The 277,306-nt window shown below is 42.0% G+C and overlaps 2 long non-coding RNA genes across 2 annotated transcripts; both read right to left on the reverse strand.

The window, feature by feature from the left end:
• Window positions 1-78,654: 78,654 nt before the first annotated feature.
• On the reverse strand, window positions 78,655-243,496 carry LOC129057776 (uncharacterized). The gene is made up of 3 exons (XR_008522546.1): window positions 243,019-243,496; window positions 144,294-144,461; window positions 78,655-78,971 (listed from the first exon to the last, which is right to left on the reverse strand). It is a non-coding gene; the product is annotated as an uncharacterized LOC129057776 (long non-coding RNA).
• Window positions 182,386-183,508, reverse strand: LOC112132122 (uncharacterized). Its single transcript, XR_002913937.2, has 3 exons — window positions 183,408-183,508; window positions 183,119-183,148; window positions 182,386-182,862 (listed from the first exon to the last, which is right to left on the reverse strand). It is a non-coding gene; the product is annotated as an uncharacterized LOC112132122 (long non-coding RNA).
• Window positions 243,497-277,306: the final 33,810 nt, after the last annotated feature.

Consider the following 277,306-nt stretch of genomic DNA (forward strand, 5'->3'; position numbering starts at 1 on the left):
TCCTTAAATGTTCTGTTTCTTTTATTTCTCTCCAGTAGAAGAAAATTATAAAACCAACCATTTCTATCAAGAATATGTAAAAAGTGACTTAGAAAAGGAAAAAGACAGCATTTTGCAGGTGTAAAGCACTCCACAGAAAATTATTGACAGCTAGGATTATTATGATTGTCAGCCTATGAACTGCTATATTATTGTATCTAGCACTATTATAGCTTTTGTGTGCTACATATCTTTGCAAACTAGCAGCATTAATAAATTAGAGAAGAAAGGCAATTATTAATGAGAAAAATGACCCTACAGCATTCATACTTCTAAATGCAGTGGGTAAATATATTGCTTTTATTTTCTATGATATATGACATTAGTTAAAACACCTTGTTTTCTACTTATATCCCAAAATCTACTGACGAAAGATGGAAGAATTGAGCTCCACATGAAAAAACGCAGACTCTAAGGGAAAGGAGGCAAGCTGTCAGGAAGGCAGAAATAAGAGAAAAATACAGGAAAGAAATTGACATTTATTAAGTACCTACTAGGTAGTTCTGTCCTGAACACTTAACATTTAATCACCACAACAACAAGAAAATTCTATAAGTTTCTCTCTTTTCCATAACCTCTTCAAAGGTGTTCTGACCTTAGTTCCATCAACAACCTCTCAGTGCTATTCTGCTTGATACCAGGAGACTGCATGATATCTGGCCATGAAATTCAATACACCAAAAGCAATGTTTCCCGCTGTGGCCTGGGAGCAGCATAGCCAATAAAAGGAAGGATTCTTTGGGAGACTACAAACCACACATGAGGGCACCATCCTACTTCTCTCTGTGGTTCATGGAACCCTACAGAGTGCTGTAGTACTCCGCACCCTGCTCTGTGTGCACGTTCAAGTCCCTAACACACGTATTAGGGAGTCAGTGGAAATCAGCGCAGGCCTCTTCTTATCAGAAATATAAACAAGTCTGATGACCTCTGCAACAAATCAGATCCAAGAGTACCTAAGAGAGCAACACACATGACTCTAGAGCACGATCCAGTGTCATGTTTGGGGTCACAAACCATTTTGAGACTCTCATGGGAGATATGGATCTGCTAACCAGAAAAAAGGGAAAATTTATGCCCATACTGAAAATGTTACAAGCAATATTTGGGGATTCATAAGTCACTTGCAGCACTCCATGGCAGACATGGCTTGCTGCCTGACCACATCCACCCTGCTCTTCTCTATTACATAAAGAGCTGCAGTTGGACTTGGAGTTCAGTCGGCCCAGCTAAATGACGCCATCTTCACGTCTCTCTTACAACTGTAGCAAGACAATGGGATGTAAGCAGAAGCAATCGAGTGGGGCTTCTCCGAAACTTACAGAAAAGCTAGAGATGCTCGCATCTACCTTTTATTTCTTTTCTTTGTTGTCTGGGAAGTTCCCAGATATAATGACACTAGTGTGAGCCTAATAAATTCTTAAGAAAGAGCATTGGAGGCAGAAGAAAGTGTCTAGGGTCATCTGTACTTTACAAGTTTGAAGAACAAGGAGACCAGTGGGCTAGAGTCAGGTAAGTGAGAAAAGAGGTGGGCAATGTGATCAAGGTGGGAATAGGAGGCATTATCCCTCAGGGCCTTATGAGCCCAGGAGAAGGTCTCTGAGTTTTATTTAGAATGCCATGTAAAGCCATTGCATCATTCCAAACAAAGAAGTGATAGGATCTGATGTTCTGAAGTATCATTCTGTGTCTTATGCAGTTAATAGACCATAACATGGCAAGAGACAGCTCCATTTTTAGAAAGTCACTGCAATATACAGGGAACATTAATGTATATAAAATTCCAAACATTAACATGAGTCCCCACCAACACATGCACATATACATATTCAAAAGCAAATCATGTTTTAAGTTAGAAAGAATCCTTAGAAATATGGTCTAAGCCCCAGCTCTGCCTTGCTCCCTCATCTCCAGGTAAGGAAACCTAGATCCAGAAAGAGGTTGTATGGATGAGGTCTAGAACTGGAACTAGGGTCATAAACTGATGATCTGAGTGAAATGAGATCAATGTGTTTCTTAAGTACAATTTATTTGCTGAAATGGGACTTCTAAATGTTACTGGAGTACCTTGAAGCAAGAAATGTACTCTGATTTACTACAGGGCCCACAAATCCCTAAGGCCTCATACTCAGGTGACTAGATAGGTAGGTAAGCAGGTAAATAGGTAGATAAATGATAGATGGATAGACAGATGATGGATGGATGGATAGGTAGATAAATATAACTTGTCCCTGGTCTCTGTTTTCAAATACCTCAGTTGCATGACCTCAAAACCTTTTTGTTTTTAATAGAAACAATTATTTTCTTTCAGCCTATCATCACCTTAGCCAAAGTCCAGCCCAATCTCCTGCACATGCAGCATCTGAACATGAAGGTTCCCCAGCCTCTGCTTGGCCATCTTCTTAAGCAAGAAGCTCACTCATAGACCAGTGGTTGATTTTCAGACAGCTCTGGATGATTGAAACTACCCATAATATTGAGCCCATTTTTTCTCCCTGTAACTTTCATTCCACTTACTCCTACATTCCAAAGTTGTACATCTGAATCCCACTCCCACACGACATCCCTTCAAATATTTAACAAAAGTTAACACACCCTTTCTTCGTCTTCTCAGTTACACAGTCAATATTTTCAGTTTTTATAAACATTCTCCAGATACTTTATTTTGAGGCTATTCTACATACACCTTACTCTCTTTTGTAAGGGGTCTTGAGTTTTCAAGTGACATTGAGAACTGGCCATATGTTTCTCAGAATGTAATGTGCATAGAGTGGAAAACAGGTTTACCAAGATATTCTACAATAGGGAAAAAAGACCATTTACCCCTCACTTCCCAATCCTGAGGTATGGTGATAAGAGAGAGTAAACAGCACCTGGGAGGCCCACAGGACATCCTAAGAGGAGAGCTGGTTCTCACTTAGGGCAAGAAGGTAAAAGATTATTTGGAAAAGAGGTTGAGGATGACAAGGAGTTTGCTGACTAAGAAGCATTTCCAGAAGGCAGAGTTGATGGCTTCGGAGTAAGGGACATTGAGAGTTGAGTCAGGCCTAGAGGCTGTCATCACTCTCACTACTGTTACTCCTGGACAATGTACCACTTTTTAAATTAACTTTACCAACCCTTGCATTTACCTGTAAAATAGCCCTTTATTAAAGTCTTCTCAAATCAGTCTATTGCAATGTGTCATCTATTTTCCTCTGAGTGCGTAAAGGGTGTACAACTCTAAGTATTTGTTGATTAAATGAAGAGCTCACCTTTACTGTACAATTATCACATTACATTCTAAGAAACATATGGCCAATTCTCAGTGTCACTTCTGTGTTTAATAACGGAAAGAACAGATATTGGAGAATATGAAATTTTCAATTTAAATTCCACTTTAAATACCAGAAACTTTCTCCTGATTCAACCAAACAAGCTGTATAACGAGACCTCTCACACTAATTTAATCTCCTCACATGTATCAATAGTTGGATTAACACAAATAAATCAATAAATACAAGCTCTTTTGACTTTAGCAAGACTTTTGACTAAGTTGTTGACAGAAGAAAACTCAAAACACTGCAAATGTGGTCACGACACAGTTTTGTACCAACTAGAACATTCGCAGCTACATCAGCATTACCTTGTATTCTGTAATATTTTCTTCTTTAGTGAATGAGGGCGCCCACAGCTCAGAAGGGGATAAAAATAGAAATACAAAAGAAATTATTACAGAAAGAATATAACTGCCTTTTTAGAGTTACCAAAAAAGTGTCGTGATGGCTCAAAAGAGGCAAGGGAAAAATGGCTAGTTATGTCATCAAAGCTTTGACAAAAAAGTAGAATCTCAGATGGTGCCAGTTGTAAAGATTAAGTAAAATTACACATATTACAGCTTAAAACAGTGATTTCCACAAATAATTGTTTTTTAAAAATATATATATTTTAAAATATATATATATTTTTAAAAAACAATAATATATATTATTGTTTTATATATTATATATATATTTTTAAAATATATATATATAGCTATTAAGAAGATGCTGGTGATGACAATGATTTGAAGGACAGAGTATCCTATAATTAGAGTATCATGGCAGAATACGAGTAGGGGCAAGTTAAAGGTCTTGATTGGTATTTGAATACCATTGTTTTAGAATTAGCCATCAAAGGGAGGCAGGCGTGGTTGTGAGTGCAGTTGTGGTATCATGGTGGCTGTGCTTCCAAACAAAAGCTGTCAGTGAGCCAAGCAGTATACTCTGGAACGAGGAGACCCGGAAGCAAGCCCCCAAGAAACAGCAGCAGCAGCCTGGACTACAGTGGTGGTAACAGAGGGGTAGGGGAAGATACCTGCAGAAAATACTGCCGTTGCAGGACTTACAGACTCTGTGCTCTGCATGTGGAAAGGAAAGAAGAGAAGGGCCCAAGATGACTCTGTGGTTTCAAGCCTGGGGGATTGAGAGAAATAAGGCACCATTCACAGAAATAAAATGTGAGGAGACAGTTTTGTGCCTGCATCATTAGCATTATTTGCATCTCACCTTCATCCAGAAGGCCTCTGCACACACACAAACACACACACCCCTGCATGCAGAAACACCCCAAATGCAATGCAATGCAATGAAATAATCCCTTGTCAGACCCAGTGATAGCCAGAAATAATCAATGAATCTACTTCCCTCTCTTTAAAAATAAATATGGTAATTGTCCATCTTTTAGCACTCATTTTTTAAATCAGTAACTCCCCCTTGCTTGGAGGGAAGCACTTGCTTGCAAGCATTCTGGAAAGCAACATAAACCAATATATTTTCAGCAGCCTACCAAATAACTTTCTATATACCCATCCAGAGGTTAGGTAGCTTCAAAGGTAATAAAAACCCAAAGTGGCTCCCAAACCCTACTCGATCTTTAAACCTCCTATAAACAAAAGGCTCCCAAAGTTACTAATTAGGAGCGAGTACTGGGAACACTATTAAGAGCTGAGATGCCCAGAAGAAGAGAAGGAACAATAAGGTTTAATGGAAGGAAAACTGAACTGGGACTTTTATTTCAAGCTCTCTAATTAACTTGCTAGGTGACCTTGGGCAAATATCTTAATCTCTCCTCACTTGTGTTCTTCCCGCTGTAAAAAGGAGTGACAATGGTATTTACCAACGATGTACCTCCTGTGGGTATTGCAAAGATTAACAAGATACAATTTATAAAGCACCATGAGCCCTACTCTGAAATGGGCTATAGAAATCCAACTTTACCCATGTTAAATCTATGCACACTCAAAATGCATTTCCTATTATATAGTTTACATAATGTTACCTATATCTGACTACGTGAACTGTCCATGCACATGCATGAGTAGTTTGTCCATTAATTCCCTTCTTGCCTCATTGTGATTTCCCTGCCCTGCTTAATTAGCTAAACCCTCATGAATGCTGCTCAGGCCCTTTTCTTTATTAACCATGTTAAAATAAATGGTTTCTCCACCAGTTTTTTAAAGACTTTAAATAAATTTTTAAAAACCATAAAGAATGGAATCAAAAGCTGCTTGAAGTAGAATGCTTTTCTTCCATTGCTCAATATTTCATATATCTAAGACATATATTTGACTTCATGTAATTGGCAAATGCTCGCTTCAATTCTTTTGGATTAGACAGAATCCCTAGCTTCCAGCTTCCCACAGCTGTTTTTTGTCTTTTTACTTTTAATACACTATGCTACAGACAAAGATTTGTATAGCAGAAAGGAGCCGCTTTTTCCTCAATTTTTCTCAACAACAAAAAATGTCACCTAATAGCAAGAATAGTAACTTACAAAAGACAGTGTGCAATTGAGATCCTCCACAGCTAAACTGTTCTTAATGAAAAGCAAATTCCAGTGAAAGATAAAGAGAGAAAAAAGCAGGCAGGCAGGCAAAAAAGAAGGAAGGAAGGAAAGTTTATCTGATTCACACACACATTCAGGCCTATGGTTTATCCCAGGTGTAAATGCCAGTTCAGATGTTAAACCTCAGCAGTTGGCACAAACTTCCCTTTGCCTATAGGGTACCTAGATGAGACCTCAAAATTGTTGCTATCAATTAAACTAGAATCCACTGGCCAGATCTTACTGAGCCAAGCTCATGTGGGCTTGAGAACTGTCCAGCTGCCACTGACTGTTCTCATTGAAGTGATTAGAACCACCTGCAAGTCTGTCATCATTGTCCTTTGTCCAGGCCACTGTGTGGAGTGGGCCATACATAAACACTCCCTGCTGAACCAGGAAATTGGGTCCACAGGATAGATTGTGACAAGGAGTTGAAAGAAGACTGATCAGGCCAATTTAAATGACCCCCCTTTCATCAGAAAATTAGATTACCATAGAAAATGAATGTCTTGAAGATGACTGTTTAATGAGTTCACTTCATTTGCAAAATGCCATTCATTTTATGTGCAGGCCTGTGGTCCCAAACCAATACACCTCTCCCTGTGGCTCAACATGAATACCTATCACTGGCTGAGAGGAAAAAGGCAAAGAAGGAAAAGAAAGAGAGAAAAAAAAGGTGTACCTTAGAATGCTCAGCTTTGTACATTTTCTAAGCACTTCAAGATGACTTGTTCATACGCCTCTCAATATATCTGTGTAAATTAGGATTAAAACTAAAGGAAAATGCACTTGCAGCTTCAATTTGGAGATCAAAGTTCAAATCAAGATTGGAGAAGAAAGTAAATTAAGGTTTCTTTTATCAAAAATCCCTGGTGATTATTTTTTCACAGCTGAAAGAAGCTAGGATTAGTATGTGCTGATGGATGTAAGAAATTCCTGTAGCTCATCAGCACATGAGTTCAACCCTTCCCTCAGCATGTACATTCTAGGATTCACGACATTCACAGGGCTCGAGGCAGCTAAACATAGAAGTGTCCCCTTTGTCAAGAAAAAAATGTTATATAGTTAATGACAGAATTAGAAGATGCCAGATAAAATGGACTGTAAAATTATTATATCATGTTTTTCTTTTCTATATAGTAATTTTTCACTGAACTTTTTCCTAACTATACTATTCTAACTAAAACACCCATACCAATATACTTTTTTAAAGATGGAGTGAAAGGATCAGAAAATCTTCTCCCCCAAAAAACAAATATTGAATGGAAAAAATATCCAAACACCTATTTTAAAGTCTCCAAAATGGAGAAATATTTATATATGAACAACCACTGAATTTTAGATAACAGCACTGGGAGTCCATAGTCTTCTTACCTGGGGCTGCTTTCATCTCCCCTGCCAGCTCAGTGAATGTGGCAATGCTTCCAGGACAGCACAGGAAGGACACAGCAGAAAAAGACATCTAGCATACTTTAAAACTCCCTTAACAATGAATATGCTCAGATCCATCAGCAGAGTAGAAACTTCACTGGCATAGAGTTTGGGCATAAACTTTAAACAACTGCCAGCTAAAAAAACAAGTAATGCAGATTCCGGAGAAATCTTAAGGAAGCTAGACTCAAAAATGATCATTTAAACAAACACCAGCAAAGACATCATCAGCTCCACATTATAGAGGAAACAAATACTGGAGATTAAGTCCAGGTGAGTTACAATTAAAAACAAAAATAGCAATAGCAGTAGTAACCCTCAAGAAAAAAATTCACTAATATCTTGTCTAAAATGTCTAAAATGTCAAGATCTTCATAAAAATATTATGAGACTGGCAAAAATCAGGAAGTCTGACCCACATTTAGGGAAATAAAGTAGTCACTAGAAATTGACTGTGAGTTGGCCCAGATACAGAATTTAGCAAACAAATATTAACTGCAAAGCAACTAACATGATGCTTAAAAATTCCAGAAACTATGTATATTCAAATAATTAAATTAAAATATGATTAAAATGACTCTACAAATAGGTATTCTCGATAAAGATATAGAAACTATTAAAAAAAAAGTATAAATCCTGGAGTTATAAAATACAATAACTGAAATGAAAACTTTACTGGATGAGCTTAATCACTGAATGTGGAATGGTAAAGGAAAGAATCAGTGAATGAAAAGAAAGATTAACAGAAATAATTCAGTGTAAACAAGAGAGCAAAAAAATTAAAGAAAATGAATAAAAATGGATTAAAGAAAGACAGCTGTGAACAGCAACAAGCATATCAGCATATATGTGATAGGAGTTCCAGACACAGAGAAGAGTGAGAAAGGGGAAGAAAAATAATGGAAGAGTGGCCAGTAGCTTCCCAAATTTGATTTTTTTTAAAAAACCCACTAATAAACAGATCCAAGAGGTTCATAACTCACCACATATTATCACATATATAGAAGTATTGATACAATTAATGTCTAGTTATCCAACTGAAACAATGGAGGCCAGAATGCAATGGAATGAAATTTTCAAAGCACTAAAAAAAAATCAGACAAGAATTCTATATCCAGTGAAACTGTCCTTTAAAGACAAAAGTGAAATAAAGACATTCCCAGACAAAGATTGGGAGAACATGTTGATAGCAGATACGTCTTATGACAAAGACTAAAGGAAGGCCATTAAACTGAAAGGAGATGGCATCAGATGGTAACTTGGATCCATAGGAAGAAATGAAGAGAACTGCAAATGTTTAATAGGAACCTTCATATCAAAGACTTTATAAAGTCTTTCTCTTCTTAACTTTTTTAAAAAGATATGATCAACTAAAGTAATAATTATAACTGTGTATTAGGAGGTTTATAAAAAATATGTATATCACAGTCATAACAAAAAGGAAGGGGCAGGGAATGGGGATATATCAGAGCAAAAGTTTAAGGTGATATTAATCTGAAGTAAATTGTTCTACTACATGATGAATATTGTAATACATAGAGAAATAATTAGAAAAGTACCTAAAAATATAGCAAAAAATTAAAATGATATACTAAAAATATGTTGTTTAACACAAAGTAAGACAATGAAGATCAGAGGCAAAAAATAAGATATAAAACATACAGAATACAAACAACATATGGCAGATGTAACTATAACTATATCATAGTTACATTAAATGTTAATGGATTAAATATCCTAACCAAGAGGCAGAGATTGGCATATTGGTTTAAAAGGCAAGATTCAACTATACGCTGTCTACAAGAGACAAATTTATGATTCAAATACAAAAACATATTGAAAATAAATGAATGGAAAAAGATATTCCATGTAAAACTTAACCATAAGACATGCATTGATTTAGACAAAATATAATTTAAAACAAGAAATATCTCTAGAAAAAGGAAGGGGATATCTTAATAAAAAGACTCAGTACTTCAAAATATTTTAAGATTACAAATATATGTCCCTAACAACAAAACCCCTAAATACATTAAACCAAAATAGACAATTGAATAAAAAACTAAGTGATTCAACATTTGTAGTTGGAGTCCATACCTACTTCTAAATAATTGATGAAACAGATATACAGAAAATCACCAAAGATATAGATAACTTACACTAGCAACCAACATGACCAAACTGACCATGATAGAACACTCTACCCATACAGAATACATACATATTTTTCAAGAACATAAAGATTATTCTCCAGGACAGGCCATATGATAATCTAATAAGAAGTTGCAAATTGAAAAGGATTTAAAAATTTAATCTGACTTATCAGATTATAGCAAAGTTAAATTAGAAGTCTATAATAGAAAGAAATTAGGGGCATCTCAAATACTTGAAAATTTTAAAAATGTATTTTTAAAAGGCTTTTAAAAATATTTTAAACTGAATTTAAAAAGTATCAAAATTTATTATTCAAAAGCAATAAAGAGAAATTCATGCCTTTAAATGCTTATTTAGAAAATGAGGTCTCAAACCAGTAATCTAAGCTTTGACCTTGAGAAACTGGCAAAATAAGAGAAAATTAAACCCAAATCAAAAACACAAGAAATAAAAATATATCAGAGTGAAAAACACAATAGTAAAGAGAAAACAGCAAGTATAATTAATGGAAAGGAAAGTTAGTTATCAGAAAAAATCAAAACATTGATAAAACTTTAGCTAAACTAACCAAGAAGAAAAAAACAAAAAGACTGGATTCACACATTACTAAAGTCAATATAAAAGTGTGAACATTTTTAATAATGCTATAAAATTTAAAAGATTATAAGGGAATCTCATGAAAATTATACATTTTTATAGCATCATCTAAAAATTACGTTACCTAGGTAAAACACAAATTTCCAGAAAGCCACAAATATCAAAATAGACTATAAAATAAAGTAAAAGTTTTACATTGACCTATAACATGAAAAGAAATTAAACTAGTAATTAAAAAATCTTTCCAAATGAACACACAGGCCTAGATAGCTTCATGGGTAAATTCTGTAAGATGTCAAAGATGCACTAATACTAATTTTACTATAAACTTTTTGTGAAAATAAAGAAGAATGCCAAAGTCATTCTCTGAGATTATTATGTCCCCAAAAGCAAAATCAGATAAAAATATTACAAGAATATAAAACTGCCAAGAAAGTTATTCATAAACATAGTTGAAAAAATATTTAATAGAATATTAATAATGAAAACAATATTTCCAAAAGAATTACACACCATAACCAAGTGGTATTAGTCTCAGGAATTCAAGGTTAAGTTGGCATGGAAAAACAGTGTAATCACAATGTTAATATTTAGGTTGGTGCAAAAGTAATTGCAGTTTTTGCCATTAATGGCAAAAGTAATTACTTTTGTAATGCCGTTAGCTTTGTAATGCCAGTAATGGCATTAATTTTAATGGCAAAAACCGCAATTACTTTTGCACCAACCTAATAGAACAAGGGAAAAAAATTCATAATGATTTCAATAGATGCAGAAAGGCATTTTGATAAAATCCAATACCTATTCATAATAAAACCCCATTGGCTAAGTGGGAATAAAAAGGGAACTTTATTAAACCTTATAAAAAAAATCTGCAAAGAACCTACAGCTAACATATTACTTAATGATGAAAGACAGAATGCTTTAAGATCAGAAAGAAGATAAAAATCTCTGCTCTCACCACTGCCGTTCAACATTGTACTGGAGGTTCTAGACAGTGCAACAAGGCAACAAAATTTAAAGATCTGCAGATTGAAAAGGAAAAAGTAAAAGCTGTCCTTAGGTGCTGATGACATAATCTTATATGTAGAAAATTATAAGAAATCCTCAAAAAACCTACTAGAAAGAATAAACAATTTTACCAATATTGTAGAACACAAGATCAATATACAAATCCAATTTCTATACATCAACAATGAACATTCAGAGATAAAATTAAGGAAATCATTCCATTCATAAAAGCATAAAAATTAAATACTTCAGAATAAATTTAACAAATGAAGTACAAACCCTATACGATAAAAAACTATAAAATGTTGCTGAGGAAAATTAAAGACATTATAAACCAATGGAGACACATTCCATGTACACGAATTAGAAGATTCAAAATTGTTAAAATGACAATTCTGTCCTAAGTGAACTATATGTCCAGTAAAAAAAGAAAAAGAACAAAAGAAAACAAAGAAGAATCTTTTACATAAATTCGCGAGCTGGTCTTAAAATGGATAGGAAAATACAAGGAACCTAGATTTGCCAGAACAATTTTGAAAAATAAATTAGGAAGACTTACATTAATGTATTTAATAAATCACTATAAAGATATACTATATTCTATATTGGCATAAGAATAGACAAATAGATCAATGAAACTGAATGGTAAGTCCAATAACAAAACCCTTACACTTATGGTTAATAGATTTTCAACAAAAGTGCCAAAGCAATTCGATGAAAAAAGCATAGTCTTTTCAATAAGCAGTAATGGTGCTGGGATAATTGGATATCCAAATGTAAATATATAAAGATTTCTTAGCTATGACATCAAAAGTACAAGCCATAAAAATAATTGATAAATTGGATTTTACCAATATTTAAAACTTGGCTCTTCATAAGATGCAAATTTAAAAATTAAAAGGCATGCCACAGACTGAGACAATATTCTTATGTTGTATCTGATAAGGATTTGTATCTAGAGTATATCAAGAATGCTTATAACTTAATAAGAAAACCATGCAGTTTAGAAATGGGAAAAATATTTAAATAAACACTATACCCAAAAGGATTTTTTAAATGGCCAATAAGCACATAAAAAGATGATCAACATTATTTTTCAGTCAATAGGAAAATTAAAACCATAATAACCACTACATTCCTACTAAAATGGCTATAGTCAAAAAGATGGAATACAAAATGGTCCAGCGAATTTAGAAGACAGTTTACCAATTTCTTTGAAAAGTCAACATAAATGTATCATAAGACACAACAATTTCACTCCTAGGTATTTACCCAAGCAAAAGGAAACTGTCCACACAAATACATGTATACCGATGCTCATAGCAGCTGGACCATATAGCCAAATACTGGAATCAAACCAAATATCCATCAACTTATAAGTGATGAATAAATGTAGCGTGACAAGTATTCAGCAATTAAAAGCAATGAACAGCTACAATACAGATGAGCCTCAAAAATATAATGCTATGTGAAGGATACCAGACAGACATTAAATACTACATATTGTATGATTTCATTTACATGAATTTTTTTTGAAAAGCAAGTCTACAGACACAGAGAGAAGATGAAAGATTGCCTGGGGTGGGGCTTGGGATTGATCATGAGAGGGATTTACTAAAAATTACTGAATTGTACACATAGTGGGTAAAATTGTGGTATGTAAATTATACCTAAATAAAACTGTTAAAAATGAGTAAAAAATCATGTGGCACATATACACCATGGAATACTATGCAGCCATAAAAAATGATGAGTTCATGTCCTTTGTAGGGACATGGATGAAGCTGGAAACCATCATTCGCAGCAAACTATCGCAAGGTCAAAAATCAAACACCGCATGTTCTCACTCATAGGTGGGAATTGAACAATGAGAACACATGGACACGGGAAGGGGAACATCACACACTGAGGCCTGTTGTGGGGTGGGGGGAGGGGGGAGGGATAGCATTAGGAGATATACCAAATGTTAAATGACGAGTTAATGGGTGCAGCACATCAACATGGCACATGTATATATATGTAACAAACCCGCACATTGTGCACATGTACCCTAAAACTTAAAGTATAATAATAAAAAAAAAACATCATTACCAGAGAAATCATTCATGTGTGAATCTCACAGTGGCACCAGTCTATAATACACTTATTCAAAAAGCATTGAACAAGGAACTAGAAGGCTTTCCACCCCCTGGAATGTATCCTCAAGAAAGTAATTTGATATTTTAGAGCCTCATTTTCTCCACTTGTAAATCAAGTGCAACACCAACCACTGTGCCCTACTGGACTTTTTCATTCACTAAAGTCAGCCCTTCATTCATTCAGCAACTACCCATTGGCTGTCAATCACCCTGCAAGGAGTTAGAGGTGCAACCCTGGGAACATAGGGCATAATAGCTTCCTATAAAAGAAGCTTCCTTGGAAGAACACACAAGATATGTGAATAACCACAGGCAGCTGTAGAGTCTCATAGAAATGGAAGTGAATATTATTATGAAAATGGCTCGCGTTGGAAATGGAGCACTTTTATGACAATATGAAAATGATGTTTGCCCTCAAACCCAGAAATACCCAAACCATGCCTGAAAAGGACAATGTAAGAGCCCTCTACCTATGACCCCAAGGAAAGGAAATATCCCTGAGAGACAGTGCAAACTAGAGCATCATTACTGGGTGGGATTTTTGACAGAAAGTCCAGCGTAGACTTAGGTGAGCTGGAGCCCATGGAGTGATTGGGAGCCTGAGGGTGTCTTTAGTCTTGGGCCCAAGGTTGCATCTTACTGTAACTTTTGCTGGTATCCTAGTAGAAAGAGACCAAAAGTGGAAGAATGCCAGAAAACTTAGCAACTAAGCCACATATGGAAAATAACTGAATGCACCCTCAACTACATGACTTTTTAATGCATGCAGTCTACACCAAGTGCGGGGGTGGCTGGCACCTGCCTTCACACTGATGTGCTCTCTTCTCTGAGGAGAGGCCACATGGGTCAGAGTGGTTCCTCCATCCAAAGCTGAGAATGTGTGGTCCAGTTCTAGGTCCTAGGGTGAGCTCTGTCAGGAAAGTACACCTCGAAGAAGTTATTCACCCGCTCTGTGCTTTATGTTGGCATCTTCATCAAACTTCAAAATGTAAATAATTACACGTGGACTACTTCATTATCTCACAGAATGCATATGTGTATGGAACCCAATGTAAAGAAAGTCTTAAGTAGGTGAAAAACATTCTCTTCTTCTATAGATGAATGCATGCATGGATCCTCAATGTATTTATTCAACAAATATTTAGTGGGTATCTGCAGTTTTCTAAGCACTAAGCACAGTTATATTCACTCTCATGGAAGAAACAAAAAATGGTGGGAAACACAGTCATTCATCAAATAATCACAGTAGTGGAGACATAATTACAAAACAAGTTGAATATTCCAAAAGAAAGGGAACCCAGGTCTCCAGGAGTGCATAGGAGAGGAAGCAGGCTGAGGCCGGGAAGTAAGGGAAGGTGTCCCAGAGAAGGGCACCCTTGAGCTGAGCTCTGATGGATGAGTAGGGTGACTGAATTGCGGTCCCTGAAGATGGAACAACCAGGGGTGCAGTGAGGGGAATGGAGGGCAGCCAGGCACAGGGAACAGAATGAGTGAATGCGTCCATCCAAGCTGGAGAGAGTAGGACTCTGCCAAGGAACTGGATAGGGGAATATGCACAACAGAGGAGAGAATGGGTAGAGAGTGGTAGGAATGGAAGATGGACAAGGAGGCAGAGACCTGGTTCGCCCTGGCTCAGGGCTTGGAAAGGGTTTTTGATCATCTGGCAGCAACAGGGTGCAATGAGAGTACATGTCAAATGCACTCACTGCCTTTATACTTGCATTCAATGAGTACAAATCATCATTATTTATTCATATTGCTCAGAATCATATATAAGGAAAAGATGTAACAAAACATTCAGTGCAAATAACTCACTGCACAGATGAGGTAATTAAGCAATGAACCACATTATCTCAGCTGCTGGCGGAATCCAGGCTTTCTCGGTTCTGGTCAAATGCTCTGACTTGTAGGCACCTTTTCTCTTACAATTTCATATGACATTATGGGGATTAAACCTTATTTATATGACAAACCTCATTTTTAATTCAATTATTCATCTATTTAATGAATATTTATTGAGCATATACGTGCCAGTCTCTGTGCTTAATAAATTATTAAATTTTAATTATGGTGTGCACGGACAAGTGCCATGGATATGAAAGAGCCTAATACTCCTACTTACTCTCTCATTTATGACTGGAGTTGATACTAGACCGTCAAAAAATTACTGATTATGGCCCAGTTCTTCCAATTATTGCAGGGCCATGGAATTATCTCTAAAGAAGGAATATATTTTATAAAATCCAGGCCTAAAGAATACTTAAACATCTTTTGAAAAGTAATTTCCCTTACCTCATTATAAAAATACTTGTTCATTATTAAAAATATTAATATAAAAATACAAAGAATAAAAAAACCCTCAATTCCACCATTGAAAAGGTAAGCATTAACTATATATTAGTATATTATTCCAGTTTTTGTCTCCTATGGGTCAGTTTCTTCAGATGATACCTTGAGGTTTCTCTGGCTTTTTAAATTTAATATTTTTACAATAGCATTTCCTAATATCATTAAAAATTCACGGTAAACATCAATTGATTTCCCAAATATAAATCAAATAAAATGATCAAATTTCTCTAGTTTTTTTTACCTTTTTTGCCATTATAAATTGTACAGCAAAAAATGCTTTGTTGATAAAACGTTTTGCCAAATGTGACAGCCACTCGCATTTATTTTGTGTTCACTACATGCTTTGCACACATAATCTTAATTCATCTCCACAGTGATCCTTTTAGTTAAAAGCTGTTATTATCTATATTCTATAAATAAGGAAACTAAAGCTAGGGGAGATGGCCAGGAGGATTATCTAACTTTTATTGAGAACCTGTTATATGCACGGCTGTGTGCTACAAGCTTTGTGTGCTCTCATCTGTTCCATCAGGTCACCTTTACTGTCATTCCCGTTTTACGGATGCAGTGACTAAGGCAAGAGCTCAGTAGGAAACTTTCCCAGGTTACACATGCCACATATGTTTGTACTGTGATTTGAATGGCAGGCTGGCTTTGCAGCCTGACTCTTTAGCAGTCCTAGGCGTGCACAGCTAGTAAATTGGAGGAATTTACAATTATCCCCTCAGGATGTATTCCCAGAAGTCAAATTACTGCTCTTGAAACATTCCTCTAAGCTGCTTTACAAGCGTTTACCAAGTTACACTCCTATAAGGAAAGTGAGAAAGTGCCTATTGATGCAGGGCCTGTCCGTTTGTTTTTAATCTTGCAATCATGAAAGAGGTATATTCTTAAAAGTTTAAAGCTGGGCAAAATAAGCCTTCTGGCAACATATAGCTCTTGATTCCTATGTTTTACATTTAACTATGGCATATTCTGTTTCTGTAACAGTCACTGTCACTGAGCCTCCGCTCCTCCCCATGACAAGGTTTCTGGTGACCTCACAGATGCGGCCCTCAGATATACAGGCACCTGTGTCAGGGCTCCCACTTGGCAAGGGAGGAAAATAAAAGGAGAATCAAGTGAAGGGAAAGGAGAAAGGAGGCAGAAGAGAACACAAGAAGTTCCCTTTAACAGGAGGAAAAGTAAGTAAACCTCAAGGCTGAATGTCTGAAATAGACACTAGGCATTTCTAATTGGAAATCATGAATTAGTGTGCTGTGGGAGTGCCTGCTGCTGAGCTGCTGAGCATAGCCTCATGCCTGCCGGGGCAGCCACATGTGTCACCTTCCCAGCTCCCAGGGAAGGGAGCTGGGAGAGGTGAGCTAAGTTACAGGCTAATCAGAAGGCACAGCTCCGTAGCTCCCTACAGACGCCCTGAGTCAGTGTGGAATTTATTTGCCTTTGGGAAAAGGTGACATGGAATATTTAAGTAAAGAAAAAGTGAGAAAAGAGGTTCACAAATAAGCTCACTTCACATTTTAAGGACATCAAATAGAACTCACCAAACAACACCTGAATGATTTCAGTGTGAGTGAATCAGAAGCAGATAGATCAAATTTCTCCTAAACTGCATATGCAGTTTAAAAAATCAAAGTGAAAACTGCTTTGGCCATAGTCATTTATTTTTATTGTGAATTTAAAAATCAATGTGTTCTTCATGGCAGCCTCTGGGTAAAGATACAACAACAAAAATATAATTAATGACCAATCAGCAGCAGAACCCCACTAGACTCAAACTTCATCTCCCTCATTGTTGCGATTTATTTTTCAAAATATCAACTTCCCATAAAGATGGAACAGCCTTAAACTCCAGCTCACTGGTTTAGAAATAGCACTAACCTGACAGGCATGTGGTGAAACCAGAGCTAATATTTACAGAACACTTTGACCACCTAATATGCTATACTGGCAGCAAATATAATTGTGAACTTTCTCTCTCAGATCATTTAAACCAGTGTTTGCATAATACCAAGATCTAAAAATGCAATGAATCATTTTAAAAAATAAAATAAAAGTGAAAGTCTTTAAGAGATTAAACTGATAATAATTCTGTCAACTGGGCATATGGCATTGTTTCTAGGCACTGTGTAGAAGTTTGCTGGAAATAACACTGACATAGTAACTGTATAAAGGTATCATACACTTCAGTTGCATCTTCCCATAGCTGAGGATGGTCAATGGTTGGAACACTTGTGAGGTGTGCGAGATTCCCCAAGTGCTCCAGCGCAGTGGATCTCACACTTGAGCAGGCACCAGCATCCACTGGAGGGCTGTTCAAACTCAGAGACCCATGTCCAGGGTTCTGGTTGAGTAGGTCTGGGGTAGAACTTGAGAATGTAAGTTTCTAGCCAATTTTAAGGTCATGCAGATGCTGTTGTCCTACATACTATACTTTGTTGTTATTGTTGTTGTTGTTTTTGAGACAGAGTCTCACTCTGTTGCCCAGGCCAGCATGCAGTGATGTGATCTTGGCTCACTGCAGCCTCCACCTCCCAGGTTCAAGTGATTCTCCTGCCTCAGCCTCCTGAGTAGCTGGGATTACAGCCACTCACCACTACGTCCCACTAATTTTTGTATTTTTAGTAGAGACAGAGTTTCACCATGCTGGCCAGGCTGGGTTTTTTTTTTTTTTTTTGAGATGGAGTCTCGCTCTGTCACCCAGGCTGGAGTGCAGTGGCGCGTTCTCGGCTCACTGCAAGCTCCGCCTCCCAGGTTCACGCCATTCTCCTGCCTCAGCCTCCCAAGTAGCTGGGACTACAGGTGCCTGCCACCACGCCCGGTCCTAACCTCAGGTGATCCACTTGCCTCAGCCTCCCAGAGTGCTGGGATTACAGGCACAAGCCACCACACCCAGCCCCTAGGTACTATACTTTGAAATTCACTCTTCTACGAAATGCACATTCTTAAAGATGTTGTCTAAGTCCATTAGGGCTACCATAACAAAATACCTTAGACCAGGTGACTTATAAACAACAGAGATTTTTTTCTTCCTGTTCTGGAGGCTGAGAAGTTCAGGATCAAGCCACCAGCAAAGTAAATGTCTGGTGAGGATCCAGTTTCTGGTTAACAGATGACACCCTCTCACTACGTCTTCTCATGGTAGGAGGACAAACAGGCTCCCCTGGGCCTCTTATGTAAGGGCACTAATCCCAGTCAGGAAGGCCCCAACCTAAAGGTTCTACTTCTTAATACTAATGCATTGGAAATTAGGTTTCAACATATGAGTCTAGGGAGACACAGACATTCATATCATAGCAGATACGAATAGATCCTATTTCCACTTCTCTTTATGATCAATCAATAAAATGTTGCTTCCTCTAACAGAAGCCATTTAGAGAAGCCCTAAGGCCAGAGAAAGGAAGCACACATGGCCAAAGGTGGGCATTAGGTATGGGGGCACATGACTTGGCCAACAGGTCCCTTCATCCGTCAGCTGATAGCACTCTCTACTTTGGGGCTTTTAACTTTAGAGTCAGAATTAATGCTTTTATTCCTTGTCTTAATTTTATATCGCTTATTCCTTGTTTCTCACACAAGCCCCACAAAGTTGAGATTATTAACCCATCTGACAGATATGGTGCCTGAGTTTTAAGCTGCTTAAGCAATTTAACTATGTTTACCCAGCTAGTATCAGACACTAAGTGTCAGAGCTGGGATTTAGACTTGCAACTGCATCAGTCTGACCCCAGTGAATCTGTCCATACCCTTGTACTTTATAGTACTATACATATAGTATTATATATACTATATATTATGTACATATAAATATAGTAGTACTATATATATGCAAAACTGTATATATGTATAGGTATACATATATTATTTAGATTTATATGTTTATTTGATGCCCCTACTACTGTAGGGAGCCTGAAGGTCATACCTCTATTCTGTATTGCTAGCTCCTTGCTCAATGCTAGGTACATAACAGGTGCTTCTTCATTCAGTATTTCTGAATTCCTTCTACGTGCCAGATACTGCCTTAATAAAACCAGAGAAGGAAAGAAACTCAGGTCACTACTTGGGGAAAGACTGACAATAGCCATAATAGCAAAGTCACACATCATGTTACCAGATGAAAAGTGCTGTGTGCAAAAATTAGAGCAGGGTCAGAGGGGCCTGAATGGACAAATTAATGGATGAATTATTATTAATTCCTAGAAAATTCACCTTCCAAATAGGAATATCCCTTTTATATTTCTACGGACATATGAAAGACACTCAGATTAGGTTACAAATTGAGTTTCCCTTCTCCCTATGAAAACACAGCTTGAGACTTTTTCTCAAGTCACTTTCAGTAATTACTTTCATATTTTCAATTCTGCTCTATCTCTATCTTATTTTTGTTATATGCCAAGTGTTATTTTTTAAATTTTTTATACTTATACTAACTTCCTCTTTCATATGTCCAAGATTTCAGCAAACATTTCATTTTCCCCTACCTTGCCTTCCAACTCCTTTTATCCAAAACAATCTCACTGTTTCTTCTAGAATGCCTAAGTTCTCAATACAGGTTTACTAAATCAATCACTGTTTCCATTGTACCTCTGGGAATGCGGCATGTTATTGCTAATGGTACATGTGACAATTTCTCTCATATGAACAGTGGCTTTTTAGGAAACAGTGATGATCTAAAGGACAAAGAAGTTGATTCTACAGAAAACCATGAGAACCTACAAATTCCACGGTTTAACCAGGTCAGCTTCACCTGTTATGATTAGAGTTAACAGAGAAACAGATATCAACAGGTAAGCAGTCTCTTCTCTTCTCTTCTCTTCTGTTTGACATTCTCCTCTGTGGTTTTCCAACATGTAAACTAGCTCCTTTCATTTATTCAAATTTTAATACACATTCTCTTTACATCTTTCCATCAGGTTTCCAGAAAATAAGTCTGATGATGCAATCACAAAAGATGATACCTCACTTTAAATCTGATGACTTCAAATTAGGCCTGAGATGACTACCCTCAAATAGGTTGATTTTGGCATCAGTAACACTACAGGTAAAAGCGTGCATTAAAACTGAAGGCACAGCCTGCACATTTGCTTCTGTAGTCCAGTGTTTAGCTTGTCTGGTGAAGAACGGTTTTAAAAATATCCCAGAGAAGATGACACCACTTATACTCTTTGACAAATGACTTTGGAGGTGAACAGACATTGAAAAGAATATAGGAGATGTATCACATTGTTTAAAAATAAAGTCAAAAACATCCTTTAGAAGCTTCAGAAACAAAAGCAGTAGTGTATTTTAAAAAAAAAAGTCCTCATTCTCATTCAGCAAATATGACCGAGCGCGCACTCTGCGCAATGAGATCTGTGAAGCATTCAGTCATCCGAGTTACCAGCGTGCGACGCCCAAGCAACATCTTCCACCTGTCCCCTGCTGCAGCATCCTCAGCCTCGGCCCTCTCCTCTGCCTGTGCGGTCCCTGTCACCAGCATCGTCTGCTCCATCGTCGCTCTCCTAGTTCACACCCTTCACTTCTAACCAGCACTCTGGCTGTAGCCTGTTCTAAATTCTGCCCACCTCTGACACGCTGGGTCATGCAAAAACATTCAGGAGTAGGTCATTTCTAGTCCAACTAATGTCCGACTAATTCATCGTCGTATGCAGGAACCTCCTCCGCTTTTGTGGGGTAAACAGTCCCCGTGCCTTTACTCAAACTCCTTTACAGTGTATTCTCAGCGTTTTCTTCTTTTGAATTTTTAGGAAGTGAACATAATTATGCCACCAGAATGGACAGCTAGATGTACACCTGGAGTTTTTATGTTAAATTTTGAATTGTTGCTCTCAAAATGGGCGGCCTTGATGTCACTGCTCCAGTGAGAACCGAAGCAGGGGCGGCAGCAGCAAAGTGTCTGTTCCCTGAAAAGCAGACCTCAGAACAGGAGGAACGCAGCCGGGGCGTGCAGGTGGGGATGTGGGTAAGGAAGCCATTGACGCCGCCGCAGCGCTCTGCAAAGGAAGAGCTTAACAGGCCAGTCGGGAGGGGTGTGTGCCAGGGGGTAGATGCTGCCGGGAGGGAGAGCAGGAAACTCAGGGTAGGCTGAGTGCCCTAACTAACAGGAATAAGTTCAGAGTTCAGAGAAACTTTCTTACCGAGTTTGGGCCCAGGCATGACATTCCATTCTCCTCTATCACCATCTCAAAACAAGAGATCACCTCTCCCTCTCCCTCCACGGGGATTTCAGATGTATCTGAGAGAGAGGCTACACTCAGATAAATGAAGTACAATAAAATAAAGCCTCCCACTGTAGCTCTGAGAATGTGGCATGTTGTTATTAATGGTATATGTGACCATTTCTCATATGAACAGCAACATTTTAGGAAACAGTGATAATCTAAAGGACAAAGAAGTTGATTCTACAGAAAACCACGAGAATCTACAAATTCCATCGTTTAAGCAGGTCAGCTTCACCTGTTATGATTAGAGTTAACAGAGACACGGATATCAACAGGTGAGCAAGCTCAAAGCCCAACAGGGAAGTCACTGTTGTGACTCATTATGGTTGGCCACGTCAAATCAGTGTGTCACTTCCCACCCTTGAGGGTGTTTTTCCTAATCAGGAAGCTCCTTTCCGGAGGTGGGGGAGCTCTTGAATATAAAATCTTTCTCCTTTCCACATGTCATGTATTTTTCTAATACACTGGGTGCAGCTCAGATGACATGTGTGGGATCCTGGGCTGTGAAAACTGGTTTTCAGAGGCCCATGAACTCCAAAGGCTCTGAGTTAAGGGTAAAATCCAACTACAGAGGAGTGACGTTTTCTTGACAAGAAAGGAGTTGGATGGGCCAGTCTCTGCCTCTTGTCAGCCACAGATCACATGGGGCTGAGTGGGAAGAACCGGCTTCCCAAGCCCAAACCCAAAATGCCAATTAAGGAAGCACCTCTGCACAAGAGACTCTTTTTACCAACGGAAGCAAATCCAGACTAGCAACTTAGACCTCAGTGGGGAGCAGCAGGGAAGATGATCTGAAAGACCAAGGCACAGAGAAACCCTTATTTATTTTATTTATTTATTTTTGTTTTAGAAAAACACCCAGGAGAGAGGTGAATACTCTTTGACAACAGCTGCCAAGAATTACAAGACTCAGAAGAAATTAGGAGGCAGCAGCTATAAATGTACAGCATAAGAGGAAATGCATCCCACAATTTTAAGGGGAAATGGGGCCTACTACACTCAAAGACCAACAGTAAAATTCATTTAAAGGCATGGGGCATCCCATTGGAGGACTGAGGGGAGCTGGGAGCTTCACAGGCTTATCTTTCACGTCAATCAGAGAAAAATATATACTTGATAAAATATTTTCCTCAAGTTAGTTAAAAAGTGACTGTCATTAGTATCAACTTTGGGGGCACCAAAAATTGCTTTATGACTCATGCATTAATTTAATAAATTATCAGTAAGAGTATACTATGTAATGTGCCAGTTGCTAGACATTGAACAGCCAATAAGAAATGGCTTTCATTCTTGTACTGTAAGAGCTCACAGCCTCATAAAGATCAAAGTATTTAAATTATTCCATCATGTATCTCTTGAGTTTCCCAACTAATCAGTTAAAACAGTGAGACCAAGTTTCTTGGTCAGTGATAATGAGCCTTTTTGGAGAGAGACATTATATAGTAGTAATTCCATGGATTTGAATTCCCTCTGTGCCGTGCAGTGGTTGAATGACCTTTAACAGAGTTTCTCGACCTCAGTACTGTTGACATTTGGGGCTAGATAGGGAGACACGGGACTTCCCTGTCAAAGGGGCCGTCCTGTGCACTATAGGGTTCAGCAGCATCCCTGGTCTCCACCTCCCAGTTGCCTGGAGTACCTCCCACTTTTGACAACAAAAAATGTCCCCCGTTAACTGCACTAGTGCACAAAATTTTTTTAAAAATCAAGAAACTAACGTTGCTTCCTTTTACTTTCCATGGCCCTCTGTAAAAAGAGGAGTTGAACTGAATTATTACAGTATTCCACGATTTTGAACCCTTTAATGTAGTGTGTTGTAGGAGAAAAATCATGGCTTTAGATTCCATTCCAATTCCATCAATTTCTGGTTGTTAGCTTTGGGTGAATTCCTTCATCTTATTGAGGCCTGGACTCCCGTGCAAACGTAGGAATAGCAGGGGGACTTAAAGGGTGTGTGCTAGAGTGCCCAGCATACAGGAGGTGCTCCACAATTCAGGGCTAAGCTATTGCAGCAACTCTCAAAAGCTAGTCTTTCTGATCTAATCTGATGATTGCATATTCCTATTGTTGAATGTATCCATGAGAAAGATAAAACAGCTGCTCTAACAGTCTGAAAATGTCAAAATGAACAACAAAATTAAAGTTTTCTCTTGCTATATGAAGTCTGGTATAGATGTTCCTCACAGGCTCTGCTCCAAAAAGTGTGAGGAATCCAGGCTCCCTCCATTGCCAATATGGCCATTCATGGTCTCTAAGCCACCACATGTGGGCCAGATGCACAGATATCCCACTGTGGCCTGAAGGGGACACATTCTGTGCTCTCATGTCCCAGCATCCAGGAGAGCCACATGATGCCACCTGCACACAGGAAACTTGTGGGGGGCAAATAGTCCTCTCTGCGAATTAGGCACTAAAAATAAAAATAAAATTATAATTCTGGCTTTGTCACAAACAGTTGATAGTATAAGGATAAGGGGAAACATAAGGAGAAAAAACATAAGATATAAATATTAAGTGATGTATAAGCTTCCACTTAGGTTGTCAAATAAGATTGAATTATAAGCCCCTTAAGAGATAATTGAAAATGCACTACCAGCAACTCTAGAGCAGGCAGGCGAGTGCTCTGAGGGTTTTCCAAGAAAGCCGAAGATAACATCTAAGGAAGCTTCCTCTGCCCTCCAGTAAAGCTTCTCAAGACAGCTAACCTCATCTTCAATCACTCTAGAAATTCACAATGGGGTAATCTTTAATAAGAAACTGATCTGAATACAAAATTAGAAATAATAAAAATACATAAGTGATAAATTGCTTTAGGGATATGTATAAATGATTAGATCTATTATATGCCATTTTTAGAAATGAAGGTTATAAAATGCCACTGATAAAATAATTTTGGTGACTGTATCAGTTTTCTATCACTGCCATAACCAAATGCCACAAAATTAGTAGCTTCAAACAATACAAATGTATTATCTTACAGTTTGGGAGATCAGAAGTCTGAGGTGGGTTTCCTACACTAAAAGTAAAGTATCAGCACAGCTGCATTCTTTCCAGAGGCTCCAGGAGGGAATCCACTTCTGTGCCTTTTCCAGCTTCCAGAGGCTGCCCTCACTGCCTCGCTCATGGTCTCTTCCTCCATTGCCAAAGCCAGAAGGAGTACCTTTTCTTTCTGACTCAGCCTCTCTCTGCTTCTGCTGTCACCTAGCCTTCTCCTCACACTGACCTTCTGCGTCCTCTTAGAGGGACCCTCGGACTACGTTGGTCCCCTACAGAAAGTGCAGCAGCATCCCTTATCTTAACATCCTAAACTGAGTCCCATCTGGAAAGGCTCTTTTACCATGTAAGATAACATATTCATAGGTTCTAGGACTTAGATGTGGGCATCTTTGCAGGCCCACTACACAGCCTGCATCAGTGAGTGATGTACAGAATATTATTATCGCTGCAGCTCATCTGTATATTAAACATAGACACATTGCACAATTTCCTCAAGTTTAATTAAACAGTAAATGATGGCAATGTTTATGATGATGCTGACCTTTGTACCTTTAGAATAGTGGAATATGAAGAACTTAATCTTCACAATCTTTCAGAAGGGCCCAGCTGCAAGTAGTCAAGATGAGTGGGTTGGTGGCAGAGACAATCATCAAACCTAGACAAAATATTTAAAAGGCAGGCAGGCAATAACTGGAGGATTTTTTCAAGACATCCAAAGATGGCATGTAAAAGATACTAACCCACGCCTGAAACATGGGAAAGCAATGGAAAGGTTTATGAATTTGCAGCCTTTTGCTAAAGGGCATTCTGCCATCCACATGTGACTCTGGACAGAGCATCAAGAAAGTTAGGGTAAAATCCTGAAAGAGAGGGAGCCACCGAAGAGGAAGCACTAAAACACGCACATAAATTCTGCCCAACTCATTGGTGGACTGCTAAATACACAGGTGCAGTGGGAGATGCCCCATGGAGCCCAACAAAATGAAGCAGCAAGAAAGTGAAGAACGGAGGGTTAATTTCAGCTGCTGCCAACTGCAGAAGAGCCAGAGGGTGGAGTCTGAGTTCAGAGGAGCTCACTGCCTCCTAAAACAAGCTCAGCACACTTCAAGGGGACAAAAACCCAGAGTCTCCACAATGTGTCACATGTGTTCAAATTACAACCCCAAATCACTAGGCATAGGAAGAAACAAGAAAATAGGACCAAAAATCAAGCAAAATAAGTCAATAGAAATTAAACCCAGAAGGATGCAGATGTTGAGCAAAATCTCTAGAGCAGGTGTTATAAATATGTTTAAGGAGTTATAGGAAAATATTTGAGAATGAATGAACGAGGAAACCAAATGGAAACTCTAAAATGAAAAGCACAATATCTGATAGGAGATTTTTAGTCAGGTGGCTTAACAACAGACTGAGTGACAGAAAAAATAAGTGAACTTGAAGATTGAACAACAGTAATAACACATTCTGAAGAACAGAGAGAATCAGGGCTATATTAACAATGACAAAAAATAAGCATAGTCTTAGTAAACTGTGGGAAAATGTCAAGCACCCTAACATATGTGCTGTTGCCACCCGAGAAAGAGAAGAAAGATACAATGGGTAAGAAAATAAAATATTCAAAGAAACAATGGCTAAAAAAACTCCCAATATAGTGATAAGCATAATCCGATAAGTCAAAAAACTCATTGAAACCTAAGCAAGTAAGAAGAAAAACACAACTGTCCCCATCATAATTATTGCTGAACTATAAATTTGCTAAAGCCAAAGTTAAAAAGAAAATCTTGTGTTTACCTACAGAGAAACAACACTTTTCACTTAGAGAAAAGAATGAGAGGAGTATCAGATGACTTCTCATCATAAATGATGTAGGGCAGAAGACAATGGAACACAGTTTTAAGGACTAAAATGAATCTATAGCTAATGGAAAATATCCCGGAAAATGAGGTTGAAAACAACACATCAGATTTTTTAAAAATGAGATTATTCACCAATAAACCTGAACTTAGAAATTGCTAAAAGGAAGTTCTTCGGGCCTAAAATAAATGACATCAGGAAGATGGTAACATGGATCTACATAAAGGAATAAAGAGCACCAGAATTGGAAAATATTTCAGCAAATATAAAAGATTGCAAATAGGCTTTCTTTTTTCCATAATTTATTTAGAAGACATATTACTGCTTAAAGCAATACTTATAACAGTGTATATGGGGTTAATAATGTTTGTACAGATTATATGTAGATACACAATACCAACACAAAAGCTGCATTGGAGATGCCTGACCAGTGCAATTCAAGAAAAGGAAGTAGCATATGGAAAGAGAGAAGTCCAACAGTCTTTATTTACTGCTATTGTAATTGTCTATATAGAAAAACTTTAACATTTTTTTTCTACTCAGTATGGTATTTAAAAGGAATTAATGTTCAAAATTTCAGAAACCACTCCATATCACTAAAGATATTCTACATTTTTCTGGCCCTAGTCCATGGAGATGAAGCTTTATTGTCAGGCCATGTCTTTCCCAGATGACTTTATAAAATCTGCTCACAAGGAGAAGAGGTTGCAGCAATTAGCCATTTGCTCTGCTTAATCTAAAGCAAAGCTCCTCTCAACTACCGGAAGACAGGGTTGCTGTTACCATAATCTGCTAGTAACTATTTGACATGACAGCTTGCAACATGTAGGTTAATGGGCTCAGTAAAGAAAGAAAATGTAATGAACCTTTCTTACAGTTCTGGCTGATTAAAGAGATGTCAGAAGACATGAAGGAGTAAAAGTTCCCCTCTCTCAGCAAAGCTGTTTGTGTACATCATTCATTCAGATAGGCTCTAGGCCATCTGATGACCCAGGCCATCACTGAGGAGTGCTCACAACAAAAGTCATCCTTCAAGAGAGACATAGATAGTGGCCTCAGATTTCCAGCTCACGTACTTATGCCATCACTAAAAAAATCCATAAGGACCATGGATTGGAATTCTGGTAAAACCAGAAGCCACTGTCAGGTCACATTCAGGCGATGGCTGTGTGACCTTAACAATGACCACTAAGGTTTGGCCTGATCTATTCAGTCTGAAGAACTATAGTCTTCATTAGAAAATACATTGAGTCGCTAAGCTGGCTTATTTTTCTTTATTTACTGCTATTGTAATTGTCCATGTAGAAAAACTTAAAGTATCTTCAAATATGAGGTCATACACAAAATGAAATTGTATTTCTTATTCCAGCAAAATAAAGAAAATAAAATTGTTTAATATTAATGTACAGTAGACTCAAAATAATAAACTATTTAGATATAAATTTAACAAAAATGGACAAGTTTTTTTATTTAAAGTAGCTTAATATCAAATCTAAGTAGACAGTAATAAAGATGTATAGTGTAATACATGAAACAAACACTTTAAAAAGTACAAAAAGAAAATAAAATATGTTTAAACAGAATGAAAAACATATTTGATTCATCCAAAAGCTTGTGAGGAAAAAACAATTTGGAAAACAAAAATTAGATGAGACCCTCCATAGAAAAATGTAAGTAGCAATATGATAGACCTTAATGAAATCATATCAGTGATCGCATTAGATGAAAACTGATAACACACCAAATAGAATAAAGGAGGATGAAATGGATACAGCTAAGTGTGCAATTCATTCAGGGCTCAACATTAACCCGTTCTGTAAAAATGCATCAACACAGAGTTGCATGCGTTGAGATTGTTTTATGTAGCATCAACTCTGTTTAAAGGATTTCATTAAATAATGTAACATTCAGAAGTTTTTAGTCTTTATTGTGGGTTCAGTCTATTATTTAATAGACAGCACAATATTAGAAAAGAGTAGAAGTTCTCCCACTTCTATTCGCAATTTTAAATCCAAAGTGTGAGCGGAACAAGAGCAAAAAGAAGCCTCCAGAAAGCACCGAACTGATGTAACCGCAGTAGAGAAGAGCCAGCTGCACCGCTCCCTCACAGAGTCACTGGCCTCTCATTAAAGTCGAAAGTTTATTATCCATCTTTGGAAATGAACACTAGAGCCAGAAAATGGCATAAGTGCCATTATACAACATGTGGATAACAGAAATGTTTAAAATGATAAATGTGGAGAAGACGACAAACTTTTGGGTCCTGATAATATGCATCAGAATGTTAGAGAAGGGAAAAAGTTAACCACTGGCTCCCTCAATGACATTTTGAAAAGTTCAGTAGATTCATGAGGGATTAAAGGGAGGAAAACATGACTCCATTATTTTTAAAAGGGCAAAACTATAAAGCAAAGGTCTCTAGGCCAGCAAGTGTAACAACAGCCACCAAATGAACTCGGCAAAGTCTGTGAAAGACACAGTTAGAAGAACCCCAGGCAAAACAAAGTTGAAGATGACTGGGCAGGAGATGCCATGCTGAGATAACCTGGAGGAACTTTTGAAGTCATTATCACTGCAAAGAATAATAACACTGCATTTTCAAAGTAGCATTTGACAATGTTCAACTTCACGGATTCCAAGGTGAGCAAAGGAAAGCATCAGGTACAGGATCAGACAGCTGATTTGTAAAGTCTAAAGGGTAACTGCATAGCAGCACGCTTCAACTCCCCATAACTTGAATTCTGGGACACTTAGGACATTTTTAAGCTTCCCGTGAAGCCAGAAACACAAGTTGAGAACCAGAAACATTTCCTGGTAACCTAATATTACTTGTTCAAAATAAGCAACACTTAATGAGGAGAGAAGGCAACTATCACAACCAAGCGCTACTTGTGAATTCAAAATAAAACTCTACTTAACCATAGAAGGTAATTGAAACACTGTTAATCCATGGAAGGCTGCCAGGAGTCTCTTAAGCTGGTAGGCAAAGAGACTGGGATAAAGACCAATACCCCACCACCACCACAACCATACACAGCATTTCATTATCCACATGAGAGCCCTGCAATTTCTACCACACCCCACACTGATAAACTCTCCTTTTCTCCAATTCAGCAATACAGCAAGATTTAAGGGCACAGGCTAGTAGACTATACATCATTTGAGACCTTTTTCACATCAGTCTAATTTTTAATTGCATCTAAGGAAAAAATAATGTCTGCATGCTAAACAATGTTACTACCCTTAGGAACTTCTGGACACCCCTCCTTAAGTTGCAGAACTTATTGCCATAGCTCAGTTCTCCACTTTGCATTATAATGATTGCAGCATTCACTGAGCATTTACTATGTATCAGGACACAGTCATTCACTTACCAGTTTATGCAGTCCTGCAGAGATGGTGTTATTACTGCCTTATACAATGAGAAAACTAAGCCACTCAGCAATTAAAACCTTCACACAAAATATTACCATATTTTGTTCTAATTTATTCAGCAGTAATCCCCAACTGCGGTCTGTATTGAACACTGTGTTCAATTTTGAATCTACCACAACAAAAAACCTAAATAAGGTAGTTGAGCTCCCAAAACTTGTAATCTAGAAAAGCTTATAAAAGGCAAACAAACACTAGCTATATGGCCAAGGACAACTTTTAAGATATTGACAAATATTATAATTGTGTATATTCATGGAGTACATAGTGATATTTCGATACATATAATATATGGTGATCAGATGAGGATAATTAGCATATCTATCATCATCATTGAGCATGTTGGGAATGGTCAATATCCTCCTTCTAGCTTTTGAAACTGTATATTATTAACTGTAGTCATCCTGCAGTGCTATAGAACACTAAGACTTGTCCTCCTATCTGGCTGTAATTGTGTATCCTTCAATAAATCTCTCCCTTTTCCACCTTTCCAACTTCCCTTCCCAGTCTACGGTTTCCTCTGTTCTTCTTTTTACTTTTATGAGATCACCTTTTTTTTTTTTTTTTTTTAACCTCTGGGACAACTTTTTAACTTTTCTGAGCCTCCTTTCTTCATCTTTAAAAATAACATAATGACAATAACATTATCTGTGCCTTCTTTATTCATTTCTAAAAAGAAGATAATAACTACCTCATCAACTTGAAAAGAAGATTAAATAAGCTAATGTATAAACACTAAAATATCACCTGTTTTTTAGTGCTCAATAAATATTAGATGGTAGTAATAATAGTAATAGCAGCAAGATTACAGTAGCAGCAAAAGCATCAATAGTAGTAGAAGCTGTAGCATCAGCTATAATAGTAGTAGTAGCAGTAATAATAAAAGTACTACTAGTAGTAGAAGCTGCTAGCAGCAGCAGTAACAGTAGTACTAGTAATAGTAGTAATAGCTGTAGTAGTAGAAGTACAAGCTTCAGCAGCAGTAGTAACTGTAGTAATAGTAACAGAAGCTGCAGCATAAGGATAAGCATCAAATGCAATGAAAATCCATAAGGAAAACACCTCAAGCCCAGAGTTAGGAAGGTTAGAGAAGACGTCTCAGACCAAGTGAAATGTAAGGTGATGGCTGAAAGGTGAGTAGGATTTGCCAGGAGATGAAGGGGCATCGATGGGAGGGGAGGGGAAGTGCACACCACATAGAGAAGCTGGCAAATGTCCAGAGTGGCCCCCAAGTGAAGGGTGCAAAGGAGAGTCAGAGGCCAGGCCAGAAAGGTCTTGGTGTCCAAGTCAGAGGTGGTCCTCTTTCAAGGGTAGCTGCTGTCATAATGAGAATTACCAAAGTGAAGCAGAAAGGGTTCTTATTATTTTAAAGCTCCTAGAGGACACCAAATAACACACTTTGCGTTGCATTATTTCATTTAAGCAGCTTGCCTAGTTTTACCTACTCTGTCATATAATCCCCTAACTGCGAAAGTGAAAACCAGGGTAGCAGGCAGTCCCTAAGATGTCCCCCATGATCTACACCTCCTGATACCTGCAACTTTGTAAAATCCCCCTGGGGTTACTACTTCTCACCAACAAAATGTGACAAACTTGAGGGAACCTCTGTTCCTTAATTTGGTTACAAAAGATTGTGACTTCCATCTTGCTGGCTGATGTGCTGTCTTTTGAGCTTTGATGAGGCAGCTTCCCACTTTGAAGAATCCTGCATGACAATGAACTGAGGGTGCCTTCTGGTCAACAGCCAGGGACAAACTAAGGCCCGTGGTCCAACAGCTCTAGGGGAACCAAGGCCTTGGAACTGAGCATGGAAGCAGCTCTTTCCCTAATCGAGCATTCAGATGAAACCACAGCCCTGCCTAACACCTCACTGCAGCATCGTGGAAGAGCATGAAGCAGAGGCCTTGTTATGCCACTTCCAGACTTTTGAGACACAGATCATGAGATTGTCAATGCGTGCTGTTTTAGGCCACTGTGTTTTGGAGTAATTTATTACACAGCAATAGAGAACCAACATAAGTGACCTACCTAAGTCACATACCTTAAAATCTTATCTGAACTGAGATTAAATGAAGATAATGAAAGGATTAAAAATGACTGAATCTACCAATCTAATCTAAGACATACCCTCAGCAAATTTAAACATAATTACATGCAACAAATGACAAAAGGTGTCCAGTAGGCTTTTGATATTGACTTTCAATTCCATCCCAAACAAAGAATTTTTAAAAATTATTTGCATATAAGAGTCTTTGTTCTGGTCCTCTCTGAATTCCTCCTTTCCATGTTGCTCAGATTCTGCGTGGCTACCACCACCACGACAGGGTTTTCTTAAACCTGTTTCCTGTGTCTGAACCTATTTCTATTTTGGAAAGAAAAAAGTCTCATTTTACGTACTAACTCTTTGCTAATAGAATTCCTAAGAAGGATTTGCTTTTCTCTCATAATGCTTGCAAAATGCCTGCCACTATTCATTGGTCCTCTGGGACTGCTCCGCCCTGTGTTTGCTACTATGGTCCTACTCACTAATGGAAACACTCAGACCTCCATGCCATCAGTCTTCATCCTTTCACGTTTTGAGCTGCCTGGCAAATTCTAGCAAAGGCTGATGAATGGGTTGGACTTTTTCCTGCTCACTCCTCACAAGACTGACAGAGTTCTGAAGTTTTAAAGATGTCCCTTTCTCTATCTATATCCTAACTATTCCCCAGCACTCCCTCATCCATTTCTCTTCCACACACACACACACACACATATCCACACAGACACACACGCACACAGGAGAAAGACATGGATGTTCCTGTGAACTGCCATTAACTATTCTCAGTGGGTATAATAGTTCAAGACTGGTACTGCTTAACCCAATACTACGTTGGCTAACTATTATTATGCTAGAACCTTGCAAACAGGTTGCTAAGACCAGAGGTTTTACTGAAAACATTGGAAAACAACCAAAAATTACATGCGTGCAGGTTAAATTGGGTGATGTAGCTCATAAGATCATTTTATTTGGGGGAAAAGAATCAGATATTATTGCCCTTGGTATTTCTTAACTTTCTTTACATTAATTTTACAAATAAAAGCATAATTGTTATTAAATAAAACATGGTTCAAGTTTAAGTCAGCAAAACAAAAGCAATATCAAGGGCTTTATTGTTGTCACTAAAAGTCTATCCCTGGTCCATCTTATTGCCAGGAATGTACAATAGTTTGATAGTCACTTTGTGCTTCTGAATAATATCAAAACTATGGATGTCCAGACTTAAATTTCAAATACTTATTAGATTTCCAGTCAATACAGATTGATACATTTCTAATTTGAAGCAAATAAAAAGAGCCAAGTGAATTTTCTGCAGTTTTCAAACTTACAATGAACACCTGCAAGCTGTTTTTGCTCTGAAGGATCAAGAAATGTTATCCAGTAAGCTTCATAATGTAGTGAATGACACTTTACTGGAATATTTTGTAAAATTGGTAATAAAAATAGCAAGCATCCTGCTAGCACTTACTATGTGTTATGTAGTGCTCTAAGGGCTTTAGATATTTTAATTTGCTTAATCTTAGCAATAACACTATAAGAGTAAGGGCTATCCTTAACATCTCCACTTTGCAGGTGAAGAAATGGAAGCAGGGAGAGGTTAAGTAACCTGCCCAAGGTTAATAATCGGTAGGGCTTGGCTTTGAACTCAGGCAAGCTGGTTTAAAAATTGATGTGTTTAACAATGCTACTATAGTTTTTCTCAAGAGCTTACTAAGTCTTTTAACTATATTATTCATTTTAGAGAAAGAGAAATGGAGGGAGGGAGGGAGGAAGAATGAGAGGAAGGGAGGGAGGGAATTCCTAGGAATTATAATTTAAGAGATGCCAATTCCATCTGCTGGCTCAATTGCTAGATTCTGTGAGGACATTCTTGTAGAAGGACCAAAGGCAGTAAATAAACCTACACCTAAGGATAAAGTCAGTAAAATTTCAGGAGGCAGGAGGATAATATATTACTTGAGATAAACTGGGACCTAAAGGGAAAAAGAAAAGGAATCAAAATTTACAAAAGGAACCACATTGGCTTCAGTTATAGCCAATGGCCCAGGGTTCTATTGACATGACACTCATGGCTGAAAATGAGTGTCCCAAATCCCCAGTCACATGGAGGTAGTTCAAGATCTCCACATGCCCCAGATACCATCAACCAAGTTTCCAAATAGGCTAACCTAAAAACCAAGGGCCATCCTCTAAGGATGCTTCTTTTTGAGATGATGCAACTGCAACAAGCTGTAAGAATAAACTAAAAAAGATTTTGGCACAGTGAAATACCTGGTAGCCAAAGGCCATGCTAAAGTGGTATTCTTACACCATGTTCTGGAATAAATCAATATTATAACTCTACACCACAATCAGCAAAACAGTTACTATGTTCTCAAAGTAGAAGGCTTAATACAATAGCCATTTAGTGGGAACTTTACCAAAGTCAACATAGGAAAAACAAAACAAAACAAAAGCAAGCAAGAAAATAACAGTCTATGGCTCTGACAGAAAGACAAAAAAAGCTGTGTCAGTAAAGGAAAAATAAAGTAAACTAAAATCACTCAGTAAATAATATGGTTTATGTACACCAGTAAAATGTTTACAAGAATCGATATCTGCTTGGCTTTGGCTCAAGTCAGAAGAAGGAACTTAAAGAAACGTGTAATTATAACCAGAAGATTTCATCAGAAAAAGGTATTTTAATTGACTTGGCCAAAAGAAACAACTTTTATTTTAAAATTAACAATTATTTCTCATGAGATGTAAAATAATTACTCTTCAGCCATTCGTAAAGAGCCTTTTTCTTGGTATCTCTTGGTATGTTTTCACTTACTTTATCTTACTTTTTACTTAACCACTTCACAGAAAAAAAGGAAGATGAGATTCAGCTTTATCATCAATAAAATGTAAATAATTTTCTGTTTTATAAAACCATTGTAGAAAGGAAACAGAACAATGTTAATGAAAACCTTGGGCATTTATTTATGTGATACTCAGCAGCTATTCATGCCCTCGGCTGTTCATCCATTCATTCCTAGATTACAAATGAAGCAACTAAAGACGAAAGAGATTGAATAACTTATTGAAGTTCTCATATGTATTTTTAAATTCATCTTTCTCTTTATATGCATGGTGACTCTTTGACCTGAAATTCCTATTTCACATTTGAGTAAAAAAAAATGTATACTCTCTAACATGATCTGCAGCAAATATTATGTGAATTACATGTTTACAAAACACAAACTATCTTCCAGAATAGAATAGTTACACAAAAGTTTGTTTCATTAGATGTATTTTGGAAGTTTTAAAATGCACCTTTAATCAAAAAGTTGTTAGACAATAATTTAAACCAATCTCTTTGGTTATTTAAGGAAAATTAGAATGGGTGATATTGTTTAATTCTGTAAAACAGCATTCAATTTCTATTGCAGTGTATAACAAAGGCTCTATAGGCTTTTGTGTTTTGTAGCTAGTAGTATTCTACAAAGTTCTATCTTGCACAGATGGCATGATATAAAACTGCTAGCTCATTATTTATTTCAAAATATTTCAGTAGAAATAACAGAAAACACATCTCCATTTTAAGAACGTCCTAGGGCAGAAAGAGAAAAACCACATCTTAATTTCAAATACAACTTTTGATAGGGGACATTTTAGAAATAATCATAAACACATCACATATTCAGACAAGAAGATTTCAAAGTGTTTACAATAAATGGCCCTCCTTAGGAATTCTGCTGGCAAAGACATAGTACATAAAATTAGGCTTTTTTCTTTCCAAATAGAAATAGGTTCAGACACAGGAAACAGGTTTAAGAAAACCCTGTCGTGGTGGTGGTAGCCACGCAGAATCTGAGCAACATGGAAAGGAGGAATTCAGAGAGGACCAGAACAAAGACTCTTATATGCAAATAATTTTTAAAAATTCTTTGTTTGGGATGGAATTGAAAGTCAATACCAAAAGCCTACTGGACATTTTTTGTCATTTGTTGCATGTAATTATGTTTAAATTTGCTGAGGGTATTTCTTAGATTAGATTGGTAGATTCAGTCATTTTTAATCCTTTCATTATCTTCATTTAATCTCAGTTTAGATAAGATTTTAAAGTATGTGCCTTAGGTAGGTCACTTGTGTTAGTTCTCTATTGCTGTTTAATAAATTACTCCAAAACACAGTGGCCTAAAACAGCACGCATTGACAATCTCATGGTTTCTGTGTCTCAGAGTCTGGAAGTGGCATAACAAGGCCTCTGCTTCATGCTTTTCCACAATGCTGCAGTGAGGTGTTGAGCAGGGCTGTGGTTTCATCTGAATGCTCGATTAGCGAAAGAGCTGCTTCCTTGCTCAGTTCCAAGGCTTTGGTTCCTGTAGGGCTGTTGGACCAAGGACCTCAGTTTGTCCCTGGCTGTTGACCAGAATCCACCCTCAGTTTGTCATGAAGCCACACTGGAATGAAACTAGAAATTATCAGCAGAAAGAACTGAAAACTTCACAAATATATAAAAGTTAAACAACCCAGTTTTGAACAAACAGATGGGTTAGAGAATAAATTAAAAGAAAAATTAGAAAATATCTTGAGACAAATGAAAATGAAAATAAAACATACCAAAATTTATGGGACACAGCAAAAACAGTACTAAGAGGGAAGTTTGTGGCAACAAATGCCTACATTTAAAAGAAGAATGATCTTAAATAAACACCTAACTATACATCGCAAGGAACTAGAAAAGAACCAAACTAAGGCAGTTACTATTCATTATGTATAAGGAATTCCTACCAATCAATAGTAAGACATCTAATAACCTGGTTAAAAGGAGGCTAGGAACTTGCATAGACATTTCTCCAAGGAAGACAAACCATTGCCCAAAAGCCATATGAAGGTATGGTCAATGTCGCTAATAATCAGAGAAATGCAATGAAAACCACAATGTGATATCACCTTATACTTGTTAGGATAACTATTGTCAACAAAACGAAAGACAAGTGTTCATGAAGACTGGAGACACTGGAACTCTTTCATACTGTTGGTGGCAACACAAAATGGTGCAGCAGCAATGAAAAACTGTATGGAGGTTCCTTAAAATTTTAAAAATAAGACTGCCACGTGATGCCACAAACCCATTTCTGGGTATTTATCCAAAAGAATTGAAATCAAGATCTCAGAGATATTAGCATTCCCATGTTGATTGCAGCATTATTTACAACTGCCAAGATGTGAAAATAATGTAAAATGTTCATTGCCAGATGAATGGATACAGGCAATGTGATATATATTCAATAGAATAGTATTCATCTTTTTAAAAAATCCTACAATATGTGACAACATAGATGTTCCTTGAGGACATTATGCTAAGTGAAATAAAACAGTCATAGAAAGAAACATAGTGTATTATTCCACTTACATGAAGTATCTAAAACAGTCTAACTCATAGAAAACAAACTAAAGGAAGATGGCCGAATAGGAACAGATCTGGTCTGCAGCTCCCAGTGAGATCAACACAGAAGAACCTGATGGAGCTGAAAAACACAGCAAGAGAACTTTGTGAAGCATACATAAGTATCAATAGCCAAATCAATAGAGAGGAAGAAAGGATATCAGAGATTAAATATCAACTTAATGAAATAAAACATGAAGACAAGAGTAGAGAAAAAAGAATGAAAAGGAATGAACAAAGCCTACAAGAAATATGGGACTATGTGAAAAGACCAAACCTACGTTTGATTGGTGTACCTGAAAGTGGTGGGGAGAATGGAACCAAGTTGGAAAACACATTTCAGGATAATATCCAGAAGAACTTCCCCAAGCTAGCAAGACAGGCCAACATTCAAATTCAGGAAATACAGAGAACACCACAAAGAAACTCCTCAAGAAGAGCAACCCCAAGACACTTAATCATCAGGTTCACCAAGGTGGAAATAAAGGAAAAAATATTAACGGCAGCCAAAGAGAAAGGTCCGGTTACCCACAAAGGGAAGCCCACCAGACTAACAGCAGATCTCTGTGCAGAAACCCTACAAGCAGAAGAGAGTGGGGGCCAACATTCAACATTTTTAAAGAAAAGAATTTTCAACACAGAGTTTCATATCCAGTCAAACTAAGCTTCATAAGTGAAGGAGAAATACAATCCTTTATAGACAAGCAAATGCTGAGGGATTTTGTTACCACCAGGCCTGCCTTACAAGAGCTCCTGAAGGAAGCACTAAATATGAAAAGGAAAATCCAGTACCAGCCACTGCAAAAACATACCAAAATGTAAAGACCATCGACACTGTGAAGAAACTGCATCAACTAATGGGCAAAATAACCAGCTAGCATCATAATGACAGGATTTAATTCACTCAAAGCAATATTAACCTTAAATGTAAATGGGCTAAATGCCCCAATTAAAAGACAAAGACTGGCAAATTGAATAAAGAGTCAAGACCCATCAGTGTGCTGTATTCAGGAGACCCATCTCATGTGCAAAGAAACACAAAGACTCAAAATAAAGGGATAGAGGAAGATTTACCAAGCAAATGGAAAGCAAAAAACAGCAGGGTTTGCAACCCCAGTCTCTGAGAAAACAGACTTTAAACCAACAAAGATAAAAAAAGACAAAGAAGGGCATTACATAATGGTAAAGGGATCAATGCAACAAGAAGAGCTAACTATCATATATATATATATATGATATATGATATATATGATATATGATATATATGATATATGATATATATATGATATATGATATATATATATATCATATATATATGCACCCAATACAGGAGCATCCAGATTTATAAAGCATGTTCTTAGAGACCTACAAAAAGCACCACATAGCACTTATTCTAAAATTGACCACATAATTGGAAGTAAAGTACTCCTCAGCAAATGGAAAAGAACAGAAATCATAACAGTCTCTCAGACCACAGTGCAATCAAATTAGAACTCAGGATTAAACTCACTCAAAACCACACAACTACATGGAAACTGAATAACATGCTCCTGAATGACTACTGGGTAAATAATGAAATTAAGGCAAAAAATAAGTTCTTTGAAACCAATGAGAACAAAGACACAACATATCAGAATCTCTGGGACACAGCTAAAGCAGTGTTTAGAGGGAAATTTATACCACTAAATATCCACAGGAGAAAGCAGGAAAGATCCAAAATCAACACCCTAACATCACAATTGAAAGAACTAGAGAAGCAAGAGCAAGCAAATTGAAAAGCTAGCAGAAGGCAAGAAATAACTAAGATCAGAGCAGAACTGAAGGAGATAGAGAGACATGAAAAACTCTTCAAAAAAATCAATGAATCCAGGAGCTGGTTTTTTGAAAAGATTAACAAAATAGACTGCTAGCCAGACTAATAATAAAGAAAAGAGAGAAGAATCAAATAGACACAATAAAAAAATGATAAAGGGAATATCACCACTGGTCCCACAGAAATACAAACTGCCATCAAAGAATACTGTAAACACCTCTGTGCAAATAAACTAGAAAGTCTAGAAGAAATGGATAAATACCTGGACACATACACCCTCCAAGACTAAACCAGGAAGAAGTCGAATCCCTGAATAGACCAATAACAAGTTCTGAAATTGAGGCAGTAATTAATAGCCTACCAACCAAAAAAAGCCCAGGGCCAAACAGATTCACAGCCGAATTCTACCAGAGGCACAAAGTGGAGCTAATAACATTCCTTCTGAAACTATTTCAAACAGTAGAAAAAGATGGACTCCTCCCTAACTCATTTTATGAGGCCAGCATCATCCTGATACCAAAACCTGGCAGAAAAACAACAAAAAAAGAAAATTTCAGGCCAATATCCCTGATGAACATTGATGCAAAAATCCTCAATAAAATCCTGGCAAATCGAATCCAGCAGCACATCAAAAAGCTTATCCACCACAATCAAGTCGGCTTCATCCCTAGGATGCAAGGCTGGTTCAACATACACAAATCAATAAATGTAATCCATCACATAAACAGAACCAATGACAAAAACCACATGATTATCTCAATAGGTGCAGAAAAGGCCTTTGATAAAATTCAACACTGCTTCATGCTAAAAACACTCAATAAACTAGATATCAATGGAACATACTCAAAATAACAAGATTCTGGCCAGGGCAATCAGGAAAGAAAAAGAAATAAAGATTATTCAAATAGGAAGAGAGGAAGTCCAATTATCTCTATTTGCAGATGACATGATTGTGTATTTAGAAAACGCCATCGTCTCAGCCCCAAAACTCCTTAAGCTGATAAGCAACTTCAGCAAAGTCTCAGGATACAAAGTCAATGTGCAAAAATCACAAGCTTTCCTATACACCAATCATAGACAAATGGACAGCCAAATCATGAGTGAACTACCATTCACAATTGCTTCAAAGAGAATAAAGCACCTAGGAATACAACTTACAAGGGATGTGAAGGACATCTTCAAGCAGAACTGCAAACCACTGCTCAATGAGATAAGAGAGGACAAAAACAAATGGAAAAACATTCCATGCTCATGGATAAGAAGAACCAATATCGTGAAAATGGCCATACTGCCCAAAGTAATTTACAGATTCAATGCTATTCCCATCAAGCTACCATTGACTTTCTTCAAGAATTATAAAAAACTACTTTAAATTTCATATGGAACCAAAAAAGAGCCCGTATAGCCAAGACAATCCTAAGCAAAAAGAATAAAGCTGGAGGCATCATGCTACCTGATTTCAAACTATACTACGAGGCTACAGTGACCAAATCAGCACGGTACTGGTAATAAACAGATAAATAAATCAATGGAACAGAACAGAGGCCTCAGAAATAACACCACACATCTATAACCATCTGATATTTGACAGAATTGACAAAAACAAGTAATGGGGAAAGGATTCCCTATTTAATAAATGGTATTAGTGAAATTGGCGAGCCATATTCAGAAAACTGAAACTGGACCCCTTCCTTACACCTTATACAAAAATTAACTCAAGATGGTTTAAAGATTTAAACATAAGACCTAAAATCACAAAAATCCTAGAAGAAACCCTAGGCAATACCATTCAGGACATAAGCATGGGCAAAGACTTCATGACTAAAACACCAAAAGCAATTGTAACAAAAGCCAAAATTGACAAATGGGATCTAACTAAACTAAAGAGCTTCTGCACAGCAAAAGAAACTATCATCAGAGTGAACAGGCAACCTACAGAATGAGAGACAATTTTGCAATCTATCCATTTTACAAAGGGCTAATATCCAGAATCTACAAAGAACTTAAACTAACTTACAAGAAAAAAACAACCCCATCAAAAAGTGGGCAAAGGATATGAACAGACACTTTTCAAAAGATGGCATTTATGCAGCCAACAAACATATGAAAAAAAAAAGCTCATCATCACTGGTCATTAGAGAAATGCAAATCAAAACCGCAATGAGATACCATCTCACGCCAGTTAGAATGGTGATCATTAAAAAGTCAGGAAACAACAGATGCTGGAGAGCATGTAGAGAAATAGGAACGCTTTTACACTGTTGATGGGAGTATAAATTAGCTCAACCATTGTGGAAGACAGTGCAGCTATTCCTCAAGGATCAAGAACTAGAAATACCATTTGACCCAGCAATCCCATTACTGGGTATATACCCAAAGGATTATAAATCCTGCTACTATAAAGACACATGCACACATATGTTTACTGCAGCACTATTCACAATAGCAAAGACTTGGAACAAACCCAAACGCCCATCAATGATAGACTGGAAAAGGAAAATGTGGCATATATACACTATGGAATACTAAGCAGCCAGAAAAAAGAATGAGTTCATGTCCTTTGCAGGGACATGGATGAAGCTGGAAACCATCATTCTCAGCAAACTAACACAGGAACAGAAAACTAAACAACACATGTTTTCACTCATTAAGTGGGAGCTGAACAATGAGAACACGTGGGCACAGGGAGGGGAACAACACACACTGGGGCCTGTCGGGGGTTGGGGAGCAAGGAGAGAAATAGCAAATAGCATTAGGAGAAATACCTAATGTAGATGACAGGTTGATGGATGCAGCAAGCCACCATGGCATATGTATACCTACCTATGCAGCAAACCTACACTTTATGCACATGTATCCCAGACCTTAAAGCATAATAAAATAAATAAATTTTAAAAATAAATTAATTAAAGAAAATAAATAATCTGAGTCAGTGCTGTTGCCTTTGCCAATAATACTGGGACATCCTTTGTAATAAAACAGAGGTGGGCTCTGAAATGAAAGTGGCATTTATTTATTTATTTATTTTATTTTTTTGAGACAGAGTTTCGCCCTTGTTGCCTAGGCTGGAGTGCAATGGTGCAATCTCGGCTCACCGCAACCTCCGCCTCTCAGGTTCAAGCGATTCTCCTGCCTCAGCCTCTCAAGTATGCCTGGCTAATTTTGCATATTTAGTAGAGACGGGGTTTCTCCATGTTGGTCAGGCTGTTCTCGAACTCCCAACCTCAGGTGATCCGCCCGTCTCGGCCTCCCAAAGTGCTGGTATTACAGGCATGAGCCACTGTGCCCAGCCGAAAGTGGCATTTATGAAAGTGAATTGCCCTGTACACTAACAGGTAACTCTGGATCAGTAATGACCCCACACAGACAGTGGATGAATACTAGTATTTTTAAGTAATGTCTCCCTAATTGTTCAGGTTGCCAGTCAAGGGTAGAAACGCATCCCATAAGTCCACATTGCTAGGCCAAGCCAGATTCTTACTAAGTTAATAATTACACATTTTTTACATGTACATTTACATACTTTCTTCTGCAACTATAAATCTTCAGAAATTATTTAGATGTCATTTCAATAGAACTTTATTTATATGGTTCATTTCGGTAGAACTGTAAAATAACCAAATATTTGGCAACACAAAGTGCTATTGAAGGGAATTTCTTTTTAGTTTAGTATTTTTTTCTTCCTCATTCCTTCCTATATGCCTTGTCATTCTGCAGCCAGAAAAACCTTTCAAAATACGCCACTGTTATGACATGCTTTACTCACCAGATTAAGATCACACGAGGTACACAGCAGGTGCACATGTATGTGCACACACTCTCGCGCACCTCTGCGATGTTTACAAGCAGTAGTGATCTTATTGCTGTGACCCCGAGAAGTAAATAATAACTGCTTATGGAAGATAAAATGGTGGGACAGAGAAGCCAGGAAATACACCTACGGTGTAGCGCTGAAATGTGCTCTGAATCCTGATCCCTCCACTCCAAGTCCAGTATGTCTTCCGGGTCATGGTGGTGCTCTGCAGACTTCAGCTCAGGAACTCACGTGGACGCCAACATTCTGGAGTGCTGTCCTATCCCCCAGCTGTTTCAGTCCTCTGCTACAGCCTATATAGCAATAAGGATGTCTCACAATTCCCCCACACGGCTTTTCATTCATCTAGATCAAGTCGCTCTGTTTCACACCAAACCCTTTTGCACATACACAATTAGCTGTATTATTCTCCCACCAAATCTCAGCCCTACAGACATCAGTCAGTAAGCATTTTCAGAGTACCTCCTGCAGGCTAAGCATTTCAGAGGAGATACAAAGAGGGCTAGGTGGAGCTCCCTGCCTGCAATGAGCTTGCGATTGTGCAGTGCTGTCTTGGAATCGTTTCCACCTGTCCCAGCCCACGTGAGGTCCTCTGCTTCGGTTGTCCTGTTATTCCTGATAGTCGTGGCAGAGCTAGTGCTTTAATTGCTCTTTAATGGTATGCTTTGTAGTTTGTATCTATTCCCTAAACTCAGTTGGGAAACTCCTTAACGGATCATATACCATTTAGGGAAGGATTTAACTAGGTTTTGGGGAATTAGATATATTCCCCGTCAGTGAAATGCCCAAATTTGGCAAGCTTACCTCTTTAAAAACCAAGGCCTTAAGAAAAATTAACTATGTGGGATGGAAATCTTTCTAAAACATTTTACACATGGAATGGCCTTAGGAAAGAGAACATTTGAAATATGTATTATCCTGTTTCTCCTGACTCAGGTCTTCATGAGCCTCAGCTGTTACATTCACACATATGGTGATTTTCTTCCATACTGATGAGAAGGGAGGCGCGGTGAAAGCAGATAGCTCGTGGCCTCAGAATGTGTGATTTCTTTGCTCTCGTGATTCAGGAGAATCAGCACCTCCCTCTCCACCTGGGTATCAATGGGTCCTTAGCTGCTGGTCACCAAGGTCACCAGACATCTCTGCCCACTTCCTCCTCACTCCCAATCTGCTTCCAGTTGTTGTAGCCTAGGAAAGCAAGGGGTCAAGCTCATTGGAAATTTTAAAGACTTTAAACGAGAACAAATGAGCCAAAAGCAGCTTTCCACAAGTTAAGCACATACAGTTTAGCACATGGATTTGGCACTGATTTTGCATGCTCACTGGCCCCTTTTTGCTTTTATTTAGAAAACATTGCAATTGTGCATCTATGCAATGTTTACAAGCAGTGACAATCTTATTGTTGTGACCCCTGAGAAATAAATAATAACCTTTTATGGAATATAAAACAGTGGGACAGAGTACCCAAGCACTACACCCAAAGCTTAGCTCTGGAGTGAACCCCAGTCCCTAGGCCACAAGTCCTATATACCTTCTGGGTTATGGTGGTGCTCTGCAGTCTCTGAACACCCACTATAGACCAGGTCCTGGAATAAAGAAATAAAAAAGACACATAAAAATTCCTGCCTTTATGAAGTTCACGTTCTAGTGAGGGGAGAAACAAAGACAAATTCATAAGGTATATGTTACTTTAGCAAATGGTGAGGGCAGTGAGGAAACAGGATGCTAAGAGCCATAGAAACTGTGACAGATGTATCTGACCTGAATGAAGCAAGGTAGCACACCCGCAGTTATCTGCAGGAAGAAAGTCACGGCAGGAGGGAGAGGGAAGGGCAAAGGCTGGAGGGAGTTCAGGAAACGATGGAGGCCACCGGCGTCCCCTGGACCTGAAGCAGGTCAGCCAAGATGGAAGGAAGGACCCTTGCAGGGTCTTGTAGGTGACTCTCATAAGGTCAGCTTGGACTTAGAGTGAGATGGAAAGCTATCAGAGTTATGAGCAGAAAAGTGATGTGAAAATTTGTTTTGAAAGGATCCCTTCTGGGCACGGTGCCTCACGCCTGTAATCCCAGCACCTTGGGAGGATAAGGCGGGCATATCACTTGAGGTCAGGAGTTTGTGACAAGCCTGGCCAACATGGTGAAACCTATCTCTACTAAAAAAAGAAAAGAAAATTAGCCAGTCATGGTGGTGCATGCCTGTAATCCCAGCTACCTGGAAAGCCGAGGCAGGAGAATCATTTGAAACTGAGAGGCTAAGGTTGCAGTGAGCCGAGATCACACCACTCCACTCCACTCCATCCTGGGTGACAAAGTGAAATTCTATCTCAAAAAATAAATAAATAAATAAAAAGATCCCCCTGCCTGCCAAGTTGAAAATAAAGTGTAAGCAAAGAAAAAATGAGAAAATCCAAGGAAAACAACTTTGAGGCCGCTACTGCCATCCAGGAAATTTGACCTCAATGGTGGCAATTAAGGTGCGGAGTAGGCTGTCTGAGTCTGTGTCTGTGTGGAAGATAGACCCACTAGGGTTTGCTGCCATGTTGAATATGGGGTAAAAGAAAAAGAGGTGGAAAAAAAAGATGACTACAGGATTTTTTTTCATGAGCAGCTGGAAGAATTAAGCCATTTACTGAGATGCAGGTGGAGCTGATTTGAGATGCCCTCAGGTAGCCAAGCAGAGAGATCAGCAAGCAGTTTCTGTGTGATTTGGGATCTCAGAGGACATATCTGGGCTGGGGAAATACACTTGGGAGTTGTCGGGGGCAATAATATAGAAAGCTGTGATACTGAGGTTCAAAAGACAGAGATTCCCTAGGGTAGAGTCCTGGGTCACTCAACATTCAGAGTCCAAGGAAATGAGAAGCAGCTGAGAAGTCTGAGAAGGAACAGGGAGTGAGGCTGAGACAGAAGTGAGGAAGCTGGAGCCAGGGTCACCTGAAAAGACCAAGAAGTAGGAAACAGGAAGGTCATCAGGAACCAAGACTTACACAGCTCAGACGTCCAAGAAGGAGTTCAGGGAGAGGATGCAGAACGTGCATGTGGATAACTGCCCACAAGCACTGCTACGAAGACAAGGACAGACACATGGGAGTGGTAGGAGGGAAAACGGAGTCAGAGAAGGGATATGTCTGTGTGCTGAGGGGAAGCTCCTATAAAGAGGGAAGCATTGATGCTGAAGAAAAATACAGGAAAGAAAGAGACAGAAGGAGAGGGAGAGGAAGGAAACAAGGGAGGGAGGGAGGGGGGAGGAAGGAAGGAGAGAGAAATAAAGGAAAGAAAGAGAAAAGGAGAAAGAAAGAAAGAAAAAGAAAGAGGGAAAAAAAGAAAGAAAGAAAAAAGGGAGGGAGGAAGGGAGAGGAAGAAAGGAAGGAAGGAAGAAGAGAAGAAGGGAAGGAGGGAAGGTGGGAAGGAGGGAGGGAGGGAGGGAAAGAAAAAAGATGGCAGAAGCAACGTCCTTCAAAGGGCAGGTAGAGCTTGGGTGCTTACCCCACAAGGAGGGTGGTCTTCACTGCCAGCACAGCCCACCCCCTGTCACAGAAGGAGGGCAGGGAATGGGGCATAGGCTCAATGCCAGCAGGTACATTGTGCTAGGGTTAGGGTAAGAGGTTGAGAAAGTTCTCTATTTTCCACTAGTTTCTCACTAAAATAGAAAGCATGGTCATCAGCTGAAAAGACAGTTTGAGAGAGAGAATGATATTTTAAAAATCACATAGAAGGAAAGCAAATGTACTAAGGAAATTCAGAATATCCGACCAAGCAGTGCAGTGGCCCCACCACAGATCAGTGGCCACCGTGCTACAGGCAAAGGGGCAGCAGGCGACTGGCTTTTCCAGAGGCACATTCCATTGTGTGGTGCAGGTATGAGTACGCATGGAGGTAGGTATTATTCCAAGTAGGCAAGAGAGGAGTGTGGAAGAGAAAACAGCCAATTCTTGAGAAAAATGGAGGGAAGCAGATCAAAAAGGAAGCTGCCTGTGGGCAGGGGGAGGAGGCAGAGAAGCATTCAGAGGACAGCTGACAGCAGAGGAGACTTTGCAAACGGTTATGTGCAAAGATTTATGGTTAATGCAATGGCATGCTTGATATCATTAATGTAACATAATATAATGTAACGAGAAATATATGACATAGCATAAAACATAAGAAACAGTGTTCAAGGAACATAAGTGAAAGCACTGCTGATGTTAGGTTACCAGAAGGATTGAGCTGGTAAAACATGAGCTGGCCTCACAGTAGACACAAATGCCATGAAGGCATTGCTGTTATTGGCAATGGCAGAGTCAGGGGTGTGACCTTGTGAACAAGCACTTGAGATGGGTTGTAGGACAAATAGGATGCAAAGAAGTCAAGAAGGTAAAAGGCCAGAAATTGCAAGAAGTTCTGGGAAAGATTTTGAAATCAGCAACAATTCAAACAAGCACTGTTGAAGAGAGTAACAGAGTACTGGAGCCTAAGGAATGGGGGTAGTGGTGGTAAGCCCAGCATCTGGAGATGACAGTGAGCACAGGCTTGATGATGTGAGATTCATACCTGGGAGTTTTAGAAAGGAAGAATAGAGAATGGTCCGCAAGTGCAGTGGGGAGCCAGGATGACGTGAACCCCATTAACATCCAGGCCAATGGCGAAAGAGCACGGAGAGAAAACAGCCAATCCTTAGGGAGGTTGCAGGGAAGCAAAGCCCTTCAGGACAAGGCTGCTGTACAGAAAGAAGCAGGAGAGTTGAAGGGGTAAGAGAGTTTGCAAATGACACATTCCGGGGGGCACCCGGTGTGGGTTTTAGGAATTGAGAAGTCAGAGTTGAGGGTCAGAAAAGAACTAGCTACAAACGAAAATCCCTTGTTAAAGATTATTAAGAAGTTCAAGATGGCAACCTCAGCACATTAAACCAGACCTTGGTCTGAGTGCAGGGCTCTGAGTTAAAACTGCACATTACACATGCCCTTGAAGGATGCCCATGGAACCAGCCTGCATCCTGCGTCAGAAAGGGGGATTACAGTTCACAGGGAGAGAGATGCCCTGGAAAGCTACAACAGCTATCTGAGGTGACTCATAACGCAGGACAAGGGACAGGAGAAGTGATTCTGATGGTTCCCAAATAGATAATGGTGGCATTTGCCAGGGGAAAGGAGGAGGCAGGGGTCATGCCAGGAACAAGCAGAAGCCTGGGACATGTGTTCTGCTCTCCCTGATGCAGTCTTGAAAGCCGGAAGAGGGTCCCTGATGGAGCCTTGAAAGCAAGAAGAGGGTCCCTGATGGAGCCTTGAAAGCCAGAAGAGGGTCCCTGATGGAGACTTGAGAGCCGGAAGAGGGTCCCTGATGCAGCCTTGAAAGCAAGAAGAAGGTCCCTGATGGAGCCTTGAGAGCCGGAAGAGGGTCCCTGATGGAGCCTTGAGAGCCGGAAGAGGGTCCCTGATGGAGCCTTGAAAGCAAGAAGAGGGTCCCTGATGGAGCCTTGAAAGCAAGAAGACGGTCCCTGATGGAGCCTTGAAAGCTGGAAGAGGGTGACTTCACTCTGGACCCAAATGCTGCCCTGATGAAGCAAGGGTTTCCCTGCCTTTTCAATTGTGTTCCCACAGAGGAAGCTGCAAGTCCTGCAGGCGACCTGGAAGGGACAACATTCTTCTTCCCTGGTCCCCAGGACACACAGGCCATCCTTAGGTCCTTGGAAGAGTTTGAATAATAAATACTCTTAATACACTGGAGATTTTCAAACATTTCCCTTCCTTGTATTGTTAAATCATGGGAAGTAGTGGCACAAATCATCAGAGAGGTCATCTAAGTAACAGAGTAGAGGGCTCTGCAGTTACAGGGATCATCTTCTAAATCTCAGAGCTGCTCAGGATGAAAATCTCAGTAATAAACCCTTTCTCTTGGTTTCCCACATAAACACTGAGAGCACTGGGTATTGGCTTTGGAATCAGACAGATCTGGATTTGATTCTAGGCTCTGCCAGGTACTACCTGGGTTTCTTACGTTACCAGGTGACTGACTCAGTTCATTTCATGGTTGAATCCAATAGATTAAATGAAAATGGGAGAATGTATATAAAGTTCCTTACTTCTTGAAGATGGGTAAAATGGTAACTATTAGTACCACTGCATTTATCAGGGACAGAGATGATGAATGTCTTACAGTAGAAAATCTTCTCCCCTCTTGGAAGGAATAGGAGGGGCCCTATGCCCCTCCCGGGCATTCCCCAGTTGTGTGCCCTGGGGAGTGACTGGGGATGATATTAGGAGCCTAACCCTGAGCCCCGGGCTGCCTCTTTTCTTACTGACTTCCCTAGCTGCAGCATGATTTGTATTTATTACATATTAATGTCACTCACCCATTTAGAGCCACTAATGAAAACAATTTATGTAAGTAATGAAAACAATTATATAACAAATGGCTAATTATGTGACACTTGGAGAAGAATTAAACATTCAGAACATGAAATTCAATAATATGTACATTTGATATCCAATTTACCACAAAATGTGGCAAACAGGGACAGATTTTAAATCAAGTTGATTTTGTTGGCTACTGGCAGAATGAGCTGGGAGCTCTTTCCTTTTCCGCAAACCAGTCCCACATCTCCCCAGGGGGTGGCAACCTTGGAGGCCGGAAAGAGCATGGGCCCAGCATGACAGGGAGCTGGGTTCTAACTCTGACTCTACCACTTTCCCACTTTGCACCCTTGGGGAAGGCACTTAAGTTTTCTGAGTCCCAGTGGGCTCATACATCTGCTTTATAAGGTGATTGTGAGGATTGGTACTTTACCATGGCAGTAAAGTACCGAGCGCCTGGTTCATAGCAGGAAGGTGATAAATGTGAGTGCTGTTCTCTCCAGGGTGTGGGCTTCAGAGCAGACGACACTTAATTTTCTGCACAGCACACTCATCCCCTACACACACATGCATGCACGCACACACACACACACACGCACGCACACACACACACACAGAGAGAGAGAGAGAGAGAGATAAGAGAAAGGCAGCAACCATATCAAGTCCCATGAAGAAGATACCTCAAAGTCAGCCCTGAAAGGCAAAGGCGGCACACGAAAGGATGGTGTCCAGAGGACTCCCTGAGGAAGGGAAGTTTAGCAGACAGGCTGGGGGCTCTGCCCTCTTCCCCAGGTGTTCCTGGGTGTCAGCTAGAGACAGTTCCGATGGTGCCATGAGTCCCTGCTTTTCACTTACTGGACTCTGAGTGACAGGTAAGAAGCTGCAGGGTGTGTGGCACTGTGTCCCAAAGCAGCCCTCAGCTAAGGAGAGGAGAGAGTCATCCGATGAAGCCCCCAGCCCTTGCCCTCAGCGCTTGGCTCTAAGCATATCCCATGTATGCTTTCAGAGGACCCCGAGACAACCCAGGCCCCATCTCCTACATCAATCACCTGCTCCATAAAGTGCCTCTTGTTGACTTTGCTCCCTGTCTTACTTCCCCAGCCCCTAGAATGCTTCCTAGAATCCTTTCCAAAATCAACTAATAGAGCCCTAACCCTGGACTAAGGTCAGCCTTGGGTCGGGGGATGTCCCAAAGAAGCCATGGTCAAGCCTACATTACGTACACAATCTGCTGAGAAATCTCCATAGAGACCTAAACAATCCCATTATCCAAAACTAATCCTAGAGGAGCTCAAATCCTGTATCCTGTCTAAAAGGATGGCTCCTGTAGAAAGGAATGCGTTCACGAAGGGTCCATCCCAGAGGCCTTCCTGAGAATGGGCACTTCAGATGTGCCTCCCAAAGCACCCACTGGCCAAACAATGGGACCTGTTAAAAAGAGACAAAATACAGACAAATGCTGCTGAGGAGGAGGAAGATGAAGAAGTTCAGAGCACTGTCCTGGCTCTCGCCTAGAATGTACTGGGCTGAGCAGAGTATCGGTGGGTGTGCAGGGCCATCCATGGTGGCAGGTGCCTGGCAATGGAGAAGTCACAGGACCCCACCCCTCAACACACACACAGGGCAACAGTGGGCTCAGCCATACCAAGGTTCTAACACTTTCACCAACCCTTGACTGATCTCATTTGCCACTTTCTGTACCTAACAATGCCCCCAGGAACCAGCCAGGTCATATTGCTGTTTGCATTATAGACTTAGCCAGACATCAGTGACAGGCCAGCCGAGTCCCTCCTTGTTGTGACTAAACCTCTCTGAATGGAATTAAAGGGCCCAAAGTCCTAAATGGAATAAACAGTACAGATAAATTTGGCACAGTTGGCACTCGAAACATGCCCCAGGGAGACAAACCCTGATACCGTTTCTGCCTATGTGCTGAAGAGCTCACCCTGTCACTCCAACCCCTCAGGAACACAACCCATTGCCAATGATGACAATAATATCCCAATTACCCCTGTACCCTTTACAAATGAACATGGTGCTCTATGTGTGTATACCATACAATTAATAAGTATTTCAAAGCTAAATGGAAACTAAATTGTAGAGGATCAAATCAGACACTGGAGTCCCCTCCACAGCTGGCTCTGCAGCCTCTGGAAGGGTTAGCGTGGGGCCCAAGCACCCCAGTCCTGCAGCGAGTCCATCTGAAATAGAAATAAGCACCTGCTCTGGGTTTGTGTGAGCCACACTTTCATACGATTGGGTGGTGGGGAGGAAGCCCAGCTCCACTGGATGCACAGCTTCTGTAGTCAGTCAGGTTGCACCAAATTGGCAACCGTGACCACAGAAGGCAGCTTTTGCCTCTCACTAGTGTGCCAGGGCACTCCAGGCTGAGATGAAGTGCTCCATCCAATATGTTCATCACCAACATCTTCCCTAAGGTGGGTCACCATGCCCTGCAGGATGTGGCGCTGAGGACAGGACTGTGCCCCACTGATGGAGTGGCCACAGTGTGAGGTTGGAGCCCTTGCTGGGAGAATTATCCCAGATGAGTCTGACTAGTAACAGGCCCGGGGGGAGGAAGGGTGTTTGGTCTTATGGTTTCTTCTCTCCCTTATTTTTCCTTTGGAGGTGACACTCGGCCAGAAAACTGCACAGTTGCTAAGCTGGGTTCTGTTTCCAAATGAATGGCTAAGGCCTCCAATGTGCTTCTACCTGGAGAAGTGTTTTGATTCACGAATAAAGCTCTTATAAAATTAGAAGAAAGGGGAACAGCTGTAAACCTACAGGGACGGCTTCTGTGGCTGCTGTGGTCTTCATGTGGCCGCGTCCCTTGTCCACACCCAGAAAGGGGCAGAGCTTCTCTGGCCACTTCAAAAAAGCACATTAACAGACCCCACTCTTGAGAATCAGGACCAGGAACCTACACATCTTAAGGCGTCACATTCTCACTGTCAGGTTCCGGGTCTAGTGGGTAAAATTGAAATGCCCTTGCCCAGCGTCTGAGGACTCCCTCGTGTGGCATCAGCTCCTGTTCTCACCTCTTCTTCCTCCTTCTTCTTGACATTTTGTCCCCCAGATTCTCTATTTGCATGGAGCACTTCCACTTTTCCCCCTGTTACAGGTTGGGTTGTGTCCACCATATATCTTGAAGTCCTAATCCCCAGCACCTGAGAATATGACCTTATTTGGAAGTAGGTCGGGCCCTAATCGATGTTTGGTGTCTGATAAGAAGGAAGAGACAGCATGAAAACACAAAAACACAGGAGATGGCACACGACCACAGAGACTAAGATGGGAGAGAGGCGTCCACAAGCCAAGGAACACAAGGATCAGAGCAACACCAGAAGCTGGCACACAGCGCAGCTCTGCCAATCCCTGGTCCCCTGTGCCTGTGAGACCAGGCATCCTTGCTGTTTGAAGGCACCCAGCTTGTGGTATTTTGCTACTGCAGCCCCAGGACACAAATCCACTCTCCTTTTAGAGAATTCACCTCAACTCCCTACCACATTCCCACTCACATCAAAGTCAAGCTCCACGTGCTCTGTCTCCAAAGCTGTGTCTCTGTCTGCTCTGTCCCCACTTCCTCAGCAGCACCCACTGTCTAGACCCCTCTGGCCTGATCATGAGCCACATCCTCCTACACCTGCCCGTTCTCCAACATTTCTTATGCACAGATCCCATCTCTCTAGCCCCACTCCTCCAGGCAGGGACCACAAGTTTCATTCATCATTCTCCCTCATCTTGCCTGGAACTTACGCATCCAGTAAATAAGGAACACTTGTTTAACATCTTATTTCGAATAAAGAAGTGGAATTAATTGACAAAGCTGCTTCTCTGGTGGAGAAGTTTGTCTACTTTTGTCTTCCTTTTCCTCTCCATTCACCGAGACAAGGCAATAAAAAGTCCCCAGCCACTGATCATGCAGAATGCAGCACAAATAGGCTGTCACTAAGCATGGACCATTAAATACTATGTAACGTGTGGTGAAAATTATAGCCTCCCCTTCCATTCCTGATCATGGAATAGTCTATTTATTTATAAAATGGTTGACATAATGAATAGTTATTTTGCCTTTTATTAAGGTGTGGTTAATATTTATCACTTAATTTTCCTGTCCTAAGCAAAAGAGAAAATCGACATTTGTGTGACTTCAAAAATTACAAGGGCAATTCACATTCAATAACAATCTGAAATAGTCGTTTACAACAAATGTTGCAAAATCCACACAGCACCAGCCCTAAGTCCAATCTCAGTTATAAATAATTGTGGAAGACTTCTGCGGTGTGAATAACTGAAGTTCACAAAATATTCCAAATTGGGGGTATCATTATTCCTGGGGAACATGTTGCTCTGTCTCTCCTCAAACACAATTGTCACCAAACCATGTTTTATGATAATATTATAAAGCTACCTATGATCAAAAAACAACACAAAAAAACAAAAGCCAAAATAGGAATAATTCATTTATAACAGTTAATAGAAGAACAGGATTGCATTTTAAATAATAAAATGTTTGTTTCCACAAGAAAATAGTGACTATTTTGAGAAATGACTATAATTCTTTTTTCTTACACATATTTATAAAACCTTAACGTAACCCTAACAACACAATACCATAATAGTGAAAGATTCACTTGTTTTGTTTTGTTTAAACTTTCCAATGGTTGGCTTAAATTGTGAAGACTACACAATTTTGTAAGGCTTCAAATAATTAAGAATCTCTTGTATAATCTATAAAATACTAATATGAGGTTAACTAGAGCAGAGATATCTGTACTCTTAGACTTCTTAAGAAATGCCTGCTTCCAGTTACAATTTTACAATATGCAGTGCAAGAATACTCTGCATTCATGTAACATTTTCAAGTTTTCAAAGGTAGCTGCTACATGTGCAGTGAGCCTAGATGTGTTTAGAGCATCAAAATTATTAATATATTTAAATTAATAAATACCTGCTCCCTCCTCAAATGCAGGCCCAGCGTCAATCATTTTGGGGTACATCATTCTTACCCCATGTCCAGAAATCTGAAAGCAGACCTTAGGTGGTCTGGAAGTAGGGATATCCTGTGAGTCTGGGTCAGTAGGGGTGTCCTGTGACCCTCTGGGTCAGTAGGGGTGTCCTGTGACTCTCTGGGCCAGTAGGGGTGTCCTGTGACCCTCTGGGTCAGAAGAGATGTCCTGTGACCCTCTGGGTCTGACCACATGAGTTGAGACTTAAGGGAAGAGATTTCTGAGAATGGCACCTAAGACAGTACCATGTAGAGAATGCAGGTCCCAATCTGTGGCATAAACAGCTGCATAAACCCCAAAGAGAAACTAGATCCCCCAAGCATCTGGAGATGCCCTGGTTTAACCAGTACTTCATCCTGAGCCTTTAGTGCAGCTTTACTTATTCTGAAGATTCCATTTTTGGCTTACTTATGCCACTAAAATTTAATGGAAGGAAGAAGATTTTCACCATACCAAAATTAGAGGCTTAGTAGTTTTTCTTAAGTAATGAAGAGAGATCACCAAAAGAAAAGAGAACTGAAAATCTCTCAAGCCAGGAATAAGGCTGGGCATTCCTGTGGTGTGTAACCCGTAGCGTGCTCCCACACACTGACACACATACACTTTATTTCCACATGGGGGAAGCTTACATGGTGGTTTAGGTTTCTGATTAAACCCCACTAGTGCAGATCATTTCATCAATAAAACAAACAAACAAACAAAATATATTAAGCACTGTACTAGCTCCTAGGGACCATAAAAAGGCATAATTTTTCTAAGTACCTATTGTATCTGGATAATTACAAAGAACTGTCATGGCCAATAGCAGCATTTTTTACATACACAACTCTGTAACGTAACTACTTGAATTATAGGAAATGTGACAAAATTCTCTAGAGTATTTGTGTTACTATAACAAATCTGGCAAAATTTGAAACCAGTCTAGAATAATAATTTTTAAAAGAAACAGAATAGGATTTCTGTTTCTGGGTATGAAGGAGAACAGAAATGTAAGATTATGCAATTGGCCAAAATAGAAGCAGCAACAGCTTTCCGTGTCTGGGCAGCAGAAAGTGCAGGACTGCAAAACTTGGAAGGAGAGCAGGGGGTCCACACGCTCCCCAGGTTCCCTCAGCCACACAGGGCAGATAGCCCATCTCGCTGTGCTGAGGAGGTCCATCCACACCATAGCCTCAGTTACGATGGCCCAAAACCAAACAGTCTAATAGACATGGAATTCAGTCCCCATGTGATAGAAAAAAAAAATGAAACAGACAAAATATATGAAGATAAATGACTTAAATTTCCCAAATTTGTTGCAAAACATCCACCTAGGTATCTAAGAAGCTCAGCAAAGCCCAACCACAATAAATACAAATACAACCACACCTCACTCAGCAAACTCTTCAAAACCAAAGAGATAAAAAACTAAAAAGTCACAAGAGAAAAAAGATACTTATAATACACAGGAAAACAATGATGTGAATTAGAGCTGACTTCTCACTAACACAATGGAGGCCAGAAGAAATGGGATGAAATAATTAAAGGAATAAAAGAAAAAATATGGTGAACACAGAATTCTCTAACCAGCAAAAAGTATCCCCCAAAAATTAAGGTAAGAGAAATATCTTTTAGATAAATGCAAATTAAGAAAATTTGTCACCAACATATCTGCATTAAAAGAAAGAGTAAACTAATTTCTTCAGGATGAAGGAAAATGACACCAGTTAGAAAAATTACGAGAGAGAATGAAGAGCACCAAACACAGACATAGAAATAGAACACAGACCTAAAAATCTGTGATAAAGAGTATGTATTTACCCTTCTCAATTATTTTAAAAGACTCTTTTCTTAATGACTTTTGGCAGTTTAAAGCAAAAGTAAAAATTTCACTGTGGAGTTTATTAGGAATGTTGTGTAAAATATGTATACATTGTACCACAAAGAAACTGTGAGGTAAATGGATTACACAGTTATAAGATTCTTAAACTTTGCATTAAATGATACAGTATAGATGCTAGATAGACTATAAAAAATTAAGGATGAATATTAAAATTCTAACAATGACACTAAAAATACAACACAAGGAGTTATAGTTTAAAAGCAGTAGAGGAATTGTAATAGAATACAATAAATAAGTAAATAACAACAGAAGGGAGTGAAAAAGAACAGAACAACAAAATGTAACAAACAAAAAGCAGCTGGGATAAGTAAAACAAATAGCAAAATGGTAGACTTAAACAAACAACATCAATAATTACCTAAAATATCAATAGACTAAATGCCAATTAACAGGCATAAATGTCAGGATAAAAAAAAGCTAACTGTTTGTGAATATAAACAATATACATTAAACATGAAGACAAGTTAAAATATGATAAGAAAGACCTACAAGGTGAATTGTTTGCATAAATAAGCTCACAGAGGCTGGGCCTGGTGGCTCACACCTGTAATCCCAGCACGTTGGGAGGCCAAGGCAGGTGGGTCACTTGAGGTCAGGAGTTCAATACCAGTCTGGCCAACATGGCAAAACCCTGTCTCTACTGATAATACAAAAATTAGCCAGGCGTGGTGGCACATGCCTGTAATCCCAGCTACTCAGGAGGCCGAGGCAGGAAAATCACTTGAACCTGGGAGGTGAAGATTGCAGTGAGCCGAGATCGAGCCACTGCACTCCAGCCTGGGCAACATACTGAGACTCTGTCAAAAAAAAAAAAAAAATTCTCACAGGCTTGTTCACATGACACAGAGCCGAAGTCAAGGCAAAGAGACAGAGACAAGCAGAGAAAATGCATAATGAAAAGGGGTTAATGTTGCCAAATGTGAGTGTTTCTACTAACAGAATTTCAAGATGTCTGAAGCAAAATGTACTTCAATTAAGAGAAAAATAGAAAGCTCAACATGATAGTGATTTTTACCTAGTTCTCTGTTACATGAAGTTCAAAAAGTGACAAAGCTAATCTATCATCATAGAAGCCAGGACACATTGTCTATGGGGGTGGGAATGGACTGGAAGGAGCATGAGGGAACCTTAGAGGTTAAACTATATTGATCACATAAATGTGTATAAATGTGATACATAAATGTGTATGCCCGTTTATGTGATCAGTACAGTTTAACCTGTAAAGTTTAGAGGTAAAGTTTAACCTTGGTATAGTTTAACCTTTATCAGTAGAGTTTAACCTCTATATGTGTGTGTATGTGTGCGTATGTCAAAATTAATCAAGTATGCATTTGTTTTTTTATAAAAGGAAAAGAATAGAAGATATTAGATAAGAAGGGGTGGCAGAGTGGATGAGTTAAGGGTCCCAGACTGAACAACTTAAACAACAAAAACCTGCTGTCTCACAGTTCTGGAAGATGGAAGTCAAGATCAAGGTGTCAACAGGTTTGGTTTTCTGCGAGGGAGGATCTGTTCTGGATGTTGCTCTTCGGCTTGAGGATGAAATTGTCGCCCTGCGTCTTCACATGTGCTTCCCTCTGTGCCAATCTGTGTCCTAATTTCTTCTTCTTAAAGGACACTGGTGACCCTAATGACCTCATTTCAATTTAATTGCCCATTTAAAGGCTCTATCTCCAAATATGGACATATTCTGAGATCCAGGGAGATCTCATAAATTTTGGGGGAGATACAATTCAGCCCACACTACCAAGTAGAGAAGCCACAATCCAGTAAGACGTCTGAAAAGAAGAACTTCAGGATAATCCAACTACAGTCATCAAAATCAGTATTATTTATGGCTTAAATAAAAGCAACCTAAGTTAAACAGAAATTGGAAATACTCCCTAAAATAATTCAAATGTATATCTGTACTTTTTTTTCTTTTATTTAGGTTTTAGGGTTTGTTTTCCTTGCTGATAATTTTGGAATCCAAAGAATTTTTCAAAAATCGTATTACTGGTTCTGATCCCGGTAATGAGTTTTTCAGATGGGGATGTAAGGGATGTGGAAGGGAGGTTTGTGGGAAGATGTTAACACTGACAGAGACTTGCTTGAGAAAATTCAAGAATGCAAGCCTGGGCCAATGGGGACCAGGAGAACAGGAGTCATCCTGAATGGCAAAGTGGCTGTTGGTATCCTCCTGGGATAGTGACCTTCCCCTTAATTTCAGTGGCAGATCAAGGTCTTTTTCCTCAACTTCCCTGGCGTAGAAGAGCCATTGTGCACGCTCAGGTGGAGCCCATGCACCACGTGGGGTGAGAGCACAGTTTCCAGCCCGAATAACATCTTCCAGAGATTGCCTGGGAGATCGATGAATAAGCCTTTTCTCTGTTAACAGAATTAAAATCACGTGGAGCCTTCAGAAGGCGATATCCAATGTAGAGTCAGATGCCAGGGAGGGTTTTGTTGTTTTCTTTTTTAACCATCCATAAACCTGCACGGCACAGATGTTCCACAGCAGGGGTCCTGGGTTGTAAAACATGCAAGACTAATATGGAAACCTTGAATACTGTGGCCAAATGCAGGCAGCCAAACCCTGCTGTAACGAATGCAGACTCGTTTCACTGCCATAATTCTAAGTCAGTCATCTGGTTTGCATGAAAGTACCTAATTTGGGGTACAATGTACATTATTTGGGTGATGGTTCCATTAAAAGCCCAGACTTCACCACTACACAATATCTCCATGTAACAAGACAGCCCTTGTACCCCTTACGTTTATACAAATTTTTAAAATAAAAAAGTAAATAATGTATTTAAATCAAGAGGTGTGTTAGCTTTAAAAATACATCCCTGATATAATTGTTCAATTGATAGCATTTCACAAAACTGTGCCACCCCAAATTCTGCTCTCTCCACCGCAACCATTAAAACTAGTTTCTCATCCCAATAGATAGAGCATTCTGAACAGCAGGGATTTTACTTGCTAAAAGGGTTGGGGGTCGAAAAAGCCACACAATGATACGTGAGGTGTGCTCCATTTAGGAAATCTGATGAAACGGGGGGCTCAGCCATTAACCTTCAAGGAATAAAAGCTGAGCCTGGTGCTTTCAAAATTAGCGAGGCCAATATTTCACCATGACAAGCATTAGTAATGAATAATTAAGTGTTTAATATAATGTTGCTTCGGTGAAAAATGATAATTTTACAATTGATGGGCCTTAAACCTATTCTATCCTATTACGTGGCATTAAAATGAAAGGGAGGGAGGGCTAATGAAATAAATGGTTTTCTGATGGCTGAGCTGTAGAAATCCTAAGGTTAAAAATCTTTTCAGAACCCAACAGTGACCCTGCTGAGAGAATTTCATAAAAAATTTAAGAGGAAAATTTCAACCTGGAACAAGCTCATGTCTCACGCCAGCTCGCCTGAGGTCAAACAGTGTTTTTTTCCTATAATGCTTAGTTTATGTCACAGATATAAATCATTCAGCAGATGCAGATGTTGCCATATCTTAAAAATGAAACTTTAGCTGTCCTTCAAATCCTATTTTTATTAGGTGCTGGAGTTATTTAAAACAATTTAACAAATGCATTCATGCTTAGCTTCCTATAAAAAATGTTTATTGCAAGATTTTTTTTTCTTTTCTCAGTAAATAGAGCTACTACTCCGAGCGGCCCGTCTGTCCTCGGACTGTTGCAGAGTACGCTGGCTGGTGGGCATGGCTGTCAGCAGCAGCACTGTCCTTGCTAAGAATTATCACCACTATCTGAAAAGAAAAATTGCATTTCAAAGATCATCTATTTCTTCCCACTAACACTTCTTTAAGTAAGGGGAAGAGTAATTCCTTTAATATGCAGGAAGCGCTAATTAGAATCTGCATTTTTATTCATTCATTCTAATTTCGTTGAAAAGTACAAAAGTTCTGGAGAAAGGTTTAATTAGGGCAACATTTAGAAGGGAGAAATTAAGAGTTAGCCACAAGGAATCACACCAGAGATTTCTATTGGAGGTAAATAAAAACATGCTAATTGTTTTCTTTGCGTTTGTTGAACTGTAACTTAAACAGAAGAACCAAGCTCTGTGTCTTCCATCTGAGACATGAACAACTTAATTTGTCAAGAATCTGACCTTCAGAGAATCAGCCCTCAATGCAGAAAGAGTGGAGATACTTGGATCAACATTATAGTGACCACCTGTGTTGGTACAGCTCTTCAGGCAAAGCTGGTTCAATGCCCAGGATGGGGACAAGGACACCCAGATGTGAGAGGTTTTAGTGCAAAACAGATTTCTGCTTCTTTCTGTCATGACTCCCATTGACCTGAGGCTCCACACTACAGCAGCTGGATACCTCCAGCACTGGCCGCCACAGGGTTGCTGGCTTGGCACACACTCTCCACTTCTCTCTCATGGTCACCGGGGCTGCTCCCCAAGGCCCTGCAGCTGCCTGGACTCCCCAAGGCCAGTCTCCCTTCCCTCTGCTGTGCTCCACTCACCCCTCAATGCAGTGGCCTTGGCCTGATAGGATTTGCTATTTTCACTCATCCATATCCTCGCCTTCCCCAGAGGATGCGCTCCCTTCCTCTTCTAACTATGATGCCTAAATGAATCCAATGCTTCGAGATTACAAACCAGGGATCCACGCTCATGCACATTCAGGTAACAACAATTCCCTGAGTCCCCCGCAGGCAGCAGGTCTTCACAGGGTCACATTAACATGAATCACTCAGTTTACAGTGGCTTGTGCACCCACCTGCAAAATACAAATCCTCTGAACAATTCTTACCCTTTCCGCCAGCCCCCAAAATTCTCACCAACTATGTGGGTTCTTCCAGGGACTGGTGTTTCAAAGTTATCACAAACAGCCTTCTCAGATTCTGCACTCCAGCCCTCCACAAAGCCACTTGTAAGAAGCTCACCTCCACCCCAGATTTCTCCTCCAGGGACATCCAGGGGAACCCAGATATCCGTGCTGAGGGATCTTTCTCACTGTTCCCGACGCTATAGGCTCAGGGCCAAAGATCAGTGGCAAACAGTTTATCCCACATTGCATAAAAACAGAAAAAGTTTCTGCCCAGAAGTGAGGCAAGGGTCCCTCTAGCCTAGCTTGTTATGCCCTTTGCCACAGGCCCCATGCTACATGGCTCACATCCTCCCGTTTCTAGACTTCCTTAGAGAGCTAGAATCTCCCCTTTTTATGATGAAACTTCTCTCCACAGTTAAACATTAATGGGCCAAGCCCTCGACAGCCTCTGCCGTCCTTTCCTTCCTTGACTCTTCCCCTAGGTGCCCACAGGCCTTTCCTCTACTGTGAACAAATAACTCATACAGGTGCCTGGTGGCACTTGCCCTGTGAACAGACCAGATACTCTCAGGAAGGCCAGAGTCCAAGGTTCAGGCTCAAAGACACATTTGACTACACAATGAGCATTTACTCTGTCCCAAGCACAGGGCTGAGTACCCACCACAACCCTAGGAAGGAGGTGTAAGTAGTCACGTCTTACGGATTATGAAATGAGTCTCAAAGAAGGTAGGACATTTCTCCAAAATAGAATCACAGAACCACATTGCACTAGGATTTCAACCTGGTCTATCCAACTCCAAATTCTATGTTTCTCACACTGATGCAATACACTCCTTGATACAAATACTGCCTATAAGACAAGCAAAATTCTACCTACACCAATAGAAAGTAGACCGAAACTTGCTATTTTCATTTATATTTGGAGCAGCGTAATACAGCAGCAAAGATGGTGAAGGGGCTGGGAAGCAGAACTCTGGGATTCTGGTTCTGGATCCGCCATGTATTAACCTACATTACCGTGGGCAAATCTGTGTAAACTTTCTGAGCTCCAGCCCCTTGGTCACTAAAACAATGATAAATTTACTCATTCTATCACCTCTTAAAATAGTGAAATTCAAGTGACATCATGTTTGGGAAAAGTCTTTGAAAACTGTAAAGCCAGTGCTACCATGAGAAAATGAGAATAATGATGATTACTTTGCCTGGAGAGAATGAATCTCCTTCCAGTGTTTTCGCTACGATGAGAAGAAGCATAACGTCCCACAGGAACCCAGACACAATCAAATGCGTGCAGAGAAGAAAACAAAACAATGTGAAATAGACCCTCTTCAGGTAATGAGAATCTATTTTGTGCATCCCACACGGACCTTCAGATTCCTCTCTCCGAGGCTTCTTCCGACATACTCCTCAGACCCTTTCCTTACGCACTCTGACAGAATGCACATCTGCCCCATTCGTGCTGTGCACGGTTCATGGCGAGACATTCTGATCTGGACATTTTATGTGTCTGCTTGCCATGTGAAGTTTAAAGAAGTGTGTAGCTACTCATAAGTGTAGGGGCAGAATTAAAAAAAAAAAAAAACAGAAACCAAATATAAAATATTTACTTCCAGGAAGTAGACTGTTGGATCTACTGTAGAAAACATTCTGCTTTTAGGAACCAGACTGTGTTAGCCACCTGGCTTCAGAGAGTGATTTTTATTTATGCTCATGAATAAAAATAAAGAATAGCTGTCTGCATTTTGCTCATCAACTAGCAATTCTTTGGCCACAACAGCTACGTTAATATTACAGGCTCCATTTACATTTCTTTAAAAGGGAGTACATACTAAAGTATTGCATTTTCCTCTGTGGAGCACATAGCCTCAGTGATGCCAATAATGCCCATTTCCAGGAAGCTCTGCAACTGCCGGAATTCCATTTGCCAACAGCTGCCAGTGAACACCAACGATCCTCAGCCACAGGGTAATTTATTTGCATTTATTATTTCGCCTAGTTGACCTGGACCACAGAGAAGTACACACGGCCTCTTATTCCCTTCCCCTTATGTGTCTACCGGGGTGACATGAAATGGACAGTATTGAATGCAGTATTGAATTAAGAATTGTGTGGTTCCTTATATCTGCAGGAATTTGTGCAATCATCGTGAAATAACGTGAACTCAAATTTAACACACTGGAATGCCAGTGAGCAGGCAAAATAACACAAAAGCAGAAGCTCTCCTAGACACCAGTTTGTAACCTGCCCTGAAGCCTAAGAGGAGAGCTACATCTTCTGGCTTCGAGGTGACCCCACTCAAACTTCCTCCCGGAAGCTGCAAGTAGAATAGTGACTGGGGAGAAATGTCTGAAGCGGGTGGTCTGAGAGGAGAAGTTGCTAATTACAGAATAATCTATGATTGGGTTCTCATTACTTAGTGATAACAAATATCTACAACAAGTTTCAGGTCTGAAACATCCACAGAATTGCAGTCAATTTAAAAGAGCAAGGTGGAAATACAAAACTGTGATCATCAGGTAGGTACGCCGAGTTTTATTCTAGGGTATTAGACGAGTCCTCTCTCCATCATCCTGTCCCGTCCCTGAAAGCCCCACGGGGCAGCCAGCCCAGAGCATGTTGAGATGTAAAAGGGCATTTTCCTGCACCAGCATATCTTCTTTTAAAATAATTGATATCAGCCACGTAGTCATCCATACAAACTACATAATTTTCTGTGACTTCTAATATTACATGAACTCAAAGAAGTATCTTTAAGGCTGTCTAAAATGCTTGAGATAAGAGTTACAGATGTTAGAAAACCTGAGGAAAGATACTTTTGAGAGCAATGGCCCCACTTCTGAAGCCATGCCATTTTGACAACTACTTGCCAGTAGTGAAGTCAGCACCACCATCGTCTTCTAAGAAAAATAACTATGAAGCAAGCCCTTGACTTTCCTTTCTTCTGGGCTCTTCTATTCTCATTCTTTGTGACACGCAAACACACACACACACACACACACACACACACACACGATGCACACTCAGATGAACGTATGCATGCTCAAATCTTTTTGAATTTAAGTGCCTTAAAATATTTTTGAAAATATGAACAATTGAGGGCTTTTCAGACACTCTTACTTATTACAGTGTCCAAAACAAGGAAATAAAGTACTTATTTCAAAATAATTCGTCAAAAAATAGCCATTTAATTGCTATTTTTAAAATGCATTCTTCTAAGTGTATTGACCAGCTCTAACCAGAAGAAAACTAGAGTCTACCTTTTGATTGTAAACCAAAGACCAGATCTGTTTTCTTTTCTACTGTTTTGTAGTTATAAAGGGTTGGGCCCATTTTGTTTTGTCTGTGTGTGGCATTCTTTGAGTTTAAAAATGGAAATCATCATAAAAAATAATTTAATGGTATCAATAGGAAAACAAGAAAAGATTACACTCCATCTTGTACAAAACTAGAAAGCAAAGATAAGCCTGAACAAAATACTTTTGAGAATATCCTAAGGCCAGGAAGGCATGCTCAGAGCATAGACCTCAGATACAACCAGCAGAATGCATCTCAAATTTTCTATGCACCAGGCAGAAATCCTGGGCTTTATATATTTGCTCATGTCTCATTTTTCAATTACATGAAAAAATGCTTACCATCACTAGTAATCATGGAAATGCAAGTCAATAACAGAATGCAATATTATCTCACCCCCATTAGAATAGTTATTATCAAAAAGACAAAAAATAACAAATGCTTATGAGGGTGTGCAGAAAAAAAATGCTTATACCCCATTGGTGGGAATGTAAACTAATACAGTTATTATAGAAAACAGTATGAAGGTTTCTCTAAAAACTAAAAATAGAACTACCGTATGATCCAGCAATCCTGCTATTGAAAATTTACTCAAAGGAAAGAAAATCAGTATGTTGAAGAGATATCTGCAACCTCATGTTTACTGCAGCACTATTCACAGTAGCCAAGATATGGAATCAACCTAGATGTCCATCAACAGATGAATGGATACAGAAAATACGGTACATACACACAATGGAATACTATTCAGCCATAAAAAAGAATGAAATCCTGTCATTCTTGGCAACATGGATGAACATGGAGAATATTATGTGAAATGAAATAAATCAGATTCAGAGAGATAAACACTGCATGTTCTCACTCATATGAAGGAGCTGGAAAAAAAGTTGATCTGATAGAAATAAAGAGTGAAATTAAGGTTATTAGATGTGGGGAAGGGAAGGGGAGAGGAGGATAGGGAGAAGTTGCTTGTTGGATACAAAATTACAGCTAAATAGGAGGAATAAGTCCTAGTGTTCTATATAACACTGTAGTGTGACTATAGTTAACAAAGATTTATTGTATATATTCAAAAACCTAGGAGAGAAGAGTCTGAATGTTCCCAATATGAAGAAATGTTAAATATTTGAGGTGACAGATATGCTAATTACCGATTTGATCATGATACATTGTGTACATGTATTGAAATATCACTCTGTACCCCATAGATATATACAATTGGTACATGAAAACTAAAAATAAAAGAAAAAAATGAAAAAAATCCCCGTGAAAATCTTTTCCTTTTGTTGGATGATCTGCTGTGAGCTGATGGCTACAAGCTGAGAATGAGACACAGCAGCTGCCCGTCATCTTCCTAAGTCATTGTGACTGTGACTACGCTCCTGTATTTACCTCTCATCTCTCACTGAGTCTTTTCGGGAGCCATCCCCAAGCTGTATCCTGCACCTTGACTTGACAGGACCCAGGCTGTCACAGGATCCCCTTGATCTGACAGCAGAAACGGCACTTGCCCCAGGTCGTCCACTGGACCATCTGAGGGACAGCTCAAATAATATTAGCCTGGGGATGCTGTGTGCACAGAGAACGTATTCCATGCTCAGAGTCGGCCACGTCCTGGGGTCTGTTTAATTTCTGCTGAACAAACTATTCCTACCTTTACCAAGTCCCCTTCCAAGTTTGGAATCGCTCTGGATGAATCGATAGCTTAACGTGTCGCCATGGCAACAGGAGAACCCCCACAAGCCTAAGCACAAATTGTATTGATTTCTTTTTTATTCGGTTCAAGATAACACAGAGCCTGAGTATCAGAATAACTCCCTTCTTTACAGCATGGGCTACTACTTCTCTTAAGTGAGCTCCGCTTTTGTGAAGATATAATTACATTAATGTATCTGGAAAAAAAATACAGACTCCTCTAAATAAAATGTACTGATGCTGGCTAGACTCACGGCTTTAATAATCCCTGGGTACAGAGCAGCAAATGCTCTCATAAATCCCAAGCATCCTGGCTCCCTGCGCTCCCATCATTTCCTCTGACCAGCCACCCTTCAGCGCCTGGCCTGCTTGGGTCTTGCTGGACCCTGAACAAGCAACAGAATCCCTGGAGACCACCTGCGGCTCTCAGGGCAGGTCTAAAACAACAAGTTTTATTTACATGTAACTAAGACTTGAAAGGGTTTAAGAATGCAAAGGAAGACTTCTTCCAGCCCACCACCTCTAACATCCTTGAAATCAATCTCAAGTCCTTATGCACCCTCCAGCTGTCCCAGAGCTGGCAACAAGTGGTAACCTGGAGATCAGAGATTTCCACAGCCAGCCCTGTGCTGCGCCCATCACAACTGACAATGGATAGAATAACACTACCTTCCCCTCCCCCGAGGAAAACAAGTCACATACACAGCCCTGATGACGAGCCACTTTCCCCCAGGTCTGGTAAAGGTATTTTAGCTGTTAGTTGTTATGTCGTTGCAGTTTTAGTTCAACATATCCTAAATCCCCAGTGGCAGTGAATGCTTCTCAAGGAGGAGACAATGCCTCGTGTGACTTCCTGGGTATCCTTAGATCCCCGATTCAGACTCCGGTGCATAGAAAGCACTCAGTAAACATGTTCACTGTTTTTAAGAGCAGCATACCAAAACATATGAATATAAAAGACACCATGAGACTTTGAGACATGTCTTTTTTAACCCTAGAGATGCAAATGTCTAAGTTGGAGAAAATAAAAAGAAAAGCTAATATTGACAGACGGCTTGCCATTTACTCACGTTGGATGCAATGTTTCACTTAGTTCACACCACAGCCCATTTTGCTGAATAGGAAACGGCCCAGGGAAAAGACTGCATAATCAGCCCAGAGTCCGCCAACTTGTAAATTGTAAAACAGGATGCAAGAGGAGAAGGAAAAGTTCTCAGGCTCTGACTTTAAGCCTGGCTCTGAGTTGTTACGCTTTGGAAGAGGGAAGGGAGGGACACCCAGAGCCACCATGGCCTCACATATCAGCATTAACATTGGGTAAAATCGGGGGCCATGGCCACAGTTGGGAGCCCAGGGAGAAGCCTGGGTGGGTGGAGGCCGGAAGCAAGCCTCACAGCCCCAGGGCAGCTCTGGGGGAAGCACCAGCACCCTAGAGGGTGAGGGGACCGCCGAGGGAAGGGGAGTACCTGCATGAGGTGAGGGCAGCAGTGAGACATTCACAGGAAAGGGCGTTTGGAAATGGAGGTTTGTATTCCTAGGGCTTCCACTCCACTCTTGCTTTGATGATCTCCACATCTGTCTCCTGTCTATTCCTTCTGTTCCATGCACATCCAACTGCCAATGACATCTCTATGTGAACATCCCACACATACCTCAAACTCAACACATACCAGGAAAAACCACCTGGCCACACACTCCCAAACGCCTCCTCTTCATCCCCCTCTCTCCAGTGGCTTCGTGTTCCGCTGTCCCTCAACCTAAAACATCTCACGGTGCTCGGTCACTCCTCAGCTGCCTCATCCATCCAAGCCATCAAGAACCCCATGCACTGTATCTTCAGAAATGTCTCACAGTTCTCCCAACTTTACATGCATCACACGTTGTGGCTTCAGCCCTTTTCTTCCCATTTAAATTGCTGACAAAGTTTATTCTCTTCATCTGTCTTCAAACCAATGCCCAAAATGTCTTTCAAAACACACTTTTTCATGTTGCATCTCCACACTTTAGAAATGTCTAGATTCCCTGACACATGCAGAACAAAGCCCACACCCTTAGCCCTGAAGGAGACAAAGACCCCACAGAAATGGGACCCATGGGTCTTATCTCCTCACACTCCTTCCCAAGAACACCCACATTCCAGCCCCAGGGACTACCCGACCCTGCCAAGCAGAGAAAGACCACAGGTTCATGCCTGGACTCCCGCTCTTTCCTTATCTGCAAGCCCCTCTCCTGCTCTCTGGCATACCCATTTCTATCCCTTAGAACCCAACTCAAAAGCAATTCTCCTGGCGAGGGCTGGGTCCCATGGCAGCACCAGTTGCTCCATTTTCTGAGATCTTTTAGGACTTTCATATTGTCTAGTGAGGCACTTGTCAGGTACATAGCAGCCATTCTCTCTCTTCCTCTGAGAGTCTAAGGGGAGGCTTCTGAGTATCACTACTCACCCTTCAGTTGGGCACGAGATGTTGTGTGTGGCTGATCTTTCTAATGAGGGAAGCTCTGAAAACTACATTGGTCCGTAAACTTCTAGGGAGGGACGTGCCTACCGAGGCTACTGTGTAGGTACAATGCATGCTTATTGAATGAATGAGATTGTCCAGAAATGCTGGGAAATCAGGCTGGACAGGAAGGCTGAGACCATAAGACTCAGGGCCTTGAAAACCAGTAAGAGGAGTCTGGCCTTAACGTGCTAGGTTGGATTTCTTTGGAACTCAGGATCTATTTGGGCTTCTTCCATAGTCATCAGAGGCTAGAGTTACTGTAGCAGCTCTTTGAATAAGTAATTTCAAAGCTCAATAGTGTTTTGGAATATATTTTCCATTCCCTTGTTGTGGTTCATGTGGATATGGAAGTGAGGCCCAAGCACTTCAGTGTTGAGTGGAAAAGCCAGGTCTTTGAGCACTTTCCGTCCAGTCAAGGCTGAACTCAGGTCATATAATGCCAGGGCAAAGAGAAGAGGGGTGTACCACACACCTGGAGGGAAGCGGCAGTTGGCAATGACAATGGGCTTATCCCCTCTCTCCTGACAATGCTGCCCACATGCCCTTGCTATGCATATAGCCCATCAGGTAGCAACAACAGATAGATGATAGATAAACGTAAATCAACCAATCGATCGATTGATAGGTAGATGATATATGAGTAGATGCATGGATGGAAGGATGAATGAACACATGCTTACATACATACGTAGATTTGGATATAGATATAAAATAAATAAACCAGGAATTTTGGTGCTGTGTTGAAATGAAACTAAAATGAGAAGATTGCCTACACATATGTTATGTGTTATGTATTATCCTACTGAGTACACCTACTATTATACAGCACCCTACTGAGAAAAACTGTTTCTTATGAAATATACTGGTCAAAAATCTGTACTTAAGCAGTCTTAAGATGGTTTAGTTCCCCACTCCTGGCTAGCCCCTAGTCGTGAAAATCGCTGCATTTCTGAAGAAACAACCAGCTACATCAGCCTCTGACTGTTTAATGTAGCTCCAGACCATCCAAGAGTGAGACCTCCAAGGCAGAGTGTAGCTGCAGGTAAGAGGCAGAGGCAACAGGGCATCTTCGCAGGTTCAGGAGCCAGGAAAGATGGTGTGGCACAGTGAGAACAACGCTGAGTTCAGACAAGCTTGGATTTGGATCCCAGCTTCTTTTATTATCCTGACTGTGTGATCTTAGTCAAACTGCCTAACTCTATTGAGCCTCAATTTACCCATCTGTAAAGTGGGTATAATTTTCCCTACAAGGCAGCTTAGTTGCCCCACCTATAGAGGAAATTCTTTCGTGTGTATGTGTGCGTGTGTGTGTGTGTGTGTGTGTGACTCCAGCTCTTCTATTTTCTTTTTAATAAACATCTTCAAGCAGGAGGCCAATTTCTTTTCTGATTAAATTTATGTAGTATTTGTCATGATTTTACTAGCAACTTAATGATGAACCTATGCTATGTTTATGGGAATAATCAGAAAACATGACTGATAACTACATCATCCATTGATTCATCAAGAACTAGAAAATGCCTTGAAAGTTCATGGAGTTCTTCTCTCTTTTTTTTTTTCATACCACTTTCTTTCTTTTTCTTTTTTTTTTTTTTTTTTTTTTGAGACAGAGTCTCACTTTGCCCAGGCTGGTGCAATCTCAGCTCTCTGCAACCTCCGCCTCCCAGGTTCGAGCAATTATCCTGCCTCAGCCTCTCGAGTAGCTGGGATTACAGGTGCCCACCAACACGACTGGCTAATTTTTTGTATTTTTAGTAGAGATGGGGTTTCACCATGTTGGCCAGGCTGGGCTTGAACTCCTGACCTCAGGTGATCCACCCGCCTCGGCCTCCCAAAGTGCTGTGATTACAGGTGTGAGCCACTGTGCCCGGCCTTTAATACCACTTTCAATGATAACTGTGTCATTTACAGAGCTCTTCAGGGCAGACAATATTGGAATCTCTTTTGCACAATAGTGCAGTTTAGACTTCTGGATGTGAAAACAGTGAGGCCAGCAGTACCACACTTCTCAGCAGCCGCCTCCACACCGTGGGCTGAGTGTGTTCCCAAATCCATGTGTCAAAATCCTCACCTCCAAGGTGATGATGTCAGGAGGTGGGGCCTTGGGGTGGCAATGAGGCCATGAGGGTGGGGCCCTCATAATGGGATTAGTGCTCTTGAAAAAGGGGCCCAAGGAAGCTTATTCACACGTCCACCATGTGTGGACACAAGTGGTTGGAGCCGTCTGCGACCTGGAAGAAGGCCCTCCGCAGAAGCTGACCATGCTGGCACCCCAATCTTGGATTTCCAACCTCCAGAACTGTGAGAAATGAATTTCTGTTCTTTATAAGTCACTTAGTTTACAGTAGTTTGTTACAGCAGCCCACACAGACTAAGACACACAATCTCCTCACTTTACTTCTTTTAGCCTCAAACTCTCTAATGGAGACCTGCCTTGCCTATCTCAGAAGATTCATGTAAACGTTGAATAAAAACATGCACACACTTGACCAGCATGTGGGCACTGTTATCATCTACACAAAATGTTCTTAAGGAAGCATTGTTTTGTGTGTTTGTTTCCACCTGAAGTGGAAGAGGGTGGGCCACTTTTTCTGTAATGACCCTTTATGTTTTTGAAGGTTTAGTAAAATAAATGGATTATGGGAATTTGTAATTCTCCAGGGACTTCATCTGCATCTGTTTTGTTCCTTTAGCAGAAATTAAAACCAAAATAATTACCCAGTTAACTCTCACCTTCAGCAGCAATGACTCATGTTTTCTTAAAACTAACTCTAGAAAATAAACGGATGATTTCTAGGCAGGCCCATAATTTATGATCACACCTAATAGAAATAATTGTGTATAAATATAATTTACTGAGATAAACCCAGTTGCTGATGTCACAAAGGGACAGGGGAGCTCTGTCAATCTGTGACCCCCAGTAATCCCAGCCACAGTGTGGCATCCCAGACACTGGGCCCCTCCTCAAACTCCAGGGCAACACGCTACAAATGAAGGTGCCAACCAGAGCTTCTGAGTGGTGGTTGGTGGAGCCTGGGGCCCCACGAATGGGCAGCAGCTTCTCCTTGCTCTCTGGGCAGCCAGGACCCTCAGATACAACAGACCTTCCAGGAACTCTGATGTGTCTTAAAAATCAATGCCAACATTTCCCTATGCTCCCCATGACAAGAAAAAAACACTGCTATGAAACAGACAGCTTTTAAAACATGATGTGTCTAAAAGACAAAGGAAATGTGCTTTTACACAGTTGTCAACTTCAGTCACAGCAACACACATTTCCTTGTCATCAAAAATATCTCCCAAGAACTTGATGTGATAACACATACGTAAAATGCAATGAAGACAGTTGTTCCTTTAGAAGGCTTAGGCAAAAACTCGAATATGCAGAAAAGCCTAGTAGGCAGACAGGGAGAACTCACTCAATGCCATACATTATATCTACTGTTTGCATTCCACCCGGAAATGGGATGAGAGCGCTCACTAAGGTGATAAGGAAAATAGCAAGAGGGCATGGAGATGGAGCTCACACACTGACTGGTGGTGTGCAGAAAGAAAGGGTATATGTTAAGGTTCACTGAAAATGTTCACTGCCTTTGGACAAAATTTCCTAACGTGTATTTTTTATACGCTTTATGTCAGTACATCGTAAATTACAAAGTGGCAAGAAGAGAGACAAATAGCTTTGAGAACTCACTACATGCAAGGGACTGTGCTAAGCACGTTAAAAACATGGCAACTGATTTTAAGATTTCTAAGAGACAACCGATTTTTAAACTGCTTTAGTTTTTACAAAAGTGAGTATCTTCTCCTTTTGTTAGGAAAGTAAATAAAAATGCTTTGAGGAGATTTGCTCTTCACAACATCAGTGAAGGATTTAACTAATTTTTTTTTTTTTTTTGTCTTTATGGTCTAGGCCCCAAAAACAGTGGATTTCACAGCAAACATAGTATCAATCCCAAAACAGTGAAAAAAAGTCATGGGCTTAAGCAAACTTGGGTTAAATCCCAAATTCATCTCCTAGCCACTACTCAACCTTAGCCAGAGCCTCTGTTTCCTCATCTTCTAAAACAGACTTGTAATCTTCACACATTGAGTTACTTCTAACAATAATAAACACAGGTAGCTAATGCTCACAGAATGCTTACTGTTTACCAGACAGTTTTGTAAGCATTGCATTATTTGGCTCATTTATTCTCCATAACAAACCCATAGCATGGTTAGAGATGTCTAGTTGTTCAACAGGACTGCACGATCTTTTTATTCTGGGTATATGGGTAGAATCCATCCCCAGACTCCCTGCATGCTAGAAGAGCCACGTGACTGATTGAGAGCCAGCAGAGTGTGAATGGCAGTGGCGTGTATCTTGCAGACCTGGCCTGTAAGAATAGCCCACCAATCTCCTCCATCACACTCAAGCACCCTCCTCCATCACACTCAAGCATCCTCCTCCAACACACTCAAGCATCCTCCTCCATCACACTCAAGCAACCTCCTCCATCACACTCAAGCAACCTCTTCCATCACATTCAAGCATCCTCCTCCATCACACTCAAGCATCCTCCTCCATCATACTCAAGCAACCTCCTCCATCATACTCAAGCATCCTCCTAGAAACGTGGAAGGAAAATGATGCCAGAGCAAACCAGAAAGCCACATGCTGACATGGGCAGAACTTTCATCAGCTTAGGCTCCTGGATGACTGACAGATGGGTGAGCAAGAAAGACACTTCTATTGGGTTTGAGCCATTACACATTTTGAGTCTCCTGTTAGCCCACCTTAATCCAAGCCCATACTGAAGGACAGGCTTATTAACTTCCCTAGGGGCATACTATTAGCAATGGCAGAAAAGGGATTTGAATCTAGTCTAAATGAGACCAGATTTGCAAGACTCCTGGCAAATAGAATGTGTCCAATGTATACCACCCATTACTGTACACTGTGTTCACATGAGAATGAGATCCTAGCCAACAAAATCAGAAAGATGGGTGCCTCGAGGAGGACAAAGCACTGACAGCTTAAGGGTCCAGCCTTTCCGAGCAGGACACGCAGCTCCTGTCCTGGCACTGGGAACGTGGCATTGCCTAAGTAGGGCTCTCTGTGCAGGGAGCGAGGTGGCTTTAGAGTTGCAGACTTAAACGGGGTCAGCAAAAGGATGCCCTAAGCATTGGAAACATGATGCAGCTGGGAGACAGGTTTGCTTAAAAGCCAAACCAAGACAAAGACAGGAAAGGATGAGTTCACTGGAGCTGACTTCTGGGAAGAACCAGGTCATCCAAAATGCTCATCAGAACCAACTTGTGCCCAGTTTTAGAGAACAAAGACAAGACTATAAAACTGCAATGCGTCGGCTCTGTGTCCGTCTTTCGAGACCATCTGACACTGTGACCTGGCATTAAGATACACGACCATGGTTTTCCTCCTCTATTGCTACACAGCATTTAAACTAAAACAAGTGGCCAACTTGGGCTGGAAACTCAATCACATTGATGCTGCCCTTCTCGTCTGCTCATTTGCGCTCCTTCTTGCTGTTGATTTCCTCCTATTTTGTATTTTATAACACAGCAATGTGTAATCTAAAAGGGTCCTTTTGCCCTTGTGGATGGAGATTGTGATTTGCTAAAGTGAGTTTATTTTTGCTCAATTTGGGGACTGTAGATCCCAGTCTGCGTGTCATGTTGGGACCCTGCAGAAAGTGACAGAAGCCTCCAGCAGGGTGGCTTGTTTTCACACCGTCCAGGTTGTGTTTTTGTCATCATGCATTTAGAATATGTGCAGATGCCCATCAGAAAGCACATGGCGGTGTGGGCTGGGCCCCTGTGAGAGCCCACAGTTTTTGATAAAAACGTTTATAAAATCCCAGGAAACATAGAGCTGAAAATGCATTGTTGGGGCATCACTAACAGTCACTCTCTCTCTTCCTCTCAAGTGACACGGGAAAGTTTACACTGCCAAACTAACTCCCTCCTGGCTCTCCCATCTGGTACTTCCCACCGTCACCAGCAATGAACCTTGCTAAGGCAAGAATCCTGCAGGCCCAGGCGGTCTCATAAGACGGCCAAATCCTGTAGCTCTGTGAAGAGTCACTTCCAGGGGCACAAATGTGTCTCCTCTAACTCCTTTCTCCGTGCCAGATTTCCTGACATCTGCAAAAATATTTAGAATATAGACCTATAATGAACTTTTATTTATACCATTGTATTTCAAGATGAAAAACTCAGTGCATATCATGATAGCTTTTACAGTGGACTTATTTTGAAATAAATCACAGTCGATATAAACAAGAATATATATTTATAGAAAAATTACAAAATATTTTGTAATTTTTGAAACATTACTGTTCTTTGAAACCAATGAGAACAAAGACACAACGTACCAGAATCTCTGGGACACATCTAAAGCAGTGTGTAGAGGGAAATTTATAGCACTAAATGCCCACAAAAGAAAGCAGGAAAGATCTAAAATCGACACCCTAACATCATAATTAACAGAACTAGAGAAGCAAGAGCAAACACATTCAAAAGCTAGCAAAAGATGAGAAATAATTAAGATCAGAGCAGAAATGAAGGAGATAGAGACACAAAAAAAAACCCTTCAAAAAATCAATGAATCCAGGAGCTGGTTTTTTGAAAAGATCAACAAAATTGAAAGACTGCTAGCAAGACTAATACAGAAGAAAAGAGAGAAGAATCAAATAGATGCAATAAAAAAATGATAAAGGGGATATCACCACCGATCCCACAGAAATACAAACTACCATGAGAGAACACTATAAACACCTCTATGCAAATAAACTAGAAAATCTAGAAGAAATGGATAAATTCCTGGACACATACACCCTCCCAAGACTAAACCAGGAAGAAGTTGAATCCCTGAATAGACCAATAACAGGCTCTGAAATTGAGGCAATAATTAATAGCTTACCAACCAAAAAAAGTCCAGGACCAGACGGATTCACAGCCAAATTCCACCAGAGGTACAAGGAGGAACTGGTACCATTCCTTCTGAAACTATTCCAATCAATAGAAAAAGAGGGAATCCTCCCTAACTCATTTTATGAGGCCAGCATCATCCTGATACCAAAGCCTGGCAGAGACACAACAAAAAAAGAGAATTTTAGACCAATACCCCTGATGAACATCAAAGCAAAAATCCTCAATAAAATACTGACAAACTGAATCCAGCAGCACATCAAAAAGCTTATCCATCATGATCAAGTGGGCTTCATCCCTGGGATGCAAGGCTGGTTCAACATACACAAATCAATAAATGTAATCCATCATATAAACAGAACCAAAGACAAAAACCACATGATTATCTCAATAGATGTAGAAAAGGACTTCTACAAAATTCAACAGCCCTTCATGCTAAAAACTCTCAATAAACTAGGTATTGATGGGATGTATTTCAAAATAATAAGAGCTATTTATGACAAACACACAGCCAATATCATACTGAATGGGCAAAAACTGGAAGCATTCCCTTTGAAAACTGACACAAGACAGGGATGCCCTCTCTCACCACTCCTATTCGACATAGTGTTGGAAGTTCTGGCCAGGGCAATCAGGCAGGAGAAAGAAATAAAAGGTATTCAATTAGGAAACGAGGAAGTCAGATTGTCCCTGTTTGCAGATGACATGATTGTATATTTAGAAAACCCCATTGTCTCAGTCCCAAATCTCCTTAAGCTGATAAGCAACTTCAGCAAAGTCTCAGGATACAAAATCAATGTGCAAAAATCACAAGCATTCCTATACACCAATAACAGACAAACAGAGAGCCAAATCATGAGTGAACTCCCATTCACAATTGCTTCAAAGAGAATAAAATACCTAGGAATTCAACTTACAAGGGATGTCAAGGACCTCTTCAAGGAGAACTACAAACCACAGCTCAACAAAATAAAAGAGAACACAAACAAATGGAAGAACATTCCATGCTCATGGATAGGAAGAATCAATTATCATGAAAATGGCCATACTGCCCAAGGTAATTTATAGATTCAATGCCATCCCCATCAAGCTACCAATGACTTTCTTCACAGAATCAGAAAAAAACTACTTTAAAGTTCATATGGAACCAAAAAAGATCCTGCATTGCCAAGAAAATCCTAAGCCAAAAGAACAAAGCTGGAGGCATCACGCTACCTGACTTCAAACTATACTACAAGGCTACAGTAACCAAAACAGCATGGTACTGGTACCAAAACAGAGATATAGATCAATGGAACAGAACAGAGCCCTCAGAATTAATACCACACATCTACAACCATCTCATCTTTCACAAACCTGACAAAAACCAGAAATGGGGAAAGGATTCCCTATTTAATAAATGGTGCTGGGAAAACTGGCTAGCCATATGTAGAAAGCTGAAACTGGATCCTTTCCTTCCACCTTATACAAAAATCAATTCAAGATTGATTAAAGACTTAAATGTTAGACCTAAAACCATAAAAACCCTAGAAGAAAACCTAGGCAATTCCATTCAGGACATAGGCATGGGCAAGGACTTCATTACTAAAACACCAATAGCAATGGCAACAAAAGTTAAAATAGACAAAATAGGATCTAATTAAACTGAAGAGCTTCTGCACAGCAAAAGAAACTACCATCAGAGTGAACAGGCAACCTACAGAATGAGAGAAAATTTTTGCAATCTCCTCATCTGACAAAGGGCTAATATCCAGAATCTACAAAGAATTCAAAGAAACTTACAAGAAAAAATCAAACAACCCCATCAAAAAGTGGGTGAAGGACATGAACAGACACTTCTCCAAAGAAGACATTTATGCAGCCAACAGAAACATGAAAAAATGCTCATCATCACTGGCCATCAGAGAAATGCAAACCAAAACCACAATGAGATACCATCTCACACCAGTTAGAATGGCGATCATTAAAAAGTCAGGAAACAACAGGTGCTGTAGAGGATATGGAGAAATAGGAACGCTTTTACACTGTTGGTGGGACTGTAAACTAGTTCAACCATTGTGGAAGACAGTGTGGGAATTCCTCAAGGATCTAGAACTAGAAATACCATTTGACCCAGCCATCCCATTACTGGGTATATACCCAAAGGATTATAAATCATGCTGCTATAAAGACACATGCACACATATGTTTATTGTGGCACTCTTCACAATAGCAAAGACTTGGAACCAACCCAAATGTCCCTCAATGATAGACTGGATTAAGAAAATGTGGCACATACATACTATGGAATGCTATGCAGCCATAAAAAAGGATGAGTTCATGTCCTTTGTAGGGACATGAATGAAGCTGGAAACCATCATTTGGAGCAAACTATCGCAAGGACAGAAAACCAAACACCACATGTTCTCACTCACAGGTGGGAATTGAACAATGAGAACACTTGGACATGGTGAGGAACATCACACACCGCGACCTGTTGTGGGGTGGGAGGAGGGGGGAGGGATAACACTGGGAGAAATACCTAATGTAAATGATAAGTTAATGAGTGCAGCACACCAACATGGCACATGTATACATATGTAACAAACCTGCACGTTGTGCACATGTACCCTAGAACTTAAAGTATAATTTAAAAAAATTTTTTAATTAAAAAAGCATTACATGAAAACAGGCACATTGGACAATAAAGAGGTAAACCACATAAGAATATTTAGACAGCAAATTACATTTGAAGTATAAAACAATTGGATATTGGCATTTTAGAGAAATGGAGCCTTTCTAGGAAAATGTGTGGCCAATTCCAGGTTATACCTTAGTTCGGAAATAAAGTTTTTGCTTTATTCAATAAATAGAAGAATGTAAAGCTAGCTGGGCACTTGATCCTCATAAGATACAGATCTCTCCAGTTCTGGAACTTATATATTTGGCTCAAGGGAAGTTGTTCCCCAATGTTTTTGTTAAGTAATGATAATATTTTTCTTATTGAGGGGAGTTAAAACTTTTTTATTAAAAATGTATTAGTCATGGCAGAAAAATGTAATGTCCCAGGCACATATTCTGGCAAAAGTCTTCATGGAATTTTATAAGAATAAGATTTACTTGACACTTACCATCATAGCCTCTCCAAGTCCAAAACATTGTACACACATCATCAAGCGGTTGTCATTAACAAGGAGTTTCATATGTGGAAGACCCCAGAGGCCTCTCTTATCTTCCAGGCAGTTCAGTATTTCTGTGGAGTCTCCTGATGAGATTTTTCAACACCATGAAGTAATATATGTATAATGGGCCCGTCTAACCTCCTTCCACCATCCCAGGGCATCTGAGACACGCAATGTTCTCCATGCCAGGGTTCTCCAGTGTGATTGCCACTTGGGCTGAGCTGAGCTCTCTCATTATAACCTAAAGAATAAATAAACGCAGTTACTGGGAAATTTTAAGAGCTGAAACAAATAGCATGAGGGCAATTACAATTATCATTTTAAAATTTCTGTCGAAAGCTATGTTCCCAATTCAATTTGTAAATACGACTTGCCTACCTTTATGAAGACCATCTTTCCCATTTGGTTTCAGCATTCCTTATGTGAAACTCCTGCCACTGAGATCATTTAGAATATAGATTTTGAAATCTTAAAATCAAGGCTAACCCTTGAGATGTTTGACCATTTTACCTTAGTTCTCTAGACCATAAAGCTAGAGCCAGCAAGTTTTGAGAACTAGGGTTATAAAGTTCCAGAAGTTGGAAAGCTGAAAATTAATTTTTGATAATATTTCTAACAGTATATCTCCTATTTTTTTCCAGAAGCAAAATGGGAAAACTTAGTGATAGGTGATAAAACAAAGATTGACATTCATGATAGGTTATAAAACAAAGACTGATATTAAAGCAGAGAACATAGGTTAAATATATTTTATAAACTAGAAAGCTCTCTATAAATGTTACTTCTTACTTACGCTACTCCGATGCTAGTCATTTATCATGGATAAAAAGGAGTGGCAGAATATTTGAGTTTCTAGCAAAAGACCAATGTGTGTAGAATAGCATTGTCTGTGCTCTACAAATTACTTTTCTGAATGCAAGATTCGTGTGTGCTTTTCCTACAGTTATAAAAAGAAATATGTCCCTAACATTGGGTCCCTGCTTTGTTTCTGCTAACAATGGACCACTGAGCTAGACATGCTCCTTAAAGTCACATAATGTGATCAGCGAATTAGATAAATAGGAGGCCAAAAGGTACAACTTTGCAGATTTATGAACTCTTTAATCTTTTAAAAGAAGCATTCTGAGTATAATATAGTTGCTCTCTAGGTATTGGATAGAGAAGACTGGCTATTTGCATCCACGGAAGTGAGAAATTGCGGGAAGGAAGGACGCAGACACTCAGGTGGAGCTGAATGAAGCAGTGGGTGATAAGAGGGGAGGTGGCTGCTGCCCTGATCTTCGTGTATTTACAACCTGGCATTTGGCTGCTCTCCAGTCATTTAATCTGGCATTCAATCACAAATAATAGTTCTATCAAGTTCCACAAAGTCAATACTTCTTACATTCTTTTATTCAGGCAAAGCTCCAATAGAGAGTATTCTGTTTGTTTAATGCTTTCAATGTCTATTCAGTTAAATCAGATTTACAAGGTTATGGTATTCCCAAGCCACTTGAGAGCACTCTCTTATCTTGCAGTCTCTCTCTGCTGAGGAAATATGCTTATCAACTGAAGTAGCATTTTCTTAAAAGAATAAAACATGAATATGGTCAAATGCTTATGTCCTCTGACCTCCTAGGGGCGACCACCCTAGCATCGACATCTCAAGGCCACCCACGTACCAGCCCACAAGCTTCAAAGCATAATTCTTTGATTTATATAGAATCTAGAAATGTTAAGAAAACAGCTTTGGAGGGTAACTTCCAGCCTGAAAGCAACAAACAGTATATAAACTCTGGTTCCTGGCAATAAGTAGGCTAATGACAATCTCCACTGCAGCTGAGGCTTCAGACCTAGAGAAAAGTGGTTGAAGGTAGAAGGGGGTCACATAGTGATAAATCTTTTTTATGTATATAAAAAAACCCCACATTCTCACTAAAGAAAAAATAAGAGGCAAGCAAAAAGAGAGTTAAATAAAAATGCTCGCAATACCAGATAGACCCTCTGTTGCCACCTCAGTATATATTTTTCCAGACAGAATTTTATGTTCACATGTACATGTTCTTACCAAAATGGAATTGTAATATAATATTTTATAACCCATTTTACCTTTTGAAACTTACAACTTTGTGAACAACATTTCATGTCAATAAATATTCATCTATAAAATTTTGAAATGGTTGGATAGTATTTCAGTGTATAGGTGGGCCATATTTATTTAATCATCTCCATATCATTACTTAGAAAATCCTCCATTTCAAATATTATTAACATCTAAAATTAAAAGTTTTGCCTTTAAATGTTAATTATTTCCTTTGGATAGTGCCTAATCATGACATTTGCAGATGTATTAGAAACACATCTGAGGGCCAAATTGTCCTTCAGAAAAACTGCATCAACACCTAGGCCTACCCAAGTAGAAGGGAGTGCTCACTTTCCTACACAGGAAATGATTATTTTTATATTTATCAATATTATACATGAGTAATGCTATCCCTACTGGCTTAACTTTTATTTGTTCAATGAGTAGCCAGGGTCAAACTTTTATCCCTGTTTATATTAACTATTAGAACTGCACCAGGGCACATTGTGTTACCACAGAGAAGATTCAACTCTATGAAGCAAGAAGACTGCCTCGTGTACTCACATCCTTTGTTACGAGTGTATAATCATGAAAGAAAGAAAAAGAAGAAAGAAAGAAAGGAAGAAAGAAGGAAAGGGAGGAAGAAAGAAAGAAAGAAAGAAAAGAAGAAAAGAGAGAAGAGAAAAGAGAAGAGAAGAGAAGAAGGGAGGGGAGGGGAGGGGAGGAGGGGAGCAGAAAGAAGGAGAGGAGAAGGAAAAGAGGGAGGCAGGGAGGGAGGGAAGGAAGAAGGAGAGGAGAGGAGGAGGAGGAAGAGAGGGAGGCAGAGAGGGAGGGAAGGAAGAAGGGAGGGAAGGGAAGGGAAAGAAGGGAAGGGAAGGGAAGGTAGAAAAAAGCTTACTGGGCCTTCTATAGACTCAGTAGGTTCTTGTAAATGTAAATGAGGTTATATATTAGGCTAAAAGTGTAAGGACTTCTGAAGGACTAAAAGAATATTCTTAACCAGCTCTGATGTCAGAAATGCATAATAGATTTGTAATCGATTGAGTTGAGCTCCCACAAAACTCCAATACTGACGTCCTTACTTAGCAGAGCCTCCAAATGTGACCTTATTTGGAGGCAGGGCCTTTGCAGAGGTAACCAAGTTGAAATGTGGTGGTTAGGGAGGTGCTAATCCGATATGACTGGTGTGCTTATAAAAAGTGGGAATTTGGACACACACCCTAACAACACCATAGAAACATAAAGACAACCATCCCCAGGCCAGGGAGAGGGCCGTGGAACAGCTTCTCCCTGACAGCCCTCACTCAGAAGGAGCCCACCCTGCTGACACCTTGATCTCAGACTTCCAGTCTCCAGAACTGTGAGAGAGTAGATTGTTGTCATTTAAGCCCCCAGTGTGCAGTACTTTGCTACAACACCCCAAGGAAACTAATATGAATTCACCTTTATTTCAAAGAGATACCAACAGGTATGATTTCAGCCACCTGGTCCCTCGCCACAATAACAGTAACAGAGGTATAAAATACTGTTTATGAGGAACCTCACACATGCTACCTCCAATTCTAGAAGAATTTTCCAAAATAAGCATTGGGATCTCAAGTTTCCAGGTGGTAGAGTGAAATTCAGGGGAGTGAAGCCATGTGTCTAAAGCCATGTAAGCAGTGCAGGTCTGAGCCCGGTTGTAGTCACACCAGGTCCCTATGATCCCAAGACACAGGCTTTGAGTTGCGATATGCTGACATCATTCCTGACTGCATAAGAGTCTAAGAAAATGAAATGAGCGTTTGTTGCTTTTTTATTAGTAAATACCTTTTAAGGATTTTAAGAAGTGAAAATGAATACTCTGTAGAGCAGCTGTCCCCAACCTTTTTGGCACCAGAGACCAGTTTTGTGAAAGACAATTTTCCCACGGGCAGCGGTTGGGGGCGAGATTGTTTCAGGATGAAACAGTTCTACCTCAGATCATCAGTCATTAGATTCTCATAAGGAGCACACAACCTAGATCCCTCACACACATGGTTCACAGTAGGGCTCTGCTATGGTTTGGCTGTGTCCCCACCCAAATCTCATTTGTAGTTGAAATGTAGTTCCCATGACACCCACGTGACATGGGAGGGACCTGGTGAAAGGTGATTTAATCATGGGGGTGTTTACCCTCATGCTGTTCTCATGATTGTGAGTGAGTTCTCATGAGATCTGATTATTTTATAAGGGGCTTTTCCCCCTTTGGCACTTCTCCTTGCTGCCACCATTTGAAGAAGGACATGTTTGCTTCCCCTTCCCTTATGACTGTAAGTTTCCTGAGGCCTCCTCAGCCATGCTGAACTGTCAGTCAATTAAACCCCTTTCCTTTATAAATTACCCAGTCTCAGGTATCTCTTTAATGGCAGCATGAGAATGGACTAATACAGGTTCACACTCATATGAGAATCCAATGCAGCCGCTGATCTGAAAAGAGGCAGAGCTCAGACAGTAATATGAGCAATGGGGAACGTCTGTAAATAGAGATGAAACTTCACTCTCTCACACTCACATGCCACTCACCTCCTGCTGAGTGGACTGGTTCCTAACAGGCCATGGACCACTACCAGACAGCGGCCTGGGAGGTTGGGGACCCCTGCTGTAAAGGGAAACCTAAAAGATGTTTAGACTCATCTATTGTAGAATGGCTTGAATATCAGCTATAAATTACATTTTCCATAGCCTAATTAATTCAACAAGTGTCCTATCTTCTTTAAAATGCAGACTTTGGTGTTTTCTCAGGACATGCTATGGAGCCCATGGGCTGAAGTTCACATGAGCCCAATTATGCCAGCAAAGATCACATCATGGTGACAGGGAAACACTCATGGCACATAGCAGTGCCAGGCGCTGCTTGGAGCATATTGCACATGTGAACACACTCCGCGGCCCACACACCTGCTGAGGTGGATGCCATCCTGTTCCCCATTTCCCAGGCAAGAAATGAGACTTTCCTGACACGCAGTGACTGGCACAGGCAGAATATGGGTGCAGGCCACACTGTCTCTCCACCGTGCCTTCACCCCATGGCAGCAGGGCTGTCTGCTCCAGGCTGTGTCCCCTCTGGCCTCAAGGTCTTCGGCAAATCCTAGGTCCTGTGTGAACCTCAGCATTCAGTTGGTAACTAGGAAACCCTGTGTCCAGACCTGAGTGCCCACTGCACAGCCAAGCAGGCCTGTGAGTTCATGGGTTAAAAGCATCTTCACTTCAACAGAATGCAGCGCTTTTCGAACTGTGTGGTGCTGCACATGGGGCCACAATGAGTCTGCCTGAGGCTCTCGTGCTGAGGCCTCTCCTGCTGGGCCTCAGTTCAGCTACGGGGGGGACCTTGGTCCTGGAGGCTCCTCCCTGATCCCAAGCACTGGCTTTCTCAGCTTCCCTGGCAACTGACCAGGACCCAAATTTGTTACCTCCAGGCACAAAGGACAGCTTTTCCATTCAATTAAGCTTCCCTTAAAGAAAGAGGGCAAGGCAGAGTCTCCACTAAAGGGAGCAATGCTGCTCATGTTTGCAGTTTTACAGAAGTTAAAAAAAACCTCCCACAAACAGGAGCTAATTTTATAGCTGTTCTCCCTCTCTGTCTCTCTCTCTCTATATATATATATGTATACATGCAAACAGATATCTGCTTTTATCATCATTGTGAGGTATATTTTTAAAAATATATGTCTATATATAATACAGCATCTTTCTACATAAACACATATAGCTAGATATAAAAAACATATCTATATATTTTTAAATATATATCTCATTATCGCCTGGGGGGGGCTGTTCATCTGAAAATCTGTTTCTAGGTTTAATCTACTCGGGTTACTTAAGTTTTCTGGTTTCCTGATTTTCCACATATGGATTTGTTTTTTTCTGAATAGCCCAATCAATCTGAAGTTATAAAGTAATTACAAATAAGTGGGTTTGATTTATGTATTATTCTGATTCAAACTTAAATAGCCCAGCCTAAGCAACATGGCAAAATCCTATCTTTACAAAAACAATACAAAAAAATCCCATGCCCGGCCAGCGATTACAATTTGAGATGAGATTTGGGTGGGGACACAGAGCTAAACCATATCAAAGACCCAGGAAGGAGTGACCTGACCTCTAAGCAGGGCTTCTCTCCTGTGGCTTCCAGCCCTGGCCAGGCTACTCCTCCTCACCCCCCAAGAGAAAACATTAGATTCCTCCATGACCTAATTCTGAAATTGCTGCTTCATTCTTCAATTTAAATTATTCTCATTTTTAATAAAAATTACCATAATCCAATTTTACATGGTAGGCTTTCCACCCATAATTAATAGAATTAATCCAGTGGAACCATTCCTGTTCCCATAGAACCATTTATTAATAACTGAATTATGGTCATGGTGGTGCACACCTGTAGTCCCAGCTACTCTGGAGGCTGAGGCAGGAGGATCACTTGAGCCCAAGAGTTTGAGGCTTCCATGAGCTGAGATTGCACCACTGCACTCCAGCCTGGGCAACAGAGCAAGATTCTGTCTCAAAAAAAAAAAAAATGTAAAAAAACACAAATAGCCTCGCTTTAGTCTCCCGTTTCTATGCCTCATCTGTCCCCCACCACCCGCCACCACACACACATGCACACTTGCAAATAAATATCTTTTATTGTACTTCCACCTTCCAGTTTCCTCCACCCAGTATTCATTGAATCCACGAGTCAAAAATAAATACTTTGCCTTCTAAAATTTTGTAAGTGTTCATGATTTAAAATGAGTATTTTGTTCTAGCAGAGGGTACTACTTGCCATTATTGATAAGCCTGTCAGTATTTCTGTTCTCTATAGTTTTATTAATTTGTTTTGGTTTTCATTACATGCTCTTGTTTAAAACAAATCCATGACATCTGATTTGCACCATTTCAGCAGGTTTTAGCCAGGCAGAAGAAAAATACTTCATGTATAAACTTTCTTAGTCCAAAGAAAACGTGGAGAACACCAGCTCTGGGCACTTGCATCAGGAATGCAAACCAAAAGCTTTTCAGCCCGGGATGTGTGTGCGGTGGGGCAGGAGAAGGAATTCATGTAATACTCAAATGGATTATAAAAAGCAAGGCATTAAGTGTTGGAAAAATCTAGCAACTGGTGTTCAAAGTAAATGGTGAAGTCGTTTTCACTCTAAGCAGGTATGAGAATAGCCAGAGCCAGTGAGAGAGACCACCCAGGAACGGCCAGACAGGCCACGTTGGTTGTAGCCTAAGGAGTGGAGTTGCAGGCATGGGAAAGGCACATGCTGGACTGCCTCACCCTCCCTGCACCTCTGAAGGCTGAGACGCAGGCTTGCAGGTCTCTTTTGTCTACTCCGCACCCTAGGTTCACCCCTGAATAACTTTCTGCCTGGATATAAATCTTTGTGCTTCAGTTTCTGCACTGTAACTATTCCCATCCCCAGCCAGTAACTTCACAAGGATTCTGAGAAGGTGTAAGAAATCAGATGGCAAGTTCCATTTGACTTTTCAAAAAAAGGGTGCCATGTTACTGCACCAACTTAATAATTAGTTATTAGCCATATTATTATTGGTCATTATTAATCATTATTTATAATTATAATTTTATCATTATAATTTATTTAATATAATATTGGTAGTATGTTGATATGTTCTATATTAATGTTATATTAGTATATTCTCTGTATGATTAACAATTGTATATTAATATATTGTATATCTCATGTGTCATATGTATTCATATTATATATACTATTAATGCATAATATGTGTTATATATAATATACAATGTTAATGCATATGCCACATTAACATAAGTTATACTGTAATTAATTATAGGTAATTGCTAATTATGATTAGTTTTTTATTAATCACATTAATTATGTGAAACCCCAATAAAGACTTGTGAAAGAAACCAAGTTTGGTTTTTCAAACTTCCAAAATGATTCTTAAGGCTTTTTTCAAAAAGCAGTCTCTTTTGCAATTTCCCTTTACTTAGTGCTTACAAAAGTGGCTGGGAAGACAAATAGAGCAGCAAAACTGAAATAATGGCCCCAGGGGCAATTACAGATCAATCAGATACTAAGTCATCATTGACATAAAAATCAAAATGAAAATATAATTTAATTTGGTAAAAAGAGTTACACATTTTGATTAACTGCCTCTATTTTGTGAAGCAGGAGGCAGGGCAACGTGGTGAGAAGGACGCAGGGTTCGGAGTCCATGAATCTTCCTTCAGGCAACCAGCTTCCTGGCACCCCTGCTCAGGGACATCCAACCCCTGTCACCCACCTCAACTCCCAGGACTGTCCCAAGCACAAACGTGCACACTCATCATCTACTGCAGCATTTTGTGCAAACCCAGGACGTGTCTGAATGCCGGTGCAGCACGCTGGTGGTTACTGGATCACTATTAAAGAATTCCAGAAAGCATAAGTAAAAATGTGTCCTTTTTGTTGAACCTTGACAACTCTCTTTTCTTCCAACAAAAGGAATGCCTGTTATTATCCCTAATAAAAGCCATCAGATCTCATGAGAACTCAATCACTAATACAGGAACAAAATTAACTTAGATTGTGTAAGTTGCCTCACCAAATCTGTAAGAGATTCCTTTGCAGCCACCTGAGTTCCCACCCATGAAGCGCCACCTGGGTCCATAAATTCTTCATGAGAACAGATTGAAGGCTGTGGGCTTGGACGGCATGAGAAACCGCTCACGAGGAATCATTGGCTCTAAATGGAACCTCTGGTTTGCTTAAAATGTGGAGTGAAAAACACTATTCACATTTTATCTGGAAACAATTACAGGATTAAAAATTTGGTGGACCTAATGTCTTTATCAACATATGGCAAACAAAATGATTACTTAAGTATGTTCAGTCTGAAGGCCACTCCATACAGAAATGGCTGTGGCAAAAGTGATATCTTATCTTGAATAGTCAAGAAAAAAATGACCTTCAAACTCCCTTGTCAACTTTTAGACTAATTAGCTGGAGTCATTATCATTTTGTGAAAATATATAGGAAATGAAAAAGAAATTAGGCATAAAATTGCTAACCTTCCCTGAGTGCTTGTTCTGCTATAGGCACTGTTCTGACCACTGTCTACACAGGTGACAATGGAAGACTTTTATTAGTTCATTTTCACACTGCTATAAAGATATTACCCAAGACTGACTAATTTATAAAGGAAAGAGGTTTAATTGACTCAGTTCCACGTGGCTGGGGAGGCCTCAGGAAACTTATAATCATGGCAAAAAGGAAGTAAGGACCTTCTTCACATGGTGGCAGGAGAGAGAGAAGAAAGCAAAGGGGGAAAGGCCCTTGTAAAACCATCAGATCTTGTGAGAACCCACCCACTATCACAAGAACAGCATGGGGGAAGCCGCCGCCATGATCCAATCACATCTCTCCCTCAACACGTGGGGATTACAGGTCTCTCCCTCTACACATGGGGATTACAATGGCTTGGTTTTTTTGTTTGTTTGTTTTTTGTTTTTTGAGACGGATCTCACTCTGTCACCCAGGCTGGAGTGCAGTGGCACGATCTCAGCTCACTGCAACCTCCACCTCCCAGGTTCAAGTGATTCTCCTGCCTCAGCCTCCCGAGTAGCTGGGATTACAGGCACCCACCACCACGCCCAGCTAATTTTTGTATTTTTAGTGCAGATGGGGTTACACCATGTTGGCCAGGCTGGTCTTGAACTCCTGACCTCAGGTGATCCACTTGCCTTGGCCTCCCAAAGTCCTGGCATTACAGCCATGAGCCACCATGCCCAGCCAGGGATTACAATTTGAGATGAGATTTGGGTGGGGACACAGAGCCCAAACCATATCAAAGATCCAGGAAGGACTGACCTGACCTCTAAGCAGGGATCCTCTCCTATGGCTTCCAGCCCTGACCAGGCTACTTGTCCTCACCCCCCCAAGAGAAAACGTTAGATTCCTCCATGACCTAATTCTGAAATTGCTGCTTCATTTTTCAATTTAAATTATTCTCATTTTTAATAAAAATAATCATAATCCAATTTTACATGGTAGGCTTTCCACTCATATCCAGTGGAACCATTCCTGTTCCCATAGAACCATTTATTAATAACTGAATTATGGTTCACAGCACTGAGGGCCTCTTCTTTCCACTGCATCATGAATTGTACAAAGTATTTTAATCTTTATTCCAAGACTGCTATAGGAAAAAAGAAAAGAAAGAAAATGCTAATGCTAACTGAGGAATGCACATTGGAAATTTAAGAAGAAAACCTGGCAGTCTAACTCCAAGTGTATTACACAATCTAGCCTATCTGTGACAACTCCCTCCCCATAAGACAACAGAAAAGAACACTGTGAGATAGAAAGTTGGTTTCTACTCCAAGTAAATTGGTAAGAGCTCTGCAGCAGCTTGGCATGAAAAGGATGTTCATCTGTTAATAACTTAGTTATCACACAATATGAAAATGTTTTATGGTTTTATACTATTTTAATAAATCATATTACCCCAAAAAATCTATGTGTATAACTAGATAATCATCTTTAAACATACAATTAAAACCTCCCTGGGTTGAGGGAAACATCACACACCAGGGCCTATCAAGGGGTTGGGGGCAAGGGGAGGGAGAGGATTAGGACAAATACCTAATGCATGTGGGGTTTAAAACCTGGATGACTGGTTGATAGGTACAGCAAACCACCATGGCATATGTATACCTATGTAACAAAACTGCATGTTCTGCACATGTATCCCAGGACTTAAAGTAAAATTAAAAAAATTTAAAAAAACCTCCCTGGGTTTCCCTTCTATTTTCTGTATATACAGTATTCAATTGTTATTATACTTTGAATAAGGGAACCATTTTCATTGTAATATACTTTGGGAAAATTCAAATTACCTAAAATTCTTTAAACATTTTTTTCTATGATTGGCTATGTAGTAATGACGTGGATGTGGGAAGTCTGAACTCACCAAGAGAAAAGGAAGAGCAGAGGAAAGTCTTCTAGGGAGAGGAGACCACAGGAGCCAGCGCCCACGTGGCCTGTGGCAATAGTGGGGGCTGGAAGGCCAGGCCAGGGACAGGTGATAAAGGATCAGGAAGGGCCTGTCCGGTCAGTGTCATTGGCCGTCTCTAAGTCTAGATACAGTATGAGTGGCTTTATCCCATCAACTGAGCTCCAGTGGCCTGGGGACTGTGGAGGGTGGGAGTGGGGCACTGGATTAAATGGAGGAGTAATCACAAGAAAGACACATTAGCAGGTCATTCTGCATGGGGGCATGGTGCCATTGACTAGGCACTAGCTGTAGGCTGAAGGAAGGAACAAAGCCCAGAGCGATTTCATTTTCAGTATCAATTCAGTCAGTGATCAACGTGATGTCAACTGTTAAGAAATCAAGGGTGAGTTCCATCTGCCTCAGGCCGCCTGAGAGCTGTGGGTGGGTGGGACGCTGGTCTGGGGGAATCTGCATCCTCCATCCTACCTGCCTGCTGGGAGCGCTCCCTGCTGTCACTTCCATTGCCTCCCCGCCCCGCCCCTGCCTTGGAGCTAGATTCCTTCCCCCAAACCTAAAATAATCTCTCGAATAGAGAAGTGCAGGCCTATTATCATGCTTTCAAATCTATTTTCCACATGTGTAGAGGGCAAACAAATCAATAACGTCTGAACAAGTTGAATATGCAAATATTTGCAATGGTGGTTATTAAAACTCGTAATTCAGTCTCCACAGTCTCTGCAGTTTGCACTGCCTTTATTAAAGAAGTTTCTCAATTCTTTAGCCGGTATATAATGTGAGATAGAAGTTAATGATATTCATTGCCAGGTCTGAGAACATTCCCTTTCATTTGAAGGATATAAACACTGAATATTTATATTTTAAAGAAAAGGATGAGTTACGCTATATCACTTTTCAATAATTTTATATGAATTCAATAAACAGATTATGAGTATCATAAATCTCATTTTATTAAAATAATGATTATCTACTGGGTAAAGTGACAGGTTATTTAATCAAATAAGGAAAATATCAATGTTTGATCTATAACACCTTTTTCATTGATCACGGTTTTCCATTTGTATTGGTATCTATGGACCTAATTTTATGGTCTCCCATCTATGCTAAGGCACATGGGAGAACGCACTCAAGCATCAACAGCTCACAGACATGCCTCACTGGGAGGTGAAGTATAATAGCAAGGAATCAGAAAAACCCCGTTAGAAAACCTACTCCTGCCTCTCTGGGTCCAGAGGTGAGACATACATGTTCCCCAGGCCTCCTTCTCCTCTCACTTGTGCTTTTACAGTTTCAGGATTCTATTTGCTTTCTGGAAGTCCTTGGGTTGCAGTGCATCTCTCTTTCCTATGAGCCATCTCCATGTAGGTAAACTGATGAAGGAAGAAAAACCAACAATCTTGACCTCAATCCTGGAAATTTTTTAGAAGTCCAAAAGAGCAGAGCTCTGGTGTGGAAAGACAGCAAGGGAAGAAGGAAGTTAAGTAGGAAAAAAGAGAAGCTGGAAACACTCCTCCAACTCAGCTCAGATCACACTGGTTAAATAATACTTGATGGTTAGTGAAGAATTTAGAGACAGAAAGGCTGATAAAGTTTTTAATAAAAGAGTGCCCACCCAAATGACAATGAAGAGGAATATAAATTCCAGTAGCTTTACAAGTAGAGCATCAGACATATGACAACATAGGTGAATCTTAAAAACACAATGTTGAGTGAGAAAAGCAAGTCCCAGAAGATACGTTTCACCATGTTCATGGTGCTCAGAAATAAACAAAAGAAAACGTGTCTTTAGACTTACATACTACTGCATTGGGGTTGCCATGACAAAGTACCACATACGAGGTGGCTTAAACAACAGAAATCTATCATCCCACAGTTCTGGAGGCCAGAAGTCTGAGGATCAAGGTGTTGTCAGGGCTGCTTCCTTCTGAGGTTGAGGGGAGGATTTGGTCCAAGTCTCTCTCATCGGCTTGTGACGGCCATCTCAATGTTCCCATGATGCTCTCCCTATAATGCCTGTGTCTCCAAATTTCCCCTTTTGATAAGGACTCCAGTCATATCAGATTGGGGTCCACACTAATGACCCCATTTTAACTTGATTAGTTTTATAAAGCCACTATCTCTGAGTGAGGTCACATTCTGAGATACAAGAAGTAAGAATGTGGGGAGGAACAAAATTCAACACACAACAAATACATATGTGATAAAACCATTGAAAAGGGCAAGTAGATAATAAACATACAATTCAGAGTCCAGCTCCAAGGGGCTGGCAGGAGAGTGGGTATGAGACGGGGGACAGAGACTAAGTAAGTTCTAGCCCTTGGGAGGGTGATGGGTTTACAAGTGTTCATGACAGTCATGCTTTATAACTTCCATACGTCACGAATTTTGGTTTATGTATGCTGGGTCTATATTTTAAAATATAACAAAAAAAGAAAGCAGAAGAAAGTGAGAGAGTGATTTGCACACTTTTTGAAAACAAGAGAATTGAAGTCCCTCAATCATAAACAGAACTCCCCTCCAGCTCAGACGGTACGAAGGTGGCAGAGAGTCTTTATAAAAACTAACAAATAATTAAGGTCTATGGTAAATACAGTTCCATCTGTGAAACAGTTCCCTTTTTCTAATTATTTATAACTATCATGGTTAGCACTATAGTAAAACACATACCCTCGGCTTGATTTAAAGGATCTGGGAAATATGTCATCCTTGATGGTACTAGTCATACAAACTGGTTGTTGCCAAGCATCTTCCCGAAAAGGAGATAAACACCACTGGTGGAACTCCAGTTTCTTGACCAAAAGCCTCACGACCACTTTCAACTTTCAAAGGCACCTTTCCCCACAGAATACTCCAGGATCCTAGGTGTATGGCTCCCTGAGGCCCATTTGTATGGGTGTGACTCCTGGAGTCTCAAAATTGTTTTTGTGTTTTTGCTTTCTTCATGGAGGGGTATTTATTCTATTCTGCTAAATTCTGAATAACAATGACTAACATTTCCATAGCATTTACTGTGTTTCAGGGAGAATTTAAACACTTTGTGCAGATTAGTTTACTTAACAACTCAATGAAGTAGGTGCTATTAGCATGCCCACCTCACAGATGGAGAAACAAGGTGATTAAGTGGCCAAAGCCTCACAGCTAATAAGTAAAGAGACTGGTGTTTAAATCCTTTATCTAAGGATTTAAAGCACATGCAAACCTACAAACCCCCCGACTTGAGGTTCCAGCCTGACTCTCAGTGCTAATTTCAACATCCAGGAGACTAGATTATCTTGTGTAATATTTAAATGCTTCCTGAAGTGAAGCAAAAACTATCCAGATATTACTCAACAAACAGAGAACTAAATTGGACTTACTTGCTTTATTGACCAAAATGAGTCTTTTTGACATGACTGGCCTTTTAACATGACTACTCAGCTTTCTGCATGTAACTAATAATTGTATAAAATGTGTAGTACATGGTGTTTGCCCAAACAGAACTTTCACATGGTCTGAAAAAAAAGGCCAGTTCCTTGAGTCACCCACCTCTGACAATCACAGAGCAGAAAGTGAATTGCTATTCAAAGAGACTCATAAAGTGCCTTTTACATCCATTTTCACCACGGTCCCAGGCCCATGCGTGAGTTTCACCAGACTCCAGAAATTTCCAGTGGACTCTTAAAAAGTTTGATATGGCCAGGCACAGTGGCTCATGCTTGTAATCCTAGCACTCTGGGATGCCAAGACAGGTGGATCGCTTGAGCCCAGTCTGGGCAACATGGCAAGCCTGGTCTCTACAGAAAAAAGAAAGAAAAGAAAATCCAAAACTTAGCCAGATGCACACCTGTAGTCCCAGCTACTTGAGAGGCTGAAGTGGGAGGATCACTGGAGCCTGGGCGACAGAGGTTGCAGTGAGCCAAGATCACACTGCATTCCAACCTGGGCAACAGAGCAAGACTCTCAAAAAAAAAAAAGGCTTGATGTTGTGCCATGAGCTACTGTGTGACCACCCAAACAATGGGCATAAGTATCTTTCAGTCTGGAAATATCTTCAAAACACCTAGGTCCTCTTGTCCAGCCAGCTGGTCAGGAGCTTGTCCTCCATGTGAGTGACAACAATAGGCCTACATTTTCTGGTCTCCTTCTGGGTAGACTCATAACTGTTTTCTTCTTCCTTTAACGTGGGCTTGATCCAAGTTCCCTTAAGCCAGCTGGAAAACATTAATTTCCCTATGCCTATTACACATGCTATTTGGTAATAAAACAATTGTTCATTCTAGTTCTTTTTAATAACATCCAGAGAATGGTTTGGTTGGTATGCTTTAGATGGGGAGGAATTACCTATGTGTGTGTGTGCACATGTGTGTATACATATGTATTAGGGGTCTCTAGAGGGATAGAACTAATAGGGGAGAGAGAGAGAGAGAGACAGAGACAGAGAGACAGAGAGACAGAGAGACAGAGAGATAGATAGATAGGAAATATATATATATCTCTCTCCTATTAGTTCTATATATATAGGAGTTTTTTAAGTAGTATTAACTCACATAATCACAAGGTCTCACAATAGGCTGTCTGCAAGCTGAGGAGCAAGGAAGCCAGTCTGAGTCCCAAAGCTGAAGTACATGGAGTCCAATGCTCAAGGGCAGGAAGCATCCAGCACAGGAGAAAGATGTGGGCTGGAAGGCTAACCACTCTAGCCTTTTTACATTTTTCTGCCTGCTTTATATTCTAGCCACACTGGCCACTGATTAGATTTTGCCCATCCAGATTAAGGGTGGGTCCGCCTTTCCCAGTCCACTGACTCAAACGTTAATCTCTTTTGGCAACACCCTCACAGACACACCCAGAATCAATACTTTGCTTCCTTCAATCCAATCAAGTTGACACTCAGTATTAACCATCACAAGTCCACCCTTTGTCAACTTGAACCCATACACATCTCTGGAGATCATACATGATCTTCAAATAAAGGCAGTAATAAGATCATAATTATGCCTAACATAATACAACCATCCTTTGTACAACTGGAAATGCACCAATCCCCAAACCAAATGGTATTACATAAAGTTAACAATACTTAAATGCTGATATGATGTCAATAAATCTTATGTCACATGATAAAGGAAAAAGGAAATAAAATGAAGATATTTTCTTAGTACAAGTGTACACACACACAAACATGTTTTTAACAAAAGAACGAGGAAATACTCATGACAATTACAATCCTCATTTCTGCAACTGGTCAGGTGGTCATAGCTGGTATTGATGACTACCTTCTTCTACTGCCCATTCTGTATTCCCTTTGCCTTCAGCAAGCACCTCAGCAGGCCATGGTTTTTTTTCCTGGTAGAGTGATCCAAACCTTCATTTCTGAAGGGTCTGAGCCATTTGTAGTCCTGCCTGGATTGGGCTGTTGTAGTTTCCCATTGATCTTAATCACAGGGCATGGTAATACTAGGAGATACCCTAATGGATCTCCTGTATTCCATGCATACTCTTCCTTACCTCCATTGCGGAGTAGTAGACTGATTTCATCTTGATAGTCCAGGTCAATCACCCCAGCCAACACTGTAACTCCCTTCTTAGCCTCTTGACTTAAAGTTAGGAGGAGCCCAAAGTGTCCAGGTGGCAATCTTAACTTCCAGCTGAATGGAATTGTCCTTGTGTTCTCTCATGGCAGTGTTCCTCCCCCTGGAACTAAGACCTCTAGGCCAGCAGAACATAATGTCACAGGAACAGAAAGCAAAAATTTTGCTAGGGGATCACTAGGGGTGATGGTGAGTGGTGCCGCTTCCACTTCCACCACTTGATTCCTGGACCTGTGAATCCTGGCTATGGGAGAAACAGGACCATATATTGGACACTGATTCAGAGCATACACAGCCTTCTGGAGAACTTTGCCCTTGTCCTGCAAAGTATTGTCACCTAGGTGGCATTGTAACTGTGACTTCAAAAGGCCATTCCACCATTCTGTCAATCCAGCTGCCTCAGGATATGGGGGGAACATGGTAAGACCTGTGAATTCCATGAGCATGAGCCCACTGCCACACTTCATTACCCATAAAGTGGGTGCCTTGGTCAGAGGCAATGCTGTGTGGAACACCACCACAGCAGATAAGGCATTCCAAGAGTCCACGGATGGTAGTCTTGGCAGAAGCATTGCATGCAGGACAGGCAAACCCAATCTGAAGTAAGTTTCCATTCCAGTGAGGACAACCCTCTGCCCTTTCCATGATAAAAAAGAGGTCCAATATAATCAACCTGCCACCAGGGAGCTGGGTGATCACTCCAAGGAATGGTGCCATATCGAGGGCTCAGTGTTGGAGCTGGCTGATCACTCCAAGGAATGTGCCATATCAAGGACTCAGTGTTGGAGCTGGCTGATCACTCCAAGGAATGTGCCATATCGAGGGCTCAGTGTTGGTCTCTGCTGCTGGCAAATTGTTCACCTTGGCATTGACCGTAGCCAGATCAGTATTGGTGAATGGAAGTCCATCTTGCTGAGCCCATGTGTAACCGCCATCCCTGCCACCATGGCCACTTTGTTCAGGGCCCATTGGGCGATGACAGGAGTGGCTGGGGAAAGAGGCTGAGTGGTATCCCCAGAATGGGTCATCCTATTCGCTTGATTATTAAAATCCTCCTCTGCTGAGGTCACCTGTTGGTGAGCACTCATGTGGGATACAAATATCTTCACAGTTTTTGACCACTCAGAGAGGTCCATCCACATACCTCTTCCCCAAATTTCTTTCTCATCAATTTTCCAATCACGCTTCTTCCAAGACGCTGACCATCCACCCAAACCATTGGCTACAGCCCATGAATCAGTATATAATTGCACATCTGGTCACTTCTTCTTCCATGCAAAGTGCACAACCAGGTGCACTGCTCCAAGTTCTGCCCACTGGGAAGATTTCCCTTTGTCAGAGATATCCTAGAAAGGGGCTGTAGTGCTGCAGCTGTCCACTTTCGGGTGGTACCTGCATATCATTCAGAGCCTTCTGTAAACCAGGCCCCAGTCTTCTCTTCCTCTGTCAACTGATCATAGGCAACTCCTCATAAGGCCATCAGTGCAGGCTGTGGGAGAGAAGGCAGGGTGGCAGGAGTGGAGACTATGGGCATTTGAACCATTTCCTCATGTGACGTACTTGTGCCTTCAGGACCTGCTTGAACCCAATCACGTATATACCACCTCCATTTGATGATGGAATGCTGCTGTGCATGACCCACTTTATGGCTATATGGGTCAGAAAGCACGCAGTTCATGATAGGCAGTTCAGGTCACACGGTGACTATGGGTCCATAGTCAAACATTCAGTTTCCACCAAAGCCCAGTAATAGACCAAGAGCTGTCTCGTAAAAGGAAAGTAGTTATCTGCAGAAGATGGCAGAGACTTGCTCCAAAATCCTAGAGGCCTCTGCTATTATTCACCTAGTGGGGGCCTGCCAGAAGCTCCAAACAGCATCCCTATCTGCCACTGACACCTCAAGCACCACTGGATCTGCTGGGTCATATGGCCCAAGTGGCAGAGCAGCTTGCACAGCAGCCTGGACCTGTTGCAGAACCTTCTCCTGTTCTGGACCCCACTCAAAACTCGCAGCCTTTTGGGTCTCTTAATGAAAGGGCTGGAGTAACACACCCAAATGAGGAATATATTGCCTCCAAAATCCAAATAGGCCCACTAGGCATTATGCTTCTTTCTTGGTAGTAGGAGGGGCCAAATGCAGCAACTTATCCTTCACCTTAGAAGGAATATCTCAACAGGCCCCACACCACTGGACCCCTAGAAATTTTACTGAGGTAGAAGGTCCCGGAATTATTGCCCATCCTCTGGTATGCAAATGTCTCACCAATAAGTCCAGCGTTTTTCCTATTTCTTGCTCACTGGGTCCAATCAACATAATGTCATCAGTGTAATGGATCAGTGTGATATCTTGCAGAAGCAAAAAGCAATCAAGTTCTCTCTGAATAAGATTATGACACAAAGCCAGAGAGCTGATATATCCCTGAGGTAGGACAGTAAAGGTATATTGCTGGCCTTACCAGCTGAAGGCAAATTGCTTCTGGTAGGGCTTATGGACGGGAATGGAGAAAAAGGCATTTGTCAAGTCAATGGCTGCATACCAGGTACCAGGAGATGAGTTAAATTGCTCAAGCAATGAAACCATATCTGGTGCAGCAGCTGCAATTGGAGTCACCACTTAGTCAAGCTTATGATAATCCACTGTCATTCTCTGAGATCCATCTGTCTTCTGCACAGGCCAAATAGGAGAGTTGAATGGGGATGTAGTGGAAATCACCACCCCTGGGTCTTTCAAGTCTTTGATGGTGGCACTGATCTCCACAGTTCCTCCAGGGATGTGATATTATTTTTTATTTACTATTTTTCTAAGTAAAAGCAGCTCTAATGGCTTCCATTTGGCCTTTCCCGTCATAGCAGCCCTCACCCTACCAGTCAGGGAGCCAACATGGGGGTTCTGCCAGCTGCCAAGTATATCTCTTCCAATTACACATCTGGCACTGGGGAAATAACCACAGGATGAGTCCAGGCACCCACTGGACCCACTGTAAGTCAGACCTGAGCTTTCATTAATTATGTGACCTTCTTTAACTGGAGGACCACAGTGACGTTTTGGGTTCCTGGAATCAACCTCAGTTCAGAGCCACTGTCCATTAGTCCCTAAAATATTTGATTATTTCCCCTTCCCCAGTGTACAGTTACCCTGGTAAAAGGCCGGAGGTCTCCTTGGGGAAGGATGGGAGAAAGATTAACAGTATAAATTGTCAGGACCTTGAAACTGTGGCAAATCAAAGGTCCTCTTGAGGAAGGACCTAGTCTCACCTTCATTCAAGGGGTTTTGTGTCTGTAAACTGGCTCAAGTCTGGAAATTGATTGAGGGGCTGTGATACTTTGTTTTTCTAATTCAAATTAGTCTTTTATCCATTTGATCCAGACATTTTCTGCTTTTATAAATTAAGTAGGAATGCAGTAGGCTTCCTAATAATTTCACTTCTAGGAACACTGTGATTAATTAGCCAATGCCAGAGACTCTTCTGATTGCTGCTTTGCCTCTGCTGTCCATTACAGTAGCTATGCCCACCTTGCCTTTGACTGTTGAATGACACTGCTTGGCCCCTGCCACCTCGGGATACAATTATTCCCATTGTATTTAAATTTTGTAGTTGAATGACTGTGGTTTCCACTACTAGATGTGATATACAGAGAAGAGCAATTACAGGGCTCTTCAAAAATGCAGGTGCTACCCTCACAAATCTATTTCACAAAGCATTGGTCGAGGGTATATCTTCTGGACACTCCAACTGGGATAAGTAGGTCTAAAGTGGCTAATCCACTTCACCATCCCAATCTCCCTAAGCCTTTGCATCCCTTCCTCTACATTAAACCAGTGGAGATCAGGCATTTCCAGCTCACTCACAGTGGGCCATCTTTTAATCCATGTTTCAGCTAACCAAGCAAATAAACTATTAGAACCTTGTGTGACTCCCTGAGCTGCAACATTAAATGCAGAATCCCTACTTAGAGGGCCCAAATCAATAAATTCAGCCTGATCCAACTCTATGTTCCTTTCAACATTATCTCACATCCTTAATATCCATTCCCATGCCTGTTCTCCAGATTTCTGTATATATAAATTACAAACATCAAGCAGTTCTTTTCAAGTGTCACACACCTCCTCATGGATCACACTCTCAACCTCACCTCTAGGGGCCTGCCAGGACTTTAGTCAAGTTACAGGTCTAGAAGCAAACAAGGGTGTTGGGGTTGGTTCCTGAGGAGAATCAACATTATCTTGCCTAGCAATTGCCTCAGGGGTGGCCATCACTGTTGCCTCAGGTAGCACAGGGTTTATCTCCTCAGACAAAAGTCGGAAGGCTGATGGCAGTGTGGGTCAGGGAGGGGATGTTGCCACTACTGGGGATGGGGAAGCTGTTTCTTCTGGCAAGAAAGGTTCATCGGAGTTTATAAGCTCAGTGTCCCAGCTTCATCAGGGTCCTCCCACGGGTCCCCATTCCAAGTTTCAGGGCCTCATTCTTTTCCAGTCAATGCCCTCACTTTAACAGTAGACACTTGGCAAGGCTGTGCATGCACATTAAGTTGCAGTTTAGCCACTCACATGATAAGAGCTTGTGTTTGATTTGCCACAATGTCAGCTCTTTCTCTACAGGAAATAAGACTGTGACTCAGGGCAATCTTAGATTTGAGGCTCAGTATCTGCTTCTGAAGCCAGGAGTTAGAATCTCTCAGTTCATCATTTTCTTTCATCACTTTGTCCAGTGAACTTAGGAGGAACCAACCAGCTTCACTATGTTCCTGGGTTCTCCACATATGGTCAAAGGTGTTATGTATAGAGTCAACAAACTCCTTGCCTCTCACGAGCAATGAATCAGGAGTGTCAAATGCATTTATTTTGCATAACTCTCTGAACAGTTCATACCAAGGATTTTCAGTGTTCTCCATACCATTAGCAGTACAGTCCTTAGCATTTTGGGGTCTAATCATACTAAGCAGCCAACTGCAGAAACCACAAAACCAACTAAAATAACTCCATCCTTAATATTCTGTTCCTCTACCACCACTCCTGGTACCAAAATCTGTATTAGTCAGGGCTCTCTAGAGGGATAGAACCAATAGGATATAGATATATAAAGGGGAGCTTATTAAGTAGTATTAACTGACATGATCACAAAGTCCCAAGATAGGCTGTCTGTAAGCTGAGGAGCAAGGAAGCTAGTCCGAGTCCCAAAACTGAAGAACTTGGAGTCTAATGTTCAAGGGCAGGAAGCATCCAGGACAGGAGAAAGATGTAGGCTGGGAGGCTAACCAGTCTAGCCTTTTCACATTTTTCTGCCTGCTTTATACGCACTGGCAGCTGATTAGATGGTGCCCACCCAGATTAAGGGTGGGTCTGCCTTTCCCAGCCTACTGACTCGAATGTTAATCTCCTTTGGCAACACCCACACAGACACACCCAGAATCAATACTTTGCATCCTTCAATCCAATCAAGTTGAAACTCAGTATTAACCATCACCACATATATATTCAATTATATTCAACAGATGATGACTAGAGATTACAGAAGCAGATAATATAGATAGAGATAAGGATATATAGATAAGCATAGAAGAGAGTCTTCATGAAGCAAAGCTCACTTTAGAGTAGGGAAGATGTTTTTAAAAGAAGTTTTAAGAAGAATAAGAAAATATTGAACTGAAAAGAAATCTATTTTAAAATGCAAATGGAAGACATTTTAACAGAATCCATAGGCATCATCTCTTAGAAGGGAGGTGCACACACAAATATACACACACATATGCATACACACACATGCATGCACACACACATGCACACACAATCTTGGCCTTGACCAGTTATCAGATAGACTTTAAGAAAATGACAATTCTGTGGCATTATTCTCTTGATCCATTGGGCTATATCCAGTTACGAGTTCTGGCATTTGAGAGAATCCTGCTTCCATTTACTTTGAAGAAGGAGGAATTTGCAATCATACATTCTCATAACTCAGAGAAAATTTTAATGAGTAATAAGTGAGTGTCATCAACAATCAAAATATGTGAGATAGAAGGAAGAAACTTTGCTGAATGAAGTCTTAATTCTAGACTGGAGACATGGTAAAATCAAGTGATTTCTCAACCTAAACCCCTTTCTAGATAACCGTTGGCTTCTCTGGACCATGCATGAGTAGTTAAAATAATTGTTTAAATTATATCGAGCTTCAAAGCTAAATATTTTACCTATATTTTTAAAGTGTAAGATAGAGTCTAAAGCCTAACCACATGGCAGAAATTATTTTTCCCAGATAAGCCGTGGTGAGAAATGAACCAAGCACCTAAGAGGCAGAAATCTTGTGCATTTTCTTTCTCCTTGGACATCACAACCTTCTCATCAATATTAATCATTAAGTAATAATATGCATATAGTATGCCTGAGCTTTTCAGGAAATGAATGTGTATATCTGCTTAAAAGTGATTTTATTGTATTGTTTAAAATGTGTAATGTGATCGGCGAATGACAATTTTTTTAAAGCAAGCAAAGTCCCTTGCGTTGAGGATGCCAGCCCTCTGAGAAAGTCAGATGATATGATGTAGAGTCATTAACGACAAGGGAATGCTTCCCTGCTTTCACAGAAAGGAAGCCAGAAGCTGTAGTCCATGTGAAAAGTGCAGCTAGCCCTGAGCCAGCTCCTTATCTTTTCCGTAGTGTGTGTGATACCAGTAATGCCTGTTATTTGTTTACAGTTTGGTAATGGAGAATGTATTGTGTTATGTTAAACTCCTATTATTTCTGTCTTTGAAGCCTCTAATGCATTTCAACAAGTGTAGACATTTTACACATTTTGAATTGAGGTCATCCAATCCTTATAAAAAAGTTTGGAAAATAAATATTATAACCAACACACAGAGGGAAAATTTAATACCTTAAGGTAAAGTGAATTTTCCCAAGGTTATAATTAATAAGGTGCCAAGTTCAGGTCTTCTATCTCTAGGTCACCAATGTTTTCACTACAACATCACCTCCAGGTGTCTCTTATTTTTAGAAGATTCGTGTACGTTGCCTGTGCTACATATTATCTACTGTCGCTGGCTTCTACTTCCTGTCCACCCTCTCCTCCTTTCCCTCCTATCCTAGGGACAAGAAAGCTCAAACCTAAGAGTCCAAGACTGCTTGCCACCAAGGTTTGAACGCAGTTTCATTTCTGCCAATGAGACTCACTCGGACGAAGCTAGAACATAGAAGGGAGGCTGAGGACACCCCTCCTATGGCTGAGTACTGGGGTCGGGCAGCATCTGGACCCCCCGTTTTGCTTTTCACCATCAGCTTCTTGGGTGGCAGGTGCTGCGACAGCCACTGCTTCCTGACTGCCAGTGCTTCCGTGCAAGGCGGACCACGGAGACCTGGTGATTACACAAAGCTCAGTTCATCTCTCGCCACTAAGGAAGCGTTTCGGTAGCATCTCAGAAGGGGAAAAGGAGGGGAGGGGGCTTATAGGGTGTGCAGGGCTGGACTAGGGTAGTGTTAGGCAGAAGTCAACTCAGTGTGGTCTGAGGCGATCAGAGGTTATTGTAGCATTTGGAAGACATGAAGCCATGTTCTGTTGCTGTGAAATGTTTGCTTGCTGTCTCATCTTGGAAAATACAGACCTCAAGCAGCCTGTGTGAAAACAATTTGAACTCAGAGAGTTTGTCTTGCACATCACGCTTTTGTACAGTTTGTGCATTCTTTGAGTCATACTTCATTTTGCCAATTATTTCTGTGTTGTTTCTTGGCCCTTGGGATTACAGTTCTACTAAGTTTTATCCTAAAGCTAAAAGTCTAGTGCTAACTCCCTGACTTGTTCTTGCATCAGTCAAACAATTTTCCAAGCATCTAATTTTCTAAATAGTAGTGGTTAACAGATGTGTGTCCCCTAGTGAAGTCTTCTCTCATTTTATAATAAATTATTCCAATTTAGATAAGATGACTTTTAAAAAAATTAAATGTTTTTCAAATATTAGGAAAATATATCTTTGCCAGCAGGTGGCAACCTCTCTGAATTGTAAATTCAAAACCCCAGAAAAATAACTATCCCTCAGAGAGCCAATTCTTCCCTTTGTCTGCCCTCATGACTACATATAGAACGTTTTAAAAGTAAAGATGCCTGAACTCCACCCTCCAATACTTTAATGAAGTGATTCTGGGGTAGAGTCCAAGACACTTTTTTGTAATGCAAGCCCGTGTTTTCTATGGAGAGGATCCAGAGGCAAGGCGGACAGGAAAAAGGTCCCTGAGGAATGACATGCACCCTCACCCCAGCCTGTGTGCAGAACACAGGCCGACTTCTACGCCCAGGCTGGCCATCAGAGGTTTCTGCTGTGGAAAAACAGAAGGGCTTAGAGGAAAGATCTTCAGATACTGGCAGCTGGGGATCCCTGAGCAAAACCTCAGGAATCTGCCCCCATCACCCTCAAGGTCAAACATCCGTGTCTATGCACACGCAGGTCTCAAAATGCTTTTTTAATACCATCAGCTAATTTGAACCTAGGGCTTGCAAATTTATGGCAGGCTAAATCCAGCCCACAGCCTGCATTTGTAAGTAAAGTTTTATTGAAACACAGTGATGCCAATTTTTTTTGTTCATATCTGAATTCTCACTATAATAGCAGAGTTGAATAGTTGTGACAGGGACAGTATAGCCACAAAGCATAAACAATTTACTATCTGGCCTTTTACAGAACATGTCTGACAATCCTGGCCTAAACTATTAACTAATAGCTAGGATCCTCAAATATTCAAGGGAAACCAATAATAGAAAAAGATAAAATTAAATGAATAGAAGAATGGACACAAAGATGATGTTTGAAGTAGAAGAAAACAAAAACAACAGAAATAACTGATTACTCTTCAAGTTGATAACATATACTTCAAAGAGACAAAAGATGATATCAAATCCAAAATTTAAACAAACAGAAACAAAAAAGCCAGGATCAGGCATCTTTTAAAAAGGACCAAATCTGCTGGGAAGGAGGAGAGTGAGGATGAAGAAAGGTTGGCTAATGGTGCAAACATAGAGCTAGATAGAAGGAATAAGTTCTAGTGTTCGATAGCTCAGTAAAGTGACTGCAGCTAGCAATTTATTATATATTTCAAAATAGCTAGAAGAGGAGAGTTAAAATGTTCCCAACACAATTTGTACATATTTGTACATATTATGGGGTACATGTGATATTTTGATACAGGCATACAATGTTTGATCATTAAACATTGTATGCCTATATCAAAATATCACATGTACCCCATAAATATGTACATATTATGTATAATTTTTTAAAAAGTAAAAAGTAGAAAAAGAGCAATATGACAAGAAAAACATTCTGAAATTTGTAAATGGTACTCCCATAAAATAATCAGTAAAAGGGTCAGAAATGAAGTCAACCAAATATCTCAAAAAGCAGAAATAAAACACAAAGAAGCCAAAAACATAGACCAGAAAAGATAAGAGACCAATAGAATCAACACCAATATACCACCAGAAAAATAGTTCAAAGGAAAAGGTATCGAGAAAATTATCTAAGAAAATGCACAAAAAACCTTTGTAAAACTTTAAGTTTTCCATCTAAGAGATCTATCATATACCCAATACAACAGAAGTCACAAATACAGTAACTAGGTGCAGTTATGTGAAATTTTAGGAGATCAAAAACAAAGAAAAAATCCTTAAAGCTTCCAAAGAGAAAACAAAACTATACAAAAGGATCAAGAATTAGAGTCTTTACTCTAATATGTATGCTTAAATATATCAACGGCAACACTGAAAGGAGAAGATAATGTAGAAAACTTGTAGAATTCTAAGAAAATGTTTTGTTTTGCCTAGAATTTGAAACCTAGCCAAATTATTAGTTGAGTGTGATGGCTGAGAAAGACATCAGACATTTAATGACTCAAAAATGGTCAAGAAATATTTCTTAGGAGAGACAGGAAGATGGAATATAGAAAGCAAAGAACAGAAAGAAAGAAAATCTAGAAAAAAAAAGGCACAAGCCATTTAATCTGTAAAGCAGAATCTTTGAAGCTAGCCACGCTACAGACCTAGGCAGAACTCAGTCCAGATTGGAGAGGAGGCTGGAGGGCTGTGAGAAAGAAAATTTCCAGATGACATAATGTGGTTCTTAAAAATGCTCTGTGGCTAGCAAATCATCCAAGTGAAGAAATTTGAGAAAACCCAAGAAAAGCAAAATACTATGTAGTAAAGGAAATGCAATTTTAGTATGCAATGCAATTTTGCAACATATAATATTTGTATAATTATAATGAGTAAATTCTGATTTAGGTAAAATAGAGTTATTTTAGCAGCTTAGAAGAGGGACATAAACACAGAGAGAGCTAAATTCTCATCTACTGTAGCAGGAAATCAACTGAGTATGTTTCAGCTTTATTAAGTAAGAAAAACCAATCAAACCATATTATGTGGAAATAAAAAAGAAATCACCAAAAGAAATACAAGAGTTACATGCAGTTATCACTGGAAAGCTGGTCTGAGGAGTGAAGAGAGGTTTTTTTTTTGGTTTTTGTTTGTTCGTTTTGTTTTGTTTTAATCATAAGCCAATGGCACTATTTGTTTTCAGGTACATGTGCGAATTTTTTTTTAGATTTTTTTTTTAAGACAGGGTCTTGTTATGTTGACCAGGCTGGTCTCAAACTCCTGGCCCTAAAGGTCCTCCCACCTCCACCTTCCAAAGTACTAAGATTACAGGCATGAGCCACCACACCCAGCCTAGATTATTAATAAATAAATACAAATACATAAAGAAATTACTTCAATGCTATCCAAATTATTCTGCTGCACCATCAGGTTTAAAGGCAATCATTGTGGACTTGATTTTATTTTATGGTGGAAAATATTGCAAGACCATTTCAAATGGACACCATAGTCTGTGTGGCATCCTTCAATGAGTCTAATGTTTGCTCACATTTTATTGACTGACTTCTTCGAAATTTTTATCAAGAGATACGTTAGTTACAAGATACAAGAAGGTAACTTAAATTAGTCAGACGTAAGAAAAAAATCTATGTGGTCTATTGGTAGTTTTTGCTTGTTTGCTGTTTTTGAAGACTAAAGACATAAAATGTGACTAATTATAAAGCCTATAAAGGTACGTACTAAAGGTTTTATATTAATAAGGTTGGACAAAAAAATAGCTTTATATTTCTGTGAGTCACAATTATACAATTTGCATACTTAATAAGATAAAAACAAACCAATCGCTCAGAAGATATGCAACTATTGAGAAAAGTCATTTCCAGAGAGACAGGGAGATACCCCAATTTATAAGAAATGGACTAGTGTTAGAAGTATCGATCTCTGTCCAGTGAAGCTTCTCTGAGTTTGTAAAAGCTGTGGATGTGTGAAACCTACATAAGATTCCTTTGGCTATAAAAACAGCCTGTTTCATGTCTGGGAAGATGATAACAATTCAATAAGCAAATGTCCAGAGTCTCAGAATCCTAGAACTGGATGTGACCTGAAGGGCCATTAGTCTACTCCACCATGTGCTTTGACAAATTGGCTGCTGAAACACTAGAATGATGCTCCTAAATAAACACCTTTGCAGCTTTCCCTAAAATGATTTTGTTCAGGGAGCACTGGTTTTTCCACCTTCTTGAACCTAACACTTTACCTTCTCCCTCTAAGCATCAATCTTTCTTCCATTTTGGTGTCACTCAAACTTCATGGAAAATGGTATGAGGAATTTGATCAACAGCATGCATTTCAAAGAGACTTTGAAAATTTAATGAAATTATGCTCTAGTGATAGAATACCAGGTAGCAGGTAAATTGTCCTCATTCATGTTCCACTGAATTCTGGGAACTTTCAGAATCACTTCCAAGCTCGCAGAAGTGGACACAAAAAGGAAGTGAAAAACGAAGCTCAATGTTAACAATATCCAGTCTACACCCACTCAGACTTGCCTGCCCCTTGCTGCAAAGCCATATATTCTCTGGTCCCCAGTTTCCCATCTGCTCCCATCCTAGGGAGTGGCTTCTTGGTAGCCGAGATGACAGTCCTGCTAAGCACTACACCCTACCCGTGAGAGTGCTGGGCTCACATTCCTAGGACACTACTTGACATCCCATCCCATCCCAAACCCTGTACCCCCAACCAGGACACATCCCAGATACTTGTTGCTGTTCTGATCATACCATGTAGATGTTATCCCATCCCAGGCTTTTCACTTAGGCTCAAGCTGTTCCCGGAACCAAGTCAGGTCCGGCTGCATTTTCTCGAGGCCCAATAATGAGAAGCAGACAAACTAGAAAAGAAGGGAATTTATTGCTATAACCGGATACAGGAAGAAAGCCAGAGATAATTCCACCAGACCAACTCAAAGTGTTACAATTTTCTTAGTGCTTACATAGGTTGGGAGTTGTGTGCCTACATGCAGTACAGCATTTGTCTAAGTCTACTGGTAACTAATTTTGTCTCAACTAGAAGGTCAGAGGCAAAGGATGCTTGTGAAGTCTTATTAAAAGGGCCCCAGTACCTTCAAGGCCTGTCTACTGTGGTACCCAAGTGATAGTTTCTATCTTGTGTCCTTTACAGCTTGGTCCAGAGAGCTGCCTTAGACTCTCCAATGAATGTATTCAAACAGCTGCCTATGTTCCCTTGACTTGCCTCAGATCCCGTTCACTCAAGACAGGTCCTGGCACTAGAAATGTAAGGCTGTCTCTATTATTTTGGCTTGCTCCAGGTTAGGGAGAAGCCTATGCAAGGCCCCTACTAACATTATGTTTCATTTCTAGCTTTGATGTCTGGGCACTGACTTCCCTAGATTTAACTATTTACCCAATGTTAAGGCAGTGCTGTGGAAATCTGTCTGTGTAACTGGAGTGCTATGCAGGCCTATCTATGTGATTGTCATGCATGCCTGTCTGTGTGATTGTCAGGGAGAACAGGCCTGCCACAAAGCCACCCACTCAAAGGCACACAACATCTCTCATCCTCTAGAATTCTTCAGGCCACCTTCCTGCAGGCAGTGCTCCACCTAGGCTCACTCCCTGATTCTTAGCCCAGACCCCTTTGCTGAACACACGTTTTGGACAAGGCTTTGCAGCACCATCTCCATGTTCTCCCTCAGGACTTGATTCTAGTACTTAGCCCCCTAACGTATCTGCTTGGAGGCTCAACACTTGCTTTTGATAATGGTCCAAGATCACACATAGATGGACCGGTCTACCTCCAGGCCTTCCCATCAGCGAGCATTCTCAGGCAGGGGCCACACCATCCCTGATAAGGGGCAAAAAGCAGAGAAAAGCCCATGCATGGCAGAACTCTGCAAAAGTAATTCTTGGTGTGTGTCTGGTCATTCAGTGGTGTCCACGTTGCTTTTACAGGCATCGTCTTGTTGTCTCTTAGGAGATGTATTGCAAAGGGATTGCATTCTTCTTTGACAAATAAAGCAACTAAACCTAAAGACCAGTCCCTGTTTTATCTAAAGCTGCACAGACACAAAAGAGTGATTCAAACTAGAACTCATTTCTCACCAATGTCTTTCCATGAGGCCTGCCTGTCACTTAATTCAGTTAGGGACCTTCTCAATCCCAAATTCCCAGGATATAAGGAACAATTCACAATGGGAACAATCAGAAACACGGGGTGAGAGCTAGAGATGCAGAACATAAACGAGGCATAAAAGTACCACAAAGTGAACCACAGAACATTCACCCAGTCCACATCCTGTGCGGGCAGGTGGGCTGCTGCCTGAGAACCAGAGCTGCTCTCACTGATGGGGTGGAAATGTGCTCTTCAGGAAGAGATACAGGCTCCTATTTCCTAGAGAATTAATACACAGCTACATGGGTTGCCAATTTCCATCCATTACAAAAGTAATTTCAATATAAAAACTATACAAAATATAATTTACTTATCTTTTACGATGCAAAGGCATTTCTCGGTCCAAGAGGCCCTCTGGCTCATTGCTATGAGTGTCAATTATCACTTCCCTGAAGGTGTATGCTTCTGCTAATTAATGTCAGTTTCTGCCTATCAGAGAGGTTGCCCCAATGCTAACAGAGCCACACAGCTAACAGAGTTGGCTAAGATGCAGACATCGCGATAGAGATAAGCTTAGATACTAGCACAATTGCCTTCACCCTCCAATCACATTCATATCAAATGTATAAGCTTTTCTTTAACCCAATAGGAATTGTCCAGCATCAGATCTAAAGACATCGCCTCCATGCTATCCTCTGATATTCCCCTCTCTCAACCTCTTCAGGGCTCACATAAGTCAATGGCCTTCTTTCCCTACCTGAGACCTACCAGCTCACAGAGGGCAGGTGTCAGCCCATCCTAAGCATCATTTTTCCCAAGGTGACGCTGCCGGACTGCAGAGTGATCTCCCCTGGGAAGCTGTAAGAAGCAAGTTGCTCTTGTTATTGAAAACTTAACTAGAGACAGGGCCTTAGGACCACACCAGAGGGACCAGGCTGCTTGGCAAGGTGTTGCGAACATCACATGCACAGGCCGCTTTAAATATAGCAGGTATTTAGAATCCAGTGAATCCACACAGGTGCTTAAAATGGAGTGTGTATACTGTCAGGATGCCCATGTGTTTGAAAGCTAAGATAATACTCTGAATTGCTAAGCGTGGTACTTCATTTCAGGAGGCCAGGCGGTCAATGGGAAGCATGACTGTGTATATGGGGGGCTGGGAGGGTGAGTGTCCATTTAAAACACGACAAGCAGAGATTGCTCTTTTTAGTTCTGTATCTGTTCAATTGATTCATTAAATCTTCACTGATCACCTGCCAAGTGGAGAGTCCCATGCAAGGCAGTTTGAGAGACACAGAGCAAACATAAGGCAGGGTCTCTACACTCCAGAAACCTAAGACGCAGGTGTGAAGAGGTGTCACATGCACCCAGAGCCATCAGTAGCAGAAGAATGTGAGTGATTAAACAGTATGATGCAGGGGTCATGGTGGGCAGTGCCAGAGCTGTCTTCACCACTCAGGGAGCTGACTGATCTGCACATGACCCTGTGTCCTGTGCCCAGTTCCCAGAACTGAAAATCAGTCCTAAGACTGCAATAAAGCTAAAAAAAAATGAGATAAGATGAAATAAAAAGGAAACAGCACATAACAGGAACTCAAAAGCAACAATGCTAATAATGACAATGACTGTGATGATGATGATAGTGACAGAGTGTGTGTCTCCATATTAGACATATGATGATACATTTGACCCATGGCAGATGTGCACCCACAGCCACAAAGTTATGACATACACAGTGGAGATCTGGAATCTATGAGTTCCGACTTATATCCATCCATGATTATTCTAATGGCATCACGAAACACAAATTCCACAAATATAATGGTTTCAAATGCTAATAAAACCATCAAAAGCTCAAACTTAAAACCTTATTTAATATCTTTCCAACCAAGAGACAGGGAGAAACCCAAGAACAAAGTTCGGAATACACCACTGCACAACTTTCCAGAGATCGCAGATGACCGGGTCACTTACCCAAATGTACACCTTTCACTCAGGAAAAATTTCTACATCCATAAATGCCTAAAGCACAAAGTTCATTTTTTACTGTATCTCATCACTCAGATTTTACAATGGAAACATATTACAAACCATACATTTTGTATTTCACACAGGAACTATGAAGAAGAACATATCTTACATATGTGTGCATGTATGTCATGTGCGTGCACACACACACATCCTGTATAAGACCAAGTAAATACATTATGTATAAAAATATTATATGTTGCAAATCATGCATCAAACTGTTTGAAGAGTAGAGGAATGCAGCAACTGAATTTTCATTCCAGGTTCCAAGCAATATTTCGGTAGAGAACCTCCTTGATTTTTGTTATTAAGTTTAGACTCCTCTCAATTACAACAACAAACGTTCCTATTTAAACAGTACCTTTCAGTTCAGTCCCATTTTCGCAGCTATTGCAGGAGCCCTCCACGTTGAGCCAGAGGCTTGGGCAGGCATGAGGTTCTGTGTGTGTGTCATTTTTGGTTTACATCCCATAGTCACCTTGGCATTAATCCCAAAGCAGACCAGCTTCAACAAAGCCACTACCAGAGGTATCTAATGTCATAAGCTATCAGTCAAAAAAAAAAAAGCTTTTCTGGACCTGGGGACCTGATGAAAGTCCCCCAAAGGAGTCAAAGTCACTGCATTCAAGATAGAGATTTTTTTAACATGCTGTTGATAAAATGAAAGAGTATGAACTTTTTTCTTGCAGCACCAGATCACAGATATGAGTTCTCTGCCCTCCACACCTGCTCTTATGAAGCAACTGCAGGACCAAGGTACTACCAGGGAGACTCAAGCCTTGCCCAAAAAGAAGAATCCGTAAGAATGAACTTACAGATCATTCAGCAACTTCAGCTGGCCTAAGGAGAAAACTGAATTAAATCTGAAAACAAGAATTATTTTTGCCTCATGACCCAGGTGCTTTGCCGTGCCATTACCTACTTTCATTCAGGTTGTTGAGTTTAAGAATGTGGAATGATATTATCACTGCTCCTGTTTTTGAGCATTAACTAGCTGGTCCCTACCTTGTAAGACACCGGTGCTCCTTGTTCCAGAAAACGCAAGAATGAGGAGGTGCTAACTGGAGCATAAAAGGCAAAAGAAAAGTGAGCAGAGATTCACAGTGCAGGAAGCCACTGAGGAGAGGAGCAAAGGCAACTGTCCCTGCATGTGTGATCCAGTAAAATAGAAAGTGCTCATTTCATTTTCCGTTTCACCATCCAGGGCCTCTTCCTTAAGCTCGGCATATGTACCATGTTAGGACCCATCACCCACGTCGCTGGGTGCACAATGTCTAGCCAGAAAGCTTGGAAGTGACTTAGTTCATTCGTTCTGTCTACACCCTCAGTACTCCCAGCAGAGCCCCTGGGACAGCGGCACCAGGGTCACCTGAGAGAAATGCAGGTTCTGGGGCCACCCAAACACACCAAAGCAAAAGCTGCTTTGTAACAAGATCCACGGTAGTTTCTGTTCACAATAGAGTGCAGGAAGCACCCCAGAGAATGTCCTCAAAACCCCAAGTCCTGTGCATCTGATCAGAGTCTGTGATGGCCCCGCCACCCTCAGCCGCACCAACGTCTGGGACGCTCTGCAGGGGACATCTCGGCCACGTGCCAAGGAACATGTGCTAGTGTGCCCATACCCCATGCCGTGAAGAGGGCACACACAGAGCCACAGAATCTGCCTTTGGACGGTGAAGTAACTGGAGTGGTCACCTCTCTGGTCCAGTGCTCTCACCATATAGATGAGGAAGCCAAGTCAATGTCACATAGCTGAGATCTCAAAGTTAAGCATTTACACAGGTGAGGACAAGCCCCACAACCTCCCTAATTTCTCATCTGCTTTGCTGCCTCCTCTCTCATGAACACAGCTAGGCTTGTAGCTCAGGAAGAAGGTGTGAGGAGTTACTTATAAAGTGAAAAGTTAGCAGGAATCTTGGGGACAGCCCAGTTTCTCCATTTTCTATGTGCAGCGGGGCCCCAGGGAAGATGAGGCATTCCACACCCATGCAAGAGAGCGGCAGAGCCTGGGCTGCTCCCACATCTCCTGCATCCCAGGTGACTCCCAGGCACCCCATTTTCCTGACACATTTTCCCCTGCTCTATTAGCCAAGACAGGCGCCCAGGTAACCAAAAGACTCCTACTTACTGTCTCCTTCCCACAGCCAACAACATGGGGCCTCCAGGGAGTAGACATCAGCTACATGCTTGCTCTTCTTTGAGAAGCCCTAAAAATTCCTTCTTCTGGGCCTCAGACATCCTCCAGACACCATCCACCAGGGTTCATATATTTTTCTACCTTTTGAGGTCTTAGGGAAAAAAAAAATACATTTCTTCCTTCAATCACCACAATAACCACCACTATCCTCTACTCTTTTACCTCTTGCTCACACTGCCAGATTAATTTGTATAAGACACATATTCAACAGAGGAGGGCAAAATCTATTCAGTTTATCCCCTGTCTATTCCCGTGAACTGTCTAGATAAATTCTACCTGGAAGCTTCGGTCCATTCCTATCATCAAAGCTGCTCCCCATCACTGGGAGAAGGGGTGAAACTGGCTATAACTGTTCCAGTTAATTTTAACTGAAACCTTTTTAAAAAATGGAAAGTCAGGCTTCCTGTTGACAATATGTCATTCCAATTTCTCTCCTTAATCATGAGGAAAACCAATGTTGTAAGTGGTTAAGGGAGGTTGTATTAGTCTGTTCTCATGCTACTAACGAAGACATACCAGAGACTGGGTAATTTATAAAGGAAAGAGGTTTAATGGACTCACAGTCCCACATGGCCGGGGAGGCCTCACAATCACAGCAGAAGGTGAAAGAGAAGCAAAGGCACCTCTTACATGGTGGCAGGCAAGAGAGCATGTGCAGGGGAACTGCCCTTTATAAAACCATCACATCTTGTGAGACTTACTCACCATCACAAGAACAGCATGGGAAAAACCCACCCCCATGATTCAATTACCTCCCACTGGGTCCCTTCCATGACACATGGGAATTATGGGAGCTACAATTCAAGATGAGATTTGGGTGAGGACACAGCCAAACCATATCAGAGGCCAAGCAGAAAGAGCCAGGTCAGCAGGACAGAGGGGAGGGAAGACCAAGCAGGAGGAAGCATCCTAAAGTGGAAAGAAGAATCAATTCTGCCCAATGGTTCAGAGGTTGACTAAGCTTAAAACAAAAAAATGCTGTCCAGAAAATTCTGTCTTCGAGTCCCAGGAATGCTGAAACAAAGCCTCACAGACCAGACGGCTTCAGCTGCAGAGGTTCATCTCCTCCTGCCCTGGATGCTGGGAGCCTGAAACGAAGGTATGCGCAGGCCCCGCTTCCTCTCGGGCTCTGGATAGACTCCTCCCCTGCCTCTTCCATGCACATGCCTGGCAGCCCTCGGTGTTCACGGGTTTGTGGATGTCACTTGAGCACTTGCCTCCATCTTTGCATGGCAATCTTGCCTTCTATGTGTCTGGGTCCACGTTTCCCTCTTCTCATAAGGACACCAGTCATTGGATAAGGGCCAAGCCTAAGCCATTATGACCTGACTTTAACTTGATTACCTCTGGAAAGACCCTGTTTCCAAAGAAGGTCACAGCCACAGGGACTGAGAGTTAGGGCATCCACATATATTTTTTGAGGGGCATAAGTCAGCTCGCAACAGACGTCTACCAGACTTGGGTATAAGGAAGCCACTGGTGATCTTCCCACCACGCTTGATCGTGCAGCTAGAGACAGCCAGGTAAGGACAGTAGAGATGTAAGGAAGTTGAGAGGGCAGGGAAAGGGTCTCTTTCAAGGAGCCTGGTTGGGGTCGGAAGAACAATGGCAATTGTTAATGAGGACATACATGTTGGAGGTAGAACGTGGTCTGTTTGTTTTATGAACAGATATGGGCATGTTGAAGGGAAGGACCTGATGGAAAGCAAGAAGTTGGAGATGCAGAAAAGAAAGGTTTACTGATGGAGTAAAGTCTTGATGGAGACGAGTGTGGGTGAGGGAAGACCTCAGCTTCAAGCAGGAGAAGAGGCTAAATGGAGGTGGGAGTCATTCCTGGGAAGAGGTGGCAGAACCAGCAAACAGAATCCATTTGGAGAGAGGAGCGCAGGAGGTCGCTAATCTACTCTACAAAGGTGTACCAACTGGCGCATCAGAGCTTCTGGGTGCCAGGAACCAACAAGGAACAGAACAAAAAGCCCTTCTGTTCTGCTGGTGGGGGAAAGAGAGGTGAGGAGTGGATGGGAGTGGGGGTGGGGATGGGATGTAGACGCACTTTAAAATAAAGTTAACTGTCACAATATTTTAGATGGGGAAATACTAGAAGAAAAATAAATGAGCAGGATAAGGGGAATCTGCTCATGAGGGTGACACAATTTGGAAAACGTTGGTCTGGATGGGACTTTTAGGGAAATGCAGAGACTGCCAGGGAAGGAGGTCATGTTCTGGAACCATGCCAGGGATGTGTGGATGTTGAAGAGGCATTGTTCCAGGGATGGAGTTGTCCACCCGACCGCCTGCCTACCTGGGAGGGCTCCTCACTGGATTAGTTCCCTGCACACCAGGTTCCATTTGTCTGGAGGGCCTTCCTCCACACCCCATCCACTGTCCTAGCTACTGCTCACCCTCAAGACTCAGAGAGACAGCCCAGTCTTCCAAGCACCTTCCCAATCCCTTCTCGGGTGGATCAGAATTTGGGGTCCATCCTCCATGCTCTCCTCAGCAAGTGCTGTTAATGTCCATCAGCTGCTGCTCCGACCCTCTGCAGAGCATGCTCCTCCAGGCCCATGGGTGTGTTCCACCACTGTCCTTCTCGTCTGTGCCTAGTACAGGGCACGGCACTTAGTTGCAGTTAGATTCCATAGGTAATTGCTGGAGAAACGGGTGATGGAGAGGCAAGGGGAGGAGGGAGGGAGCAGGGAAAGTGAGAGAGAAGGAAAGAAGGGAAAGACAGAGAGAAGTGATCCTTGTGAATGGAGGAGGTGTCAGCCCTTGTGCAGGATCGTGAACCATGAGAAAGTGGGACCGGCCAGGCGAAATGTGAAAGGGGCTTCCTGACTCCCATCTACCCGTTCCAATCCATTCTCCAAAGACAGACAGATCTTTACAAATCATACCTTAATAGACAGACAGATCTTTACAAATCATACCTTAAGATTTTTTCTCTCTTGATCAACGATCTCCAATGTCTCTCCTTTACCTACAGACTAAATTAAAACTGATCAGCCCAAAAGAAAGACTTTCATCATTTGGCAAAAACTTACCTCTGCCAACTCCTCTAGGTCCAGGTGAAATTGTAGGACTTGCTGATATTGGAGCACAGTCTTCACGCTACTGCTATGACTTTACTCACGCTCCCTGGAACGCCTCCTACAGCTGACATTGAAATTGTATCCCTCTCATGTGGCTAAACTCAAAGAACTGCCCCTCACAAAGTCCTCCAGGATCTTGTCCTTCACCCTCACAGCCTCATTCCACATTCTGTTAACCTTGCCTTGGCTTTTATCTGACTCTGCCTTAATGTTAGGACATTTGAATGTGGCTACATCTGTCTCATTAATCCACATGCTCCAGAGAGAAATGAGCACATTTTACTCATCTTTGCTTTTCCTTCAGCGTTCAGTGTAATAAAAGATATTTCATAAACGGGTTTGTACATGAATGAATGAATGAACACGAGTCAAAGGAGAGAGGCCGGAGTATGATGGAGACAGCCCAGAGTTAGGATTCAGAAGACACAAATTCTGGCCCTCCTACCTACTGACTGTGACCTTAGGTGATCACTTTAATCCATACTAAGATGCATCTCCAAAACATAGCATTCATAATATATATTCTCTAAAGTTTCTACTCCTCTAATAATTCACATACAGTAAAAATTCCAAGCAATTGAAAGCTGGCTTCCAGTTCACTGATGTTTCACAACATCCTATTTCAGCATTTTTTTTACAAGGTGGGTTTAATCATTCTGAATTACAGCAAGAAATTGAATATGACACCATGTAGGTATAAAGTCTTTGAGGCCAGGAAATCCCTGAGACCTGTGACAATTCCAGGATTGGTATATCCTGATAATCAACATGGTAATGATGATAGCACCCAGACACAAAGTTGCCAAATGCGCAGAGAGCAGCATTGTCCATGTTTGGCAGGTAGCAAATTGAAATGCAGCTGGACTCTTCTATTTCCAGCAAGGACACCATTTATCACAAGCCCGCATATGACCCTGTGGTGTACCTCGCTTGGGGGAGGGGATGCTCAGGGGTGTGCACTTCTGCTCTATCCATGTTGTGCACTGGAAAATGAGGTTGTAGGCATGGGCTTCAGCCACCTCTGAAAGTAATAAAGGCTGAACTGACACTCACGTGCTTGTAACACTCAACGCAAGGCAGAAAGCGAAGTGCTGCCGCAGCATAATGATCGGCCCACAGAGAATGCCAGTTCCATTTCCACCCTGAGAGCTACAGGAATGTGTCATCTACTTAGGACAAATGAGGGGTAAGATAGAAGGTGTGAGATATTCTGGGTAACCTAATGAGGAGAGGATAAAACATAGGAGGCATTTGGTCTGTTCATTTTCCAGGCAGTAACTGCTAGTGCAAGGTTACTTCTGCACAGCGAAAGGAAAGAGAATAAATCTATGCTCTCTGTCAGCCAGGAGACAGTCTCCATATTCTATGAAGGGCGGAAATAGGCTCCCTTGGGAAATTAAAGCAGCCATCTTGGTGAATCTATAGGAGAACATACAATTAAAATTACAATTTTTTAAAATGATGTTTCCATCTCTGTGCTGTGTAGCTAGCTGTGGGAAAAACCCCTAAAGGAAGATCTGCCCTCCTTCACCAGTTGTTTGCTAACAGGTCACTCACAGTCCACTGTGGGAGGGTGGGGGGAGCCTATATACTTTTTTCTTAGTTAAGACACTTGGCTTAAAAAATAAGTAAAGGCGATCAAATCACCACATTAAAGGAATAACTATTAGCAAACTCTTATTTTCCCAGGATCAAGACGAGCTGAAACTATTGAAAATGAACATTCCAATGTTTTGAGATACTATCTAAAGATTTGCTGTCCTGAAAAAGTTCAAGATAATTATAATTACAGTGAATTGTTCCATTCACAGAATCTTTAAGTTGGCAGTTAAGTGACAAAAGCTCAGGAATTCAGATATGATAAAAAAATCTTGATGACTGTCCAAGCATAAGGGAGAATACAAATGAGGAGCGGAGCAGAACTCTTTCTGCTCCGTTTAAATCCTTTTCACACTTATCATTACTTCTTTCTCCTTCTTTTTCCCCTTTACATTCTCCTTCTTCAACATTTTTCAATTTACGTGATCATTTCTCAATTTTAGCAAAATTTCACAGTGTGTTATAGCCAGTGAGCAAAAGCAGTACTTTATGTCCATATCAGTTAAATCGTTTGAAATGACCATCATCTGCTGCTTTAAATTTTTTGAAGATTTTCTTACAAAATTTGTCATTCTCATTTACACCCTAGTTTTTCCAATTCATTCGTTTTGATTCTGATACTATGTATTGGCACAATTGTTATAATTAAGTCTAATTATATAATTAGCATAACATATGTTATCATGTAATTAGAATGTGCAATTACATAATTACAATGTGTAATGGCATCAGGGTGTAAATATCTTTCTGAAATGTCAGGAAGAAATATCCTCTCTTTGCTCAAGAGGTAGTTTTAAAGTTCAGTTTAGCATTTGATTCCAGAATGGAAATTCAAATATCATTTGAATCAACCACTTTAATTATGCTTAGGGAATAAAAGCTTTATTTTCTCTTCATTTAATATCTTTTCTAACTGAAGTACAAGGTAAGAAACTCTGCAATGTATCAGAAGTGTTTATTTAATCTTCCTACATTATTTGAGTTGGGGAAATACAATTATTAGAACTCCTGGCAAAATAAACCAATCCTCAAAATTTATATACTTGGATCTAGCAAATTTATATCTAAAAATGTAATATTTCCTTTAATCACCGGTTAGCCCCACAATTACCACATGCTAGGCATGGTCTCCTGGATGCTTCACAGCCTTCTCAAGCCCCAAAATATACAAAACCAAGCACATTTTTCATCCAGACTTGATTTTTCACCCATATTACCTCCTTCAATGGTTCTCAGACTTCAGCATGAATGAGAATCACCTGAAGGGCTCCATATACCAGATTTCTGAGTCTCACCCAAGAGTTTCTGATATTAGGTAAACCTGAAGTAAACCAAAGAATGTGCAATTTTAACAGGTTCCCAGGTGACCTGCGGCTGCTAGGCCAGGGACCACACTTGTAGAAGTATTGTCTTACCCCTCACCAAGTTTCCCAAGCTAGAAACTCAGATTAATTATTGCCTCCTCTGTTGTTCACCTCCCGTACACTCATCCACTCACCTGATCTCTGAGTCCAGTGGGTTCCACCTCAAGACATCTCCCGAGTTACTTCCCAACCCTCCTCTGCATCCCTGCTGGCCACGCTGCGTTCAGCTCTCCTGTGCTAGGACCATGCTGGTACCAAGAGGGAGGTGCTCTTCTCATTTCTTCCCCCAGTCAAACCCCAAACTAGCGCCAATTTAATTACACTTCAACTCTTCCTTTTTGAGAATGAAGCGCTCCCCTGACCTACAGAATGGCGTTCACTTCTTAGCACGGCAGCTCCCTTCCCAAGCACTCCGCTGCACTCCCACCACTCCCACACCATGACTGCTTTTGCTAATGCTGTCCCCTTTGTGTGGATGGAGGGTCTAGGCAGGGCCTGACCTGGCACTAGAAATCAGAGACTCATGGAATGAGATCACACTGTGGACACAGGAAGCCTTGATTTTGTGCAAGTCCAGATGCAGAGACAAGATGAAGAATATGGTGGGGGATGCGTTGAGTGAATGTAGACAACAGGAAGGGAGGATGGCTTTTTTAGGCAGGACAGTGGGCCCGATGCTTTACCTATTTCTCATTTAGTCCTCACAAGTATCTATTTTATAAGTTACATTTGCTACATGAGAAAACATGAGGCTTAGGAAGATCACACAGCTTGTTTAAGGTCCAATATCCCGTAAGCAGCACCATCAAGTTTGAAACCTACATTGTAACAAATATGCTGTCTGCCTCCAAATCCATACTTGTTTAACACATTTCCACTGCTGGCTGATTTCATGGTTAGAGGAAGAAACATATTCAAGTAGTGCTGAAGAGCTGATGGATGTGGAACTGGAAAGCAATCTCTAAGGCAGAAGTCCCAGCCTTTTTGGCACCAGGGATGGATTTCACGGAAGACAATTTTTCCATGGACTGGGTTGTGGAGGAGGATTTCAGGATGATTCAAGCACGTTACATTTATTGTGCACTTTAATTCTATTATTATTACATTGTAATATGTAATGAAGTAAGTGTATAGTTCATACGATATAGAATCAGTGGGAACCCTGAGCTTGTTTTCCTGCAAGTAGATGGTGGGGGTGATGGGAGACAGTGACAGATCATCAGGCATTAGATTTTCATAAGGAGCACACAACCTAGATCCCTCATATACACAGTTCACAATAGGGTTCATGCTCCTATGAGAATCAAATGCTGCCACTGATCTGACAGGCAGTGGAGCTCAGGTGGTAATGAGAATGACGGGGAGCAGCTGTAAATACAGATGAATCTTTGCTTGTTTGCCCGCTGCTCACCTTCTGCTGTGCATCCCAGTTCCTAACAGGCCACAGACCAGTACTGGTCCGTGGCCCAGGAGCTGGTGACCCCTGCTCTAGGAGACGTACAGGATGGCTCTATCTCAGGCCCTGCCCTTGTCAAAGTTCTTAGTAAACCCTATAAGACCTGGAGCCTGTGGTTCTCAGAGTTCAGAAGGTCTGCTAATGAATCACTGAATCATCAATCACAGCATTATACAGGAATGAGGACAAATGCAATACAGCACATTTAGTTCTAAAATAATTGAACAACTTTCAGGATTCAAACAAATTTCATGTTGAGAGCATACAATTTGTGAAGGATCTAGGGATTTCTCTTGACTGTAAACTTAAGGGCCATCAAAATGACATGACTTCTAAAAAATATATAAAAACAAAATTATGCTTGTTTTCAACATGGCACTTGATTCAATCTTTAAAATGACTCCTCTTCTTCAAGGCAAAGTACCTCAAATTATGGGAAAGACTTATCCACACTCAACAGCAAGAGAAACATGCCCATAGTTTAGAAAGGAAAGAAAAAACCATAGAGCAAAAAAAGGATAAAAGCCATTAACATGTGGGCTCTTAGTCCAGGTACATGAAAAGGCACAAACAGGTACCAATAACACCCAGCATAAGGTAAAGAACTAGAACAAGGTGGATCTTTGGTCCTGGTTCCTGTAGTGGATATATCTTATATATCTATATGCTATAGCCTTATAATATAAGGATAATACAGTATCCTTATAATACAATGTAAATATAGCATGTAGATTTTTAAAAAATAAAATCCACTCTAAAATCTCTTTTCCACTCTGAAAGGAAAAGAGAAAAGTCTCCAAATTCAGGTCTTGGCTATAATTTATATAAAAATTCATACCTGAGAAGTGAAAGAAAAAAGATCTAGCTAAGCAATGAGCTCCTAAGCCCAGGAACCCATTGACCCAGCGACAGCCCTAAAGATGCCCCTGGAGCCAGCACTCCAAGTGCTTCTGCACCCCTGGGATCTAGTTAGAAGGAACCCCGTTATCTCCGTGGAGGGGTATGGCTAAGCACAGATTGAGAAAGAGAAAAAAGAACTGGAAAACTAAAATTTCAAAACACAAAAGCAAAAGAATACTAAGAAAAACTACCAAAAATATCAACAATGAAAAGGCAAATTCATTCCAAGCAAATGCAAATAATAGAGCAACATAAAAGTGAATATAAAATAAATGTTTGAAATCCTCAAATGAGTAAAGAATGCTATAACAGCCATAAAAATAAAATAAGTAAGAAACAAATGAGATTTTAAAAAATGTAGATGTGAAAAAGAACTGATTGGAAATTTTGGAATTAAAAAATGTATTCATTGAAATAAAAATTCCTGATAATAAGATAAACTAAACTGGATATGTCAAAGAAATAATAAGTAAAGTAATAGATATTGCTGAGCAAATCATCTAAATATGGGTTAAAATATGATAGCACAATGAAGAGATATGAGTAAGAGTTGAAGCTCCAAAAATTCATCTAGAATAGAATAAGAAGTTCCAGAAGAAGAAATAAGACAGAATTTGAAAGAAGCAATATTTTAAAAGACAAAAGCAAATTTTCAGAATTGAATCTTCAGATTGAAAGCAACCACCAGATATTAAGCTTATTAAATAAACATATAAAAATATATCCATATGAAACATCAGAAAACTGTAGATGAGAAATGCATGAAACCAACCAGAGAGAAAACAGTTTGCTTTCCAAACAGCAATTAGATATCAGCAGAATTGTCATCAGAGTAAAAAATAGAAACCAAAAGATGTTAACTGAAGTCTTTGATGGGAATATATTTTTCAACCTAAAATTGTATGCCCAGCTAAACTATTTTTAATGTGGGGCAACATAAAAAGACATTTTCAAATATGCAAGAGGCATTATGAGTTGCAACTTACACACTCTTTACTAAAGAGTGTTCTAAAGACACATGAAGGAACCCATGGAATGTAAGAAACTACAGTGAGCACATGACTTGGTAGACTGTATTACTGTATCCACTTAATAAGTAGAGGAAATAATCCTAAAATGTGTGTTTAAAATGTAGAAAAATTTTAAATAACAATAGCAACAATGATAGAATGGGAAAATATATCTGGTAGATATCTATGTTTATATATATATATGTGTATATATATGTATATATGTATGTATATATTTAAAAGTCTACATCTTTTATCTAATTCAAAAAGATTATAAAAGGCAATGAGAAAGAAGATTTTAACATAATTCGTGTTAGTTAAGGTGCAAAGTAAGAATAAAAAGCTATAAATATAGCTTATAGATTTTACAAAAATAACTATTTACAACCTATGGAAATAAAAAACTAGCCAAAGAGCAAAAAAATACAGTAGTTCAGTTAAAATGCATTTATATAAAAATAAGAGAAGTAATTCTATGTCATTAATCATTTAATAAAATAAATAAAATTTATAATTTTTTTAAAAAGCTATTATCAGCTGAGACTTTTTTTATAATCCAGAACTAACATGCTTACAAGTGATACATGGACAATAAATGTATAAAGAAAGAGAGAAAATGAAGGGAATGGATAAAGATTAAACAGGCAGATAATATACCAAAATAAAGAAAACGTAGTAAAGTTAATAGTCAAAAAGCTAAATTTTAGGTAAAAATTATGAAAAGTGATGAAAAAAGCAAATGATAAAACAATAGAACACAAAGATAGAGCAATTATGTATCCAAGAATACAGCTTCAAAGTATACAATGCAAAAAAATAGTATTACAAAGAATAAATTTATAATCATCATGAGAAAATTTAATGCATCTCTATTCAAAATTAATAAAGCAACCCTAAAATATAAGAAGGATATATGAGATATTTTGTTTGTTTTGGTTTGATTTCAGCTTTTATTTTAGGTATGGGGGCACACGTATAGGATTGTTACATAGGTATATTGGACCCAGGTAGTCAGCATAGTACCCAGTAGGTAGTTTTTCAACCCACACTACACTCCCTCCCTCCCACCTCTAGTAGTCCTAAGAGTCTATTGTTTCCGTGTTTACGTCAATGTGTGCTTAATGTTTAGTTCCCACTTTGAGAACATGTGATATCTAGTTTTCTGTTCCTATATTAATTTACTTTGGATTATGGCCTTGAGCTTCACCCATGTTGCTGCAAAGAACATGATTTAATTCTTTTTGATGGATGTGTAGTATTCCATGGTGTATATGTACCACATTTTCTTTATATAAGCCACCACTGATGGACACATAGGTTGATTCCATGTCTTTGCTATCGTGAATTTTGCAGTGTTGAGCATACAAGCGCATATGTCTTTTTGATAAAATGATCTACATTACTTTGGGTATATATACCCAGCAATGGAATTGCTGAGTCAAATGGTAGTTTCATTTTAAGTTCTTTGGAAATCTGTAAACTGCTTTCCACAGAGGCTAAACTAATTTACATTCCCACCAGCAGTGTATAAGGGTTCCTCTTCTCTGCGGCCTCACCAGCATCTGTTGTTTTTTGGCTTTTTAGTAATAGCCATTCTAACTGGTGTTACAAAATTCTAACGACTCCACCAAAAGGCTACTAAAATGGATACACAATTTTAGCAAGGTTTCAGGATACAAAATAAATGTACAAAAAAAAGTAGCATTTTTACACATCAGTAACATCCAGATTGAGAGTCAAATCAACAACACAATCCCATTTACAATAGCCACAAAGAAAAATGAAATATGTAGGAATACAGCTAACCAAGGACATGAAAGATTTCTACAAGGAGAACTATAAAACACTGCTGAAAGAAATCAGAGATGACACAAATAAATGAAAAAAACATCCTATGCTCACCGATTGGAAAAATCAATATCATTAAAATCACCATACTGTCCGAAGCAATTTACAGATTCAATGCTATTCCTATTAAACTACCAACATCATTCTTCACAGAATTCAAAAAAAAACTATTAAAATTCATATGGAACCCAAAAAAGAGCCCAAATAGACAAAGCAATCCTAAGCAAAAAGAACAAAGCTGGAGACATTGCACTACCTGACTTCAAATTATACTGTAAGTGTACAAAACATCACGATACTGGTACAAAAACAAACAAACAGATAGACCAATGGAACACAATAGAAAACTCAGAAATAAAGCCACATGCCTACAACCATCTGATATCTTCCACAAGGTCGAGAAAAATAAGCAATGGGGAAAGGGCTTCGTATTCAATAAATGGTGCTGAGATAACTGGTTAGCCATATGCAGAAGAATGAAACTAGACCTGTATCTTTCACCATATACATGAAATGGATTAAAGATTTAAATTTAAGACCTCAAACTATAAAAATCTGAGAAGAAAACTTAGGAAACGCCCTTCTTGACATCAGCCTTGGCAAAGAATTTATGGCCAAGTCCCCAAAAGAAAGTGCAATAAAAACAAAAATTGACAAGTGGGACCTACTTAAACCAAAGGACTTCTGCACAGCAATGGAAACTGTCAATAGAATAAACAGACAATCTACAAAATAGGAGAAAATATTCACAAACTATGCACCCAGCAAAAATCTAATATATAGAATCTATTAAAAAAAGTAAACAAATCAACAAGCGAAAAACAAATAACCCCATTAAAAAGTAGACAAAGAACATGAACAGACACTTCTCAAAAGAAGACCCACAAGCCGCCAACAAACAAATGAAAAAAATGCTCATCATCACCAATCAGAGAAATGCAAATCAAAACCACAATGAGATATATAAGATTTGAAAAAAATGAAATGAACAAGGTTGTTCTAATAGCATTTTTTTATGGAACTTGGCAAATTGATTTTAAAGGTGAGAACAAACATCAAGTGTTCAAGAATAGTTTTGAAAATTCTGAATAAGAACAACGAGGACAAGAGGCTTGCCCTCCGGTTGTTAAAATTCATTTATAAAGCGATATCAACTGATAGGGTGGCATTAGCCCTGGGATAGACACACAGATCTTTAGTACAAAAGGTCTTAGACTCACTCATGTGGTCTTGGAATATGATGGAAAAGGTACTACAAATCAGTGGGGAAACTGTTCACATAGTCACTACTCACAGGTAAAAACAATAATAAAATTAAGTACCAACCTTACATTATACAGTGAAATAATCTCGTAATGACTGAATAAACCATATATGAAAAAATGCTTAAAATATTAGAAGAAAATATTGGTGAATATTTTTATTTAACATGAATGAGAAATAAAGCTACGTTGTTGTAAACCCCTGAGATGTTAGGAATTTTGCTAGTGCTGAGCGACCTAGGGAAAGCTGACTGACAGAGGACTGAACAGAATACTGGTGATTTCAATTATATCCATAGTGTTTATTTTTTAGAGAAAATATAAAGGAAATATAAACAAAAAATAATATTTATCAATTCTGAGAAAGAGGTACAGGGATGTGATTATCTTTTCTCCTTCAATTTTAAATAATGAAAAAGCATATTCTTCTTTAAAATTTTGGGGTTACATTAAAACAAGTGAGATGCAAGGTAAGGAGATGATATTGTCTCACCTATGCCGCTGAAAGCCCCTGGGGAATATTGCATTCAGTTCTGGGAGCCACCCAGAATGGGAAAATGACAAACAGGGGAACCAGGGTGCCTTCTGAGGAACAGCTAAGCAAAACAAAACTATTTAACCAGAAAGAAAAGACTGAAAGAAAAACCTATCATCAAAAAACTACAACCTGCCAAAAAAGAAGAGGGTTCAATATTTTCCATATTGGCTCAAAAGGCGCCTTTCAACTCAGCATAAGGAAGAACCTTTGAACAAGCAGAGCTCCTGCAAACTGGGGCAGTCCTCCTCCCCAGTCTCTGGAGAACAGGGATGGGGATCTGCTGCTACCTGGACTTCCAAAGGATTTGTTAATAAATATCTCACAAAGTTTCTCACCATCTCTCTCCCACACAGAATGATTCCTCCGCAAACTCTCACCTCCTGGGCACGCATGTATTCTAGGCATGTATGCATGTATTCCAGGCCATTTACATTTCCCACCCAAATGTGGGTTCACTAAATCAACTTCACACAGTTGATTGGAGTAATAAGGATTTTTAAAGCCTTCTCAGTATAAAACATGTCAAAAACTGAAATACTATCTCACCTTTTAATACACAATAAGACATTAAGAATGAGCTACAATTAGAAAATAAATATGTAATTTTGAGGGATGATTTTAGCATATGCATTAGTGCTAAATACTGGTTTTAATAGATTAAAAATACATACGAATTTTCACTATCTGTGTTCTTGCATCGCAAAAGGCTGCAGAGAATCTGACAATCATGAGCTCCCAGTGTGAACTTAGTATTCACGCTTCTGTGTGGAGACAAGTGAGCTTTCAACAAGCAAGCAGAGAACAGCAGAGAGCTGGAGACACCCAGGCAGACCTTAATCATGGCCTGGGTAGGGGGTGCAGGCTGCTAACCAGGGCTCCCGATGGTGGGGCTCAGGGTCTGGGCTCTGACTAACCAGCAGGGTCACCTGAGTCAAGGTCCTTACCCTTCAAAACTCAGTTTGCTCACCTGCAAAATGGAGGTGAGGATAACACCTACTTCATAAGAAGTTTAAAGATTAAATGAAATCACTCATCTAATAATTGCCATGGTACCAGATACATAGTAAAGGCTCCATAAATGTTAATCCGTGTTATCATTTGAAATCAAACAGATGTCACGTACTAGAGGTAAACCCTTAATCAATGACTATTGTAATAGTAATAGTGTAGTTATTATTTATTGAATTCTTATTGCATGCCAGACACTGTACTAGGTGAGTCCCATATATTGTCTCATCCAATTCTCAGAACACCACCACTTAATAGGTAATGAAACTAAGTATTAAATGCAAATTAAGTAACAAGAGATCTACTGTACAACATGGTGACTGTAACTAATTATGTCTTTTATTATTATTATTATTATTATTTTGAGATGGAGTCTCACTCTGTTGCCCAGGCTGGAGTGCAGTGGTGCCACTTCGGCTCACTGCAACCTCCACCTCCCAGGTTCAAATGATTCTCCTGTCTCAGCCTCCTGGGTAGCTGGGATTATAGGCAAATGCCACCACGCCTGGCTAATTTTTGTATTTTTAGTAGAGACAGGATTTCACCATATGGCCAGGCTGGTCTCAAACTCCTGACCTCAGGTGATCCACCCACCTCAGCCTCCCAAAGTGCTGGGATTACAGGTGTGAGCCACCACGCCCGGCCTAATTATGTATTTTTGAAAATGGCTAAGAGACACTTTAAGTGTTCTCACCACAAAAAAAAATTTTAAGTATGTGAAATAGTGCACATGCTAATTAGTTTAATTTAGACATTCCTCAACGTATGCATATTTCAAAACACGTTGTGCACAAGAAATATATACAATTTTTATTTGTTAATTTTTGTAATCTATTAATTTTTTTTTTTAAAGTGTGCTGCTCAGTGCTCAGTGAGATCCAGTCCCCCAGCTGACTGATTCTGAAGCAGGGACTCTGTTGTGTGTCACTTACACTCACTGAACCTTAGCTGCTTTATCTACAAAAGAGGGAGATATTGGAGGCTGTTGTGCAGATTGAATGAACTGATGTCCTCTACACACCTGGCTTCCTCACACCCTTTCCCTGCCTCTGTGAGATTCAGGGTGGCATCTAGCACAGGGCCAGGGGATTTAGTTTTTACTCCCATTTGAGACTAGCTAGGGGTGAACCCAAAGTCGGGAGCCACATGAACCCCCTCAAAATGCAAAATAAAGGTCAGGAATGCCAAATAGTTTCCTCTCTCAATTCCTGGCTCAAAGTAGCAGCCAGTTCATGTCCTTGAAGCCCTGGAAAATGAGGACCGCCCCATGTCTCCTTCAAATCAAATGAAACAAAGTGAATTTCTTGTGAAAAGATTCTCTAGTGCAGAAAAACAGTGAATGGGATAAAAGTGGCTTGCCAAAAATAGCACCTCAGGTTCTGAAGCTGTTACAGGAGGGTACGTCATACAACATGACACCTGCTTTCAGAACTGAGGAGAACATGGGTTGGAGGCTGTATTAGGCCATTTTCACGCTGCTGATAAAGACAGCCCCAAGACTGGGCAATTTACAAAGAAAGGTTTAATTGGACTTACAATTCTACATGGCTGGGGAAGCCTCACCATCATAATGGAAGACAAAAGGCACATCTCACATGGCGACAGACAAGAGAAGAGAGCTTACGTGGGGAAACTCCCCTTTTTAAAACCATCAGATCTTGTGAGACTCATTCACTATAATGAGAACAGTGGAGAAAAGACCCGCCCTCATAATTCAATCACTTCCCACTGGGTTCCTCCCATGACATGTGGGAATTGTGGGAGTTAAAATTCAAGGTGAGATTTGGGTGGGGACACAGCAAAATCATATCAGAGGCCCCAAGCATTTCAATCACCTTTGCATCTAGATTTTACAGGGGTAGAGGAGAGGCCTCTTTGCACAGGTGGCCATATTAAGTCTACAATGTTTTATTATGCCCAAGTCTGTAGCCAGGGAGCAAGGGGGTGAGTCAGGTGCTGGTCATAGGCTCTGCTGTAACTAACAGATCTCTCTGGTCGAATTATTTCCTCTCTCTGGGTTTAGTTTCCCTATAAGATACAGAAATTAGATGTCATGATGCCCAAGCTCTTTTCTAGTCTCCATATATATGATTCCAAATGAATGGCTATAATGGACTGAATAAATGAGATATATGTGGAAAAGCAAATATTTGACCCAGATTTTGTCTGGAGGAAATTTGAATGTTGTGTTGGGTAATGCTCTTGTTAACAGTCAAGTTAACAGTCTGGTTCCCATAATGGGCAGTAATGGAGGAACTAATGTTTCCAGGAAGACAGGCAGCCCGGTAGAGGCCATAATGGGGCTCCACCATGTATGAAGCAAGCCCTGCTTGTCCCAGTCTACTGCTAACAAAGCAAAAGGCCTAGGCAAATTTATGTCTCAGAAGAGGGGAGAGAATTATCTGCAGGAGGCAGAGTTTGGGAGCAATGTCCTAAGGAAATGTGGTCACTGGGAGTGGGCTCTCTGCTGCAGTCAGCATCCCCTTGATACCCCAGGGACACCTTGGAGCACCTGGGGGGCAACAGGATTCCAACCCCAGGTGTGGTGAAAGGCCACTATAGAGGGTGGGGTGTGGGAATAGTGAGAATAAGTATCCTCAGTAGAGTGAGCTCCTCTACTAAACAAGTGGCTCACAAACCTGCCTAGTCATTAGAAAACCCCGGGAAGCTTTTTAAAAATCAGATTCCCAGACCCCAGCCCAGTACAAATGTCTAGACGTCTGGCCCAGGAATCTGTACGTTTTTAGGGCCTCCCAAGCATTTCTCATGATGAGCTGGTGAGCATAGAATCTCTTCATAGACGATGCCTGGCACATTTAACCACACTCAACAGAAAAACAAAATAGGTACCCTAGGTTTTACTTGTTTTCATTTTTTGGAAGAAAGACAGAAGGTAGCAGAGGTAAAGGGAAATGCAGGACAGAGTTTCAAACCTTCACAAATTATTTCTCAAGAATCCTCCATACTACCAGCCTGGGCAACAAGGCAAGACCCCGTCTCTACAAAAAACACAAAAATTAGCTAGGCATGGTGGCATGTGCCTGTCATCCCAGCTACTTGGGAGGCTGAGGTGGGAGGATCACCTGAGTCCAGGGAGGTTGAGGCTGCAGTGAGTCATGACTGCACCACTGCACTCCAGCCTGGGGGACAGAGGGAGAACGTGTCACAGAAAAAAAAAATCCTCCCTGTGGGTGAGTGGAGGAAACTGTGGTTCTAGCTTGTGGTCTGGCCTCTCCCAACAACTCTGCTCTTGCCAAGTCCTTCCTAGAGCCCTCCAGCTTCCACTCAGCCAGCCTCAAAACCCAGGTCACCAGTGTCAGCAGGCTGGGAGCAAAGGAGCCTGAACTCATGAGAAGGTGCCTGTCCAAAAATGTCCCCATGCTTGCCACTATGTCTTTTCTTGCCTTATAGTCCAGAAAAAACTTACATTGGGAAGACATTTTCATGCAACTCAAAGGCAAGACCATATTTCTTAGCCCCCTCCATGGGCATTGGATCAACTAAATTATAGAGATTAGAATTGCCCCCTGTAAAATATTTACAAGCTCCCATCTCCAAAACAATACTCTCTATCCTTCCGAAGCTTTTGCAGTCAGTCTGTCTGCACTAGTTCTTTATGAGTGTGTCTGTGTCTCTAGGATCCCAATCACCCACTCTTCCATCTCAACAAGTGTGTGTCATGGGGTAAACATGTCACAAAATGCTGGGGTCACAAAAATATGAAGGTGTCATCCTTGTGTTTAACAACTCTACAACCTATCTTCTCCAACTCCGCCTCTAACACATTGAGCATCTATGATAAACACACTCTCTGCAATGTATAAACAGTACTCACTTCCTTCTTCTACACCTCAGGGAGTAGGACTAAGATGAAGGTTTTAAAGTTGTGTTCTATGTAGACCTAGTTCTGGAACACTGCTGGGGGGTGCTCATGATGAACAGGGCACTTAACAGGGAAACCCTTCTCCTCCCCACATCAATATTTTTACTTCTTGTATAAATTGTGTAAATTATTTTCTTAATGATGTGGTTTCAAAATTACTGGTGCAGATTATATGTAAGGTTCTTTCCAGAGCTTGCCTTCTATAGTTTTGAGATCATATTTGGAGGAGCTTTGAATAAAGAAGACTTGGGTTGAGGACAGAGGTAAGACAGAACCATTGCAAGAAACCATCTTAAAGCTACACATGCTGAAAGGAAAGTACTAGTTTTGAGTTACTCTCTTGAAACTAAGCATACACAGAGGATAGGAAAATGTTCAAATGCTTTCACATTACCAGGATAGATTTGAACAATCACCTGGCAGCTTCCAAAATTACAGGTATTAGTGTGGTTGTTTTTATCAGTTGACACTCGTCAAAAGAAAATCTGATGTGTTCCGTGATAGGTAAATGCTGACATGCACATTCCATGACTAAATTATTCATCATTTTCTTATTCTAAGTGTCTAAGTATGCCCAGTGTATTTGATCATTTTCATGCTTCTGATAAAGACATACTGAAAACTGGGAACAAAAAGAAGCTGAATTGGACTTACAGTTCCACATGGCTGGGGAGCCTCAGAATCATGGCAGGAGGTGAAAGGCACTTCCTACATGGTGGCAGCAGGAAAAAATGAGGAAGAAGCAAAAGCAGAAACCCCCTGACAAACCCATCAGATCTCGTGAGACTTATTCACTGTCACCCAAATAGCACGGGAAAGACTGGCCCCCATGATTCTATTACCTCCCCCTGGGTCCCTCCCAACACGTGTGGGAATTCTGGGAGATACAATTCAAGTTGAGATTTGGGTAGGGACACAGCGAAACCATGTCACCCAGATATTTAATAGTAATCAAATACTTAAATATTTGATCTGTTTACATAATTTCCCAGGAAATAGCATGTCTTTATGTTTTACAAAGCAGAAATAGTGGGGCTTAAAATAATAGACATTAATTTTTTACATTTTCTAAATTGTCTTTGTGTTGAGAATTAGCTTGTTGAATAGTTGTGATGATGTACATTTTAGGCAGGGATTCTCTGTCTTCCAATGTCACATCGCAATGCAAATTATCAGACTGCAATAGATTTGCCAAAATTATTGGTCTTACATTACTTACACAATTTTCAGAAATAAGACAACATACAGATCGGTAGAAGTGTTCCAATTGCCATAACTGTAAAGGCCAAGTTTCTGAGGCTCATGGCACTCTCCCTCCTTTTTGTTCTCTTGAATGGACAGTATTCAGGAAATGGCTTTCATTTTATGGAAGATTCAATCATTCTGACAAGACAGTCTTTTTTCCCACTTATGACAACAAGCATAAAATGAAAATGAGAATAAAAAATTGATTTTGACTAAAAACTAAATTGGCAAGTGTAATTAGCATCTTGAATGCAGTAAGGGCTTCTATACCCTTCACCTTCATCTATCCAAACCGTCCTGTCAGAGCATCCCCTGCCTGGCCCTGCCCCACACCCAAGGCTACACATGCCTGTGAAAGCAGCATGAGGGCAGAGGGCAGTGGGCCCCAGCGCGGGCGGTGGCTGGGAGCCAGGACGTGGCTTGCGTTCAGTCATGCTGTGAGGGTGGCCCACATATCGCGAGCCATGTGGGGGCCTCAGCCAGACTCTACCTGCATGTGCAGCCGGTTTCCAGGTTCTATTCCTAGCCTCAGTTCTTTCCTTCTTTACCCAGAAACTGGAAAATAAATGCTGCCAGGGTCCTGGTTCCCGTCACTGTCCTCTGGGGCTCCTCCAGGCCACCGTGACACGGCCCACTGGCTGTGCCAGGTTCTACCACAGCTGGGTCCAAAGGTGCTGGACACACGATGCCACGTGCACTCCCTTGGGTCAGTAGATGCCGAATCCAGAATTTCAGATTGACCTGAGGGGAGGGTGTTGAAGCTTCACTTCCACCCTTCCTGGTGGATCCCTCTGTCTCCTGTCTTCTCCACGCTTCCTGGTTTGTGCAAGAGTTTCCTTTGTCAGTAGAGACAGCATGGGCCACTTTACATGGTCCATGTTTTCTGATCCTAGTGATAAGAACAGGAATCGGGAAGATATATAAAGAACTTCATGGAGCTTAAATAATTCTTTCACGTGAATTAACTCATTTTTTTCTTCACACACACTAAAAAGCTGAGGATGCAGACAGAAGAAAGAAATGGCATTTATTGAGGATGCCTAGTCTATGCCAGTTGTATTTTTAGTCCTTATAGCAATACTGCTAAGAACACATCCCTTCCATTTCACAGAAGGATAAACTGCCATCCACAAGGTGAAGGAGTATGTCCATGGTCAGGGCTGTGGTGAGTGACAGCTCAACCAGAATGCAGCTCTCCATCCTCCAGATAGCATGATTTTCCTGCTTTATATGTCTGCACTCGTCATCCAAATGTCACTGGATGAAAGCATCCACAGTCTTCACCAGCTGGTTTCTTTGGCCCCTACTGTGAACCTACTCATGCCTGCAGCTCAAGGAAGTTTCCAGAAAGCCTCCAGCACAAGTGAGGAAGCTACGGTTATGACAGGCTGGCTGAGCATAGGGAAAGACAGAAATTTAGCCTCTAAGCCCTCTGGGCACAGAAGACATCTGAATATCTTCCACCCTAAGGAAGCCCTGTAGGCCATGGGGGAGCCCTGTAGGCCCCTGGCAGCCTTTGGTGCCAGGGCTGAGGCCAAGAGGCAGGGGAGTTATGTTACCCAAAGGAAGTATAGTCAGGAATAGATTCCCACAGCCCATCCAAACCAAAGTGAGTGGATAGCCAAAAACTCAGGAGAGCAGATGCCAGTGCCAAGATCACAGGGTGACACTGAGCTGGCTGCAGCAGGCACAGTGAGCAGGACAGTGCCTTGCTGGACAGAACACATCACACCTGCCTGAAGGCAGCATCCAGAGAGTTAGGAAGCCCCCCCGCCCACCTCCCACATCTCACCCCAGAACATTGTCATAGCAGTTTGGATAGTTGGGGAAATAAGTAAGTGAGAAGAGAAGTCTGGAGGTGTATTTTTGGGAGAAAGAAGAGTGAGTGGGCTCCTAGGATTGAGTGGGTGTTGGGAGTTCAGGGTTGCCTTTTCCCTTTGGCTCCAGGGAATGGCTGTTGGATTTGAGCTCTGAAAAAAAAAAAGAAAGGCTGACTCTGGATTCAAGGGAGGCACAAGAAGGCCTGATTCACAGGGTTCCATTCCCAGGTCCCCTTCCCTTCCTCCAAGGCCAGAGTTAGGGTTGAAATGTGAGGCGAATTTCCTGGCTTCCTTACCTTACTGTGCTCGGAACTAAAAACAAAGCAATGCCTCCAAGAGCCATGAGTAGGAGAAAAGCGCGATTCCAAGGACAACTGTGGCTACGATTTGAGTGCCAGCATGAAACAAGAGGCAGCTTAATGGCTGGAGAAGAAGACTTTGAAGAGCTCTCTGCTGCTTTTTAAATAAAAATTTGCAGAGGGAGATTATGACTAAGAGAGTGGGTACCCAGAGGCTGTCCTGGAGCCCCCAGGAGTCATGCGGACACTGCCTTTTGATGATGATGCCAGCATGAAGAGGTGGCCTACCCACAGCCCTGCATCCATTCTGTCTTCGCCTTGATAAAACTCAGTCACTGACCAAGAAAATCAGAGGTGATCTATAGGAAAAAGGGAGAGGAGACTAGCTTAGCCTGTAACCTGAGTAACGAATCTAATAATACCTGCTTCCATAAAAAACAAAGAATTGATAGTTCACCTCCTTTACCTTGTTTCCTCAGTCTGCAAACCTGGCAATGGGGGAACTCTCTAAAGTCAACCTGAACAGCACTGAGATCATCCCTGAGAACACAGGAAGCCCCCCCTTTGTATAAATCAGCAAAAGAACATCTACATTCCCAGGAGAGTCTAGTTGATTTATAAAACAGTGACTAATGGGCCCATGCAGAAAGAATCCTAAAAGAGAAAAATGTAGAACAGTTTCACCATTAACAAAACAAACATGCATCAACTATGCTTCATGTTAGGAAAAGGCAGCTTCACTATATTTACTAATATCTATAAATTTTCAAGATTTTCCCTCCATCCTGTTTCTCGGTTTGTGGGCTCCAACTCCACAGACTCAGAGTTCCAACTCCACGGGCTCAAGTGTCTTCCCTCCCTGGCCACCTGGCATCGCCCTTCCTGATCCAGCCCCTCCTCCCCAGCATGTCACGTTCCCCTGTTACTCCCACCTACACTGCCCACTGCATCACGCTGGGTCTGAATGGTTGGGAGAGCAGCATGTCCCATCCCTGGCCCCTCACCCACACTCTACCTCCCTAATTCCTCACTCAAAGAGCTCACTCAGGTCAGCTGGTTCCTCATGCCCTCCATGCCACTGCCTTCATTTCCTTTGTCCTCTGAGAACTCTTCATGCATGTATCCCCCCAAATTCATATTTCAAATCCTAACTCTAATTCATATTTGGAATCATAACCCTCAAACTCATATTTGAAATCCTAATCCTAATACCCTAATATGAGGGTACTGAGAGGTGGGGCCTTTGGGAGGTGATGAGGGCAGAGCCCTCACAAATCGGGTTAGTGCCCTTATAAAAGGGACCCCAGAGAGCTGCCCCACTCTTCCACCATGTGAGGACACAGCCAGAAGCCACTGTCTGTGAAGAACAGCCCCTCCCCAGACATCAGATCTGCTGGTGCCTTGATCTTGGGCTTCTAAGCTTCCAGAAATAGAAGCCATAAATTTTGTTTTTTATAAGCCAACAGTGCATGGTGTTCGGTTACAGAAGCCTGAATGGGTTAAACAGTTAATGTTCAGATTCACTCTCTCACACCATCCCCTCAGTGTTCTAGGCATGCTCCAACTGGATGGCTGGCAGGAAAGCCTATAATTGGATTTGATTTATTCACTTCTCAAACATTTGGAAACACAAACACGATGCCAAGTGCTGTCCTCAGGGGCACAGTCTGGTGAGTGATACCAAGACTCGGCTCTCAGAAGAACTGTGAGGACACGGGGTGGGAACTGAGGTGGATCCCAGGAGCAGAGGTCAACTCGCTGATTCTAGGGCTCTGTGTGGATCTTGGCCCACAGGCAGCTTCTAGCAGGACTTGGTGGCTGACTCTTGTGGCACATGAGTGGAGGGGACACTGGAGCACAGGTACTGGGAGGCAAGGTTCCTGAGCAACAAATGAAGAATTAATGTGAGGGTGAATTAACATGTGGGTTAAATTCTGTAAATCGGAGGGTTATCCCATGATAACCCTCCGATTTACAGAAAAGGAAACTGCAGGTGAAGTTAAGTGACTTACACCATCTCATAACCAGTGAGGGTCAGTCCAGAATTTAAAGCCAGAGTTTCTAACTCCAAATCCTGTGTTCAGAAACTGGAAGGAGAAACAAACCCAGCGATGGATGGCTACTGGATAGCACGACGCCTCCACCAGCCACAGAGGCCAGCACAGCAGGGTTGGTGTCAGGTTCACGGCTACACCAAATGTCATGCTGAGGTCCAAAGGGAGTGGGTGGATGAGCAGAAAGAACTCTGGGGTGGTGGGGGCTGGCCATAAGCAGGTGAAAGATGATTTTATTCGGCAGCAGCTCTCATCAACAGCTTTCTCACACTGTCCGCCCTGTCTCAGCTGCTTGAGCCGGCTGTGGCTCCCTTCAGCAGCTGGCTCTCCCTTGCCTTCAGGGTCATCAGCTTAACTCTTTCTTTTTCTGGGTACCAGCAAGCTGAGCTGTGTCCTGGCTCCCTCCTGTCCATCTGCAAAGATGGACAACTTTGGCTCTCTCTCTTTCTCTCAGTGTGAGCACCTGCACAGTGTCAACAGGGCAATTATACCTTTTACAGAAAATAGTGGCTTAGAGCCAAGTGAGAACCGTTCCCTATGTTATGGCTATGTTATGGTGGTGAGCTTCTCTGTGTTATGTCTACATGGTTATGATAACAAGTGGAGTTATACGCCTGCACTCTAGATTTGCTGAGTCACTCTTGATGTTTACCTCAGCCTATCCTTGACCAAAGCACAGCCCTTACCTTACAGCTGGGGCTGCATTTTCTGCCCTGTCTGATTTCAGTTTTCCTGACAGCAGCTTGGTTTATAACAATTATTTCACAGTAAAGCCTATTAATTACAGTCCCACCTCCTTTGGGAGCTCACGCTTAACCAAGCAGAAGCAAGGACTTACTGCCACTCTGGCATGACTCCCTGCCCACAGTCAAGCCCACACAGGACATACGTGTCACCAAACAAACCACCAGGAACAAAACCCACATGAAGTCCCAGTGGCTGTAGATTTGTTTGGAGCTGCTCTCCATTTCATAAGCTCAATGAAAAGGCAGCAGCAGGTGGTGGAGAGAATGCAGGATTTGGACTCAGAAACCCTGGCTTTAAGTTCCTGACTTACCCTCACTGGTTATGAGATGCCGTAAGACACTTAACTTCTTCACCTGCAGTTTTCTGTTCTACAAATTGGAGGGACATCACTGGACCCATGTTAATCCTTCATTTGAAGCTTGGAGGATATAGTTCGGCTGTGTCCTCACCAAAATCTCACCTTGAATTATAGTAATCCCCACATGTCAAGGGTGGGGCCAGGTGGAGATAATTGCATCATGGGGGTGGTTTCCCCTATACTGTTCTCATGACAGTGAATAGGTCTCCTGAGATCTGATGGTTTTACAAAGGGGAGTTCCCACACACATGCTGTCTTGCCTGCAGGCAAGACGTGACTTCGCTCCTCATTTGCCTTCTGCCATGACTGTGAGGCCTCCCCTGCCATGTGGAACTGTGAGTCAATTAAACCTCCTTCCTTTATAAATTACCCAATCTCAGGTATGTCTTTATTAGCAGCATGAGAACAGAATAATACAGTAAATTACTACCAGTTAGCGGGGTGCTGCTCTAAAGATACATGAAAATGTGGAAGCGACTTTGGATAGCAGACAGAGGTTGATACAGTTTGGAGGACTCAGAAGAAGGCAGGAAGATTTGGGAAACTTTGGAACTCCCTAGAGACCAGTTGAATGGCTTTGACCAAAATGCCGATAGTGATATGGATATTAAAGTCCAGGCTGAGGTGGTCTCAGATGGAAATGAGGAACTTGGTCTCAGATGGAAATGAGGAACTTGTTGAAAATTGGAGCAAAGGTGACTCTTGCTATGTTTTAGCAAAGAAACTGGTGGCATTTTGCCCCAGCCCTAGAGATTTGTGAAACTTTGAACTTGAGAGAGATAATTTAGGGCAACTGATGGAAGAAATTTCTAAGCAGCAAAGCATTCAAGAGGTCACTTGGGTGCTGTTAAAAGCATGCAATTTTATGTATTCACAAAGATATCGTTTGGAATTGGAACTTATGTTTAAAAGAAAAGCAGAGCACAAAAGTTTGGAAAATTTGTAGCCTGATGATGCAATAGAAAAGAAAAACCACTTTCTGAGAAGAAATTCAAGCTGGCTGAAGAAATTTGCATAGGTAGCAAGGAGCCAAATGTTAATAACCAAGACAATGGGGAAAATGTCTCCAGGGCAAGTCAGGGATTTCCAGGGCAGCCCCTCCCATCACAGGCCCAGAGGCCTAGAAGGAAAAAATGGTTTTGTGGGCCTGGCCCAGGAACTTGCTGCTTTGTGCAGTCTAGGGAATTGGTGCCCTACATCCCAGCTGTGGCTAAAATAGGCCAAGGTAGCACTCAGGCCATCGCTTCAGAGGGTGTGAGCCCCAAGTCTTGGCAGCTTCCATGTGGTGTTGAGCCTTTGGGTGCACAGAAGTCAAGAATTGAGGTTTGGGAACCTCTGCCTAGGTTTCAGAAGATGTATGGAAATGCCTGGTTGTCCAGACAAAAGTTTGCTGCAGGGGCAGAGCTCTCATGGAGAACCTCTGCTAGAGCAGTGCAGAAGGAAAATGTGAGGTGAGAGACCCACACACAGAGTCCCCGCTGGGGCACTACCTAGTGGAGCTGTGAGAAGAAGGCCACCATCCTCCAGATCTGTTGCGGGAAGTCAGGGACCCTGAACAGAGGGACTGGCTGAAGCTGCAGCAGAAGAACATAAATTGTGAAGATTTCATGGACATTTATCACTTCCTCAATCAATACTCTTATAATTTCGTATGCCTGTCTTTAATCTCTTAATCCCATCATCTTCATAAACTGAGGATGTATGTCCCCTCAGGACCCTGTGATGATTGCATTATCTGTACAAATTGTTTGTAAAACATGTGTGTTTGAACAAAATGAAATCTGGGCACCCTGAAAAGGAACAGGATAACAGCAATTTTCAGGGAACAAGGGAGATAACCATAAGGTCTGACTGCCTGTGGGGCTGGGCAGAACAGAGTCATATTTTCTTATTGCAGAAAGCAAATAGGAGAAATATCACTGAATTCTTTTCTCTGCAAGGAATAACCCTGGGAAAGGAATGCATTCCCAGGGTTGGGTCTATGGACAGCCACTCTGGGAGTGTCTGTCTTATTTAGTTGAAGATAAGGGATGAAATACACCCTGGTCTCCTGCAGTGCCCTCAGGCTTACTAGGATTGGGAAATTCCAGCCTGGTGAATTCTAGTCAGACCAATTGTCTACTCTCGAACCCTGTTTCCTGTTAAGATGTTTATCAAGACAATACGTGCCCAGCGGGACATGAAACCTTATCAGTAATTCTAATTTCGCCCTGGCCTTGTGATCTTGCTCTGACCTTCTGCCCTTGTGATCTTTTATTGCCCTCTGAAGCATGTGATCTTTGTGACTTACTCCCTGTTCGTAGCCCCCTCCCCTTTTGAAATCCCTAATAAAAACTTGCTGGTTTTGTGGCCCAGGGGGCATCACAGAACCTACCAATAGGTGATGTCACCCCTAGAGGCCCAGCTGTAAAATTTCTCTCTTTTGTACTCTTTCTCTTCATTTCTCAGACTGGCCAACACTTAGGAAAAATAGAAAAGAACCTATGTTGAAATATTGGGGGCTGGTTTCCCCAGTACGGATCCCAGAATGTCAGATCCACTGACAGCTTGCACCCTGCACCTGGAAAAGCTGCAGACACAACACCAACCCATGAAAGCATCCAGGAGTGGGGCTGTACCAAGCAAAGCCACAGGGGTGTAAATGCCCAATACCATGGAAACCTACCTCTTGCATCAGCATGACCTGGATATGAGATATGGAGTCAAAGGAGATCATTTTGGATCTTTAAGATTTGACTGGTAGATTTCAGACTTGCATGAGGCCTGTAGTCCCTTCATTTTGGCCAATTTCTGCCATTTGGAATAGCTGTATTTACCCATTGCCTGTACCTTCATTGTATCTAGGAAGTAACTAACTTGCTTTTGATTTTACAGACTCACAGGTGGAAGGGACTTGCCTTCTCTCAGATGAGGCTTTGAACTTGGACTTTTGAGTTAATGCTGAAATAAGATTTTGGGAGACTGTTAGGAAGGCACGACTGGTTTTGAAATGTGAGGACATGAGATTTGGGAGGGGCCAGAGGCAGAATGATATGGTTTTGCTGTGTCTCCACCAAAATCTCAACTTGAATTGTAATAATCCCCACATGTCAAGGGCAGGGCCGGGTGGAGATAATTGAATCATGGGGGTGGTTCCTTCTCTACTGTTCTCATGGTAGTGAATAAATCTCATGAGATCTGATGGTTTTATAAAGAGGAGTTCCCCTGCAAAAGCTCTCTTGCCTGCCACCATGTAAGACATCACTTTGCTCCTCATTTGCCCTCTGCCATGATTGTGAAGCCTCCCCAGCCATGTAGAACTGTGAGTCAATTAACCCTCTTTCCTTTATACATTATCCAGTCTTGGGTATGTCTTTATTAGCAGTGTGAGAACAGACTAACACAGTGGAACATGAAGATGTGTTCTGAGTTGGGCAGCTCTGTTCACATGTGGTCTTAATCATTAATCCTGAGAATGAAATAAACTCACAGTGTAGACCCCTGGACAATTATTCTTGTTCCATAATTTCACTTTACACCTGAAACAGCATGATGCTCGATTTCATGTGCCAGCTTGGCTGGATCATGGGAGCCTGTAGTGAACATTTCTGAGTGTGTGTGAGAGGGTGTTTCTGGAATAGGTTAGCATTTGAATTCGTGGACTCAGTAAAGAAGGTTCCCTCCCAGCACAAGTGGGTATCGTTTAATCTGTTGAGGGCCTAAACAAAATGCAGAGGAAGGAAGAATCCTGGCTCCTCCTGCCTGCCTATTGAGCTGGAACCTGGGTCTTCTCCTGCCCGGGGACCAGGATTTACACCATCCACTCCTCCAGTTCTCGGGTCTTTGGACCCAGACTGAATCACACCAGCAACTCTCCTGGGTCCGCACCTTGCACACAGCAGATAGTGAGACTTCTCAGCTCCATAATCACATGTGCTAACTCCCATTGTGTGTGTGTGTGTTATCTCTCATCGGTTCAATTTCTCTGGAGAACCCCTACTAATACAAACATATTGAAGATGACATCTCCCCCATGTTTAAACCTTCCAAACTCTAGAAGTTTTGCCTTTGGGGAGCAGACACGCAGCAGCAGGAGGAAGCCCTCCTTTTTTCTCCATGTCTCTAGAGAGTAAGTCATTTCTCTTCCCTGTGTCCTCCCTGCCCTGTTGTGGGTGAGAAGGAGCCGCCACATCCAGGCCCCCTTGCTGAGCGTCTGGCTGAGGGCAGGGGAGGAAGAACTAACTGCTCGAGTGAGGCTCCTTAAATTCCAGGTGGTCTGAAGAGCCGCGCATGGCAAGGAGCTTCTTCACAGTCGGGGAAACACTGACTCCAAATGGAAAGAGCCCATCGCGGTCCACCTGGACGTCCTTGCACTTGATTGCAACCTCTGTGGGGCTGTTATAATCAGAGTGCAGCCAGCCTCGGGGTAGAGGTATCCACCGCACACAGTCTCAGCTCCAGACCTGCTCAGCGTTTTGCACAGGTGAAGCGGTCAAGGCTACAGCAGCCAAGTGAGATCCTCAAACGTTCCTCATACCGGCACATTTCCAAATGCCTCTCCCTGGCTTAATGCCCCCTATTGTCTGACTCTGCAAAGCCATAATTCCCTCACCTCTGAGCAACCTAAAGTAACTTTTTAACTTCCGCCCAAACAGCTGGTTCACCAGCAGTGGTTGCAGGCTTCCTGACACTTTTTTCCAAGTTATAATAATGATTTTAGCCCGTTGCTCCTATTCAGAAACTAAAACCTCACATAGAACCCAGAAAACCCTGATGCATCTTCACCTCTTAAGAATGACTGTTCTTTATATGCTCACTAACTAGGAAAATGTTTTTGCTTTATTTTTCGACCTTATGTTTACACACATAAAGTTTTCAAAAATAACTTTAAATCGAAATGTTTAATATATTAAAAGTGCACATGCCTGAACATGTGCCTAGATAACATCTCAACGCAACAGACCAACTGTGTCCTGCAATAAACTGAAACAGTGTGCATGGTACATGATGTCATTCAGGAGCTTCCCCATGTCTTAGCTGAGTTAGTACTCACGTGGTTCTGTGGGGTTTTGCTGGATGACTCTTGTCTACTGGGCTCTCAGCATTCAGGCGTACCTCTTGCACTCACTAATCACTCCCCACTGTCTTCCCCCACCCAACCCCCACTACTTCAGGAGTTCAAAGACTAAAATCTAAATTTCCCGGGCCCTCTGATGGCTCAGTTCCTGGATGCAGCTTAGGTTCTGCAACGAGATGCAGCTGCAGGTGGAGGTGAAGGCCACTTCCCAGCTGTTCTTGTGCTTGACCAGTGTGCTTATTTCCTAGGGCTGCAGTGACGAAGCACCTGCTATGAACTGCAGTGTGTTCCCCAGAACTCATGCTGACGCTCTAACCTCCAACCCCAATGTGATGGTATTAGGAGGTGCAGCCTGTGGGAGGCAATTAGGTTGAGATGAGGCCATGAGGGGTGGCTCCTAGGAGGAGATTAGCACCCTTATAAGGAGACACTACCAGAACTCCATTCCTCTGTCTCTCTCTGCCATGTGAGCTTTCTGCAGCCAGGCTGGGATTAGTACCTCATAAAATAGCTGGAGGGGACTAACTAGGTGCCCTTGCCCTTCTGCCTTCTGCCATGCGAGAATGCAGTGTTCACCCCTTCTGCTATGTGAAGACACAGCAACAAGGCACCACCCTGGAAGCAGAGGGTAGTCCCTGCCAGACACATAACCTGCCAGCACTTTGATTGTAGAGTTCCCAGCCTCCAGAACTGAAAAGAATAAATGTCTGTTTTTATAAATTACTTAGTCTCAGGTATTTTGTTACAGCATCAGGAACAGACTGGGACAATTAATCATCAATTACTGTGCAATACAAAGAAATATTGCACCTCTCTTTTATCCAATGCATCAACAAGCCCCACAGCTCTGCCTCCCAGACACGTCCTGACCATCAATTACTTCTCCATTGTCACCCTTTCCAGGCCCCATCATCTCTCATCCAGACACGGCCCCAACTCTTTTACTCTCCTGAGGACATAGATTGGATTATGTCAATCACCCGCCTAAATCTCCCAGTGTCTTCACATTGCCTCTAGACCAAGATGTCGAGGACTTGCTGGAACCTAGAGTCCTACACAACCTGGCCCTGGCCCCATCACTCATTGCTCTATTCTTCAAACCACCAAACATGTTTCTGCTGCTTTCACTGCCTACTGTTCCCTATCGCATCCACAGGTGCGGGCTGGCTCCTTCACATTATTCAAGGCTGATATCATCTCAGAGAGGCCTTCCTTAGCCACCAAAATTAAAATAACTCCCTCCCCTACCAAGAGTTACTACCCACCCCATTCCTCCATTTTTTGTCCTCATAGCTGATGGCACTGTCTGTGGCTTCAATAGCAAGATCTTTCTTGCCCTGTTCCCAGGGTCTGGAATAAAAATGAATAGAATGAATCAATCAGTGAAAATCCCCTAACTCTAAAGAGCTGGTCTACTCGGGAAAGCAAGAGGTGCAAACAAGTGAGACAATCTTCAAGGGAGTACACAACCAAGTGAGAAGTGTGAACCACTTTTGTTCAACTCAAAAATATTTTAAAAAATAAATCTACACCAAAAAAGAAAATAAGCATCATCGCATAGTTTAAATCTTCTACAAATGAGTTCTAGAAGGGTCTAATGGACATCACAAGAAGGCCTATAACGGCCACATAAAAGTTGGCTTACAAAGGCCACCAAACCCAAAAACTACTTCCACAGTTGCCCTGGAGAGGGCAGATACTCACGTTAATGAGGAACTTTGATGAATCAGAAACATAGACTAGTGGTGTTGATACACGGTTCTGTCGTGACGCTCTGATTGCCGATTCAGGGTACAGATTACTGACCCAAAGACAGACATGCTTCTGGTTTGAGGGTTACTGAACAAGTATCTGGGAATGGGCGTCCGTGCACTGAAAAATAATTGAGGAGATTAATAAGCATGTCCCCCTCTGTGCTGTCCTCAAAACACAGTACTCATGGCAATTGGCGATACAAACAACCTCTCATCTTACATTTACAAACACTTCTGCTAAGTTTATCCCTCTGGTTTTTACCATGTCCTTGTACCTGGTGTGAGGCAGATAAAATAATGCCCATTTTACAGGTGAGAGAAACTGAGGATCTAAGAGATTAAAATGCAGTCTGAGAGTCAGAATCAACACATGAAGATAAGTTGGAAGAGCTAATTCGCATCAGAAATTTAATTTAAATCTAGAACTTCTAGCCTTAACTCTGGTACTTTTTCCAGTGGTAACTTCCAGAAGTTTTCTTATTTTTCTGTCCCCCTCAACACAGTCTTTGATTCTAAGAGAAACTGGCAATAGCCAACTAGACATCTGGAGGCATCTGATTCCAGAGTCACATTCCACTACCCTTAGTTATCCATGGAACTACTTTCCACCTCCAGGAACCATGGCTGCCAGTGTCTCTAAACAGCTCCTTTGCTTTCCTGACAACAGCCCTGGTATCAGATGACTGGCAGGAGACGTCGGACATTGCCTGTCGTGTGTGCACATTACCGGAGGGGAGAAATGATGACCGACTGAGCTCTGTGCTCCTTCCAAGCTCCTCACTGGCCTGTGCACCTAAAGCCTGTCAATTAGAGTTCACTTGAATAAACTGCACTAGAACCAGAGAATGAATGTGCCAAGTATGCACTGAGGAGCCACTTGCTTAATAACCAATCTGAAACATGGGACAGAGAGGAGACTGTGATAGAATTTCCTCGCTAAATTCTCATCTCACTGCAACCACCTCCTATGGACTTCTCGCTGGTAAAAGGCCGTGGTTCTTTGGAACAGGTTCCTGCTGCCTTGCAGATTAGGAATTTAAAATTTATCTGTAATATTCACATTTATATATAATATATACCATATATCACATATTTATAATTATATGCAAGTATAGAAGTATATAATATACAACATAATTATAATCATAGGTAACATTACTTATATATATACAGATTCCTGGGTGTTACCTCATCATGATCTCTGGGCAGCTATACGTTTTAAGAGCCGGTCCAGTAGTGATGTGATTTGGAAGTCAATGATTTGGTGAACTCTGGGTATTGTACATCAAGAACTACACAGCATACTGCAACCATCTAAGAGATTCCCCCAAAGCCATTATTATGTTATAGGTGAGAAAGAGCTAACCAGGACATTTGGAAACTGATGTTAGGATCTATCTAGTTTCAGGAAGTGACGGATAGAAAATAGTTTTCTCTGAGGAAACTTTCAGGGAAACCATGATTGGGTGCCCCTTCTGTATTTTTATGACTTCTCTAATCTTGCAAATGAGTTTCCTCTTGTGTCTGATGCTGACTGGTTGATAAGGGGTCTGGGGTGATGAGCATATTCAGCAGAGAGCATGAAAATTGTGTCTGTCCTACTGCCAGGATATGGAAGGGGCCAACAGAATGAGGAGCAAACTGAAGGGGACAGTCTTCCTGAAATTGGGCAGCCTTGATTATTATTCTTGTACTAATTACTACTGACCTGAAAAATCAAGGCTGACTCAGATGCTTGCACACCAATGTTCATTGCAGTTCACTACATACAGTAGCCAAAAGGTAGAAGAAGCCAAGAGTCCATCAGCAGATGAATGGATCAACAAAACATGGTCTATGCATGCAATGGAATATTATTCAGCCATGAAAAGGAATGAAGTTCTGATACATGCTACCATATGGATGAAGCTTGAGGACATTATGCCAAGTGAAATAAGCCAGTCACAAGGGGACAAACATTGTAGATCACGCTTATGTGAAGTATCCAGAATAGGTCAAGTTACAGAAACAGAAAACACATCAGAGGTTATGAAGTGGCTGAGGAGAGGAGGAAACGAGGAATTGTTGTTTAATGAATGGAGAATTTTTGTTTGGGGTGATAAAAAAAAAGTTTGAAACTAGACAGTGGTGGTGGCTGCACAACACTGTGAATGTAATTATTGCTACAAAACTAGGTGAATGGAAAATTTTGTTAGATATATTTTATGATACATTTAAAACTTAATAAAAATACTGAAAGACATTGGATTATACACTTTAAATGAGTGAATTGTAAAGTATGTGCATTTTATTTCATGAAAGCTGTTAAAAAGAAAATGATTGACTGTTGAGGTTCAGCATGAAATAGGATCTTTAACCCTTGGTCCAGTGTTCTGGATGTTGGGTATAAAAATATCCTCTCAGTTATAAAAATAACAAGGAAATCCCTTCAAGATGAGATTATTAGTTTGCAAACATAATGATGTACTGCATTGGCTTTTAGAATTTGTATTGGTCTGTTTTCATGCTGCTGTTAAGGACATATCTGAGACTGGACAATCTACAAAAGAAAGAGGTTTAATGGACTCAGAGTTCCACGTTGCTGGGGAGGCCTCACAATCACGGCGGAAGGAGAAAGGCAAGTCTCACATGGTGGCAGACAAGAGAAGAGAATGAGAGCCAAGCAAAAGGGGTTTCCTGTTATAAAACCATCAGATCTTGAGAGAATTACTCACTACCATGAGGACAGTAAGGGGAAACGACCCCCATGATTCAATTATCTCTCACCAGGTCCCTCCAAACGAGGGAATCATGGGAGCTACAATTCAAGACAAGATTTGGGTGGGGATACAGCTAAACCATATCAGAATTGGTGCATAGAGAGGCGCTTAACCTCACAGGCAGGACTTCATGGGACATTCATTCAAACCGTGTCAGAAACACAGAGTGCCTGGAGCTTTCATTCCACAGTTGCTGGAGAGGCCTACTAAGCCCCACACTGATTCCAAGAGAGGTTGTTACCTAGGAAAATGTTCAATCATGTGTTTCATATTTGATTCATTTGAAAAATTATTTTTCAGAAATTTGTTCCCAAGTAATCAAGGTATTGTCACCTGGGTGCCTTGTGTCATGGAACAAGTGTGCTTTTTCTACCGAATATTAGTACTAGATAATTGTGTCCTTACCTATCTTCAGAGTTCACTCAAAAAATATGCAATAGGTGGAAAATCGAAGAAGTCAAAATACACGGAAAGTGAATGTGGCAGTGCTGAGGCAGCCCTCAGGTAGTCAGAGAATGCCCAACACCAAAAGCTTCCCTGGGACAACACGATGCCAAGGACTGAGCCCCTGTGGCCTGATGCCAGCACTAGTTTCTGCTCTGATTGGGTTTCTTACAACCCATAACAAAGCCCTAGCAATCCCTTCCTTAGGGTGCCAAAGAATTTTTAATTATTTTATAATCTGAAAGGGCAGCCTCTTTGCACGGGCAAACGCAAACTCCACAGACATAACTGTTTCTGGGCACAAGACAATGTGAATGAAGCCACTCACCAGTGCCAAGGGTCTCATACCCTTTACTGCACGGGTTCCAGATGTGTGCTGCTCCCTCAACCATAGGAGTCATTACACGCACATGCCAGTTCCTGGGGATGGTAACAAGTGAAATGGAGGCGGCTCCTTAAACAATGGAACACCTAATGCTGCATCATTAGTCTGCTAATTTTTGCAACCTGTTCTTCCTCTAAGCCCTTGCAAGGTGTCTTTCTGAAGCCAGGCTTCATGGTGGGTATCGAGAACCTGATGGTAACAAACATAAAAAATCTCTGCCACACAATAGTTATACCATAGAGCATTAGCTAAATGACAGCAATGAGTCACATGGCTGATTCTCCCCACGTCCAGGCCACTCAAGCTGCTTAGGATGTGTCAGGGAGAGGAAGTCAGGGATAAGTGGGGAACTGGGGAATGAGCAGGGCAGCAAAGCATCTGCAGGAAACCAGCTTATTTAAGGATTCCTGCACCCCGTGTTCATCACAGCAGTATGCACAATAGCCAAGATATGGAATCAACCTAGGTGCCCATCAACAGATGAAGGGGTAACGAAAATGTGGCACATATACACAGTGGAGTGCTATTCAGCCATGAAAAATAGTGAGATCTTGTCATTTGTGGCTACATGAATGAGCCTGGGGGTCCTATGTTAAGTGAAGTGAGTCAGGCGCAGAAGGTTACATACCACAGGTTCCCAATAATATGCAGAAGCTAAATAAGTGAACCCAGGGAGGTAGAGAGAAGAATAGCGTTCCCAGAAGCTGGGAAGTTTGCAGGGAGAAGAGAAGAAAGGGGGGAGGTTAATGGGTACAAAGTACATTAGATGGGAGGAATAAACTCTAATGTTCAATAGTGCCATTGGGTGACTAGTGTTAACAGTAATTTATTGTGTATTTCAGGATAGCTAGAAGAGATTTGGAATGCTTCCAACACATGGAAGCGATAAATGATTGAGGTTTCATGGTTACACATTGTATGGATGTATCGAAATAGCTATAGACATGTAGTCTATAAATATGTACAGTTATTATATGTTGATCTTAAAAAGTGTCTGCAGGAAGGAAGGAGTCTTTAGACAATGAAAGTTTCACCTCAGGAGGTCAGTAGGGACCCTGCCTACCCTCAGCATTTCCCACCCTGCCAAAAAGCCTGCACTGTACATGCACCTGACCCCAGGATGAGCAAGGAGCCCTTAAGAAAACAGAAGATTCCTACAAATTCCCACAATGCAGTTCTGCTAGTTCTAAGTAGGAAACTCAACACAGAGATACCTGGGGCAGGAGGCTCAGCACACAGCAATGGCAATATGGCACCCACAGTTCCAAGCAGCCCTCTCCCTGCCTATACGCAAGAGAAAGGTTCCCTCCTCCCTCCATTCTTGCCTCCCTTCCTTCCTTCCAGGAACATGTGCACACCTATTACATACCCCGCACTGTCTTGGGTAGGTGTTCAGTTCAAGCAACGAACAGAACCAAGCCTTTGCCCTGTGATCCTAGAATTTTAGCTGGAGAGACATTTAATAATAAATGAATAAATAAATAATAGATTCACAATTTAATATTATAAAGTGATGTGTTCAGCGAAAGGCAAGAGAAGAAAAGAAGTTGGGTTTTTGTGGGGAAGTGATGAGCATGACGGTTGTGAATTCCATCTGACAATGGAGAGAGTGGAGAGGTGACAAGGAGGATGGATCCAGGCATGGGGTCTCCCTTGCGTCAGAGCACTGTCGTGCCTGGGTCCCCTGCAGCAAGGAGAAGCCCCTCTGTGGAGGAGAGCCCTGCTGCATACGACCCCGTGGGAGAGGCCCAGCCCGGCATCAGGCCAGAGGAGACAAGTTTTTGATTAATTCATTCATTGAAAGTGTTCTGTGGGGGCAGTCAGATAGAATATTTGAAATCTCAGAAAATCTCACACCTAAAGTTCACATCACCAGTAACAAACTTCTCACATCCCAGAATAAAGACCCTTCCTAGGACCAAGAGATGAAAAGGTAGTTTCCTACCTAGCAATTTCTGAGAACAGCTTCTGCTAGTAAAACTGGTTTCTTTTTTGTCCTTGGACTCAATCAACTGCTCAGCCTGCTCTTGGCAGGTCAAGCCTACTTGGCTGGCCTGGCCCCTGGGAAGGCCTTGGACAGCAAAGGCCTTGAGTCCAGGACACCCCAGGCTCCTGTCCTGCTGCAAGCACGGGTGTCTCTCCTCCTGCTTGACTTGTTGACCTGGGGTTCACAGAGTCCTGACCATTTACCTGGCCATGAGCCTCCCGATCCTTAGGTGTGAATCCCTGGCACATGCCTGTTTCCTGATCCTCAGAATTTGATTCCCCATTCCTTATCCAACAGAGACAGTGTGAGTCAGCAAAGATGCACATTTGAACCACAGAGCCAGTTCCTTGACTTCACAGAGCTTAGACTCTGCAGTGGGGTTCTCAGCCCCAGAAGTACATTAAAATCAACTGGGGAGCATTTTAAAAATATTCATATGCTGGCCCACCCCAAACAGGGAAACTGTTGTCCTTAGGGGTGGAAGCTAGGCACTGGCATTCTTTAATAACTCTGAGATGTTTGGATGTAAAACCAAGATGACCTACAGACGTTCCTTGGTATATACAGGCATAGATACTTTTAAGGGAATTTATTCCCAAACTTTTGAATTTTAAGTAGTTTTTCTGAATATTTGTTCCCTTGAAATGGAGTCTGTGGCTCCCCTTTTCTGTCAGGTCCATCACAAAGCCTTCTCCCCCTTCCAGGACAAAAGCACACCTCTGCCTCCCTCCGACTGGAGCTTCGCAAGGGTGCATTGCTCTGGGATGGTAAACCTTACAGTTGCCAGACAAGGAGCAGCTCTACTCCTCTACGCAGGGAAAGCAATTGGTTCTAATTATCAGACAAGAAGTCCCGTTGCAAGATATTTTCTGCATCTTGGCTTTCAACAAAATTGAAGGAGGATTTGATTGAGATGTTAATTAATTGATTATGATAATATATCTTTGATAATACATCAATTACATAATTTTTAGCTTCTAATTAAGGAGTTCAGAGAGGTGCATAGCACCTATGAAATAACTTCTGTTTTCATCAAGTTACTTCCTGGAACAGCATTCGTCACTACTTAATATCTATAACAAAAATAAGAATAGAGTTGATGCTAAAATAGACCTCATTCTATCAATAAGTAATAGCACACATGAATACATGACCTAAAGGGGGAAAATAGACAAATCAGAGACCCATGAATTAACAGAGGCATTTCCAATAACACTCTTTGTATATTTAATAATTGATAAAATCAATATGTTCTAGTTGTTTTTATCTATTTTGTGCTAATAATTATAATGATAATTTAATTCAAAAGAATTTTAATACTTTAATTTTTAAAAATCAGTCTATATGTATGTTTTTACCGTAAAGACATAGGACAGCATAATCAATAAATGACCTTTGCTCTCTAAAATATTGTTTTAAGACACAATTCTCTACAGAAAAGAGAATGGAATTATGAGCTCAAGGAGAAACAGCACGTAATAGTTCTAATTAATGAAAAACATGTTCATGTGACTTTTAATCAACTGGTGATATCAAATCTCTATGGCATCTTGATTACTTTGTATAAAAGTAATAAAATTATATTTTAAAATGTTAATAGTTACAGACCCTGGAACTTAATTGCTTTGTAAGTATTTGAAATTATGACAAAACTATTTAGAAGTCAATCTAAAAATGCATAAATGGGTACATAATATTTCTAAAGTATTTTCAGAGTGTATACGAACAAAAGTGCGTAAAGCCTCTGATCAAGAACCTCAGTTCCCGTCACCCACCATCTAATATGAACAAGACTGACACTTCCTAGCTTCAATCCACCAATTCTCTCTTTGGCTCTTGTATTGATATTTCATGGGAGAGGAACAGCAGCCTGACTAGCTCCCTTCTGAAAAGGAGTGATTTTCTGGAATTACAAGAATCCAGGGAAAGAACAAGGATTAGAACCACAAAATTCTGATGCCCAGGCTTTCCAGCGTGGAGAGGTCTGAGTACTTTCTGCCATGGAGTGAGAGAGAAAGGTAAAACAGAGCCAGAAAAGGAGCCATATTCTTTTCGCAGTGCCTTCATTCACCTTGAGATCCTTTTTTCTTTTTGTGGTGAGACAGTTCAGCAGAAAATTGTCTTAATAAGGACTGAAATAAGCAAAGGCTTGATATATCATAAATCTTAATCAAAGACAGTGTTTAAAGTTCTCCAGAACCTGACTGAACAAAAGAGAGTCACATAAAAGGAGGATTGACTGTGTGTTGGCAGAAAGAAAGTGTCAGACAGATAGCAAATGAGAGCATCATTTCTGAGAGTGCAGGGACCCCAGATGTGCACATGGATGCACAGAGAGATGCACACACACACACACTCATACACACAGGCAGACACAAACAGAGATGCAAATGCCCACAGATGCACACACAGACAGAGATGTACACACAGAAAGAGATGCACACACAGATGCACAGAAAGAGAGAGAGATGAAGACACAAAGATACATACAGAGATGCACACACCCAGAGGCACACCAAGATGCACATGCACAGATACACAGAGAAAGAGAGATGCATGAACACAGATGCACCCACACACAGAGATGCACACAGTCACAACATTAGACCTCATGGACTGCTGTCTCCTGTGACTGCATTGGACTTCCCTCAACACCACCAAGAAGAATGCCTATGTGACAGGCTACACCCTGTATCAACCAAAAGAACAAGTGTCAGACCTGAGAAAGTAATAAACCCCACCTAGGGACAAGATGTAGCTGATATGTTTAGGGTAAAATGCCTCCTGACACTCCATTTTTCCATTAACAGCAGGTGTGGAATGGGAAGGCTAGATTACAGAAACATTTGGTAAGCCACCAAAACACTTCCCTCAATGGAGATGGTGCAGGCATAAAATGTATTAGCAAAGCAATTAAAACAGACAAAGTATCCATCAGATGGGTCAGCCCTGAGGGAGCAGTGGGTGAAAAGCCCATGAAAACAGAGAAACAGAGTGAAAAAATCCATTCTGAAATGTAATAAAGAAGGTCAAAAACAAAGCACCTTCATGAAGCACATTCCTGGTTTATGCCCTACCCTGTGCCAGAGTCTCTATAGGTATCAGGTAGGGAAGCTCTGAAACCTTGGTAAGCCATAGAATAATTGCCAAGATGCTACTGTGGCTCATAGCAGCTCTGGGAACATCATTCTGAATTCACTTTCAAGGTAATCAAGAAAACCAACCTGGTGCAGTCCTCAAAAGCCAACTTTGGAGCTAGTGGCATGGTTCAAATCCTGAACTTGGAACCTTGATAAAACCCCTCCCAGGTTAGTATACTTGTGTGTACAATTGGAAAAATGTAGCAACTGCTTCAAAGGTTGCTAGAATAATTAATTGTGTCCCTTAGAACAGTGCTTGACACAACGAAATGCTCTGTTTCTCACGTTTTTTCAGTATAAGAAAGAATCTTTCTTTGAAGGTAATTTTTGAAAAGATCAAGACATAAATCAAAATAATTTTCACTGAAAAAGTACAGTGCCCAAGCCAGAATATGCTGCTGTTTGAGATGAAGAAAAAATAACAAAGCTGGTGTGTGTGTGGTGGGGGAGGGTGGTCGGAGAACAGAAAAGATGTATAAATGGACTCAGAGATTTGAAAGGAAGGGCTCCCAAAATGCCTTGACGCCCAACACCTTCACTAGCATGATTTCTTCAGAGCAGGGCAGCTCTGGAAATTCCATAACAGGTGTCATAGGTCATTCAATAGTCGAGGAGTAACAGAAGATCAACAGCCATGTCTAAAAGCTGCCTTTTCTGGGTAAAAGTTTCAGATTTGGTTCTATGCCCATCTAGGGCACTCTGAAGCTAGTGTATTTGAAGTCCTTGAGGGAAGGCTTGTGGATGGGGGTGTCATTTCAGTTCCCCTTTGGTTGCAACCATTGGACAGAGGTAATTATTGGAACTTGTTCATTCATTCCACCAACATTTGGGTAATTTAGTGTGATCTGGCACCATCCATTGAGGGAAATATAGAAGTGGAAAATGCATGGCCATGCCTCCAAAAAGACCTGCCTACACGTCCCCATGGATCACGTGGACAACATAACGTGCCCACACGTCCCGTGGATCACGTAGACAACATAATGCGGAGTGGTGTGGAGGAGGATGGGATTAACTGTATGGGGGCAGGAGAGGGTGTGCAGGGGCTGAGTAGCTTCTGAATGAAGTAACAACTCAGGGTGACTTTAGGGACATAGGAGGCAGGGAGTGGGGAGAAGGCAGCAGGGGTGCATATATGTAGCAGTCTAGGCAGGTGGAACTGCAAGAGAAAAAGGCACAGGGATAGAATGGAACAGTCTGGGATGTTCAGAGATTCTGAAGATCTTGGTATTTCCAAAGTCAACAGTGCAGAGAAGCAAGAGAGGTTAACAAGGAGACGGGAAGAGGGATGGGAGATGAGCTTAGAGAAGCAGAAAGGAGAGAAGCCATTGCAGGAAGAAGCAGCTGACATCTGCTATGTTTATTTCAAAATCACTACTTTTATACCTTTAGAAGAATCACACTTCATTCTTTATTCATCAATAATTTATTGAAAAGTTTGCTCTCCTGTGTTACTGGTATTGGAAATGTGCCTAGAAAAAATGCAGCTTATGGTGTGATATTATTCTTCTACACACTCTGTTCTTTTGTTCTAATTAAAATGGTTCCCATTTTCTTCCTCATTCCATAATAATCTCTTCCAATCTACATAGCACCTACCTCCATATCAACATAAAATGTTAGATATCTCTAGGTCAGTTTTTGGCTCTGCAATTTCAACTAAAAAGTCAGTTTTGCTAATAATTGACAATAATGAACCCATTTTTGTATTCATACTTGCTTACTGGTTTATAGCATTCGTGGCTTAATAAAATATTGATAACACTTGCAGCTTATTAAAACGCTTAAATCCTTAGGTACCATACATGGGGAAAAAGAGTAAAATTGCCACATAGTTCCAAGAAAATAATTTCTATAATTTAAATACTAGTATTTCAATGACTTTCTACTCATCCCTTTTGCCATTACGTTCTTATCATTTGAGTTAAAAATAATAGTCATTCTTTGTGCATCTTCAGATGACTGTAAAAGCATTATGTTACCAAGATTTTCTCAGAACATTAGACATTCTGAAGTTATAGTTTCCAAGTTTTTGATGAAAACAAAAAAATTTATTTTTAAAATGCGGCATCTTTTCTTTTCTTGAAAACTATTGCTTATTACAATCAGAGGGTGATTATTTTCAAATGATTAAGTTTGAAAATAGCTTATTCTATCATAGAAATAAATCTGAGATTCAATAATTTCCAGCCTGAAAAACAGTTCAAATGCCTGATTTCAATAAAAAGAATTTTTTTTAGTTTGTGTGCCTTTTATGCAACTAGATATGTTGGTTTAAGTAAAATCTTCTCACCCCAGGGTTTTCTCCCTGCACAATTGCAGCAAGGGATACAGGAAGAATTTGTGTGATGAGAGTGTTTGGCAGCTGCACCTGTTACCCTTGCCGCAAAAATAATGCAATTTATAAAATATAACAGATCAGTATCTTATTGTTTTATTCTGTGATGCCGACATCTCCTTAAAAATTCTACCAAGACCAAATAAGCATCTTCTATATTTAGAATACCACGTACGGTGACTTCTCATATGTTAAGCAAAATCCAGAAATCTAAGTGTAGTGGTGAAGCCTATGAGTGTCAAGTCCCACAGACCTGGATTCCAATCCTTGCTGCACATACACCAGCTGTGTGAGCTGGGGCAAGTGTGCACCTGTCCAAGTGACACATTAGTAAATAATGGTAATGTTATTAATACATATTTCATGAGACTGAGTGAAGTTTAAATTAAAGGATACTGGTAAAACATTTAGCTCAGGATTTGGCAGGTGGTAAGTATGGTTAATTTTATGGGTTAAATTTAGTCGGCCACAGAGTGCCCAGATGAAACAGTGCTTCTGGATATGTTGGAGAGGGTGTTTCTAGATGATATGGGCATTGAAATGGGTGAACTCAGTAAAGCAAATTGCCCTCTCCAGTGTGAGTCATGCAATCCAAATCCACTCAGGGTCTGAAGAGGACAAAAGGCAGAAGCAGCAGGAATCTGCCCCTTTTGTCTCCTGCCTGCCTGCCTGAGCTGGGACATCTCTTCTCCAGTTCTGGAACTAGCATCTGATTCACGCCATCAACCTGCCTCATTCTTAGACCTTTGGATCTGGGCTGGAGCTACACCACCAGCCTTCTTGCATCTTCAGCTTACAGATGGCAGATCATGGGATTTCACAGCCTCCATAATCACTTGAGCCAATTTCTCATAATACATCTCCTTTTATATCTATGCATAGAGATATAGGAATATCCTGTTGTTTCTGTTTCCCTGGAGAACCCTGACTAATATATTGTGTCAATAATTGCTTATTATCACTATTCCTATTACTACTATGATCACAATTATAGCAGAAAATGAAGTTTTTATTCACTCTATTCAGCTTGAATGGGAAATTCTAAGGATCACACAGACCACCTTTAAGTGAAGGTTAAGAGATTTATCAGAAAGACCAGCTGTTCTTTCTACCTGCCCAATGACCTTGTGATGTGGGGAGGGGCCGGTGCTTGAAATAATGATTGACTGATGAGTCAGGCATGCCACTGGCCATGGTGGTTGGTTACAGAGAGGCAGGTGACAAATGAGGCCAAGCACAGAATTTTTCCTAGAAAAGAAGGCCAAGCTGGCAGGACATAAGCCTGGGGGTCTGAAACTTGGGGAGAAGCTACCTGGAACAGAATATAAACTCTAGAAAGGGCAGTACATTTTAACTCTTTTGTTCACTGTTGTAACACCAGTGCCCAGTATATGATGCAAAATGCCCGGCACATTATTTTAGTGTTCAAGAAATAACAGAATAAAAATATATTAAATAAATGAATAAAGTCAACACGGAGCAAAGCAGAGCTGAGAACAGGAGGAATTCCTGTTTCTGAAACGTCTTGTGAGCACTCATCTCCTTGGCCTAAAGACTGCACTTTGTTAGGTTTCTTAAGCCAATAAATACCACTCCCTTTAAAAACAATCAATCATAATCATATAAATTTTATTTTTGTCACTTGCAACGGAGTCTTGACTCATACAAAAGATATTTATAATGTTTCCGGGATTGACTGTGATCTACCTGATTCTCAGTCCTGAGAAAAATAGTCGTTTTCTTCCTTGTCTTCAGGATAATGGATAACAATCCTGGCTTTAGAAGAAAATATGTTTTATTGAAAATAGCGTCATCCCCCTTTCAGCTATTGATCGTGCCTTAAGGGTCTGAGGGTTGTGCCACAGGAAGAGCCTCATTTTGTTTAGATCTTCCCACTCTAAAGTGCCTTTACTTAGGTGCGCAAAAGAATCATTGTGGGGATTTTAAACTAGCATCTCAGGTGATCTGAACACAGGTGGAGCAGCACTTTTTATGGGCTCCTCTCACTGATTTAGAAGCCTAGGTGACTGCCTTCAAAGATCAACTCTGTATAGTGAATAAAACTCTACTGCACAAAATTGTGATCTAGAAAGAGAACATATATGGCATAGGTAATGGCAATTGAGGAATAATTAAACAGAAGCTAACTGCCCATAAAAGTTCAATTAGTAAGCACAGAAATAGGACAAATGCACAGTAGTTGGGGACAACATGGCAGAGCAATCCTCATAAAGGAGGAAGGACTAAACCCCAGATTTAAAGAATGAGAAGGAATTTGATAGAAAGGAATTTGAGGAAATAGCATAAATCCTGAGGCCTGATGGCAAATGGTGTCTTCAGATGTGCTGAGAGCATAAGGCATGGGGTTCAGACACAGTTAGAAAAGGGCCGAAGAATTGGATCACTGAGGATTTTAAAGATACACTGAGATATTTGCACTCAATAAAGAGATCTGGAGCCAAGAAGGGTTTGTTCAAGATTTAGAGCAGTGGAGTGATTTGAACCAATGAGGGGTTTCTAATGATACCTCTAGGGGAAGAGTGGAGAGAGAACCGGAAGATCTGGAAGGTCATTATATTAGTTCATTCTCACACTGCTATAAAGATACTACCTGAGACTGGGTAATTTATAAAGGAAAGAGTTTCAATTGACTCACAGTTCTGTATGGCTGGGGAGGCCTCAGGAAACTTAACAATCATGGGGGAAGGCCAACCAGGCACCTCCTTCACAATGTGGTAGGAGGGAGAAGAGTAAGTAGTGAAGGGGGAAGAGCCCCTTATAAAACCATCAGATCTCATGATAACTCACTATCATGAGAACACCAAACCAATCATGAGAACACCAATCCAATCACCTCCTACCAGGTCCCACCCTCAACACATGGGGATTATGGGGATTACAATTCAATATGAGATTTGGGTGGGGACACAGAGCCAAACCATATCAGTCATAATCCACCGGCAAGGTCAAGGATACAGGAAACTGATTGTGGATTTACACATGAGCATGGAAACTCAGCATGGACTGATGATTTCAGCCCTATAGGAGAGACTACACAGCACTGAAGCTGCTGTGATATTCACATCAAGTTAGGATGGCCTTTCCTGTGCTCCGCAACATCATTCATCCAGAGTTGTCATCAGCTGATGGCAGTAAACTGAAAAACACTATGGAAAATATGTGGGCACCCCAACTAACTTTGACTTCATGTCTTATAGGAACTTTTGAAGCTACACTAGTGAAGATGAAACTCATAGCTAAGAGTCACTCTTTATTTTTGCAGCTTCAGTGGGAACTTCTAATCTGATGAACATCATATACAAAGTAAACACGCTTCTTGGTCTCAGGGAGAGTGTTCTTCACTGATTACTGTCAAAGTTCTGAATTGTCCCATTTTAATAACTGTGAAGCATCCTGAGCATACATTTTGGTACATCAGTCTTTCCCTCTAGTCTTGCTATGTTAACTGTATTTGCTGTTAGCCATGATTTTTGCCAAGTAAAAAAATTAATCATTTTGTATTAAGCTGTTTTAAATCTTTCTTTGGAACAAAACAGTAATTTAAATAAAAAACATACAAACACATAAAAATTTAAAAGAGCAGTATACAGTCCTATCCAAATTGTCTCAATGCTTTTATCATTCTTTTCCATCTCAATTTGTGCACTTGGGCACCTATATATACTGTCTTGTGTTAGCACCTCGTATTACCTCCTTGTGCCCCTTCAAGTCCTAGTTCTCTCTATATATATGAATTTACCTTGACTATTCTGTTCTCTTCTCTCATTGGTGCCTTTGACACCTTGCCTTCCATCCCAATATCCTAGGACTAACCTGGTGATAACATTAGATGGGAAGCAAGGGCTGCTATAGCAGGTTCTCTGATCTTGTTTCCATTATGGCCAGGAGCTCCCACCCCTTTTCCACTGGGGAGATGTTATCTAAGAGAATACTCCTGGTCATTACATTACATACAGAAAACAAAGATCAGAATGACACCAGATTTCTTACTGGAAACATACAAGCCATAAAATAGTAAAAGAACATCCATGAAGTGCTAATAAAAAAAGCTGTCAACATAGAATGCTATAATCAATGGATATATTGTTGATAAATAATGACAAAACAAATATATTTCAAATATATAAAACCTGATGAATTAATAAATGGTAGGCATGCACTACAAGAAATAATAAATGAAGGGGGAAGAAAAACTATATGATATGGAAATCTGGATCTAAAGAAGGAATTTTTAAAACTGGAAATTGTAACTTGTATATTGCAACAACAATATAAAATAAGTTTTCCTTATAATTTAAATCCCTTTAAAAGAATTGATCAAGGCAAATATAATAGCAATGGATTGTACAGTCTATACCACATGGAGACTTAAAATATATTGCAATAATACCACAAAAACAGAGAAATGTAAGCATTTTTTCATGAGTTCCTATACTACATTTGAGTGGAATAGTATCACTTCAAGTTATACTGTGATAAGTTAAAGGTGTATACTATAAAACCTAAAGCAATCTATAAAATGAAAACAAAGAGTTGTAGGTACTAAGCCAACAAATGAGAATTATTAGAATAAGAATAAAAACACTCAATTGCTCAAAAGAAGGCAGTTAAGGAGATTTTTTTTTTTTTTTTTTTGAGACAGAGTCTTGCTCTGTCACCCAGGCTGGAGTGCAGTGGTATGATCTCGGCTCACTGCAACCTCTGCCTCCTGGGTTCAAGCAATTCTCTGCCTCAGCTTCCTAGGTAGCTAGGATTACAGGTTCCCACCAACACACCTGGCTAATTTTTGTATTTTTAGTAGAGACGAGGTTTCACCATCTTAGCCAGGCTGGTCTTGAACTCCTGACCTCATGATCTGCCCGCCTTGGCCTCCCAAAGTACTAGGATTACAGGCATGAGCCACCACACCTGGCCAAGAGAAAATTTTTTAAAGTACAAATAGCAAAAAAAATAGAAAGATAGATAGGAAATTTAAATCAAGCCATCAACAATAATTGCATTGAATATAAATGGTCTAAACACTCCAATTAAATTATGGCAATTGTAAGACTGGATAAAGAAGCAAGACTCAAATATATGCTGCCTACAAGAATCCCACTGTACAAATAAAGACTAAATATAATAAAATAGAATGATGGGAAAAGGTATAGCATGGTAACACCAATCAGAAGCGCGTTGGGATAACTATGATTTCAGGCCAAAATGTGAAGAACTTGGAAGTTGTCACTTCCACCCTTATAACAAATGAAAAAAAACTATAAATCAACTTTTTGAATCCACTAAAGAGGTTAAGTTGGCAGAGAAAACTACCACCATGAAATCTGCAGAAAATGATAAATCCCGAGAGTCAGAGCTGAGATCTGGCTTCAGCAGAAGCCACTGAAGCCAAAAAACTGGCAGAAACATGTAATTAGGAAGTTAGATGAATTGCTGGAGGCTAGATGTGGACTCTCAGGAGAGTGAGAAACTCCTGGGGCCACAGTCTTAGAGGAATCCCCACACTTTCACAGATCTTAACACAATGAACTTCACCAGGTTTGCATGGTGATGATCTCAGAAAGATCCCATGGTAGCACTGGCAGGGTAGGGTCAGGGAAACTCATTGTGAAATATGCCCAGAGCATTCTCCTAAACAAAGGCTTATGGCACACAGGAAAAGGCTTTACCAAAAATTTATCTCACTGGGGGGAAGGGCATTCCTGCCACTTCAGACCCCTCCATCTTTCCTGCCAAGGCCAAAAGAAAATAAAAACCAATACTAATGGAAAAACACTTGTAAAACCCATAGCCCAGAGACACAGGTCCAGGAAGAGACTGAGACTTAATCATAAGATTACAGAATGTTTCCCTCCCTACCCACTACAGTTTACCAACAAATCATCAAGGCTCAGGAATGATAATACTGGACTAAGCTGAAACAGCAGCAAGACACAGCAACATTCTCTGAGGAAGAGTACTTAAAGGACAAGAGAGAATATAGAAACAAGAGTACTAGAGGAGTTTGAAGCCTCCGGCAACTACAGTCATAACAAACATAACACATAACAAACATAAAACACAGCCCACGACCTAACCAGATTAGCATAAATCCTCACATTAAAGGCCTATTTACCTGAGTTCCTATTACTTGATACAACATGCCCAGGCTCCAACAAAAAATTATAAGGCATACCAAAGAGGAGAAGAACCACGGTCTGAAGAGATGAAACAAGCACTGAAACCAGATTCAGATATGACACAGCTGTTGGAAGTGTTAGATAGGGAATATGAAGTAACTAAGATTAATATGCTAAGTGCACTAATGAAGAAAGTAGACATCACACATAGACAGACAGGTAATATAACAAGAGAGATTAGAATTATATGAAAAAACTTTTTTAAAATGTTAAAAATAAAATGATGAATGAACTCCCATTCATGATTGCTACAAAGAGAAAAAGATACCTAGAAATGCATCTAACAAGAGAAGTAAAGGACCTCTTCAAGGAGAACTACAGACCACTGCTCAAGGAAATCAGAGAGTACACAAACAAATGGAAAAACATTCCATGCTCATGGAGAGGAAGACTTGAAATTGTGAAAATGGCTACACTGCCTAAAGTAATTTATAGATTCAATGATATTCCCATTAAACTATCATTGACATTGTTCACAGAATTAGGAAAAACTATGTTAAAATTCATATGGAACCAAAAAAGAGCCTGAATAGACGAGACAATCCTAAGCAAAAAAACAAAAACAAAGAAACAACAACAACAAAAAAAAACAAAGCTGGAGGCATCATGCTACCCAACTTCAGACTATACTACAAGGCCACAGTAACCAAAATAGCATGGTGCTGTCACAAAAACAGACACATAGAACAATGGAACAGAATAGAGAACTCAGAAATAAGACCAAACACCTACAACCATCTGATCTTCGACAAACCTGACAAAAACAAGCAATGGGGAAAGGATCTCCTATTTAGTAAATGGTGCTGAGAGAACTGGCTAGCCAAATGCAGAAAATTGAAACTAGACCCCTGCCTTACATGTTATACAAAAATTAACTCAAGATAGATTAAAGACTTAAATGTAAAACCCAACATTATAAAAACCCTAGAAGAAAATCTAGGCAATACCACTCAGGACATAGGCATAGGCAAAGATTTCATGATAAAACACCAAAAGCAATTGCAACGAAAACAAAAATTGACAAATTGGATCTAATTAAACTAAAGAGCTTCTGCACAACAAAAGAAACTTTCATGAAAGTTAACAGGCAACCCACAGAATGGGAGAAAATTTTTGCAATCTATCCATCTGACAAAGGTCTAATATCCAGAGTTGACAAGGAACTTAAAAAAATTTACAAGAAAAAAAAACCAACAAAGGATATGAACAGACACTTCTCAAATGAAGACATTAATGGGGCCAAGAAATATGTGGAAAAAAGCTCAACATCATTGATTATTAGAGAAAAGCAAATCAAAACCCCAATGGGATACCATCTCACACCAGTTAGAATGGCAATTATTAAAAAGTCAAGAAACAGCAGATGCTGAAGAGGCTGCAGAGAAACAGGAATGCTTTTACACTTTTGATGGGAATGTAAATTAGTTCAACCATTGTGGAAGACAGTGTAAAAAAATAAAATAAAAAGCATCCACATTGGAAAAGAAGATAAATTGTCTGTTTGCAGATGGCATAACCTCCTATGTAGAAAACCCTAAAGATGCCACCAAATGCTATTAGAATTAATAAACAAATTTCCTTAGTTTCTGTATATTTAACAAGATTTCTTAGCTTGTTAAAATATCTACAAAACATATATAGTTTTCATAATGGTGAGAAATTCAACTTGTTTGGCCTAAGACTGGGAATGAGTCAAGAATGTCGCCTCTCATCACTCCTATTTAATATCATACTGGAATTCCTACCTAGTGCATGAAATAAATCAAAGGAACTAAATAAATAAAGAAATAAAACTATTTCTAGTCACAGATGATATGATTATATATGTAAAACATTCTAAAGAATCATAACACTTCTGGAGCTAATAAACGAGCATAGCAAGGTCACAGGAGACAAGGTTAACCTATAAAAGTCAACTGCTGTCCTATATATGAGAAATGAACAATTGGGATTCAAGATTTTTTTTAACATATCTGTTCCAATAACCCGCTCCTCTCCCAAAATTAAATACTTAGGTACATATCTTACAGAGTATGTACAGAATCTATACATAAAAAACTACAAAGAAAATCTAAATAACTGGGGAGATATTCAGTATCCACGCATCAGAAAATTCAATATTGTTAAGGTATTAATTCTACCCAACTTGACTTATGGACTCAACATGATTCCAATCAAAATCTCAGACAGTTATTTTGTAGAAATCAACAAGTTGATTTTAAAGTTTATATGAAAAGATGAGACCTAGAACAACAAACAATACAATAAAATAGAAAAAAAAAGTTGAAATACTTAACACTACCAATTTCAAGATTTGTTATAAAGCTACAGTAATCAATACCACATGATACTTGTGAAAGAAAAGACAAATAGATCAATAGGGAACAGAATAGAGGGCCCAAAAATAGACCCACATAAATATAGTTAGCTGATACTTGACAAAGGAGCAAAGGCAATTCAGTGAAGAAAGGGTAATCTCTTCAACCCATGGTGATTTAACATTTGGATGTCCATATCCCAAAAAAAGGACCTATACACAAACATTACACCTTTCACAAACATTAACTGAAAATTAATCATACACCTAAATGAAAAATACAACACTAAAAACCTCTTAAAGGGAAACTTTTGTTTCCTTGGATTTTGTGATAAATTTTCAGCTACAACACTAGAAGCGGTTTCATGAAAGAAAGCATTTAGGTTGGACTAATTAAAATTTAAAGATTCTGCTCTATAAAATATACTATTAAATGATTGATAACACAAGCCTCAAACCTGGATAAAATATATGAAAACCACATATCTAATTACAGATTTGTATCCAGAATATATAAAGAACTTTTATATTCAATAACAAGAAAACAACCCAAGGAAAAAGTAGACAAAATATCTGAACAGATACCTCACCAGAGACAATATACAAATGGCAAATAAGCATATAAAGCGTTCTCAATATCACTTGCATTAGAAAACTGCAAATTAAAACAACACACTTAAGGCCAAAATATTTTTTTAAAACTGACAATGCCAAATGCTGACAAGTTCCCATAGACTTCTGGACACCTCCTGTGCTGACAATTAGAAGTTATTAAGAAAGTTTCTCAAAGGCGTTTTTGTGTCTTCAACTCTTGACAGGAATCACATTCTCATATAAAGGCTGTTGGCCACAGTAGAGAACATTTGAACGACTCATAAACAATCTTAACTAAATAAACATACACAGAGAATTTTAACGAAGAATTATAGAATAAATATTTTTAATGCATGAAACATTTAATTTATAAAAATTAAATGCCTAAAAAACCACAAGGCAAGTCATAACAAATGGCAAAGAATTGATATTTTACAGATCACAGTTTCTGACTACAATACAATTGTGCTGGAAATCAGTGACAAGCGACAGCAATGCCCAAACACTGTTTTTTTTTTTATTATTTTTCTTGCAACATTTTTAATAAATCATAAAAAATCATAATAAAAATGAAAAACTACTTAAGATTTAACTTAAGAAAATACTATATGTCTAAATGTGTGGTATGCTGATAAAATATCGTATTTGTGAAGTTTATATTCCTAAGCACTTTTATTAGAAAATAAGAAAAACTGAAAGTAATCATCTGATATGGTTTGGCTGTGTCCCCACCCAAATCTCATCTTGAATTGTGGTTCCCATAATTTCCATGTGCTGTGCAAGGGACATGGTGGGAGGTAATTGAATCATGGGGGCGGGTTTTTCCTATGCTATTCTCATGATAGTGAATAAGTCTCATGAGACCTGATGGTTTCATAAGGAGCAGTTTCCCTACACACACTCTCTTGCCTGCTGCCATGTAAGACATGCCTTTCCTCCTCTTTTGCCTTCTGCCATGATTGCGAGGCCTCCCCAGTCATGTGGAACTGTGAGTCAATTAAACCTCTTTTTCTTTATAAATTACCCTCTCTTGGGTATGTCTTTATTAGCAACATGGGAACAGGATAATACAGTAAATTGGTATAAGAAGTGGGGTACTGCTATAAGGATACCCAAAAATGGGGAAGCGACTTTGAAACTGGGTAACAAGGAGAGGTTGGAACAGTTTGGAGGGCTCAAAAGAAGACAGGAAAATGTAGGAAAGTTTTAAACTTCCTAGAGACTTGGAGGGCTCAGAAGACAGAAAAACGGGAGAAAGTTTGGAACTTCCTGGAGGCTTATTGAATGGCTTTTACCTAAATGCTGATAGTAATAAGGACAATAAAATCCAAGCTGAGGTGGTCTCAGATGGAGATAAGGAACTTTTGGGGAACTGGAGTAAAGATCACTCTTGCTATGCAGAGAGACTAGCAGCATTTTGCCCCAGCCCTAGAGATCTGTGGAACTTTGAACTTGAGAGAGATGATTTAAGGTATCTGGTGGAATAAATTTCTAAGCAGCTAAGTGTTCAAGAGGAAGCAGGGCAAGAAAGTTTGGAAAATTTGCAGGCTGATGATGTAATAGGAAAAAAAACATTTTCTGGGGAGAAATTCAAGCTGGCTGCAGAAATTTGCATAAGTAACAAGGAGCTGAATGTTAATCACCAAACCATGGGGAGATGTCTCTAGGGAATGCCAGAGACCTTTGCCGCAGCACCTCCCATCACAGGCCCAGAACCCTAGAAGGAAAAAATGATTTTCAAGGTGGGGCCCAGGGCCCCCCTGCTCTGTGCAGCCTAGGGACTTGGTGCCCTGCATCCCAGCCTCTCTAGCTGTGGCTAAAAGGGGCCAAAGTACAGCTCAGACCATGGCTTCAGAGGCTGCAAGCCCCAAGCCTTGGCGGCTCCCACATGGTGTTGGGCCTATGGGTACACTGAAGTCAAGAATTGAGGTTTGGGTACCCTGTCTAGATTTCAGAGGATGTATGAAAATGCCTGGATGTCCAAGCAGAAGTTTGCTGCAGTGTTGGAGCCCTCATGGAGAAGCTCTGCTAGGGCAGTGTGGAAGGAAAATGTGGGGTGGGAGCTGGGTCACTGCCTAGTGGAGCTGTGTGAAGAGGACCACCATCCTCTAGACCCCAGAATGGTAGAACCACCAACAGCTTGCCCCATGCACTTTAAAAAGCTGCAGACACTCAACAGCAGCCTTTGAAAGTGGTCAGAAGGCGGGCTGTACCCTGCAAAGCCACAGAGGCAGAGCTGTCCAAGACCATGGGAACCCACCTCTTGTATTATCATGACTTGGATGTAAGACATGGAGTCAAAGGAGGTCATTATGGAGCTTTAAGATTTGACTGCCCTGCTAAATTTTGGACTTTCATGGGATGTGTGGCCCCTTTGTTTTGGCCAATTTCTCCTATTGGGAATGGACATATTTACCCAATGCCTGTATCATCATTGTATCTAGGAAGTAACTAGCTTGCTTTTGATTTTACAGGCTCATAGGTGGAAGGGACTTGCCTTGTCTTAGATGAGACTTTGGACTATGGACTTTTGAGTTAATGCTGAAATGAGTTAAGATTTTGGGGGACTGTTGGGAAGGCATGATTGTTTTTGAAATATGAGGACATGAGATTTGGGAGGGGCCAGGGGTAGAATGATATGGTTGGCTGTGTTCCCCCTACTCCAAATCTCATCTTGAATTATAGCTCCTGTAATCCCCACATGTCATGGGAGGGACCCAGTAGGAGGTAGTTGAATCACGGGGGTGGGTTTTTCCCATGCTGTGCTCGTGATAGTTTATAAGTCTCATGAGATATGCTGGTTCTATAAAGGGCAGTTCCCCTGCACACACTTTCTTTTGCCTGCCTCCATGTAAGATGTGTCCTTGCTCCTCCTTCACCTTCTGCCAAGATTGTGAGGCCTCCCCCAGCCATGTGGAACTGTGAGTCCATTAAACCTCTTTTTCTTTATAAATTACCCAGTCTCAGGCCTTTCTTTTTTGTTTTGTTTCATTTTGTTTTGAGATGGAGTCTCTTTCTGTTGCCCAGGCTGGAGTGCAGTGGTGCGATCTTGGCTCACTGCAAGCTCAGCCCCCTGAGTTCATGCCATTCTCCTGCCTCAGCCTCCCAAGTAGCTGGGACTACAGGCACCTGCCACCATACCCGGCTAATTTTTTTTGTTTTGTTTTGTATTTTTAGTAGAGATGGGATTTCACGATGTTAGCCAGGATGGTGTCAATCTCCTGACCTCATGATCCACCCACCTTGGCCTCCCAAAGTGCTGGGATTATGGGCAGGAGCCACCACGCCCAGCCTAGGTATTTCTTCATAGCAATGTGAGAATGGAGTAATACGTCATATAAACACCCTACTTAATAAGTTCAAAACAAGAATAGCATAATGACTAGCAAAAGACCAAATAAAGCAGAAAGAAGAAAATAGTAGCTGGATAGGCATGAACTAAGGACTGAGAAAAGGTGCACACAGCAGAAATTCCACACTGCCATAGTGCTATTCCATGAGAAGATTAAGAAAATTGTTCAAAACAACATGTTGTACATCATAAATATACACAAGTTTTATTTGTCAATTAAAAATTAATTTTAAAAATAAAATTTAAAAAAGAAAAATAAAATTATTTAACTTCTACAGGATAAAAAAATAAGTGAGAAGACACAAGCAAAGTGGGTATACCTCCATGCTACAGTGCCTAAAAATAATACTGTGTATAACTGCTTGCCAAAAAATAAAAATATAGGAAATGGACAAATTCCTAGATAAAATATAATTGTAGAAATTACTTTAAAAAATTAAAACCTGAATAACTCTATTAAATAAAGCAAATTAATTGTTAAATATCTCCCCATAGAGTACAGCATGCCTAACAACTTTACCAGACAGTCCTAACAAATTATGAGAGCAAATAATTCTTGACTTAAACTATCTCCAAGAATTTACTTGCAAATTCATTATAAGTTCAGCAAAACTTTGATACCAAAGCTAGACAAAAACAATATGTGAAAGAAAAAGTCTCAAGTTAATCTTATTCACTAACAGGGATTTGAAAGTAATTTTTGAAAATTGAATCTGAAATGTATAAAAAACTAAATAAAGTGTGACCAAATTGGATTTATGCTAGGAATACAACATTGATGTATCATTTAAAAATCTATTAATGTAACTCATGGTATAACAGAATAAATGACAAAACTCACAAGACTACCCCAATAGATGCAATTAGAGAATTTAATAAAATTCAATATCCATTAAGGATAAAAATTATTAGCCAACTAGGATCAACCTAGTAGAAGGTTTTTTAAAAATTGCTTCAAAAACAAGTCAACAGTAAAATGTTTGAAACATTCCCTTTAAGAGCAAGAATAAGACAAGAATATCCACTGTTACCACCTTTATTTAATGCTGAACTGTAAAATGAAAAACTAAAAAGTTATAAAAGGATATAAAAGAAACAAAACTGCACATAAAAAGGCCAAAAGAATCAACAGTTAAATTATTAGAATTAATAAGGGTTTAGCAAGATTGCTGGACATAAAATCAATATACAAAAGTCAACGCTATTTCTATAACGAGTAATAAACGTTAGAAAAGATAAACTTATGATTCTCCATAGCAACAATAACAAAAATACCAAAGAAAAACATCTAACAAAAGATGTACAAGATCTTTATGGAGAATATTAAATGCCATTGAAAGACATCGGTCATCTTTTTGGGAAGTATCTTTGTGGATATTGAGGATATCTTTTTTTCATGATATATTTTAATACATGAAATATCTAATTAACTGGGAGAAATATTCATGGTCATGGGTAGGAAACATAAATTCTTCCCAATTTGTCTCTCTTTAAAGCAGTCTCTATCAAAATTCCAACATACTTTTGCACAACTTACAAAGCTAATTATTAGCAGATAAAGACAGACAAAGGTTCAGAAATAGCTAAACTTTCATGAAGATCAATAGCAGGGACTATGGTCATCAAGGCAACTGGGGGAACTGCCCTAAGAGAGACCACATTTATAAAACTATAGTAACTAAGGTGGTGTGGGTTTGATGCAGTGAATAATACAGACCAATGAAACAGAGGAGAAAGTCACGGAACACAGCAGTGAGTATATTAAAATTCAATTTATGACAGAGCTACAATTGCAAACAAAAAGGAATGAAACAATTATTCATTATGCATATGAAAGAAAATGCAATTGGATCCCTACCTCAAATCATGCACAAAATCTACTCCAGTGCAATTAACAATCTTAGTGTGAAATCAAGGCATATGAAATGCAAAAGGCAATATTCCCCCTTATCCACAGGCATTAACCAGGAATACTACCAACCCCTATATATACTATGTTTTTTTCCATACATGTGCACTTATGATAAAGTTTAATTTATAAATTAGGCACAGAAAGAGTTTAACAGCAATAACTAATAATGAAACAGAACAATATACTGTAATAAAAGGTAAGTGTGGTCTCTCTCTCTCTCTCTATTTCTCTCTCTCTCTCTCTCAATACCTTAATGTTTTTGGACTGCTGGTAACTGGAACCACAGAAAGCAAAGCTGTGGCTAAGGGGAAACTGCTGAATAGAGGAGTATCTTCACGAACTTCAGGAAAAGATGAGGTTCTATCTTCTCAGCCTGGGGTCTTTCTTCTATGCATTCTCTCCCCCAATTTATCTGACTTTCTGAACCACTGAGGGGAAAGGCAGTTCTGGTAGAAAAGGGAGATAAATCAGTATAAAAAAACACTGAATTGCCTGGGAGTAAAAAAACAGACCTTAAGTCTGACATTGTTTTCAAATAACTACAGTTTCCAAGAAAGGAGCCACAAAGAGCCACAGTGTCCGTGACTGAAAGAATGCACCCAACACTGGGCAAGTGCTGACAGTGAGAAACCCTCTCCCCGGGCTCCAAGAACAGAGGGAAGGCTCACAGAGATGGCATCTTGCAAGTGTCATCTTAACCTGTGTGACACCAAAGTGCTCAGTGTTCTTCTGTTCTTGATCTCAATCTTCGTTTTTTTAATATTGCTTTTTCATTATTATTTAACAGAATAGTTACTGCTGTTTTAAAATTTACACTAGTTTTTAAACAGCGATTTTTTTATGCCTTTGACAGTTTTATTTCTGACAGGTAAATATTTGTTTTTTAGGGAGGAGAACAGCATGTGAATCCTGCTTTTCTATCCCCCACATTGTCATGAATGGGATGATAGACATAGGTTTAAAAGAATGGGGCCGAGGGTATAAATTCTATCCTGGAGAAGACAAGGGTCAGAAACAACTCCCTCAGGGGCTGATGACTAAGCCCATGATTCAAAGATGAGCAGAAGGTAATGTGGTAAAGTGAATTGATGCAGGTGTTTGAGCCCAAAGAGATTTCAGGAAATGAACAACATTAGACAAGTCCCAGGGCAAGAACAAACATCTGAGGTAAACGAAGGTACAAAACACGTGGCTCGCACAGATCTGGATTCAAATCCTAGCTCCATAACTCACCATCCTTGTGATCTAATGTGAGTGACAGTGACCTCTGAAGTTGATTCCTCAAGGATTTTATAAGGATTACAAATAACACATGCAAAATACCTGGCACATACTGGATAGTCCATCAATGTTAGCTATGACTATTACTATTAGTAAGGTGTAGTGATACCTACTTTTCTCCACATGCTTGGACAATTACCAGGCCTTAGTCCCTAGTCACTTCATCATTAGTAATTTAATAGTGTATTTTTTCCTCAGTGGCTCACATTTCCACACTGGTATAAAGAAGCTCCCTTATGTGACTGGGTTTATCTCAGGGCTCTACCTATTGTTCCAATTTTTGGCTTTTACCCATGTGCCAATACCATACTTCCAAACTGGTTCAGCTTTATCATCTCTTGGGGTCTAATGGAATAAATCCTTGTTCTTCAAATTGTATGGAATATTTGTGGCAGGTTATATTTTACACACACACACTCACACTCATCCATACACATGATGTCCACGCCGCATGTTGCTGACACTACTCCCACCAGCACACAGGTGCATATTCCCTTCCCTTGAATCTGTGCAGGGTCCTTTGACTAACACCCAATACAGAGTGGTGCAAATGATGCGTTTGTGACTTCTAAAGCTACATCACAGGATACAGCTTCAGCCTGGCTCTTTCAGGACACATGGCTTCAGAGCCCTGAGCTGACATGTAAGTCCAGCCACCCTGATAGTGTGGGAAGATGACCTACAGAGAGGGAAACACCGAAGGAGCACCACCACACCCCCACCCCTGCCCCATGCAGTCCTCCCAGCCAAGGCACTGGGCACATGAGTGAAAGTGACCTTAGATCATCCCAGCCAGCAGCCTGGAAGTCCTAGAGCTGAGGCCAAGGAAAGCAGAAATGAGCTGTCCCCACCAGTCCCCACCCAGATCTAATGTGAATGACATATCCTCTAAAGTTGATTCCTCAAGGATTTTATAAGGGTTACAAGGTAAAGGTTTTGCAGCACTGAGCTTTGGGGTCATTTGTTACACAGTCCTAGTAACAGGAACAATATTCTGGGCCTTTCACTGCTCCATCAGCTTATTAAATAACAGAAGAAAAAAAAAACCCTTGGAAAATGTTTAATAGAATTGCTTTGAATTTGAGACAAACACAAACATCTTTCCAATACTGAGTCCTCCTGACATGATGTGCAATACACCAAATTCTTCTTTGTATCTCTCAAAGTGATATATGCTTTCTTCTCTTTTAGTCATTTAATAAGTTACATCTATACTTCTAGTTGCAAACAACTCAGCATTCCCGTGATAATCCCACCTTTGTCAGCCTACAGTTTTATACATGTTTCTGGATTTGATTTGCTAATATTTTATTTGAGATGTCTCCGTCTATATACATAAAAGAGGTATATAACTTTTTATTCTTCTCTGATTTTGATAAAAGGTCATATAAAGCACATAAAATGAATTGGTTCATATCTCTTGTTATTCTGCTCTCTCAAAATTGGGATGTTGGATGCCTTAACTATTTGCTGGAACTTGCATACAGAAGCCATTAGGCCTGGTGATTGGGAGAGGTAATTTGTTTTTGGAGCAAATTTAAATTACTAATACAATGGCTTTAATGGTAGAAGTATGTTTGTCTATTCTTGTTTCACATTGGGTAAATTTTTAATTTTCTAAGTAAATGAAAACATTTCATTTTTGTATTATTACTGAACAATGGTTTACCTAGATATAGAATTCTATCTCTTATATCTACTATTGTTTCTTGTTGACACTGCTGTCCTTCTAACTGTTCTAACTGCAGCTGTTACCTATTCTCTCTTCTAACAGTGTATCTTTGGAGTTCTTCTGTTTCATTAGCACAAACTGAGATGCAGACCCTTCCTTGGGCTCACTGAAACAACAGAATCTGAGTGGCCATGGCTCTGTGCACACTGCGTGCTCTGCGTTCCTCCTGTTCTGCACTGAGTTCTGTTAGATGTGCATTTGATCATCTCGCTGTCCACAGTGTCCCAGGCTCGCTCTGGTACTTCCCATCTCTTCTGTGCTCTGCAGTGCATTCTGTGTAATTTTCCCAGTTTCACATTTCACATCACCGATTATTCATTTCACTTAATAATCTGATCAGTTTTTTTGTTTCAGTGAGTTTACATTTTATTTATAAAAGTTCTGTGGCTTATCTTGCATGTTTTATTACAATTCCAAGACTTCTTTGACATCTTTAAACATCCCTGAGGATTGGATCCTGTTGTTTTTCACGTTTGACTCTTTGCGCTCTCTTCCTGTTTTGTAATTTTGGATTGCACGCCTACTGTGCTTGGCTTCATCTAGGATGTACTGCGCAATCTCAGGTTAGGATCTGTGCCTCCAGGCAGTTTGTGTTTCCTTCTGCCAGGCATCCAGTAGTATCTCCAGCCTCTATTACTTTTGTGTTATTTTCTCAGGCCAAGGATTCTCACGTCATGTAGAAAGAATAAAGACAACCTCTAATCTTCATGAGGATAGGTTTACGGCTACAAAATCTCAGGGAGGTTATTTTTCATCCCCAAACCTAGATCAAGAAAAAACAATGCTCCTTCATTTTCTGATTTTCTATTTCAAAATTTTTCAAACTTCCAGAAAAGTAGGAAGAAGAGTATGATTGCACATATACCCACTCCCTGGATGATTAACATTTTGTCATAATGGTCTCATCTATACATTCAACTGTATTATACATATTTGCTGAACCACTGGAAAGTAAGTTGTAGACACCATAACATTTTAACCCTGAATACTTCTGCATGCAAATTCTAAGAATAGAATATTCTGACAATATTATTACATTTGAGAACATTAACAAAAAATTCTTAGTTTGATCTACTATCCAGTCTATATTCAATTTCCCCAATGGCCCACAAAGGGTCTTAGGGTCTTCTCTACTTTGGTTTTTGTTTTTTTTTTTCTTAACCAGATTCCATCAAGGTTTATTTTTAGTTCATCTTTTCATGAGGCTTCATTCAGAGATAAGAAATCCATTTCCCCACTGTGCATCAGCCCAGGACGTCACTTATTTTCCCTGAATTAGCATTGCAGCCCAAGGCCCAAAGGAGCAGGTGGCAATCACTGCACCCTCCGACCCCTATCTTAAGATGCCTGGGCACAAGGTGGTGCTGTCATTCTGGGGGTCAATTTCCTCTTCCGTTTTGACCCTTGGATATTTTCATTTCATTTCCTGAGATCTCAGCTACTCACTAAAAATTCAATATTTAATTAAATATTTTTAAGTGTTTCATAGGTAGCCCTCCCCACTGCCGTGTCTGTGACCTCTTTTTATACCCCCAGCACCTAACACCATACCGGACACATTCAGGAGTACCCCAAGTGTTTTTTGAATGGAACAGATTAAATGAAATCACACCCTTATTTTGTCATGATTAAATCCACATGTGCCCACTTTAAATTTTTCTTTTTACTGTCAATTACTTTAATTCCTTAGTTCCAAACTAAAGAAGTGATTTTGAAGAAATAAGACCTACACCTGCCTGTACCCAGACATTCTACTCTATCATCATCTATGGTCATTGACAGCATGGCCTAGAACTGCAGAGGGCATCCATTCCAATAAGCTAATCTCAGATCAATTTTCCTGTAGAACATAGATTGTTGATATTCCCAGATGCAGAGGAAAAATACATTTTTGTTTTATTAAAATTGCCAGGTCAGCCACCCTAGCTCACTGTGTATCCTAATACACACAAACTAAGGCATGCACTTAATTTTTTATTATTTGAATCATTATGCTATTATTTCACAATAGCATAGAGCCTCTGAGCTTTGCACTTAAATGGTGTCTGAGTTCAAAAGCACATCATACTGAGTTTGATCCTCAAGCCTCCAAATCAGAAGTCTCCCCGGGTTGGACACAAGATCAGTGCACCCATTCTAGCAGCTGCATCCATCCTGGAGCGCAAGCTTGCCTTTTATCAGCCACTGTGAACACTTGAATACCAGGACTGACTTTTCCTCACACATCTACAAGGACTGACAATTCCAAGTAAGAATGGTTCTTCAAAGCAATTGCCTTTCTTTAAAAATTTTGCTGGGTATCTTTATTTTTCAATTTCCTTTACAGTCACACACAAACATATATGGGTCTCGTGACTATTTTAGTTCCAGAATGACTGCACTTAACTCCCTAACTCTCTTGTCCTCTTTCATTTCTTTCATTTTTTCCTCTTTCCTAAACCCTTACCCAACTGTCAAAACAGCTGTGGTGGGTGGAATTTGCTGCACTGGCAGACACTGAAGACTGTGGGACGAGGCAGAGAATTGAGAGCTGGGAGGTTCCTCAGGGCCCTTCATGAAGCAAGTCCATGGATACAAGTGCACTCCTGCGCCACCCACCAGCCTTGCAAGAGCTGTACGTGGAGACATGGGTGCAACTGACTGAGAGTGTGAGTGGGACCAAGCAGAGGGCGAAAGGCCATACCATGAGTTCTGCCTGCCGGGAGCCCCATCTGGAACGTGCTGTTATCTGAAATGGGATTCATTTTGGGAACCACCACGGGCTGGAGGTGCTGTTGCTTGTGTTGGCATAGCCAAACCCACTTTGGGTCCTGAATATCTCTGAGTTCGTCCAGAATTTGAGCAACTTCCAGAATAAATTCAAAACCATCACTCTCTCTCTAAAAATTTGTATCCCCATGAATAAATTTGAGAATGGATTCAGCACTCTAGCACTAACTGACTTGTTTCACCAAACTTTTGGATATTTGAGGTATCAGAATTAAGAATCTGAAGGCAAGACACAGCACTAGCATTTGCCAAACTGCCTTGCACCTGCCACTCTTCTGTGTTCTCTCTTTGATGCTGACTTGACCACATAGTCCACCCATGCATGCGTGTTGTCAGTCCCGCTTCACAGATGACAAACTGAAGCTCAGAGGGGCTAATGGGCCTGCACAAATAGCCATTATTTAAATGACAGAGCTAGGATGCAAGCCCAGATCTGTGCAGGAGGCAAATAGGTCTACACAGCTCTGAGCTCCAGGCCTCTTTAGTCCATGCTCCTTCTACAATGTCACCACTTTGGACTGAGATTCAGGACTTGGCCTCATGTCCTGGATCTGCCATTGTCCAGCCACACCACTTAATTTTTTCTGAGCTTCAGTTTGCTAATCTATAAAAGAGGGAAGATTACAGCCTGCCCTGGCTCTTCCACACAGCTGTCATCAAAATGCAGTGACTTCCTAACGTGTACTTAAGAGGTAAGCTCTCAAGAGGTGAACACATGGAAAGCACTGGAGAGGTCACCAGAAATGCCTGCCAGTGCTTTCCTGGGCAGCTCTTCATCTGATTTCAGAAATAACACAGCTAGGGAAAAAATATTTTGCTCAGGGAAGGTAACAAGGCCAGGCAGTGGACACAGAAAAAAGGAATCACAACCCAAGTATGGCAGAGTAGTGATTTGTGTAGCTGTTGATTTTACAAATCATTAAACATAACAGCAAATATAAAGCAGGGGTTTCCTGCCAGGATTTAAAATGTGGAATCAGAGGGTAACATTCTAATGTTTGCAGTGAGTGGCCATTACACGGGGCATCGCGTGCAGAGCTGGTGGTCATTGTTCCAGTCTCAGGTCCCCCAGCAGAAGCTATGGCTGCTTATTGTGGCAGGGGCAGAAACTAGAGTGCCTCCTACAATTGGAGCCAAAGGTCTCCCCAGGTCCAGACCTCACATCTGCTCCCAAGAAAACACTAGTGAGGCTGCCAGAACAGAGCTGCGGGGAAGCGCTGGGAAGACGCAGCCCATATCTGTTCTTTGTCATGTAATCAGCAGAAACACCTTTCTTGTTGCACCCATCAATATGGTTTCCAAGCATGAAACCGTAACAACCTACATTTGCAAGTAATGTCCACATCGAGTCTCTCTTCTCCTCTGTCCAAGACCTCAGTCCCTTGTCCTGTCCTTTCCACCTACAGTGATGTCTGGAATGAGGCTGACCCAGAAACTGTTTATGAAGGGAAGGAAAGGATGAGGGAGGGAGAAAGGGAGGAAAAGGGAAGAAAACCCTATAATAGAAATAATAAAAACCTGTCCTAAATAGCTCACAATATTGCTGTGACAATCAACTAAATAATGTTTATGAAAGTCAAGCTCTATTTAAATGTGAATGATTGCTGCTAGCAGTAGTAGCAGTAGCAGCAGCAGCAGCAGCCCCGCAGCACTCTACCTGCCTGGTGGATACTCCAGACTGGCCCTCCCTGGTGCTCAATTTCCCAGTGGAAGCTTTGGCTGCCTCTAGCTCTGAGTATGAATATCTTTCTAGATCCTAGACTCAGTTCAATTCCTCTATCCCCAGCCCTACTTTAATAGGCACATATGGGCCAGGTCCTGTGTCCTCTGAGTCAGCCATTGTCAGTCACTAGTAGAACAACGCTGTCTTAGCCCATTAGGGCTGCTATAACCATCACAGACTGGGTGGCTCATAAACAACAGAAATGTCTTTATCACAGCTTTGAGGCTGGGAAGTTCAAGCTCCAGGTGCCAGCAGATTCAGTGTCTGGCAAGGGTTCACTTTCAGCTTCACAGATGGTGCCTGCTTGCTGTGTCCTCATAGGGTGGAAAGGCCAACACAGCTCTCTGGAGCCTCTTTTAGAAGGGCACTAATCTCATTCATGAGGGCCCCACCCTCATGACCCATTGCCTCCCAAAAGACCCACCTCCAACACTATTACATTTCAACATGGATTTTCAGGTTTCAGTGTAGGCATTTGAGGAAACACAAACATTCAGACCATAGCAAATGCGACTTCTTCAGACAGCATCACAGAGGGCGGACTGTGCACACTAAAGCTAAATGGAATTTCTACAATATATTTAACACCTTGGGCCTTTGTTCTCTCATCTGTGAAATAGGACCAATGAAATGAACTTGCAAAGTTGGGAGGATTCAATAATACCATGCACACAAAGAACCCAGCCTGGTGCCCAGCACAGAGAAGATATCCAAACATTACCCACCTCCTGCCTCCCACAGAAGATACCACAAAGGGGATGAAAACAAAATATCTGAATAAGATAGCTACTCTTTTTGTCTTTGGGCAAAGTAGAAAAGAGCTCTTTGGTCCCTGGAGAAATGGTATTGCATCTTACTTAGCATAAGCTGCTTGACACATTTTGAAAGCATTGTCTCATACTTTACTATCCGTGACCTGGACTTGGAGGAAAAGAGGAAGAGCTGTACAGAGGAGAATCCTTTAAACAGGAACTCTTGTGCTCTCTAGATCATTGGTTACCTCTGGGCTATTCACCTTCTCGTATGTAGAAGCAAACACAGAACCAGTAAAGAGAATAAGTACTAACATTTTCTCTTTGCCTTATCTTAAAATGTCATTAAAGTGGCTTCCAAGGGTAAATGTAACAGACTGAGATGAAATGTATTTAAAAAGTGAATTAAAAATGAAGGCAATTAGAAAAAAATGGAAGAAAGTAAAGCAAGTCAAATCACATCACAAAATGTAAGCCCTGGAAGTCTGAATTTGCTAGACAGATGCTGCTGACTAATGACTAGGCATCCCAGCCTCCAAAGCCAAGCACAAGGTACCATCAGCTACCAAATTCTAAGACAAAATCACCACTGAGAGCTATGAGTCCAATTGATAAGGCTAAGTTTAACTTGCAGGAGGGATTTATTACATGCTGAAGAGTGACATAATATTTTGAGCACTCTCCTCGCTCTCATGCTGTGGTCCTCTGGTTGCTATTTGAGTTATCCAGACAAAAATACAAGTGCCATTTTCTTTTGCATACCTGGAAAGGCCTACAGATATTCCCAGCATGGTTCAGGTGATCTATACATTAGCTCATTTCATAGTGCTTGAGTTAAAAACTGTACCCTACGCCCTATGGATCATTCTGGTTTCCCAGCAGTGGAGTTTTAAATAGTTTGACAACATGGAAACTTGAAAGGTGATATTACTACAGAATGAGAACATGCTGCTAAATTGGAGATAGAAAAGAAATGCAAACTATTGTATAATATTTTGATTTTTTTTTTCTTATTTCTATTTGTTTCTTTCCAGTGGTTCTAAGATCTACTGGGCTGCTTACTGGTCATGATGGACTTATATAAAGAGCTTTCAGATTGTGTGGGCTCAAACCAGCTCAATGGAAGTCTATTTGTTGAGACTGTGTTCAGTAACAGCAGTTTTTTTGCTAGGGAGCACCTGCTACTTTCCATTAGTTTTATTTTGAGGGAAACAAAAAGCATTTTCATCTCTGAATTGCAGTACATTTGATTTCTTTGGTTTTTAACTCAGAAAAAGTGACTGTGTGCCTTGAGAAATATTCACGGGAGCTCAAGGGATTAAAGAAAGAAATATCCAGATAATATGTAAATGTAAAAAAATAAATTTACAAAAAGGTATGACACTGGTTACTTTTCATTTTAAAAAACATTTCTTTTTTTGGAAATTTTGTTTTTCTTCCAAATGAAGACTGAATATATCCAGTCTACACTGCACATGACTTTCCAGGGAAGTTGTTTCCAACTGCAGACTCTTAGAGGTCACAGACCACACTTCTGCCTAATCTCTGCTGTTCTTCTGCAGTTGCATGACTATTACCGTTCCTTTAAGTATTTGGAATACTTTTACAGGAAAGGTGGTTTTTAAATTATCAAAATAATAAACTGAAGAAGATGTACACATCTCTCATTTACTGGTTTACATACAACAGATGCCTTGCAACCAATTATCTGCCTTGTTTTCAAATGTTTTTGAAGTGGCTTCCAAGGCTGAATGTAGTAACAGTACATAGGGCATGGGGCACAGCCGAAGATTCACTGCCCAGGCCACCCATGGACAGAAAGTCACTCCATGAACTACAGCTGTGATTTCAGCACCACCCATGGACAGGGAGTCACTCCATGAACCACAGCTGTGATTTCAGTGCCACCTATGGACAGGGAGTCACTCCCTGAACTCCAGCTGTGATTTCAGTGCCACCCATGGACAGGGAGTCACTCCATGAACTCCAGCTGTGATTTCAGTGCCACCCATGGACAGGGAGTCACTCCATGAACTCCAGCTGTGATTTCAGTGCCACCCATGGACAGGGAGTTACTCCATGAACCACAGCTGTGATTTCAGCACCACCCATGGACAGGGAGTCACTCCATGAACTCCAGCTGTGATTTCAGCGCCACCCATGGACAGGGAGTCACTCCGTGAATTACAGCTGTGATTTCAGCGCCACCCATGGACAGGGAGCCACTCCGTGAACCACAGCTGTGATTTCAGCGCCACCCATGGACAGGGAGCCACTCCGTGAACCACAGCTGTGATTTCAGCGCCACCCATGGACAGGGAGCCACTCCGTGAACCACAGCTGTGATTTCAGCGCCACCCATGGACAGGGAGCCACTCCGTGAACCACAGCTGTGATTTCAGCGCCACCCATGGACAGGGAGCCACTCCGTGAACCACAGCTGTGATTTCAGCGCCACCCATGGACAGGGAGCCACTCCGTGAACCACAGCTGTGATTTCGGCGCCACCCATGGACAGGGGGTCACTCCGTGAACTCCAGCTGTGATTTCGGCGCCACCCATGGACAGGGAGTCACTCCGTGAACTCCAGCTATGATTTCTGTGCCACCCATGGACAGGGAGTCACTCCATGAACCACAGCTGTGATTTCAGCGCCACCCATGGACAGGGAGTCACTCCATGAACTCCAGCTGTGATTTCAGCACCACCCATGGACAGGGAGTCACTCCGTGAACCACAGCTGTGATTTCAGCACCACCCATGGACAGGGAGCCACTCCGTGAACCACAGCTGTGATTTCAGCGCCACCCATGGACAGGGAGCCACTCCGTGAACCACAGCTGTGATTTCAGCGCCACCCATGGACAGGGAGCCACTCCGTGAACTACAGCTGTGATTTCAGCGCCACCCATGGACAGGGAGCCACTCCGTGAACTACAGCTGTGATTTCAGCGCCACCCATGGACAGGGAGCCACTCTGTGAACTACAGCTGTGATTTCAGCGCCACCCATGGACAGGGAGCCACTCCGTGAACTACAGCTGTGATTTCAGCGCCACCCATGGACAGGGAGCCACTCCGTCAACTACAACTGTGATTTCAGCGCCACCCATGGACAGGGAGTCACTCCATGAACTACAGCTGTGATTTCAGTGCCATGAATATGGCACTTGCTATGTAAACACTGTCTGCTGGCAAGTCATCAGAGTGTACCTGTGTTTTTAGAGCCTCAGTTAAATTGAGATTCTCATTCCAGAGTGGCTGGCAATCCTGCCCTAATGGGAGATGAAGGGGAAGCTGAGTGTGAGCATTTACAGAGCACCTTTCATGGAATGCCTCTTTTACCTGTGGATGGCCTCACACCTCGTTGTTCAACCCACAACCAGGGAGTCCCTCATACGGGAAATGTGTTTATACTGGCAGACACCCCTGTGGCTCTTGTCTGACCCGTGCTCAGTTTATGCCTGTCTGGCCATTGCTGTGGTGCTGGAGTCCAACCTTCTGTCCCCACCAACTGCCTCCCTGGCATCCCAGGCAAAGCCCAGCCTGAGGCAGTCCCTGGTTCTTCAGTTGGAAAACACAAAATCAATTCACACAACAGGAAACTAGCTCAAAGATTTATTACTTACAGATGCAGGCGGGAGGGTGTAAGAAATTGGAGGGCAGTCCTCCGTTCCCTGGTCACGTGCAATGGGATGAGAGTCAGGCAGAGAGAGTGAGTGGGAACTAGCAGTATGTTTACATATATATATGTGGGTGGGTGTGGGCGTGGGTGTGGATGTGTGTGGGTGTGTGTGTAAGGGAATAGGGTGTGGGAATGGTTTACATACTTTAAGTTCTTGGGCAAAGGCCTGAATGGTCCATTTAAAGGAAGACTGGGCTGGGCGCAGTGGCTCACACCTGTAGTCCCAGCACTTCGGGAGCCTGAGGAGGTCAGATCACTTGAGTCCAGAAGCTTGAGACCAGCCTGGGCAACATGGCAAAACCCCGTCTCTACAAAAAAAAAAAAAAATACAATTTTTTAAAAAAGCTGGGTATGGTAGTGCGTACCTGTAGCCCCAGCTACTAGGTAGTCTGAGGTGGAAGGATCACTTGAGCCTGGGAAACGGAGGTTACAGTGAGCCAAGATCTCATCCCTGCACTCCAGCCTGGGTGACAGGGTAAGACTTTGACTAAAAAGGAAGCCTGGGCAGGAAAGCAGAAGCTCTACTTGCTGGGTGAGAAATGCCTCTAAATTCTGAATCTTGAGCCACCAGCTTGAGCCACTTTGGTGTGGTTACAACTAGAAACTGTGTCAAGAATGACCGAGCCTTACTTCTGGTCTGTGAAAGTTAAACTGGTATTCAAAATAGAGGCTGAGGCCACACAAAATTATAAGAATTTACTACAACCTGATAATGCAGACAATGATTTGTTTCCATAAATGTTAATCTGTCTATCTGTCTATGTAATACACACATGCCATGTGCAATCCGGGACAAGTAATATTCTGAAATGAAATCCATTTAACTGTGAGCACGCTATAACCTCCAGAATGTGAACACATATTCGTCTTTTAACCTCTGGAGTTCAGCACCTACCCAGCTGCAGAAGGAAGCTCAGAGTGTGTTTCCTGATTGAAAAATATTGAACAAACTATGGCAGCCTCTCAGAGGGCCATTAGCAGTCAACTTCTGGTTGTGTGATGAGTGAAACTGTGCGGTGTTTGCTGGGTTCATCCTGGGGTGCTGTGACTTGGGTCTTCTTTATTGTGATGATTCATGAAATGCGTCATCATGAGAAGTTTGCAGAGACCATATGTCATCCTGGTGGCTTTTGGGGACTCTCTTGGACTCCAACTTTGCAAAAGTGGATCCAAAACACCCAGTAGTGATCAACCCATCCTTGATTATAATTTCAGTGGATAGATTTAAGACAAGCAGCTCTTACCATCAATGCTTCTGCCCCCCAGTGACCAAGAGCAACCCACCTACAGCCATGGAGCTTGGAACGCCGTGGTAAGTCCTAACCTGCCCTTGCCACCCCGGGATTCTGAGTGGGGCTTACACGTGGAGATTTCCCACGGGAAGTTTAGATCTCAGGCTGCCCACCTACCTGCAAGATGACAGAAGGCTCTTTTGACTCCTTTCCAAAAGAAGAAATAATATATGATATCAATACATCTGTGTCCATCTAGATAGATATCTAACAAACTTCTTTACAAAATAGCTTCTAAAGAAAAGCAATCCAAACTAGTTTTATCAAGTGCGGAATGCTGGGAAACACAGGTCATTCGCAAAGCTATCTGGGATGGAGTAACTTTCACAAAAAAGGGAAAGAAAATAAGAAAAGAAAAAGAGAGAGAGAGAGCAGATCATGATAGAGGGAGAGATGGACACCACACCCAGCACCGCGTAGCTGCCTTATGCTCCATCCAAGCCAGGGGTGCCAATACCACATCCCCTTCATAAAGCTGAAGAGACTCGTCCTCAGGGGGGTGGAATCCGATGGAGGTTACTGAGGCAGCAAATAACTGACCTAAGATTCTAACTCCAATCTTCTGATTCAAAAGCCTTTGTTATTTGCTCCACCCCACAACTGCCTCACAAGCATCCCAGAGTCCAGTCAGCAGACAGCAGAGGAGACTGTCAGCAGACCACCTTGGAGGGGATGCTAGGAGCTGCCGAATGTATGATTCAAAGATTAATTCCATGTGTTTGGAGAAGAAGCCCTATCCTCAACACAAAGGTTGGCCACATTCCAGCCAAGGTAGCACGGAGTGAAGGCCCGCGGAGGGAGTGCTGGGCTTTTCTGAACTACTTCAGTACACCTTGCTGTGCCTCGGCCTGCTGTGTTTCATCCCCATGGCTGTCCTCAGTGATGTGCATGGTCACTGCTCCCTTCACCGCTGAGAAGACGGGCACAGGACAGTCAGGGGACGTGTCCAGGGTCCCACAGCAGGAAGGGCTGGAGCCAGAATGTGGTCTGAGAGGCTGGATATACAAAGAGACAATGGCGTGACCATCTGTACAAATGGAACTATGGCCCACAACCTGAAGCAGCCAGCCCAGGAAGCCAACCCATTACCTGCAGCAGCCAGGCTGGACGCTGGCCTGCCCTCGGTAAGTTGCGCCTGTGGGAAGTCAGGCCGCTATCTCTGGCCCCAATCTAGGAATCAAGCAACCCGTAAGAGTCAGTCCCAGGTGCCCAAGACTTGGTTAATAACTCACAGCTGCCCCAACTCCTGCCCTGACATCCCACTGAGGACAAACCGAGAAAGACAAATGTGCTCCCCTTAAACTCACACGGGATGCCCCGATTCTAGTTGCCGCCCCAGCTTCCAGGCCAGCAGCCTCCACTGGGGCTCACCAGCTGCCTTCCCTTCCCCTGGGAAGCTCCCACACCCAGCCTGCCTGAGTCGCTGCAAAAATGTAAGTGACAGTGGCCAGCTCTTTAGCTCTTACTCCAGCTGGAGATAAGCAGCCTCTGTCTGTCCTCGTTTGGGCACCTTGCTCCTTCCCAGGAGTCTGAGAGACTCTCCTGCCCCAGTGTGTGGGCTCCACCACCCTCCTGCCTGCTGTGGGAAATCAGGAGGGTGAAGGTGAAGCTGAGCTTGACCCAGAGGTGCCCACAGGGACGCCCAGAGCTGCACAAGCTCCCTCCATCTTGCCTCTGGGACCAGCCCTGCATTGCTCCAAAGCCCTCATCAGAGTCTGCTTTCTGTTGCAATAACTGAATACCTGAGATTGGACAATTTATAAAGAAAAAATTATATCTGACAATTCTGGAGGCTGGAATTCCATGGTTGGGGGTGCATCAGATGAGGGCCTCCCCTCTGCACCATGACTTAGCCGAGGGCATCACATGGCAAAGGGTAGGGGTGTTGCCCTGGGGTGTCTCTTCCTCTTCCTACAAAGCTGCCAGCCCCATCGGGGCCTGCCCTGATGACCTCATCTAACCCTAATCACCTCCCAGAGGCCCCACCTCCAAATGCCGTCAGCATTTGGACTTGAGGATTAAGGTTCCAAGCACACAGGCACACACATACACACACCACACACACAACATGCACACTCTCACACTCATACGCACAACACACACATACACCACACACGCACCACACACACCAAACACACATGCACACACCACACACAACACACACACAACACACACATGCACAAGTGGGGCCAACTTATTGACATTTTGTCTGCAAAGCTCTGGCCAAAGCACTCCTGAGCTGAGGCTCAGCACTGCCAGGCAGCCCTCACTGTCAGACCAGCAGGGGCCACGCGAGCTGTGGACGCAGCCTCGGGATAGATGCAGTGGGGCCACACGCTTCTTCCCCTGGTTTAAATGTTTATCCAAAAAAGAAAAACGCAGCCTGAGATTTGTACTCTGTGTGGCACAGACACAGTCACACACACAACACACACATACACAACATACACTCACAGGCACCACACACACACACACCACACACAACATGCACACTCACAGTCACACATGCACACACAACACACATACACCACACACACAACACACACATACACAACACACACGCACCACACACACATGCACACACCACACACAACACTCATACTCACAGTCACATATGCACACACAACACACACATACACCACACACACACATTCACACACACATGCACACACCAGACACACCATGCAAAAAGTCATACACACATGCACACACAACATGCACATACACAATACACATACACACATCACACACATGCACACACAACACACATGCACATACACATGACACATTTACATACCACACACACAATACACACATGCACATGCACTCACATTCACATACACATTTGCACACCACATACACAACACACATTCACATGCATACAACACACTGTCTCACACATGCACATACAACACACATACACCACACAGAACACACACACAACACACACATTCACATACCACATATACATACCACACAGAACACACACATGCACACACCACACACTCACATTTGCACACCCATGCATATGCACCACATTCACACACATGCACATTTCCACACACATACACATACCACACACACATTCACACACATGCACAGACACATGCACCACACACAACACACACATTCACATGCCACACACAAACACACACATTCACACATTCACACACATACAACATACACTCACACACATTCACACACAATACACATTCACACACCACACACACACAACACACTCATTCACACACAACACACATGCATTCACACACCACATAAAAACATAACACACACATACACACATACACACACACAACACACATTCACACAGCACACACATCCACACAGCACACGCCTTCACACACACACCATCCCAGTGTCCTCCTCTGTCCTCCGCCTTCCCCTCACAGCCTGCTTAAAAGTACAGCCTTGCTCCCTGTAATCTAAGCCCAAACCGCCAGGACCTTCAGGGAAAAATCCCTCAATGGGGAAGCCAGCTGGAAAAGAAACAAGTGCCTGGCAGCCACACAGAGTGAAATCTCAGGCTACGTTTTTCTTTTCTGGGTAAACATTTAAACCAGGGGAAGAGGCGTGTGGCCCCACTGCATATATCCCGAGGCTGCGTCCACAGCCCGCGTGGCCCCCGCTGGTCTGACAGTGAGGGCTGCCCGGCAGTGCCGAGCCTCAGCTCAGGAGTGCTTTGGCCAGAGCTGTGCGGACAAAATGTCAATAAGTTGGCCCCACTTGAAAACGTGATAAAAGTCTGAAACTGACACTACAAGATGTGACTCTAGCCTGGTGTTCTGTAATAGGGAGCGGGGTGGACGTGGGAATACCAGCTTCTTTCACCATTTTCGCCTGTCCTAAGTTGTGTGAGTTTTTCTCTTTAAAACCCTGCTCTTCACCCTTCACTCCCACTTCGTCCAATGTCTTTCTTGGACACTGAACATTACTTCGCACAACTTTTTATTTTTTGACTTGGAGCAACTGAGAATATCAGAGAAAGGTAAATTCCTCAATGACACCAGATGATCCATTTAAGAACAATACAAAACCAATACATGTATTACATTGCCAGAAGTTTCAAGCCCAATTTTATGAACTGTGACCCCTTTCCACATTAGAGAAAACAGATGAGCACTTGGATAGCCAAGTCAATAAATAGAAAGACAAAGCCAAACCTTGATTATCTGCATTTATGGAAAGATCAGTATAGGTAAGTCAAAACCACAAAGTACCCAAATCTCATTTGAGATTTTACCATTTATGTCAACTTTCCTTCCATCAACCTTTTGTAGGAATATATTGAAGGGGGGAGGATAAGGAAAATAGAAACACTACCTTTTTAAAAAACAATGCCTAAATACTTTTGTTTTTCCCGTTCTTCGGAAAGTACGCATGCGTAGTAAAGTAGCAGTCCTCGTGAATCAAACATTTCCATTTTGGAGTAACACACGAGTCACACACACCTGATTCAAATCTTGACTGAGCAACTGAATTAGCAGTGAAGCCTTGGAGAAGTTTCTTAAATGTCCTAAATTCATCTTCTTTTTCTAGAAGAGAGAATAATAGTCCTATCTCTCAGAGAATAATAGTCCTATCTCTCAGGGTGTGGGCATCAGCCAGGCACAAGATAGACACTTCCCAATCACAGGGATGACCACTGACCCATACCCTGTGAGGGTGGGCAGTGCCTGCAAGTGGCGGTTTCTAAACAAGCAAAGGCAGCGCAGAAACACGCCAGACTCACGGTTTCTATCACCAAAGCCAAGCCCATTGCACGGCCATAGAGAAGAGGGTGTGCATCTTCCTTCCCCTTCCACATGGACTCCAAAACTGCTCTTTTGAGAATTTCCCACTGTCTGGGTGCCCTTGCATTAATGAGACTTAGCTTGGCTACAGACAGGAAGGACCAGGAAGCAGCAGTGTTCCCACCTGGATTCCTACCCCATAGAAGGGACTGTCCTGCATCTGTGGGGGGCAGCAGGGCAGAGGGGGAGGAAAAGTGTTAGCCAGGGTTTGGAGGACCCTAATCCAAGTGCACCTCCATTCCAAAGAGGTGTAGATGTTCTAGAAACTGAAATTGGACCTCCCTGAGTTCCAATTTCCTTTGTTTGCAAAGAGCATAATCCTGAGTTATCTTTAAAGCCCTGGCATGGGCTTTGAAGTCAGAGAGATGTATTTTGAGCCATGGTCTGTGTTGCTATTTACCAGACACGCAAGCTCGGGCAACTGGTTTACATTCCTGAGCCTCACTGTCCCCTTTTGAAAATCCCCTTACCCGAAACCATTGCTATGGAAACAAATAATAGACATAAAATACACAGTAATAAGAGCTCACTCAATGATAGCTGTTATCGCTGTTATTGGCATCTCCATTATCATGATGGTGATGATTACAAACCCAAATAATTAAGACATAAAGTAAAGATGAAAAAACACGCTGAGCTGACTCCTGGACCTGGGGCTCCATAAACCTTGGCTGTTCTTATTATCAAAGCTCTCGTTACTTCCTGCATAGCCCTCCATGGCTGTCTAGAGGCCAGCATTCCCTCTGTACATTGTATCATTTCTCTTTAGTGGGAGCCCCCTTGCAGGGAGATCACAGCCAGAGGGAGAGGCAACACTCCGGACAAGGCCAGTCCCAGATGGCAGGAGGCAGGACAGCATGTGCCTGGGAGGGAAAGACGGGGCCAGGGGGGCTTGGACAGTTGCTGAAACCCCCCAGCCTGAGCACGTTCTGAGAGGAGATGCCTGCCATTCCTCAATCAACACCCCTGATGCCTCAGCACCTCTGCATTACCTCCTTCTTGCTCCCTGACTTGCCCTCAGACCTGGAGCTCCTGAGCCACTCCTTGTCTTTGGCCCCAAGACCTGTGGTATCTTCCCTTCAGCTCCTGTCTCCTCCACCCTCCGATGTCCCCTCCAGATGCCTATTGTATTCATCCATTTTCACGCTGCTGTAAAGACGTACCCGAGACTGGGTAATTCATAAAGGAAAGAGGTTTAATTGACTCACAGTTCCACATGACTGGGGAGGCCTCAGGAAACTTATAATCATGGCAGAAGGCAAAGGGGAAGAAAAGTATCTTCTTCCGAGGAGGGCAGGAAGGAGAAGTGCAAGTGGGGAAATGCCAGACGCTTATAAAACCATCAGATCTCCTGAGACTCACTCACTATCATGGGAACAGCATGGGGGAAACCGCCCCCATGATCCAATCACCTCCACCTGGTCCCGCCCTTGACAGCTGGGGATTACAATTCTAAGTGAGATTTGGGTGGAGACAGAGCCAAACCACATCACCAATCCTGCCTCTCGGTGCTTGATTCTCATGCTCACTGCACCTTCTCTTCTCCCCTCCCCTCCCCTTCCCTCCTCTCCTTTCCCCTCTTCTCAAGGGTGCCCTTGTTGGAGAACATGGGAGGCCAAAATCCAAACATGGCAAGAGATAACAAATGACTTGTCTGGTGGCTGAACCCTGAGCTGGGAGCACTGCCTGGAGAAAACTGTAAGCCCTCCGCCATCCTGTGCCAGGCCAGAAGGCACCTCACTACAGAATTCAATTATAGCAACAACAATCACATAGAATAATAATAAATCAGTAGTTATAGACCAGGCACACTTGTAATCCCAGCACTTTGGGTGGCTGAGTCAGGAGGACTGCTTGAGGCCAGCAGTTTGAGACCAGCCTGAGCAACATAATGAGACACCATCTCTACAAAAAATATAAAAATTAGCTAGGCATAGTGGCACATGCCTGCAGTCCCAGCTACTTAGGAGGCTGAGGCAGGAAGATCACTTGTGCTGGGGAGTTTGATGCTACAGTGAGCCGTGATCACACCACTGCACTGCAGCCTGGGTGACAGAGAGAGTGACCCTGACTGCAACTCAAAAAAAAAAAAAACAGTTATTATACATTGACTGTTCCAGGTACTATCCAAAGCACTTTCTGTAATCCTCATCATCTAGAGGCTGAATAGGCAGACCCCAAGCACTGCCATGCTGCAGGGGATGGTAAATGAGTGCTTGGCTACTCCAGGGAGCCTCAGGAACAAGAGTCTTTTTTTTTTTTTTTTTTTTTTTTTTGAGACGGAGTCTCGCTCTTTCACCCAGGCTGGAGTGCAGTGGCATGATCTCGGCTCACTGCAAGCTGCGCCTCCTGGGTTCGCTCCATCCTCCTGCCTCAGCCTCCCAAGTAGCTGGAACTACAGGTGCCCACCACCGCACCTGGATAATTTTTTGTATTTTTAGTAGAGATGGGGTTTCACCATGTGAGCCAGGATGGTCTCGATCTCTTGACCTCGTGATCCGCCTGCCTCGGCATCCCAAGGAACCAGTCTTTGGAAATGGTCTTTGCAGTAAGACCTAGATCGTCTTCTTACAAGGAAAGTGGCAAGAACTCTAGTGGACGAGTTGGCAGGCCAAGATACAAGCCCCAGGTTTAACATCAACAGACTGAAAGGTGCTTGGCAAACCACTTGGTCTCATTGCTAATATTAAATGGGGCTGGACAATCTCTGACGTTTTTAAGACTTCTAGATTTTTAGAAACTTCTACTTTTACATCCAGAGACCTTCACCTAATTAAATATCAATATCCTCCCTTAGAGGAGGAACAAGTGAGGTACCAGAATCATTATCGGCAAACATGATTTCACACCTCTAGTGCAGCTTGATAAACACATGGAGTGTGTGAGAGATAAATGCTGCTCACTAATGCATCCAATTCTCCCCCTCGGGAAATGTAGACTTGTATTTCCTGCCTCTCTGAAGTTAGACGTAGCCACCTGACTTGCTTTCACCAATGAAATATGAGAAGAAGTAGCTTGTGTTTCTTCTAGACAGATGCCTTTCAGAATGAATGCACGATGCACAATTTCCTCTTCCTCTTGCCTGGTGACAGGGGATGTCCCAGAGCTCCTGCCCACCATAAAGCGACACACAAATGAACAAGAGATACATCCCTGAGAGCTGGGGCTTGCTTGTTACTGCAGCGTACGCAGGCTGTCCTGACTGATACATTGAGCACCTTGCAAGTGCCAGGCACATTTCCAGGCTCAGGAGATGCAGCTGGTGAGGGCAGCTGCTGTTGACAAGCACCCCCTTGTCAGGCAACACCTGAGTTCTTTCAGGAAGACAGTTGAAAAGCTACAGGAGATTGGAAGAGACATCCTGAGATAGTCCACAGTGGAGCTCTGTGGTCAGGACATGCCAGCACCCTCTCAATGTCACGCTGCAAAGCCAACTGACTCCATCGTAAGGGACTGTCAGTGTGTGTGAATGCCACCTACACCAGCCAGTCCTGTCTGCCATAAGGACTATAATGACACAAAGGAGGCAGGAAGGGAGGGCCACTGTGTGATTAGCTCTTACACGCAGTCCCTTAGGCATTTGTCTGAGTGGATCATCTGCTGTAAACGGAACAGATTGGGTCCTTAGTGCACATTCAGGGTAAATGGAACTGACTGCCTGCATGCAGCGTTCATGCTTTTAGCAAAGCTTTCTCACTGCATAGCTATTTGGCTCGTTAAGCCTGCAATTCTGGGTCTGGGCCAAGACATGGGGAACAGTGATGCTAATGAGAACACCAAAGAAACACAGCAGTGAGCGGCGAGCCACAGCCGCCTATCACCTTCACACCTGCCACATTCCCTTCAGTTTAAGTTGACTCGCCGTCCCATCCATCCTTATCATCTCTCTGGGGTTCAGGTCTCCAGGAATGTCCCGGCCTCTATTCACATATCTATACAACATGCCATTGATAAGGCGGTCGTTAAACAACTAGCATTTTGCATTCTGAAGTGAAAATTAAAAATGCACAGTCCTTTTTAATTCAGTTTCTAATTACTGCACTATATACAACCCAGAATGATGGCGAATTGATAAAATATGCAAATGAAGCAACAATTCATAGAATATATTAAAATTTCCATTTAAACTGTTAGTTAAGCTGTACACATTTGTAAATGTAAACATTAACCCTCAGGAAAAATATTTTCTAAACTACAGCATAATTGGAAACTCCAGAATCATATATAACAGAAAAGAGATCATTACACAGACGGGTACCTTTATAGCTATAAATAAAAGAACATTTCCACAGAGTTGTTGCTTCCTCTTAGCTGCTCCCACAGCACTTTCCCTGGCTCTCCATGGAGCCATTGTTTATACCCTCCTCCATGGTAGGCAGTGGGGTACGCATCTGCCTCCCAAGCCAGCAAGCCACGCCCTCGAGGGCAGCACCAAGCCTGGCCCATCCATACTCCCCGTATTGCCCAGAGCACAGGAGGTGCTTGCAGCCCTCAGCTGAACTGGTTGAAATTGAACAATATGGAGTTGAACTGAATTGGATCAAATGTAATGAAATTAAATGGCACGTGATGTCTGTAGGTTTCCATTTGAGAAGCTAAGCAATGAAGTCCAAATTCCCTCCTCTTCTACCAGATGAAATGCCTCAAGCCAACATGCAAGCAAGCCTGGGATCAGGAGATTCTCAGGACAGAACAATCCACCAACTAAACCAGGCTGCATGTCCACAGGTGCACTAACCACATTCCCACCCAGGAAGTTGTTGGAACCCCACTCTCAATGGAGAAAAGGTACTCCTGGAGCAGCTGGCACAGCCCCTCTCGTGAGCCCTCCCAAAACTCCTTGATATGAAGGATCTCTGCTAATGTGAGGCTGAACAACACAGGATTCAGAATCTTCAAAACAGCTGCTGTGACCTGTTATTTTCATCAGTCTCTGCAAATAATTATATCATAATTTATGTTGAGGAAAAGGTGGCTTTCATGAAAAGTATACTTAGCTGTTTTTTACCTGACAATGAAAAACACAACAATCTTCTATTTTTACCCAATTTTGCCTAACGTGCTAGAAAGCTTAGAGCAAAACAATGTACAAGAGTGGTCAGTACCCCTTGATCTCCAGTTCTTGGTTGGGTATTGCCAACTCTCTTCTACTTGGTTTCTTCTTTCTTTCTTTTTTTTTTGAGATGGAGTCTTGTTCTGTCACCCAGGCTGGAGTGCAGTGGCACTATCTGGGCTCACTGCAACCTCCACCTCCTGAGTTCAAGCAATTCTCATACCTCAGCCTCCTGAGTAGCCTGAGTAGCTGGGATTACAGGTGCCTGCCACCACACCTGGCTAATTTTTGTATTTTTATTAGAGATGGGGTTTCACCACGTTGGCCAGGCTGGTCTTGAACTCTTGACCTCAGGTGATCCACCCGCCTTAGCCTCCCAAAGTGCTGGATTACAGGCATAAGCCACCACACCCAGACTCTTATTTCTTTTCTGTTGTTGTTGTTTTACTATATTCTCTATTGGTCTTTATTGAAAATAGCCTCTAGTTCCTTTTGAAAGTATAAAGGCAATAAATAATACATAAACCAAAATAGAACAAATATCGAACTATATTAGACCTGCTGAGCAAGAAAAGCTGTGCTAGCTGCCCAAATGCTGCCATAAACTCCACACTTCCTTCCGTCATGTCAAAATTCATAAACAGGTAACAAATTATATTGGGAAAATAAGATTATAATTTTAGCATTGAAAAAAGACAAATGATTTGGAAAACAGCATTAGTGATTTTCCAAAAGACCAATGCATTAATAATCTATAAATAGGAACCACATTCCCAAGCATTGCCAGGCACTCTAATCACTTCTGCAAAAGGCTAGTCAATAAGAGGGAAAAAATTGATGTTTTAAGGGGGAGGAAGAAGCAGAGATGGAAACTCTCATTATTTGAATGCAATTGTGTTTCAAGTGATGTTTCGTAGAGTGTTCTGCATACAGTATCTATGGGATGGGGTCATTATTCTTATTTTATAGGTGAGACCAATTTTACCAAGGCACAGAAATAAGTAACTTGGCCAATATACTAGCATCAGAAGAAGTCATAAATGATCCATCCAAGGTTAAGTCCTAAGGTTTTCTCTCCAAAAGGTGCCATTGTACCATTAGTGACTCCAAAATCCTTTCAGATGTTCTGTGTGCTTCACATTGATTATGACATTTTATCCTCCTACTAACTGTAGGTAGAAGTTAGAATAGGAATCCACCCATTTTGGGAGTGAAGAAACTGAAGCCAAGAGGTGTATGTGCCTGATTGGGTCATATCCATGCTCTGATATTTGACAGCAGAACTACACTCCAGCTCTCTCTATCCCAGGGCTAGAACATTGTCATGCAGCTTCCTTTGCACCATCCTGTAGAAAAGCGAGGACTTGAGTCTTAAAGACTCACCTTCCAGCTGCTCATTCCAGGAGAGGGAAGAGTCAAATGTGCCTGCATGCACGTTATCCTACCAAGAGTGTTCGTATGTGATTTTATGCCCCTTCCCTCCACCCCGGACTTAGCAACAATATTTTTTAAATGGGGATAAGGCTTTGGGGATAAATCCAGAAATGTGTTCTGTCCCCCAGATGCAATTACAATGCATCCGGCCTGTGTGTCAAGCTTCTAAGCCTTCTGAAAATATCTTCCTCCTGACCATTTTGTAAGATAGCAGAGTCAAGAAAACAAAATTCCTGGAAAGAGGAGGTTAACTGGATGTCTGATTGCCTCTAAAAAGCAATTAAGACTCAAGCAGAAAGTTCAAGTTGATACTGAACCAGTTCAACCCTGCTATCGCCAAGCCCATGAAATCCCAGAGGTGCCCTGCCTCAATATAGACTGACATGTTTCCAATGGCCATGATGATGCATATTCAGCAGCGTAAACACCATTGGCCTTTCCTAAATCAATATTCATGGAAACCCTCAGGCAATCAATATGCAGAGGGTAAGCCTTCCCCAGAGTAGCTTCTGCTACAAATGGCAGCAGACCCCTCCCACCCTCTAAATCCAGGCGTCACACACTTCCTTGACACACACTAAGTCTTCAAAACACATGCCTGGGGCTGCCCTCTTGTCATATACACATTGATTCACATAGAAAACTCTTCAACCTCCCTAACAGAAATTTACCTCACCCACCACTCATCAGAGATTGTGGCTGAGGGTTATAAACTGAGCAGGCTATTTTTGTTTTGTCTTTGATTTTTTGTAAGTTTAACTGAGTTCCATCAGGTAGTTCTAATAAGTCTAATTCCAACTTGCAGGTGAGGGGTGAGGACTGGGAGACTCACGGTCTCCATGAAGCTAAGCAAGGAGGAAGATAAGGATGACTTCAGCTAGCACAGTGCCCAGCCACCCATAGCTGCTAAAGAAATCTTTTTTTAAAAAAAATCTCATTTTTAGTATTTGTGGGTACACAGTAAGTGCATATATTTATGGGGTATATGAGAGATTTTGACACAGGAGTACTGTACTAGTCTGTTCTCATACTACTAATAAAGATATACCTGAGACTTGGTAATTTATAAAGGAAGGAGGTTTAATAGACTCACAATTCCACATGGCTGGGGAAGCCTCACAATCATGGCGGAAGGCAAAGGAGGAGAAAAGTCACGTCTTACATGGCAACAGGCAAGAGAGTGTGTGCAGGGAAACTCTCATTTATAAAACTGTCAGATTTCATGAGACTTATTCACAAACATGAGAACAGTATGGAATAAACTGCCCCCATGATTCAATTACCTCCCCCTCACCCCCCTCCTTGACACATGGGGATTATTACAATTCAATGTGAGATTTGGGTGGGGACATAGCCAAACCATAGCACATACAATGTACAATAGCCAGATCCGGATAAATGGGGCATCTAGAGAAATGCTTTCAGGAACAAACGAGAAATTGAGTGAAATCCTCCTGTTCTTGCAGCTGATAGTCAAGTCTAGTTCTACGTGGCTCCAAACACCTCCACCATGAGCTCAAGGCAGTGACTGACTGAAAAATCCTATTATAGACCACAACATTGAACCCAACATCCCCCTAAGTAAGTGAGTAGTTAAAAGCAAAGGAGTCCCTGGAGGTCCTGTGTTAAGTGAAATAAGCCAGGCACACAAAGACAAATATCCCGAGCTCTCACTCAAATGTGGGAACTATTAAAAAAAAAAAAAATGTTGATTTCATGGAGGTCAAGAATAGAATGATGGATACCAGAGGCTGGCAAGGGTGTGCGGGTGGGAGGATGTGTGGGTGGGAAGGGTGTGTGGGTGGGAGTGTGAACAGAGACGAGTCAATGGGTGTAAACATACAGTTAGACAAAAGGTGTAAGTTCCATTGCTCGATTCAGAGTGGCTGACTATAGTTAACAACAATGTATATTTCAAAGTAGCTGGAAGAAAGGACTTGAAACATTCCCAAGACATAGAAATGATCAGTACTTGGCCGGGCGCAGTAGCTCACGCCTGTAATCCCAGCACTTTGGGAGGTCGAGGCGGCCGGATCAAGAGGAGATCAGGAGATCGAGACCATCCCGGCTAACAGAGCGAAACACCGCCTCTACTAGAAATACAAAAAATTAGCCGGGCGTGGTGGCGGGCACCTGTAATCCCAGCTACTCAGGAGGCTGAGGCAGGAGAATGGTGTGAACCAGGGAGGCGGAGCTTGCAGTCAGCCGAGATCACACCACTGCACTCCAGCCTGGGCAACAGAGCGCGACTCCATCTCAACAATAAAAAATTTTTTTTAAAACTAAAAAAAAAAAGAAATGATCAGTAATTGAGGTGATGGACACCCCAAATACCTTGACTTGATCATTGCGAATTCTATGCATGTAACAAAATATCACATATACCCCATAAATAAGTAAAATATTGTGTATCAATTTTTAAAAAGCAAGGGACTCAGAAATCACCAGGTGTTAGTTGGGTGATTTTGTGTAGGCCATTTAACCTCCATTGGTGCCCCAGTTTTCTCATCTGTAAATTAGGGAAAACTTGGAGCACCTCATGGGACTGTAGTGAGAATTAAATGAAATTGTGAAAATAAAAGACTGAACACAAGTCCTGTGCAGAGAAAGGATTCAGTTAATGGTAGCCGTCACTCTTCATCAGCCTGGAATGCATTCGATTCAGGAAACATAAGTGCTCATCTTTTTCTTCTCCCTTTAAAGTAGAGGATACCAAGATACAGTGAGGAATTAGCACAGTTCCCGCAGGGGAGGTGTGAGCAGGAAAGGAGGGCTGAAAAAGGAGCGGCCAGGGACTGTCTAACTGGGTTCTTTTTGTCTTCTGCAGATTGTACTCACATCATTGGTCTTATGGGGAAATTTTAAGACCTCCCACTTGCAAGGTTTTATAACCCTCTATGGAATTTTGAAGAAAGAGTAAAATGCATCCAAAAAAAAAAAAAAAAACTAAACTGGATAAATTCTAAGGCCTCTTCAGGTCTTAAGATGGCCATTTTCTAGGTCCTCTTGTTGCAGCAGTGAAATCCACAAACATGGACAAGTCAGTCAATTACGTACCTTTCAGAGAAAACTTCTGACTTAGGAATTCCAGCTATTTCACCCAACCCATATTAGACTGTGTTATAAAGACATGGTAAATTACATCACGAAGGGAAGAGCAGAGGAAACATAATATTCCTTCAAGACCCATCAGCTCAGATGTTAGCAGAACACTCCTAAGGAGGAAAACAAGAAATTTTGGGTTTGAACTTGGTACTTCCCAGCAGCCCTGGGAGTGGGGTCAGAAGCCCTGCTGGTGGGGGTGAAGAACTCTGAGGATCAAAGATGTTGATCATCACCAGGAAGCTCACTGCAGCAATAATCATGATGCACTGAGCCTGACAAGGTGAGAATTTACTTTCAGCACCTGCAATAGTTTCCTATTAAAGTTACATATGAAGCCCTGCCGTCTTGTGCCAACTAATGTTCACACCAGCGTTCCTATTTTCAAGATAAATTGCAAAATAAAAACTCTTTTTTTTTTAGCAAAAGAAAACTTCTTTAGGAGGATAAAAGGGAGATGAAGAAACAGAAAACACATCAGCTCTCCATCTAAATTACAGAAAGCAGAAAATATCCTGAATTGAATAACACAGGAATCACTCTTTTTCCCCCCTGAGATAAGAGGTTACTTATGAGAAACAAGCTTGAAATCTCTGCACCTGAACCAGCTTCCAGAGGCTTTTGTCCTAACCAGGTGAGAGGCGGGGAAAAAAAAAAAAAAAAAAAAACTGATGGTCGGTCAGTGGGTAAACAGTGACACCCAGTGGTCACTTAGATAACCAGCTGTGCATTCTCCCAATTCAACCATCCACATAGAAAAAAAAAATGGTCAAGTAGTATGCATTTTGTTATTCAACAGATATTTACTGAAGAACTAGAAGATGCTAGATGTTATTCTATTCATTTTATACCACTCTTCAAATTACCGATGTTTCCCCACCGAAACCGACCCTCACAAAAGAAAAACTATCTGGGGCCTTGGATCCTCTTTCAAAGGCTCAAGGTGAGACCCATGGAGAGGGGTCAGCAAATTCCAAAGGAGATGAAGGTCTTTTCCCAGGGTCACAACCAAATCAACGCACCACGTGGCAGCCAAGCACGAGTCTCCAGAGGCTTCTCTCAGCGTTCCCACGGGAAAGGGTTTGTGCATGGTGGGTTCAACGTGAGCACTGCAGGTGTTGATCATAGTATTAATACAAGGATAATTGCTCTTCCTGGCTTTCTTTGACTAATCTCCATAACTTGGTTAAGCCATGTTATCTTCTACTTTTATGATGAGTAAATTGTCGTTTTCATCATTTCTTTCTAGCTGGATTTGGGGAAGTAAAGGAAACCAGGTAAGAAGGGGCCGAAAGAATTGGTTTCCACCGTGACCTTTGAACCCTCGGGCGAGTTGTCAGCCTCACTGAGGATGAGTGTCCTCGATATCAAACGAGGTCACTTTACTCGCAAGCTTGTTGTGAGGACTGAATGAAACCTTTTCTTTTTTCCTGGAGTTTCAGAGCAACGTCCCTGAGCCGAGCCCCACACCAGCTTGAGCCCTATCGTCGGTCAATACACGGTGCTTTCTCCCCTCCCCTCTGCACTCCAGCTTACTCTGCAGTCAGGAGGTGGCACCAGGATCCCCTTTAAGACTTTGCCACTTGGGCCAGCTGTGCCTCTGTGAAATTCCCTGTTTCTATTGCAGGCCACAAGGACGAGCTGAGAAATGGCTTCCAGTCACCATCTAGATTAGAAAGCCTATATTTCAAATATAGAGATATCGATTATACCTGTGAAAAGACATTAAATCCCACAGGGCTGTAATTCCTAGACTACGAATTTCATCTTGCACCAAATTTTATTATTTCATTTATAATTCGAATTCTGCAAATCTAAGAGTGTCTGGCTCAAAATTATAATACCTACAACTATTCCAAAAGACTCTTTAATTGCTTTACTGGAACCAGTAGCTGATTCAAAGCAAAACGAAACAAAATTCCTCCTTTCTCTGATTTAGTGAATCAATGATCTAACTGAACTCATTTTTGGACTGAGTTTGTGGCACTTGCAGCCCTGAGGGACACACTCCCCCACCACACTGAGCCTGCACTCCCATCAACGCAAATGAACATTTTGCTTATTCAGATTGGGGGGGGTGGTGAAGGAAGTCACAAAAGGGTTAATATATACGGCATTTCGTTGTAATATGTACTCACTGCTAACTAAATTAAAAGAGATGTGTGTTATTAAAAACTCCATCTTAAGAAAGATAAGTAACAGAAATCAGAGTTCAGATCTGTTGTTACTGAGTTTCCAACCAACACCTGTGAGTTAAACCTACGGCCACCCTGAAAATGGTTCATATTTTCAAAAGCTTCATCAAAGATGAGCTGCACTAAAGATTCATATTACATATCATGCTGCAATAAGAAAATCAAATAAGGCCTTTCCATATTCAATAATAAAATTTAAAGAAAGGGAATATTTGTTTAGCCAGTTAGCCAGAAATTAGATGTATCAGAATACATCATTCTTTGAGCATTTTAGAAAATCAGGGTATTTCTACATTGTGTTTTTCTTCGTAAGCCCTCAAAAAATATAGAGAATATTCTTGAAATTATAGTGTCACTATAATTTCAAAAAAATACTAATCAAGGAAATCTACAAATTTAATAGTTTATTGAGTTTCCACAGGAAACACTGTGTGAGGAGGCTGAGGCTTAGAAGTTCAACAACTAAAAAGATTATTATTATTATTTAGATAATAATATCTTATGTCTGCACAACATCTGAACTCAGTTCTTTGCTGAGGTTCTCTCATTCTTCAAGCAGCCTCTGAGGTAGGCAGGGGCGATAATATTGGCTCCATTTTACAGTTAAGAAAACAGAGGCTCACGGAGTCATAAGGCTGAGCGGGAACGTCCGCCCTGTTCTCTGCGTTCTGAAGAGCACAGTCATGAAGAATGTAAGCCATTTCACATTTTAAGACGAAACAGATAACTTGTGCTAAATGCGTGTCCCAGCCCTGCCCTGAGGGCAGGTGGGCACCCGGTGGCCTGCAGGGCTGACAATTGTGAGAGGGACGCAAGGGGGGAGGCTCCCTGGAGAGCTGGTGCAGAGCCTGGAGGACAAGGAAGATGCGGGACACACGGAGAAGGAGACAAGGAGGTCGAAGCGGGTAAGGGCGCAGGAGGCCGGATTTCCTGTGATGCTGGACACGTGGCAGGACGCGGGGAGAGCCCGTGGTGCTGCAGGGTGACACGGGAAGCCCTGGAAGGTTGCCTGCTCTGCAGCAGCTGGAGGGAGCAAGAGAGCCCTGTGGCTGGCATGGTCAGAAGAAATCTAAGAGGACTAAGAGCCATAACCTGCCCTCGAACTCAGGCGTGCTGTCTCCGATTCAGGCGAAACTCAGGGTTCACCACTGGGAGAGGTTTCACCCAGCCCTCATGGTGCCCTCCTCAGGGTTCCACGGAATCCTAACGCACGCTTGTCGTTTCATTTTAGGCTTTGCATTAATTTCAACCTGTTCAAGACATTAAAGCACTAGAGAGTTGAAAAATTTTTGGAGGACTCCTTTCAAATGTCATGCTGGCAAGGCTCCCTGCTGGCTTTTCCATATTTAATCAAAAGCACTCGGTTGCCTGCTTTCAAAGTAGTTAGCGCCAAGCCCCCTGCCCGACAGCCCTAAGCTGCAGCCCTTCAAAGTGCTGGGTAGACTGACCTCAGCCAATCAGCCAATCAGACAGCATTGAGAAATTCAGACCTTAATGCTGGGTGAATGCCCAGTGTCATTTGTAGCTGAATGCAGCCGTGTAACGGGTGCTGGGTGATTATCTGTAATGTATGGAAAGCAAGACGAGAATCTCTTTTTACTCCTTCCCTTACTGTTTTCTAATCTGACAAAGAGCTCAGGGAAGTGCAGTAAAAATTCTTCTCTAGTCAATGGGTGAATTTTTTTTTTTAAATATGAGAACAATCAAAAAGTATGAACAAGAATGAGCTGGAGTAACCTCTATTTAAGAAAACAGTAACACTGTATATTAAAAAAAAAAGAAAGAAAGAAAAAGAAAAAAGAAAAGTAACAGAGACAAAGTGAGGGGAGAAGGAACAGATGGATGAGACCATCAGATTTCACTTTCCAGGAAGGAAATTCATTAGTACAGTAATTCAGCTCTTTAATTATGAATGGGTCTATTTAATTCTCCAAGTTTACTACTGATTTCCTGAATAGTATATGTTTCTGAGTTGAACATAGTCATTAGTCCTTTCCAGTACCTTAGCAGAGAGCTGAACAAATGACCCCTCAGCAGGCGAGAACCGGTGTGGGTGACCTACCCGTGACCATCTCCCCAGAAAGTCTGGACTGCAGAAATGTTCACAATTTTTAATGAATGTGCGCAGCTCTTGAATATGCACAGTAGGACATTTTTAAGTGATTAACACTCAAATTTTTGAAATTATCATGAATTATTGCCCCAAAGATTAAGAATTGAGTAAAAGAATGCTTCTGCATTTTCATAATAAACCCAGAAGATTAATATTTCTGGCCCAACTCTAACAGAGTTAGGAAATTAATGTCCTGCAATAGTATTTCTGAATATTCAGTAATAATGTTGCTCATAGTCCTGTAGTTTCATGGGGAAGACAAATGTTTTCTGTAAATTCAGTTGTCATCTGCTTAGAACATAGGTCCCTAGTGGATAAGCCTGTTTTATTATATATATGAAATTATATATATATGAAATTTCATATATACGTATATGAAATATATGGACTTTCAGATATATATATCTTGCAGTCCCTAGAACAGCCCTAGCTTCTGTAACCTACATGTTGATGGATAAGAAACTACTACAATTTCAAATGACAAAATATTTACAACCAAATCAGATTTTTCAATATGGGAAGAGCCATTTTTCTATCAAGTGCTTTTTTGCAGTGGTTCACACCACATAATGAATCAACACCTTATATTTTTAGGTTTAAAATATATTTTTAATTCTTAAAAAGCAACAATACTGATATATACATATTTAAATAAATCTGTGTTTTCAACTCAATTAGCTCATTTGGGAAGACTAATACAATCTCAGATAGGAATTTTACGTTTTTATATGAATGTGAATAAAGAAAGAAGGGGTTCAGGAAGAAGGAAAATAAGATAAATATTTTATACTTTTTCAAACTACAAGAGCTTTTTTTTTTTTTTTTTTTTTTGCTATAGTAACAAGAAGAGCAAACTTTCCTGAGTTTCATGTAGAGCCTAACTTCATGCTCACAAAAGGGGTGGGGAAGAGTGATCATTTTTTAATATTATATTTATATCTATAATGATGGATACGTATTTTATTTTTAGATCTTAGGCACAAAATCATCAAGCGGAAATATGAAAAGGAGCGTAAAATATACCCACTCACAGGGATTTTAAAGATATGCCTACCAACAAGAGCAAACATTTACGAGAAACCCCAAGATGATTTGCAGAGGGAAACCTGCTGGGCTGAGAAGGAAAGAGGTTGGAGGCTGCAGCCCAGCTTTGAGGCTATGATGGTCCAGTCGCTGTCAGGCTCTGCATCTCACTTTCCTGTTCTGTAAAATCTGACCAGATGATCTGAAAGCTCCCTTCCAGCTCTAAGCCGGCAATGCTTACATAGAGAATAAAATGAACACCCCACCCCACCGGGGTTACTGCTGATCCACACAGATACACACTCCCACTTCCCCGCATCCTCCCGTTCACTACATTCGTCTCCATCTGATTATCAAGTTGCAAACTGGACCAGCGCCAAACAGCAACTTCTGTTATAAAATCTCTCTCAATCTAATTCCCACATGGGAGAAAGGCACCAGGAAGATGGAGCGGCCCCATCTTCCTCTCCAAATGAAACCCGACTAAGACAGTCCAACCAGCCTGTGGTCCCAGCGACAGCTCCCAGCTTCAGATGTGGCAGCCTGATGTTGATGAGGTCAAGTCACAGATCCAAGACTCACCAAAAAAAATCACCACACACAGAAAAAGGAAAAACAATTTATTTTCTTATCCAGTGGGTCCATTTACCTGGAGTCACGTCCAAGAGTCCTTGAAGCCGTAACCAATGGCACTAGCACGGAGTGCAGGTGCGTCAGCCCATTCCATGCCACTGCCAGCAGAGCCACCTGAGCATCCCCAGAAGGGAGACCCCTTGACCTTCCCATTTCTACCATGTGGCACAGCTCCTCTGTTTTGGGGGGAAATCATCCTAAGAAAGGATACTGTGTTGCTACTGACACAGGAAAAATACGCTTGTGCATTTCTCACAATAAGCTAATTTGCAAAAGGCCTAATCACAGTAAGCAAACATTTTCCAGTCCCAGGAGAGGAGGGAAAGAGGATGAGGACGTGCTCACTCCTTGAGGACATGGCCCTTCCTCTCCATCCCTGGGAGAACTCAGGGCCAGGGTCATACCTTGTTCCAGGGAACCTGGGAAGGAGGGTCTCTGGCTGATCCCTGGGTTCAGGGTGAAGCTCTGGATGGTCCCACAATGTAGGAAGGGGAAAGTGAATGTCAGGGACGCCCAACTGTGTCTGCTACACACCCACGTGGATGCCAGCCCCTCCCATCACTGTGACTCCAAAGGCTGGAATCTCTCTCATCCTCTTGTCAGCCCCCCAGGTCTTAGCACAGAATAAGTCAACATGAGAACGTCGCTGAATGGAGTTAGAACCATAAATACCATTTCTTTAGCCTCTGAGACGTCATGATTACGATATCGTAATGGCCACACGGTCTGAGCATTTGCCCATGTCAGGCTGGGGTTCGCTAACCACCTGAAGCTGCACACCATGAGCCTGCTTCACAGTCAGCTTTGGATGAGGCCGCTGAGCAGATCCAGGCCCCCCACAGCCAGGCCGCTGCAGGGCATCCCACTGCCTAGCTACCTGACTACCTGTGCAGGACTGCGGCGCTGTCTCACCTCTAGCCATGCAGAGCAAAAACCTCTGCAATTGCTTCTGGAAGGGCCGCTGGCAGAGGCGCTTTTCCATTGGTGGAGGAAGCCTCCCTTAGCTGAGCAACAGCTGCTGAACCCCACGGTCCTCCTGCCTCCAGACATTCCAATCATACCTCCGCATGGCTCTGCAGTAGAGCCCCACATTTATGGATTGCAGCGGTAGCCTTTATGGGTGGACTATGAGTAAGTAAGGGGGGGAAAGTTGGAAGAAGGAACCGTGAGCATGTGACTTCAGTGACACCTGTGCTCAGACCACATAGTTTAAGTGTCAGCCTCCGTCTTGTGCTTATTTTTAAACCATTACTAATAACTTGCCCAACAATCATGATGCAGTTTCCCCCTTACCATCACAGTATTATCACGAAATTCATGTTCAAAATTCAGCAGAACAGAATTCCCGCTAGAAAAAGCACTAACTGGCCGGGCGCGGTGCCTCACGCCTGTAATACCAGCACTCTGGGAGGCTGAGGTGGGCGGATCACCTGGGGTCAGGAGTTCGAGACCAGCCTGGCCAACATGGTGAAACCCTGTCTCTACTAAAAATACAAAAATTAGCTGGGCATGGTGGTTCACGCCTGTAATCCCAGCTACTCTGGAGGCTGAGGCATGAGAATCGCTTGAACCCAGGAGGTGGAGGTTGCAGTGAGCCGAAATTGCACCATTGCGCTACAGCCTGGGTGACAAGAGGAAGACTCGGTCAAAAAAAAAGAAAAAAAAAAAAAAAGCACTAACTGTGGTGAACAGAACTCCTGGCTGAAAACATATAATTAGAAGATGCAAGGGAGCGATTTCCAGACTGCAGGCAGGGACTGAGCCACTCACCGACCAAGCCCCACAGTCCACGTGTCGCCGGAGCAAACCTTGCCGGGGTTTCTCTGCCTCTTACATCAGAGTGGGCCATTGGGGTCGTCGGACAACTGCCTGGGCGCTGGCAATTGCCTGTGCCTGTTGAGGGATGGGTACAGGCCACAGGGAAGGTCCGCGTTTCCTACACCATCTGGAGAATCTAAATTGCTACAATATTTTAAATATGCCTTTAGTTGCAGGAAGGTGAGGGAGAAGCCACTAAAATGTGGGTTCCACAAGGGCAGGAGCCTTTTTTATGTGGTTCTGAGGCCCTAGAACAGTGTCTGACACATCATCATTGTCAATAAAATATATTAAATGAATGTTAGCTCTGAAATAACACTAAGATAATTCAATACCCTAATTTGTCTTCATGTTCCTTCCGTTTTGCCTGTGGCTGGCTTCTCTTTGGCCATGCCCAGGCCACCCCAGGCCAATGACCTTCCACAGTCTCCAGCTTTCTCCACTCGGTCCCTGCCAGCAGCCCCTGTTCTACCTCTATGCCATGAGCACACATGGGGGTACCGTCGTGCACAGGGGGTACCATCCTGCATGGGGGGTGCCATCGTGCATGGGGGTACCATCCTGCACAGGGGGTACCATCCTGCACAGGGGGTACTGTCCTTCACTGGGGATACCGTCATGCATGGGGGGGTACCATCCTGCAGAGGGGGTACCATCCTGCATGGGGGTACCATCCTGTACTGGGGATACCATCCTGCACGGGGGGTACCATCCTATACAGGGGTTACCATCCTTCTAGTGGTATGGTCCCACACCGAGGGTACTGTTCTGCACAGTGTACTGTTCTACATGAGGGGTACCATCCTGCACAGGGGCTACCATTCTACACTGGGGGTACCATCCTGTACAGGGGGTACTGTCCTGCATGAGGGGTACTGTTCTACACCAGGGGTATTGTCCTACACCAAGGATACCATCCTGCACTGGGGGTACTGTCCTACACCAGGGGTACTGTCCTATACAGGGGTCACAGGAGGTACTGTCCTACACCAGGGGTACCATCCTACACAGGGGGTACAGGGGGCACTGTTCTACACCAGGGCACCATTCTACACCAAGTACACCATCCTGCACTGGGGGTAACATCCTATACCAGAAGTACTGGCCTACCCAGGGGGTACAGAGGGTACTGTCCTCCACCAGGGGTTCCGTCCTGCATGACGGGTGCTGTTTTGCACAGGGTATACCCTCCTTCACTGGGGGTACTATCCTGCACCGAGGTTACTATCCTGCATTGGGAGTACCACCCTGCCAACAACTTTCCAGTCAGGATTTTCCCAGATTCTGTCCCTCAAGAAACAATAAAAACATTTGCCCAACAAGTTAGTGTGCACGGCATTTGGGACATTATTTTATTTGGGAGCTACATTTATCTAATAGCAGGCAGCAGTAAGGCATGCAGAGAAGGCATGAGCTTTGCAGGTGGGGACACTAGATGCCAAATCCCACTTCAGTCACCAAGAACTGTGTGGCCTCACGAAAGTCAGTTTAAATGGATTTGAACTTCACCTTTCTCACATAAAGTGAGACATGAATACCTTCCTCTTAGAGTTCTGATAAAGGTTAGATCCCATGGATGCAAAACCTAGCATGGGGAGCAGCAAATAGGAACCCAAAATCAATCATGTGCCTTCCCACCATCATATTCACTTGCTCGTCAGTATCATCACTTGGCAGGATGTTCCTGTGAGACGTGGCCCATTTCTTTGCTCCCATCGGAGCAGGCAGGCAAAAGGGCAGGACGAAGGAAGGCTCTCCAGTCTCTCTGACTTCTTCCCCCATCAGCTGAGTTCTTGGGGGACATGGTAGGCTCTATAGAGATAGAGGGTCTGAGGGAAGCAAAATTTCCCGAAAAATGAAAAGCACAAAGGTCTCACGGGTTGTGGGAGCAGGAAAGATTCAGCCTCCACTGGTGGCTCTGCAGGAAGCAGCATGCCCAGAGGGCCCACCTGCAGAAGACACACTGGTCAGGAACAAAGGACCAACTCCAGCTGCAAATGCACTTTGCTTGCCCCCAGTGATTTTATTTCCAAATGTAAATAGTTGTCAATATATAATAACAGATGTTTTATAAAAATCTGAATTTCTGGTTTTGGAAAACAAAAGCTGGCCATGTGGAGCCTATATTCCTATATTCAGCTGGAGCTGAACAGGTCAACCAAGAGGACCAGGGAGCAAGGTCAGGCACCCCCCTCACCTCCGGTGCCGCTGGATAGAGAACCAGTGGGTGCAAGCTTGTTATGTGGCAGGTCTTAGAAAGTTGTATTTGAGCTGTCATGTAAATTAAAAATGGAACTTTGAACATTCCAGTGGTTGAACTGGAAAAGAATTACACTTTACCAGCTACATAAATAAGTGGAAATATTATTCAGGTTCTAAGGAAAGAAACCCTATAAAAAATTTGTGCTCTTTATAAATAAGTAAATAATAAATCATTACCATGTAGAATGCCAGCTAGCTGAGAAAAAATCATGGTTTAAGAGAAATTTCAGTGCTATAAAAACGCCCATGAATATGTTCTAGGTCAAAAACAAATAACCAAAGAGTATAAACAGCACAACCCCAACTTTGTAAAAATATAGAAACCCAGAACACAAAACAGAAAACCCAGAACACAAAACAGAAAACTCAGAACACAAAACAGAAAAATTTTAACAGCGTTAATCTCTTGAATGGGGAAATTTTATTCTTTGTACTCTTATGCAATTTCCCAACTTTCTATAATGTCCATATATTAATTTCAAAACAAGAAAAGCAACGCTATATAGGCTCTCTATCTTTTGAGCCTTCTATATTTCACTCCACTTGTAAGTCAGTGTCTGTTTTCTTTAAAAATAAAGAAAAATTTAATATCGTTTACTGCCTCTTCTTTGGTTCATTGAAATCTGAGCCAAAGCTCAAAACCTAGAAGATGACAGCTTCTTGCACACCAACAAACTCAACATGGAAAAAAGTAGGAACGTGCCTGTTATAGTCAGTAAACACGTGTTTCCCAGCCATTTATAAATGTCAGAAGCCATTGATCTTCCATCAGGAAGAATCCTGAGGCTCCTCGCAGTCCCCAGGCAGGCTTGCAGTATAGCAGCATTGCTATACTCCATTGAGACTCCTCAGGGTCTCAATGTCAGCTGAACAATAGCAGCAAGACCTTCAGGTGCTCACTGAAAGCATCTTCATGGAATGTCGGATAATGCCATGGAATTCTTTGTAGTCATCGTTTTTAATATGAGTTTCTATAAATCAATCCTTGAATTGCCCTGGTTTTCAAACATTGATGTTTAGGTAGATTTAACATTAATTGATCAGCAATCCTGACTCAGCAGATCTGGGGAACACACCCTTCCATGAGCACTCCATAGCTTCTAAGTGTGGTCCTCACGCCACCTTTTATGAACCACGGTTGAGCTGCCGTACGGGTTTCTTAGACACTCGTGGAAATTGTACCAAAGTATATTTCAAAACATTTGCCTCAGAATTACATGAAAGCTGTTGAAGGAAAGGTGATTTTTGGTTTCATTTTCCCCACTATGGAAAAGAAAATGGAGTATAATGTCAACCTTTAAGAAGCCCTCACTATGTGCCAGGAACTGTGTGCTAAGGATTTTTAGATCATTTCATTCTCATGGCAACCTGTGGAGCAGGCATTATTGTCACCACTTTATAGATGAGGAAACTGAGGCTCAGGAAAGGCGTGCTCGAGCTTGCACAGTTAGAGAGTGGCAGCAGGAGGGTTCTTTTCTTGTTTTTCTCTTAGAAATCCAAAGGTCAAACATGTTTATTTCTGTCTATTTTCCATTCTGTTGCTAAACTTCATTCTTGTTACAGGATGTGTTTCTTCATGAATAGCAGACTACACAGTTTGTTCTTTCTCTGTCAGAAAGATAAAAACTGAGCAGAGAAATATCTATCTCAGCCAGAGGAAGGAAGGAAAACACAACGTGAAGTACACCGAGAACACAGCCCTTGCAGACAAGTTTGAGGAAAACCATACAATGTGGGGCTTGACGGCCTGAACACAGTGTCTTGTCAGCTATGTGAAGAACACCATGAGACAGCTCTCCAGGAAACACGATACCATCATTCAGTCACACACGCCATGGTAGGTTGCAACGTGATAAAAGTAGATTAGTGCGGCTTTCAGCAAGCTCCTACCTGGGAACAAGCTAAGGTTTCTCAGCTTGTTGACCTCTCATGAAAATGAAATGCATCAGGGCATGTGGCCCTCCTCAGGGAAGTCCTTTTACAAAACTGAGCACATCTGGAAACAAAGCACAGTATAGCCTCTGGAGATAGGAAGAAAAGTCTCACCTAAAACTAAACATTTGGCACATCAGTCAACAGAAAAAGTTTCGTGAGGAAGTATCTGAGAGGGACCCAGGACCAGAGCAGAATGGGTAACCATGGCACCAACTTTTTGTTTTTTTAATTATACTTTAAGTTCTGGGCTACATGTGCAGAACGTGAAGGTTTGTTACATAGGTATACATGTGCCGTGGTGGTTTGCTGCACCTATCAACCCATTTTAAGCCCCACATGTATTACATATTTGTCCTAATGCTCTCCCTCCCCTTTTCCCCCACCCCACAACAGGCCCTGGTGTGTGATTTTCCCCACCCTGTGTCCATGTGTTCTCATTGTTCAAGTCCCGATTATGAGTGAGAAAATGTGGTGTTTGGTTTTCTGTTCCTGTGTTAGTTTCCTGAGAATGATGGCTTCCAGCTTCATCCATGTCCCTGCAAAGGACATAAACTCATTCTTTTTTATGGCTGCATAGTATTCTATGGTATATATATGCCACATTTTCTTTACCCAGTCTATCATTGATGGGCGTTTGGGTTGGTTCCAAGCCTTTGCTATCGTAAAGACAACAAAAAACACAAATGCTGCACATCGGTGTCCATGAGTTGAGTTTCTAAAGAGCCCATCAGCCTCAACTCCACAGTGAAAAAGAGCAGGCACCTTCTGGAATCAGATCTCAAAGCTCTAACTTCTAAGAAGCCTCTTTAAACTGTATATCATGGTCACGCTTCTCTATTACCTGGCATGAAGGACCAAATGGAGACTCTGTTGCTTCTTTGCAAATGACCTTGATGCCTTGAATCCATAACACATTTTCCACTTGAGAAGCTGTGGCCTGTGAGCAAAATAAAGGGAGGAGGGGCACAGCAGCCGGGATGGACAGGCACCTCCAGATGGCTGCCAGCCTCTCGGCTCATGAAGCAAATGCAGAGTTGCAGTAGTGCATCTCCACTGTTAAGGACTTTTTTTTTTTTTTTGGAAATTCAAACTAATATGTAAAATTAGAAATATTTTGAGTCCTTGGTTTTAAATATTGGTTTGAAAATTTGTTCTAAATGTCAATATTGGTTCTAAAGTTGGTTTTAAATGTCAAAGGGGAAGGCTCTAAAGCCATCTCCCTGCACCACCACCTCTCATAGGAGGTCACATAGTCACATTTATATTTTACATACATATTTATATTTTACACTCTGTTTAGATGCAACTGATGTCTTATCATGAAATGGTAAACTTCCAAATAGCATGCATGGTTAAAGAGTTTTTGCTATGGAATAAAATTCTCTATGATTTCATCCTGATTGGGAGCTTTCCAAAGTAACCTTGCTTTAATTTCAACCACAAATACTTTCTAGAACCTACTATTTTTATAGAACTTTGTAGGATATCATACAAAGAAATACAAAGTGAGCAAAGCCCTGACCTCAGAAAATTTGCGCTCATTGCTGTCTTCATTGCTACTAATAACTATGACCTAAATGGGCAAGAAAGATATCACCACAGAGGAAGGAAGAGAAAGCGCCAAAGGAATGGTCCCCCCGCAGCTCAGATCTCTAGATGGAGGAAAGGAAAAACCCAAGTGTGGGGAGCTGCTCTGCAAGACGTTGCCACTCGGAATATTCTTAGCTACCTCCCTGCTTTCAGCTCCATCCCCTTCCAAATCTCTCCTCCCATAATCATACATTGGCTTTCTGAAACTTCTCTGAGTATGCCATTTTTCCTTCTCAAACACTTTCATTGTTTTCTGTGTCTACAGACACAGGCCACTTAGCCTGACCTGCAAAGCCCTCCAGGCCTGGCCCCTGCCCCTGCATTTCCAAGGAACTTGGGTCATTCCACTTCACCCACTTTGAACTTCCGTGTTTCTGCACATGCTCTTCCCTTGGCTTGTCACATCATTCCTCCTCACCTGGGTCCTCCTCATGAACATCTGTTTGTTCCTCAAGGCCCTGGTAAGCACTTCCGCTCTCTGAAATCTTCCCTATCTTTCAAAACAGAAGAACACACTTTCTCCCCTGAGTCAGAGCCATGGACACCCTCCACGTTTGAATTATAATGATCGTGTCTGCCTTTCCTTCAGACCTACAGAGGGGTGTGTGTGTGTGTGTGTGTTCCAGTGATTGTGTCTGCCTTTCCTTCAGACCTACAGAGGGGTGTGTGTGTGTGTGTGTGTTCCAGTGATTGTGTTTGCCTTTCCTTCAGACCTACAGAGGGGTGTGTGTGTGCGTGTGTGTTCCAGTGATTGTGTCTGCCTTTCCTTCAGACCTACAGAGGGGTGCATGTGCGTGTGTGTTCTAGGGATTGTGTCTGCCTTTCCTTCAGACCTACAGAGGGGTGCATGTGTGTGTGTGTTCCTGTGATTGTGTCTGCCTTTCCTTCAGACCTACAGAGGGGTGCGTGTGCATGTGTGTTCCAGTGATTGTGTCTGCCTTTCCTTCAGACCTACAGAGGGGTGCGTGTGCATGTGTGTTCTAGTGATTGTGTCAGCCTTTCCTTCAGACTTACAGAGGGGTGCGTGTGCGTGTGTGTTCTAGGGATTGTGTCTGCCTTTCCTTCAGACCTACAGAGGGGTGCGTGTGCATGTGTGTTCCACTGATTGTGTCTGCCTTTCCTTCAGACCTACAGAGGGGTGCATGTGTGTTCCAGATATTCAGCATGGATGGGCACATAGATGTTCCAGGTGTTCAAAACTGTCCTAAATGAATATTGGTCAGAGAAACGTGTACAAGTCCTTGGAAGATGTAGAAAAGCTGAGAGAAGGCAGGACATCCAACATACAAACCAGCTTGAATGTTCCACATGGATTCTCTCCTGTAGCTGAGAGAACAGGGAAATAGGAGCTGGGCTTGAAAAAATCATGTTGAATTCAAATTCCGAAAAGCCTTGAGGGCCAAGTGAAGGAATAGGAACTTCGTTGTTTGTGCAAAATCTTCATTGAAGTTTTTAAACAAAGGTGTGGCTTGATAAATATAGTATTAGAAAGATGAAACCAGTCATGATATCCCAGCAAATTGGAGTAGGTGGGGCATAATGGCAACAGAGCTCTCATGAAGAGAGGAGGCAGGAATCCACGACTAGAGATTGCAGGAAACCACAATAGAATGCCGCAGCCTGGCTGTGGACAGGGCTTTGGTAAGCTATGGCTTCTATACATCAAGGGCCCCCTTATATCGGCCATGGTGAAGGTTGGTGACAAAGCCAACATATTGTGGGTTTTGAACAAAAGGGGAAAATGTGTTTACAATAAAATATGGATCACGCCATCTTGATTATGATTCCCATTGCCAATTCAGCATCAGACAATTTAATTTAATTTTCATTCCAGAGTTGTCAAAACCTTTCCTTGTTTGTTGGCCAGCTCTCTGGATGTACTATCACAATGCACACATTTCCATATTGAACAATTTGATTTTGACAGGGATGATATTTGGATATATGCTCTTTGTTTATGAAAAGATCCAATCAGCATGTGAGGGCAAAGGAGGGCAGGCATAGCTCCAAGGAGGCCATGTTATAAACTAGCACGTAGCGTACAGTTATGTGTGCTTGGTGCTGACAAGGTGTTAGGAAGGCAATTTTTTTTCCAACCAAAGTAATCATGATGAGCCCCTGGCTGGATACACAAAGCTAAAATATAAACATCAAATTTATGTAATATATTTAGGGTCTTTCATAACAGAAATTATGTGTCAGGTACCATCTATCATAAGAACACATATTTAGAAAACTTTTAAAATGCATATTAGCCACCTGATAGACTGACTGCAATAGCTCTTTTGAAATTACTGTAGTCTATCATGTGTAGATGGAGACGTGGGGCTTTTGAAAGAAGAAAATGTATATGATGTATCCAGTGGAGCAAAACAGCCTCTCTGACTCCTTTTGGTCTATTAGTCCCTGTAAATCAACATTTATTTAACCTTAGCTCCTTTACAAGACATTGAGACAACTGCACCATGAAAATGTGATAAAACAAAATGAATTAGGTCTTTGACATGATAATTGGCAATGGTTCAATACCACTTCACTTTATGTTGCAAAGTTACAGTGACATTATCCTCACTTGCTGATTTAATCTTCTTCTTCAGAACATCCCCTCCTCTGAGGGCACCTTGCTTAAGTGGAGAGCTCGGGCCCTGTTAATTTTGGCATTGTTTGCCTGGAAACACCAAAGGCCTTGGGAAGGATGTGAGGGAAATGGCAAGGACAGGGAGGTGCCCTCTCTGGAACCTGATCTCCAATGAGTCTCCTCCTGAGGATTCTGTGTGTGTGCAGTGGCTTCAGGGAAGAGGAGAGGAGGAAAGAATTTGGGGCGTTGTTTTCATTCATTCATTGGGCTTAGAATTTCTTAAGGCAAAGATTAAAAACTTGTCTATTACCTTATGCTGAAATAAATTTTCTACAGGTAGAAACTTATGTATGAATTTCTATATTCCTATTTCTATGCTTCAATATAAAGAAGAACCTTTTTTTATCATGTCTTTTTTTGTTTGTTTTATGAAATCAAATTCCAACACTGCCTTTCTGAAGACCTGAGGATGAAATTTCACTTTCTTTGATCAAATCTAGACAGTCTGGCTGTCGTGTCTAGAGAGCGTTTGGGTTGAAGTGACACTAGGAGTGCTAGTATTTCATTATTTTGTTAAAAGGAGCATTTTTGTCTTTGGCTGCCCCAGCAGGTCTTTCATGCTGTCACAAACTTACCCTGCTTTGTACACGCACACATTCAGGATAAGTCAGCTGTCGTGAATCTCAGTTCACGTTTGAGAGATCTGGGCAGCCCGCGGTGCAAGAGACGGAATAGTCTAGTGGTTAAGAATGGGTGTGTTGGAGTCAGAATGACTTAGAGGCAAACTAACACTGCTGTGTGTCTTTGGGAAAGTTACTTAATCACTCTGAGTCTAAGTTTGATCATCCGCAATTCCAGCCAATTGTACTACCTCAGAGGGTAGTGAGGACAAGGCGAGGAAACGCACCCCAAGGGCGCACAGCGAGGTCCCCTCTTGGAGTCTCTTCTCCCCAGGTGCGCAAGAGTAGCCGCTGGGCTCACAGGAAACACAGGTGAGGAACAGGCAGACCCTGATCCAGGGAGCTTAGAATACAGGGTGGATAGGAAAGCAAAAGTCTAGCTGTAATATCAATGGCACCCAGAGAGGGAGTCAGGGGTACGAGAACTTCATTTGGTGTCAGTATCGGTGCGGGTAGCAGGGAGAGACTGGGCAGAGGGAGAACTGTAATTAGGGCAATCCCTGGCCCCGGCCGACCTCAGGAAGCTCTGAGCGCTGCTGTCTAGAGCCCTGCATGGCCACGAAGCCTGGGCTGAGTCCTGGCCGTCCAAGCAGGGCGGCAGGGCAGGGCGTGCCAGGCCAGGCGGCTCCAGTGCTGAGGCGGGCCCGTGCCCTGTGCTCTGTGTGCCTGCAGTGGGCGGCACGACCTCCAGAACAGGACCTGGAAGGCTCACTCCAGGCCTGGCACAGAGACTACCACCAAGGCTACGGTGGACGCGGCAGGCCTCAGAGATGAGAGGAGGGCGGCAGCTCGATCCTCGGCTCCTTGGGTCCGCAGTGCCAGGCTCTAGGGGGGCAGTATGCAGCTGCAGCCTACAGGACAAGCCATCTGGGGACCCGGTGAAGGGGCTGATGGCTGTGGCCCCATGCAGTGACCTAGGACACGCAAGGCTCACAGCCCCGTGCGCCTGCTGGGCCTGGAGGGACTGGGTCACGCGCACCCCTGGGAATCCGCCGGGGCCTTGCAGGCAGCAGGGGAAGCAACACCGCGGCCGGTCCGCCTCCAGCAGCCCCTGCCCACTTGCCCACCTGCCCGCCTGGCTCCTGGAATCGGGCTTACTCACCCTGCCTTAGCAATGTTACTGTTTGTTATAACACCTTTTATTCTTAATAGAAGAAAAAGGACGTAAGTACAACATATTTGAAATTAAAATGACCCTGGTAGTGGAACCTGCTGCCTCTAGTGATTCTAATTCTACCCACAATAGGAAATAGAAAATCTCAACTTTTTTTCTATTCCTCCTCTCATTTGCAGATTTCAGGGTTACTTAGAGGAGGAGTTAAGTAAAAAAATCTGGAATGCAGTTCCCGAGAGTCATTTGTTGTAGGTGCCAATAGGAGGCTTATGATGGCATGCATTAGTGTCTGTTCATTGACACCTATTAATTTGCTAAAAAAAAAAAAAAAAAAAAGGGTATGACCTCTCCCAGATTAAATCAGGAAGATACAGAAACTCTGAACAAACCAATAACAGGTGGCAAGATTGAAATGGTAATTTAAAAATTGCCAACAGCAAAACATCCAGGACCAGATTCACAGCTGAATTCTATCAGACATTTGAAGAAGGATCGGTACCAATCCTATTGACACTATTCCAAAACAGAGAGAAATGGGGAATCCTCCCTAAATCATTCAATGAAGCCAGTATCACCCTAATACCAAAATCAGGAAAGGACATAACAAGAAAAGAAAACTACAGACCAATATCCCTGATGAACACAGATGCAAAAATCCTCAACAAAATACTAGCTAACCAAATACAATGGCATATCAAAAAGATAATCCACTAAGACCAAGTGGGTTTCATACCAGGGATGCAGGGATGGTTTAACATCCACAAGTCAATAAATGTGATACACCACACAAACAGAATTAAAAACAAATATCACATGATCATCACAATAGACACAGAAATAGCATGTGACAAAATCCAGCATCCCTTTATGATTAAAGCCCTCAGCAAAATCAGCATAAAAGGCACACACCCTAAGGTAATGAAACCCATCTATGACAAACCCACAGCCGACATTACACTGTGCAGGGAAAAGTTGAAAGCATTCCCCCTGAGAACTGGAACAAGACAAACATGCCCACTTTCACCACTTCTATTCAACATAGTACTGGAAGTCCTAGTCAGAGCAATCAGACAAGAGAAAGAAAGGGCATCCAAATCAGAAGAGAGGAAATCAAACTGTCACTGTTTGCTGTGATATAATCATATACCTACAACACCCTAAAGACTCATCCAAAAACCTCCTAGAGCTGGTAAATGAATTAAGTAAAGTTTCAGGGTACAAAATTAATGTACACAAATCAGTAGCCCTGCTATACACCAACAGCAACCAAGCTAAGAATCACATTAAGAACTCAACCCCAGGGGGGTGGGGCCAAGATGGCCAACTAGAAGCAGAGCCATTTGGAGGTTCCCATCAGAAAAATAAAACAGAATAAATATGTGAATCCTTCACTGGCCACCAAGGTATCCAGGTTCTCTCATCAAAATTGACTAGAAGGCTGGCGTGAGCCACGGAGAGGAGGAAGAGTGGTGTGGTGCGGGGCCCCCCTAAGAGCCACACGGGGAAGAGGAACCCCATCCTGGCAACCAAGGGAGGCGGTGAGTGAGCATGCTACCCAGCTGGGGAAACTGTGTTTTTCATGGAACTCTGCAAACCCATGGATCAGAAGATCCCACTTGCAAACCCACGCCACCAGGGCCTAGCATCCCAACCCCGGAAGGCACAGATTCTTCCAGCCTCTCAGCTGCAATCTGCTTAAGCCTGTGGAACTCCCAGGGGGAGGGGCGACCAGCACGGGCTGTGGCTGCCTGCTCTCTAAGCCCTTTGAGCTCCTTAGGGGAAGGGCAGCAGCCAGCACTGGGACTCCCAACTGCCTAACATGCTAAGCTTCCTGGGCGGGGGAAGAGCAGCACCCATTTCTATAGCTCTGGGCTGTGCTTTTCCCCTGCTGAAGCCAGGGAGGCTGGACAGCTTGGTCCCAAGACTTGTCCCCACAACTTAATACACCGGCTGTGGCAGTGTGTGGCCAGGGTGCCTCTTCAAGTCTAACCCTGACCCATCCTTCCTAGTGGGTGGGGCTTCCCTGCAGGATCTCCAGCCAGAGGCTCAGGGACAGAATTTGGATCTCCCTGGGCCTGAACCCCTAGGGGGAGGGGTGGCCACAGACTCTGTGAACCAACAGACTTAGCCTCTCCTTCTGGTAGTTCTGAGGAATCCAGGCATCCCAGGTGAGTGGGTTTCCCCCCAGCAAAACACACCCTCTCCACCAAGGGACAAAGTGCTTCATTAAATGTGTCCTGCCCCCCATGGCACCCAACTAGATGAGACCCTGCAACACGGGTTATCAGATACCCTATATAGGAGCGATTCTACTGGCATCAGATTGTTGCCCCTAGAGGTCAGAGGTCCCAGGAGAAGGAACAGGCACCCATCTTTGCTGCTGTCCAGCCTCCTTGAGTGACATCTCAAGGCACAGATGCAAATCAGATGAATAGGGCCTGAAGTTAATCCTCAGCAAACTGCAGCAGCCCTATAGAAGAGAGACCTGACTAATGAAAGAAAAACAAGCAGAAAGCAACAACAATAGCATCAACAGTAACCAAAAAAAAGGCCCCCATAAAAACCCCATCCAGGTGTCAGCAGCCTCAAAGACTGATACTAGACAAACTCACAAAGATGAGAAAGAATCAACAAAAAAATGCTGAAAACCCAAAATGCCAGAGTGCCTTTTGGCACTCTCCATCAAGGGCGCAGAACTGGATGGAGGATCAGATGGACAAATTGACAGAAGTAGGCTTCAGAAAATGAGTAATAAGAAACTACGATGAACTAAAGGAGCATGTTCTATTCCAATGCAAAGAAGCTAAGAACCTTGATAAAAGGTTAGAGGAATTGCTAACTAGAATAACCAGTTTAGAGAGGAACATAAATGACCTGACAGAGCTGAAAAACACAACACGAGAACTTCATGAAGCATACACAAGTATCAATAGCCAAATTGACTAAGTAGAGGAAGGAATATCAGAGTTAAAAGTCCACCTTACTGAAATAAGACATGCAGGCAAGAATAGAAAAAAAAAAGAATGAAAGGAATGAACATAAGCCTCCAAGAAATATGGGATTTCGTAAAAAGACCGAACCTACAGTTGATTGGAGTAAGAGAAGGAGACAGGGAGAATGGAAGCAAGCTGAAAAACACACTTCAGGATATTATTCAGGGGAACTTCCCCAACCTAGAAGACAGGCCAACATGCAAATTCAGAAAATAAAGAGAACACCATTAAGATACTCCACAAGAAGGTCAACCCCAAGACACATAATCATCAGATTCTCCAAAGTCAAAATGAAGGAAAAACTGTAAGGGCAGCCAGAGAGAAAGGCCAGATCACATACAAAGGGAAGACCATCAGACTAACAGCAGACCTCTCAGCAGAAACTCTACAAGCCAGAAGAGATTGGGGCCAGTATACAACATTCTTAAAGCGAACAGTTTTCTACCCAGAATTTCATATCCAGCTAAACTAAGCTTCATAAGCAAAGGAGAAATAGAATCCTTTCCAGACAAGCAAATGCTGAGGGATTTCATTACCACCAGGCCTGCCCTGCAAGAGCTCCAAAAAGAAACACTAAATATGGAAAGGAAAAGCCGGTACAAGCCACTGCAAAAAGACACCAAAATATAAAGACCAATGACACTATGAAGAAACTGCATCAACTAGTGTGCAAAATAACCAAATAGCAGCATGATGACAGGATCAAATTCACACATAACAATACTAACCTTAAATATAAATGGGCTAAATGCTCCAATTAAAAGACACAGACTGGCAAATTGGATAAGGAGTTAAGACTCATTGGTGTGCTGTATTCAGGAGACCCATCTTATGTGCAAAGACACACACTGGCTCAAAATAAAGGGATGGAGGAAAATTTACCAAGCAAATGGAAAGCAAAAAGAAAAAGCAGAGGTTGCAATCCTAGTCTCTGAAAAAACAGACTTTAAACCAACAAAGATCAAAAAAGACAAAGAAGGGCACTACATAATGGTAAAAAGAACAATTCAACAAGAAGAGCTAACTATTCTGAATATATATGCACCCAATAGAGGAGCACCCAAATTCATAAAACAAGTTCTTAGAGACCTACAAAGAGACTTAGACTCCACACAATAATAGTGGGAGGGTTTAACACCCCACTGTCAGTATTAGGTCAATGAGACAGGAAATTAATGAGGATATTCAAGACTTGAATTCAGCTCTGGATCAAGTGGATCTAGTAGACATCCACAGAATTCTTTACCCGAAGTCAACAGAATATACATTCTTCCCACTGCCACATAGCACTTATTCTAAAATCAATCACATAATTGGAAGTAAAACACTCCTCAGCAAATGCAAAAGAATGGAAATAATAACAGTCTCTCAGACCACAGTGCAATCAAATTAGAACTCAGGATTAAGAACTCACTCAAAACCAGATAATTACATGGAAACTGAACAACCTGCTCCTGAATGACTCCTGGGTAAATAGTGAAATTAAGGCAGAAATCAAGAAGTTCTTTGAAACTTCTGAGAACAAAGAGAAACCAATGAGAACAAAGAGACAACATACCAGAATCTCTGCGACACAGCTAAAGCAGTGTTAAGAGGGAAATTTATAGTGCTAAATGCTCTCATCAAAAAGCTAGAAAAATCTCAAATCGACATCCTAACATCACATTTAAAAGAGCTAGAGAGGCAAAAGCAAACTAATCCAAAAGCTAGCAGAAGACAAGAAACAAGTAAGATCAGAGAAGAATTGAAGGAGATAGAGACACAAAAAACCCTCCAAAAAAATCAATGAATCCGGGAGCTAGTTTTTTGGGGAAAAAAAAATATATATATATATATTCTGACCTCACAGAAATACAAACTACCATCAGAGGATACTATAAACACCTCTACACAAATAAACTAGAAAATCTAGAAGAAACTGATACATTGCCAGATGCATACACCCTACCAAGACTAAACCAGGAAGAAGTTGAATCCCTGAGTAGACCAATAACAGGTTCTGAAATTGAAGCAGTAATAATAGTCTGCCAATCAAAAAATAAATAAAATTTTTAAAAAGCCTAGAACCATATGGATTCACAGCGGAATTCTACCAGAAATACAAAGAGAAGCTAGTACCATTCCTTCTAAAACTATTCCAAACAATTGAAAAAGAGGGACTCCTCCTTAACTCATTTTATGAAGCTAGCATCATCCTGACACCAAAACAAGGAAGAGACACAACAACAACAAAAAAACTTCAGGCCAATATCCCAATGCACATCAATGTAAAAATCCTCAGTAATATACTGGCAAGCCAAATCCAGCAGCACAACAAAAAACTTAACCCACTACGATCAAATCTGCCTCATCCCTGGGATGCAAGGCTGGTTCAACACACACAAATCAACAAACATAATCCATCACATAAACAAAACCAAAGACAAAAAAACACATGATTATCTCAATAGATGCAGAAAAGTCCTTTGATAAAATTCAACATTGCTTCATGTTAAAAAGTCTCAATAAACTACGTATTGATGGAACATACCTCAAAACAATAAGAGCTATTTATGACAAATCCACAGCCAATATCATATTGAATGACCAAAAGCTGGAAGTATTCCCTTTAAAATCCGGTACAAGACAAGGATGCTCTCTCTCACCACTTCTATTGAACATGGCACACATATATCTATGTAACAAACCTGCACATTCAGCACATGTATTCCTTTTTTTTTTTAGAAGAAATAAGAAAAAATTAAGAACTCAACCCCTTTTACTATAGCTCCAAAAAAATAAAATACTTTGAAATATAGCTAACCTTGGGAGGCTGAGATGAGCAGATGATTTGAGGTCAGGAGCTCGAAACCAGCCTGGCCAACATGGTGAAACCCTGTCTCTGCTAAAAATACAAAAAAAAAAAAAATTAGCCCAGCGTGGTGGCAGGTGCCTGTAATTCCAACTACTTGGGAGGTTGAGGCAGGAGAATTGCTTGAACCCAGGAGGTGGAGGTTGCAGTGAGATCTTGCCACTGTACTCCAGCCTGGGTGATAGAGTGAGGCTGTATCTCAAAAAAAAAAAAAAAGAAAAAGAAAAAAGAAATACACCTAACCAAGGAGGTGAAAGACCTCTACAAGGAATACTATAAAATACCACTGAAAGAAATTATACATGACACAAACAAATGGAAACACATCCCATGCTCATGGATGGGTAGAATCAATATTGTGAAAATGACCATACTGTCAAAAAGCAATCTACAAATTCAATGCAACTCTCCTCAAAATACTACCATCTTTCTTCACAGAACTAGAAAAAACAATCCTAAAATTCATATGGAACCGAAAAAGAGCCCACAAACCCAAAGCAAGACTAAGCAAAAGGAACAAATCTGGAGGCATTACATTACCTGTTCAAACTATACTATAAGGCCATAGTCACCAAAACAGCATGGTACTGGTATAAAGACAGACACAGAGACCAACCAAACAGCATAGAGAACCCAGAAATAAAGCCAAATACTTATAATCAACTGATCTTTGACAAAGCAAACAAAAACATAAAGTCAGGAAAGGACATCCTATTCAACAAATAGTGCTGGGATAATTGGCAAGCCACATTTAGAAGAATGAAACTGGATCCTCATCTCTCACCTTATAGAAAAATCAACTCAAGATGAATCAAAGACTTAAATTTAAGACCTGAAACCATAAAAATCCTAGAAGATAACATCAGAAAAAATCTTCCAGACAACCCTTCTTTGGCTTAGGCAAAGACTTCATGACCAGGAATCCCAAAGCAAATGCAACAAAGTCAAAGATAAATAGATGGGATTTAATTAAACTAAAAGGTTTCTGCAGCACAGCAAAAGAAATAATCAGCAGAGTTGATATGGTTTGGCTGTGTCCCCACCCAAATCTCATCTTGAATTTTAGTTCCCATAATCCCCACACGTCATGGAAGGGACCTGGTGGGAAATGAGTTAATCATGGGGGCCATTACCCTCATGATGTTCTCGTGATAGTGCGTGAGTTCTCACAAGATCTGATGGTTTTATAAGGGGCTTTTCCCCCTTTTGTTTGGCACTTCTCCTTGCTGCCACCATATGAAGAAGGACATGTTTTCTTCCCCTTCCACCACGACTGTAAGTCTCCTGAGGCCTCCGCAGCCATGCTGAACTATGAGTCAATTAAATCTCTTTCCTTTGTAAATTACCCAGTCTCAGGTATGTCTTTATTAGCACCATGAGAATGGACTAATACAAGAGTTAACAGACAACCCACAGAGTGGAAGAAAATTTTTACAATCTATACATCTGACAAAGGACTAATATCCAAAATCTGCAAGGAACTCAAACAAATCAGCAAGAAAAAAAGCAAACAATCCCATCAAAAAGTGGGCTAAGGACATGAATAGACAATTCTCAAAAGAAAATATACAAATGACCAACAAGCATATGAAAGAATGCTCAACATCATTAATTATCAGGGAAATGCAAATCAAAACCACAATGTAATACCACCTTATTCCAGCAAGAATGGCTATAATCAAAAAATCTGAAAATAATGAATGTTGGCGTGGATGTGGTAAAGAGACAACACTTGTAAACTGGTACAACCACTATGAAAAACAGTGTGGAGATTCCTTAAAGAACTAAAAGTAGAGCTACCAATTGATCCAGGAATCCCACTACTGGGTACCTACCCAGAGGAAAATAAGTCATTAATGAAAAAGATACTTGCACATGCATGTTTTTAGCAAAACAATTTGCAATTGCAAAAAATATGGAACCAGGCCAAATGCTCATCAATGAGTAGATAAAGAAAATGTGGTGTATATATACCATGGAATACTACTCAGCCATAAAAAGGAATGAAATAATGGCATTTGCAGCAACGTGGGTGGAGTTGGAGACCATTATTCTAAGTGAAGTAACTCAGGAATGGAAAACCAAACATCATATGTTCTCACTCATAAGTGGGAGCTAAGCTATGGGGACACAAAGACATAAGAATCACGCAATGAACTTGGGGGAAAGGGTAGGAGGTGGGTGATGGATAAAAGACTACACATTGGGTATAGTGTACACTGCTAGGGTGATGGGTGCACCAAAATTTCAGAAATCACCACTACAGAACTTATTCATGTAACTAAACACCATCTGTTCCCTGAAAACCTATTGACATAGAAAATACATTTTTAAGGAAAGTGTATCCTCACATAATAAACCCAGTGTAATAAACAGATGCCTGTTTTTGACAAATTATCATAAGTGAATGCCAAAGTCTTGGTCTGATCTAAGGCCATATCTCTGTGGGATATGAGGGCAGAGAGAGGTCAGGAGATTTGGGGGCCATGGTTCAGATTCTGCAGAGGCAACTGGTCACCCTGCCTGCCTTGCTACAGCCCCTCCAGGCTGTGGGTGAGGGGAGGAGGGTGGACAGAGTCACCTCCTTCCTCAAAAGAGCAGGTATTGAATGATGATCTCTTGCTAGGTGGGGCCATGCTTAGTCTTCTGGGGAAATACAGACATTTTCTTTGAATTAATAATATTCCTTAAACTCATGAAGAAATATTAAGTGTTGCCGGTTGAATAGATAACAGCATGCCAACCAAAAGCCTGGATTTCAGAGTCTTTGAATCTCATTTCTAATCTGGACTCCACTGCTGACCAGCACTAGCCTGGCTCCCAGGCCATGGCTCCATTGTCTGCAGAAATGGAATCGAGTTAGGCACCCAGCCCTCTACACCAGCCTGGCAGATGGTAAGCTCCCACCCAACAGGGTTACCATTATTGTCATTCCTATAGCAGACTAAATAACAGAAGTCAAACATACATTGGAAGATGGCACGGGGGATGACGTGGCTGCAGACTGCTTTGTAGAACATTCTAGAACATGTTTTTTACCAACAGATAGTTTGGGAGAGACTTGTGTAAAGGACATAATAATACAAGATAGTGTGTGAGTCAGTATGTGCATTGGCCCAGCATATTTCACAGAGGAGACTGTTAACAATGTGGCATTAGGAAGAAAATGCACCACCGTGTGTGTCTCCTCGGCCTGACGGTCTCCAGCTCCTGTCTTTTCATCTCTGGCTTCACAAAACCGAATATTCAATGAGGAATGCGTGCAATTATTCTGAGTCTTTCATTCCAGGTAGAAGTGGAATGTAGGATGTTTGCTCTGGAAAAAAAAAAATCTAATTTCATTAGCTTGTGGTTATTAAAAAAACAAACAGAAAACCCCATTTGAATGCATTCAGTGAGCAGAGTGGTGAGACTCTGAAGGAACCTGGGCTGCATTTCTCAATTCTAAAGCGCGGTTGTTGTAACTCTTCACCCTCACCCACAGCGTCATTCATGCATTCCTACAACCAACCAACCAGTACTTATTTCGCAAGGACTATTGCCCGACACTGGGGAAAGTTACAAGCTGATGATGGAGACTCAGACAGGATGCAGCTTTGTTCTAGTGAAGCGAGCGTGGACTGTCTTCTGCATTCCCATGACAGCCAGCATGGATGCTTTCCCATTTACACTTCTATGTCTGTGTCTAGAAATATTTTGATGAATATAAAACAAACTGTATGCACATGAAGTTGTCAGCTGCCTTCCTGGTGAGGGGAGGAAGACATGGGAGGGGAGGGGAGGGGAGGAAGACATGGGAGGGGAGGGGAGGGGAGGGGAGGAAGACATGGGAGGGGAGGGGAGGAAGACATGGGAGAGGAGGGGAGGGGAAGGAAGGGAAGGGGAGGGAAGAGAAGGGGAGGGAAGGGAAGGGAAGGGAAGGGGAGGGGAGGGGAGGGAAGGGAAAGGGCAGGGAAGGGAGGGGAAGGGAAGGGAAGAGAGGGGAAGGGTGGGAAGGGAGGGGAAGGGCGAAGGGAGGGGAAGGGTGAAGAGAAGGGAAGGGCGAAGGGAAGGGGTTCTCTGCTGCTGTTTCTCCAAATCCACCTCTATTCCTTCTCTGCCCTGAGTGAAAGCCCTCTCCCTCCAGGGCCCAAGTACGCTCTTATTGATAGTAAATTTAGACTTTTACAAAAGGCAGGAAGTAAAGTGTGGACAACCTGATTTTGTCCCTGCGGCAGGAACCAAGGCAGGAGCCAGTGGTCACAGAGGAGCTGGGCAACCTCCTTGAAAGAGACAGGAACAGAACACACGCAGATGAACACAAGCGAGGATGCCAAGCCTGGATTCCCTGAGCACAGACCAGTTCATTTAATTTCAGAAATAGGAAGAAAGATCATTTATAGGACAGGGAGTAACCCTGGCATCAAAGTCCAGCCTAAGTCCACCTAGAAAGTAAACAATCCTATCACCAATATCCACAAGGTGAATGTGCTGCTTTTTAATTCATGCTAAGGAGTATAGCCACTTCCTGTTCAAGGAAAAGATCAGGGACTTTAAAGCGATTCTTTAAATAATCTATGAAGGAGAAAGAATAATGGGAAGGCAGAAAAAATTCAATTACCTGATGAATATTTTGCTATAAGGTGTCCTGCATGAAGAAAGTCCAAGAAAGTATAAGATTATATGACCATAAATTACCTTCTGTGGCTTCAATTGTGATCACTTCTGAAAAAATTAATATGCTAAAATATCTGTTGATATGGGTTTTCCTGGCACATATGTACATGCACATATAGGTATTCCTTTGGTTGTCAATTGCAGTGTAACAAACCCCCTTCAAACTTAGAGGCATCCTACAATAATGATTTTTTTTTTTTTTTTTTTTTTTTTTGAGACAGAGTCTCACTCTGTTGCCCAGGCTAGAGTACAGTGGTGCGATCTCAGCTCACTGCAACCTCCACCACCTGGGTTCAACCGATTCTCCTGCCTCAGCCTCCCGAGTAGCTGGTGCTACAGGCACACACCACTACGCCCAGCCAATTTTTGTATTTTTAGTAGAGACAGGGTTTCGCCATGTAAGCCAGGCTGGTCCCTTAAACTCCTGACCTCAAGGGATCTGCCCACCTCAGCCTCCCAAAGTGCTGGGATTACAGGCGTGAGCCACCGCGCCCGGCCCATTTTGTTATCTTTCACAATTCTGTGTGTAGGCTGGGCTCTACTGGGCAGCACTTTTGTTCCATGTGAGGTCAGTGGCGGTTGCAGGTACCTGGGGCTCACATGACCTGCAATGTCTGCAATGGTGGGGTCCTGTGCCTTGACCCCTGGCAGGGCCGGCTGGACACTGGAATGGCTCCCTTTCCCATGGAATCCCTGGCCCAGCAAAATCTATGAGGACTTTCCACATGGTCCCAGTGGTGCAGGTGGATTTCTTAGTTGGAGACTTGGGGCCTCTAAGAGCTCGAAGGCAGAAGCTGCCCAGACTCCTTGAGGCCTAGGCTGGGAACCTGCATAGTGGGGCTTCAGACACCTTCTACTTGTTAAAGCAAGTCTGAGTCAGTGTAGGAGGGTTCCTCCTATGCACTGATCTTCTTCCTCTGTCAAGAGTCCTTTCTGCCCAACCTGCTCATCTTGTTAACTCACCCCCACCCTCAACCATCTCAACCCCAAAGTCACTTCCTCCACGGCCTTTCTTCTTATCTTATAGACTAGGTCATCTTCGCCTCACCCCACTGCATTAATTTCAGGTTGCAATGAGACGTCTGCCTGTGCCCCCATGTGATCCTGTCTCCCTCCCCACTTTGGCCACGGGTCCATTAGAACCAAGCCCACTATATCCTCACTGCTCAGCGTCTGCAGCCTAAGAAAACCACAAGACAATTTTCAATAAATATTTGTTGACTGAGTGGATAGGAAAAGTTATATTTGGATAAAAGCGTTATCACAATAGAGTGAGTTTGTTTCATCCCCGGAGTGTGTGACTGCACTCTTCTACCTTACACACAGCATATCGTGAGTTTCATTGACTGCTGAAGAACAGTGCCTTCAAATGCAGTCACCATTCACATTTTTGGGTCCTATTCCTTCTGATCTTTGACAGCTGTACATCCTCTACTTAGAAATCCCCATAGCAGCTTATGAGCATATGAAACATGATATGCATCTCTACCCAGCTCAGAGCAGAACCCTGGTTAGGAGCTCCTATTCAATGCCTCAGGAAAGCCTCCCTCAGCCATAAATAAGACTGGTCAGGCTCTAGGTGCACAGGGAGGGAGCTGGGAAGATGGGGTTGAAATTGTCTTCAGAATAGAACTAACCCAATACAGTGATTTAAGCTCCTAATATGAGTTCTTTTCTCCTAATTTGCCATTTTCTCATTAAAAAACAAAGGCTGTGGAAAGACCTGACTTGCAGGTGCTAGCTGGGTTCTACCTAATCACACTGCTGTCAAGATTTAGATCATAGAAGTAACCCCAACTCACCAAAAACAAAAACAAAAAACAGATGCGTGCTTTTAAAAGTTAGAATTCATCTAGTGGAATGCTTTTGAGTATGACAAACTCTATGTAATATCTGAAAAAAATGGTTGTGTTATCAAGAAACAGTTTTAACCCAATTGAAAAAGAAAAGTGTGTGCCTTAGACCTATGACGCAAGCCGCTCGTGCAAGGGGCAGCCAGATGTCAGCAGTCCTGTGAGGAGGGGGCAGCCCGGGCTCCACCACTCACTAGAGGAACCCCTAGTGGGAGCACAGGAGCCTCTTACGTTTACCTGGGAGCAAGGTTGAGCCGCTCACACTTACCTGGCAGGGTTAGCATGAGGGCTGGAAACAACATGCCAGGTTCACAGCACAGTGTGTGGCTCAGAACAGGTTTGCAGCAAAGGTGAGCTATTGTTTAAACTTGCTAGCCAGTGTCACCCTGAATAACCAGCCCCACGTGTCACTTCAGCATTAACTGTCATTAAGCCTTGAGAGGAAAACATGGACAACTTTCACTTTCTTTATAAAACAAATGCAAATTAAATATTTTAGTAAGCAAATCATGGAGGACAAATAGTTTTCCCATTCCAAAAAAGACAAATATATATCTATGACAAATATAAAGAAAAATATATAGAAATGCATATATAATTTATATATACGTGTACACACACACACACACACACACACACACACATTTAGCCAGTTGAAAGAATCAGATAAAACCATTCATGGATGATATTTTTAACCATATAAAGAAATGAGAAGGCCGGGCATGGTGACACACGCCTGTAATCCCAGCACTTTGGGAGGCCGAGGTGGGAGGATCACTTGAGGTCAGGAGTTTGAGACCAGCCTGGCCAACATGGCAAAACCTCAACTCTACTAAAAATACAAAAATAGCCCAGGCACAGTGGCATGTGCCTGTAGTCTCAGCCACTCGGGAGGCTGAGGCAGGAGAATTGCTTGTACTGAGGAGGCACAGGAGGCGAGGCTGCAGTGAGCTGAGTTCATACCACTGCACTTCAGCCTGGGCAACAGAGCAAGACTCAAAAAAAATAAAAAGGAAAAAAAAAGAAATGGGAAATTGAGAGAAGGGATGTTCCTCTCAAATAGTCTTCAAAACAGGAAAAGCAGTCAACAAAATGAGGGGGGAAGAAGAGGAGATAAGGAAACATGGTGGCATCAGGTAAACTGTCAAAGTAAGGGTTCTTCAGGTTTTCTTGTGAATCTGAAGAAATTACTAGTATGTTGGTGAAAATGTGTGACAGCAGAGGAACCAACCTGAACAATGTTGTTTGTGTACTGTTTGACAACATACTATTTCAGGGGACAAAAGGGACATTTCAGCCGCATAGAATAAAACACGCTGACTGTGGCTAACTCTCCAGTCACTCCTGCTAACCCCTGAAATTTGCACTCTGCTCATGTTTCTTAGCCAGGGGACGGTGATGAGCACGTGGGGAGTGCTTCCAGGTTGTGCTCCTATAAGAAAAGGTATATAGTCTCTTGAAACCTAAAGAAACAACAGCAGGTTTATGTCTGGACAATTGGATCAATTACAAAAAAAAATTCAAAATATTAAGCTGGGGACTCTGTAAAACAGCTGACCTACACTCCTCAAAACATCAGTCATGCAAGACAAAAGAAGATGAGGAAATGTCCTACATAAAAAGAGACACGAGAGATAAGTGCACTGCACGATCATTCATCAGATTTTTTTGGTTTTGAGACACGGTCTTGCTCCATTGCCCAGGCTGGAGTGCAGTGGTACAATCTCAACTCACTGCAACCTCCAGCTCCTGGGTTCAAGCAATCCTCTCACCTCAGTCTCCTGAGAAGATGGGACTATAAGCATGCACCACCACGTCCAGCTAATTTTTGTATTTTTTGTAGAGACAGGGTTTCACCATGTTACCCAGGCTGGTCTTGAACTCCTTAAGTGATCCGCCTGCCTCAGCTTCCCAAAGTACTGGGATTACAGGTGTGAGCCATGACACCTAGCTCCCCGTTCATCTGAATTTCTAAAAGCCAGCCTTAAAGAATGTTATTGGATCAACTGGGGAAATATATTAAAGAGCTGTATTAGAACAACGTTACATTTCCTGAATGCAACAGACACAACTAATGCTCCCTCCCAAAGATGTTCAAATCCCAATCCCCCGAACCTGTGGATATGTGAGGCTGCCCGGCAAGGAGTTAAGATGTAGAGCTAATCAGCCAAGCTTCCTTAAGGTGGGCTTTGTGCCTGGGTTACCCAGGTGGCCCAATATAATCATCAGCAGCCTACAAATATGAAAGAGAGATGGAAGGGTCACAGTCAGGGTGAGATGGTGGGAGAAGTCCTTCAGCCACTGCTGGGCTTGAATATGGAAGGGGCCAGGAGCCAAGGAATGCAGGAGTCCCCCAGAAGCCAGGAAACGGGACTCTCCCCCAAGAGCCTCCAGGAAGCTGCACAGCCCAGTGAGATCCATTTCAGACTTCTGACCCCCAGAACTGTGAAATAATAAATTTGTGTTTTAAGCCATAAAGTTTGTGGCAATTTGTTAAAACAGCAACAGCAAGCTAAGAAGCTTCATCACTTTGTGACTATGTAGGAGAGTGCTCCTGCGTTAGGGAATACATATGATCCTGTTTAGAACTAAGATCCCATGCCCTCTGCAACTAACTCACAAATAGCTCAGCAAGGAAGACAAGGAGTGAGACACAAATATAATGAAATGATAGCAACCGACAAACCTGGTGAAAGGAATATGGGTGTTTATTATACTAGTAACTTTCCTGGGGGGTGGCCTAAGGTATTTCAGAATAAAATTTGGAGGACAAAAGGAGTAAGATTGTGAGATCATGTCAGAATTATGTGAAAAAACAGATTTTAATCAACTAGCAAAGGAAGAAACAATGGACATCTATGGTATACTTGAAGATCCTAGACCAGGATCCCCAACCCCTGGGCCGTAGACTGTACTGATCTGTGGCCTGTTAGGAACTGGGCTGCACAGCAAGAGGTGAGCACCAGGCAAGCGAGCAAAGCTTCATCTGTGTTTACAGCCGCTCCCCATTGCTCACATTACCACCCAAGCTCCACCCCCTGTCAGATCAGCAGCAGCATTACATTCTCACAGGAACATGAACCCTAATGTGAACTGCACATGCAAGGATCTAGGTTGTGCACTCGTTACGAGAATCGAATGATCTAATGATCTGTCACTGTCTCCCATCACCCTCAGATAGGACCGTCTAGTTGCAGGAAAACAAGCTCACGGCTCCCACTGATTCTATGTTGTGGTGAGTTGTATAATTATTTCATTATATATTACAATGTAATAAGAACAGAAATAAAGTTTGCAAAAAATGTAATGCGTTTGAATCACCCCCAAACCATCCCCCACCCCAGTCCGTGGAAAACTTCCACGGACTGGGTCCCTGGTGCCAAAAACATTGGGGACTCCTGTCCTAGACTACCTACTCAATAATTTCAGACCCTTTATTCAGGAAGGAGGGAAGGAGAGGAGAGGAGAGGAGGGGAAGGGGAAGGGGCAGGGGAAGGGGAAAGGGAAGGGAGGGAGGGAAGGAGGGAAGGAAAGGAGGGAAATGGCAGAGGGAGTGTCAAGGGGAGGGGGTAAAAAGTGAGTAGAAAATTCCCAGACCCCTCCACCCCAACCACCACCTCCCCAGCAGAAATCAGAGGTTTCATTCTCTGGAGAGGAACGGAAGGTCTCTGGATGGAAGCATCAGGTCGAGTTGAGGGTGGAAACATTACACAGGAAATGGACCATGTGAAAGCTGACTTAATGTCTATGCAGTTGCACTCTCTTCCCCACCGAGCACCTAGACAAACTTGGACTCTCTGTGCAGGAGAAACCTCCTCTGGAGAGTCTGATTAGATGAGAGAGAAGCCCTAACAATTCTACGACTTGGGATTTCCCTGCGAATTGGCCAGCAAGATCACCCTACAACGAAGACTCCCCATAAGCACATCACTTTCAAGCCTTGTTTTAGGGCTGTGTCTCAAATATGAATGATACTTGAGAAATAGTTTAATATGAAAGGCAGTCCAGTTGAGCATGTGGCTCACGCCTGTAATCCCAGCACTTTTGGAGGCCAAGGCGGGTGGATCACTTGAGATCAGGAGTTCAAAACCAACATAGCCAACATGATGAAACCCAACTCTACTAAAAATACAAAAATTAGCCAGGCATGATGGTGTGTGCCTGTAGTCCCAACTACTCAGGAGGCTGAGGCAGGAGAATCGCTTGAGACCGAGAGGCAGAGGCTTCAGTGGGCCAAGATAGCACCACTGCACTCCAGCCTGGGTGACAGAGCGAGACTCTGTTTCCAAAAAAAAAAGACACAGTCCAAAGTCATGCAAAACATTGAAAGCATCCCCCAAGATTTTATTAGTAATATCAGAGAACAAGAAGAGATAGTACATCCTTAAAACAGACTATGTAAGAATCTTTTTTGAAAAAAAGGAATATATAGAGAACAAATACATTTTGAGAAAAATAGCTCTGGGAAATTAATTACATGGGAGTGGAAAATTCAAAAATTCAACAGGAGAGTTGGGAGACTGTAGAAAACCCAGCAGAAGGTGTAACAGAAGAGTCCCGGGCTCCCCACGCCCCGTTTCCATGGAGACGAGCCACATTTCCACTGGTGCATTTCCACAGATTATAGTCCAAACACTCTGGCAAGGGGCTGACAAGGAGCATGTTCTAGGTAATCGGGGTCTAGACCATTGCACCAGCTTCAGTCAGTGCAAGAATCATGAGGCCACTCAGGAATCAAGTTCAGGTGAACTTGATCTGCCATTTCCCTCCTTTCCTTCCCCTTCCCCTTCCCTCCTTTCCTTCCCCCTTCCTCTTCCCCTTCCCCTCCTCTCCTCTCCTCTCCTTCCCTCCTTCCTGAATAAAGTGTCTGAAATTATTGAGTAGGTAGTCTAGGACAAGAGTCCCCAATGTTTTTGGCACCAGGGACCCAGTCCGTGGAAGTTTTCCAGGTGAGAGTAAAGTGTAAAAACCCCACCCAAGTGTGGCAGGAGGTTAGAGAAAATGCTGAAGGTGGGGCACTAGGAACTGGGCTGGAAAGTCTGTCTGAGAGGAGAGGCATCTGGGTAGCTGTGGACGTGCTGGGCATCAATGGTGTCCTCTGCAAACCCATTGAGCAGAGCAGGACACTGAGGCAGCCTGCTTATTTGGATCGCTCTTCTATCTCTCTTGGTTTCTGATCCAAGATCTAATTGTCAAAAGTCAACCTTGCTATGTGTATTTTAACACAGAAGAAAGATTGGGAATAAAAGAAATGCAGGAAAGATAAACGAGAAGAAATTTTGTTTAAAAAGCCAACATTATTGTAGACACTTTTATCCCATAGGATTAAAAAATGCAGGACTGTTTTTCAATAAAACTGCCAAATTTTCCCTTAAGGCCAGGAAATTTAAATATATTGATTAACAATCATGTCTCCATTCTAACTTCATTGCAATAAAGGACCAGGGACACAGTTGTCCTTCTCACCACATCTGCTCAAAAACTTCCTCTTTTAGTTCATGTTCAGTATTTCTACTAAGGCCTTTGGAATTGGTATTTGCCAAAAATAAAGTAGCCAGTTACTATCTTTACATTTGGAAGGCATTTCATCTTCTCAATTAGTGACAATTAATATTTTCATTTAACAAAAACCTATTGCTAGTAAGTTTTATATTCCCATTTCATAATTGTTTTTCTAACTAAAAACCATTTTAAATCTGTCAAGTTTGTAAAGAATTACAACAATGTACACATTAAGTAAAAGCTATTAGTAATTTTTCTAGTTGCGGAAGTAATCACAGTGGTAATTCAAAGCTAAAATTTGCATGGCTTCATAACCAACTCTTAAATTTCACTTATTTAACGATGTTTTCTAAGTATTCTCTCATTTCAGATGAGACCAGCGCACTCAGGATGCTATGGTCATTATGACAACATTCTGTCGTTTCAGACAGTGCCAGATGCTGACATCAAAAATGGGTACAGCTAGCAAGCTAAATTCTGAAAACTCCTCTCCAGCCCTCTGTTTTCCTAGGAAACCAGGGTGCTGGCCACAGCGGTCGCTAACGCCCCTTCGGAATTCAGCCTTCAGCAATTTTCGTCCTGCCCCTTGTGAATCTATCTGAGTTTTCTCAGTGTTAAGCTACAGAATCCCAGGGTGTGAAAAACAATTTTTCCTGGGGGTCTGATTTGCCGTAAGCAGGTCTTCAGTAAGGAGGTGAGGAGAGGGAAGGACAGAGGAGAGCTTCCTGCTGTGGGCATCCCCACACGGGCTCTGCGCCCAGCATTGCCGGACACAGCACACTCATGTGGAACACACTGATCCCCAAAATCATTCATTGCTTATCAGAAATTCACTTTTAACTGGGTGCACTATGTTTTATGTGGCAGCTGTACGTAGACCAAGATTTTCACTGTTAGAAATGATGCTGGAACATCTGCTTCCAGCTGTGAGAAAGTAACCAGGTCCGGACCTACACCTGGGTCATTCACAGCTAGAAATCTAGGCAAAAGGCATGAAGCAAGTGCTTATGGCGTTGGACAGGCACAGGACAGTGATCCCTGAGAGAAAAGGGAAGGGGATCCCCAAAGGCGCAGCCCTGAGTCCTGGAGAAGCTAGGCAGGGGCAGCTGCAGAATCTGCATATGGCCCTTGAGGCGTGGCGGAAACCAATCCAAGACCATAGGGGCAACAAGCACCAGGAGCTGTTAGCCAGACAATTTCCAGAGCTTACAGGGGGCAGAAGTTGAGTTCCAGGGGAAAGACCCCCACCAAACCCAGCGGGTGGGCATCCAGGAGTGGTCCCAGGGAGGCCAGGCCATAGTGGCAGGTTGCCACTGCTCCTCCACCCCTGCCAGGTTACAGCCGCTGGGCCCTGACCGCTGACCGTGGAGCACACCTGGGCCGCATTACTTGGAGGCCACCATCCACACATCCCTTTAATGCACCCAGCTCTGTGACAGTCTCCTGTTGTTAGCCATGACCTGCAAAAGAGCCACCACTGGATTGGCTCCCATGATCCTGGTGCCTTCTCACCCACACATGCCCAGTGGCCATGGTGGCTGGTGTATCCTTGCCTGTTACAGCCACCCCAGCATGCCCACCCAGAGTCCCCTCACCCTGCTTCTCGCTGAGTGTGCAGTATGGCCGTTCTTGTGGATGGACAGCTTTTCTCCTTGTTGTGAGAAGCTGGTGTCCTTTCACCTCATGAATCTGCCTTCCCATAGGCCTTGTAGTCCCAGGGGTGAGCTGGGCAGAGCACTTCTTGTAGGCCTTGACCGCACTGTGTCCACCTCATGCTAGCAAGAATCAGCCCCTTGGCCACAGCCAGTTCTTACGTGGCTGACAAAGGTGGTCAGTCCCCAGAAAGCCAGCATCTCCCAGAGATGACTCCACAATGGGGAAGGGAGAGCACACACTTGGGGTGCACTGGTATCTGCGGAGCATTCTTAAGACCCCGTCCCTTGCCCCTGATGTCCTCCCTGTCACTGAGCTCTGAGGGTTCTACTTCCTTAGTAGCTCTTGAACCTCACCTGTAACACAGTCTGCTTTTCCTCACCTGTAACACAGCTCTCACTGGCAGCACAGCTCTCACCTACAGCACCACCTCTCACCCGCAGAACCACCTCTCACCCGAAGAACCAGCTCTCACCCGCAGAACCACCTCTCACCCGCAGAACCAGCTCTCACCCGCAGAACCACCTCTCACCTGCAGAACCAGCTCTCACCCGCAGCACCACCTCTCACCCGCAGAACCAGCTCTCACCTGCAGAACCACCTCTCACCCGCAGAACCAGCTCTCACCCGCAGAACCAGCTCTCACCCGCAGAACCACCACTCACCCGCAGAACCACCTCTCACCCGCAGAACCAGCTCTCACTTGCAGAACCAGCTCTCACCCGCAGCACAGCTCTCACCCGCAGAACCACCTCTCACCTGCAGAACCACCTCTCACCCGCAGAACCAGCTCTCACCTGCAGAACCACCTCTCACCCGCAGAACCACCTCTCACCCGCAGAACCACCACTCACCCGCAGAACCAGCTTTCACCCGCAGAACCACCTCTCACCCGCAGAACCACCTCTCACCCGCAGAACCAGCTTTCACCCGCAGAACCAGCTCTCACCTGCAGCCCAGCTCTCACCTGCAGCACCACCTCTCACCTGCAGCACAGCTCTAACCTACAAAACTGGCTCTCACCTGGAGAACCGGCTCTCACCTGCAGCACAGCTCTCACCTACAGCACCAGCTCTCAGCTGTGCAATGGCAATGTTTCCTAAGCAGCCTTTCTCCATTTATTCTTATTCTCTTCTTCACACTGCAGTCAAAACACAAATGTGACCTTGTCATCCCTGAGTGCTTCTCTGCTGCCCCTAGAACAAGACCATGCTCACACTTAACATTGCAGAACTGACACACCCCTGGATGCCTCGGCTTCATCTGCTGCACTGCCTTCCTTCAGCCCCCATCCCACTGTGCCATCACCCAGGCCGTTTGTGCCATCAGTTCTGTCCAGATGATCTTCACTGACTGACCCCCACTCATCCTTCCCACCATTCTAAGCTCCACAGGAAGTCTTCCCAGACCCCTCCCCCAGGAGACGTTCCTAGAGCCCCACAAAGTTCTGGCCATGCTATTAGGATTCCCACACATATTTGTTTAGTTACTTGATGCATGTCTCTCTAGAATACAAACTCCACAAGGGCGGATGTTGTGTATTTTCACTTAGCACAGTGACTGACACAGAGTAGGAGTTTCATATGTATTTTGGGGAGGGAGAAAGGAAGGGAAGAGGAGGAAGATTTATGTATGAGCCTGACAATCACGTCTTACACTTCTCGTGGAAGGAGGCCCATGTGGGAGGGGAAATGGGCATGCCGAGGGGCAGGAGAGGACAAGTCAGAACTGTTGGATCAGAGACTTAGAGTGGTGGAGGAAGTGGTTTGAAATTCAAGAGATCCTAGCAAGGGTTCCGGACATGTCAGTGATTACCGGGGCACCTGTTCATCTCCACTGAGCATCTGTGATGTGCTGGGCCCTCTTCCAAGTACTTGGGATACATGAGTTTAAGAAACAAAACACAGACCCGTTCCTTTTCCTTGTGCAGCTCACACTCCAGAGGGGGCAGACCTAGCATTTTCTCACCTAAAAGACAGGAATAGGCCAGGCACTGCGGCTCACGCCTGTAATCCCAGCACTTTGGGAGGCCAAGGCGGGTGGATCATGAGGTCAAGTGATCAAGACCACCCTGGCCAACATGGTGAAACCCTGTCTCTACTAAAAATACAAAAATTAGTCAGGCGTGGTGGCGGGTGCCTGTAGTCCCAGCTACTCAGGAGGCTGAGGCAGGAGAATCGCTTGAACCTGGGAGGTGAAGGTTGCAGTGAGCCAAGATCACGCCACTGCACTCCAGCCTGACAACAGAGTGATACTCCATCTCAAACAACAACAACAACAACAACAAAGACAGGAATAATCAGAATAATCATCATTTTTACGGGTCATTGTAAGGACTGCACCTGATTGTCTCCACTGGACACCTGGACACTGATCTCAACAGAGCAGGAACCAGCTCTCGCCTGCAGCACCAGCTCTCACTGGTGCCGTGGGTTCCTTCAACACACATGTCTGAGCTCCCACAATGTGCCTGGCATCACACTAAAATACTGGAGAAATACAATTAGCATGATGCCCACATGGCCCTCGTGGTGCAGAAAACAGACGCTCCACATCACTGAGTGGCTGCTCCATTCCAGGCACTCTCAAGTTGCATTGAACATTTTTTTTTCTTATTTTTTATAGAGGTGACCGAGCAATGCATGGAACATTTTTGAAGTCTTCACATACGCTAGACACTGTTTTCTCAACAATAGTCTACATTTAATCTTGACAAGAACCCTGTGAGGAAAGAACTGTCATTATTTCCATTTACAGATGGGGGACTGCACAGCTAACAGGGCTGAAACTGAGATGTAAACCCAGGCAGGCCGGCTCCGAGACCTCAAGCTAAACCAGCCACCATGCTACTTCCTCATTGGAACCTTACAGTCAGTTCCAATGCTCAGCAGATGCCTGGAATAGAGACAGTACTTAACAATGCCGAATGGACAAAATGCTATTCACAGATACATAGTCAAACCACACTACATATGTGAAAATTAAGAGTGTGAAAAATAGTTTACGTCCTGTGTCTGTGCCTCCAAGAGAAGACACCTCATCCAGCCGCACCGACCTGCACTCGTCCTCTCAGCCGGCCTGCAATGTTCCCAGGGGCACATTTTTGAGTCGAACGTGCCACTGCACAGCTATTTAAAGCATTTCATTTTCATCTTAGGGTATCAATAAGACAACAAATTTGTGTTTGAAATGAAGCCAATAAAGACTTTTAGCTGAACATAGACGGATATTTGTATTTTTGAATATCATTTTTAGTTCATCTGACATATGTACTAGAATTTGTACTTTCAAGTTAATCATCTAATTTTTTAAATAAAAAGTGAATACATAAAGTATATTTAGTATTTGACCAAAATAAATCAAAAGATTTAATGTCTGAATCTTCTACACTGTAAAATATTGAAGACAGTCTAATCTTAGAGAAGCACTCACCTTACTTCGCAGATAAGGACTCTGTCCTCTAGAGAAGTCAAGCAAGCTGTCTAAATCACACAGCTAGTTAGAGGCAGAGTTAGGACCACCACCAAAGCATTTCCTATTCAACATGTATTTATTCAGCCTATGCTATGAATCAAGAATTGTTCTAAGTACTGAGTTTCTGTATTCTTTCTAATACATTACAAACGTGCCTGTCAGAAATGTTAACAACTCCCTGGTAATATTTGACTTGGCCAATAATGATTTTTTTCATGGATTCAGCAAGCATTTTGGGGTCTTATGGGAGGTACTGAAGGGTAAATGGAGATGAAGTAAATGAGGTTTTCACCTATAAAGAGCTTTGGGTCTGGCAGGGCGGCCAGACGTGTGCACATGCGCTGACGATGCTGCAATGCCACGGATCTCATGGGGCAGCAGAGGACATCTGGGAATCAGAGGAGAGAGAGGTTTCTTTCACCAGGAAAATCCCAGCACTGCTGGTCCAGGTGAGGCAGCACCCGAATGGACAGCACCCAGAGACCACTGAAGGACTGAAGTGTGGCAGCAGCTCTGCAGCCTGTCCCCGGGTGAGTCACAGAGAGGATGGCTGGGAGGGATGCCAGGCTATGGGAACAAGCCACAGTGAGGACAGGACAGTGGAGGCAGAACAGCGGCTCTTCCACCATGTGAACTCATGGAAGTCACTTTCTAAGCCCCAGTTTTTCTATCTATAAAATGGGCCACATAATCGAATAAACTCTGAAGCACTATCCCAATGGAACAGTTGCTATTGATCTAGCAAATGCTGAACAGGGCATTATTAGTGTTAGGGGAATGGAGATACTTTTCATCCCAAAACCAAGTTAGACCTGTGTAGTATTTGTGGGATATTCACGTATTACTGCTTCAGAGTTCTTTCCTCATCAGCATCCAGTTCAGCATGGTAAGCCATGGGTTAGAAGCCCAGCTGCATCAGAAGAATGGGCATTTTTCCTTCCATAACTGAGCACTATGGACGGGGCTCCTGGTTTAGGGGGTGCCCATGGAAGGGAGAATCACAGGCCAGAACATAAGGGTTACATTCTAGATTCCTGCCATTTCCTTCCTGCCTGGCCTTGGGGAGTTGACTCAACCTCTCTGAAATTCAGTCTCCTCGTCTGTAAAATGGAGCTGCTTCGGATCTACCTGACGTGGTAATTTTGAGTATGGAGCAAGACAGGATGTGTAAAGTACAGCAAAGGGCCAGGCGTGCACCTGCTTAGGGGAGGTCACTAAAGTGGAGGAAACACGAATGACCTAGACATCTCACCTGGTCAGACAACCACAGCAGACATAAATGCGGAACAGCACCAATGAGGAAGAAGCACTTTTGAGGATCAAAAAAAGTCCTGTTCAATTTACAATCAGCTGGCTCCCCTGTTGTCCTCGTCATAATCACCTGCCTTTGGTAAAGGCCAGGGAGCCCAGCCCTCCAAGCTACAGTCCACAGGGGAGCCCAGCCCTCTAAGCTATAGCCCACAGGGGAGCCCAGCCCTCCAAGCTATAGCCCACAGGGGAGCCCAGCCCTCCAAGCTATAGCCCACAGGTGAGCCCAGCCCTCTAAGTTATAGGCCACAGGGGAGCCCAGCCCTCTAAGCTATAGCCCACAGTGAAGCCCAGCCCTCTAAGCTATAGCCCACAGTGGAGCCCAGCCCTCTAAGCTATAGCCCACAGGGGAGCCCAGCCCTCCAAGCTATAGTCCACAGGGGAGCCCAGCCCTCTAAGCTATAGCCCACAGGGGAGCCCAGCCCTCCAAGCTATAGCCCACAGGGGAGCCCAGCCCTCTAAGCTATAGGCCACAGGGGAGCCCAGCCCTCTAAGCTATAGCCCACAGGGGAGCCCAGCCCTCTAAGCTATAGCCCACAGGGGAGCCCAGCCCTCCAAGCTATAGTCCACAGAGGAGCCCAGCCCTCTAAGCTATAGCCCACAGGGGAGCCCAGCCCTTCAAGCTATAGCCCACAGGGGAGCCCAGCCGTCTAGTTTCTGGTAAACAGCCCACATCCTTGAAAAGTTCTTGCTTATGTTAGCTCTCCCATGTGGTTTTAAATCATGGAGCTTCCAAATCATTGCTAATTCTTTCCTCATTTTATATGTCAAGAAATCAAGCCAAGAAAGGCTGGGGAAGCTGAGATCCCACAGTGGCTGGTGGTGGAGCTATTGGGCTCACAGACCTGCCTTCCAAAGCTTGTTATAGACTAATTGCTGGGGTGAAGCTGGAGCTGAAGCCCTGGGCGACTGTGCTTGGACTCCCAGTCCGAGAATAACCCCTGTACTCAGGACGCAGCCACAGTAATGGCTGTGGGGAAGTGGATGGGGAGGATCCTAGAGATGAAGGGCCCCCGAATAGCAACACCATAAGATTTGAGGACTCCTGCCACCTCCACCCCAAGTCACCCAGCAACCCTGAGCTCTGTGAATGGGGGCTCACTCTTGAGTGGCATTAATTCGTATGGCAAATGCCCAGGAACTTCAAACAGATGAGCCTGGCATTAAGAACGCATGGCTGAGTGTGACCTCCACCAGACACCCTATCATGCTGCAAACCAGAGGAAAAATAGGAATAAAATATTAGGGGTGAGGAGGGTTAAAATGATTATCCTGCCAAACATTATCATATTTGATGACGGTATGGCACACTGTCCTTAGCACTTTACTTACATAACCTCAGTTGATTCTCACAGCAGCCATGACAGATACACTCTCCCCAGTTCCTCCCCCTCTACAGACATGGGAACTCAAGAGTGCCTTCTGTGTGCTGGGTGTGATACATGCTCCACTTTGTCTGTGGTGGAACATTTCAGGAGGGTCATTGCCAAATAATGAGTGTGAAAATTAAATGAGAAAATGTGTCTACAGCGATTTCAGCACTGTGCTATAACACCATCTCCAAAGTGTTCACTATTACTCGGTGCTCATTTTAAGTTTGACTCCAAAGCAATCACCAATAAGTCCTGATTAATTTCAAAATTATTTCCAAATTTTGAAATTATGTAAATACAAAAAGATCATAATCTGAGAAGCAAAGAATATGGGGCCTGGGCAATTTAGAGACTTCTAATAGGTCAGACATGGTGAGGGCTTTTTTTAGCAGTCATTCAGGAGGGAGGGAGACAGGAAATCAAGAGCCCATGAACAAGCAGGCCAGCAGATTTCTTCTGGCTGAGCGCTGAGCAGCCCCCAGGGGCAGGGCTGCGTCTCTTGAGTGCACAGCAGGAGTGCACATCCTCCTGCACACTGTGTCTGGCACACAGCGAATGGCCCCAGGTATGTGGAGAGTAAAGAAAAAGGCAGATAGTTTCAAATAGATCCTTGCTGTGAACTCCAGGGAGCTGCCAGAACTTCCCGTCCACAATAATTACTATAAAGCCCCAGAAAACAATCATACTTAGTTTCGCTCAAAAACAATAGGAATGAAAAAGAAACTGCTAGACGACACCAGTGGACAAGTGTTGCCAGCACCGATGATACGCAGTGACTTTCCGCCAGGTTTGTAATTGCAGGTATTACCTACATTCATAAGCCTGTGGCCATTTCTATGCAAAATCCAGGCACCTAAATGCCTAGAAGGATGAGAATTAGGGAATGGGGGAAAAACAGCCTATTTTCTTCTCAGAATTATATCATCGGAGTACAAAGGCAAGAGGGAAACCTACCCAGAAATATATAAATATAAAACTACATATACACATTATACCTACATAAGCTAATTATAGAACAGAATTGCTACCGGGGGATATTTCCATTTCCTTACCATTTCACTAATTGCCTTGGTAATTATGCTTATAAGACTATAAGGCACTAATGTGGAATAACAGTTTTAAATTACCGCGGAAGTTTGAGACTGCGGGAACAGGATCAAGTACAGTGAGCTGCATTTCTGCAGAACCTCTTCCAGCCATTTTGCCCACAGACTTACTTAGTTTTCACACCATTACAAACACAGGGAATTAAAGTCTATAACAAGTTTTTAAACTAATTTTTCAAACTGGTGTACAGAAAAAATATAAGTGCTTGAATGTTTAGAAGTGGCTCATTTCACAGACACAGATTTTTTTTCGACTTTCCAATCGCTGGTCACAGACACAGATTTTTTTCGACTTTCCAATCACTGGAATGATGGAACCACGAATAGATTTCAATGTTAAGTCACTTGACCCTTCCTGTGCAGCACACTTCACAGGAAGCTCCTGCCCTTTCGGCTTCCAGATAAGATCCCGATGACAATGTGTGATCTCATCCCAAAAAGGGCTAAAAACTGGCACTGAAGGTGCCTCATTGTAACTCGACGGAAGCAGAGATCTGAACAAAATCAAACGTAAAAGCTGTTGTGAGGCTCAGCATTAGAAGCTCGTGAGTGCCACTTCCTTGGAAGCAAAACAAGGGCTGCATTAATAATGTCGTGCTACATTTGTATGTGATTAACTTCCACAGTTCCAATTTATCTTTCTTAGAAGTAATAAATTGAGCCCCTTGATTTTTCTGGCTTGCCTAGGCATGAGGATTTGCTGTTGTGTCCAACTGTCTTTACATTTGAGTGCACATAAATTCAGTCTTGATGGAGGTCTGACCCTTATTAATTCACTTGACCAGGCTGGAAAACTGCTCTTCAAGAAAGGATGAAAAAAAAAATCCCCTAGTTCACAAACTAAGAATTGTCAATATAATATGTATTGGGAAAATCAGACCAAAGAAAAGAGTAGTTCAACACTTACCACGCAATGAATATCCAGGCCCTCTCACAGTTTCAATGTAATTGATAAAAAGTTGTTAAAATACTTCTTTTAGGATGAAGTTTCTCTTTCCACTACAACTGAGAAATGCTGATAAAATCATGTGCTGGTCTCCGCTGCCTGATGCATCCTAAAGCTTGGGATGGTCTTTACGTTTTGAAATTAAATTAGGACACTGAATTGCAAAGTGCTTGTGTAGCGTGATGTACTCTCCACAAAGACCCCAAAAAAATAAATATTCCAAAACCTTCTAGCCAAGGTTGACCTATCGATCCAGGAGGAAAGGGCATTCTGAAAGGCAAAGCATTTTAAAAAATTAACACCACCCAGATGCACCTTAATGCTTTTAAGAAATGTCTTTGGCAGATGGAACATCAATCTTAAAGAATTAGAGAAGAAAAGTCAGCTTATGGTAGGAAAAAAAAAAAAACAAAACAAGAATGCTACTTAGAAAGCACAGCATACCTTCCCATAAGATGATCCTGCCTCAAAGGGAAGGGAAAATGAAAACAGAAAGAAAAAAAAAAAAGAAGAAATGAAGCTTTCTTTAAGGATTACAGAATGACCATGCTTCAGCGGGCACGGCATTCCCACAGCGCTCCTCACACTGGAATGAGAGGGGAAAGGCAAAGGTCACATGGTCTGCCACGGAGGTCTTGGCCTTCTGCAGCACTAGCTCCATTTATAAACACCCAAGGCATTGAATGAAAAGAATGGAAACTCATTTATGTTTTGGAAAATATAATTGGGCCTGTGTACTCTAAAGAGAAGGCCACAGGAAGCCGAGAAGAGGCCGACCACTGAAGCTAACGAGGGCCAGACGCTGTGCACAAGGGTGGGCGTGCCTTGTGCAGAGCCCCATACCAAGGACAGGGGAGGGCCTGTGAGGCTTCGCACCCTCAGAGAGCTGTGAAATGGGAACCTCTAAGCACTGCCACAGCCTCTCCAGAATCCAAACGAGGTGTGCTCAAAGGTCGTGTCTGTTCCTAAGGCTTGACTCTCACTTTATGATCTAGGTTTCAACATTAAAGAGTAACTCTTTGCTGTGAAAAGAAGGCTTGAAAAGAAGGCTCCAGTTTTCCATTTTCATCTCATGGTTCATTTCCCCCTGATCAATCTTGCTTACTGGTGTCTACCCAAGATTTCATGCCTGTGGTTTGCAATATGATGAGGCAGGGACTTATTTACAGTGTCCCTCAGCTAGGGACATCATGGTCAGGTTAACCCAGTGAGAAAAGTCACTAAGACCATTGCATCAAATGTCACATCAAAAGCTGCTGGTTTCCATTCTGCGTGGCAATTTAAGTGGTGTCCCATAACCACAAGATAACCCCCCTGTCACTCTCTGAAAAGTTTAGACCAAAAGAAATGTGTGGCCAGGCATGGTGGCTCACACCTGAAATCCCAGCACTTTGGGAGGCTGAGGTGGGCAGATCACCTGAGGTCAGGAGTTCGAGACCAACCTGGCCAACATGATGAAACCCCATCTTTACTAAAAATACAAAAATTAGCCAGTCATGGTGGTGCATGCCTGTAATCCCAGCTACTTGGGAGGCTGAGGCAGGAGAATCACTTGAGCCCAGGAGGTGGAGGTTGCAGTGAGCCAAGACTGCACCATTGCACTCCAGCCTGGGTGACAGAGCGAGACTCTGTCTCAAAAAAAAAGAAAAGAAAAAGAAAAAAGAAATGTGCATGTGTATGTGTTTTACTATAATGAGATGCTCAAATTTTAACTACTGTTTCATCTCAACTAACATTTACTTAGCACTTAATATATGCCAGGCACGTTGATAAGTGGGCTGCAAATATCAAGATGAAAAATACATTCTCTTTGCCTATATGGAGTTTACCATTGTCTGTACCAATTGCAAGTCCTAGAGCCACAATTCTATTCTAACAGAGAGTTTTGGATTGCAGAACATCAAGATCCTAATTGAAAAGTTAATAACTTCAGAGACTGTTACACACCATAATGAAAGCCAGCCGACAGAAGATGGGGCACTCATTTTCCCATTTACAAACGCAATTCTTTCCACTAGCATTTGATTTTCTTTGACCTTAAATTCCAAGCCAAACTCTTAACATTTGGTCCAGGAAACTCAAACACATAACTAAGACTCTTATTTTTACCTTGAGATTTCTAAATCCTCTAATGTTTATGAGGCAAGGAAGTCCCATGTGGGTCAGGTGACTTTGACGGGGGTTTGGGCAGAGAGCAGACAGTCCCTGGAAGCAACAGGTCCAGCTGGGCATGAGGAAGGGTGGCCAGCTCGCACAGCTGGTGACAACCTCTCCCACCAGCTCACATGCCTGCCACCAAGCCCTTGTGAGTCTTTCCTCAGCCCCTCTCAGGGACTTCTCTGTTGAGAAATTTTGAAATGTATAAATGATGGCAGAGACTAAATTCTGTCCACTTAGCCCCACCCTTCCCAGCTGCTGATTCTTCCCTCTGGCCCGTCCTGTCCCCTCTGCCCCTGCTTGTGGCTTTGTCCCCTGGCCATTAATGTCCCCTGCCCCTGGCACAGGGGCAGCCATGCCCTCACACCTGATGGGAGGGAGGATCTTCTCCATCTCTCCCAGTCTAGTCTCCACCTTCCAGGCCCCGCCACGCCTGGCTGGTCCCTGGAACTACACCTCTGACGCAAATCAACTCTGTGTGCATGTGTCACCATGCACCTTGCCTTTGCTCCCCGATTCTTCCTACCTCTTATGACTTACTGAGAAAATCAGCTCCAGTGGCTGCCTCTGTGCCTGGAGAAGAAGGTTGGATGGAAGGGAACCTGCTCAGTAAAGAGGCATGGAGGGTAGGAGAGGGCCCTGTCTGAGAGCTGCCCTCCTCTTTACACTCCAGTTGTAATAAGGAAAATACTCAAGAATGATCATGGTGTTCCCATGTGTCACCTCTTCCAAGAGGCATTTCTCAGCCTCTGAGGCAGAACTCCTGCCACTGAAGTCCTGGAGCCACTGGGACCTTTCACCCCACAGTGTGCTCAGGAGCAAGCTGGCCGTCCTTTCTAGACAGTGAGTTCTCTAAGGTGGAGCTGTCACCACTGTCACCTTCCCAACCTGCCCCATCACAGGGTCTGGCACAGAGCAGCACTTAATAGTTTATAATCAATGAATGAATAAGTCATAGCCTTTATAAATTCTGTTCAGAGTTTAGAGGAAAGAAGTCTTTTCTGGCTTTATGAAAGATGATACAGTTTGGCTGTGTCCCCACCCAAATCTCAACTTGAATTGCATCTCCCAGAATTCCCAAGTGTTGTGGGAGGGACCCAGAGGGAGGTAATTGAATCATGGGGGCCAGTCTTTCCTGTGCTATTCCAGTGATAGTGAATAAGTTTCACAAGATCTGTTAGGTTTATCAGGGGTTTCCACTTTTGCTTCTTCTTTATTTTTCTCATGCTGCTGCAATGTAAGAAGTGCCTTTCACCTCCTGCCATGATTCTGAGGCCATTCCAGCCATGTGAGACTATAAGTCCAATTAAACTTCTTTTTTTTGTAAATTGCCCAGTCACGGGTATGTCTATATCACCAGTGTGAAAACAGACTAACACAGTAAATTGGTACCAGTAGAGTGGGGCGCTGCTGAAAAGATATCCGAAAATGTGGAAGCAACTTTGGAATTGGGTACCAGGAAGAGGTTGAAACAGTTTGGAGGGCTCAGAAGAAGATAGGAAAATGTGGGAAATTTGGAACTTCCTAGAGACTTGTTGAATGGTTTTGCCAAAAATGCTGATAGCAATATGGACAATAAGGTCCAGGCTGAGGTGGTCTCAGATGGAGATTAAAAACTTGTTGGGAACTGGAGTAAAGGCTACTCTTGTTATGTTTTATCAAAGAGGCTGGCGGCATTTTGCCCCGCCCTAGAGATTTGTGAAACTTTGAACTTGAGAAAGGTGATTTAGGGTATCTGGCAGAAGAAATTTCTAAGCAGCAAACATTCAAGGCATGACTTGGGTACTGTTAAAGGCATTCAGTTTTATAAGGGAAGCAGAGCATAAAAGTTTGGAAAATTTGCAGCCTGACTAGGCAATAGAAAAGAAAAACCCATTTTCTGGGGAGAAATTCAAGCCAGCTGCAGAAATTTACATAAGTAGCAAGGATCCTAATGTTAACTCCCAAGACAATGGGAAAATGTCTCCAGGCCATGTCAGAGACCTTCACAGCATCCCCTCCCATCACAGGCCCAGAGGCCCAGGAGGAAAAAATGGTTTCATGGGCTAGGTCCAGGGTCTCCATGCTGTGTGCAGCCTAGGGACTTGGTGCCCTGTGTCCCAGCCACTCCAGCTATGGCTGAAAGGGAGCCAATGTACAGCTTGGGCTGTGACTTCAGAGGGTAAAAGCCCCAATCCTTGGCAGCTTCCACATGGTGTTGAGCCAGTAGGTCCACAGAAGTTAAGAATTGAGGTTTGAGAACCTCCACTTAGATTTCAGAAGATGTATAGAAATACCTGGATGTGCCAGCAAAAGTTTGCTGTAGGGGTGGGGATCTCATGGAGAACCTCTCCTAGGGCAGTGCAGAAGGGAAATGTAGGGTTGGAGTCCCAACACAGAGTTCCTACTGGGGCATTGCCTAGTGGAGTTGTGAGAGAGGGCTGCCATCCTCCAGAACCCAGAATAGTAGATCCACAGACTGCTTGCACCGTGTACCTGGAAAAGCCACAGACACTCAGTGCCAGCCCATGAAAGCAGCCAGGAGGGAGGCTGTAGCCTGCAAAGCCACAGGGGTGGAGCTACCCAAGACCATGGTCACCCACCTCTTGCATCGGCATGACCTGGAGGTGAGACCTGGAGTCAAAGGAGATCATTTTGGAGCTTTAAAATTTGATTGCCCTGCTGAATTTTGGACTTGCAAGGACCCTGTAACCCCTTTGTTTTGGCCAATTTCTCCCATTTGGAATGGCTGTATTTACCCAATACCTGAATCCCCATTGTATCTAGGAAGTAACTAGCTTGCTTTTGATTTTACAGGCTCATAGGTGGAAGGGACTTGCCTTGTCTCAAATGAGACTTTGTACTGTGGACTTTTGGGTTAATGCTGAAATTAGTTAAGACTTTGGGGGACTGTTGGGAAGGCATAATTGGTTTTGAAATGTGAGGACGTGAGATTTGGAGGGGCCAGGGGCAGACTAATATGGTTTGGCTGTGTCCCCACCCACATCTCAATTTGAATCATATCTCCCAGAATTCTCACGTGTTGTAGGAGGGACTCAGGGGGAGGTAATTGAATCATGGTGACTGGTCTTTCCCATGCTATTCTTGTGATAGTGAATAAGTTTCACGAGATCTGATGGATTTATCAGGGATTTCTGCTTTTGATTCTTCCTCATTTTCTCTTGCTGCCACCATGTAAGAAGTGCCTTTCACCTCCTGCCATGATTCTAAGGCCTCCCCAGCCATGTGGAACTATAAATCCAATTAAACCTTTTTTTCTTCCCAGTCTTGGTTATGTCTATCAGCAGCATGAAAACGGACTAATACGAACGACATGGGACTGTGTAAGAAAACTGGTGAGAGGGGAGGGTGGGGATTCCCTTCACTATGGAAGAGATTTTGTCCTCCGAGTACCCAGAGCCAAGCCTCTCTGCTAAGCTTCAACAGTTTGCAAAAAATTGCAAGTTAATCTTTGAGTGGCTCCTTCACCAGTAATTCTCCAATTCAGCTGTAAATAGGAGAGCAAGCACTAGGGTGGGTATGAACAAGTTATCCCAGGATACCAGGCCAGGAAAGAAGAGAGAAGGGGAGAAAGAGGAGAAGAAAGAGTAAGGGAGGAAGGGAAGCAGAAGGGAGGGAGGAAGGGAAGAGAAGGAAGGCAAGAAAGGAGGCAAGAAGGGAGGCAAGACAGAGAGAGGGAAGAAAGGAGGAAAACCCTCCCAGACAGCTCCACCCTCAACCTCTGAATGAGATTCCAATGAGCAAATGCCTCTAAAGCATGGCTTTCCAGTAGAAATATTGTGTGAGCCACACAGTTTTTAATTTTCTAATAGCCACATCTTAGAAAGTAAAAAGAGTCAAAATTAATTTTAATTATATAGTTTGTATTTAACCCAATACACACAAAAACATAAAATCAATGTAAAACATCATTAATGAGCTAGCTTCCCTTCTTTTTTCCCACTAAGCCATGGAAGTGCTCTCCTGTGGAATTATGGCATAGTAAATAAATTCCATGGAATGTCTCTCTCTAAACAGGGCCAGATTCTTTTCCTTGAACAAAATCTTTTCACCTGAATCTACAACATTGGTTTTACCTTGACCAGATTTAGAGACCTTACTAGGAAAGTGAAATGAGACATCTCTCCTTAATCAGATGTCCACAGGGTCATCACTCAGAGAATGGCCTGCATTTGTACCGTGCTAAAGCTCACTCCATTGAGCGCACCACTAGGCCAGGGCTCTGCGCAGGCCCCACCCAGTGGACTCACCCTCAAGGCAAGGATCATCTCCCAGCCTAGAGGTCTTCACTATACCCTCTATGAAGTACCAAGGGGCAATGCAAAAACAAAAAGTGCACTTCCACGTCCCTCCCTCTGCTTTTGCACAATATCTCTAGGTAACTTGGGTTGATTTATTTATTTTCATTCTTTGCTAATTTAATTCCGAGGCTGTTCTCTCTTTAGTACCAGCAACGGGTGAGTCTGCCTGTCCCAGGCATCTCCAGGGTGGTTCTGGAGGTTGGTACAGGGGCTCTGCTCCTGCCCTTTTCAAGTTGGCCTCGTTAGCAGGACAGAATCGCCCTGCCTTCTGGTCCTCCAGAATTTCCTAAAAGAGTGAGTGAGTTCCATACAGGTTTATCTCTGCAGAATGTGAACGATTTGAAGCTACTATGCTGAAAACATCACTGAAATAATGGCACTGTGTCCTGAACTTCAACAGTAATGGATATGATCAAAGAACTCAAAACTCTATTTAAAGATTAACCAAACTTCCACCTGTTTTTTTGTTGTTGTTTTTGTTTTGTTTTGTTTGTTTTTGAGACGGAGTTTTGCTCTCATTGCCCAGGCTGGAGTGCCGTGGTACAATCTCGGCTCACTGCAACCTCCGCCTCCCAGTTTCAAGCGATTCTCCTGCCTCAGCCTCCCAAGTAGCTGGGATTACGCGCCACCATACCCGGCTAATTTTTTGTATTTTTAATAGAGACTTGGTTTCGCCATGTTGGCCAGGCTGGTCTTGAACTCCTGACCTCGGGTGATCCACCCGCCTCGGCCTTCCAAAGTTCTGGGATTACAGGCGTGAGCCAGTGTGCCCAGACCCACCTTTTTTACTCTGAGCGTGGTGCAGGCAGCCCACAGAGAAGTTCTGATAGAGGAAGGATGTCTCTGGGATGCCCAGCCGTGAGGAATCAGGAAAGAAGTCTTAACCTCAGCACAAGCGGCTGGGGGCTCTGCACACTTGGCTTTGAGAGTAGATGGCGAAGATGATATGTGACAATGAGGTCCTGAGTTACTGCTCTGATCAGCCGGGCATGCTGCGGCCGGCTTCCCTTCAGGCTGTAAGCCTGGTCCACGAAAAGGCTTGGCACTTTCCGTTTTGTTTGGTTTTTTTTTTCTTTTTTTTTTTTTTTTTTGAGATGGAGTCTTGCTCTGTCCCCCAGGCTGGAGTGCAGTGGCGCAATCTTGGCTCACTGCAAGTTCTGCCTCCCGGGTTCACGCCTTTCTCCTGCCTCAGCCTCCCAAGTAGCTGGGACTACAGGTGCCCACCACCATGCCTGGCTAATTTTGTGTATTTTTAGTAAAAATGGGGTTTCACCGGGTTAGCCAGAATGGTCTCGATCTCCTGACCTCGTGATCCGCCTGCCTCAGCCTCCCAAAGTGCTGGGATTACAGGCGTGAGCCATGGCGCCCGGCCAGTGCTTTCTTTTTTAATTAAATGATTGTAACTGAGAAAGAGGAAGGGGAAGAAGAGTAGCCTTTACTTTGGTACTCTGAAAATGATACTACAGAAGTTGTTGTTTTCAGTTATATTTAAGCATAGTCTTATATTTAAGAAATGTGATATCTGAAAGAACTTATTTTCTGGTGTTCCCAGCTCTTCTATGTCATAAGCTAAAAATTTATGTTTACCTCCCTTCTAAGTCAAGAGTAAGCAGCACCATGCCGCTTACACGACAGATTTCTCTCACTAGGTAATGAGAATTGAGCCAGAATGGGCGTCTGAAACTGTGTCTTAGCCCATTAGCTATATAGTAGCTTGTCTCAGCAGGAAAATCAACCTTGAGAAGCCAGAAGCCAGTAGCAAAGGTCATGAGTGATGACAGACCCATTTTATTTATATTTTGTTTCTTCTGTTGTAATGCTATAAGCCCCCTGTTTTTATATGGCAGTTCTTTGGGAATACATTTTAAACATTTCTCAGAAAAATCAGGCCTACAGTTCAGTGATGCACTATCTCTTTTCATGTAATATTCATTCAACAAATCTCTATAAGCCTGAGGCCCAAGATGCCTCGCACACCATCCATGATGGATTTCCTCTGGAATGCACCCACTACCGGGCAGTGGACATGTTTTAGGAGCCTCTCGATTACCACAGAAACAGATCTTTTACTTTAATCCACTCTTGTTTTTCTGTTCTATTATTCTGCTCTCGCTGCATTATGACATATGCCAAATAGGTAAGGTGGAGGGCAGGTCTTCAGGGGCATGTTACGTCATAGACTATGTGGGTTTGCTGTTGTCATTTGCTTGAGTTTTAGGGCTAGGTTAGGCCAAAGTTGGTTTTTCAGCAACCAAAGATTGCCAATTAAAGCCTGTCTCCTTGGATGCACCATTATCTCTGGGTCTGTTTGTTTAAAACTGCTATTTAACCCAACATCTTTTCCTATAGTGAAGGTGCCATCCTGGGTTGTGGGGGGCAGGGTCACCCGTTTGAAGTACACACTTCATAATAAACAGTGTGATTCACAGCCCTCCGTAAGCACTTCAATATGACCTCCACCCTCAAAACCAAGCAGGCTGTTTTCGAAGTAGTCACTTTGTAGAATACCATGTAATAAGTCACCTAGGAAACAACATCTTAAAATGTCTGTGACAAAAGTAAACGCAATCAAGGGCCCAATCTTGCAGCTTCGTGCTGCAGACCCACCCGCCCTCCTTCCTGTGTGCATTGCTTGCTGCTGCTCTCAGGGGACCTGCCTCTACCCTCTCTGCTGAGTGCCCTGTTAGCCAACTGTTCCTCCTGCTCTTCTTGGTGGAAAATAAGGACAACCTTCCCTAGAGCAGTGAGCAACTTAAATATCAAAGTGAGAACTCCAGCGTGAAGAACCAATCACCTCTGTGCACAACTAGAGAAAGGGCAGAAACCTGCGCATTAGCAGGAAGCAGAGAACAGAACACGAGGAGGAGAGGATGAGCTGAGTGTGCACTCCTAGTAAGAAAATCATCTTCATCCAAGGGAATACTCTGAGGGTGATGAGAAATTATGGGACATTATTGAACTTGGGTGATTCAACCAACCTATAAATTAAACATGTAATGTTTGAAGATTTGCCCCTTTTATTCCAATAAAACATCCTCCTGATGTATTATAGACTGTTTGCAGTTGAGGGCCCCTGAGCTATGTAATATTCTCCTCCAGATTTCTTGGTAGGGGCTTTAATTAAAAGGAATATGAATGCCAGACACCCCCAAGAATATAGTTCAGGCATTTTTGCCAGTGTTTGGGCCCCAAAATTATCTTTACTTTTGTTCATTTGAATAACTCTCTTGAACATAGTCTTTTAACTCCTGAGTGTTCCTGGGCAAGGGCAGTGGGAGAGCTTTGGGGATGGGATGCGGAAGCAGAGGGGCTCATTCTGTTTGAGCCCAGGGGGAGGCAACTCCAGGAATCAAATCCAGGAAGGGTGTCATCGTCAATGCTGGGGAAGTGACCCCAAGCAAGGGCCTCAATCAATAGGCATGAAGTACAGAACCGAGCAGAGGGCAGATCACAAACCTAGAAAAGCCCAGAATGTCACAGCATAGAGGGTACAGATGAGAGACCAGGGGTCGTCACCTGCAGCCACTTTTCCTGAACCCTCAGGGTGAATGTGTTAGATAACTCATTTAAAGGTGTCAGGTCAGCATGACCATCAAACCTGTATTATGTTTCAAGAACAGTGACAGAGCAAGACTGTCTCTCAAAAAAAAAAAAAAAAAAAAAAAAAAACACAGTTTATCTCCAGAGCAGAAATATTCACAAATTGACCAACAAGCTTAGAATGTTTATTCCCAGGAAGTCAGTAATGTCCAAAACTAATTCTGTAATGGTGCTTTTCTAATCTATACTGTTTAGAAATGTGATAGGCTGAATGTTGATGTCCCCCAAAACTCAGTTTGAAATCCTAACACCCCAGGGTTAAGGGCTTGTGAACATTTGTTAACAGTGGCCACAGGAAGCTAAGCCACCAGCCTTCCAGCGTTGAAGGCTGAACCTTCCTCTTGTGGTAATTTCTGTGCCACATGAAGCATTGTACGCAGTGCTCACCACCGTGTTTATAGCTACATGTCCACAAGTGCAATGTTAGATGTGGCTCTCGCTGCTTTCCCAGAATTGGATTCTGGCATTTGAAGACTTCATCAGCCAATCACATATTTTACCAGATGTTCCAAACAACAGCTCAAAGCACAGCTGACACTGGATGTGGGGAGGAGGCCAGTAGCACCTCTTTCACATCACATTGGGAGTGTTTGTCTTTCCACATCTGCCAATAGATTATCAGCTTCCTGAAGGTACTGATGAGATCGTGGTTGCTGTTTTATTCCCAAATGGATGCTGGGAATACAGTAGCTAACAATTCACAGGCCCTGTCTATCCTTATGAACTTAGAGTTTGGCAAAAAGACATTTTTTCATATTATCTGATCTATGTGACTTGTTCATATTAATAAATCCTCAATAAATCTTTACTGAATAAATAAATGGAAATGTTGAAGATGAGAAATTCACTTAAATGAATGCCTAAAGCACCAGCAGAAGTTCATTACCCATAAAGGGTGCCTTGTGCAGGATGATTCCAATACCCCAGTGGCTTCTGCTGTCTCAGCCACAGATTTACAAACACCTCAGGGAGTTGACCCCTTACAGCCTCAGCCAGAAGTAGTGCCTGATGACGGGTAGAAAATGGGATAAAGCAATGTAGCAACAGTGGGCTATATGGTGCCAATTCTTCTTGGAGAAAAAATAAAAGTTCTAAAAAAAATCTTGATAAAGAATCTATATTCTAAGTGGGTCAGCAGTAGCTCAGTGGGCGGTGGAGATTGGTTTCATATAGAGGAATTAAGGAATGCAGTTCTGGGAGGGAAGGATGACCCAAGTACTTTCAAGTAAAAGTGGTACTAGAGGAAAACAGGAGCCAGGCTCCTCACCACCCAAGAAGGGAGTTACCCACACAAACACGGGGAAAACAGGAGTGGCCCTGTGGTGTTGAAGGGAATTAGAGGTGTGGTGTGAATGCCTGGTTTCTAATATGTACATATAGAGATAGGCCTAGAAAATGCAAAACGTAGAGTTACATACATGTGCTAAGTCTCTGTAAATGTCCCAATCTGACTCTGCAGGCTGTCCTTGTTGAGAGTGGACACAGTTGAAGCCCAGGGAGACAGCATGACAGAGCTCGGCTCAGGTGGGTACAGGCAAAACCAGACCCCATTTGTACCATTCTTGTAGCTTCTCTATAAGCTGGAAATTAGTTGTTTCATTCATATTGATGTGGAAACATTCCAGGGAGAGAACTATTTGGTTGGAGTTGGGCTTCCTCTTGACATTATTTGAGTAGCCTCAGTTTCTGTAACCGGTGCCTGTTGCAACCGTGGACTGCTGTGCTCACTGCCAGCCACATGTGGAGGCATTGCCAGGCTGGTGGGTGCTCCAGCACCAGCTCATCCAGGCTTGTTTGAGTGGGGTCCTGGGTGAGCTGTCACCATAGTGCTGCATCATCCTTGACAAAGAGCTGGGCTGCGATCATAGTGCCCACAGCAAGGTCTGAAAGGGGATACACAGAACTTGGACCACTGGCACACTAGCGGGTCCTCTGCCCTGCTTAGTTGGAAGCCACAGGCAGGAATGGATTCATGTTCCAGAAGCCCTACCTGGGCCATTCTCTCCTCAACCATGAGGACAATCAGATAATACCGACAATAACTCAATGCTCTGTGGCCCCAGCTTCTGTTTAACCACAAACATCAGCCTTTCCTGGGACCCATAGAACTGTGCTAAGACAGATCTCCACCACTCTAACAGGAGTGGTGGGTCCCTGTGAAAAATGGGCCAGCGTGGAGGTGCCTACACCAGGGACGTCCCAAGGTTGATCGATGTCCAAAATGCATCCTTAGGCGCGCCCTTCCCAGAGCCGCATGGGTGGTGGTGACCTCTCAAGGAATCTCCTGGGGCCACAGAATGAAAGAAGCAATGACTCCTCTCTGGTTGGCACAGTTTTGGATGTAGACTCGCCTAGAAATATACAACGTGTGGTGCCTGCCCTGGCTCAGGCCCCATAGATTTTAGTGCAGTGATTTCAGGCAGGGCTAACCTCAGAGTCTCTTTGCACCAACACGAAACTGTCTTCTGAAAGCATGTTTTCTCTTCCCAGATTTTAAAGTTTGTCCCCTAGTGGTCCAACTGGTTACAGAAATGTGCTAATTTATACAAAACATTGCCAATTTATCTCTGATTCCATCCTCAATTCCCATCAACTTCTGTGTGGATTTACATAGTATGCCGCTTTCAATGCAATATCAGGAATTCTGTGTTTCCTATCTTTAGACAATGCTAAATTTTTCCTGGGCTCAAAAACAGATTCAAACCCACTTACCTCCTTCATACATAGTTCAGGCAGAAAAGGGAGAAATACTTACTATCAATTGCTTCATGTATGTGTGATTTCAATTCCACAAGACCATGGGAAATATTAGAAAACCAGAGGGGCCAAGATAGCTGATTAGAAGTGGCTGTGGTTCACAGCACTCATGGAGGGGAATGAAAGAAGTGAGTGAATTCAGCACCTTCAACGAAAATATCCAGGTTCTCGCATTGGGACCGACTAGGCAAACAACTCAACCCACAGAAAATGAAGAAAAGCAGGGTGGGGCAACAGCCCACCCAGGAGTGGCACGGAGCCAGAGGAACCCCCACCTCCAGCTAAGGGAAGTAGTAAGTGATTGGGTGACCCTGCCAAGGAAACCACACTTATCCCACAGATCCTTGCAAACCACGGAGCAGGAAATCCCCTTGTGAGCCTACATCACGAGGGCCTTGTGTCCGATACACAGAGCTGTGTGAAGTCTGCAAAGCAGCTGCTCAGGCACACCCAGAAGTTTTACATACTCTGGCCCCAGGAACCCCAGCAAGGTGGGAAATTTGTCTGTGCAAATTCCTGGGAAGGGGGCTAAATCAAGGGAGCCAAATAGCATCGTTCTACAGGCCCCGCTTCCATAGCACCTCACAAGTTAAGACACACTGGTTTGGAATTCCAGCCAGCCAATGGCAACAGGCTGGAGTCTTCCTGAGAAAGGACCAAGTTCCCAGGGGGAGGGACAGCCACCATCTCTGCAGTTTGGTAGACTCAGCAATTCCAGACTGCTGGCTTTGGAGAATACAAATGGTCCAGAAGAGGAAGGATCCCCCACAAGCAGCACAGCTGCCTTAGCAGATCGTGGCCAGACTGTGTCTTAAAGCAAAACCCCGATCCATTCCTTCTCACTGGGCAGGACACACCTGCGGGGGCTTCAGTCTCTCCAGCGAGGGTTCTATGGACAGAGCTCTGATCTTTCCCTTGGACAGAGTTCCCGAGATGGGGCCACCCTCTCTGTGGTTCAGTAGCCTCAGCCGCTCCAGCCTGCCAGCTTCGGAGAACACAGGTGGTCTGGAAGAGGAAGCCCACCTGCTCTACCAAAAAGCAGCCAGACTGATTCTTTAAGTGGGTCCCAAATCTCATTTCTCCTGACTGGGTGAGACCTCCCAACATGGGTCTCCAGCCACCTCCTACAGGCAGGTTTGGGCCAGCAACAGGTCAGTACCCACCTGGGACAGGGCTTCCAGAGGAAGGACCAGGTTGCTGTCTTTGCTGTTTTTCAGCCTTCACTGGTGATACCTCCAGGTACAGAAGCAACTAGAGTCTGGAGAAAACCCCCAGAAAACCACAGCAGCCCTATGGAAGAGCAGCCTGACTGTTAAAAGAAAAACAAACAAACAGAAAACAACAACATCATCAACAAAAAAGGCCCCACAAAAAAAAAAAAAAAAAAAAAACATTCAAAGGTCAGCAACCTCAAAGATCAAAGATAGATAAGCCCGAAAAGATGAGAAAAAAATCAGTGCAAAATTGCTAAAAATTCAAAAAGCCAGAGTAATTCTCCTCCTTCAAATGACTGCAACACCCGTCCAGCAAGGGCACAGAACTGGGCTGAGACTGAGATGGCTGAATTGACAGAAGTAGGCTCCAGAAGGTGGGTAATAACAAACTTCCCTGAGCAAACAAGCGTGTTATAAACCAATGCAAAGAAACTAAGAAGCATGATAAAACAATACAGGAGCCGATAGCAACAATACCCAGTTTAGACAGGAACATAACTGACCTGATGGAGCTGAAAAATACAACACAACAGCTTCACAATGTAATCACAAGTACCAATAGCAGAATAGACCAAGTGAAGGAAAGAATCTCAGAGCTTGAAGATTATCTTTCTGATATAAGACAGGCAGACAAGAACAGATAAAAAAGAATAAAAAGAAACGAATAAAACCTCTGAGAAATATGAGATTATGCAGAGACCAAAGCTATGACTGATTGGAGTACCTGAAAGAAACAGGGAGAATAGAACCAAGTTGGAAAACATACTTCAGGATATCATCCAGAAGAACTTCCCCAACCTAGAAAGGCCAACATTCAAATTCAGGAAATGCAGAGAACCTCAGAAAGATACTCCATGAAAAGACCAACCCCCAGATACATAATCATCAGATTCTCCAAGGTTGAAATGGAAAAAAAAAAGATGTTAAGAGCAGTCAGAGATAAAGCCCAGGTCACCTACAAAGGGAAGCCCATCAGACTAACAGCAGACTGCTCAGCAGAAACCCTACAAGCCAGAAGAGATTGGGGGCCAATATTTAACATTCTTAAAGAAAAGAATTTCCAACCCAGAATTTCATATCCAGCCAAACTAAGCTTTATAAGTGAAGGAGAAATAAGATCCTTTTCAGACAAGCAAATGCTGATTGAATTCATTACCAACAGGCCTCCCTTGCAAGAGCTCCTGAAGGAAGCACTAAATATGGAAAGGAAAAATCACTACCAGCCACTACAAAAACGCACTGAAGTACACAGACCAGTGACACTATGAAGCAACCACATAAACAACTCTACAAAATAACCAGCTAGCATCATGATGACAGGATCAAATTCACACATAACAATAATAACCTTAAATGTAAATGGGCTAAATGCCCCCAATTAAAAGACACAGAATAGCAAGCTGGCTAAAGAGCCAAGACCCATAGGTATATTGTCTTCAAGAGACCCAGCTCATGTGCAAAGATACACGTGGGCTCAAAATAAAGGGATGGAGAAAAATTTATCAAGCAAATGGAAAACAGAAAAAAGCAGGGGTTGAAATCCTAGTTTCTGACAAAACAGACTTTAAACCAAAAAAGATTAAAAAAAAAAGACAAAAGAATTACGTAATAGTAATGGGTTCAATTCAACCAAAAGCTCTATCATAAATATATATGCATCCATTACAGGAGCTCCCAGATTCATAAAACAAGTTCTTAGAGACCTACAAAAAGACTTAGACTCCCACACAATAATAGTGGGAGACTTTAGCACTCTACTGACAATATTAGAAACATCATTGAGACAGAAAATTAACAAAGATATTCAGGACCTGAGCTCAGCTCTCGATCAAGTGGACCTGATTTGATATCTACAGCACTCTCCACCCCAAAACAACAAAATATACACTCTTCCCATCACCACATGGCACTTACTCTAAAATTGATCAACTAATCGTAAGTAACACTCTTCAGCAAGTGCAAGGGGACTGAAATCATAACAAACAGTTTCTCAGACCACAGCACAATTAAATTGGAAATCAGGATTAAGAAATTCACTGACAACCACACAACTACATGTAAATTGAACAACCTGCTCCTGAATGACTCTTGGGTGAGTAACAAAATTAAGTCAGAAATTAAGAAGTTCTTTGAAACTAGTAAGAACAAAGATACAATGTACCAGAATCTCTTAGATGCAGCTAAAGCAGCTTTAAGAGTGAAATGTATAGCACTAAATGCCCACATCAAAAAGCTAGAAAGATCTCAAGTTAACAACCTAACATCTCAAATAAAAGAACTAGAGAATCAAGAGCAAACAAACCCCAAAGCTAGCAGAAGACAAGAAATAACCAAGACTGAAGCTGAACTGAAGGAGATAGAGATATGAAAAACCCTTTTAAAAAATCAATAAATCCAGGAGCTAGATTTTTTTAAAAATTGATAAAATAGATAGATTACTAGCTCGACTAATAAAGAAGAAAAGAGAGAAGAATCAAAAAAACACAACCAGAAATGATAAGGGGGATATTACCACTGACCCCACAGAAATACAAACAACCATCAGAGAATACTCTCAACACCTCTATGCACATAAACTAGAAAATCTAGAAGAAACTGATAAATTCCTGGACACATACACCCCCCGCCCAAGACTGAACCAGGAAGAAATTGAATCCCTGAATATACCAATAACAAGTTCTGAAATTGAGGAAGTAATAAATAGCCTATCAATCAAAAAAAATAAAAATAAAAATAAATAAAGCCCAGGACCAGATGGATTCACTGCTGAATTCTACCAGAGGTAAGAGCTGGTACCATTTCCACCTAAACTATTCTGAACAATTAAAAAGGAGGGACTCCTCCCTAACTCATTCTATGAGGCCAACATCTTTCTGACACCAAAATCTGACAGAGATACAACAAAAAAAGAAAACTTCAGGGCAATATCTTTGACGAACATTGATGCAAAAATCCTCAATAAAATACTGCTAAACTGAATCTAGCAGCACATCAAAAAGCTTGTTAGACTTCTGGGGAAAATGGCAGATCGGAAACAGGACTAACTTGCAGCTCCCACTCGAATGGACAGCAGCATGTGGAGACCCACACTGTAAACTTTTGCTCCAAGAACCCAAGAACTACTGCAGGAACATACCAGGAAAGCCAAGAGAATCCACAGACCCTTTGAAGGAGGTGGATTGCTGGTGCAGTCTCTGTGGGACAGCTGAGGAACTGTGAGTCTTCTTGCTTTCTCAGCTGGGAGGCTGGTAGCCTGGGACAAGTTCTCTGCCCTGCTCACCAGCTGCCTGGAAATAAATCAGGTGATATTGGCTGGGTGCAATGGGAATGAGACTGGCCTTTCAGGCTGCAGGCTGCATGGGAGCAGGGTGAGTCCAATGGCTGCCAGCTTTCCCCCACTTCCCTGACGACCTGTGTGATGCCTCAGAGGCAGCCATAATCACCCTGGGAACATAACTCCGTTGGCCTGAGAACCACACCCCCATCTTGCCACAGCAGCTGCAGCAAGCCCCACCCAAAAAAAATCTGAGCTCAGACATGCCTAACCCTGCCCCCACCTGATGGTCTTTCTCTACCTGCCCTGGGTAGCTGAAGACAAAAAACATAATATCTTGGGAGCTCTATGGCCCTGCTCACCACCTGAGAAAACTGAATACTTACCCAAAGGCAAACCTAGGACAAACTTGTTTCCTCCCTGTACAACCCCAGCTGATACACTTTTGAAAATGCCACCTCCTGGTTGGAGGACAACCAACACAAGTCCTGTACACTTAACAAAACTACAACCAAAGATCTTCACGGAGTCCACTTTACCCCCCTGCTACCTTCACCAGAGCAGGTGCTGATATCCACAGCTGAGAGACCTGAAGACAGATCACATCACAGGACTCTTTGCAGACACTCCCCAGTACCAGCCCAGAGCCCAACAGCTCTGCTGGGTGGCTAGATCCAGAAGAGAAATAACAATTACTACTGTTTGGCTCTCAGTAAGCCCCATCACAAGGGGAAAGGGGAGAGCACCACATCAAAGGAGTGCCCTGTGGAACAAAATAATCTGAACAGCAGTCCTTGAGTCCCAAATCCCTCTGACAGAGTCTACCCAAATGAAGAGGAACCAGAAAAACAATTCCGGTAGTATGACAAAACAAGGTTCTTTAATATCCCCAAAAATTTACACTAGCTCACCAGCAATGGATCCAAACCAACACAAAATCTCTGAATTACCAGAAAAAGAATTCAGAAGGTCAACTATTAAGCTAATCAAGAAAGCACCAGAGAAAGGTGAAGTCCAACTTGAAGATACCAAAAAGGTTATACAGGACATAAATGGAAGAATCGCCAGTAAAATAGCATAAATAAAAAACAATCACAACTTCTGGAAATTAAGGACACATGTAGAGAACAGCAAAATGCACTGGAAAGTCTCAGCAATAGAATTGAACAAGAAGAAAAAAGAGCTTCAGAGTTTGAATATAAAGTTTTCAAGGTAACACAATCTGACAAAGACAAGTAAAAAAATCAAAAATAATGAACAAAGCCTCCAAGAAGTTTGGGATTAAACAACCAAACCTAAGAATAACTGGTGTACCTGAGGAAGAAGAGAAATCTAAAGCTTGAAAAACATATTTAAGGGAATAATTGAGGAAAACTTACCCGGCCTTGCTAGAGATCTAGACGTCCAAATACAAGAAGCTCAAAGTACACTTGGGAAATTCATCACAAAAAGATCATTGCCTAGGCACAAAGTCATCAGGTATCTAAAGTCAAGGTGAAGCAAAGAATCTTAAGAATCGTAAGGCAAAAGCATCAGATAACCTACAAAGGAAAACCTATCCGATTAACACTAGATTTCTCAGCAGAAATCCTACAAGCTAGAAGGGATTGGAGTTCTATCTTTAGCCTCCTTAAACAAAACAAGTATCAGCCAAGAATTTTGTATCCAGCAAAACTAAGCTTCATAAATGAAGGAAAGATACAGTCTTTTTCAGACAAACGAATGCTGAGAGAATTTGCCACTACCAAGCTAGCACTATGATAACTGCTAAAAGGAGCTCCAAATCTTGAAACAAACCCTTGAAATGCACCAAAAAAAAACTCCTTAAAATATAAATCTCACAGGACCTATAAAACAACACAATGAAAAAAACCAAAGTATTCAGGCAACAAATACTACAATGAATAGGATAGTACCTTATATCTCAATATTAACATTGAAAATAAGTGGCCTAAATGCTCCCACTTAAAAGATACAGAATGGCAAAATGGATGAGTTCACCAACGAGTACCTGCTGTCTTCAAGAGACTCACCTGACACATAAGGATTCACATAAATGTAAGGCAAAGAAGTGGAAAAAGATATTCCATGCAAACGGACACCAAAAGTGAGTAGAAGTAGCTATTCTTAGACAAAACAAACTTTAAAGCCACAGCAGCTAAAAAAGACCAAGATGGACATTATATAAGGATAAAGGGATTAGTCCAACAGGAAAACATAATAAATAAAAACGACTACAGGCGGCAGAGATAGGTACAGGAAGTACCACACCACCCTATTGACACAGCCTGGATCCAGAGTTCAGCAGACATTGAGACGATGAAAATAAACTTGGTAATAATAATAATTTTAAAAAATCAAGATGGAAATTTAAAAAGTTTTTGAACTGAATGATGATAGTAACACGACCTATCAAAACCTCTGGGATAGAGAAAAAGTGGTGCTACGAGGAGTGTTTACAGCACTGACTGCATCCAAAAGTCTGAAAGACCACAAATGAAAATCTAAGGCCACACCTCAAGGAGTTAGAGAAACAAACCAAACTCAAACTCAGCAGAAGAAAAGAAATAATCAAGATGAGAGCGGAACTAAATGAAATTGAAACAAAAAATACAAAAGATAAATAAAATGAAAAGCTGGTTCTTTGAAAAGATAAATAAAATGGATAGACCAGTAGTAGGATTAACCAGAAAAAGAAGAGAGAAGATCCAAATAAGCTCAACTAGAAATGAAATGGGAGATATTACAACCGACACCACAGAAATACAAAAGACCATTCAATGCTACTGGTATAAAAATAGGCAGATAAACTAATGGAACAGAATAGAGAACCCATAAATAAAGCCAAATACTTACAGCCAACTGATCTTTGACAAAGCAAACAAAAACATAAAGTGGGGAAAGTACACCTTATTCAACAAACAGTGCTGGGATAATTGGCAAGCCACATATAGAAGAATGAAGCTGGATGCTTATCTCTCACCTTATAAAAAAAATCAACTCAAGATGGATCAAATACTTAAATATAAGACCTGAAACCATAAAAAAAACTAGAAAATAACATTGGAAAAACCCTTCTAAACATTGGCTTAGGCAAAGACTTCATGACCGAGAATGCAAAAGCAAATGCAACAAAAACAAATATAAATAGATGTGACTTAATTAAACTAAAAAGCTTCTGCACAGCAAAAGAAATAATCAGCAGAATAAACAGACAACCCACAGTGTGGGAGAAAATCTTTGCAATCTATATACCTGACAAAGGATTGATATCCAAAATCTACAAAAAACTCAAACAAATCAGCAAGAAAAAAAAAACAATCCCATCAAGAAGGGGGCTAAGGACATGAATAGACAATTCGCAAAAGAAGACATACAAATGGTCAACAAACATATGAAAAAATGCTCAAGATCACTAATTATCAGGGAAACGCAAACCAAAATCACAATACGATACCACCTTACTCCTGCAAGAATGGTCATAATCAAAAACATCAATAAATAATAGATGTTGGCATGGATGTGGTGAAAAGGGGACACTTCTACACTGCTGGTGGGAATGTAAATTAGTGTAACCACTATGAAAAACAGTGTGGAGATTCCTTAAAGAACTAAAAGTAGAACTACCATTTGGTCAAGCAATCCCACTACCGGGCATCTACCCACAGGAAAAGAAGTCATATGAAAAAGATACTTGCATATGCATGTTTATAGCAGCACAACTTCCAATTGCAAAAATATGGAACTAGGCCAAATGCCCATCAATCAATGAGTGCATAAAGAAAATGTGGCATATATATATATATATATATATATATATATATATATATATACACACACACCATGGAATACTACTCAGCCATAAAAAAGAATAACATAATGGCATTTGCAGCAACCTGGATAGAATTGGAGACCATTATCCTAAGTGAAGTAACTCAGGAATGGAAAACCAAACATCATATGTTCTCACTCGTAAGTGGGAGCTAAGCTATGAGGACATAAAAGCCTAAGAATAATACAGTGGGCTGGGGACTCTGGGAGAGTCATGAGAAGGGTGTGAGGGATAAAAGATCACACACTGGATACAGTGCACACTGCTTGGGTGATGGGTGCACCAAAGTCTCAGAAATCACCACTAAAAAACTTATTCATGTAACCAAACACCACTTGTTTCCCAAAAGCCTACTGAAATAAAACATAGATTAAAGACTTAAATCTAAGACCTAAGACTATGAAACTGCTACAAGAAAACATTGGAGGAACTCTCCCTGGGCAAAAATTTACTGAGTAATACCCAACAAGCATAGGCAATGAAGGCAAAAATGGACAAATGGGGTCACATCAAGTAAAAAGCTTCTGCACAGCAAAGGATACAGTCAACAAAGGGAAGAGACAACTCACAGAATGGTAGAAAATATTTGCAAACAACTCACCTGATAAGGTATTAATAACTAGAATATAGAAGAAGCTCAAACAACTCTATAAAAAGTCTAGTAATCCAATTAAAAAATGAGCAAAAGATCTGAATGGACATTTTTAAAAGAAGATATACAAATGGCAAATAGGCATATGAAAAGGTGCTGAGCATCATTGATCATCACAGAAATGCAAGTCAAAACTACAATGAGATATCACCTCATCCCAGTTGAAATGGCTTCTATGCAAAAGACAAGCAATAACAAATGCTGGCAAGGATGTGGAGAAAAGGGAACCCTCATACACTGTTGGTGGGAATGTAAATTAGCACAGCTACAATGAAGAATAGTTTGGAGGCTCCCCAAAAAACTAAAAATAGAGGTACCATATGATCCAGCAATCTCCCTACTGAGTATACACTCAAAAGAAAAGAAATCAGTATATCAAAGAGATATCTTTACTCCCATGTTTGTTGCAGCACGGTTCACAATAGCCAAGATTTGGAAGCAATCTAAGTGTCCATCAACAGATGAATGGATAAAGAAAATGTGGTACATATTCACAATGGAGTACTATTCAGTCATAAAAAAGAATGAGATCTTGTCATTTTCAACAACACAGATGGAACTGGAGGTCGTTATGTTAAATGAAATAAACCAGGCACTGAAAGACAAAAATCACATATTCTCACTTATTTGTGGGATCTAAAAATCAAAACAATTGAACTCATGGACATAGAGAATAGAAGAATAATTGTCAGAAGCTAGGAAGGGTATTAGAGGGTAGCGGAGAAGTGGGGATTGTTAATGGGTACCAAAAAAAAAGCTAGAGGGAATAAGACCTACTATTTGTAGCACAACAGGGTGAATACGGTCAATAATAACTGTACATTTTAAAATAACTTAAAAAGTATAATTGTATCATTAATTACACAAAGGATAAATGCTTGAGGGGATGGATACCCCATTCTCCATGATGTGATTATTATGCATTGCATGCCTGTATTAAAATATTTCATGTACCCCATAAATATACACACACACATGTTTGTGTGCGTGTGTGTGTATATGTATACACACACCATGGAATACTACTCAGCCATAAATATATACACCATGGAATACTACTCAGCCATAAAAAGGGATGAAATCATAGCATTCACAGCAATCTGGATAGAATTAAAGACCATTGAAGAACCTGGATGGAATTGAAGACCATTATTCTAAGTGAAGTAACTCAGGAATAAAAAACCAAACATCATATGTTCTTACTCATAAGAGGGACCTAAGCTATGAGAATGCAAAAGCATAAGAATGATACCATGGACTTTGGGGACTCAGGGGGAAGCATAGGAGGGGAATGAGCGATAAGAGACTACACGTGGGGTACAGTGTACACTGCTCAGATGATGGGTGCACCAAAATCTCAGAAATCACTGTGAAAGAACTTATTAATGTAACCAAATGCCACCTGTTCCCAAAAAATGTATTGAAAAAAAAAAGCTTATCCAGATCAATCAAGTTGGCTTCATCCCTGGGATGCAAGGTTGGTTCAACATAGGCAAATCAATAAATATGATTCATCACATAAAGAGAACTAACACAGAAACCACATGATTCTCTCAATAGATGCAGAAAAGGCCTTTGGTAAAATTCAACACCCCTTCATGTTAAAAACCCTCAATAAACTAGATATTGAAGGAACACATCTCAAAATAAGAAGAGCCATATATGACAAACCCATAGCCAATATCATATTGAATGGGCAAAAGCTGGAAGCATTCACCTTGAAAACAGTGACAAGACAAGTGCACCCTCTCTCACCACTCCTATTCAACATAGTATTAGAAGTTCTGGCCAGGGCAATCAGGCAACAGAAAGACATAAAGCATATTCAAATAGGAAAAGAGGAAGTCAAACTATCTTTATTTGCAGATAATATGACCCTATATCTATTATAGAAAACCCCGTCATCTCAACCCAAAAGCTTCTTAAGCTGATAAGCAACTTTGGCAAAGTCTCAGGATACAAAGTCAATGTGCAAAATTCACTAGCATTCCTACACACCAACAACAGGCAAGCCAAAAGCCAAATCATGAATGAATTCCCGTTCACAATTGCCACAAAAAGAATAAAATACCTAGGAATATACCTAACAAGGTATGTGAAAGACCTCTTCAAGGAGAACTACAAATCACTACTCAAGGAAACAAGAGAGGACACAAACAAATGGAAAAACATTCCATGCTCATGGAGAGAAAGAATCAATATTGTGAAAATGGCCATACTGCCCAAAGTGATTTATAGATTCAATGCTATTGCCATTAAACTACCATAGACATTCTTCTCAGAATCAGAAAAAACTATTTTAAAACTCATATGAAACCAAAAAAGTGCCTGAATAGCCAAGACAATCTTAAGCAAAAAGAACAAAGCTGGAGGCATCACGCCACCCAACTTCAAGCTATGCTACAGGGCTATGGTAACCAAAACAGCATGGTTCTGGTACAAGAACAGACATATAGACCAATGGAACAGAATAGAGAACTCAGAAATAAGACCTACAAAGACACACCTACAAACATCTGATCTTCAAGAAACCTGACAAAAACAAGCAATGGGGAAAGGATCTCCTATTCAGTAAATGGTGCTTGGAAAACTGGCTAGCCATATGCAGAAAACAGAAACTGGACCCCTTCCTTACACCTTATACAAAAATTAACTCAAGATGGATTAAAGACTTAAATGTAAAACCCAAAACCATAAAAATCCTAGAAGAAAATCTAGGCAATACCATTCAGGACATAGGCATGGGCAAATATTTCATGACGAAAACACCAAAAGCAGTTGCAACAAAAGCCAAAATTGACAAATGGGATCTAATTGAACCAAAGAGCTTCTGCACGGAAAAAGAAACTATCATCAGAGTGAACAGACAACCTGCAGAATGGGAGAAAATTTTTGCAATCTATGCATCTAACAAAAGTCTAACATCCAGAGTTGACAAGAAACTTAAACAAATTTACAAGAAAAAATAAAACAACCCCATCAAAGTAGGCAAAGGACATGAACAGACACTTCTCAAAAGAAGATATACATGTAGTCAACAAACGTGAAAAAAAGCTCAACACTGATCATTAGAGAAACGCAGATCAAAACCACAATGAGATACCATCTCACACCATCAGAATGGCTATTATTAAAAAGTCAAAAAACAACAGATGCTGGTGAGGTTGCAAGAAAAAAGGAATACTTTTACACTGTTGGTGAGAGTGTAAATTAGTTCAGCCATTGTGGAAGACTGCGGTGATTCCTCAAAGACCTAGAGACAGAAATACATTTGACCCAGCAATCCCATTACTGGGTATATGCCCAAAGGAATATAGATCATTGTATTATAAAGATACGTGCACACATATGTTTATTGCAGCACTATTCACAATAGCAAAGACATGGAATCAACTTAATTGCCTATCAATGGTAGACTGGATAAAGAAAATGTGGTACATATACACCATGGAATACTATGCAGCCATAAAAAGGAAAGAGATCATGTCCTTTGCAGGGACATGGATAGAGTTGGAAGCTGCTACCCTTGGCAAACTAACACATGACCAGAGAACCAAACACCGTATGTTCTCACTTATAAGTGGGAGCTGAATGATGAGAACACATGGACACATGGGGGGAAACAACACACACTGGGGCCTGTTGGAGGGGGACTGAGACGAGAGGGAGAGCATCAGGAAGAATAGCTAATGGGTGCTGGGCTGAATACCTAGGAGATGGGATGATCTGTGCCACAAACCACCATGGCACATGTTTACCTGTGGAAAAAACCTGCACATCCTGCACATGTACCCCTGAACTTAAAATAAAAGTTGAAGAAAAAAATTAGAAAATCACAGATTGTCATCTCAAACTCTTCATTTTTCTGAATATGATATATATTTGTACCTTATAAAAGAAATCATACTAAGATATTTTTTAATTGCTATTGTATGCTGTACATACCAGGGAAATAGTTGATAAAGCTTCAAAACGAGATAAAATCCAAAGTGTTTTAATTTTGTATTATTACCTGGTTATTATACCTATTATGTTTCTATATCTTTACTTTTCATATTTTTTCCCAAATAACCAAAATAACCTTAGAACATTTTTTAGGTAATAGCCCTCCTTCCATGTGATCTGTACTCATTTTGGGCCATTTAATGAGAAAATATTCTTTTCTTTCAGGATATTATCTCTAGGTGGGTAAAAAAAAAAATTAACACTAAAAATACTTCAAAAATAATAAGATCCCATGGGCAAAGTCCTGCCATGAGATAGATGATGGTAACCTTTACTAAAACAGACAGGAGTGGCATGTCTGTTCTCTAAACAGAAAATTTAGCCCAGTAAATTTTACTCCAAGTGGACCACCCAATTGCTGTAGAGTTGACTTGACACCAAATGGCAACAATTAATCTATGACAATCTGGTTGGCTTAAAGGGAATTTTCCTTGATGTCTTGCCTTCCTGTATTCAATCCATAACCATTCTTCATTTAGTCTAGAAACAAAAGATATTTGAAGGGCTTTAAAAATAGAATCAGCTACCAGTTGTTTATGCATAGGGTTTTAAATGGATGGTCAACCTGTTCTGTCTTAACAATTTTGCCAGAAAATGAGGTTCCGGAAAGCGACGATGCGTATGCATGTCAGAGCCTTAACAAGCACTGAGGGTGCCAGGCCCCGATGCTGGGTCACGCAGGGATGAGGAAGGCCCCGCACGCACGGGACCCACAGGCTGCCTATAGCTCTGATCCTGTCTCTGACGAGCTGGGGTAGAAATAAAAAATAATAAATAAAGAGTTCAGGAGCAGGAGACAGGCACATTCCTAGTGAGACAGGCTCTGTCTGGTGAAAACCCTATTGCAATACAAACCACATTGTCTAGAAACACACAACTGGCACAAAGGAGATAGGGTCTGAGGCAGCCACAAAGGGCAAGTAGGTTTTGACCAGTCAAAGAAGCAAGGGAAAAGAGCTTCCTAATAGAGAGAACAGCACGAGCAAAGGTAGGGGATATGAAAACACGGCACATTCAGGGAACAGCCAGACGGCAGCTATTAATCCCAGATCTTTGAGAAGGGAGTCGCATACCACACGCGCACACTGAGAGCGGAGCCGCGTCACTCCGGTCCTCATCCCATTAATTCTAAGAAGCTCAGTGTCCAGCTTCCTTATTCTCATCTCATTAGGTAAAAATGACAGAACTTGCATGGTTAGGAAGAACGTTTTTCACTCCAGCTAGGATGGTTATTAGTCCAAAATTGCTGTGCTTTCTCCACGGTTTAACATACACTGTCACATCATTAGCTTGTAGTATGTCTCAGCCTCTACGTTAATTTACTGTTGTCAACTCAACACAATGACTCTAAAATAATATGAGGAATGACTGCTATAGTCTAGGATCTGTAAGCAGGAAAATGGAAATGACTTTTTATTTACTAGAAGGGCTGTGATCCAGTTCAGCCAAGAACTCATCTTTGACAAATTTTATGAGAAAAATGAAGTAAGAAAAGTCAAATTGAAATATGGACATGACAAGTATTTGTGAGTTAAAGACCAGATATAAGGCACATGGGTAAAACACATGATTATCTAATTATAGGAGTCCAATAGATAAAGAGATTTATCATTCCCAAAATGATCTGAATAGATATTGTTATGAAGAAGTGAAAGGAGGAAGGGTGAAAATGGTTTGCTAGGAGGCCTCGTTCAGAAAACCACTGCCCAGCTTAACATCAGTGTGTGTACAGAGCTGCAAAAGGGGTTTAACTCTGAAGACTTTAAACAATACGCACTAATACTTTCCACGCTGTTTGTGGTAGAATATACATATACATGCATATATTTCTGTGTATATGTATGTATATACATAAATCCTCCAAAAACAACAAAGAATTAAAGTGCCCAGAGCTGCTTAGAAAACACAGAACGGTGCCTCCTACCCAGAAACGTCTTTAGCTTGTCAATTAGCAGAATTAGCAGGAGGCAAAAAAAAAAAAAAAGTAACAGATTTTTGCTCTAAGAGAATATCTAAATTCTGCAGGTGAGTCCTACGACAAACAATCCTGCTGTAAAATACCTTTGCCTAAGGACATCTGGTAAAACTCATCCAACTAGAAAGGTGGGTAAAAATGTGTGTTCTAAACACTGGGCAGAGTTTTCATTTTGAAATAATACATAAAGAATGATTATTCTTTACCTCCATCCACAAAACAAACATTTTTCCCTGATTTTCTGCATCTTTTATTGAACTAAATGACCCACTCACCCCAACAAATGGTAGGATAGTTGCCTCGACACAGGAATTTCTCCTGGCTCTCCCTATGCCTACAAAGTGAGTCCAATTCTCAGAGGATAAAAGCTCTGGTAAGCACCAGGTCTAATGAGGATCATGGAGATGCCATAAGCACCTTCTGAAAGTCAGGGACCTGTGCTTTGTGTGTGCATGTATAACCTCATGGGATCCTAAGGAAGCGCTAGGGTGGGCCACTTAGTTGCCCCAACTTTAAGATGAGAAAACTGAGAATTAAAGAAAAATAACAGTTATTTTTATAGCCCAGAAGGCCACCCTCCCCTATAGCCCTAAAATGTCCTCTCAATGTCTTGAAAAGTGGCCATGATATACCAGCCTAAGACAGAATTTTTTTTTTTTTAGAGACAGGGTCTTGCCCTGTTGCCCAAGCTGGAGTACAGTGGCAAGATCAAAGCTCACTGCAGCCTCCAAAGTACCTGTCATATGGTTTGACTGTGTCCCCACCCAAATCTCATCTTGAATTCCCACATGTTGAGGGAGAGACCTGGTGGGAAGTAACTGAATCATGTGGTCAAGTTTTTCCCATGCTATTCTCATGATAGAGAATAAGTCCCATGAGATCTGATGGTTTTAAAAAGAAGCAATCCACTGCACAAACTCTCTCATTTTTCGCCTGCTGCCATCCATGTAAGATGTGACTTGCTCCTCCTTGCCTTCCGCCATGATTGTGAGGCTTCCCTAACCAATGGAACTGTAAATCCAATTAAATTTCATTATTTTGTAAATTGCTCAGTCTCAGGTATGTCTTTATCAGCAGCATGAAAATGGACTAATATAACCTTGAATAATAGGTGTGTGCCACCATGCCAAGCTAATTAAAAAAAAAAAATTTGTAGAGACAGGGTCTCAATATGTTGCCCAGACTAGTCCCAAACTCCTGGTCTCAGGCAATCCTCCTGCCTTGGCTTCCCAAAGTGCTGGGATTACAGGTGTGAGCCACCATACCTGGCCAAGAAAGGATTTTTCTTAAATGCCTTATACTCATAGCAACGTGCAGCTGTAATGTGCACTTATTGCCTGGCTTCAAGCTGCACATACACCATAGGGAGGGTGCACCAGCCGATGGGTCAGGCAGAGACAGGACCTGTGCCCACACACACTCCTCCACGTGCCTCCCACAACATCTTAGGGAGACAAACTGTGAGAGCAGGAAAGAATCAACCGATAAGCTAATAACAATAGCCAACATGCAGCAAACCCTTGAGATGGGCCAGGCAGGGCCCTGAGTCTTCAATCACTAAGCCACGCAGGACTCTTCTCACTCTAGGTGATGGCTGGTAACAGGTGTCAACCTGACACTGAGGGATGCCCACACAACTGGTGAAGCTCTGCTTCTGGGTGTGTCTGTGAGGGTGTTTCCAGCAAAGGCTGAGCGTGTGCCTGCAGACTGCAGGAGGAAGACCTGCCTTCAATGTGGGCAGCACCATCCTGTGGGCTGGGGGTCAAGCTTGGAGAAAGGGGGAGGAAAGGGAGAGTGCTCAGCCAGCTCACTTCCCAAGCAAGATGTCTTTTTCTCCTCTTGCCCTTGGACATCAGACTCCAGGTTCCTTGGCTTTTGGACCCTGGGATTTGCACCAGCAGCTTCCTGGGGGTTCTCAGGGTTTCACATCAGACTAGGGGCTGCACTGCCAGGCATCTCTGGTTCAGAGGCTTTTGGACTTGGACTGAGCCATGCCACCAGCCTCCCCAGGAGCTGCACTAGGGAGCCAGGGACACAGCATTCAGGTGGTCTGTGGTGGGTGTATTAGTCAGGGTTCTCTAGAGGGACAGAATTAATAGGATAGATAGATATATAATGGGGAGTTTATTAAGAAGTATTAAACTCACACAATCACAAGGTCCCACAATAGGCCATCTGCAAGCTGAGGAGCTAGGAAGCCAGTCTGAATTCCAAAGCTGAAGAACTTGAAGTCCAATGTTCGAGGGCAGGAAGCATCCAGCACAGGAAAAAGATGTAGGCTAGGAGGCTAAGACAGTCTAGTCTCTTTACATTCTTCTGCCTGCATTTATCCTAGCCATGCTGGCAGCTGATTAGATGGTGCCCACCCAGATTAAGGGTGGGTCTGCCTCTCCCAGTCCACTGACTCAAATGTTAATCTTCTTTGGCAACACCCTCACAGACACACGCAGGATCAATACTTTGCATCCTTCAATCCAATCAAGTTGACACTCAATATTAGCCATCACAAGTGAGATTTCACCTCTCTGACCATGTGAGCCAATCCCCTCTAATAATCCCCTCTCATGTATATACACATATCTCCTATTGGTTCTGTCCCTCTAGAGAACCCTGGCTAATATGTCCCAGTTCCTGCCCAGCTAGGAGTCAAAGCTCAGCAGGCTGGCCCACCCCTTGGCTCCTCACCCTGGGCCGGGCAAGCGTGTCCCGCTGAGGCCTCAGGATGAAACACCTGCTGAAGGATGCAGGACTTGTTTCCTTTCTCTGCCATCCAGACATGCCACCTTCCTGTTCATGAGGATGATGGAACAGACAGCCCTGCACACACATTGTGGCTGTAAAACATCAGATTTCCTGCAGGACCATGCCAATGATTAGCCTCAGCAAACTCTTGTCTTTTTGATTACCTTTACAAGTGGAGCCTCCAGACAGACTCTTTACTCAAGGAGATTACATCAAAACAATAATACCATTAGCTCTGGGTGCTGGGATTAGAGGGATTATTTTACATTTAAAATGTTATGCTTTTGCAAATAATTTACACAATCAGCATGCATAATTTTTGGTTTTAAAGAAAAAGAAGACTCCATTTTCTTGAAAAAAATAATGCCTTAAGCACTTTTTTTTTCTTCTGTAGGTTTACTGATTAGTCTATGTGACTTGTGAGTTCATCAACAACGTTTATACTTGAGTAATCTTCAACAAATCCTAAATACAAAGATTCTTTATGAGATTTATTGCCAGTGGAAAGTCTGTATCTACATGGATATGAACAAAATTTCCCATATATTCACAGGACAAAGACAAAATGGGCAGAGGTAGCCGAATCAAGTTCAGCCAAGCACATCTGCAATATTTATTGAGAGAATACTGAATGCAAAGCATATGCTAAATCCTATAAGATCTTTATCCTTTAAACAGTAGAGAACCATTAAAAGTCAGCTGCTTTCAGTGTGGAAATCCCAATCCTTGGCTTGGCGTATTGCAAGCTTCATAATATGGTCTCCATCATGTTTTTCAGCCTCAACTCCTGATGTGCCCAGCCCTGGACTACACCTCACCCACATCACACTAGGTCCTGCTGGCCAGATACACCATGCAGTGTCTCACTTTCTAGTCTTTGCTGTGATTGCTCCTTCTGCACAAAGGAAGCTTTGCGTCTCCTCCTAAAGCCAAATCCTCTCTCTGCATTCTGAACCCTGCCTAGAGCCACCATGCATGAAATCTGATGAGCCCTTGCCTTATTCCAACTTCCTTGGACTGTCAAGAGCATCTGCCTCTACTGATCCCAGCTCTGCATCTTCTAGTACTCCACACCCTCCCAGTGTTTTCCCTTCCTCTCTGGAAGCTCCTTCCCAGCTCCCCTTTTACGCTCCTGTTCCTCAACCCAAGCCTTAGAGGGTGATGCTCATCCGAATACTACCGTCTCTTCTGACCCCACTTTCACTTTCTGAGTGACCTCAACAAATCCCAAGATTATACCTCCAGCTGACCTTGTTATGGGTCAAATTGAGTCTTAGTTTATTCCTGCTGCTATAACAAAATACCTTAGACTGGGTAATTTAGAAACAAGAAAGATTTATTGCTCACATTTCTGGAAGCTGGAAAGTCCAGGATCAAGATGCCAGCAGGTTGTGTCTGGTAAGGGGTGACAGTCTCTGGCTTCAGAGATGGTCCTCGCATGGAGGTGCCAGCAGAGTTCGTCTGGTGAGGGGTGGCAATCTCTGGCTTCAGAGATGGTCCTCGAATGGAGGTGCCAGCAGAGTGCGTCTGGTGATGGGTGGCTGTCTCTGGCTTCAGAGATGGTCCTCGCATGGAGGTGCCAGCAGAGTGCGTCTGGTGAGGGGTGGCAGTCTCTGGCTTCAGAGATGGTCCTCGCATGGAGGTGCCAGCAGAGTGTGTCTGGTGAGGGGTGGCAGTCTCTGGCTTCAGAGATGGTCCTCGCATGGAGGTGCCAGCAGAGTGTGTCTGGTGATGGGTGGCAGTCTCTGGCTTCAGAGATGGTCCTCGCATGGTGGAAGTCACAAACAGATCCCTTCCACGTCTTTTCTAAGGGCACTACTCCCAATAAGGGCTCAGTCCTCAGAACCTCAACCCCCTCCTAAAGGCCCACTTCTTACTACTATTGCATTTGCATTTGGACATCAATATATAAATTTGGTGGGACAGATATTCACGTTCTCCCAAATCACATTCTCCCAAAATTCAGATGCTGAAGTGCTAGCCCTCAGCACCTCAGAACGTGACCTTATGTTGAAATAGGTTCATTGCAAATGTAATTAGCTAAGATGAGGTCATACTGGAGTAGGGTGGACCCCTAATCCACTATGTCTGGTGTCCTTATAAAAAGGGAAATTTTGGGCCAGGCACGGTGGCTCACGCCTGTAATCTCAGCACTTTGGGAGGCTGAGGTGGGAGGATCATGAGGTCAGGAGTTCAAGACCAGCCTGACCAACATGGTGAAACCCTGTCTCTACTAAAAATACAAAAATTAGCCAGGCGTGGTGGCGTGCATCTGTAATCCCAGCTGCTCTGGAGGCTGAGGCAGGAGAATCACTTGAACCCGGGAGGCAGAGGTTGCAGCGACCCTAGATCATGCCACTGCACTGCAGCCTAGGCAACAGAGTGAGACTCCATCTCAAATAAAACAAACAAAAAGGGAAAATTTGGAGACAGACACACACAGGGAGACCACCACATGAACATGAAGGCAGTGACCCATAAGCCAAGGAATGCCACAGGTTTTCAGCAAACCTCCAGAAGCAAGGAGAGAGGAATAGAATGAGCCTCCCTCACACCCTCGGAAGGAACCAGCCCTGCCAACACCTGGATCTCTGACTTCCAGCCTCCAAAACCACGTGGACATACATATCCACTGCCTAAGCCCCCCAGTTTGTGGTTTTGGAGATAGGAGATATGTGTATATACATGAGAGGAGATTTATTAGAGGGGATTGGCTCACAGTTTTTTATAGAAGCCCTAGCAAACTAATATAGTAACTCTATGTTCAGCTGTCCCCTAGTCCCCTCCACAGGGTCTCCCACACTAGGCATATCCAAAAATAAACTCCTTGCTCTCAGCCCCAGCCAGCTCCTGCTCCCATGCTGCCAGGGTTGGTGGGTGACTGTGTTGTTCTAGATGTTGTCCAAGCCGGGAACCCTGGCAGGACCCTTCATTGATTCCCTCTCTACCTCAGCTCCCACGTCCACCAATGCCACGTTCTCCTGCTTATACCGAGTAAATGCACTTTGAGTCCACCCATTGTTCTCAGTTGCCACAGCCTTTATCCTCATCCAAAGCTTTATCCCACCTGGGCTACTCCACAGCCTCCAAAAACCCATAAACATAAACCCCAAACTTGCCCCACCCTCCAATCTGTATTCTATGGTGCAGTCACAATGACCTCATGGAACACAGACCTGACTCTCTCGCCCTGCCTAGCACACTTCAATGGCTTTCTGTTACTTTTAGGATAAAGCTCAAACCCTGCACCTGCCTACAGAGTCCTGGATGACTTACCCCGGCTTCCCTCTGCAGACTCATCTCTCATCACCCTCAGAAGCCACACTAAACTGGCTTTTTTCCCAAACATCCCACATACTCCTTCTTATTCCCTTTGCAAATCTTTCTACGCCCTGGAAAACTCCTCCTCTTTAGACACACTGATAGACAAACTTCAGCCCAGAAATGCTCTTCTGAGACTTCCTCGTTGCCTGCAATATGCTGAGCTCTTCCCATGATTTGATTAAATTGCAGTCGTGTCTTCCAGTGATGGAACTAGACTGTGAGTTCTCTGAGAGCAGGGTCCAGGTCTGTCTTTTTCTTCGTCAAGTCCCTGCCTGGCATAAGGCCTTGAACATATTAGGTATCCAGTACCTTCTTAGCTGAACTCAGTCACGAATGTACTTTTCCTCCCAAAGGCTGCATTTCATTCTGAAGACAGCATACACAGGATGCTGTTCCTACCCTCGAGGCTACTCCAG

Source organism: Pongo abelii, chromosome 12 (genome assembly GCF_028885655.2).
Source record: "Pongo abelii isolate AG06213 chromosome 12, NHGRI_mPonAbe1-v2.0_pri, whole genome shotgun sequence".
In the NCBI taxonomy this organism is placed as follows: domain Eukaryota; kingdom Metazoa; phylum Chordata; class Mammalia; order Primates; family Hominidae; genus Pongo; species Pongo abelii.